The sequence below is a fragment of the Indicator indicator genome, chromosome 26 (genome assembly GCF_027791375.1).
Source record: "Indicator indicator isolate 239-I01 chromosome 26, UM_Iind_1.1, whole genome shotgun sequence".
Classification (NCBI taxonomy): domain Eukaryota; kingdom Metazoa; phylum Chordata; class Aves; order Piciformes; family Indicatoridae; genus Indicator; species Indicator indicator.
Genome location: NC_072035.1, coordinates 9,089,574 through 9,303,395, shown reverse-complemented (window position 1 = coordinate 9,303,395; position 213,822 = coordinate 9,089,574). Strand labels below are relative to the sequence as shown.

General features: G+C 41.8%; 7 protein-coding genes across 10 annotated transcripts; 3 read left to right on the top strand and 4 right to left on the bottom strand.

The window, feature by feature from the left end:
• Nucleotides 1–1,035: 1,035 nt before the first annotated feature.
• Nucleotides 1,036–13,566, top strand: ZCCHC8 (zinc finger CCHC-type containing 8). 2 transcript variants are annotated; one of them, XM_054392517.1, is made up of 13 exons: nucleotides 1,036–1,078; nucleotides 1,561–1,635; nucleotides 2,148–2,253; nucleotides 2,955–3,032; nucleotides 3,347–3,450; nucleotides 5,184–5,249; nucleotides 7,082–7,142; nucleotides 7,597–7,739; nucleotides 8,504–8,646; nucleotides 9,361–9,476; nucleotides 10,571–10,654; nucleotides 11,495–11,609; nucleotides 12,385–13,566. In XM_054392517.1, exons 2-13 carry the CDS (start codon nucleotides 1,616–1,618, stop codon nucleotides 13,191–13,193), a joined length of 1,845 nt encoding a protein of 614 aa, XP_054248492.1. In that variant the 5' UTR covers nucleotides 1,036–1,078; nucleotides 1,561–1,615; the 3' UTR covers nucleotides 13,194–13,566. The 2 variants fall into 2 exon arrangements, with proteins under 2 accessions (XP_054248492.1, XP_054248491.1); XM_054392516.1 differs by having other exon boundaries at nucleotides 7,079–7,142.
• Nucleotides 13,567–20,668: 7,102 nt separating this feature from the next.
• On the top strand, nucleotides 20,669–103,740 carry LOC128975743 (vacuolar protein sorting-associated protein 33A). Of its 3 annotated transcripts, XM_054392766.1 has the most exons (27): nucleotides 20,669–20,690; nucleotides 33,533–33,728; nucleotides 34,197–34,768; nucleotides 47,804–47,928; nucleotides 48,881–49,097; nucleotides 52,180–52,377; nucleotides 52,751–52,854; nucleotides 54,951–55,011; nucleotides 56,137–56,169; nucleotides 60,218–60,322; nucleotides 61,845–62,789; nucleotides 64,143–64,259; nucleotides 65,086–65,143; nucleotides 65,387–65,470; nucleotides 66,486–66,642; nucleotides 67,289–67,454; nucleotides 67,546–67,761; nucleotides 72,261–72,398; nucleotides 74,032–74,138; nucleotides 77,174–77,294; nucleotides 82,361–82,413; nucleotides 87,500–87,617; nucleotides 87,878–88,031; nucleotides 88,794–88,843; nucleotides 89,669–89,674; nucleotides 90,146–90,270; nucleotides 91,707–92,657. In XM_054392766.1, the coding sequence occupies exons 2-27, from the start codon at nucleotides 33,635–33,637 to the stop codon at nucleotides 91,927–91,929; spliced, it is 4,347 nt and encodes a 1,448-aa protein (XP_054248741.1). In that variant the 5' UTR covers nucleotides 20,669–20,690; nucleotides 33,533–33,634; the 3' UTR covers nucleotides 91,930–92,657. The 3 variants fall into 3 exon arrangements, with proteins under 3 accessions (XP_054248741.1, XP_054248742.1, XP_054248743.1); XM_054392767.1 differs by lacking the exons at nucleotides 20,669–20,690; nucleotides 33,533–33,728; nucleotides 34,197–34,768; ... (22 more) ...; nucleotides 90,146–90,270; nucleotides 91,707–92,657 and adding exons at nucleotides 93,652–93,753; nucleotides 93,858–93,923; nucleotides 94,544–94,671; ... (8 more) ...; nucleotides 101,661–101,829; nucleotides 102,316–103,740; XM_054392768.1 differs by lacking the exons at nucleotides 20,669–20,690; nucleotides 33,533–33,728; nucleotides 34,197–34,768; ... (22 more) ...; nucleotides 90,146–90,270; nucleotides 91,707–92,657 and adding exons at nucleotides 93,652–93,753; nucleotides 93,858–93,923; nucleotides 94,544–94,671; ... (6 more) ...; nucleotides 101,661–101,829; nucleotides 102,316–103,740.
• Nucleotides 103,741–109,360: 5,620 nt separating this feature from the next.
• Nucleotides 109,361–113,385, top strand: DIABLO (diablo IAP-binding mitochondrial protein). The gene is made up of 6 exons (XM_054392772.1): nucleotides 109,361–109,407; nucleotides 110,139–110,259; nucleotides 110,596–110,727; nucleotides 111,396–111,506; nucleotides 111,654–111,750; nucleotides 112,714–113,385. The coding sequence occupies exons 1-6, from the start codon at nucleotides 109,361–109,363 to the stop codon at nucleotides 112,923–112,925; spliced, it is 720 nt and encodes a 239-aa protein (XP_054248747.1). The 3' UTR covers nucleotides 112,926–113,385.
• Nucleotides 113,386–116,733: 3,348 nt separating this feature from the next.
• On the bottom strand, nucleotides 116,734–117,843 carry B3GNT4 (UDP-GlcNAc:betaGal beta-1,3-N-acetylglucosaminyltransferase 4). The gene has a single exon (XM_054392770.1). It carries the CDS (start codon nucleotides 117,841–117,843, stop codon nucleotides 116,734–116,736), a length of 1,110 nt encoding a protein of 369 aa, XP_054248745.1.
• A 949-nt stretch (nucleotides 117,844–118,792) lies between these two features.
• LRRC43 (leucine rich repeat containing 43) lies at nucleotides 118,793–126,151 on the bottom strand. Its single transcript, XM_054392917.1, has 12 exons — nucleotides 126,056–126,151; nucleotides 125,719–125,973; nucleotides 125,330–125,440; nucleotides 125,066–125,205; nucleotides 124,199–124,437; nucleotides 123,266–123,444; nucleotides 122,758–122,881; nucleotides 122,436–122,575; nucleotides 122,186–122,275; nucleotides 121,705–121,902; nucleotides 121,120–121,201; nucleotides 118,793–118,941 (listed from the first exon to the last, which is right to left on the bottom strand). Exons 1-12 carry the CDS (start codon nucleotides 126,149–126,151, stop codon nucleotides 118,793–118,795), a joined length of 1,803 nt encoding a protein of 600 aa, XP_054248892.1.
• A 13,201-nt stretch (nucleotides 126,152–139,352) lies between these two features.
• Nucleotides 139,353–188,677, bottom strand: MLXIP (MLX interacting protein). Its single transcript, XM_054392769.1, has 17 exons — nucleotides 188,307–188,677; nucleotides 159,664–159,770; nucleotides 159,209–159,294; nucleotides 157,829–157,918; nucleotides 157,517–157,558; nucleotides 156,818–156,989; nucleotides 155,802–155,891; nucleotides 154,925–155,016; nucleotides 154,138–154,786; nucleotides 149,978–150,099; nucleotides 149,091–149,277; nucleotides 148,151–148,275; nucleotides 146,154–146,252; nucleotides 143,500–143,627; nucleotides 142,371–142,494; nucleotides 140,215–140,344; nucleotides 139,353–139,516 (listed from the first exon to the last, which is right to left on the bottom strand). The coding sequence occupies exons 1-17, from the start codon at nucleotides 188,675–188,677 to the stop codon at nucleotides 139,395–139,397; spliced, it is 2,736 nt and encodes a 911-aa protein (XP_054248744.1). The 3' UTR covers nucleotides 139,353–139,394.
• A 6,968-nt stretch (nucleotides 188,678–195,645) lies between these two features.
• BCL7A (BAF chromatin remodeling complex subunit BCL7A) lies at nucleotides 195,646–211,729 on the bottom strand. Its single transcript, XM_054392774.1, has 6 exons — nucleotides 211,638–211,729; nucleotides 203,755–203,836; nucleotides 200,314–200,410; nucleotides 199,738–199,905; nucleotides 196,684–196,805; nucleotides 195,646–195,741 (listed from the first exon to the last, which is right to left on the bottom strand). The coding sequence occupies exons 1-6, from the start codon at nucleotides 211,727–211,729 to the stop codon at nucleotides 195,670–195,672; spliced, it is 633 nt and encodes a 210-aa protein (XP_054248749.1). The 3' UTR covers nucleotides 195,646–195,669.
• Nucleotides 211,730–213,822: the final 2,093 nt, after the last annotated feature.

Here is a 213,822-nt window from a genome sequence, read left to right as displayed (position 1 = left end):
GCGGCCGAGGTGGATTTCGGGGACAGCGAGCTCTTTGAGCAGCTCGATGGAGAGGACGGGCCGCCGCCAACGCCTCGCCTCAAATTAGAGGAGGAAGAGAGACCCGAGAAAGACCTAGAGGAGCTTCACGAACGGCTGCGGGACCGCGAGGAGACGGTGCGGCGGCTCCGGGCGGAGAATATCCTGACGGGAGAGGCAGGGCCTGCTGCGGGGCGGGCGCGGTAGGGCGGAGGAAAGCGGGACGCACTGCTCTTGCCGCCGGTTCCCTTCCGGGCCAGCCGTGGTCCCTGCTCTGCTGGGGTTGGCCGTCTCTGGTTGGAGGGTCTCCGGCTCTTCCCGTTTCCCGGGGAGGTGAGTGAGGCCGGGCCCATTTGTTTTCGTAGAGGGAGGCCCGATCGGTCTCCGGTAGGCAACCAGAGCCCTGAAAAGCGATGATAGCGGAGCTTGGCGGGAACTGGGCAGTTTCCCCTCGGCAGCTTCTCGCTGCGGTGGCTGTTTTTCCTTTGCCGTTGCATCACTCATCACAGAGGAAGTTTTCTCTGGAAGAACGTAGCCAGAAATAATTACAAACTGTTACGTTATGGCTGGTTCCATAAAGGGATTTCCAGTTTGATGCCGCAGCAAAACGGAATCTGAAAATTATTTTTATAGTTTATTTACAAGTGTGTGTATTTTACTGATGAGTTTTATTGTTATGGTTAAAGATATTTTTAAAATAAAGTACTATAAATCCGAAAATTCAGCTGTAATTGAATTGTCAGTTTCAAACATTGCACAATTCGGATTGTCATAGCTGGTCCTCTATTTCAGCTGGGTCATGGGTGGTTGGTTTGGCTTTTTTGCATTTTTCTTTTTTGGGTGTGTCTTCAGCAACAGTGGATTTGTAAATAATCAGGTGAAAAGGAAGGTCTGAAACTCCATTAATTATCCTGTGGAATTTGTTAGGTGTTTTCTTGTTTGTTATGGCCCTTTAATTAATTAAGATGTAGGTCTGTGCCTTCTGAAGAAAGGAATTTTCCTTAATGATAAATTAACATCAGGAACTTAAAAGGAAGCTGAATATTCTGACCCGTCCTAGGTAAGTTAAAGCTGACTTACTCTCTGTGACCTATATGTGTTTGAAATAGAATTTATCTGAGGTGCCAAGAACTTAGTTTGTATAGCTGTAACTTCATGTGTATCTGTCTGTTTATGACACTGACTTGGCCTTCAAGAAACAGGTTTTTGTAAGGTTCAGCAGTGAGAACAAGTACATTAATATGGTTGAATAAGTAAGATCTTATAAATAAAGTTCTGTAGCAGCTTACTACAGTTAGAAGAAAATTCCTGTAGTGTGGTGGTGTTTGGTTTTCTTTTCACCTCATATCAGGCAACCTGCTTTGCTTGGAAGTGGATGATTTCTGCTTAACTGAATAGGAACTTACTAAAATGACAGAAGTTGTGTTGGCCAAACCTTCCTCTATGTGAACTATGGGGTCTTTCCTGTGATAAACCATACAGGGAATACTTAAAGTAAAGCTAATACAGTAACCATTGTTTGTCTCTGTTCTGCTCTTTTAGTGGAATTTCAGTGGACAACCCCAAACTTGATGGACCTCTGTTACAGATTTTATTTATGAATAATGTAATTTCTAAGTAAGTAGTTTCAAAAGATGAGCAATCCTGACAGGAAATGGGACTTCTTGTTTGTTTGGGTATGTTAGTGTTTGCCCAAAGGGTGGATACCTGTTTTATTCAGTAGCATGGACTTGTTAGATTGAAGAGGAAGGATAACAAGCATCATGACAGGAGGTCTGTTGCTTTAATTAGTAATATCATGAAACCAATTGTGAATTCCAGTAACTTGGAGTGAATTTGAACAGGTGTTTGAGTTTTTTGAGTGTGGCGGTTAAACATGATGAATTAAATTTTCCCTGCCTCTGAGTTGATTTTTTTTTTTTTTTGCCACACTAGTACAATTGTGCTTTCTAATAATAGATTGTGTTCATGTTGGTGGAGGTTTGGAGGACAGGAGAGAATTTGACCACCCCTTTTTTAAGCTCTTTAGTAAATGGTAAAATGTGGGGTTTTTGGTTGTTTTTTAAAGACATCTGGCATATGTTTCAATCTTGCTCATGTCTTCATCTCTGTGAACTTCTCTGTTACAGGGAGTACCATCAAGAAATTGAAGATTTTGTTTTTAATTTAGTTCAGAAATATCAAGAGCAGAAGAGAAGTGAACATGAAAAAACACACTTCAATGTTAAGCCACAGGTACTTTAAAACTCCAGCTGTTACTAGGTGCTTCTTCTCTTGCATCTTTGTCGTGAGAGTATTAAAATGCTACATTGCCATCTAGATAGCTGAATTCTAGATGATTTTTCCTGTTTAATTCCAAATCCAAGGAGCTATCAATCAGATGTCATATAACTATTTATTCTAAAAATCCAGGACAAGGACGAAGAAAATATCCTTCCCGTCTATGAAAATGCTGCTTTAAAATTATTCCTAGCAAAACTTGTGTAAAAGCAAAGCAATAAATTGGATAGGCAAGAAAAGACCAAATGGTACAAACCTAATGTATCCATATCCTCTTCTATTAGTATTTGAATATTTATAAGACCTCAGCTGAACAACAGAATCTGGAAATGCCAACTTCATTTGCATACTTACTGTTCTTACTTTGAATATCAGGGTGAAATGGCACATTCCTTGCCATCCTAGCATTTGAGATGAGAATAAAGATGTTCTTATGCAGCATATTTGTCATCAGAGAAAATACTAGAAATGAGCTGTGTCATAGTTTGGACTGTGGAAAGTGTTATGACTAATGCAGACATCTCTGTCCTACTGTCTTAATGTTCCATGAAAGACTAGAGGCTGTATCCCATGTTCTGTGCCTTTTACCTCAGTAATTTAGGAGCTCTTTGCTGTTGTTCTAAACTAATTATTTGCTTTTTGAATTTCCATCTCAGCCTTCCAGTGTTCTTTTGGAAGAGGACTATAAAACAGCAAGCTTGAATTCTGCTAAAAAAATAAAAGAAGCTTTTAGTGTAAGTTTTTGGCTATGTACTCTTCAATGGTAGATCTGACTCTTCTACATATTCAGTATACACTGCCATTAAAATAAGATCTTGTTAAATTTAATTTATCAGTGTAATAGTAGTTAAGTTCAGCATGGTTTTGGCTACATCAGTGGAAAAACTATGTATTTGAACAGGTGTGGGCATGTGCTGTTTGTAAATTCATACAGAGTGGGGGAAAAAAAGCCTGAAAGTATTTCGAGCAGTGTAAAATTATAGCAATGCTACCAATCTGACCTAAATACTGACACTTTTCTGACAATTTTCTGACTTTTTTTCTACAGGTTGTAGGAAGTGTTCTGTATTTTACCAATTTTTGTCTCGATAAACTGGGACAGCCTATATTAAATGAGAATCCACAGCTGACAGAAGGATGGGAAATACCTAAGTATCCTGTTTACTAACACAAGGAGATTTTTCTGTTTGTCAAATCCAAAGAATGCCTGTTGGTAAATGGAACTCAAATCCTGTTCAGTAGATTGTACATGTCTGTCAAAACTGTATCACTTGTTATAGAGGAAGAGTTTTAATGAGTCACTAGTGGCTTTTTGTACTTAAAGCATACATGTATTTTGATTTAATTGGCTTGTTGATTTTTTTTAGAAGGCTTATTCCTGAGAACGGTGCATGCCTTTTCCCCATAAATACACCTTGTGACTTTTAGGAATTTCCTGGGCCAATATGTAATCAGGTTTGGGGTGACAGCTCATTCTAGATACGATTAAGTGTTCTCCTTCTATAAAAATGTACTGCTTAGGATAGGGAAAGGGCTTGGCAGACTCAAATATGCCGTAAAGCGCTTTTTTTTTTTTCCCAAATGTGGGAGCCAGAGGAAAGATATTTTTGTTAAAATATAATGATGCAATGCTCTTAACTTGCATCCATTTTGAGGTTGATTATTTTTAAGCCAGTATTTGAGATGTGGGATTGGTGTTGGAAAAAGTGGTGGGTTTTTTAATATTGTAGTGTTCTATGGCAAAAAAAAGAAAGTGGACAAGAAATGTCACTATCCCATCTCCCACAAGTTTTCCAGTATCGCTTATGTCCCAGGGCAAGAATCAGTTGCACAATAGCTCATTTCTGCAGCATCTACTTGTCAGGCTTGCAATAAAGATCATTTCCTAATGTTCCAAAAATTGCTTGTATCTGAACAAAATTCGCAAATCTATAGGCCAGGTAACTTGGGTTTCTTGTGACCACCTTTGAGTTTGTGCACTGTGCTGTGCTGTAATTCAACATTTGAAAAGCTGTCTCTGGAGTGTACTAAGTCTGTCCTATTCTCCAAATGATTTTTGTATTATCTCCCAACCTCTAGATGAAGGAAATAGGTGCCTAGTAGGGGAATTTCTCCTAAATGCCTAGTTAAGTGTGGGAAAGCTTTCATGTCTGCCAGCTTAGCTTTGATATTGCTCTTTAAATGTACATCTTTCTTCAGAGCTCCCATAGCTGGCATTAAACCTAAAATACCACTTAATTTCGAGTGAAATAGTGTATCAGGTACCATGATTCTAAATGAATGAAGTACTGCCCTCAGTGAACACATCAGTTTGACTAGTGCCTGGCTCGTCTCAAAACCAACAGTTCGATTCTGAAAACTGCAGTGCTTTTGAACTCTGCTGAACCTCACTCTTCCGATGCTGGTTCCCTTGCAGCCCTCTTGTCTTGTCATAGATTTTGAGACAGATGGGCAGAGCAGCTGACACATGGCGGTCCAAAAGCAAACACAAGTAGGATATATGACCTGTCTCCACCTACTTGAAGTGAGTTATATTTTTGAAACTCTACCCAAATCTGTTCTTATTGAGATTGCTGTGAAGTGTATCAAGATTATTAGCTTGAAACTTCTGTCTATAAACAAGGGTTGTAGCTTTAGCAAGTGCTGGTAAAGAACAAAATTTATTATTGAAGAGAGGTGGGAAAAACATAATCCTGTTTTAGCAAATAGATTATAGTAGATCTAGTTTTATAGTTTATCTATGGACTTCATATCAAGGACATATCTGTAACTTAATCGGGAAGAGTCAATGGTTTAGTCAAAGCACTATTAAATTTTTCACTGGTGTTTCAAACAAGATTGAAATTTTGCTTCATCCAGTAGCAGTTCCTTATTGAAATCTAAAGATATCAGCAAGTTTTCAGCCAGATTCTCTCCCTAGATGGACAAGAAATACAAGTAAAACCAAAAAGGTTTGTATTATTCTTAAATATACAGTTTTGAGCTGAAAAGTTCAGATGTACACTGATTTATTTATTTTTTAAATATTTTTTTTTACCACACTATACTAAATCCTTGAATGTAATTAAGTAAAATTAAGTAAATCCACGATGAGCTCTGCAGACATTTGATCTCTTGTTGAGTGCCTTTAGGCAACTCTTGTTGAGGGCCTAAAATCAAAGTGTAAAATCTGTCTGAAATTTATGCTCATTTCTCCTGTTTGCCTTTCTAGGGATTGGTTTGTCATCCTTGCACTGATGTACTATCATCATTCTTACTGTTTTGTAGAACAACTCCTGTCTGACTTTTTATATTACAGCCTGAACTTAGAGTTGATTATGTAACTTTAATGGGTGGGAAGAACTAAAGAGAATTGAGTTTCCACATGGCAGCTTGTGTGGTCTTCATCTAAAGTCACCTGTTGCTGATGCAGTGAAGACCAGGCAAGCTTTTAGTGGGCATTTCAGAGATGAAAAGGGCATGCTGAGTTAAATCAGTAATACTGTCTGAATGGAAAACAGATTGAAGGATTGTGTTCATGATACAGGATGTGATCAAATACTTGAGTCACTGTGCAAGGTTTCTGTTTGAATGCTATGCAAAGATGAAGCAGAAGATGCAGTTGATCTTACTAGAAGTATCAAGAGATTGGAGTGTGTGTGTGCGCCTGTGGGTGTGCTCATTCTAGTGTCACCCTTTGGTCTCCACTTCTAATTCCCATCCAAGTTCAGTAAAAATGAATGCTCAGAAAATAAATCTTACTCCTAAGTCTTGTAAGTGATTAGAATTTGTCCTATTACAATATCAAAAGTGTTTGCTGCCGTTGTATGAATTGACAAGGAAAATTAAACTTGAAGCCTGCTGCGGTTCCGTTGCCGGTCTTCAGTACACAGTTTCACAACATGCATAATTTACTTAAACTGTGGACTGGGACTTCCAAAGCAGTAGTCATGCTCTCCTACTTGTTCCTACTGATTCTGTATTGTAAGAAGGATCAGGCCTCTGATGATACAAGGGTAGAAAGAGAAATAGAGGCATTAATGAACTGCAGGCCATATTAAGTTGTGGAGTTCCTTATCTGTACTCTAGAGCTAAAAGCATTGCTTTAACATCTTAGTTTCCTCTGGACATAGCATAAGCTTTAGTGTATAGGATTTGTTTTCATTTACTTGCACTATGTATGCAAATGTTCACTTATTTAATCACTTATTAAGTAGAAATCTTTCAGTGAATACTCTGCAGTATGGTAGAATAGTTTTTCCACCTTTAGGACAGTATAAACTATTGAACTCTCAGGTTGCCTAGAAGGGATTTTCAGTCTCCATTCTGCATAAAGCCCTGAGCAACATGATCTGATCTCATAACTGACCCAGCTTTGATTGATATCCAACCTGAGTTACTTTATGACTATACTCCTCCCTCTTAAAGAAACAGATCTCTGTTACAGAGGATCTAAAAACTCCATTTGTCTGAAAGTGCTACTTTTCGACTGCAATTTTAGTTCTCTTTTTTGTGCTTTCCTCACTACATGCTGTCGTGTATTTCCTCCTCCCATCTCTCCCAGTGTTGTGCCTGTTTTTTCTTGTGTTCTCAGGAGTGTGAAATAAATGATATTGCTATTCTGTTTTGACATTAAGCTAGCCAATTTAAGAGAAGCACAAGACAGCACAAATCAGCAAACAATGCTGTGCTCTTTTATTTCGAAGTCTGAAGCTAAAAATCTGACAAGATTTAAAATGACTAGGTGCATTTACTCTTGCAAAATGATTTTCAGGTTTAATTTCTTGTGTATTTTTTTAAGCAGGCCGAAACCCCATTGTTTTAATTGTGGTTCTGAAGACCATCAAATGAAAGACTGTCCAAAGGTAAAGTCTACATCCATATTCAGAAGACTACTGCTTTCCAAAGAATGTACCACATGTAATTGCACCATCTTAAAAAAAAAAAAAAGCATTGGGGTTGGGATATATAAGATGTACACGTGGTCATTCATCTCAGTTGATGAGATTATGCTGTTCATATGTATAAATTCTAACATGCTAAACTAGAACATAAATTAATTTTGCAGCTAATTATGTCTAATTTATGGAGGACTGTTTCTTGTTTTGAACAGTCTTTCCTCATGTTTTAGAGATCTGCTAGATACAATGCAAATACTCTTGTTTTTTGCTGTGTAGTTTTTATTAAAGCTCTGGTTCTAGCCATGTGATAAATGATTAAACATGTTGAGGGCAGGGATTACTGATTTTATGTTGCATGAGGGAGTGTGTAAATTGTAAATTGTCCAATTGTAAACTTTCCAATTGTATTCTCTTTAAGCCACGAAATGCAGCTCGTATAAGTGAGAAGAGAAAGGAGTTTATGGAAGCTTGTGGTGAAGCAAGCAATCAGAATTTTCAGCAGCGTTACCATGCAGAAGAAGTAGAAGAGAGGTTTGGAAAGTTTAAACCAGGAGTAATTAGGTATCTCTTTTCCTTCTATTAGTTGTTGCGCTGCTTTTTTGGAATACTTTTTCCACCTTTGGAGTGCCGGATGTTAATTTTATAGAGTTCTGTTAAGTCCACATGCTACTTTTAACTGTTTGTGTATTATGTTTGAATTTGTTTGCTAAAGAAAACTTGTTTATTAAACTGCACAATTATTTTTCAAATGAAAACCCATTGCTAGCTTCCCAGTCCTTCCATGTCCCATGGCACCTTCTCTAATGCAGGGAGTTAAATGTTACTCTGACTGCTCAAAATGCAAATATATTGCATTAATAAACTAAAAATGCATGCAAAATTCTGAAAATTTTGAGTTCTGGGTGCCCCTTCTTCTCTTTTTTTCTGTATTCAAAACATTTTAAAAGGCAATAATAAAATGGCTGTGCAGTCTCCAGAGAAATCACTGGTCAATTTAGTGTTTGTTAAGTTCCACCCTTCCTGTTGTGGTAGCTACAGTTAAGGCCAGAAGTAATGAGATGAGTAAGCTGCTCTTCGAGTAGAATTAATTCTCATAAAATGTTTAAGCATATGAGAAATAAAAGTGTTAAAAGTTATTTTTAACATCAGAGCTGGTTTTGACCTAAAATTGTTATATCTGGGATTGACAGGCAACATAGTTTGAGCCAAAACTAAGTTGAGCTAAACTTGACGGTTTAAAATTCAAGAACAGGTCTATAACTTCCTTTTGTCAAAACTCAGGTATGGATTTTACTTTATTTTGTTTGTTTGTTTTCTCAACTTAGTGGGGAGCTTCAAGATGCACTTGGTGTTACAGATAAGAGTCTTCCTCCGTTTATATATCGCATGCGTCAGCTGGGTTATCCTCCAGGCTGGCTCAAGGAGGCTGAAATGGAGCACTCAGGACTTGCGCTTTATGATGGAAAAGGTAAGGAATATGCTGTGAAAATGCAGTTTTTAGTTTGCAGGCTGTTTACTGGCTGCGCTCTGCTCAGGAGAGAAGGCACCTTATTAGGTAAACCTTTATCTTCCTCATGGAAGAGTGAGAAAGTTGTAAATTAAGTTTTCTTTATTAAAGTAGAACTTAATCTAGCTATGATGTGACATTGAAACAAGTTCTGTAGTGATTGGATTACACAGATGAAGACTTTCTGTCAGTGTGATTTCACTCTAATCAATCCTTGCTAATAGAACATGGGATTTCTGTGAAACTGCAAGATTTAAAAATAGCCTATTGTTATATTTCATTTTCCTTTTAAAAAAAGAACCTTAATACTTTCCAAAACTCAATAACTTACTTTTATTATATATGAGCGTGAAGACAACTAGTAAGCAAAGAATGTTTCTTAAAACAACTTACCAAAGCTTACTTTGCCAGCTTTTCACTGATGGCAGGCATTTATGCTGCATCTCCGAGTAGTCCTGATTTCAGATTCTGAGGCTAATAATTGTACATGAAGAGCAGTAGGATTATGAATTACTTGGATTTCTGGGAAAGCTTTGTGCATGTATCTGATAGGCAGTACCAGTGACCAAATCTTTCTGGATTACAAAACCTTCTCTCAATACCCTGTTCTTAAATCCTGTGGATTTTTCAGTAATATTCTTAATTTGCATTGATAATAATTATATTTCACTGTAGATGATGATGGAACAGAAGACGAAGGATCTTGCCAACCAAAACGCACCACCTATGATGTCTCTAAGTTGATAAACTACCCAGGCTTTAATACATCCACTCCAAGTGGGATCCCAGATGTAAGTGGCTGTCCTCTGCTTTCCAAACAACATGCTGAGTAACAGTAATTGCTTTTAGCCAAATTTAATGTTTTGTGTTCTGCATCTGGCAATTTTCTTTAAACAGCCTCTTACTTTTATAAGCACCTCATTTGGGACTGAGGACTGTTGAGGTAATTGAAATGACATCCATCTATTTGATACCTGTTAGGACTCATGTGGCTAGGATCTGACAGTGCTTTTGTGGTGGTTATTTCCATTGTGAAACCAAGGGGAGCCTAGAAGGCTAATTCAGGGGTTTTTAAACACAAAACGTCACATGAATGCCTCTTCCTTCCATGCATCTATGTTTTCTGAACATCTTGGAATTCGAAGATTACTGGGAGTGTTATAATTTCAACCATAGAAAACTACATCAGACTATTGCATAACATCTGGGAAGCTTTGCAATAGCTAAAACAACAAATTGTATCAGGAGAGCTATGTAGTGGATGCCTTTTTAACTATAGAGCACACAAGGAGTCTCCTCTTACAGTCGCTGCTGCTGAACTTTGGCTTTCAGAAGAATTTAACCTGTTTTTAGTGCACTTCATCACTGATGTTAATGTCTGTGAATTAGAAAGAAGTGTTAGTGCAATCTCTCTTACACGTTATGTTTGCCCGTTTAGTGGCCTCCAAATGTATGGTTTCTTTGGGTATTCTTAACCAAAGATCTGTCCTCCAGAAAAAACACTTGTTTTTACAAAAAACCCTAAGTTTTTCAAACTAGGGCTTTTACTGTCTGAACAGTTATTTCAAGGGAAAGGTTGTAGTTGTGTTACAAATGTAGAGTAGTTGCTGTGAAAAGGTTAACGTTTCGTAAAGGTGACTTTTAAACCCCCATTCTTCCTACTACCCCAGTCACAGTGCATTGCATCAGTTGGCCTGTGTTCACAGGTGAGAGTACTTTGGCTGGCCAGAAGTTACTACTGAAGATCTATTTTCTGTGATACATGAGGCTTTTGACGAGAACTTAAATTCATTTTGGCTTATTAATCTCTCAGTTTAAGTTTTACTGTCGTGTTCTTAGCCAGTGATATGCAACATTATTTCTTTCTTTTTTTTTCTTGCTGTAGGAATGGCAGATGTTTGGTTCCATCCCCATGCAGCCCTCTCAACAGAAGGATGTTTTTGCTCACTACCTTTCTAATTTTCATGCGGTAAATACCCCATTGTTATTTGCAAAAAAAACCCCAAAAACAATTAGTTGTCTTGTAGCTAGTGTAGCCACTGGTGAGCTCTTATTTATATCCTCTGTTTTGCACATGTCTGTTGATGCTAGTAGGCATGAAGTGTCCATGCTTGGCTTACCTGTTCTGTCAAAAAGAGCTTCATGTTTAGAACCCATTCCATTTTTTCAGTTAGCATAAGCAGATCCCACTTGTGCAGTATTTTATTAACAGTTGTGAAAAAATGTTGCTATAAACTTTTGCAGCCTAAAAGCTGTCTTGGCTCCAGACTTCCTTATAAGTTAAAAACTTAATTGCCATAGTCATGATTTACAGGAATCTTACTACATTGGCTTGAGAAAACACATGGTAGTCCTGTTCTCTTTCATTCTCAAGTTGTCTTCAGTGTGTCTCTAGCCCTGTGTTACCTACTGCAGAATACTTCCAGGTAAGGATGGAGGATGTGTGCTCTGCTCTCAGTCCCAAAGTTTAGTGCTCTATGGAATTAAACACTAAACTCCAAGCCTCTCTGGAAGGGATGTGCTGTACTTGAGTTGTGATATTTCCATAAGATCCTGGTGGCCAGATGGAAACTTGCTTGTAATCCCATGTCATGAAAATAGCCCTTTCTTTGGCCACTTACACCTGAGCAAGATTAATGCAGCTGAAAGAACTGTAAATCTCTCAAACTTGAATGCCTAGTTTACACACAGGGTTGCCAAATGATTGTGTAGTTATTAAATTGCTTCAAATATGTTCTTACAGCTGGAGATGTTACGGTGTACAATTTAATACTAATTTCTTCTCTTTTCCTGGATAATTTCTCTTCAGCCAAGTCCAAAATCTAGCAGTAAAAGGGCTGCATCTCAGTCAAAGTCTCCTCATTCAAAACGTCTGAAAGATGACAATTTGGAGGTACCAGCAGCTGACATGGACCTAGACTCTGGTATAGTTATTCTCCAATATTTTTTCCTTTTTTTAAATTTCTGTTTCCAAAATAACTTGTTCTGGGTGTAAATGTTAGTGCTCCTAAAAAGAAACCAGTGTAATAATGTTTGTTACGGTCATAATTAATGTAACTGCCATCAAATGCCACCAGAGTCCTACTGTAATTTCATTTGGGCCTCTACCAGCAACAATCTCTGTTGCTGTGATTGCCCTGTCTTCCAGGCAGGAGGTTCCAAGTGTGTTCAGAGCAATTGAAATACTAGGTTACAAATTCCAATATCCTATACTTCAGGTATATCCTTAAGAAACTTCTGTTATGAAAACCTCCTAATTCTTAAATATTTAGGTGAAATAATGTAGAAAGCTACAAGCTGATGACTTCTTCAAAATTACTCAAACTCCCAGAAGAATTTGCAGTGTTGTTTAAATGTTAGAATGGATAGAGATGGAGAAAATTCTGGCTTTCCTTTTGGATTTCCTATGAGGAAATCCTTCAGTGTGTCTCAGTGTGGAGTAAGTTTGCACTCAAATACTTTCAAGAGTATTTTCTCTCTCTCTCTCTTTTTTTCCCTCTTGACTGACTAGCAGAATTAAAATCCTCCGAAACACAGTTTCTGTGGATAATAAAACTTCCCAAAAGTTTGTTGTACCTCAGCTGAAAACCTAGGGTGTGAAGACTTAAAAAGAGTGGTAGTAAATCAATTCATTGGCACTTGGAATCTTGCCCTAGTCATATTTTAGATTGTAAGAGATGTCTTTCAATCTCTTTCTAGATCTGGAAGCATCACAAAGATCTCAAACTCCCAACAGTTTTCAGTTCCAACCTCCACTGCCACCTGGACATCCATCAACTCCTCCTCCTTTACCACGAGGAACACCTCCACAAAATCTTACACAATCTCAACCTTCAACGCCCACCCGTACCCCTCTTTCTAGGACTATTCCGCCACACAATGCTTCCAGTGATACTTCACAGGCAAAAATAGTGGACTCAGTCATGGATGAGGATACCCTGACCTTGGAAGAGCTGGAGGAACAGCAGCGATTAATCTGGGCAGCACTAGAGCAGGCAGAAAGCACAAATAGTGACTCTGATATTCCTGTTGATACACCTTTAACTGGAAACTCTGTGACATCATCACCATCTAGGAATGAAGTAGATCTTGTTGCAGAAGTAAGATCATCTGATAAGGTGATTACAGTGGAAACTAGGTTATCTGACATCTGTGAACAGGTACCAGAAAATGAACCTTCTATAGCTAGTCCTAATCCAGGAGATGGTTTATTTAATGTAGAGGAAAATCCTGATAATGCAGATTCCGAAGGTTTACTGAATAACACCGTGCCTGCTCCCAGCTGTAAGATTAACAATGAAGAAAATACAAGTGGTAGTAAAGTGGTCACAAGCATTGAATCATCTGCAAAAAACTCCAGTCTTGTTCCTGACATGAGCAAGTTTGCTGCAGGCATAACACCATTTGAATTTGAAAATATGGCAGAATCAACAGGTGTTTACCTACGAATAAGAAGCGTGTTAAAAAATTCCCCAAGAAACCAGCAAAAGAAAAAGACTTCCTCTTAATGGGTCTTCCTTTGGTTCACTGTGTCCAAATTCCTGCTTCCTTTTCTTTCCTCCTCCGATTTTACAAACTCAGTTTTACAAAAACTTCTTCATCCTTTTGTGGAAAGGAGAAAATATTGATAAATACAGATCTGCCCCATTCTTCCTTGGAATTCCAGTCAGCACAGAGCTTCCCTATTGACCAGGACCACCAATGCTGCCAGAAAACAGAAGAAATGTCCTAAATGTCATCCTTCCACTAAGGAATAATAGGACTGTTGATTTGTTAAGAGCGATTTACTTGCCAGTCCATGAAACTAGAGAGGAGTTTATGGTTTGCCGTTCATGACTTTTGGCTAAGATTTCTATTGTCTTGAATTTTAGGTAGATTGGTGGGAGGTTTTTGTTTGTTTGTTTTTTTAAATATATATATATATACGTCCTTTGTACAATAATCAATACTTTATACATTTTGCTAATTATCCTGTAGATAAGTTTAATATATTCAAATGGTTTTTTAACAAAATCTAACATTAAGATTTCCCACATCAAAATCTTGGCAGTTGGATGGAAATAATCAGGGATTACCAGCATTAGCTTCACCATTTCAAGTATTTTTGTAAATTATTTATGTGGGTCAGTTTTAATTTCCACTGTATCTTTTGTAATGTCATCCCTCCTGTAAACTTGCTGTACATACATGGTCATTGTTGTGTACAGACGTTTAATAAATGAGCTTTTGTATAAAGATTTTTTTTTTAATTGGAATCCTAAACCATCAAACTGATTTTTGAAAATTGACTGCTGCAATTCAAATGATTATATGAGGATGAACAAAGCTAAATATTTTAGGAAGGGTCAGTTCATGGTTTTATAGTCAAACTCTTAAAGTTATTTTAGCTACTTCAACAGAAGCTTGCCATACCATTCACTTGTCATAATCTGAAGAATTTCCCAATTCTGAGAGTTTAAAAGTGTTTCAATTCTGCTGATTAATTGTTCCAATACTATTCTTCCCCCTTTTTTTGAGTCATTGTAGGAACCTGCAGGTGAAATGACTGTACATGATGTGCATTGCCAACAGGGGGAGTATTGGATTGATTTAACAATATTTACTGGAGCTGCTAAAGCATTTGCCTGTAAGTGCAGGAGATGAGTAATAAACCAAAGTATTTTCAAGAATCTAAGAAAAGACTTGTGAAGGGGGTGTGTTCAAAGGTGGTTTTGATAAGATAACTTCAAAGACTGAACTTAATCTTTAAAATTCTCAGCCTTGCAGTTACCAGATATTTTCCAAAGATCCTTGTAATATATTAGTAGATTTGAATGCTTGAGAGAACCCCAGGCTGTTTCTAAGTAAAGCTTTTGTATTTATTTCTTTCTTTTCTCTAAATTTTACAGGAAAGGAAAACTGAAGTGTCTTTAGATATGAACTGCTTGTCTTCTGAGAGGCTGAAAAACCCTTTTGCAGCATATACCAGTTTATCCGTTTGCATTTGGAGAGCAAAGGTCAAGGTAAATCTTCATTCTTTGTGCTGAAGTGAAAGAGCTGGGTTTGCTTTGTTTTTTTTCTTCATATTTTAAAAGATAAATGGTATTAATTCATGTAACAGGAATGGATAATGAAATATTATGATACTATAGAATTAGAATCATGGGATCTTAGAATCCTTTTGATTGGAAAAGGCCTTTAACATTGTCAAGTCCAGCCATTATGTAACTCTGCCAAGTCTGGTGCTAAACCATGTGTGTCAGCACCTTGTCTATGTATCACACTTCTGTACGCTTTCTTGTTCCTTCTCCCATGGAGTTAAAAGTTAGCAATGAGAGTTTACACAAGCCATCATGTTCTCTGTGCTGTATCAGTCACACGTGGGTGATGATGTTATGCAGGGCATGAGGTAATGATTTCCAAGTGTACACACCTTCTGGGTGTGTTGAGGTGCTCATGTTTTAAACATACAATTCTCTCTCCACACCTTAGATGTTTTGCCTTTTTTTTTTTAATAGCTCTTATGAAATGCTGTGTCTTTGTTAGGACATGCAAGCCTACACTTGACAGGAGTACTTGTACTTCTGCCTTGCTTACAGAAACCACAAGATGAAAATCATCTTCATATGCTTAGTACCCTTCAGTGCTCTGTATCCTCACAATAAATTCATAATAAATCGCCCTTCTACCTAACTGGTAAGAGTATATAAATCTTAATAGTTGTACAAATCCTCAGACTCACCATTAAAAAACTGTTAACTTCCCAACAAGTGGATGTATTAAAATAAGGGTAAAGTTACGTCAGCAACACAGCTCGTAATATAATAGTATATTCTAGTTTAAATACTCTAAGTCCTTTGTTTTATTAGGCTTTAAATTCTTGGTTGTTGAGGGCTTTTTCTCGCTTTGGCCACTTTAATATTTGCCACACACAAATCACTTGGAGTATGGATAAAGCTCTGAGAAGACTAAGCAGAACAGGTAAGTAAAACTCCTTCTGTATTTACCTCTGCTATAGAATGTACAGTTAACTAGGGATGGGAAGTTATTCCTGCTGTTTGTCATGGTTAGGAATGATTTCATTTGGATATCTTAGCTTTTTACCTATACTTCACGGTGCCTATCAAGCGTTCTGTATTGATGCACTGAAGATTCTAGTAATTACTGATTTTTTTTTTTAATATTTTTTTTTTTAATCTGTGAGATGTAACTCTTCAAATGGTTTTTGTATATGGAAATTGCAATCAGATCATACTGCAAGGTCTGAGAAAAAGATGATTCGCAAAGTATTTCTGGTACTTCTAAGTCACATTCCCATGGTGATGGGTGTGGCATAATAACCTAGATTAGAGTTTACTAGAATGAGTAATAAAATTTGTAATGAGGTTGGTATAGTATGAGCAGCCATCACTGACTTTTTCCCACAGATTCTTGTTGGCATAGCACTTGTGTTTGTTTACAGCACTTGGAACAGAAAAGTATTTTAAAATACTTATGCACATCTGAAAACGTTGAATCTGTGCAAAATATTCAGGGTATCAGTCAGGTGGCTAGTAGTCTCTTGAAAAGATTTGAATTTCTAACTTAAATTTGTATAACCTAATTCACAGTGCTTAAAATGTCAGGAAAGTAGAGCAGATTCTAGAAGATAGCTGAAAGAGGTTAGCTCTAAAAAAATTATTTTTATTGGAAACTCTTAAGGCAGGATAACTGGGAAAAAGAACAGCAACAACTAAGAGGAGGAAAAAGCTCAACTATAATTAAAATGTTTCCAGTGCATTGGTAGTTGCCATAGAACTCTGCAGCACCTTCATTTTGTCATGGCTCTATTGCCTCTGGTAAGTAAATGCCAATGAAGGTTGATGATGTTCCTAAGAATTTGTTATACAGTCATACTTACATTTTGGGGGGTGGGAGGGGATGAGTCAGAGGTTGGAACTGGTCTTGGATTCTTGGAGAAGCTTATAAACAGGATGGATTTAATAACATGGTAACTCATCTGTGACAATTGGACGCTTCCTAAACTTCGGTTCAACTACAAGTGGCAACGATTCGACATAAGATTTTTTTTTTTTATGGTGTGTATTTAGCTGTCATACAGTGACTGAATAAAAATGCATTTACTCTTTCTTTAGAAGTCAGCACTCTCAATAGGAACAAAAAAAGATGCTTTGCTTCTCTGTAGGTGAGATTTCAGCTTTTGTTGGTGTTTACATACATGATAAAAGATTTGCATAGTTTTATCTGGCTCAGTAGACTGATTTCTCTAGTTGGCTCATGATGCTCATAATCAAGGTGAACATTGTTGTTAAGTACTTTGTTTAAACAAGTGTGCAGAAAGGATTCTTTAAATACTGTTTGTTTAAATACTCTTCTCTGTTGTTGTACCCATGTTGAGTAGGATGAAAGTTTGTCTTGTGAAGCACACCACCAAAGAACATGGACTTGCAGAACCTCATTGTATTGCTGCTGGCTACTACAGCTGACCTAGGGAAGGAAAACAGTAAGTACATTAAGAAAGGAAAGACTTCTTGCAGTCTTTCAGCTGTGAAAGTAGCTAGTAAGTCTGCAATATTTTTGGAAGGGAACTTTTTCATACGTGATAATTAAGACTTAAAAAGGCTGGTTTTCATCTAGAGACGCAAATTTAAGCCAAAATTAAGAGTAAGCATCAGGCTTCAGGACACTAAATCTCTTCAGGATCAATATAGCTGTAAACACATGAGCAAAATGTACCACTGGGGTTAAATGAGAAGGAGCAATCCTGTTGTGCTGTTGAAAAAACAGAAACAACTACAGAAAATCAGTGTGCAAGTTGCTGTGCTGGGGTTTTTGAATCGGTATTTCCGTGATTAAAAAGGAAAAAGGCAATTAGTCACTTTTTCTGAAGCAAGTGTGACCATCAGTTCTGTGTAGGAATTGCCAGATGTATATCTTGAGATCATTCAGAACAAAAAAATCCTCTACTCAAAATCTTTGTCTTGTATATTCAATGGGATGTATCCAAATGGATCTCTTAAGCTATCCTTAAATGCAATTCTTAAAGAACAACACTTAACAATTCTGAAAGCTTCAGTAATTTTGAACCCTTCACAAATCTGAAAAAGAGCAGAAGCCTTTAAAACTGGTGTTTCCACTTTACTGAAGAGAGCAATTTTAATTCTAAAGCAGGCCTTATAGTTGTGGCCAGCATGCCAGTAGTTATGTTGGCATTCTAAATTTCCCTGGAATCATCCAGCAATTCTTGTTGTCATAGTTAGGAAAATATATTTTGAGTCTATATTATGTTGACTGATCTGGTGATGTAGTTCAGGAGAGCCACTAAGGTTGCAATCAAAGATACTCTACCTTTCAGTAATACTTAGTTATTTACAGTAGTGTGATTTCTAGTACCAACATCTTTTTGTAATGATTGCCACAAATTGAGTGTGAACGTACCAGATGTTACCACAGCCTGAATATATCTGCATCTGAGTGTAGGCTGGCACATAGAAACTAAGCCAACCATTTCTGATTGGGATGAACTTAAGTTACAGTTGCTCTAAAGCTACTTTTTCATGGTTGAATGATGGATGACTAACTCCCTTGTTTCCTACAGGATTACTTTGATCTTGAAGCAATGATCCTGGCCACTAGAAAATTACTTGAAAAACCAATGGCACATTCACTTTATAGGTAGAAGCTTTTGATCTGTGTAACGTTGCTCTCAATTCTTGCTTGACTAACAGGATATTTTTAGCTCATCCTTGCAAGAGAGTAAAGAAAGCTACTTATGTATTTGATCTGTAGCTCATCTGTTATTTCACCACTGTTATTTACCACTTCTGCTTTTACAGGACTTCTTGAGGCTGTGCTTCGTACTAAATACATCAAATATTGTTCAGGAAAACTTTCTGTTATGCATTGAACTGCATACACATGCAGTGTACCTACCTACATGGTAATGAATAAACTGAGACAAAATCATATTAATTTAATCCCATCAGACCAGTACAGAAAGCTCAAATCTACACTAGCAGAAAGAAGCACAAAGATTACAGTACATTAGAGGTTGGAAGGAATCTCCAGAGATCATTGGGTCCAACCCCCCTGCCAAAGCAGGATCACCTAAAGTAGTCCACACAGGAATGTATCCAGGTGGATTTTGAATGTGTTCAGAGAAGGAGACTCCATGACCTCTCTGGGCATCCTGTTCCAGTGCTCCATCGCTCTTACTGTAAAGAAGTTTCTCCTCATGTTGAGGTGAAATCTGTATTCAAGCTTGTACCTGTTGTTTCTTGTCTTACTATTGCATACCACCAAAATGAGCTTGTTCCCCTCTACTTGATACCCACCCCTCAGATATCTATACACGTTGATGAGATCCCCTCTCAGTCTTCTCTTGTCAAGACTAAACAGCCCCAGGTCTCTTAATCTCTCTTCAGAGGCAAGCAGCCTCAAGTTCCCTAATCCTCCTCCTGGCTCTGTTGGATTCTCTCCAGCAGGTTCCTGTCTGTTGTACAGGAGGAGCCCAAAACTGGACACAGTATTCCAGGTGTGGTCTCACCAGGGCAGAGTAGAGGGGCTCTCTTGGTCACAAGGTCCACAACTGTAGTTCTCAAGTCAGCAGGTATTTTGGGCAAGTGTTCTCTGAAGTTAGTCTGACTCTAATTTTTTGTGTTAGCTATAGAAATAATTCCTAAGGGCTGCAGGGTCAATTTTTTATTGTAGTAAGCAATCATTTGCTGGCTCTGCACCTCTAAATGCATTCTGATATTTTAATCCTGAAGTCCTTATACAGCAAAACTTCTATCAAGTTTTTATCAAAACTTTTATCAAGTTTTGCAGGGAGAAAGAAAGGTGGCTCTACACCCATTTGGTATCTGTTTCAATATCTAAGGGCCCGGGGTGAGAGATTCTGTTTAACACTTAGGAAGTAAAATGCAAACAAGCAGTGCTAAATGCTGATCTAGTTGAAATCTATTATTTGAAGGACTGCATCGCACCATTTTGTGCTTTACTGTGCTGGAGTAATGCCAAAGAACGAAGCCAAAATGAAACACAAATTGCAATCAGGCTCCAGCAATGGACCTGCGTTCTCATCACCCTTTTGTTCAAATGGCATCATGCAGAAACTAAATGATCTATGAGACTGCAAACTGAGGTTTGCTTTGTGCTGAATTCAATGGTTGTGGGCCAGTTCTAGCTGCTGTTATCTAAGAGGTGAAGAAGCAGAGCTGTTTGATTCAGCCTTGGAAACTGGTATTAAATGGTTGATGATGGTGTTTGAGCTGCTGCTACAGCTGTTTCAACTTTATCAAAGGGTAAGGCCAAGTTCCAATGTGTTGCTTCACAAACAATGAAAAATTAAATATTCAGTACTTTAGAGAATTAGAAGGAATGATAAATTCCTGGGCATCAGGACAAAAGGAAAATGGAGTAAAGAAGCAGACAGTAAAGTTATTCATCCATTAAGAGCGATGTGCTTCATAGCTCCTGTCTCATATCCCCTCCCACTCACACCCGCTCGCTGCCGCAACGACGTTCCCCGACGGGTCAGCGCTGTCGGTGCTCGGGCCCCCTCCCCGAGTGAAGCCCTCGCTCCACCGGCTTACCCGCCGGCTGCCGGGACGGGCGGCTCCCTGGGGGCCTGCCCTTCCTGTGGCGGCCACCCGGGAAGCAAGCAGGGTGAGAGCGCGGAGAGCCTCTTCTTCGTCCTCTGCCCGGCTGCGGCAGGCACCCCCAGGGGCGAACAAAGCGGGGGGCAGACAAAGGAAGAAGGAGGCGAACGGAGAACGCGGGGGAGCGGGAGCGAGGATGGGGCGCGTAGGGAGGCGCGGCTGCTGCTGCTGCTGCAGTAGTCTCCGCCTTGCTGAGCCGCGAGCCCGGCTGGGCGCAGACGTTGCCTGCCCGCTCCGCCCCCTGCGAGCCGGGTGGTGCCGCCGCCGCTGCAGAAGGGGAGGAGGCGGCGGCAGCAGGAGCTGTGCCGGGCGCTGACGGCGACCGGAGAAGGTAGCGGCGGCAGCGTGGAGCTGAGGGTGGCAGCGGTGAGGCCGCCGTTGGGGCCCGCGCGGGGAGGGCGGTGGCGGCGGCGCTGCCGGGACGGCGATGGCGCCGTCTGAGGGCGGGTGGGAGCCGCCGGCCACCTCCCGCTTTGGGGCCTCCGCTTCCCGTCCGGGCGCCTGAACGGGTGCTGCGCTGTACCCGCGCTCGGGCCCGGGGTGGAGGCGGGGCGGCCAGTGGTGGTGAGCGGACTGTGAGGTGTTGGAAGAGCTTGCGCTGAGGGAGCGCGCGCAGTGAGGGACCGAGGTGTCCTGAGCGGGGTGCGAGACGGTGGGCAGCGCCGGAGGGGCGATGCTGGGCTGGGTGGCGCGAGGCCCCGGGAGCCGGCGTCTACCGCCCTGAGGCGGTTAACCTCCACCACACGTGCCTGCGCTTCCTCGCCGGCCTGCCAGGGCCGCGGTGACAGCAGCCGGTTTGGCTGGTTCCCGAACCCTGTGCTCGGGCTTGCTGGGCTTATCCCGCTCTTGGATGCCTTCCCCGCTTCACTCGCCGCCGCCGTGCCCTGATTTGGACGGGGCTGGCTGCCCGGTTTGCTCCTTGGGTACTTGCACTCTATAAATTTGGAGGCTGGTGAGAAGAAGGGGGTCGGCCGCGGCAAGGTGTGGGGTAGAAGAGCCTGCGTGGGTTGGGGCCCTCCTCGGTGCCGTCTCACACCGCACAGAATGCCCGTGTGGGTGTCTTCGTGATTCGTTAGGAGCAGGTAGGGACCTGAGGGTCTCCAGTGCAGTTTCTACTCGAGTTTTACCCTCAGAAGATGTAGCATGTACTTAGTTCTGGGTGGCTTGAGTGGATGATTCTGACGGGAAGGAGGCTTACCGTGAAGTCGTGGTAAACGCTGACCTGCAATTCTCAGCATCCTGCACTTACATGCTGATATTTTACTAATTTAATGATTTGTCTTATGATTTATTTTGGCTCGTTCTGGTTTTATATTTGTTTGTGTTGTTTTCAAAGTTCCTGATTTGCAGGTGAGCTGCTCTTGATCCCACAGGTATCAAGATTTCCAGGTGGCTCAGCCGGAGTTCACTGCTATAGCTATAGCCAGCATTAGACCTGTAGGATCCCAGGCATAGGCTGTACTGTGGGCCCCTCCTGTTCCGCTAGCTCACTGCTACTTAAGGCCATTCAGTGTTCTCTTTTCAGTGCCTCAGCTATGATGGGACAGGAGTTAATTGTTGCTGTTACTTACATGTTAATGTGGTGCCTGCTGCATTGAAATCAGGAAGTTAGTTTTCCCTTTCATTATAACGTGTTTGTGTTTTAAATAGTTAAAAAAAAAAAAAAAAGTCAACACCACAAAAAAAATCGCTTCCAAAATACAGCGTGGGGAAGAAAACTTATTCTGTGACTGTATATGTTCAAGATTGAAAATGTGACTGTGAAATGAAGACTTTCCTCCCCATCACTCACTCAGTGTGGTGAATGGGTAGGGTTTTATAGGAGTTCACAGGTTGCTTTGAGATCTTTGAGCAGAAAGATTTTAAAATGTGATAGCTATATTAATATGTAGGAAGAAAGAGTTTCAAAAGCTTGCTGCTTTGCAAAGAATTTTATTTAAAGAACAGAAGTATGCATGTAATTCTGAAACTAGCTGTGTCAGAGAGTGATTTTTCTGGTGTCTGTCTCTATGCACCTGCCGCAATGTGTAACAAGATAGCAAATTAGATCCCCCAGCCCCAACAGCCATGTGTCTCAGTCTAAGGAATGTGTAACTGTTCAGGTACAAACCTTCCTAATTTACATACTGAGTGTGGGATGAAAAATGTGCAGAGATTTTTAGTTCCTAGTTTAAAATGACAACGTTTTAGGGTTCTCTTCCTGTCCAGTTCTTATATGTGCTAGAAGATTTTCTGTCTGTGCTGAAGTGCACTCAAGGTTTGTGTGTACTGAAGGGAGAGGGATGTGTTGAGTGAAGCAGAAAATCGTGGAAAAGTGACCTTAAATGTCTATATCTAGGGGTCAAAAGGGAGATTTTATTTAGGGCAGAAAAAAAAGGTAGTTATATAATTTGTATGATTACTTTTAAGGAGAAGATCTCAACTTTCTAATGAGCAGAAAACATCTGTCCCCTGTCTTTATCACTGAGATGTACTGTAGGAAATAAACAACCTCTTTCTTCATGTGATTATGCTGTAGGAAGAGTTCTGTATGCTGATTGCTGTGACTTTCTGGAGCTCCTGTAGATTTCTTATCTTCACCATCTTCTGATTGTGCTTATCCAGGGCAGCATTTACTTACTTAGTTTGGGCAGATTGGATAATTCTTTTAGTATTCCTCCTTTTAGCCCTGTAAAAGTTTTTCTTAGAAGTGACTGAGAATATTTCCAACCAGGTTTTCCTTCACAAGAAACAGAACGATCTGTCTAGCCAATATGATTTCAGAAGTGCTTTTCTTCTCCTCTCTAAAACATTTGGGTCAAATGTTAGCTCTCTATGTTGAAAGCAAGTTTTCTAATGTTTGAACATGATGACCATGAATGAATGCACCTCTTGTTTAATCTTTTGGCATTCCCTGGGGACTACTGGCTCTGCTGGCTTGTATAAAAAGTAGCGCACTGGAATCCTTATTGGACTGGCATGTTCAGAAATGCCTCAGATGGATGGTGTTTTGTTATTTAATGAAAGGCAATTATATACTGCATTAGCTGTAATCTCAGCTGCCCTCAACTAGCTGCCAATTTCTTCTGGAGCAACCATTTCATTCTTCTTGACCAGCAGAACTGAAGCCAACTCTGTCAGCAGCGTGGTCTCTGATTATTTCAGACATCTACTGATGTGTCTCTGCTTGTCCAGGTGTTTGTCCTCTACCTGCATTTATTTTTGCAGGGTGATGTTGCACTTGCATAACTTAGAGTGGTACAAGTGATCCTTGAAATACCCACAAATATAGTGTCTAGCTCCTGACCTCTGAAAGAATTTAGAGGATGTATCTCTGAAAGAATTCTGTCTGGAAAGAATTTAAAGGATATATTTATGAACAGACTGTACAAATTTCTATCTTAGCACTTACCTAGCAGTTCTCTACCTGGAATATCACATCAGTGGTTTGTACAAACTCAGACAGAAGACTCTTGGATGAATAGTACTGTGTAGTCTTTTACTTTCATAACATGTGTCTTCACTCTATTATTTCAAGAAGAAACACTGTTAAAAGCTGCTCAATTTTCTGGATCTTTATAATCTTACTGTCTGTAAGACAGTGGCATCCACTCAATCACAGCAATATTTATCTAAGTTCTGTATTTGTATTTCTACATCATTATATGCCAGCCATATAGCAGTCATGGTGGTAATTTAAAAGGCTAAGAACATGGAAAGCTAAAAAGGGATTGTTGACTTGATACTTTCAAAGAGTGTGAAATAGTTACAGCTTCACCCAAGTCTATCAAAATTAAATTTTTACTATAAAAAGCAGCATCTTTGTTTCAGTTGTAGTTGTATTAGGGAGAAGCCTCTTGTCTTTGTCTATATGCTTTTGGTTTGGAGGTTGACAAGAGATGTTTTCCTTCTTTAACTTTATAAATGAAAGGTTAGATCCCTGGTAACTGAAACTTGATGCTCTACTCTTCGAAAATCATCTCTTATTGTGGACTGAATGCACCTAGTGAGATGGTCAAAGTGCATTACCATCACCAGAAGTTAGTGTAGACAGTCAAGCAAATTACTCTTCTTGCACCTGAAATGGAGGGCTTTTGGGAAAGGCATGTTCCCTGGAAAAATGCAGGAAAAGTAAGAAGTATTGATAGCAGGCTTAGCAGAAGAGGTGTAAATGATATACTTCCTTGAGTGAAAACTCTCTACTTCTGAATCCTTGACTCATTCTGTAGAGAGTGATGTGTGCTTAGGAGGATCATGTGCTTTCCGATCTTTTAATAGACTAGAGCAGTGACATTTTTATAATGCATGTGTACAGTGGCAACTTGAAGTGTTAGCTTGCATCATATTTCCTGTGATTTGGGGTATTTTTAAGCTTTTAAACAGTTATCAGTTCTTCCTTATTAATTAAAGATGGGAAACTTGTTAAAAAATTGAACAACCAGTGTTTAGAAATAGCAACATAGATTGAAGGAAAAAAATACTCATTAGCCCCAAATTATTTTTTACTGTTAGAGACATCCTCTCTTATTTGTATTTCAGTAGTCTTAATTCTTTCTGTTTCAATGGTATTTTTTTTTTTTAGTAAGAGTCTCCAGGCATTTTGGAATCTGAATAAGCATGGTGAGTTACAGAAAGATAGGATGAGGTGACTTAAAACGTCCTTGATGCAGAATTAAAATCCTTTTGCAGAGTAGAAGCTTTAATGAATTCTCTTTCTCATCTAATTGCTGTAATATCTGACTGATGGTTTGATGTTCTGAGCCTCTCAGCATCTTTGATCTGATTGATCTTATTCCTAGTAGTTTCTTAGTTTGAGGACTTTACCCTGCCTTTTCCCTTCCCAAGCACAGGCAGAGAGAATCCTCTTCATCCAGATTGCAGTGAAGATCCTGCACTTTCTGAGGTAGAAAAACAGCCATGTGTCTTCACTTCCCAACTTAGAAGTGTCACTGTAATTTTCAGTGGATTTGTGTCTCATGATGGCTGTCTTCCTAACTATATTGTATTCATGTTTCATATTATCTCCAAACATACCGATAACCTGTTGCTGCCAAGTGTATTCATGGCAATACTTTGTGGTTTCCATTTTGCTTCTGAAGTTAGTTGGCCTGATCTAAAGATGTTGGGAGAAACTCGCAACTATTTGAACACAAGTCTTCCTCCTACCAGATGCCCTACTTTTGTGACTCTTACAAGAATATAATATTTGTTTTTAGAAATCTGCTGCCTTTTATTTATTTTGAAGAACCCAGCAGCTTCAGAATCAAAGGAGAAACACAGATTTGTATGCAGGCCTGGCTGCCACAAAAGCCTTGATGTTGAAAGATAGTCTGTAGGTCTTTGGTCCTGGATAAGCTGTGGATCTGTGAACTGACACAGAAAACAATTAATCTCCATGACAGAGAAATACAATGTTTACTGTCATTAAGTAACATTAAGGAACAAATCTAAAGTTGCTGGTTGAGCTCTGGATTAGCCATGCCTTTAACAAGGGACAGCATCACAGGATGTTTGCGTTGATTCCCAAACCACAAATTTTGTTCTTCCCCAGCCCCTCTGAAGTGTACAAGAAAATATGAATGTCTTCTGAGCTCTTAAGGAAAAAGATTCACTCTTAGAAGTTACAGAAACCTAGTAGCTATTTATGGGGATGTCCTTATACTGTGGTGTGATGGTGCTTGATAGTGGGATGAGTGATGACAAGGCATAGTGTTTGTGTTGCAGTGCTGGGACTGTTTTGGATATCCTCTGGGTGTCTTTGCTTCACCAAACATACTAGTTACTTTGGAGCAGGTAATGGTTATCTAAACAAATGCCCTCTAAAAGAGAGTTGAAAGATAGTTCAGGATCTTTGCTAGTGATCCTATAGATATGACACAGTTTTGAGTAATTCGTCAGCTTCTCTTTGTTTCAAATTCTGTGCATCAAATCAGTGACATTGTCAAAAGAGCTGTGTCATACCAGTGGGCACATTTCCCAACTTATTCCAGGCGTTTGGGTTTGTATTTTTACGATAGCTAAAGTAGGCTGTATTTTGAGTTAGGCTGAAGTCATTCTAAAACTTGTATTTGCTGGAGTAATCCTGGTAGCGATTTTGAAGGCACTTCAGAAGATCAAAGGATTGCTTTCATTTTATTAGTTCAATAATTATGCCTAGAGAAAATAAACAGAAATACACTTCTCCAAGGATCTGTCATTTATAAAATTTGTATTTATGTGAAGAACAAAGTACAAGAAACTTGAGGCTTTGTGGTTCACACAGGGTGAGCATTTGCCTTTGTGAAGGGCTCTAGAATTCAAATGTTGATTTTATTGGATTGGGCTGGAATGAGCTGAAGTGGAGTATCCTAAGAAGAATGATCCTATATAACCTATAGGAGATGTTGTTGCTTATTTTCTTATAAAATTTGTATAACATGTACCAGGATCTGCAAACATCAGGTCTGAGGTCTGGATTCCTTTACCTGGGCAGCTGATTTTTAAATGCAGAATGTTTTCTACTCTTAAAATTGACGTACAAAACACTGGTTTGATGCGTACATCCCAGCCCTTATATTTTGATGCTGCCAGTAAGCAGAAGATCTAGTTAGCCAAAGAAATACAATGTGATAGCACTTAGCATGATAAACATTGAATTAAATGATGCATGTTATTTTGATGTCTTTTCTTATGGCAGTGATGTACCTGAGAAGATCACCATATTACTTGATTAATTGACATAAAAATCCATGGTTTCTGGGAGACAAAATAAAGCTGAAGTTTAAATGCTCCCTTTCTTCTAATTGCTATGTGTCAAATGAGTAATCAAATGGAGTCTCCTAGATGCCAGCCTTTACTGAAATCTTTAAATCTTTAATTCTGTCTATTTTCTGTTTCATACATAAATTCTTTCTTAAATTCTATTCATTGCAACTCAACTGATACCTGAAGATGCCTCTGTAATCCCACAATGTAATCACTGAACAGCACAGCTACTTTCTTGAGCAACATTTAGATAATCAATTTGGCTTAGCAAGTGACTGCTGCAGAGGCTGCTACATCAGTACCATAATAATTTGCTGTTTGTGACCTGCTTTGTTATCAAATGCCTACAGTGCTTTTTCTGGCTTGTTTCAGTCTGAACTTGTTACTCACTCAATAAATGCTTTGGAGCTGACAAAATGTGCTGGATTTGCACTAAGTCATGAGCATTGGGTTCAGAGAGAAGTTCAGTAATTGGCTTCAGTAGCTAAATGTAGAGAGACCTTGATGTGAATTCATAGCTCCAAAGCAGTTGTATTTAAGTAGTAAATGTCTAGAAATATGAAGTCTGGTGCATGATTACAAGAGAAGTTGTGAAAAATTAATGCCTGAAGGCTTCCCAATCCATCTTTTTTGTTTAACTGCTTGTTACAGAACTGACTTTGAAGTTTAGTGTGACATTTACAATAGATACTGTGTTGTGGAATTATTTCATTCTAAATGCAGTCCAACACTTGCAAAATGGTGAGGCTTGGTTGCTCAGTATGAAGTAGCTCAAATAGATCCAGAACGTGGCAGAGGACACGTCATGATCAGGACAACTTGTTCCAGGGTGCAGCTCATTTCTCACACTCTGGTTGTGCTGACATTGCAGTATTCCAAAACAGGAGAAATTGGGATGCATAATATGTGGCAGTGGAGAACTGTACTTATATTCCTCCTCAGAAACAAAATAAGATAGTGGCAATAGAAAATGCTGTTTAGGGAGAATGTGTGAGGCTATTTTCTTTCTGCAGTTTATCCCTCTGCTGTGCCTGCCTCATGTGGAATTGTTTCATTAGGAATGTTAATGGGTATGTCTCAGTCTAGTCAGTTTGTGGACCTGCTGTGGGTGAAATAATCTTATTCCTATCTGAGCCTTGCAGAAGTTGGTCTTTGTGCTTTGTCACATTCTTGCACAGGGAGAAACATTCTTAAAGAGGTAGCAAGAAGCAAATGACATTGCAAATGTGAAGGCATTCATTCTGTTCAAAGCCAAAATGTGGTTGTACTTTTAAATTGTGTATGAATTTCAAAAGCCTCTAAGTTCAACCAAAAGCATTATTTTAAGTGGTTTTGGAATTATGTGTACTCACCTTTTACAAGACTCTAATACCAGCCCAGGAGACTGCAAATGCAGCTTTTAGAATTGTAATAGGAATTAGATCCGATTCATACAGAAGATGCTTAGACATTTAAAAGGTTAAACTGTTTAAAGAGACACTTTAAACTGTGAAGAGTCTTGGAGTAACTCATGGATCAGAAGAGAAAACTTTCCAGGTTCAAAATTCCAAGTTACTTTCTCTAAACCATTGTCAGGATATTTGAGGAATGACTCATGGCTTCTGAAAGCTTGGCAGTAGCGGTATAAAAATCAAGGGTATGAAACAGATATTTAAGAAATGCTGTTCAGGCTGCTACTTCAAATAGAGGACTTCATGTGGTGAGCTTGTTTTTCTCTCAGGAAAGTGAAGTTACTGGATTGTGGTGAGGTTTGAAATACATTTTCCATATCATGCTTCTACAGCAGGGATTTTCTGACTCGTTTTGTACATAGAACCGTTTTGGTCAGAAAAGACCTTTAAAATCGCTGAGACCAACCATTATCCAACTCTATCAAGTCTGATGCTAAACCATGTCCCTCAGCACCACATGTTAAATTTTCTTCATGACATGGTCAGAATTTATTATCTAAGTGCTTACTATTTAACTGGCACAGGGATTTCATAGGATCTTCCATGGTTATAGAGCCCTGTGAGATTTTCAGCAATTACCTATTCTATACAACCCTTTTACAATATTTACTCTGTATTTGTGAGTCTTTATGTGGCTTTTGCAAAGCACTGGTAGGCTCAGCTGAATTAACAAATTTAAGTGGTCTGTTGTTTTGAGCTTAGAAATGTGTTGGTATTGAAAGGCACTTTCCAACATTGATTAGTCTTTTAGTGGTGTTAACTAGGTTTAATATTCAGTCTTTTAAATTTGAAATGTATTGAGGAACTCGTGGATGGCCTATAGTGGATGATCAATCATCAAAATAATTGTTTTGCTTTACTTGTGATTTATTTACTTGTGATGTGTAATAGTGTTCCATCCTCAAAGTACACTGCTTGGAGTTGGACTGCGTGTGTCTGCATGCAGAAGACAGAGATTATGCAGTCTGTTTTGAGTCAATTCAAACATTACACTGCTGAGTTCTAGAATGTCCTCTTTGTTTCCATACCAAATGGACAGACAACTTGCTTTTCTCCATGGAAACACTGCCTCTGTTCCTTGTAGTCCTGAGTAGTGATGTTAGCGAATGGTTCTTTCTTAAATTGTCAAGTCATTGTTTCAAGTGTTTTATCAGATGAAACATTTTACTTTTAATTATGGTACTACCTGTCCTGATGAAGGAGGGGTGGTAGGGTGGTGGGAGTTTGTTTGTCAGATTTCAGCTAAGCTTAAAGGACTGTTGGTAGTTATTTTTGTCAGGACTTCACAGTTCTTAAGTGGAGGGAGCTGAGGCTTTAACTTTCCCTCCTGTTTTCTTATTTAATTGTTTTAGGTCTTGTTGAAAATACAGCCTTGAAAGAAGTGGTGGACAGCTGGTTTTACTATAGGAATTCCTTTGACAGCTGGAAAATGTTCTGCTTTTTTAATTCAGGGTTATGTGGTTAAAATTTATTTATTGTTATATCAACTTCTCAACAGAATTCATGTATATTATCAGATTAGAAGGATTTGTTTTCATATACTAGCAGTTCTCAACTTGTTGCTTATGGATTGTTTCAATCCATGTAGTGATTTGTGGTCTGCAAAAGGTAAATAAGAATAAAGATATTAATCAGCCAAAAGAGCCAATACAAGGATTTGTGTCTGCATTAGAAAAATTTTAGCAGTCAACACATATACACACACAAAATGCAGTTCATTCAAGATTGCAACACGTTTTCATACTGTATGAAATAATACATTTTCCAGTAATGGCCCAACTATAAAGCTCTAAAGCTTGTGTTAAAATGTCTTTTTTTTTTTTTTCTTTTTTTTCCCACCCCCTACTTATTTATTATATTGGTAGAACTTGTAGCTTTCTGAACACTTCAGAATATATATAGACATACACACAGAATACTTCTGGCATATATTACCAGATTAGTTTCTGGGCATTTCTTCAGATTCCTGATATTTTTAGAAACTTTAATGTTATTGCCTATTGGTTATAAAGATTCTTTTTCAGAAGGCGACACTGATTGAAGGAAGGAAAGAGAACAAATCGAGACAAGTAGCTAGCTGCTCTTTTATGAGAGCTAAAATGAGGTAATTGACATCTGGAGCCTGTTAGAAAATGCTGGAGTGTGTAATGCTTGAAATCACTTGATGCAAATTTATGTGTTTTCAGTGTTTATGGATTCTATTAGGAAATGCAGCTATGCAGGTCCTCTTGCTTTGTAAGACTGAAAGTTGCATTTTAACAATTGCAATAAGGCAGTGATTTACCAAACTGTGTTACCTACATTTAGCAGGTTTTTTGAATTAAGCTACAATATCAGTAAGTCTGAAAGGAGGGTACAGGGATTGTGTTACTTCTGGCCTAGTTGAAGGCCTGTATGTTGAGAAAAGCAAATGACACAGCAAATATATAACCCATGACTGTGGTGAGCAAGATTAAAATATGAGTGAGTACCCTGAGCCAAGAAATGCAATATTAGAACATTCTAACTTTGTTGAGCAGAGGTTTGGTAAACATCTATTAATAAATAATTACTTGAAACTGGCTAAATGTAATTTTGAGGGGGTAATTCAGTGTTTGTTTTCTTTTAAGACACCTACCTTTACGCATTACAGATAGTTTTTACTTTTGTGGTGTTGCAATGCTCGTGGCAGGGTTGTAGGGGGGGAAACAAAAAAAAGGGAGTATATGGAAAAGAATGGAGAAGATTAAGACAGCTTGTAGCTTCCTGGGTTTAGGAAGCAATATTTCTTAAGGAAGTCTTGACCCAAATAAGGTGGTTGAATTTCCTTTAATTAGTTGTTTGGTACTGACTCTGAACTAAAAGTAACTGACCTTGATACCTCCTGCGTTTTTGTGCTTGTACCAAATGCTTCTTGATCTTGCACGTTTTTCCCATTCCATGGATTTTAATGGGTTGAGGAAGGTAACAGAGGCATGTGTGGAGATCCTGGCATTGGAGGGGAGGGAAGAGGGCCTGTACTGTGAGGAAGAATGGGTAGGTAGTATATGTATAAGAGAAGGTCTGTGGTGTGAAAAAGAGCGATTTTAGAAGATTTCTAAAACAAAATATGCAGAAATATGAAGCATTCAGATTTATCAGGGAGGGCAGGAGAGGAAGAAATCCTCACAGTGTTCCTGCTGTTTCCGACATGACATCTTCTGTGATCCTCTAGTTGTTCTGCTGTGCAGCTGTGTGCCTCCCAGTTCTTTCACAGCTTAGCTCTACTTCATGCCTATCCTTCTGCTTTGATTTTAGAAGGCTAACCCTGTTTCATGTTCATGAACATGAAAGCTCCCACTTAAAAATTAAGGGTAAATGTCTTGCAAAAACAACAGAGAAATTTTTCTCTGCAGCAGTCATAACTCCACAGATGCCTGGGTGACGTACTTCTGGAAATGCTAGAAAAAATGTTCAGAAATCCTCACAGCACACTTCATAGTTTTCCTGGCACGTAACTGAAATTGTAGACAAACACCATACAGCCAAGGTGGTCATTAATGCTTGTTAAGCTATAACATTTTTGCAGACTTCTTAGAAAATGCCTTGAATTTGGCATGGCTGATCTGTAAATAGCTACAAAGCATTTCACTTTGGTGTTTAGGTTCACAGAACAGTGTGCCTGATACTTCTTTTTTTGCATTTTCACAGTGAATTGATTTTTAGGAACACTAATGTGCTGGCTGTTAATAATGCATGAGGGGTAGAACTTACAGTGGTAGGTGAAGGACACAGCTGGCTTGTGTCTTCAGCCTGCCTTCCTGTGGTGTAGCAGTCTCCTTCACTAGAGTTTGTTTTGCTTTTAAACACACTGATCCCAGTATGCCTACCTGGGCACTGCTAATAATGTTTTCGAAGTCTGCAACTAGTCAGCTTTCTGCCTGTGTGTGGGTACTGATTGGTGTCAAAATGCTGAGCAAATGGCAGGACTGAGACCTGCTTTACAATTTTTGTTTGTCATGTCCTGAGCAAACAGTTGAGCAAACGGAATATTGCTACATGTCTACATTTCCTTTTCTTGTTTTTAAGGTGTTTAGATGCATACTGGCTTTTGTTTTTTTTTAAGAGGCCATAGCTATTCTGTTGGTACTTTTGTATATATAAAGCATTGCAAGTATCCAGGCTGTGTTCATGCAGAACAGTTTGTGAGAACAGTTTGTGCTTTTTGAAGGTGGTAGGGAGACCAGTCACCTCATGGTATGGCTTTGAATTCACATTGCAGACCAAAAAGGTGCAGATTTTTTTCATTCTATATGAAAGAGCCTTTCTAAAGCTTTTGTAATCAGAAGGAAGATACCTTCTGTGGCAGAACCCTCATGACATAGTTCCCTGAAAAGCTTACAGCTGTCTTCCAAGTCAGAGCAGCACTCTATCCTAGCAACCTAGGCAACAGTGCCAGAGAAGTGTAGCTGGGACACTGTCGTGGGGTCTGTGAGCCAGCATATCTTGTGATCTGAGAGATCACATACAGCTGAGTGAGCTGATGTTTGCTGTTTAGTTGTTATCATCTAACACTCCTGATGAATTTTACTTTTTCAGTTCCGATCTCTCTTTAAAGCTTTATTCTTTTTAATCTGAAGTGCCTCTTGGTTTTTCCTGCAGTTGGTTTTCTCTAGTCTCAAGTTGTTTTTGCTGGGATATTGCAACACTTGAAAGATGTGACTGAAAACTGTAGGGAGTGCAGAGAGATTGTATCTGTGTAATGTTAGTAATGCTGTTAAGGGCTTTGTTTTTCTTTCGTTCTTAAAATAGTCTTTTAGTTTAAACCTCAAGAAGAATACAGCAGCATTCTGTGAAGTGAATTATTTTGATGTTGTAGGTTCAGACGTCGTATCTTTTAATAGGAAATGGCCTTCAAAAGATGGGGAGCTGGAAATACTATCCTGGGAAATGCTTCTGGTTGTTATTGTAAAGTGCCTTTTATTGTGTATTTCATAGATTGTGTATATATAGACATTTCTTTCACAGGAGATAAAATACTGATTTTTGTTTCATGTTTAATATTTTTGTATACAGGTTTATTCCAGAGTTGGAAAAACTAGAACAATATATTTTATCCATGTTTGGAAAAAGATAGTTGCTGCCAACAAAGAGGATTAACGCTGGTATTCCAAAAAGATGAGTATGTTAAAACCAAGTGGACTTAAGGCTCCTTCAAAGACCATCAAGCATGGGGGTACACTGCTGAAAGCACCTGCATCTGTGGCAGCTGGTAAGGAGTATTCCAATATCTTAACTTTTCCCTTATTCATTCTAACAAAAACTACCTTGAAAGCTGTGAGTATAAACTATGTTTACTGTTGACACCAGGGTATTTTTGTTTGTATTTGGCTTAAATAAATGATGTGTAAATAAATGATTGCTTGTGTTCAAGCAATTTTCTTGAAGAAACCTTGTACTTGACAAAAATATTAGGTAGTTTTTGAGGTAAGACTTGTAATCTTTACATGGTTTTCCTCAAAACCTTTGTTAAATACATTTAATGCCTCTGTCCTTTGATTTTCAGTCACTGTATTCCAGAGATGACAGTGTTTTCAAAAGTAATAAAAGGTAGAATTGTGCGCTTCCTTTTAGAAATCATGCTTTTCCAGATGTTTTTTACACTGAAACTAAGGAATGATGCTCTCTGGAATATTAGTGTATTTGATTCCTGTTTCTTTCTCATTGTGCTTGGTTCCAGCTCCTGCAGAAAAAGCACCTTCCAGTGAAAAGACTTCAAGCACAACTACCACAGATGTGCATGAAGAATTTGTGGACGATTTCAGAGTTGGCGAGCGTGTTTGGGTCAATGGAAACAAGCCTGGCTTTATTCAGTTCCTTGGTGAAACCCAATTTGCTCCAGGACAGTGGGCAGGGATTGTTCTAGATGAACCAATTGGTAAGAACGATGGCTCTGTGGCTGGAGTTCGCTATTTCCAGTGTGAACCCTTGAGGGGAATATTTACAAGACCATCAAAATTGACAAGAAAAGTGCTGACAGAAGATGAAGCCAATGGTACACAGGCAGCTCATGCTTCTAGAGCTACATCACCAACTTCCACTTCAGCTGCTAGTGTGGTGTCTTCATCTGCTGCTGCACTTCCACCTTCAGGAATTCCCCAAAAAACTTCTGCACTTGCTGCTAAGGAACTTTCAACTCCCTCCCAGATTAGTAATCTTTCAAAAACTGCAAGTGAATCTATATCAAATCTCTCTGAAGCTGGATCACTAAAGAAAGGAGAAAGGGAGCTCAAAATTGGAGATCGAGTTCTGGTAAGGTTCTCCTGCAGCCTCTCAGTCTGATTTTGATAAATTGCTTAATACTTGCTAATCCAAACTTTTTTGCTGTTTCCTTGGTCAAAGTAATGTAACTGTATGCTCTTAACTTTATTTTCATTGGTGTCTTCTGTCTTCTGGGTGCCTTCTGCTCTTCTCGTGCAGTTTTGCATGCTGTAGGAAGATTTTTACATTATCAAGGTAAAATGGTTCGTTTGGCATTTTTTAATCCATTACATTTTGCCAATGTTTAAAAAATACCTCCTTCAGTCTTCAATTACTTGTTTGTAGCTTCTCTTTCCATAACTCAAGAACTAGCCTCATGCTAAATAAAAAAGGAGCTTATGAGATTTCCATGCAGCTCTTTTGTTCTCTTCAGGGCTGTGTCTTTAGAAAGCCAACAGTTCAATAATTGATTGTTCCCCTGAGTAGTGACAGGCAGCAACAGAAGCAGTCACATAATGCCACTGAGCACCCAGGAATTACGTGTTCTGTTGGTGATGTGCCACATTACTTGGCTGCCCTTCCTAAGTTCAAGCTCGTAAATGTTTCTGCTGATGTATCATTTCACTCTTTTAAAAAGGGAATTAAGTTTTGTAAGTTTAAACATTGGGATTTTTAAGTAATGTTGTGTATCTTTTATATTTGGATCAACATAATACAGTATGGGTCATTTTTGATAATTTATTTGACATGCACCTACTAAAACAGTGGGAAACTTTGCCTTGAAACACTACCCTGTTCTCTTGAAAAGGCAGAAAGCTGGTGGTACATTGTTCATGTTGCATTCTTTATTTAAAGGCAATGTATGTCAACTTCAGATATAACCAAAATAATGTTTGTCCACCAGATTGCTGTAACACGTCTGATTTTAGCTTTGAATTGTTTGTCTTGTATCATTAAGGTGGAGAATCGTCTTGCTCTTCTTTTGATATAGAGTCCTTTTATTTAAAGTATAATTATTTTAATTTCTTTTAGATAAAGACAAGGACAGGAATGAATGCCCTGGCAGTTCTGGGATTATCATAAGAACTTAATGTAGATTAAAAAAAAAAAAAATTATTATTTGTCCTGCACTGCCCTACCAGATAATGATTCTGCAGTCAAGTGAGGAACTTGACTTCTTTGTAAAGAGTGCTTAAAACATAGGGCCACATTGAATAAAGTAGTGACGTGAGGGCAGAATCTGGCTGACACATAGAGTTGGGCTGAGATGTGGTTTCCTGGAGTGGCAATGGAAATAAAGATTTACCATTTGTCCTTCACTGTTTCTGTCAGAGACTTGAGCCTTGTCCTCTTCCAATCAGCATTGAGTTTTTAACCACTTGCTTGCCTTTTTCTCAAGGATCTTTGTGAGATCTTCTGTCCTCTTTGTGGGAAAATTTTGTGATGCCTATGAAGACACCACTCTTTCCTATATATTGGTAGTGCAAATAACAGAAGCAGCATATCCTGCCACAGCTTGATAGTAGTAGGGTCCCAAATTCTGTTTGTGTAGGAGAGATTAAATTTAGTATTTCATCCTCCCTTCTGCCTCTATAGGGAAATAGGGAGGATTCCAGTTGAATCATCAAACTGTAGTTTGAGGCTTTGGGGCAGTTTCTAGCACAGCATGTCAGTGATGCATATGTGTCATTTATATGCCAGTAGAAAACTGTACACAGAGGATTAGGAAAGTTAAATGGACAGGATTCTTGTCTGCTGTTTTTTAACCCTTTAGAGTACTATGATAATTTTTTGTACTAGATCCAAAACACTGGTGAGGACATGTCTGGTAATAATTCAGATGTAAATATCTTAAATTTCCAAGTTAGTGCAAATAATAGTAAGCTTGGCTGAGTTGTCCTTTCATCTGTTACTGCTTTTTTTCTTCTCTGTTGCTGAATTCTTGCCCAGCACTGAACTGTGGATTGGAACTGTTACCGATTGCTGGAAACTGTCCTTGGAGCCTACTGCTAGCACTGGTTGTTGCAAAAGATCTGCCTCTCACTCAGGGTAGCTTGCCTAGCCATTCCATCTCCATCGGGGACAAAGATGCCCCTGGCTTGCTCCATGGCATTTGTTCTTTATTTATGCTGAAAGCAATAATTTCTCAGTAATATGTTATGGAGGACAGTGAGAGGCTTGATGGAATTTTTATGTCCTACCTCAGCACTGAATTTCCCCTCTCAGTGAAAATGTAGTGTCATAGGCCTGAAATACATTCCAGCTCCAGTGACTGAATGCTGCCCACATTCATCAGTTCTTGCAGCTTGGATGGACTGCTATTAAATAATCTGTGAAGGTTCTTAGGAACAGCAGAGCCATGATGATTATGAATATATGGGGAAAAGAGTTGCTGAGAATCACATCTTAAAACAGTGAGCCTCCAGCAGCACAGACCTGCAGGTCTGCAGAACAATGAACTTGTGATAGACAAAAGCTCATTTGGGAGGTTTATTAAAATACTGAACTGGAAAAGTATGTCCCTAAGGGCAGTTTCATAGTTGGGTAAGACATAGCTCGTCAGCTAAGATTACTTTCCAGAATGGACTTCAGATGTGGCTCAGCTTTGTTGATCTTGGTGTGTGATCTTAGGGTGTGGAGTGTTACACTGCAGAGTTCCAGACTGTTACAGTTTCTTCCTCTAACTTAGATTTTTAAATGTACTTAATAGGAGCTACCTTGAATTGATCTGTTCAATTATATTATTTTTTTTGTTCTTGCCACCTGGCTGATTTTGGGTGGGACCTTCAACAAAAAAAGGCAAAATCAGGCAGTTTGTTTTCTGTTCAGTCTGGGTTATCAAGAAGCGAGAGACCGTTCTGACAACTTCTTAAATGCCAGAGAAATGTGTTTACCAATTCACATTTTAGCTCACCTTCTTTTATATTTGTGTAATAGAAAAAATTGACACTGGTTTGTTGAGCTTAAAATGTTGGATTCAAAGCATTTCAGGCTTGACAAATTGACGTTTCCTGATAGTTAAGCTTTGCTGAAGCATTTTTCTGTTCCTGATGAGATGGTGGTGGTACTCCTCTATGTGAAAAGAAGCTATAAACTTTTCACAGTTGCTTGTGCGTTTTGTCACAGGAAATTACTGCATCAGGTGTTCATAGCCAGTGGTGTTGAGGTGAGGTAGTTTGACTAAAGGCTGATAAAGAAATCTTGAAGAGATGTTTAAAGTTGAAGTGCATGGTTTATTACTGTTTTCTGTGGATAGAAAAAAGTATTTTAAGCTTACTTTTGTATTCCTTTGATCTCTAGTTGTTTTACCACTCCTTCGTGCACTTAGAGTTACTTAATGCTACATGGTCCTATATGTAGAATCCCTTCCCCACAAATTCTGTGGGAGAACTGATGCCTTAAATACAGATTTAATAAGAAATGAAGCTCCCAATGTATCTATCTCTTATTTATTTGGATACTACAGGTGCCCTACAGTATCTTTCCTTAATTCAAATGAAATTAGATAGGATAGTGGTTAAATACAAACCAAGCATTTGCAACACTCGTTCAGATGCTTGTCAGAGAAAAATTCCTCTGGAAAAAAGGTGCTTGCCTCTATATTCTCAAGTACAGACTTGTTTCAAGTAGCTCATGTGAGGTTGTGCTGAGCAGTGCAGTAGATGTGGAGATGAAAGATGAGTTTGTGCTGAACAATGCAATAGCTGGGGAGATTAAAAGGTGCAAAAGCAAGCAGACTTGCTTTTTCAGAGGGCAGAAAGCATTTTTCCAAAAGATGCATACATATATATGTATAAAATTATAAATATATAGATATATTTAGGGATAAATGGAAATCTTTATTAACCTACAAGCAGACAGTGATATGTTATCTGAGTTGTCTTGTGTATGCCTGCACAAAAACACTGAGATTTGCTGCAACTCAACCACAGCTGCCTTTTTTTCCCTCTCAACTTGAAGAAGATGCATTCCAGGCTGTTAAATCCAGTTGCAAGCATCAGCAAAATAGTTCATAATAGACATCAATGTCCACAAGGGAAATAAAAGAATCATAGAGGAATTCACATTGTCCTGTTTTCCTAGAAGTTCTCTTTCTTGAGATTCTGGAGGAGTGAAAACAAATCAAGCGAAGTGAAGTGAATACACAAGCTGAAGTATTATACCCCAAAATGGATGTTCCTGTGCAAAAGGAAAGATCCTTCAGATTTTTTCAGTTTACTCCTTCTCAAATATTTTTAGGTTAAAGCAACACACAAAGCCCTCTGTCTCACTCAAATCCCACTATATCTGAGCCATATTCAGCATGAAGCTAAGCAGTAATTTTCCTTTCACAAACAAATGTTTGGAAATACTTCATGTTAGTATTTAGATGTGTTGAAAATACAGGGAGATAGAGTCCATATTTAAAAGAATTGTGGTTTCCAAACTCAATTCCTTATTCAGCTTTTCATTTGTTGCATTGATGTATAACTTTTCTAGGGGAAAAAATAATATAGCTATACCCAAGTAAAAGTGATCAATGCAAAGAATACTTCACATAGCTCTGTACTAACCATAATGTCCATTCTTAACATCTAAAGTATGTTCTGGAATCTGGATATGATTTAGCTGTTAGAGAAAGAATGTGATCTCATATTTGAGGATTTCTGTGAAGCAGAAAATGTTAATGTGGAAATCCATGCTTCCTTCATTGCTCTCGTCCAGCCTTTCCTGGGTTAATGAATGAGTTCAAGATCTTTTACAGAAGCATAGTCAATTTGCCTGATGAAACTTAGGCTACAGTTCCAGGTTTTGAACCTCATATGAATAAGAATTCCTATGCAAAAAGTGATCCGTTCTTGTGCCAGTGGAAGTCACTAGGTACTAAACTAGATGGGGAAATAAACCCAAAAGATAATTGAGAAAACAAATTACTTTCAGGCTAAGCCAGTTTCTGTTTCCTATGAGTCGTTTCTGAGTTGCAGCCAAAGAACCTGTTTTGCCCTGCTATTGCAAACATTCATGATTTCTTTGCACTGGGCTCTTAAGCTGATTTAAAAAACAAACAAACCAACCACCCCCTTGCCCACAACTAAACCCAGCCCGCTTCGTGTGACAGCCATTGCACCTACCAAAAAAGTTGAAGCAGCTTTGGGAATATCTTAGGGTTTTTCCTGAAGGGACCAGATGCTATGTTTTAAATAAATAAATAATAAATAGAAATCTTATCAACCTAAGGGGCCTTAGCCTTCTCAAGGGATTAAAGTGCCTTCATTCATTTAACCAGTTACAGCTCCATCATGTCTGCCAAATCTGATGCTTCTGGAGCTGAGCTGTAAAGCTGTAACTTGGGCCTCTGTCCATATGTTCACAAAAGGTTGCAAAATAGATTTACAGGCACATGCTGCTGTGGCCTTTTTGCAAAGTTACTCTCTATGCATGAGTAACATCTAATGGCTGCTTCTGGTCTGTTTTACACTGCTCCCCATTATTTCTAGCTTCATTGTTTTTATTAAGTTCTTTAGTGATGTAATAGGCAAAGATTGATAGGAGATCATTGTCAGATTTGTTTCCACCCATACAACCTACCTTCAAGTAAACATGATGTTAAGTCTGTCACTGATTAAATTCCAGGGCTCTTAAAGGCAATGAAAAGGGAGAGAAAATTCACATGTAGAAACAAATTTCTCCTTTTAGAAATAATCTTGCATTGTCCATGTGGTATTTTTAAGTTTCTATTTCCAGTTTCTATAACGTGTTGAATAGAAAATGCACTTCTGGGTGTAGTCTATTTAAAAGTCTGTAATAGCATTTAAATGTTAGAAAAACAAATATTCATTGGCATTGTTACAGTTAAAGCAAGGCAGAAATAACTTGCCACAATGCACAGAAAGATAGAAAAGGAAGAAGAATTTGGTGCTCTGCTAGGGCTGTCCCCTCCTGAGCCTCCTTCATTGTAGCTGCAAATGTACCACAGTGTTTAACTGCTCAGTCATGCTTCTGATTTATCCTTAAGCTGAGTTGACTGTGAGGTGTTTTGATGGCTTTGTCATGCTAAGTCAAGGATGGAAGTAGTTGTTATATTTATGTATGTATATTTAGACACAGTGTTTTGGATACTGTGAAGTATGGCGTAGATTATTTTGCAGAGTGGTTGTTGCAGCATGAAATAGATGCATGAGGAAGTAGCTGAAGAACAGAACACCAAAGGCTTTGTCTGTAATTCATTATCTGGTTGATTTCTCTGTGCAACCACAGCTTTCTTTTACTTTCAAGCATTTTCCAGGACATACTATGACCTATCTGCTCACAGATAACATGTTAAATTTATCTTACTATAGGAAGGAGTGAGTCTTGTCTAACTGTGAGTCATTTTGTTTTGGCAGCTTCTTATTTAATTTAAAATTGCACGAGTTACTGGGCTGTAACAGCAGCAATAAGTAACTTCTCCACATGCATTGTTAATAGTTTGTTCGTGCAAGACTTTTAGATTTGTGTTTGTGAGGACTCTCTGTCTCCTTTCTCCTCCTCCTGCCTCCCCAAGGGGAGTGATATCCAGGAACATGTTGTCCTTGCTTGTTTCAACACAGGATGGGCCAAAGAACAATTTATTTATTTACTTATTTTAGTACTGCCTTTTTTTGTAGTGGCTGTTCCCATGTGGCTTTCGTAGTAAGAAATTGCTTAGCTTGTGTTGCTTCCTGACTGACTGAGTTGGTTGAATGACTAAAAAGCTCAGTATTACATAATTTTTAATTATTAAGCAGTTTTCTTCTGGAAGTGAAGGGCTGTGTGATAGCACTGTGCCTACGTGAGTGTCTGATTGCACATTAGCTCTTTTGCCCACTTTGGTCTTGCTGTTGATCTTGCTAAATTGGGTAGAAATGTAGAGGTTTCAGAGAGAAGGTTTTGCAACTTTAATGGAAACAGCCCAATAGAAGGCAGAGAATGTAACCACTGATTTTGGAAAAGCTGCAGCTTGCCTTCACAGATTTTTGCAGGTGAAAGAATCCACATGCTCATGGTCTTGTCTAAATACTGTTCCCATCAACAGAAATGGCTGTAGACACTCTTGCATTTTTTGACAGCAAAGTCACTTGACCATAATATCCAGCGCCACAGGAGAACTGACATCATTAGTCCAGGTGCTCATAGAATTGCTGGTTTGCAAAATCTGAATTAGAGAGGCAGGTTTAAAGTTTAGTAAGTACTCTAGCACTCTTCTAGTCATGCCTTCATCAAGTGTTGGATGTTATGCAGGTACTTCTGAAAGGAAATAGGATAATCTGGAAAAGATGAAGCTAGGCTGTCTAGTATCAGGATAAAAAAGACAGGCAGAAACTGGCAGAGGAGCAAGATGTTGACAAACTAAAGCATGGCAGTTTTGTCAAACACATTTTACTTCCTTCTTTGAAACTATAGATGATTTAATCAAGAAAATTCAAACATGGGTGTGACCATTGGATATGGTCATTAGTGTGGTTTTCCTTTGAGCTAATCTCTTGTTAATACTATTCAACTCTTTGATCCATGCTCTGGAAGTAATTGTAAATCATTTCTGATAAAGTCTCTGGACTGTCAGAGGGGTAGATAACAGTATGATGGAGCAGTCCAGAGGATCTCAGCAGGCCAAGCTGTTGGTTGCGTTTTGCATTCAGTGGCAGAGTTTAGAAGCCCAAGAATGAGAGCATAACATGCATAACAACCACAGACACCTTTCTGCTGGAGAGAGTGGCGACTGGAGAAGATCCAGAGCTAAAGGTAGCAAAGAGGAGTTTGTGGGTTGATGTGGCTGAAGTACCAATGACACACATGGTGCTCTAAGCAGTGCTGCCCATGCTTTTGGTCAGGACTCAAATACTCTTGTAGTTATGTCCTTAGTTATTTGAAAAGCCTATTGGAAATGATGGTTAGAGTTCAGAACACAGCTGCAAAATGACTGAAGCAAGAAAATTATCTTGCAATAAAAATTTGAAGAACTCAATCTGTTAAATTTACAAAGGGTAAAATTTGCTTAAAACATGTGCTCCTGCCTGGTGAATGCCAATTGGTGAAGAGCTGTATAATCTTCCACATAAAACCATAATGAGAGTCAGTGGCTAGAAGCCACAGTCAAATTTGTCTTATTTTAAATTTAAATATATTTCTAACAATGGAGTGATTAACTATGAAAATAGGCTGTCAGTGGGAGCATGTTTTCTGATGGATCGCATCTCTTCCTTAAAAACATCAACACATACAGCTTAGCTCAGTACAGTTACAGGGTTAATTACAGATGTAACTGGCTGAAATGTAAAGACCTGTTTGAGGAGAGCCAGAGGAGATGATCTGATGGTTCCCTCTGGCCTTGAATGGGTGAATAAATCAGTTAGATACAATTGCATTTGCCAGCTGGAAGAGTGTTCTCTGTTTTTGGTGGGTTTTACAGGCAAAAGGAAGAAGAGTGATTGGTAGATCTCGTTTTTTTCTGGATGTTTTTTGCATTTTCAAGTGTTGCATCTTGTGGGTGCTGTGGTTTGAATGGTTCTGAAAATGCTTGAGTCTGTGTGACAGACATAGAAATACCCAAGCAATGTTTTTCAGGAGTAACCATAAATTAAACGTTCAGGCAGAAGCAGGGACAGAACGATTATTACTCACCTTTTAACTCTGCTCAGCCAGTCTCAGTAAGTGATACTCTTGTGCTGACAAAGGTTCAGAGAGTGTCTATCCTCTTTTCAGAGAGATCTGGGTTTTTCACTGAATGCTGTTTAAATAGTCTCTTTTTAAAGACCATCTCTTGTGGTTTTGTTTTCCTGGATTACACTGGTTTGTTTGTTTCTTGCTTCTGCTTATCATTGGAAACGTGAACCTTTACAAAGGTTCTCACAGTTTTGATGTCCTCATCCTGATGTGCTCTCATCATGAAGCTTTTAACTGCTTCAGGTTTACAAACCCATTTTGCTACTTCACTTTACATTGCAGCACATTAACGTAAGCTTAGTTATAATTTGATACATGGAATTTAATCACTTTTCCCATGTGTCTGACATAACACTAGTGAAATCCAAGCAGATTTCTTCACCCCACAATGACTGTAGCCTAACCTAGATTCTCCAGCATATTATTGCTTTATATTTTATAACTTGTCTGTATTGAGTCTGGTAACTGACGTTAAAAAGGTCTGGTAGTTCTTTGCTCTGCTCTATTATTTAGTGACCTGCCTTAGCATGAATGAAGGTCATGGAAAACTGTGATAGTGATGCCCCATTTTTCCATATAACTTCTAGAAAGTTTTAAGTTAACTTTTTTCCTGTTTCTTTTAGAAACTGAGATTTGGGGTTTGAGTCCCTCATGCATTACTTGGAAGTAGATCTGCTGGCACATGGAATGATTTCTTTGCTTTGGGGTTGTTTATATAAATTTTTTGCTATAATTCTTAGAGTATAATTTTTTTTAAAACTTACTAAAATGTTAATTTAAAAAATAAATGCTGAAGTACCAGTCCATTTTCATATTGGTATATACAATTTACTATAATACTGACTTAATCTTTTTTTCTCCTCTGTGTGTAAGTCTGTATATAGACAGCAGCTTCTATGCAGTGAAAAGCCTTTCCCACTCTATATAGTATGCAGCACCTCATGTTGCACAACCAAGGGAATAAGTGATTATTTTCTTAAATGCTCTCAAGGTAGGTGTGTTGTCACACACAGGGTACTTAATTGCAGCTGGAAATAAATATGTTGTTTGAGGCAGTGTCCATGAATGACTTCAAGGCTCCAGTAGATTTAGGCTTTAGAAAGCAATTCTGATCCTGTCTGTGAAACTCAAGACTTTTGCATAGAACTGAACAAATCTGTGTATGTTGACCTCCATCAATGCTACAAGCGCTTCACTACCACAGCCTACTCTGATTCCTGCTGTTGGTGAGGATACACATTTCAATATTTGCAGAAAGCAGAAATGTAGTAGCTGGAAATTCAAAAAAGCTTGATTAGGATTGGAAAGGGAAAAACCACAAAAATTGTTTGCATTCTTCCTTGCATCTTGTTTTAAAATAACCCTGGTACCATGGTTACAAGATTAGTCACAGTGATGTTCCTCATGGGGATCTCACGTTGTGCATCCCCATATGTTCTTGGGATATTAATTCCATCCTTTTGCTGACTCCCACCTGCCTTGGGTTGCAGTCCCAGGCATGTCCACTGCCATTGCTGTAGCAGGTCCAATGGGCACTGGCCGTTGCCAAAGCTTTGCTGCTGAATTGTGTCTCCCAGTTTGAGTTTGTGATTTGTATGCGGTAAATTACATAGTATATTTTACCTAAATATGAAAGATGAGAAGGCCAATATATGACTCAAAAAGGAATGACTGTTCTGCACCCAAGTTAAATTTGTGTTTTCTAGATTCAACATTACTTTTCTAAAGGTTTATTCAGTTTGAGGTGGAGGGAACAGATTGCAACAGTTTTTCCTGTCTCTAGGAGTCTTTGCATGTAGTTACCTTTTTTCACTACTGTGCTTCAGATAGCTCTTCTCTGACTTAACCTTCTGATGGAAGGGTTGTGTGTGTGTGGTTTGATAATTATTTATGAACAAAAGAAACAAAAACCCGACCACCACGCAAAAAACCCAAACCAACAGAAAACACCACCAGAAAACAACCCACCACCACGCCACAAAACTGCAATAAAATTCCTTGGCCTGGCTAAACAGTTCTGTGAAAGGAGCTGAGGAATCCTTCTATGCAAACCTGACTATTGTCTTTGAAGGGATGCTCCTTATCCAGCCCATTGTTCTGGCTTTCCTGTCTAATTTCTTTAATGGATGTTTTACAGCCTCTTTTGATTTAACTCTGTATATTCAGGCAAACAACAGTACAAAATTGAGCAGGGAAACTGCACACACAACTAAGCAGTCTTTTCACCTAAAGATGTCTTCAAAATTTATCTTTAAAAGAAAAAAAAACAACAAAACCAACTCCCCTCCAAACTGGATAGAAAATGAGTAAGGAGAAGAACTTGGAGGAGCCAGCAGGGACTGATAGCACAGTCACATGCATGTTTTCCTCTCAAGCTGCTCTGTTACATTTTATTTTTCCATTTGTACTTTGGTTAACAGTATTTATCCTCTTGAAAAAGCAGGTTATGTCAGAGGGTGAACAACGTGTGCCAATTTAAGGGATTGTTCTTCCCCCAAAGTACTTTTAACAAGTGGTGTCTATTTCCTCTTCACCACAGTGCCACAGAGGTCTGAATTCCACGTGGCTGTTTGGGCTGGTTGTGATGCTTTTTTTCCAAGACAGTACTCTTGCTTGTCTTCTGAGAGGGGAAGTTTGTCTGCTCTCTGCCAAGAACACCAAATACCAAACGTTCTACTAGTTACTATATTAGGCCAAGTCATGGTAACTGTAAACTTTGTGTTTTTATTCCATGAAGAGTAATCATTTGCTACAGTGCCCTTTAAAGCAAGATATGGAGGTTGATTTGCAGATTAAATCTTGTTTCAAGGCTGCCTCTAATGAGAGAGAAAAGGACTGCCACCTTAAATATGGATGAAAGGTCTCTGTTAGCTTTCTCCTTTTAGTAATATCAAAAAGAGTTAATTATTCTTCCCTGCTTTTCTAAGGTTTGTGTGGATTAGGGTTTTTCTTAGTCATCAGCTTAAGCCCCGCATTGCTGTCAGATCTGTCGGCTCTGGGAAGTTGATGAGCCAGAAGCTAGAGCACAAACGTGTGTGGCATCTACTGTGCTCTAACTCAGTACTTTGTGGAGGCTTGGTGCTTTCATGCAAGATAATGTCCTCTTCTCCTAGATTCCCCACAGTGAACCTCTTGTGTGGATACTTCCCAAAGATATTAGTATAAATTATCTACTGAGCTGTGAGCATGCACCTAAATTTACATCACAAGAAACAGCTTTTTCTCCAGTTATCTTGGGAAGTTCCCCTCAAGAAATAGAACATCAATGTAAAAGTTAAGTTAAATCCTCACTTAGTACATAAAAAGGAAAATTGCAGTATTTGTGTTAGGCAGTTACAGCCAAGCTCTCTGCCAAGGCTACAAAATATTCCTCATTCTGGAATGTGTGCTGGAAAAAGGTGCAAAAAAATCCCAATGGCACAGAATGTGTCTGTGTTGAATTTGGTGAATCTCCTGAAGAGGTTTTCAGTAACATTTCATTATTTTCATAATGTTGATGAAGGCTGAACAGATTTTCACTCAAATCACACGCAACATGTCATGCTGACCTGCGAGAGTCCTGCAGTTCTGGCTTGTGGCCCTTCCTGACAAGTGTCAGCCACACTGAGCATATTTGGCTTCTTCACTTAATTTAATTTTTCCCTCCCCTGCTGTATCTTGCAAACCTTGCAAGTATTGGAATGGCTGTAAATACTAGGAATTCGAGAACAACTAGTCTGCCATTTAGGAGTGAGTTTTGGGTTGGTTTGAAAGGCTGAAGAGAATGATTCTCCCCTCCCCAAGAATTCCAATAGCTGTTTCAATCTACAGTTTCACAGAGTGCTGTACATCTCGATTTACATCAGCTTTTTTAAGTGCAAGAGGGATGTACTATGCAGTTTATTTGGAGTATTCCATAGAGAAAACATGAAAGGCTTTTTTCTCATTTAATTTCTTTTCCTTTTACTCACAGCATTACCATGAGAAATAAGCAGTTCTTGGATATCTTTGTTTGCTGATAGAAATTTGTGTAACACCCTAGTACAAATCTATTGCAATTGGTGCACTGTTTGTACTAAGTCTTGTTAAATGTATTTTTGATCTTCTAGCCATATCAAGTCACCCAATACAATTGTGGCCTTCAGTCATGACAAACTTCCTGAATAACAAATTGGACAGAACTAAATGTGAGAGAAGTGATTCTAGTTTTGGTTGGTTGGGTTGGGTTGGGTTTTTTGTGTGTGTGTATAAACAATTTGCCTGTGAAGATCTGTTCAGCATATTGAAACAAACTCGTAGGTAAAAGACTGTGCAGCTTGAAACTAGAACTGGTCCCATTGCTAATGTGCTTTGTGAACATGATTTTATAGTGAAAGGTTTTTATGCTCTACTTGTCATTTTCATTTGGAAATGTATTAAATGCAGTTGTGTGTCTTACTGCTTCAGGTTGGTGGAACAAAAGCTGGAGTTGTGCGTTTCTTGGGAGAAACTGACTTTGCTAAAGGAGAATGGTGTGGAGTAGAACTGGATGAACCACTAGGAAAGAATGATGGAGCTGTGGCTGGAACAAGGTTGGTTTATCATTAAAGATTTTGCATCTCTATATGGTTTTGTTCTTTTAATATCTCACATGAAACTTCATATCAAGGGAAGCAGTTAGACTGTAAACCTGACTGCTGGGATGGGCAGGGGGAGGATCATTAGACACTGATTTGAATTTTATGATGCCTACACATCCTGATTTTGAATGTCTGCTTGGTTTCTCAGCTTGAAATGAATGCTCAGTTCAGAAAATATCTCTGGATATCTAGTAGCAGAAATTAAGGGAAATCTTCCTGCATCACAGAACAGGAAGCTCCTAAAACAGTAGTTGCCTCATTGTAAAGATATGGAGCAGTATAGTTGTTTTCTCCAATAAGTCACACTTAGAAATTATCAATTCACATCACAATTTACCATTCTTTCTCATTTAGTGTAAGGAACAGTCCTTTAACTCACAAAAAAGAGGTTTTACAAAGATTGTGCCACCTTAACATAAAATTTTAAGTGTCTTCTGCCTATATATAAGCACAGATACGTGTTCTGTACCATCAACATGCATACATGTATAGGTAAGTGTGTACTAAAATATAACCCAGCTAGATTTTATTAAAATCTCATTTTTCTTCTCTGCTATCACATTTGTTGTTGGCAGCTCAGAGGAATGTATTGAAGAGGAAAGCTGTGCATGTTAGCCTTTGGATCTGAATGGAATATTTAGGGAACAGAGCTGTAGCTCAAGAGTTTGAATTTCTGAAGTCTGATGTAATCCTGCTGTTTCAGCCTCTCAAAGTCTCCTATCCAAATCTAGTGTTTAAAAAAACACAAATGCAGTATAATACAGGCTAGATTGGCACCAGCTGTTACCCTCTCCTTTAATACTTTCAGGCTGTTGATTTAGAATTCTTTGTGAAGCAGGACCATGTAGCTGTGAAGGCAAAAGTTGATTTAGCACCCTCATCTGTCTGCTTTGCTCTTTTAAAGGTATTTTCAGTGTCAGCCCAAATATGGTTTGTTTGCCCCGGTGCACAAGGTCACGAAGATTGGATTCCCCTCAACCACCCCAGCAAAGGCAAAGACAACTGTGCGCAAAGTGATTGCAACTCCCACAGCCCTCAAACGGAGCCCGAGTGCATCTTCCCTGAGCTCTCTCAGTTCTGTGGCATCCTCAGTAAGCAGCAAGCCAAGCCGTACAGGACTAGTAAGCTTCTTTTTCTATTGCATGCTTTACCTTCCCAAACAGGAGTCCATGTGGCACTTGCCTGTGGTCTACTTGCGTAAATTGAGAATAGAATAGATCTTGAGCAGAGCACGATACACGTTTAATTGTGCTCTCTTTTTCACCCAAAGCATGCATGAAAGAAGGAAATCTTAGCTAGCCCTGAAGAGTAGCTGAATCTATGAGTATTTAAGCTTACACATTTAATATAGGCTAACTGAGTTATTGCAATAAGAAAGGGGCTTGTGACACCAACAAACTGAGAAGGCATCAACGTTCTCTGCCTGGAATCTTCATTTTGTTCATTTTTCTGGCACTACCTCTGTCATACAGGATTTGTGTTTGAGGATCTGCTATGTTCTAAAGCTTCCATAGATCAGACTGGTTTTATTAAGCAGGAAGCTTCAAATTGTCTAAAATGTAAAATGGTTTCTTTTACTGTTAGAGATGAGTCAGCTGATAAATGAAGATGTAGAAATTGTCAAGTCTTTGCTGACAAGAAGCCTCTTTCTTTTCTTTTAGATTTGGTTTTAATCCTATGAATTCATAAAGGCTAAATGTTGCAAAGTACAGTGGCTCAGGTGAATTCTAACACAGCACTAATTCCACCTAATACACTTACTTTGGATTCTTTTAAAGTTGCTCTGTTACATAAATGTCCTAATCTTGGGTTGCAATAGCAAACCTGAAATCTTCTGGGAAAGCTGAATTTTAGTCTCTCATTCCAGGCAATTAAAAGCACAACAATAATTGTTTTTTTCCACAGTCACCCTAGATTTTTCCTTTTTTTTTTTTAAGCAAAGTACATAAATATATCTCATTAGAAAGAAATCACTCCCAGTGATCTGGAGCTGGTTAGCTGGCACACTGTTCCACTGACCAGCAGGTGCAGAACAAGAGGTGACTTACTGTAGCCCTTCAAACTGAAGCAGATTACAAGTGAACAGAGGTCAACAGTTGGTCAGGGCAACAGGGTTAATACCTTGTCACAAAAAGCGTAGGGGATTTTTATTTGGCACAGTGGCGCTTTACTCCTTAATCCCTTCTGGAAGTTGCACTTCTAGCTCCAGAGTGCCCTCTAGTCTGAAATCGGTACACTAACAGGCTCAGTTTCTGCTTCAGGTTCAGGGCAGACTTCATGGGCTAATGATGAAGCACTTTATGGACCTCTGCGTTTTATTCTGAATGCTCTGATGCTCTATGCAGCAAGAGAATACGTTGTAAATGTCTACAATATATGTGCTCTTCCCCAGGCTTCTCTATATTTTGGGCCATAAAATACAAAGCTTCTGTAATCCCTTGTTTCTGGAATTAAAATTCCAGCTTTCTTCCAAACCCTTTCTCTCATCCAACCATCCAAGTTAAAAGGACCGTCAAAATATTTCTGACAGTTTTTCCTTTAAATTTAAGCTGCTGAATAAACAGGATTTCCTGAAATCAGTTTTGCCACAGCAGACTTTTCTTGCTTCAATTTCTAGGAAAATGCTAACTTATCTGAAATTGCTGGGCTCCTACATAGTCTTCTCGCTTAGTCGGGGTAATTGATGTTTTATTTTTCCTTTGTAAGAAAAGCAACTGTCAAAGTAGGTGATGTAATGATTTAAGGGGGCTGTCTGATGCAATTTGTATTTATTGCCAAGTCTGAAGGAAGTTGGTGCTTCTCTGAAGTTTTTAAGGCTTATTTTGGAATTGGGAATTAAGACAAGTTTAATTCAAAGAGCTGGATTTGTTAAAAGCAATGCATTCTGGAATGAGATACCTTCTAGAAACCGAGAAGATCTGAAACAGCTAAGGATCAAATTGAAAGATGGTTTATTCTGCTTTGCACCTTTGCAGTCACTTGGTACAGCATTTGCAGTGGATTGTAGATGGATCATTCAAGGCTGGGAGTAGGCAAGTTGGAGAGGCTGTGTAGTAGTAACAGAAGGGGAAGTGGGTTTTTGTGATGACAGGAGAATATGTCCATGTTGTGCTTTCTGTTGGGGATGTTGCCCAATATCAGCCTTCCAAGTTGTAAGCGACAACTATTCTTCAACATTTTAATCTCTGAAAAGATCAGGGAAGAAACATGTTCCTGTTCTTGGGCAATACTGGTAGACAGCTAAAGGTTAACAGAAGAGCAAGCCATAGTGTTGTGTTTTGTTTTAAATGAGGCTTTAACTGAGATTCTTAGACAAGTTTCTGAGCTGTCAAGCTTCAAGTCAGTTCTTATAAAATGGATTTTTTTGGTTCAATTTTGCAACTCTTGCTCGCTTTTACTGTGTAATTTCAGTTTGTTTACATTCCCTTTTAGCTCAGAAACTGCTGAGGAAGTAGAAGGCAGGGCCACGTTGAATTTTCACTGACCTTGGTTCCATTCAGTGGAACACAGATCATGCAAGGTCAAGGAAAATCATAAGAATTGGTTTAGCTGTAGTTCTCCAGACTGATTAATTTTTACTGATACTCTGTAAGCTTAATCTTTCAGGTTGCTTTTTTTCCAGAAATAATTTTATTCCAAGTGGCATAAACATGTTTTAGTCAGATACCAATTGTTCTTCACAAGGTTTTAGCTCTTTACATCAAGGTAAATGCTTTTTATCTTGGATGCTCTATTGCCATAGTAAAGGTGCCAAATTCTAGTGGAAGTTCCAAAAGCTTTGGGAAGAGCATTCGAAAATGCTGATGACCCAAGATGATGACTTGGTAACTAAGAAGTGCAATATTTTTAACATTCTAAAAGGCTGCCTTTTTTTTTTAATGCAAAAAAACCTGCTTAGAAACATAATGAGCTGCCTTTGTGTGAGTCTGCTAAGCACACCTTCCACTGAGACTTTTTTTATTTTCACTGCAACCCTTCTGTCTCCTACACACTACCTGCTGATTGCTACAAAGCAGTTCTGCTACATGTCTATAGCCCTTGTTAAATTCTAGAATAAAGGTGAAGTAATTTAAATGTGAAAGGAGAAGATACTGTAGGTCACAGAAAGTGTTTGCTTTTACTAACCCAATGTTTGTAGAGCCTGGAGATGTCCCTTGTTTTCACTTAGTACAGAATGGTTATTAATGTATTGACTTTGTGAAGTTGACAGAAACATCCTCCCGGTATGCAAGAAAAATTTCTGGTACCACAGCCCTACAGGAGGCACTGAAGGAGAAGCAGCAACACATTGAGCAGCTCCTGGCAGAAAGGGACCTGGAGAGGGCAGAAGTTGCAAAAGCAACCAGTCACGTAGGGGAGATAGAGCAGGAATTAGCACTTGTTCGCGATGGACATGATCGGGTAAGAGTGATGCTGTTGCTCTTAAAATAGAGGCTTTGAGACAATTGGCTTAGTTTCCAAAATTGGGGTTTCATATTGAAAAGTATCTGGGGATAAGAGGTGGTGTTAAAAAACTAAAGTATTCCACATCTTTTGACGTCTTTCTCATGGGATCTTTGATTTGATGAGACAGCAAATCTGTTTCATTTAACTCAGTTTGGTTGAACTTCTCCACACATCTCAAGTGGCGGTTTTATTATCATCTGCATATTTGAATATGATAACATTCCTGTGCCTTGGCTCATCACTGTACCAAATGGTGATTACTGAGGTATAGATTCATAACTTGGAAAAAAAGCTGAAATTTTTTTTTCTTGCTCTTCTTGCTAATTAGCATGTACTGGAGATGGAAGCAAAAATGGACCAGCTACGAGCTATGGTGGAGGCTGCTGATAGGGAGAAAGTGGAGCTTCTCAATCAGCTTGAGGAAGAGAAAAGGTAAATGAAAGCTGTCTGGTTTAGTACAGCTTGGTTAAAAATCAGCTTTGCATTGGAAGCAAACACTGCAGGGACTTTGACATATGAAATAAATGTCAAATAATGCAGATACAGATAATTTTTGTACAAAGTTATATTGCAGTTTGTTAAAATTAATTCTAAAGAAGACAATTCCTTACATTTGGGAAGAGAAAGCCGAAGGAAGTGGACCTTTGAGAAGATGTAATTACTGTTTTTAGCTGAATTTCATACAACTCATTCCTTTCTATTATTAATTTCTGTTAAGAAGGATTTTATTCCTCCTCATGAAGTTAATAGCTCTTACCTGATCTTCCTGAAACAGTTTCCACCTTGTATCTGTTTCCACCTGAAAATGAACATTTTTATGATCTCGTCTCCTGGCAGTGCTGGATTAGGAATTTACAGTTTAATTCTCTTGTAAATGATTTATTACTGCTAGTCATGCTTCTAGGTTAGGTCTGATTCACAGCAAAGTCACCAAAGCCATTCATTTTAATGCCTTTTCTAGTTGCCTTTTATAAACACTTGAAGAAAGGAACTGAGATTATCAAATAGGTGAAGTGAGATTAGAAGAGGAAATAATCTGATAAATTGTTGGGACAGGGTTAGTAAAGGAAATATTGTGATAGGATTCAGAATGCTTTTGAAAAGTCAGTCTGTTTAGAAACCTATTGTGAGTCTGCCTTGTAGGCTGCACCCCTGAAATCAATCAGATGTAAGCCTCTCTTGAAAGGCCTGCCTAAAAAAGGAATCGGAGATTAGAAAATGCAACAGTAAACCCTGGGAATTCCTCTCCAATTTTCACGCTGCCTTTTTGTGGGACCCACTCTTAACAGTAGAGTTAGGTCAGGAATTATTTGTATATTCTTTACAAAATTATGTAGTGGGGTTTAAAATAAATAATAAATAAATAAATACGTAAAAGTAGCTTTGCAGCTCCTCTGGTAGCCAGGCTGTGGACCTACTTTCGCTGAGTGCCAGGTCAGTGGGGGGCTGTTTTACCGCAATCCTCCATGGCCTTGAGCTCACCTTCAGTGTGTTGCTAGGCAGCCTGGCAGTGCTGCTACCCGATCTCTGGAGTGACATCCTGCAGCCTGGCTAATACTCCTCCTTCCTTCTAACCACTCCAGGCTTATTTATTTTAAAAGTTTTCTCTAATATGTATTCGAGTCAGTCTTAGCACTGACTTGAAGTCAAATAATTTTTAATCCTGTTTCACAAATCACACTGATGAGATCCACTTCCAGTAATAAGTTCTTAACCATCCCTTTTTATTTTAGACATCCATCACTTGTAACTCCCTTTGATGCTATCATTTCTACATCTGTCAGTCAAGCTGCAGACACCAGCCACCTGTGTAATTCAAAGGAAAGAAGACAGGCTTGTCTCTTTCTTTGCAACAACTTAGTGTTGAAAAGACCAAAGGAAGGAGGACATGTGGCCCCTTGATCATTTAGCATACCAGAGTCAGAGGAGGGAAGAAAACTTCTTGCAAATTTTAAGTCAGATATTAGCTTTTCACTTCTATCTTCTCATTCTTAGAATGAGCTCCTGTATGGGGAAGGCAAATCAATGCTCTTGTTTCCTCTCCCACTCTGCATCTTGCAGTACATCTTGACAGCTCACGTGTTTGTCTATGGTAGACTTTTGATGCAAGTTGATCATTGCACTTCTAGAAGGTCCACAGGTATCTTGACTGTGTCCTCACTTCCTGACTGTTTCTTAGGTGAATGCTAGAATGTACAGAATGTGAGATCAATGTTCATTTAGATCACCTCTTTTGAGTGCATGCAGAAATTACGATTTAAAGGGTTTCTCTTTAACTCATCAGGAAATGCAGCAAAAGGCTTTCTTTATAGAGCTGCAAGAAGACTGATGCTTTTGTCAGTGGTTGTGTTAAAGACAGCAGCTTTCTATCTCTCCAGTGCTTCCTGGGAGGGATTTCTCCTTAATGCTTTTCGTAGTTTCTTGGTACAATCAGAATGATGTCCCTGTAGTGCTGATTTCCAATGAGAAGTGAGCTTGAAAGCATTTTCTTTCCAAGTTATGTGAATTTTAATGAATTGTCCCCACAGGAAAGTTGAAGACCTTCAGTTCCGTGTGGAAGAAGAATCCATTACCAAAGGAGACCTAGAGGTAAAATATCTCCAGCTTCATAAACAAGATGTATAGTAGGACACAGAAATGCAATAACTTCAGATTAAGTGTACCGCTCTCTACAAGAGAAAGGAAGAAAGGATTAGTAGATGCAATACTGGTCCACGTGTATGGAAAACATATGGAAATGATTCCCAGTTCCTCAGTCCTTGAGTGAACTTTCTTGGAACTACAGGACGGCACCCTTAGTTCAGTCACCCTCTGAGCAGGGGTTGTACTGTGAAATGGCTGTAGTTGTTTAGAGCGATTTCAATTAATTCATAAAACCCTCTACTTTTTGGTACTTTCTTGTATATGGTATCTTACTAATGTTTCTTAAATTGTTTAAAAGTAACCACCAACAGAACAATTTTGAAATTGCAAGTTAATATTTATGTCTTCAAAAATTAAATGTTGAAAACTTGTTCTGTTTGTCTTCCTTAGGGAAGACTGATTAGCAAAAATGTTTTATCCTGAGAGTTATTGTACACAAAATCTAACCAGCAATTAATGTGTGCAATTTTTATCCTTCTGCTGTTTGTGTAACTATAATGTTGGGCTGAACCATAGTGTGTACACTACACAATCAGAGTAAGAAGCATTTAATGAAGGATTACTCTTCACTCTCAGATATTTAAATCTTGCCAAATTTTGTATCAAATTTCACATTATAAAGCGAGATACTTTTAAAATTGTTCTACTCTATTGTTGCCTAGTAAGAAAAAAAAAATTAGGTCTTCTTGCATAGCGTAAAGTACAAACTCAATTAACTTGTGTTCCTGTGAACCATGTATGATCAAAGTGCTAGCCTTATGAAAGTTATTCATTTCATATAACATTTCTTTTGTTTTAGTCTTCCATTCATTTTAAGATACCTATCGAGGCTCTTCACAGGATGCTTCTTTTATTGTTTAGTCCATGGAAAATTTCAGGTTTTAATTTTTTTTAATAGTCGATAGCCATGGCAAACCGTCTTAAAGGCTTTGGTTTGTCAAGCTGCAGAACTTCAAGAGTTTAAAGTGAATTCAAGACAATGAAATGTATCCTGTTGTTTGTGTTGGAATGATAGTGTCAAGTCTGCAGGTGAAATATTTTTGTTTGTTTGTTTTTTAATTTTACTGATAGCGAAAGAGGCAGATTTCGGAAGACCCAGAAAATGTAAGAGGGCACTTAAATGTGCAGAGACATCCCATGTTAACAGATTGTGTGCAGAAAATGCTTATACTTATTCACTAACTGCATAATCTGTTATTGAAACATTGACTCTAGTATTTGTGTGCATGTTGCTTTCAAAGCAATTACAACATTTATCCAAAGGAATGTGTGCAATGACTAAACGTTGTAATCACCATTAACTGGAGAGAGGGCGAATGTGTCGCTGGAATTCTTTAGGGTTAAAAACTATGCAACTAATTGAAGAGTACAGGAGCTTGTAGAAAATAACTGCAGGATGTAGGATTTTGGTTGCTTTTTTCACGAAATTCTGCATGCTTTCCTAGGAGCTCCTTCTGCTCTTCAACAGATGCAGTGTCCAATTAGCCGATTAATTTTTCTGAGGAAAAAAAAATCGGTGTAGTCCCCACCTTCCCCTGTTTGTTTCTGTTTGGTGGACATGAAATGCTAAGGGGAGAGGTGATTAAAAATACCTGAAGAATTAGTGTGCAAAGCTGTCTGGATTTACTGTAGCTTCATGTAGCTTCTCATTGAATGATGTAGGAAAATACATGGTACTGGATGACAGATACAGCCTTACAAGATGTTTGAGCAGCCCTTTTGCTTCTGTAGCTCAGAAGAGTGGCATTTAAAAGCCCTTTCTTTAATTGGACTCAGGAAAATTTATTCCAGGGTGCTGCCTCTGCTCTGTCCCCAGCCAAGATAGGAAGTTCTCAAGACTAAAACTGGTTTCCTGCTGTGCGTTCTTAGGTGTTCCTTTTGCGAAGCTACTTCAGCGATCTGGGTCTCCTCTATTCTTCCAATCAGGCTCACGGTGTGTTAGAAGTAAATCTGCATGTGCCCTTCCTTTCTCTTGTTTTGTGCACTCCTTGTTTAATCCTATCTTTACTCCTGATTTCCCTATTCTAATTTTTCCATGTAAAAATCGACATCTTCCCTCTCTAAAGGAGAGAAGTGGGTGACCACTTATTTTCTAGGCTAATGCTTCATAACCTCAGTCATGGTCTGTGATTGTCATCCCAGCACGAAGGGGCCAAAGGTCATCTTGCCCCTACCCTAGAACTGATTATCAGCAGTTATGGGTTCAGCACAATTTCACAGCTTGATCTTTAGATGGAAAATTTAACAGTCAGGTTTGTTTTGAAGTGAAAGCGTAGCTGGAATACATAAGTGCTGGACACAGCTGATGACTGGTCTCTGAAGTTTGAGTGGAGTTCTTTAAAACTCAAGGCAGAGTAAGGCTTATCTCAGTTTGCTACTCATTCTTAATCTAACTGTGAAGCTTTGGAGAAGGTGGAGATGCTTCCTTTGTTGTCGTTCATTTGTGGATTTCTTTCTGTTTTTCTTTTCCATCCAAGCTAAGGCTCATTATCAAAGGATTTTTCTTCTTTTGGTAATATTCTGCACTGTGCTCTGGGTTTCCTCAAAGAGGAACATAATCATTTAGATATTTTTCTCTAAATGATCAGGAGAGAAATCAGAGTGATTCAAACTTTTGTCGTGATTTTTACCTCAGGGAAACTGGAGCCTGGCCCTTGGAAATCAGACTTGTTTAAAGGACAATGTTCCATGCCCTAAAAAGGGAAAAAGGTGTCCAGCAAAGATCTCTGGATCTGGGTTTTGTTGGGTTTGGGTTTTGTTTATCTTTTATTTTAATTTTGGTAAGATTTTAACTTCTTTCCTTTTGTAATATATAAGAGATGGGATTAAAAACCCCTCCAATAATCAATAATGTGATCTTTGAAGTAGTAAAGCAATGTCTATAAAATTAATGATCAAAGTGTTTGGGGTTTTATGTAGCATAGTCCTGCAGGGACAATTCTGCAACTGTCAAATGTGGTTTTTTTTTATTTCATTAGTTCTTTGGTGAATTGGAGCAAGGAAGATATAAATATTCAAATATTTTAAATTGGTTACTTGTCAGATTTACTGCTTTGTGGCCTGTCTCAGAGAGGGGACTGAATTCTAGACACTTACAAAATACTGTTATTTCCCTTAGAATATTTAGTTCTATTTTCAAAGGCCATGGGAGGCAGCAACAGTAATTTGTGTGCTCATGGAGCTTTTGTTCCCCATAAACACTGAAGATCTTCCACTGATAGAGAACAAATCTGCTATGGAATTTCAAAAAATAGACAAGTTGTGAGAAGCAACCTCTAGTGTTTGTGGATTTTTGTATCTTGCACCTAGTAACTGCATAGAAAAAAGTCCACTGTTTAAAGCTGGAAGTGTTTAAAAAAATAACCCACCAGATGTCTGCCTGCTTTTGGGAAAGAAGATAACTTGATGCTGTCAGAAGGAGTACCGTGTTTGGAGAACAAGCCTGAAGCAAAACAAGAGCCTCATCCCCATCCCACTTGCTCTGTAGAGACTGCATATGATCTTTAACCACCGTGGCTGATCTGGAGGCAGTTCTAATCAGCTTGTCACTCTATAAATAACACAGTTCTGTAGGGATCTTTCAGTATCATATTACAAAGATCCAGAGAAGCAGCAGTGTCCTGCCAGCTGTGCAGACAGTGCTGCACTGTGGCTTTGGCAGCAGTGAGGCTGTGGAATTACACATCTTCCTGTCTTGTTCAATCCAGTGTTCAGTGGGCAGCTGTTCAGCCTGCAGGACTCTCTTCGGTTAGTAGTTCAGAGTTTTTGGGGTTTGCTTGTGTGACTTTTTTTCTGCAGTAAATTAACTGCAGCAGATAAGCTGTGTGGAGAACTTCCATCAAGACTGGTGGATGCAACTTCTTCAGTTAATAAACACCTCTTCAACTTCAGTCTTCTTCTGAACATTCTTCGTACTCTCAATGTGCACAAGCCCTGAACTGTGAAGCAACAACAGACTTTCGTAATCATTTAAATTGTTTAGACAGTGACCTGTCAAGACTGACACAACACTTGAATCTTGGCACTTCAGAAATGAGCATGGCATCTAGTTCTTTGTTTCTCTTCTTCTCCAGCACTTCCCCGCTTTTCCCCACTTCAGAGGTGCAGGACAGATTTGGACTTTACCTGCACCTCTCAAACTTCAGGCTCTCTTGTAGGCCTCTGGAAGTATCTGGGCATCAAGCCAGAATATCCTGTACTCTGTGTTCTTGCTGAAAGTTCTACATTTTTGCAAGCAAAGGCAGGGAGGTACCTGCTCACTTAATTTCCTCCATTTTCTGCTTCTCTTTAGGAACCTATTACTTATAAAGATCTTAAGGGTTTTTTTCCTCTTACTTCCACATCTTGTCCAGTGTGTTTAGACTTCAGTTAGTATAGAGCAATCCAGAGTGATGCACTTTTTTTTCACCTGTTTCTGGACAATCTTGACACTTGCTTCCTTCCTCATGGAGGAGGAGGGAAAACTAGGAAGGTTCTCTAGTTAGAGAAAAACATCCTTTTTATTTCTATTCAAATAATTCATACAATAATGACAAATGAACCTTAATGTTCCCATGTCTTGGACAGAAGGATTTTTATGGCTGAAACTTGTGATATAGCTACTGGTGGAGTGGGAGGGAAGGAAAAGAAAAAAGAAAAAAAAAAAAAGGTAGTTTAAAAGTTTTGATTTGTCACATGAGTTTTAGTGGTGAATCATTGTCCCCTGGTTAGTGAGGTCATTTCTAAGATAAGCCAAATACATTAAAGAAAAAAAGTTAGCGGGATGCCAAGGGAAGGGATTTACCGTCCTATTAGAAGAAACAGTGCTATATAAACACATATATTTTTTTACATAACTATTCTAATTTGTGCTGAAAACTTCATGTACTGATAAATAACTTCTACTCAGCTGCATGAAACTTTTCATATTTCGTGATTTTTTTTTTTTTTGCTTTTTTACATTTTTAATGTTTTTTCACACGTCAGTCCATTTACACCTTCAGTCCATCTTTCTCATCCATAGCATTTCCCTGTTCATTTTATCCACTGCATCTTCTCTGCTCATCATTGATAGAAGATTCTGGCAGCACGGCCTGCATGTGGCTCCCTCCTCTTGTGCTGGCATGTGATGGTGGCACCGTTGTGTTCTCTTCCTTTCCCTTTTTACTAACAGACGCAGACCAAACTGGAGCATGCCCGCATTAAGGAGCTTGAACAGAGCCTGCTCTTTGAAAAGACCAAAGCTGACAAACTCCAGAGGGAGTTAGAAGACACTAGGGTAATGGTTTTCACTATTTAAATAACAAGAGTGATTTGTGTTGTGGAGGATTTCTGATGACACAGTCTACTGTGGGTATATATATATCTTCTTTTTAAGACATGCTAAACAGGTCCTTGCTTCTGCCATGATCAGTACCTGCACTAGCTAGAGCTGGAACACTTGAAAAGCTAGCATTAACTTTGAGCTTCAGTGTTGTGTGTGTGTGCCTGTATGTGTACTCATTCTTCAGAAGAATTCAGGTAAGAAGTCTTGAAACTGCAAAATTAATACTTGGATCCAAGTCAGCAGTAGCAGTTATGAAGGAATGTTCAGTAATTTGGTTTTAGAAGTGGCAAAGTTTATTAAGTCTTAAAAAGAAGTAATAATGACTGCCATTAGAGTGTGCCAGTACTTTTAACACAAAGCTGGGGATTGGTTTTTGAGCTGTTAAATAGTTGTACTAATTCCTTTCCTAAGTCATGGTTTGCAGTAGCTTGTTAGTTTTAGTTTTTACACCCATGACATAATCTTTTCATGGCTATCCCAGTAGCATTAATAATGATCTTGCCTGTCAAAATATTACTAGACATACTTTGTCCCAAGTCACATGTTCAGCACTTGTCAGTTCTTAGATAGGTTGGATAGATATTTTTATGCTCACACATGGCTTTTCTTGATGTTGAGGCAGGGATGAATCTATAAAACCAAGAATGCACTCTGTAATAAGTACTTTTAAAGAACAATTGCAGGTAAGTAGTGTCTTGTTCAGCATATTGGTATAATAAGGAGGTTGAAACAGTAACTTCCCAGTTAGAAATAATTGTGGTAGCTTTGTGTGCTGCTCCATACCATGAGCTGCTTCTACTGTTAGTGAAAAGTTCAGATAACATGAGGATGCTTTTTCAGAGCAAACAATGGGGTAGCTATAGAGGGAACTGCAAAGGATTTGTAAGCTGAAAACACGTTAGTATTTTCCCTGACAGTCTCATAGCTGGCATGAGATGAATTTGGAAGCAATTATTTCAACAAATACAGACTTCAGGGCTCTCCTTTGTTTTTCATTCTACTTTAAAATGGTTTTGAAAAACATTTTGTTACAAAATGGCCTTATGCATAGAATTGTTTGGGTAGCAAGTAGTTATTTCTAGATAACTTTGGAAAAATTAATTTAAATAAATTCCACCTTCAGAAAGAATATAATAGGCATGTAATACAAGGACATAGATGTTTTTCCTTTTTTAAAAGCAATCGTTTGTACATAAATGAAACAACAGTTGGCCTTGCTTCCAGCCTCCCATGTAAAAGCAGCATTTGCTTTTACTCTACGGTTTCTTTAGAATTTCCATAAAAGTAGCAGCTGACAATGAAACTCAAAGGTATTCTCATCCAAAATGTTGGTAACAATATACTAATAAAGTTAGTTTGCAACACTCAATGGTTTCTTTTCAGTGAGGCCTGAGTATTTTTAACATTTGAGTATTTGTATTAACGCATCTTTTGTAATTCTTTCTTCTTCTCTTAAAATGCTGTGAAATCACAGGTGGCCACAGTATCAGAAAAATCTCGCATCATGGAACTTGAAAGAGATCTAGCCTTGCGGGGGAAGGAAGTAGCTGAGCTTCGAGGGAGGTTAGAGTCTAGTAAACACATTGATGATGTGGACACTTCTCTTTCCTTGTTACAAGAAATAAGTTCTTTGCAAGAAAAAATGGCAGCAGTTAGCAAAGAACATCAGAATGAGATAAATTCACTGAAAGAGAAGTTTGGAATTAGTGAAGAAGCGTTGCAGAAAGAGATCAAATCGCTTTCAGCTTCAAATGAGAGAATGGCAAAAGAAAATGAATCCTTGAAAACTAAGCTTGATCATGCCAACAAGGAGAATTCAGATGTTATAGAGCTGTGGAAGTTAAAGCTGGAATCTGCAATTGCCTCCCATCAGCAAGCAATGGAAGAATTAAAAGTTTCTTTCAGCAAAGGTGTAGGGGCTGAGACAGCAGAATTTGCAGAGTTAAAGACTCAGATAGAGAAGATTAAATTAGACTATGAAAATGAAATGTCAAATTTAAAACTGAAGCAGGAAAATGAAAAATCTCATCATTTAAAAGAGATTGAGTCACTGAAAGCAAAACTGTTGGCAGTCACAGAGGAGAAAGATCAAAACCTGGAAATCCTGAAGACCAAACTGGAAAGTGTGGAAGATCAGCATCTAGTAGAAATGGAAGACACTTTAAACAAATTACAGGAAGCTGAAATAAAGGTAAAGGAGCTAGAGGTACTGCAAGCCAAGTACAATGAACAAACCAAAGTTATTGATAGTCTTACACCACAGATCAAAGCTGCTGAAGAAAAGCTTTTGGACCTTGCTGCACTTCAGAAAGCCAATTCTGAAGGTAAATTGGAAATCCAGAAACTTAGTGAGCAGCTTGAGGCAGCTGAGAAACAAATTCAAAATTTAGAGACTGAAAAGGTTGATGGAATTAGCCAGGTTTGTATCAACATCCATCCTTTTATTTTTACTTTCTTTTTATTTTACATTTGTACTGTCCTCATCTAATGTAGCAAATGCATCACAGGAAAAGAAATTATATTGAACGTGTATTGGGGACCTTCAGAGGAGGTTTAGAGAAAGTGTTACATGGGTCGTGTCTCTCAAACAGGTTTATAGTTCTTGGTCTAAGCAAAATAAGCACCACTAAGCAAAAGTGCATTTTATTTCTTCAAGTTTCATCATGCCCCTGCTGAAATCTTTATGTTGTGGAAAAGCTAGTTTGGATTATCTGGGAGAAGAATCCATGTATCTTAAGATACAAATTTTTCCCATTTGGGCAACAGAAGTTTTCAGATAAAAAGTAACTTAGGGCTCAGTGGAAAAATGTTTTGTTTGTACCCTCACTGCGCTCATCAAGCAAGATGATAGAAGAAGTTGTTAAAAGAAAGCAAAAAGGATCTGATTGGGACTTTTCTTTAAGAGAAGGGCATGCAGTGGTGGTGTCAGGTTCCACATCATTCTTGAAGCTCAGACTGCAGTGCGATCAATCTTACTTGATTTTGGGTCAAATGTCTCTTTAAAGTTGATAGCATGGCATTCAGTACTTGAAAGATGTTCTACCACTGCAGCGAGAAATGAAAGTGCTAAGGTTATCATTTCATTTTAGGAGTTCCTCCACATCCCCAGTCTCTGCATGACCTGACAAGCTAGAGTTCAAATTTTAAGAGTAGTGGGAAAATAACTGGAGATAGCTTTCCTAAACCCTTCTCAGATGGTTCCAAGATACTAGATCCTGACAGACCTTTAACTCTGTTTTGGAGGCCACACTAGGTTTCTGCAGTAGGGTGTGGTACAGAGCGTTTTCAAAAACTCACATCCCCCTGTGTGTGTTGGTCTGAATTGCCAGTGAAAGGATAAATGCTAAATTAACCAGTTATAAAAACTACAACTATAAAGAATCCAAATTCTAATTCAGCTGATACTGTAGCTTTGGAAATTTTGAACGTTCTCAAAAATATCTGCCATTAAATAATGGTTTTACCATTAAATAACATTTTCACCAAGTCCAAGAGAAATAAATCTTAATGATTTCAAATATATTCCAAGATGCAATTAGCACTGTGATGTGTGTAGTCATCAGTGGAAATCAGCTTCATTCACTTAACACATCATCTTTTTTTTCCTTTAGTTGTTGGTTGGGGTTTTTTTTGTGTGTATGCTTGTTTAATTTTTCATCTTACAGTGATTTTAATATTGTAGTTATTTCTTTCAGATTCAACTTTTATTTTTTTCCTAGTTTTTCATTCATGTTTGTAATTTTATTTCACTCCATTCCATCATCCTTGTTAGGCTAGTAATCTGGCCAAAGAACTGCAGGGCAAAGAGCAAAAGCTTCTTGACCTTGAGAAAAACTTGAGTGCAGTAAATCAAGTTAAAGATTCTTTGGAAAAGGAACTTCAAGTTTTGGTGAGTAATACCCACAAATTTTGACTTTATCCTTTGGATTTTGGTTTTCCTGGTGAGAATGTAATTGAAATTGGTGGATGTGCTCTGAGCAAAGTCTTTCAAAGCTGTTTTACTCATGAAAGGAGGACAAAGGTTTGTGCCTGATAGGATCTGTCTTGGAATGAAAAGAGCATTTTATCAGGTACTTTGTTGCAGTAGAACTCCTATTTATGGATAAAATATTCAGATAAAATATTAAAGCAAATCAAAAGCAGTATGTAGTTTGAATTTAAACTATTGATTAAGAAGCACATGGCCCTTTTATTGTAACTGTTGTATGGGTTAATGCTTTTGGGGTTTACTATCATAAAATCTTTCCGTGGGCATAGTAAATAGTTGATGTTGGTGGAATAGTCTCATTTCCTGTCTTCCTCACTGTCCTCACTTTTCTTCACTGTCTAGTATCTCTTCCTCCTGGTAGAGATGGTTTGAGGCTGACCACAGGGTTGCTGATGTCCCCTGTACAGCCTCTGAGCACCATGTGCAACTCCTTGCACTGAGACCCAGAAATCACATCTGCTACATTGGACTCTGTGGCTGCAATTCGGTTGCTACAGAGAAATTATTTTGACTATTTAGGGACTTGCTTGCAAGCAAAGCAAGGGAAAAATCTTGCTTTATGTTGCTGAATACATCTATGCAAAACTGTAATTGAAAAACTTAAATTCTGTTTGTGATAGGAGTGAAACTGTTCTATTTTGTACTTGAAAAATACCTAACACAAATGCAGGAGTTGATTTATACTGCCATTGCCAAACCTTATCTCGGGTTTTTATCCATTTTTCAGAAAGAAAAGTTTACTAGTGCAGCTGACGAAGCAGAAAATGTTCAGCAATCTATGCAAGGTATGTCTGCTCCTAAATTAATCAAAGAACTAAAAAGCTGCAGAAAACAGATGCTGTAAAATAAAGGAAGTTTTACGTATGCTTTCAAATTTATACCTGGTGGTATAGCAGTTTCAGCAGCTATGGAAAGGACAGGATTATTCCAACCTCTCTAATTGAGTAATACACTTACCTTGCAAGTAGGTGAAAATCTCTGCATCTGAGTAGTTCCTAACTTTTGTTTTCAAAATTTTACTTGCATAGAAACAGTAAAAAAACTAAACGAAAAAGAAGAGCAGTTTGCACTTATGTCCTCAGAACTGGAACAGCTGAAGTCTAGTTTGACTGGTAAGGAAGAAATAAACTGGAATACTTTGACAAATCTCTCAGCTTTGTGCTTTCCTTTGCCTCCTGCTCAGCTCCCTGCATTGTAGCACCTAATGCTTTCAAAGATATATTTGCCTTCAAAAGAAAGCCTTTGTTCTAGGTAAAAAGTGGCTTTTATGGCACTCCGTATAGTGACCCAGCAAGGTGACCATGATGTTAAGGAAATAGTGCAATAAGGCAGATTTCCTGGATGATTGTATTCCAAATCAATGGTTAAATTCTTTTTTTACATTGTAACAAATGTTGTAGTGGTCAGATACCAGACAAAAACGCCTGGTGACCAGACTGAAGCGTTACAAGCATAAGATCATTAATTCACAAAAGTCTTGTCCCTAAATAGTGTTTTCTCTTTAAGGACATTAAAAAAACCTGCACATTATTCTGGTTGTCTCCTTCTGCCTGTCTCACAGCAGGGAGTCTTCCTGTTTCTTTCTAGTTGTACATCTCTGCTTGAAACCAGTGTAGCAAGAAATTAACAATGATTCTGTACCCTGTAAACAAGCCTTTCAAGGCATTTTTGGGACTGTAGAAGTCATCCCAAGGGCTGCTCTTGCCTGCCTTGGACCCAGTCATTTTTACAGTGTAGCTTTGTTGCTCACATTGTTTGCTCTACTAACCACCTGGTGAGTTGTCTCGCCTGCAAGATGCGTGTACCTCTCCTACTATATTGCTCGATTGCCCTCTGGTATAGGCAGAACTTGGATCAGCTTCTAATGGCCTGAAGTTAAGTGACTTGCTTGTGAAAGAAAGATTTCTTGACTAGTTGCTTTTTTACTGTTTCTCAAAGAGTTCTTAACCTTCTGCTACAGTTAACAGCTCAAAAGTCAGACAATCACAGTTTCTAATTTTAAAGGGGTAATTATCTAGCTCTCTAGCATCAGTATTGCTCCGCTTACAGTTCTTTTCTCTCTTCTAGCTAGTCTGTGCATACCCTTTCTCTGAAATGTACTAGATTGCTAACCTTTGTTTTGTTTAGTGATGGAGAAGAAATTGAAGGAGCGAGAAGAGAGAGAGCAGCAACTGATAGAAGCTAAAGCCAAACTTGAAAATGATATTGCAGAGATCATGAAGTCTTCAGGAGACAGCTCTGCTCAGCTTACAAAAATGAATGATGAGCTGCGATTAAAAGAGAGGTATTCCATCAGTGTCAGAATGTTGTCATGTTCATTCTTTACTCACAACTTCTCAGTTTGTCTTTTTTGTAAATATCTGATCAAGGTGTTCCCAGGTGTCACATTGATTTGACAAGTGAACTTATTCTATCAAACTAAATTAATACAAAATCTCCTCGGAGTGATATGAAGAGCATCTATCATTTAGCATTCTAAAGTTCTTATGTAACATGCTTCTCACTGTCCAGAGTAAACCACCTTGTAATCAGCTACACTGCTCTGTGGTTGTTCTTCATAATTCTTTGACTACCTGGAAAACCTGGTTTATTCTGATACATGAAAGGCCTGGGTTGCATTTTTGTCTAGCAAGAGAAAACGCGTCTTGCTTCAAATAAAAAATTGCATCTATAATAGTTATACTTTACCTTTATAACACCCGAGGCTGGGGCCAAAGTAGCTGCTGGCTGTGTTGCTCTGCACATGAGCAAGTGCTCGGTCTCACTTGTGTATATTTAATCTAGCAGAACTTTCTCTATATGTTAAATAATTAAATAACTTTTCAAATGCTTGGACAGAATGCGAACTTCAGCATAATTTAGGGTCTTTTATCTCCGTGCTTCTTGTGCTGTCAGCAAAAAGTAATGTTCTTTTTTTTGGTCTTTTTTAGGCAGTTGGAGCAAATACAACTTGAGCTTACAAAAGCAAATGAAAAGGCTGTTCAGCTACAGAAAAATGTGGAGCAGACAACACAGAAAGCTGAGCAGAGTCAGCAAGAAACTCTCAAGATTCATCAAGCAGAACTAAAAACTATGCAGGATCAACTGTCAGACATGGTAAAAGGAACTTTAAAAAGCACTAGCTAAATTTGTGCAGAATATGCCGCTGCTTCTCTAACTGTGTTCCAATTGCTTTGTCTTCTGTCAGAAAAAGCAAATTGAGACTACCCAAAATGAGTATAAGGATCTCCAGGCAAAGTATGAAAAAGAAACTTCTGAAATGATCACTAAACATGATGCGGATATCAAAGGGTTTAAGCAGAACTTGCTGGATGCAGAAGAGGCACTGAAAATCGCACAGAAGAAGAACAGTGAGTTAGAAACACAGGCTGAGGAGCTGAAAAAGCAAGCAGAAGAGGCCAGAGTATGTATACTTTGTTACTCTGCAAGTAATTTAAAGTTTAAGTCTTTCTATTTCAGTGAATCACTGTTTTTTTGCTTGGCTTCACCATTTCACAGAAAGATTTTTTTTTTTTTTTCCATTGTTCCCTTTTTGAGCTTTCCCATGTAGATTGCTGTTAGTTAGGGAGGAGAATCATACACAACTAACTGATTGTCTTCTCTAGATTACACAGGAATCCCTGAAATATGTTTCTTCAAAGTTAAAATTTTACGTTCACAGATATCTGGCTCAGCACAATCAGTTGGAGCTTTTTAATTGCTTTTGTTTTAAAACGTGTTGTGAACTATTTCATTTGAAGGTGTTACATGCCTGAATTTCCGTTCTGTAGTATGAGCCCATATTATGTGGAGCTATTTAGTATATAGCTCAATTTTAGTGATTTTTATTTTTCTTTTCTGTTCCTTTGAGATTACTGCTTGCATTCATCCCTCCTTAGTTATTTGCTATAATGTTTGGTTTGTGCTTCAGCAATACATTTAGTGTATAAATTGGCACACACCTCAACTTTAAATACACCCCTGGTGTGGTGTTTTGAATTAAATGGGTCACAACAATATATTTTGGACAGACTCATTTGGAGAGTTGCTATGAGAAGGTGAATTTGAGAATTGGAATTCAAGATCTAATGTAACTCCTGCATTTTAATTTACTTGGATTCTCAATAAATCATTCTGTGGCTCTTCTTTCTGAGTAATTTACATTCAGCAAATTTATTGAGAGGAGCTTGAAAAACAAGATGAAGTCTTGTACAGAGGCACCCTCAAACCAGTATTTTGTTGTTATTGGTATTTATTTAGCCACTGAAAAGCTTTCTTGTGTATGGTGTCTGTTTGATAATGAAATACCAGGGGTGCCTGTCAGTAGTCGAGTTCAGACAGGGACTGTGTGTCGATTCATATACATTTTTAAAACTTTAAAATGCAATAGCTCTGTTTGCCCTTCAACCACATTTCTCATTTGTCTGCTTGACTTCATTTTTTGTTTTCCCTTCTCCTTGACTTTATTTCTTTAGTCCTTAAGCTCTGTATTAGCATCAGCCAGAAAAGAAATTGAACTAATGTCAGACCAGATGAGGGGTTTGATATCAGAGAAAGAGACTTTGGCACAGGAGGGGAATACTTTAAAATTAGAGAGAGGTTCCTTGTTGTCAAAACTTCTAGAACTGGAATCAAAGATTTTGTTGATGCAACAAGAACACGAACAACTTCAGACAATAAATGAAGAACTTAATTCAGAAAATAGAAAAATCCTAAAGCAGAAGGAAGAAGCTGAGGCCCAAAGCCAGCAGGAAAGCACAGAAAAGGTAGCACTAATTTCTGAGAAAAGCAAATTGTTCTCTGAGCTAGAAGCAGCACAAGTAGACTTCCTGAAGTTAACTCAAGAAAATGATTCTCTCCGGTCTTCAGAGTCAACCTTGCTCCAACAGCTGAAAGAACTTCAGGCCAGCAAAGATGCCATGGATGCGGTGTGCCAGAAACATATGAAGGAATTGGAAGAACTGGAGAATTATCAGAAGAAACTTTTGGAAGAGAAAGATGCAGTTGTTAAAGACAAAGATGATGTTATTCAGAAGCTGGAAAGTTCTTGTGAGGCCCTGGCCAGAGAAGTGTCTACTCTGACCGCAGAGAGAGATTCAGCCCTAGGGAAACACTCAGATATTTACAATGAACATATAGCCCTGAAAAATGAAGTGAACACTCTGTTGCAGACAAGTCAGAGTCTACAGTCTGAGAAGGAGATTCTCCTTAAGAACACAGAAGAGCTGCGTGGGAGTTTAGACAATACAGTTAGTGAAAACCAAGCATTAAAAATGAGAACAGAAGAGATACAAACAGAACTGGAGACCGAGCGTAAAGAACTTGAAAAAGCAATGAAAGACAAAATGGAGTTGAAGGATTCCCTCACTAGTCTCTCTCATCATCTTGAAGAAGTTAAAGCCTCAAGAGACAGATCCAGTTCTGAATGTGTTCAGTTACTTCAAGAGAAAGAGGCACTCTCTTCATCAGAACAAAGGCTTTTGGCTGAAAGGGAGGAACTTTTAAATGAAAATAAGGCAATAACTGAAAAGCTTGCTAAGGCCACAGCAGATGCTGTACTTGCTGAGAGAGTATTCACTGAGAAAATAAATGAACTGAGCTTAGAAAAGGAATCCTGTTCTCAGAAATTGTTGCAATTTGAAAAGCACAATGAAACCCTTCTCCAAGAGAAGAAGGAATTGGAGAACAAATACTTAAAGCTTCTTGATGAAAACAAGTCTACTGCAAATGAAATTTCTGATATGAAGAGAGAACATGAACTGGACATCTCAGCCAAGAGAGCTCTGGCCCAAGAGAATACAATGCTTCAAGATTCTATTGAAGCCCTCAACTCGGAGCTTAGTAAGAAGACTCTAGAAAATCAAGAGCTAATGGCCTGTAAATGTGACCTTTCAGCTCTTCTGAAAGAGGCCCAGGATAGCAAGACAAAGTTAGAAAATGAACTGGCTGCTGCATCACATGCTGAGCAGGTCCTGTCATCTTCACTGAAAACCTGTTCCTCTGAGAGGGAAACTCTAGCCAGAGAGAAGATGGAATTGCAAGATAAGTGTCAGAAATTAAATGAAGAGGTTGAGATTATGAAAGAAAACATAACCATGGAAAAGGAAGCTAGAAAACTGGACAAGAAATCATTTTTCTTGGAACGTATGGAACTTCAAAGTAACATCAGCTCATTGGAAAAGGACATAGAAGAGCTGAGACAGAAAAATAAACAATTTCTGACTGAGAAAGAAAAATCTGAAGCTAAATTTGTGGAATTAGTTAAAGAAAAAGAAACCCTCCATGCAGAGACGGAGCAGCTTGCTTCCAGTATGGAACAACTGAAGAGTGACTTTGCTTCCATGGCTAAATCAAATGCAGAGCTCCAGGACTTGCACAGCTCTGTCTCTGAGAGGCTAGAGGTGACAGAGAAGGAGAGAACAAAGTTACTTGAGGAAAATGACAGCCTGCTTGCTGAACAGAAGAGTCTGGTCATCATTAAGGAAGAAGCCTTAAAAGAGAAGGAGAAGCTCTCCAAGGATTATAATAAACTGCATGAAGAAGTAGCACTTTTAGAACAAAGTAATAGTGACCTCTCAGGCAGATTGCTGGTCTCTCAGGGCAAAAATCAGATGCTGCAGGAGGAGATGAACAATCTGGTTTTGAAACTAAAAGAAATTGAGACTCTCCAGGCCCAAAGGGTAGCACAGGAAAATGAGGTATTGAAACCTATAGGTAAAGAATCCAGTTCAGTTATACTAATCCTGAGCACTAACCGATGGTTTCCTCTCTGCACTTCTCTGTGCAGTCAGCACTTCAGCTCAGTGTAAGCAGGCTGGAGTTACAGCCTCTCTCCACCTGTGACTTCTAAATCTAAAAGCCAATATTGCCACTGAATGTTGCAAACAACTTCAACTGTGAATAAAAGGAATTTTGTTTCTTGAATCTGATAGGAGAAATTGAGCAGATCCTTTTTGCTGAAGTACTCTGCAGCTTAAAAGCTAGAGCAGTAATAGATGAGGCATTAGATTAGATCTTGGTGCAGTTTTATGTTAAATTACAGCAAACTACAAATGTGAGTTACTCAAAAAACCTGGAAAACAACCCACTGCTCCTGTAAATGTGATTGGATAAAAAGCAGTGAAAGAAAATAATTTAAATTTACATTACAGGACTTTCAGTCTGTTAAAGACATTAACGATTCTGGTGTTCTTTTTATTCACAGAAGTGTTTTATATTCACCACCAACAAATTCTGTAAAGTATTTTGAATTTCATTGTGGCTTGAAGGCCATGAAATCACTCTGAATATGAATTGGAATCAAGATATCCTGTAGGACTGTCTTGTGCCTACCTAGGAATTTTAATGTGCTTGTGAAGTATTGCCTTTCATGAGAGCAAAATGAACAACATTGAAATAATATAATAATTGGCTTTATATCCTATGTAATTTGTAGTTATTTTTCAAAATCTTAACATTTTATAATTCCACATTTTCTGAAAATAGAGCAACCTGTTGGAAGTGAATATCTGTTGAACTACTACTATCTAAAGCGGTTAGAAGTCTAAGAGCAACCATAGTGGTGGCAATCAGAAATCCAGGAATTAAATTAAAAATGAGCTTTCCTGGTGGTGACACAAGCATGGGGTCATGATCTGTTTCTGCATGGAACTGGATCTTCTCATGTCATTTTAGTTTTATACTTTATGCAGCTTCTAAATGGCAAATAATTCCCAATTGAATCACAGAATGAGAGGGGTTGGAAGGGACCTGAGGGGAAGTGATCTTAGTCCAAGCCCAAATCCATATTTAATTGGAAAGCAGCTGGCAAACCATGGAGCTGTGCATAAAGTATTGTGGTTTCATCTTCTGCTTTCAGAGATCCTTTTGGTAATACTGTTTGTCTGTTTGTTTGTTTTTTCCCCCACTCTCCTTTGTATACAGGCTGCCAAAATGGCAGAAGATGTTTTCCAAGCTGTGGAGAAGGTGACCAAAGAGAAGGATGCCATTCACAAAGAAAAGATTGAAACTTTGGCCTCCTTGGAGAACTCTAGACAGGCAAACCAGAAGCTGCAGAATGAAGTAATCACATTTAAATGCTTTTATATGAAAAGTTTTTCCTAGTGTGTAAGGAACAACTCTTGACTTACAGAGAATTAAGTTGGGCAAGAGGGGATTCTGTCATTTTCCCACCACAATGCTGTCTTGACTGGCTTGTGATGAGTGCACATCAATGGAAAATCTGACTGCTTTATATAGCCATATCATCCGTGGGTTTTTGTGGTTTGTGTGGGGTTTCAAATACTGTACAGCATATAAAGTTGTGTTCTTTAAATTTTAGTGCAGCCACAAAAAAAAATTGACAAAGTTCTGGATGCTGCAGCAGGTTTTGCAGATTACAGAACTGATAAACATGGGTTTCACTTGAGGCTTGTGAGTATGGGGTGCAACTTTGCACTTCAGTGAAGTGCTGCAGAGCTCTGAGGAGCAGTGCTCCTAATACACAGAAGTTACTGCTCAAGTTCTCACCTGGCATTCACTCCTTGCTCTGTACATCCTCTTTGGGATCCTGACATATGTAATGTTACAGTTTCTTCTTTTGTCCACTTTTCTGTTAATGAAATTGTGATCTGACAAGGTACAAACTCTGAGCTGTGCACCATACAGATATGTGAGCACAGTGGTCCCAAAGGACTTCACAGGCCAAGGTGTACAGCGTTCCTTTAGGGACCCCTGTTCAGTCTACATCCTCCCAACAGTTTGTGATGCTTCAGAAGGGAAGAATGTCCTCACTAATCTCTTCCATGGTCTTTTTAGCCAAGGTATCTAGTCTAACATTGAGCTGGTGCCTTTCCTGCAGATCTTGAGCATCCTTCCATGGCTCTTTCACCTTCTGCAGCTCTTGCAATACTGGGTAGTGAACAGCTGGGCTAACCCAAAGGGCACAGGCTGTGCTGCAGCAGGAGTGATTGCCAACAAGCGCTGATAACTCGAGAATTAAAAGCGGTGACGCTAACAATGGCAGGAGGTCACTTTCTGGATTAGGAAAAAAATAATCCACAGGGTCCTGTAAAGCCACCAGAATGAACAGTTGAAGATTATCTGTTATGTAATATAATGTGTTGCTGAACACCAACAAATAAGATCCACAAGCCTGTGGTGTTCGCGTGGTAGATGCAAGCTCTAGGAAAGAGATACACAGCAGTTTGTCCCATGCCACGAGATCTCTGGAAGGAATTAATTTCTTAGGGTTGCAAGCACAACACCCAGCCTACTGTTTCTCAGAATTTAAGGTATGGAAAAGCAGAACATTTTAGCAGTTATCTTAGAGATATAAAGGTAAAGGAACAGCTGACTGTATTTTTTAACCCAGTGTAGATTTAAACTAAAACATGCTTTGATTCTTAGAGCCTTTAAAGTGGAGGCGCTTTGGAGCTTTACCTTTTCTGTCTGGGGATACACCAATTACTGTAAACTGCTCTTCAATGGACTTTGAATTCTCTGTTCTGAATTCTGGTGAAATGCAGAAAGGCTCATAAGATTTTGTTAGACAAATGCTTTTCACTACAAACAGACTGAACTAATTTAAGGACTGAGGATGAAAAAAGTGGAGCAGCTCAACTCAGGCCAGCCCCCATTTTCCTACATATCTTTTTCTAACACCTAAGACTGTATCATTTAATTAGTCTAATGAAGTTATTTTTTTCTCTTTAAGTTGGACATGCTTAAACAAAACAACCTGAAAAATGAAGAGGAACTTAATAAATCAAAAGAGCTTCTAAATCTGGAGAACAAGAAAGTGGAAGAGCTTACAAAAGAATTGTAAGTATTTCAGTTAAACTATTTCTTTGTAGTTACATTTACCTTTTGGACAGTTGCCTTTCAGTACCTCCCCAATATCCACACTTATAAAGCAGGTATTAGGACAGAATTAAATATGAGTTTGACATATATAAAACTTGAAATCACAATGTTGCTTGTGAATTGCCAAAGGGTATTGAAGCAAATCCTTCATTCCAAGCATTGTTTGAAATAATTTGTTGGGGGAAATAGAGAGTTCTGCCACCTGAGGGCACTAGATTATGTTAAAAGCTTTATTATATAAAGAAATTCTGTTTGGTTTTAATGACAGGTACACTTGAAGGGTTAAGTAGTTTTTAAGTAGCTTTCTTTATATAAAATCTAGTTCTGCTTTTATTTTTCACTGATGGCTTTATCCAGTTTATTCCCGTTGCCCCACTATGCGCATACTTTCTAATTTGTACAATACAAATGCCATATATAGTATGTAAACCTAGAGTTAATTGCTTCTCACTTGAGATGCTTCATATCATAAATTACCTCTCATAATGATGTGTAACTGTGCACAAATGAGCTGCAAAGCATCAGATATAAAGTAGTTTGTCGTGGAGAATCTCACTGTATCAAAGCTTTGTTGCGCCACTGTGAATAAAATCCCAGTTACTGCTACCCTGCAGTAGCTGCTCTTCCTCAGTTGTCAGAGCCAAAATGCATTTAGTCTGTTCGCACCTGCACTCTAAGAAGAATTTCTTTGAATGATGGAGTAAGAGCTGGACTGAGAGCTAAGAGCAGCTTTGACTAATTATTATTATTGTGAGTCCGGTAAGTCATTTTGTGACAGTTCTTAACCACCGCTCTGGGGTGAAGACAAGGGCACAAAGGAAATCCAGTACACAGAATTAATGCTGAGTTTCTGTATGACTGACAGGTTTTGCTGCTTGCTTTTAAAACCCCTGCCTGCTTATATAGACAGCAGCCTCCTCTGAGAAAGGCAGGCTTTAGTTCCATGAGCAGTTACTGCCTGCCTCAGTGCTCATGGGAAATGCCAAAGCAAAATAATTATTTCCAAACTAGTTGCTATAATGGTAGAACAGCAAGGGGCTAGCAGGCTCTGCTGTTGTGGGAAGACAAAATAGATTAGACTGTAATTTGTCAAGCAGAAATTATTTATAGAAGATCCTTCCTTGAAAATCTTCAGCGCTGGAAGACGTTCTCATGAATCCTGATCACCTTCTGAGGGTTTTTAATTTTTTTTTTTCTTAGTGTTAATCTTAATGGTAGAGTATTGATGAATGTGGTCTCTAACCATCAGTGGTCGGAGACGTGGTGGATAAGTGGAAGCTTGTCCAGCTGCTGTTTTGTGTGGTGCCTTATTTTCATCAGAGTAAGGAATTAGCTTGATAATGAGCATTTCTTGATGAGCAGTGCTGGGGATAGTGAGAAGCCCTTTGAGAGGCTGGTTGCTGAGGGCAGTGCCCTGGCCTTTGCAAAGGGGAGCAAGAGGGAAATGCTGCCCAGGAGCCATGACTGTAGGTGGAGATGTGCCACTGCCTCTAGAGCAATGAGTGCCTTTTGGAGGCAGGAGGGTGTTACAGGAACACTGGAGTCCCTTGTGAAAGAGCCTTCATGTTAAACTAGGATGAAGGCAGGCAGCAATACCAGCTGCATGTTATGTACTTATTTACTCCTGGTTACTGTCGAGTGCACTTCCAGCTATCAGTATTTAAGTTCCTTGGCATTAAACACTAAGGAGCATTTCACACAAGTTGATCCCAGCATTTAGTGTTTAATGCTTATTTACCAAGCCCTGAATCTGGACTTCAATGCAGAAAGCGAAGAGAACAGGTTGGTGCTGCAGCTCAGCAAACAATCACTGTTAAAAATAGGAATGTTCCTGTCTCAGCAAGCAGCTTCATACCAAGAGAATTTGAAGCTGTGTTCAGTGGTGTGAGCTGGCTGGTTTAACCCACTCTAGATTGAATTGGAAACTGGTCAAAGTGAGGCCAGACATGGAGAAAGGGTTGGAAAATCTTGGGCATATTAGGTGCTGAATTCGAAAAGCGACCCACACTTCTCTTTGAATGTGCCCAATGATAGTAGACCAGAGAGTCCTTGTATTTCAAAGTGCTTGACTAAATTTCTGACTTTGGGTTCTTCTACCTCCCACAGTCATAAAAGTATTTTTAATATTCTAGTCAGGGTTTAACTGTGTAATACTGGCACACAGGAGTGCTGAGGCTCCTCTTTATGAAAACAAAACACAGTGATAAAAATTATTGGTTTGTGAAATGAAGGGGTTTTTTATTACTTCAGAGACATTGTCAAATCTAAGAACTTGTGTCAGTCACTCGTGTTACAGGCAGGGATGCCAAGTATTCTGTTCCAAAATGTGTTGAAAATAAATTAACTTGAAGGCAACCACATATTCCAGTAGCAACCTTGGCTAATGGAACATGCAAATCCATCTTTTTTTTCTTCAGCCTTTGTTTTGTCTTGTTTTCAGTTTTGTATCTGTTAAAATAATGGAATAGATTAGATACATTCCTGGTTTGCCTCCTGTGCTCTTGCACATTCTGGTATGTTTGGGCGTCAGACCTTGTAGGAAGTATCTGAGTATGTAAATAAGTGGAACTGTGAGTTTTCCCCCCCACCACCTCTTTTTATCTTTCCTTTTTTTCTTTTTTTTTTGCCCTTGTTTTTAACTGACTCTCATGTTTTACCTTTGGCTGCAAAGTTCACTTCTTAGCAAGTCCAGGCTATAAACCTCACTAACACTCTTGTCAAACCCTACCCTGTTTTTCTAAGCACAAGGGTCTGTAAATCATTGGAGACACACAGAACTCCCAGCCTGAAAGGAAAAGGAGTTTTGTGCCACTGTGGCTCTTCAGGGTTAACCCTGCCCCTGAGCCTCTGTGGTATAGATGTCACCTTTATTATAGAACCCATCAGACACGTGACCTAGATGTATTTTTCCAAGCTGTGAAGCTGAAGCTCTCCCACAGTTTTTTCTTGCCTCTCTCGTTCCTATGGTAACGATGCACTCTCTGTCCTCGCAGCGAAGCGCTGAAGCTGGCAGCAGCTCAGAAGTCCCAGCAGCTCGCAGCCTTGCAAGAGGAGAACGTGAAACTTGCCGAGGAGCTGGGCAGGAGCAGGGACGAAGTCACAAGTCACCAGAAGGTAGAGTGGCCGCACCGTTTCGGAGCCGTGGTGAAGATGCTGCGTGTGCTGTTTCCGCTGCTGCCGGGCTGACGTTGTGCTGCATGTTTGTGCTTGAGAGATGAGTTGTGCTGAGAGTGTTTTACAATAAATTTGGAAGCCACCTGCACTGGGAGGTTAGAGCTGCAGGATAGCAGAGGGTTACATAACCTATGAGGGATATTAGGAGACTTGGGAAAGAGCATAAATTAAATATACTGGAGCCTAATGTATTAACAGACACTTGCTATTTCTGTTGGCAGTCATTTTGTTATACAACTGTGGAAATCTCCATCTACTCAGTACTGAGGGACTCAGGCTGTTTAATTCTCCTTATTCCTGCTCTACCTTCGCACTTAAAAAAACCCAACAGCATTTAGGATGCTTTCAAAATACTATTTAAGATTACTTGAACTGTTTCTAAAACCTGCTCTGCACATGTGTGCTTTGCTTAAACTTCATACTATGAATGTACAGGAGCAGTGCTGCAGACAGGTAGTGGCTGCTGGAGGACCAGAATCGATGTCAGATGTTACTCTGGTGGTAGTTTATAGGAGATAAAGGGACTCGAGTTTGTATTTTTATTTTTTACTGTTTCAGTGTGTTGTTGGAATCTTAAAGCATGGGCTTACTTGCACAGCTTGCAACACTGGTACTTTCCAAAAGAGAAATCAGATTTTCAGCCATGAAATGTGGTGGGGTTTAGTTCTTGTAGAGCTTGTCTAGTAACAGTCACACCTTGAAGGCATCTTCGGAAGATCCAGACCAAAAGCAAAAACATAGAAGACAGAGATTTATAAATTGCCTTTCTGAGATGGCACTTGTACAGAAGAGAGGTGTCCCAGAGACATTGGAACAGATCTCTCCCATCCTGCAACAAAGCCTAATAGTTTAAAGCCAAGAAGTTGACTTTTTCCCAAGGGTCCTGTTTGGAAATACTGAGGATGGATGACTAGGGATCTGGCCAGTTTTTGAACCCTTTTGGGTCCTGACAGGAGTAATGCACGAGCTGCTTCATCCTGAGGAGCCTTTAGAGATGATTAACAAGAGTCCCAGACGTGTGGGCTCAACCACTGACTCATGCTGCATCTGAGTAGTGGTGTGGTAAGAGAAGGCTGTCATCCTGAGCAGCCAGTGGGAGCTCTGCTCACCACTCCCACATACTTTCTTAAATTATTTCAGCATCTTTGAGGCAACCTGGCATTTCCAGCAAGAGTTGTAACTTCAGTAGGATTCAGCAATGTTGGTCAAATCTTTCTGCCTGTGTCTACCTGCGCCCAAGGGGAGGGGTCTGTTGGCCCCCAAAGCATAGGCTAGTAGTGGTCACTGTAACCTCAGTCTGTGGACTCTGTTGTTTCCAGATGAGCTTGTGATGGAGTCCTGCTGCTGTCTGTGCCCTGCCTACTGTGCATCCTTCAGCAGGGATCCTTCTCTCCTTGCCAGGACAGACAGCTGTGACCTGTGGTTAGTCATCCTGCCGACTGGAATATTCTTGGTTCACTTGCACTGTGGCCTTTCTAAAGGCCCATGAGTAGATAGCTCCAAGATCAAAGATCTGGAAGATTTGCTAGAGGCTGGAGAATTAGTCTATTTGCCTTCTTCAGCCATTGGTGCTGCATTATGTCCTCTTCTGGAGGGAGGTGTAACCTGAATCTTGGAAACGTGGGGATGCCATCTGTTCATTTCCTAAACATAGTATGTGGGCCATGGTGTCTTCAGGTCTAGTGAACTGCATGGCCTCCTAAAAGGCTGGAAGAGGCATTTGGTATTCCAGGGAGCTCTGTAGTGGCAAAAGGAACAAAGGCAAAATTATGTCATTTAAAAGACAGGTTTCCTGCTGAGTGTCACGTAATTGAGTGCAGCTCTTCTCCACTCAGTATTGTGCAGTTCTTGTTGGTGGAACTTGAGATCCACCTGCCCAGAACTGTGGTATTTCATGGTTGTGCCTAAAAAGCATTCCCTGTCTCATCTGCAGCCTGTAAAGTACTGAGCATCCTTTTCAGGCTCATAGAAACCTGCTCTTACCCCAAAGAGCAGGACTCTTGTTACATTCACTTTAGATCTTACCCAACCTAGACTTACAGTCCCCTCTTCCACCTTAGACTCTTCTTGGTTCACTTCATGAACCAGCAGGAATACCAGCTGGCCTTTAGGATTCTCACACAGACAGCTCCGTCTTGGGCCAGCATAGGCTCAGGGATCCCCACCACCACCACCTCTGCTCTGCTGTTCCTCAGGTGAATGTACACCATGTCCAGACACCAAGCTGCAGCATGCTTTGGGCTTCCTTGTGTGTGGGTAGTGAAAGTTTTGAAGAATTGTTCCATTCAGTTTTTGAGAACAAGTGTCTGTGGTGGCAGTGAAGAGGTTCAATACAGCAGGATCACTCTTGGAGCTGTGTTTTATGCAGTGGATGCTGAAAGGTTTGGACAGTAGGGAGGGAAGCACAGAATGCAGCAGTGCTTCAGCCTATGTGAGTTCATCCAACTGCAGTAAGAAAGGTAGCAAAGATGTTGTAAGGATTCTGAGCAGTCACTATGGTAACTCTCTAAATTCTGGTGTTTCTCAACTGGGTTAGGGAATTTGTGGACGCCTGTGACACACTTTGCAAAATTAATGAATACTCGTTCATGAATGATTTATCCTGACAGCTAAAGGTTAAAGTGTCTTGTACTAAAGATGCTGAGGGGTGCTTTTCTATATTGATCCATAAGTAATTAGCTGTTTGTAATTAGTTAAAGATCCCCAGTCAAATAAATACTGAGCTTGGGGAACTTTTCTAGTTTCAAATTATTTGTTGTGGAGTTTTAGGAGCCTTAGCCTCCAGCTTCATTGGAAAAAGTGTGGAAACACTCACTCAGCTGATCCATCTTTTATTAAAGGTATGTGAGAAGTCTGCCTTGAGGGTAATCAGAGAGTGAGCAGATTCCTGGGGCAATGCTGATGAGAGAAGGGGTGTCCTTTGTCCTCTTCTACAAGGAAGCTGATCAAGGTTTGATCCATGGCTGATGCAGCTGCAACAAGTGTTTAGAAGCTGCACAACTGCCCTAACATCATCTTCTCTACTCTTTCTCCCTTTTAAATCTGCTTCTGTCTTGGTCTGTACAAGTGTCACTCATATCTCCACAGGGAACTGAAAGAGAAAAGAAATGCAGGGTTTACACTCACAGTGTTGGAGCACTCCACAAATGTTGAAGGGTTTTCCAAGTTAAGCAGGCACCACAACCTTTTCCTAAAAGAAACTGATAAAAGGGGGGGGGGGGGCGGCACGGGGGAGCATCATGCCTCTCTGGGGGGGCCAAAGGATGAATAACAGCAGTATGAGGATTTTCTAATTGCAAGTGGCAGTCAGGAGCATAAGCAGCAGAAGTTAAGCTAGCCTGGGGTGAAACAAAGCAGTTTGATTGTGAAATGTAGCCAGGTTAGTGCTGCACAGTGTGACCACAGAGAAACTCTGGTGCTAGTAGAGGAAGAGCAGTCCAAAAAAAAACAGCTGGAGAAGAAATTGCAATGTGAGTCTGAAGTGGAGAAGGGCTATATAAAATAGCAGCTCAATAGCATGCAGATCATTGGGGTTTGCAAGCAAAACATTTCTCAGAATTTTAATATTCTTTTTCCTTCCTTTCTTTTTTTGTCATCAGTCTGTGGAGATGTCAGGAGTTCAGAGGGGCTGCCTCTGTGTAAGAAGCAGACAAAAATTCTCAGAAGCAGGGGTATATACTTTTTGCTGCTGCTGAACTTGCTGGGTTTGACTTGCCTGCAGGAAAAATTTGGCTGTACCCCATAGTGCTGTGGCTGCTCTGCAGTCTTACAGTGGTCACTTCCCTTGAGAGGGACAATTTGATTTTCTTTAAGACTTGTTAATGTAAGTCTCTCTACACTCTTCTAGTATCTGGTTTTCACATCAATAAAGTCTGATTAGGCCCCAGCAGAATGTTACCAATTAATCTTGAACTGGGAAGGTTTAATACACTGTAGTACATGTAAGGAGAAGGTAAGCTGTCAGAGAATATGGAGGAGACCATTTATCTCTCCAGACTTGGAGGCTGGCAGACAAGCTTCCTTCTCATTGCAACTTGCTTAATGTTTTCTCTGCCTATCTGTGCCAAACTTGAATGTCTGCGAAGTGATGAAAGTAGGTAGTAAGAGACCATTTGCTGCTGCTCACTAAGGCTCTGAGGTTTCCATCGTAAATGTATGCCTGCTAAACTTGGGAATGAACCCTGAAAGCTTGTGAAATCCAGAGGCTGCCTTCAAGCGACGGCACAGGTAGTTGCTACCTAAGCAGCTCTGCAGGGCAGTAATTGCTACATTTGGCCATTGAGTAAGAAGAAAGGAGGAGGTGGTGAACACTGGTTAATTGGCCTGAAAAATACTGAATTCCTTAACCTCATCAGAACTTCAGTTACCCCAGTGTTTCTCTGCTGGGCCTTTACAGTTTTGTTGTTAGGCAAATTGTGGTTGGTTGCTTTGTGTTTCCTGAACCTACCTGTGCCTGTCTGTTTCGACCCCAAGAACCTGCAGCAACAATGTTTTCAGCTGAAGGCCTTACTAGCGCTAAGGCCCTGCTGAGTTACAGGTTCAGGATATGGTAACAGATACCAAACCAACAGCTTTACAGGATCAATAATTTATCTCGAAATAATGGGACAGTAACAAATACAGAACAGCACTGCCATTATCCAGGTTAAAACAGCAGCAAATCCAGTAATTCGTCAATAAATTTAACACCTAGGTGCCCAAAGTGTTCTCTGATTCTCTTGCTTGTGTATGGGACCTGGAAATACAAATCTCACATCCCTCTTGTGTGCATAGGAGGGGAAAATACCTATGTAAAGTAGTAGTAGCCCCTCACTAGCTAATAGTCTAGGTCACTGAACGCTTTATGTCTGGTTGTGTGTGTTGTTCTAGTCACAAATTGATGTCTCTGAGGATTTTTAGGCTCGGTGACCTCTCCCACATTTGTTTCACGATGGTAATGATTCTCTGATATTAAGGAAACAATCCTTAGTGTACTAACTGTAGTCTTTTTTGTCCTTGTGTTTTAGCTGGAAGAGGAAAGATCAGTACTCAATAACCAATTATTAGAGATGAAAAAGAGGTAAGTTGTTTGTTCTGATGTGTGTTTAGCTATAAAGTCCTACAGAACACTTCAAGTCAACACTAAGAAAAGGGTTTTTTTTTAATGTTGTATCACAGTTAAAAGTGTTGAGACTGTTACACACATTGGATTATAGATGGTGTCTTCCACAGTTTCCTCATTAACAGTGAGCAGGAAATGTAACTGTGTTAATATGAGCAGTGGTATTTACCATTTCCTCCTGGTTGTGCAACTGGTGTGCTGTAGCAGTTCTTTTTGTTTTCAGTAATCAGTTTAGTGTTTGGTTTTAGTCTGTTCTGGAATGTTGAACTGTCCCTCAGTCTGATAAAAAAGCATCATGCAGGTCTGACCCATCAAGGTCTTGAAGAATAGTGGAAAACCACAGTGTTGCTGAGGATTGCTATTATAAAACTAAAAGCAGCACTCAGTGGATGATTGTCACCATCTGGGGCTCTCGAGCTGCTTTGTGGCAGTGGTTATTGCAGTTCATTCAGCACTGTTCTGAAGTAACCAGGAGATTTGTCCTGGGTGACTGGGGCATCCATCTGTAAACTGTGCCCTTCAGTAAATGGTCCTGAGTACAAAATTTACTGTCCTGCAATATGCGTATGGAAGGCTGATTGGCTAAGTGCCATGATGTCTTCAGGAAAATGTAGGCTTTTCAGAAGTAGTTACATAAATCCTTGGAAAACAACACAGCTCTCCATGACACCAAGTGTATTTCAGGACAGACAACCAACCCCTGTTAAGGTCCTGAATTTATAATGGTCAGAACAAAGAACAGTGAGTGGTATCTGTGCACATCCTTAGCTCCTCAGGATTAGGCACTGGTCCCTTTTTCATTCCCTATGAATCTGTTATCTGGGAGGTGGGTCATGCTTTGCTGTATCTCTCACTCTTCCAAAGGACAACAGGTACATGGGGCATGGCACAAAATAAAGCTTCCTCAGAGAAATGTAGTAGGAGTTTGGTCAGGTTTTGTACAGAGAGGCAAGTGAAGAGCTGAACCTCCAGCTTTAACCAGCCTTACAAACTGGATCACTCAAGAATAGCATAAATGTAAGTTACCTGAGATGAGGCGAAGGAGAATCTATGGAGGGAAATCTTTATCTGGTACGAAGGCTGTTTGACATCCATCAGTATGGTTCCACCAACTGAGGGTCCCCTCCAGCAGGAGAGATGTGGGGGAAGGGAGGGAAAAGGAGGCTATCAGTGCTGCTGACAGTTTACAGCTGTTGGTAGCCTGTTATTTAACGTGTTTTAAAATGTGGATTTTAAATAGTGGAACTCCTGAAAGTTACTTGAGTAAAAGGAAGGAAGGAGTGGAGACCAGAGAGTCATTCAGTGTGTCTCCAGTTGTTCTATTTCATAACATACATTTTAAAAGACAAATTCTTCAGTAAATTATAAAAAGATGTGTGCCTCTGATTTTCCTTCTGGTTTTACTCTATGAGCTGCCTGAAATAATCTAGATAATTACATTAGGTGAAATTTAACGTTACTTGACCTTCAGTCAGTTACATTGAGATGCCCAAGGTTGTGACTGGCTTAATGACATTCCTCAACAGTGTTGAATAAACTCCAGTAGAAAGGATAAAATAAGTGACAGAAACAGTCACTGAAGGACAGCAGGCCATGAGGAGTCAAAATCTGCCTGCAGATGATATTAGTTGCTAACAAAATAAGTTAGGCTGAATGAAGAGCCAATTGAGGTTGGTGGTGAGATGAACAACAATTTCTTCCTTTTGTCTCAAGAATCTGAGATCATGAAAAAAAAACGTTTTGGTTCAATTAGGACAAACCCCTAGCAGTAGTTTTCTCGCCTTCCTTCCACCCACATGAATTCTCTTCCTTTAGTTTAGCAACTCCCTCTATGAAATGGTCCAACTAGGAGTGTCAGGAGCTGGATGGTTATGAATCTAAGGGGGTTCTGTGTTACCTCAGCTCACGAGGTCCACTGTGGGTTGTTAACTGTCTTACTGTCTTTGAGCGTGCGCTATTTCTCGATACTCATCTCATTCCTCTCTCTTCCCTTTCCTACCCTTGCTTCCTTTGCTATATCTGTGTGTCTTTAATGGTAAGACTCAAGAAAGTCTATCCACGTTACAATAAATAATTTTTTTTTTAAGTAAAGTTGTTGTACATATTTTGGCTGCCTTTGTCCCTTGGTGTCTTGCTTTTGTTTTGTAAAACACTCAGCTCTATAGATACAGATAAAGAAAAAAAAAAAGTCTATATTTTTTACCAAAACAAAAAAGCCTCTTGGTGCACATGTAGTTCTTCCTTACAGTATTTTGCATTTCTACTCCATGTTTCTAACGTGGTTCTTGTTATCTTGCATTTTTAAAGCTTGCCCAGTAACACTTTAAGGTATTTGCTTCATTCTTAGAATTTCTTATTTTTGTAGTAAGGGAAGAATCTGGGTGATTTATTTTACTTTTTTGTGTGTCAAAACAAAACAAAAGCCTCTCTCTCTCACGGCTTCCACACACTACTCAAAACATGGGTTAACTTGCTCAGGAAGGTGACTTTAACATGGCATGTGAAATGACAACATCCCTTCTGTTGTTGGTCTTCTTTAGTCTCTGCTGTCACACGGATATTTTGGCCTTGAGCTGGCAGGGGAAAAGTTAAAGTTCACCAAATAATTTTCCCTATTTTTTTTTTTCCTGAAAAAGTGGTTCTCACAAATTTTTCTTGCAAGTTATCACTAGGTAGTTACTCCACATTCCACACATGCTCCTTTACATTTACTGAAGCTGGGGCAGACTCGGCTGATGCTGGAAGTTAAATGTGATCCACACTTACGTATCCGTAAGTAGTGACATGTCCCTACTGTATTTGTAGGCTTTCCAGTTCCAACAATTTCAAGGGCCTCTGGCTGGAGCTGTAAAGCACAGTTCCTGGAGAGACTGTCCTGGAAAAAAACAGCCCAATGCTACAATTCAGAGACCTTTCTCCCTCCTCTTGTTTTCTCCCCTCTTTCCTTCTCTTGTTCCTCTCCCCTTGTGTTACAGTATTCTACACTCCTATCTTGAATTTGCAAATAGTATCTCTATGCTCAGAAAGTGTTTGCCTTTTTCAGCCATCTAAGTGCTATGGTGGCTGAAACCAAGCCCAACAAATGGCAAGCTAACCATGTTTGTACAAAACACACATTTGGTCTTGATCTCTGAGGTGCAGATCTGACCAGAAAATGGAAACATTGGCTAAGTAACAAGCTCTTGAACATGAGATGAGTCACTGGGGTTTCCATTTGCTCTCCTACAGCAAAGCAAAGCCCAGGTGAAGTCTCAGGTAGAGCAGAGCTTGTAAGCAGCAACTTAAATGTACTTTCTTACTTCCCCAGCCTTAAGTAAATGCTGGATTTGCCACTGTGGACTGGAGAGGGGAGCTGTGGAAATGTGGTGGCATGTTTCTTTCCCACACCACCACCCAGAGCTGTTGATCCAATTCCACAAAGTGTTTAAAAGCATGGGTTAGGCTGGAGCACATGTGTAACCCTGCTGAGGAACAGGCTGCTGCCATGCTTTTAGTGCTTTGCTGAACTGGGATTGGTGAGGACATCTATTAAAGTTGGGTCTATTAAAAGATAAACTGAAAAATTTGAGTTTTATTAGCAGGGTGTAACTTGTACTTCAGGGCAAGATCGTGCAGTCTGCAATTTGTTGTGTTTCTGGTTATATTAATTCTCTCATTGTAAAACTATACCAAAGCCAAAACCACCCTTTTGATTCTTAGTTGGTAGCTGCATCAGCTTTTCTAAACCCCAGATTCTCCACTTGCTGTCTCCATCCCCAAGCATAATCTTAACAATGAAAGAATTGCATTAATTGTGCTCTCATTGTTGAGTTTCCTATTTACCTTGAGTGGGTGAGATTTACTGTGTCATTGGCTGGGTATCATGGCTCTCACTAACTGTAGACTCTGTGGATGTGAAAGCTTTTCCATCTGAAACTAACAAATCCCACAAGGATGTGTTCTGCCCTCAATCCCACACCCAGTTCTTAGGGAATGTAGTATAGTTTACTTCAGTGAAATCCTTATGTCACTTGGTATCTTTGAAGTATTGACTACTCCATGGGTTTTGGGTAGTGGGTTCACAATGAAGCCTAGTTTGTCTTCAGCACCCTCAACTAGTAAGAACCGAAGCAGCTCACTGTGGCATTGAGACCATGATCATCTAAACCAAAATGTTTGGAATTGCATGGAACTGGGAAAGCTGCCAGGCAGCTGCTGGGGTGCTGAAAAGTCAGCTTCTTCCCTAGAAAAGGAAACCCAGATTGTGGGGTAACAAGCTTTTGTAACAATATCCTCACATCAGAGGACAGTGACTCATCTGTGTACTGTATGACATAGCAGGAGCACTCATAGCATGTCATAGCTGTGATGCCTTAACATCAGTGTCAGGACAGGAATTAGGATCAAGCAGTTCTCTCTCTTGTTAGATCAGCTAAAAAGGTTGGGAGAAGTGGACATAAGCACACAGAAGGGGTTTGTACCTGCCCTGGAGGATTGCTTTTTAACTCTTCTTCCATAAATCTCACACAAATCCCACAAGGGTTTGTGCTGAAGCAGTAATTGATAACGGCCCAGAAACTCCAAGTACGTGTTTCAGGAAATAATGATGCCACTGAAATTAGTGAGGACCAGCTGATATTTCCAGCATCATCAGTGCTTTGCATGACAACTTGTACAATGAGCTTTGCATGTGTGTTTTGTTGCTCGTTAGTAATTTTCAAGAAGTAACAAAACTCTGGAGTTAGCTTTTGTGGAACATTGTGCAATGTGACTGTTTATCCTGTATCTCCCCAGTCTATTAACTTGCTCCTTTAAATTCAAATGGATACGATGCTAAGCAGATTCTGGCATATTCTACCTAGGTAACATTTTTTGCTTTGTTTCCACAGTTGTAACATCTGAAATGTTTTCTTCAGATATAAAATCCTTGTCAAGTACAGAATCGATTTTTTTTTTTTTCCAAGAACCACTTCTTACAGTAGGCTCATACTTGAAATAGACTTCTTTAGGTGACTCTAAACCCATTCTTTAGGTGACTTTTGGTATTTGGTATTTTTTTTTTTAGAGAATCAACATTAAAAAAAGAAATTGATGACGAAAGAGCATCTTTACAAAAATCCATCAATGTTACTAGTGCCTTGATCACACAAAAAGATGAGGAACTGGAAAAGCTCAGAAATGAGGTAAATGCAGCACAGTGGGATGATTCTTCATTTGGGATTAAGTTATGGCTAGAAGCACATGGCTTTGTGTGCTTCCTGCTGAAGAGTTGGTTAATTCCTTTATTTTAGCGTATTTAAACCTTAGAACTAAATCTTTAGATGTTTGTGCCTACTCAGGTGACTTCTAGCTGGTGCCCTTTTAGCCCTTGCCACTAAAGGTGTTGCCTTGGTGATCTGGTTTCATTCTGGGAGGCCTAAGCACTCTCCAATAATTCTTACAGATCACAGTGCTCCGTGGAGAAAACGCCTCTGCAAAAACCTTGCAGTCAGTGGTTAAGTCATTGGAGTCTGATAAATTGAAACTTGAGGAAAAGGTGAAGAACTTGGAGCAAAAACTCAAGGAAAACAACGAACAGCCTTTAAGTAGCTCCTCAGGTAAAAGAGAGGAGGGAGGGAGCCTCTCTGCTGGCTCTGCCTTCAGATTTAACCTTGTCAAATTTTGCAGCTGTTAACCAGGTGTTTAGAAGGAGGTTTAAGAAACTGGACCTCCTGAGAAATGTGACTTCCCTGTTGTAGGACACACATTAGACATAAATAAAGGAAATCTGTCCAGCTGCAAAATGTGCCAGCTGCTGCCATTGCCAGTTAACCGCACTGACACCAGGGTGCAGACAGTTTCACATGAAGTGAAATCTGCATAAGCCTTTTATAGAACTTCATCCTGTCTGTGGTGTGGCTTCTGCACAAAAGCCTCCCTCAGACTGGTTGGTTTTGTTTTTCCTTGCTGTAGCTGCAAAGTAACATGCAGGCATCATAACAAACCCACCACCCGAGCACAGGAGTGGGAATCCCACGCTTCAGATTTTCTTGCTTTCCCTATGCTGAGCTTCTTAAACTTCCTACCTCCGCAGCCTCAGCTCTCAAGAGAGAAGTGTCCTTTGCCCATCTGCCAATATTGGCCATCACCCATACACCTTTTGTGGTTTAATTAATTTCTGTAATATAGTGGTCAAAAACATGTCCTAAAGGAGTCACCCTGACTAAAGCTTGCATAGAGTGAGCTTCCAGAAAGCAGCAACAATAAGACATTCTGGAGACCAGAGACGACTCCTGCAGTCTCTGACTGTGCTATTTTGTGTTTCATAATTCAGACTACTGGATACTTACACCTTGTTTGTTTTTTTTTTTTCTTTAAAGGTGACATTACTGCTAATCTGCTTCAAGATGACATTGCAAAAGAGAAACAGGTATTTGATCTGAAACATCAACACACAAAACCAACATGGTGTCTGTGGGAAGAGGGAAATACTTTTCCAAAGACAGTTCCTAATTGGATTTTGTACATCAGAATTACAATGGGTAGATTTGTCTTGTAAACTTCTGCTTCTGAAGAAAAATATTAATGGCAGGAAATAATAAGAACCAAGTGATGAGTGATCTTGGAAAAGTCATTCAGGTTCACTCAGGAGCAGAAGAAAACAAGGAGGAAGGCAAAGGTGGCAAGGTTTGACCTCATAGCCTGTTGGTGAGGTACAGCCCAGCAGAACACACTCAAACTGCTCCTTGGTGTTCTTTCTGGAAGGTTCTTTGGATGTAAGTAAGGAATATGGTGTGACCCACCTGAATTTGTGGTGCTTGCCACTGCGGAGAAGTGGGCTTCCTGAGCTCCAATGCTACTACTGAGCTTCTGCAGTTGGAAATGTTGATCTTTGGTGCTTCTTAACTGCAGAACTTTACTCAACAATAGTGGGGCAAGTTGCTCAGTCAGCATGTGCTTGGTAGTAGGGACAACATGTATCAGAGAGTATGGTTATAATAATGGGCATGTGAAGCTCTGCCATGTGACTGGTGGTCTGTGACATGCTTGGGAAACATCGTTAGAATAGAAACACCTTCTGCTCACTGTAAAACTCTTCGTTAAATCACTGATGTTAGTCACTGGTAAAAAAATGTCCTTTCTAGTCTGTACAGAGATAGAAGTACGGTATTTAATGCATACTAATCACCAACCTTCTCCTGTTTCTCTGCCTCCTTGAATTCACCTGCGGCTGACAACCCTTCCTTCCAATCAGCATGAGGTTTGTCCTGCTTCTTGCCTTCCTTTGTTTTATCCACTGTGTTAATTAGCCAGGCATTATTTGATGACATTCAGCACTGGTGCTGCAGTGTAGCTCTGAGAGTATCCACCAGCACTGCAGGCTCAGAGCAGCAGCCACACTGCACCCAATGTGATTTGTGTTCAAAATGTTGCATTAGAAAAAGAACTCCATGTATTGAATGGTGGGCTGAAACCTACCAATGTCTCAGATGTGTTGGCTGGGCAGAACTACCAGTTCCCTGGCCAGAAGTCATACCAAGGGTCTTGGAGGCCCTTTGGGAAGCTCATTTCCATGTTTTCTATGTCCCTGCTTGCTCTCCGTAACAGATATCCAGTAGTAAGGGTTCATGCAGATCTGCACGTGTCAGCTGGAGGGTTATTCCTTTGTTGCTCGCCTTATCTGAAGTGCAGTCATCACCCTGCTGACTGTCCTTGTTCTTGATGATCACAGATTGACTTCCTCAATTCCGTGATAGTGGATCTGCAAAGGAGAAATGAAGAACTGAACTTGAAAATACAACGAATGTGTGAAGCAGCCCTCAACGGCAATGAAGAGGAGATAAATAACTACGACAGGTACAAATCCTACAGGAAACCTTGGCTTGTGTTTGGGCACCTGTTGGCAGCAGTCACTTATCACTGCACAATGCACCAGCCTATGTTCAGCCAATGGGAAGGACAAATGTAGCTTTCTCTTGTATTTAGTGATTCAGGCCAGCCCTCTTCTTAGGTCCATTACTGCGGTGTATCTGCTGATGCAAAATGATCCTCTGTAGTTACAGATCACACACACTGATGCATCATAACATATAAGGTGTTAGACTTGGTTGAGTTTGGCCCTTTCCAAGTTAAGTAGAAGAATCTTTGCTCTCAAGAGGCCAGTAGCTGCACTGGGATGGGGAGATCCAGTCCAGAGGAGCAGAACAAAAACCTGCTTGATATATTGTGACTTTGGATCTCTTCTTTCCAGGGAAAAGAGAAAGGAGTTCAGGTGTGTTCCTTTTAAAATAATGTCTGTATTTGTGCAGAGTGGCTGGAGAGCAGCCAGACAGAAAGGGACCTGGGGGTACTGATTGACAGCAGCTGAACATGAGCCAGCAGTGTGCCCAGGTGGCCAAGAGAGCCAATGGCATCCTGGCCTGCATCAGGAATAGTGTGGCCAGCAGGAGCAGGGAGGTCATTGTACCCCTGTACACAGCACTGGTCAGGCCACACCTTGAGTACTGTGTCCAGTTCTGGGCCCCTCAGTTTAGGAAAGATGTTGAATTGCTGGAGCATGTCCAGAGAAGGGCAATGAGGCTGGTGAGAGGCCTTGAGCACAAGCCCTATGAGGAGAGGCTGAGGGAGCTGGGACTGTTTAGCCTGGAGAAGAGGAGGCTCAAGGGTGACCTCATTGCTGTCTACAACTACCTGAAGGGAGGTTGTAGCCAGGAGGGGGTTGGTCTCTTCTCCCAGGCAACCAGCACCAGAACAAGAGGACACAGTCTCAAGCTGTGCCAGGGGAGGTTTAGGCTGGAGGTGAGGAGAAAGTTCTTCACAGAGAGAGTGGCTGGCCATTGGAATGTGCTGCCCAGGGAGGTAGTGGAGTCACCATCCCTGGAGGTGTTCAGGAGGGGATTGGACGTGGCACTTGGTGCCATGGTTTAGATAGTCATGAGGTTTAGGGTGACAGGTTGGACTCGATGATCTTTGAGGTCTCTTCCAACCTTCTTGATTCTATGATTCTATTCTATGATTCTAAATATTTACCTAGAGCAGTTTGGTAAATACTATAATACAAGGGATTATAGGGATATTGCCAGGTAGTCGAGATGTCAGAAGATCTTCAGAAGGGGGTTTGGGATTTGGGAGGTTTGGGGTGGTTTTTTGTTGTTGTTCGTGATCATCATGATGTTTCCCCAGCCTTGATGATTACAAAGAGGGGTTCTTGGGCAGGGCAGGGCAGAGCAGCAGCCTGGCACCTTTCTGAAGGAGAAGTTCCCTGCTTGACTTGTGCTGGTGCTATCTTGCAGTGAGGAGGAAAGCCTGTCAAAGAAGAAACCGCGTCTCTTCTGCGATATCTGCGGCTGCTTTGATCTTCACGACACCGAAGATTGTCCAACCCAGGCACAGATGCTGGAGGAGACACCCCACTCAGCCTACCATGGCAGCAGGAGAGAAGAACGTCCCTACTGCGATACCTGTGAGATGTTCGGGCACTGGACAGCCGACTGCAACGACGACGAGACCTTCTAACGCGCCGCACAGCACCAGCGTGGACTGTCTGTGTCCTCAGCGGACAATTTACACCACCAGCATTTGTCTGTGCTGAATGTCAGGAAAAAGGACAGCGTTCCTAGACCCACTCGCTCCCCTTCCCCTTGCCCATCCACTCCAGAATGAGTAAATTGATACTTATTTTGCTCCTCCAGTAATAAATACCTGATCTCCCTAATAAACTTCAACAAAATATAAATAAATGATTTAACAAATGACTTTATGCTGTTTCTTCCCAGGTTCTGGGTTTGTCCCCACTCCTAACAAGAAATGCCTCCATGCTGTTGAATCTGTTGATGGGAAAAGATGTATAGGAACGAAGCACTATAGTTCTATTAAAGCTTATTTAAGTACCTTAAAAATTATGCTGTTAATTTTCATATTTGCACTAAACCATTTTAAGGCTGAATTTGTACATTTAGATTTTTAAGCTTTTTTTGACACTGGACTGGTTTGAGAATTGTTTCATCTTTATTTTTTTTTTTTCCTTGACTCCTTTGGTTGTGATTTGGCTTGGTGAAAGTGAGCTTTGGGTGTCGGTTTGAGGACAATATGAGATGTGAAATCGTGAAGCAGGTAAGAAATGGTGCTGCTGTGGTGGTTTTAGCAACCACTATGCTTTGCACACCTAGAACAGCTTCGGGGACAGTCCTGGGGTTTTTTTTTTTCATTCTTTCAGCTTCTCTATAGTGTGTGTATGGTGTGTGTGTGTGTACATATGCATATATATATTAAAGTTATATTTTGGAAAAAAAAAAGTGTGTTTTTATTCAGATCTTTCTCTTCTCTTTCCAGCATGAGGGTTGGGCTGGCCCCTAGATGAATAATTTGCTCTCTGTTAGCCCTTCTTCTTTCCCAGAGGAACAAGGGAAAGAGACTCATGGACTGGAAAAGAAAACTCAGCTTTAACAAAACACTAACAAAAAAAATGCAATATTAATATGAAAACAAATCTCTACAATTGTGTGCAAAACAAATTTTGAACTCCCTTGAGAGTCGGGGCTGGCTTCAGCCTGGGATTCGTGTCTTGGATTCAGGAACTGGGTTCAACAGTTCCAGAGCTCACAGAGGGGGAGAAAGGGCAGAAGATCCCTTGGCTTTTATATGCACGACCTTTTTATTTTCTTTATGTCCCTTTTGCCTGCACCACCCCAGGGTGGCATACAAGGTTTCTCAGTGGCCTTGGTCTGCACGGGAGAAAGTCTAAGCAGGAGCCTTTCTGAAGGCCCACCCTTGCAGTAACTAAATATCAGTGTTTATCACTGCTGGAAGCACCCACAGTCTGTGAAAACAAGCTCTGAACTTCAGAGTGTGCCGACATGGAGCAGATATTTTGCTTCGCAGTCAAATCCCTGAATGGAGAATTATTTCGTGTTCAGAATGCAACAGACTGCCAGGGAACAAACATCCCTTGTACTATGTGACTAAATAGAAAGAAAAGCTTGGGGGATGCCTTTACTGATGCAACAGGCTTTCGGTAATGGCCGGGGAACGTTGCTGGCGTCACCAGACGAGCGGAAGCCGAAGAGCTTGATGCACAAGCGCGGGGGCTTGGCTACCACCAGGACAGGGTGCGGCAAAAGGTGAGGTGGCGCCCGCTAGGGGGCGCTGCAGTGCCAGGCAGATGCACGAGTCCCGCCTCTTCTATCACGTGACCGGCGGCAGGTGACCGGCGGCGTCACGTGAGCGGCGCGGGAGGCGATGGCGGCGCACCTGAGCTCGGGACGCGTGAACCTGACGGCTCTGCGCGAGGCGGGGCGCAGGGAGCTGCGCGAGTTCCTGGACAAGTGCGCGGGCTCCAAGGTGCGCGGGGGGCACGGACACGGGACGGGGCACCGACGCGGGACGGGGCACCGCCGGGCCAGGCTGAGTCGAGCCGGGCCTGACGCCGCTCTCCCTTCCCGCAGGCCATCGTGTGGGACGAGTACCTGACCGGGCCGTTCGGGCTGATCGCGCAGTACTCTCTCCTCAAGGTAAGGGCCGCGACAGGGTCGCGAGGAGTGGCAGTGGGTCCCTCCGCCGCCGGGCTTTGTCATAGAACCATAGAATTGTTTAGAGTAGAAAAGACCTTTAAGATCATCGAGTCCAACTGTTAATCAAACACTACCAAGTCTGCTGCTAAACCATGTCCCTCAGCACCACATCTCCACAACTTTGAAACCCCTCCAGGGATGGGAGCTCCGCCACTGCCCTGGGCAGCCTGATTCAGGCTTGACAATCCAAGGGTTCCTCACGTCCAACCTAAACTGCCCTTGGCACTACTTGTGGTGATATCCTCTTTGCCTATTGATTGTTACTTGGGAGAAGAGCCAGACCCCTACCTGGCTCCAGCTTCCATTCAGGGAGGTGTGGAGAGCAATGCGGTCTTCCTTCAGCCTCCTTTTCTCCAGGCTGAACAACCTCAGTTCCCTCAGCTGTTCTTATCAGAACAGTACAGCCAAAATTCTGGGTCTCTTTCATGCAAATCAAAGATCTAAACCATGGACAGGTGTCTGTAGAAAGATTACTTTAGAAGACAGATTTCAAGATAAGCATAATACTCACTTGTCACTGGAGTTCCCCACAGCTTGTTAATAATTTTACTCCTGTGTAGGAACATGAGGTGGAAAAGATGTTCACACTCAAGCCAGGGCGCCTGCCCCAGGCTGATGTCAAGAACATCATCTTCTTCGTTAGGCCCAAGCTGGAGCTGATGGACATCATCACAGACAATGTGCTTAGGTACAGTGGATGCTGCCGCTTGTGGTTCTCTTCTGGGCAGCTGGCTGGGGCTCCTGATGAAGGAGGGGACAGATTTGGCCTGGAACTGTGGTTCATCACATCTAGGCTCAAAATGGGGAATGCAGCTGCCCCTGGGGCTTGAGTTGGGGTGCAAGACACCCTGGGAAGGGGATTTGTCTGGCAGTGCAGAGGGTGTGTTCCTTCTGATTAGCTGGAATGAGTTGTGCTTTGATTCTGAGCACTACAGGAAAACTGAGTCACCTTGCCGTGCTTTCAGGCCTGTGGCTGCAGAGGCATGTGGCTGGGTGAAAAATACTCTGCAACACAAAGCTAGGGATGGCAGTTGGCAGTAACAACTGAGCATGGCATTCTCTTGTCTTCTGAATGCAGTGCCCCTGCTCACAGTCTGTGCTGGTTACCAGCTGAGTTACCCTTTGCTGTGCTCCTGCCTGTGATTCTTGCAGGGAAGACAGGGGCCGCTCTCCCCAGAGGGACTTCCACATCCTCTTTGTGCCACGCCGCAGCCTGCTCTGTGAGCAGTGGCTGAAGGAGCAGGGCGTGCTGGGATCCTTCATCCACCGAGAGCAGTACAGCCTGGACCTGATACCCTTTGATGGAGATCTGCTTTCCATGGAGTCTGAGAGCACGTTCAAGGTGAGCGCTTTTCTCCTCTTTGAGGAAGAACGCTGTGTGGTTTTGTGTTGCCTGTGGGTTTGTGGCAGTTTAGGCTGGGTGCCCCCCTGCCACTGCTACATGAGATACACCTCTGGTGTCCCAGGTGCCCACCCAATAGGGGTGGACACAGGAAATGGCATATTGCTACCCATAAATCCTGCGGCCCTATCAATCCATCTGCAGAGTCATATTCTTCCTCTTTCTTCCCTCTCTGCCCCCGTCAGAGATGCTCTCTCTTATTGGGTAACGGTGGGGGAGTATCCAAGGCCTCTTAGGCCTGTCTAGGCCTAATGCCAGTAGGAGAATGGAGGAGGGGGCAGTCTCAGACCTGGCCAGCCTGAGACTTACCTAGCAGCAGGAGGGGGAAGAAAGAGCCCTGAGGGTTTGGGTAGACTCTCAGGTGGGAGAAGGGAAGGATTGGGAAGCCTCTGGGTACTATGTAAGGGACCCTGTATGCTTTAGGATGTTCTTTGCCACTCTGCTGTGTAGTTTTTCTGTAGTTTCACCCATCACTTTTCCATTTAACCTCTCCATTACTCTCCGATCCGTTTGTGTGTGTCATTCTTTTGTCCCTTTCGGGGCAAGAGATGTTCTGGCTGGCCTCAAACCAGCACAGGGTTTTTGCTACAAAGCTCTCAGAGCAGTTTGTTGGTGACCCAGGCAGCACAGGGAGGCCTTGCAAAGCAGATGTGGCTTAATTCTGAGTGCTGAACAGAGCCTGTATGTTTTCTAACTAAAAACTGAAGAAACAATCACTACCATCTGGCTGCATCCTAGTTCCTCCAGCTTTGACTGCTGGTGTTATTTTCACAAATCAGACATCCATGAGGCTTAAAATCCTTCATCACTGCAAAGAGTTTGCAGAGTTTGTGTCAATAACAGCCTGTATGTCAGTTAATACTGTGCACTGTCACACACCAGCTGTGTTCCCTATGCTCTCAGAATGCTGTGTCTGGGGACTGAAAGGTGTGAGAATTTCTTTGGCCCATCTCAGCCTTATTAAACATAGCCCAGGGGACACATCAGGGCTTGCAGCTGCTTGTTGGCAATTGTGATGAGGTGGTGTGTGCTCAGATTGGGCTGATTAGAGATAAACCCTTTGCAGTCACTTTCTGGCTCTCTTACTCCTCACCATCAGACTAGGAATAGTGTGTGGGGTTCAGTGACTGGTGTGATCAAATTGCTTGAAGTAGTAACACAGATGAGGTCTGCATTTGCCAACAGCTGTAGTTTTTCCCCATCCTGTGTCTTCTCTGAACTGTTCACATGGATCCGACTCTGCTGTGGAAGCAGCTGTGTTGGATTGATCCCTTCCATCAGGAATCCTTCTTGTTTAGGAATGTTACCTGGAGAGTGACCAGACAAGTCTATACCATGCAGCAAAGGGGCTGATGACACTGCAGGCTCTCTATGGAACCATCCCGCAGATCTTTGGGAAGGGCGAGTGTGCTCGGGTAAGGCAAACAATGCTGCTGGAAAAATGCCTCTTGTGCTTTGGAAGTACCTTAAGAAGCATTTGGTTAAATACACCTCTGGGTTTGTTTTTTTTTTAAATCAGCCACACAGCTACATTCCTTGCCATACTGGAATTTCAGGATCCTGGCCTTCAGATCTTTATCCCTGGCCAAAAGAATGATCTTCACTGTTCCTTAAGTCTGATTTCATACCTGATGTCATACACATTTTGCTCATAGATGCACTGCCTTTGTGCTTTCAGCAGTTCCTGCTCTGGAGAGCTAGCAGCTACTCAGCTGGTATCAGAAGGGCAGGATAAAGTAGGAAATGTGTAACCTACTGTTCCTGCCTTGGCTTTTTCCTCTTCCTGTAATTCACACCACTTTTTGTTCTCTCTGATCAACCTATAGTTTAATTGGTGCCTTTCGTAATAAGCATGTGGCTTTGGCCACTGTCACTGTCTTGCTGAGCTGCAGAGGACTTTTTTTATGGATCTTATCCTGCCCTCATCTTTCAGCCAGTCTGTACCTCCTGCCAGTCTGTACCTTCTGCCCGTCTCTTCCTTTACCCACAGCTGTACCCCATAATTGCATGAGCTTGTAGGGCCTAGAAACCAAATCCATCTCTTGTGGCCTGTACCTTAACCAGACCAACATGATCTACTTTCAGCATGTGGCCAATATGATGATCAGGATGAAGCGTGAGTTCCCTGGAAGCCAGAACTCGATATTTCCTGTCTTTGATACTCTCTTGCTGCTGGACCGCAATGTGGACCTGCTGACACCATTAGCCACACAGCTGACCTATGAGGGGCTGATAGACGAAATCTATGGCATCCAGAACAGTGAGTAGGGGCAGCATGGGGCAGGTCTCCGGTTGCTGGAGCAGGTTACATTCTGTCAGGTGGGTTCCTGCCTCACTAAAATGGCTGCCGTGTGGGAGCAGCTCACCTGCTTGGTTCATTCCCAAGGTAGATAGTCCATCAAGATCAGCTCTCTCTTTCCCTAGTATTGGGAGTGGAGTACAGCACATGGTTGTTAAATGGGTATATTATGGATGATGGCTGGGTGCAGACACAGTGACACAGAACACATGGTGTGGGAGTAAAAGAGTCTGTCTTCTGCTGAGGGGATGGGAACGGTTTGTGAAAGGCTGTTCAGAGCTCTCCTGCTCTTCTGGAGGGAGGAAGAAAAATTCCAGCGAGGCATTTATGAGTTTTAATCCCTCCTGCTGCATTGGGGACTGGCTGGAAGGCTGCCTTAAATCCTCTCTGGCAGAAGGGTAGCTCATACTTGGGTTCTGATCATATATGTTTGTACAGGTCTCTGGGTCCCTTAATTAAGGGAGACTCTCCTTAATTAACAGATATGCACTGAGTTGTCTGGGTGTTTGTATCAGCTTTGGAGCTCAGAACTGGTTTGGGCTCAGAGGACACTTCCACAGCCTACTTGCCTTAACTTCTACTGGTGAAGTTCCAGTCCTTACAAGGGTTATTCTTCTGCCTTTGGTAGCTTATGTGAAACTCCCTCCTGAAAAGTTTGCACCAAAGAAGCAGGGTGAGGGTGGGAAAGATCTCCCCACAGAACCCAAGAAGCTCCAGTTGAACTCTGCTGAAGAGCTGTATGCTGAAATCCGAGACAAGAACTTCAACGCTGTGGGGTCAGTGCTGAGCAAGAAAGCCAAGATCATCTCAGCAGCCTTTGAGGTAAGCCTGTATCCGACTGTGCAAACATTTGGGCATCCTTTTTGTCAGATAAGTCACAGTCTATATTCAGCAGGGTTGTGACTGCAGCTTGAGCTGATGCCATGGAGTAATCCCCTAGAAGAAAACAGATACTTTCCAGAAGTCCCTCAGGTCCATTCCCCTCCCTGGGATAAGACCAACTCCAGTCTGTTGAGTAGGTCAAATCTATTCTTAAGAATCCTGTAGTAACATGGATCCTTTCTTCACTCCACACCTCTGTTCTGGGACTTTTCCTGTCCTCACTGTTAAAAGCTTGTCTCAGAACTAGCCTAAACCACACCTCTGCTGTGTGAGCCTTTACATGTCATAGTAGAAATTGCTTTCTTCAGCCTGCAGACCAGTCAGATGCTGCTTCCCTCTGCAAGAGAGCAAAAGTTAATTTCAGCGTACTGCTCAATTCCACTTTGCTGCAGTTGTTACCTGTTAACCAAAAGGCCCTTTCCGCTCTGTATTCACTGAGGATGCAGACAAAAGGCTTTTATAATAAAACTCCACAATGTTATGGCTGGCATTAAGCAACAGGGATGGGAGACAGACTTACAGGAGGTTTGAACTGTAAAACCTAGACAAAGTTTGAGAGTGCTGGGGGTATGTTTATGGCTTTGTTTGAAAATGTCCTGTTGATGATTCATAAAGAAACTGAGATCCCATATCTCTGCTTTCAGGCTTTAGGGTGATTCTTGAGAGAACTTGATACCCTATTTGATAGTATTTCCTTGGCTTTTGATTTGTGTCCTCACTCCTGCTACATTTAAGAGGGGGTTAGCAGTACCTTAACTGAAACACTGTGTGCTCAGCCTTCTCTCTTAGTAAATGTCTGTCACTGCAGTATTAGTGCTGAAGGTGCTAAAGAGGGACTATTCATAGTAGTTGTTAAAAAAAATACATAATCAAGACATTGTCAGAGGTAATGGGTGATAATGAAACAGCAGCATATTGGCAGCAGAGGACTTCTTAAATTGCAGGCTTCTTCATTATCACTCTCCTGCCTGCACTTGCCCATTTAAACCCTTCACATATGAGTCAAATTAATATTTTTGTTTCAAGTTGCATCAAGAGGCAAGTAGCCCAAATGAAATACAGACCTCTGGACTGCTCTGAGAGCTGAAGTCTTCATTGTGCTTTCTCAGATCCTTTTTCAAAACCTGGGACATTGTTAACAGCCAGGTACAGTGAATGGCAGCCTGGTTCTGTAGCACTTGTCACTGCTGTTTTGATGAGACGTGTCCCCATCTCCAGCTGCAGTTCCCTGAGCTCTGTGTTTACTAGCAGCTAGCAAAGTAATTGTCTTTGCATGAAGAAGGTAATTTTGCTGGTAGGGAAACTGGAGCAGACAGTGAGGGCTGAAGTCAAAGGTGTAGAAAAGTAATTGGTAGCACTGATATAAAGGGGAAAAAAACAGTATAATGATCCTGTTGTATTACATCCTGCCTCTTCTAGTGGTCAGAATGCTGTTACAGGTAATGCTATGGCTGTAGTGTAAGCATTTAAAGTCTTTTGTTTTTTTGAAAGACTGCAGATCTCTAGTGGTATTTGCTGTTGCAATGAGTACAGTAAAAAACTGTACTAGTTGGTATTCTTGATCTGAACCTAAATCTAACCTAAATGATGGATTTCTTTAGGAAAGACACCATGCAAAGACAGTTGGAGAGATCAAGCAGTTTGTCTCACAGCTGCCACACATGCAGGCTGCAAGGAGTTCTCTAGCAAACCACACCTCCATTGCAGAACTCATCAAAGACATCACCAGTGAGTATTCCTTCAGTAGTCTCTGACTATAGCAAGATGCAAGACAACTTGATGGACATCATTCAGCTTGGCAAAAATTGGCTTGGCTCTATTCAGTGCATCTCTGCTGAAATGTTCATGTAGGAAAGAAGCTGTCAGCAGCTGTATTGATTTTCATTTTTTCCCCAAAGCATCTGAAGATTTCTTCGATAATTTAACAGTGGAACAAGAGTTCATGTCTGGAATAGACACAGACAAGGTAAGTAAATAATGACAAGTAAATAGTGATTCTTAAGACTTTAAAAAAAAAAAAACAAACACAATGTATTTCTCTCTTTTGGTTTGTTTTTTTTTTTTCCCCATTTGATTCTTTTGAGAGGAAGTGTCTGATCTAGATGATGTCTGTCTCCCTCCAGTGTCAAGGTGGTGAGCTCTGATGTGTGTCTCTAGCTACTGTTGTGGAACTGATGTGCTTTAGAAAAGATTCGGGGTGGAACCAATGCTGGTTACTGATGGCCTTGAGCTGCTGTCAGAGCTATTTTGGAGATACTAGGCAAAACATGATATTTCTTCCTAGGTCTTCCAGGTACTTCAACAGGTCTTTAAATAACAGCTTATGGGTTTTTTTTCCAATAGGTTAACAATTACATTGAAGACTGCATAGCTCAAAAACATCCATTAATCAAGATCTTGCGTCTTGTTTGCCTGCAATCCATCTGCAACAGTGGATTGAAGCAGAAGGTTCTGGACTACTACAAAAGAGAGATTCTGCAGGTGGGGGCTCTAACTTTGGGATTGATCCATTTGATAAAAGCCACTTCAGAGCCTCAGCTCTACAACTCCTGCATTTCAGACAGGCACAGCTTAGACATAGCAGGTGTTGATGTCCAGTGCACAGGGAAAGTGCTGAGGCTGCTGTCTGAGCTGATTGCAGTGATTCAAGAGGTGTTTACATGTGTTTTACAACATGTAGACACAGGGGTTTCTATCATTGCACTTTTTGACATCATGATTTAAACAAAAAGCATTTTTTTTTTTAACCACTCTAGTCATAGACTGATGACATGGTATTAAAGGTGAATTCTTCACATTACAGACCTATGGCTATGAACATATATTAACATTAAACAACTTGGAGAAGGCAGGACTCCTGAAACCTCAGACAAGTGGCAGGAATAACTACCCAACCATAAGGAAGACCTTGCGCTTATGGATGGATGATGTGAATGAACAGGTAAATGTGCACTTCAGCAGTGAGTGTTAGATCTGATCTTACAGGATTATGTGCAGCAGGAAACCTCCCATGCTTTTGTTACAATTTCTCTGATACTGTTTTGCAGCCTGCAATGGCACTCACCTGCTGCTCCCCCTCTGCTCTCTCTTGCAGAACCCCAATGACATCTCATATGTGTACAGCGGCTACGCTCCACTCAGTGTACGCCTTGCACAGCTACTGGCTCGGCCAGGGTGGAGGAGCATAGAGGAGGTTCTAAAGATGCTGCCAGGTCCACATTTTGAGGAGAGGCAGCAGTTACCTACTGGCCTTCAGAAAAAGCGTACGTTTTGCTTTATTTCCCCTTTTTTTTAAAGGGAAGTGCATCTCTGTTAGGCTGGCAGAGTCCAGGCATCTCTCTGATCTGCCTGTCCTCCTGATCTCCCTTGCCCATTTTTGACAGCTTTCTGGCCTCTTTAAAACATCCAGTCACATACTCAGCCTGCTATTAATGTGTGTACTGAAAGTGCTATAGAGCTGTGCATTGGTTTAACTTCTCATCAGAGTGCTAAAATAAACCTACTGTGATTTTAATAAGGAACATTACAATGAAAGTCAACATCACTCACCTGGGCAGGCAAAGCACCTTCTGTAAAGAAACCCCAGCTGGGAGCAGACCCTGCACTCATGGCCCTGAGTCCAGTGGTTCCACCCAGTAGGTTTCCCCTCTAACTCAGCTGCTCCCTTTGTTTTAGTTTTAGGTCATTTTGAGTTTGGCTGAGAATTGATGGATGGGCCTAAGACAACCTATCCATTTTTCTGAACACAGGTCAGCATGGTGAGAACCGAGTCACGCTGGTGTTCTTCCTGGGAGGAGTAACATATGCTGAAATTGCTGCGCTGAGGTTTCTGTCCCAAATGGAAGATGGAGGCACAGAGTATGTCATTGCCACTACAAAACTGATCAATGGGACCAGTTGGATCAAATCCTTGATGGAAAAACTGGAGCCTGCGCCTTTCTAGAGTCTGTGGGGAGAGGAAGTAAAAGCAAGAGGCCCTGTGTGACACAGGCATGTCAGCTTCTGGCCTTCTGGCATGGCTGCTTGAACATCAGAGAAACACAGTGGTGAAAGAAGCTCTCCTGGGCCCAGCTCATGCTGCAGTTATTCCTCTCTGCACTTGTGTTCCTGCTGCTCGTGGTATTGCCAAGTAGCCAAGTGGCACTGAAAGCCTCTAACAAACTGGGAGAAAGAGAGAGCCCTGTTCATGGTCTGAAGTGGTAAACAAGTGCTGGGGGAGTGGGGATCTGCCCTGGTCCTTCTGTTCGGCGAAGCGCTTCTGGTTTTTCTTTCAGTTTAGTTTTGGTGGGAGATTTAATTGCTTCCTTTTACCCTCCTAAGGTGTGAGAAGGCAGGATGTTTTCTGTTCCCAATTTCACAGCACTATTGGCAACAACTAAACCTTGAACTATCTGCATGCATGTCAACAGCACTGACTGCAAGTAACCCAACTGCACCCAAATGATGAGGAAGATGCTCCAGCCTTTGTTTTTTCATCGCCCTCAGAAGGGATCAGTGTGAGGTGGCTTGTTTGTCCTGGGTATCTGATGCTGGAAGGCAACTCCCGAGTATGAATGACATCAGTAGGGCAAGAGCTTACATGTAAAGGTACACAGCCACTCCCCACATGGGACTCGGGCCAAAAATAGCTACAGCAGTGGCCTAGTAAACAGCAGGGTTTAAAACAGGCACTTTTTTCCCCTGAAGCTGTTGTAGAGCTCAAAATTATGAAGTGGAATTTTCCATGTGCTTGGTGGCTGGGCTCTTGATGTTGCTGAGCTGGTGTGTGCAGGTGGCAGCTTCTGGGTCCAGAAGACTCATGGCTGGAGGCTGGGAAGGCAGAGCAGGGCTTGTTGTCTGTGCCTGTGCAGCTGAGCACAGCCTGAGCCTCTGCTGCTTTGCCTCACTGTCACTGTACTTGTGCTTCAACAGCAACCACTGGGGGACTGTTTGACCCTTAAAAACAACTTAAAAAAATAAAAACACTCTACACCTTAAATCACTTTTAGCAAACATTTCTGCTCTTGGGTATCCTGCATAACACAAAATGCCCGTCCTTTTTCTAGCTGTTAGTTCTGACTCTAGGTTTCAGTCTGTCCTGCTCTGTAAGACTTGAGTGCTGCCCACTCATCCCCTTTGCAGAGCTCCACTCTCTGGCTAGCTCCAGTTGGCTTATTAGAATAAAATAAAAATATATTTCGTCTCTTTTTAAAAGGGTTTGCGTGCTCGCTTGCTCTCTCTCTTTCTCTCCCTGGAATACAAAAATAAACATAATAACCTCCTGTACTGTAGTAGCTGCGTCCTTCTGCTGCTCAGGATAACTGAATTACTTCAGCTGAAACTATTTTTCTGACATCTGGATGTTATTTCTTTAAGCTTATGCACTATTCACATCCTCTTGTGCTACTTAAATATTTCTGATGTAATATGTTATTTGCTTTCTTGGCTTTTATAGAACAATATTTGAGATTTTTTTACAGAAAAAAAAAAACATGCTATGACTTTGACAATGGTGCAAGGAGTATGTGTGGGGTGCCTTGGGTGGCCTTGCTCTGCACTGTTCCCATAGTTCCACTGTAAAGTAGGCAATTTCACAGTATTTAAAAAGAAATTTCTAATTTTTGATCCAAAGCTACTTGATACTATTGTGCAGAGAAAGACAAGACACAGTATGATTCAACACCATCTTTTAGCATGTCCTTGACTTGGCCTTAAGGGTTTTTGTACTATCAGAATTTTCAGATACGTTTTGGTTTTAATTTCTTTGTGATTAGTTCTAAGATTGAATGTAGCCCTGATCAGGCTGGTTTGTGAACTAAGCTCATGATGTGTAAAAGATACACGGCAAGTGACTAAAGGAAACCATAAAGAGCACCATGTTAGCAGCTTGCTTAATTCGTCACCTGGACCAGCAGATGTCTGTGTTTGTACCACTAGAGGCACAGCTTATTTCCAAAATACACTATAAACACCTGCCAGACTCTTCATATCCCAACAACACTGCTGTGTATTTTTTTGCAGACTGTAGTCTGCCCTGCCACTCAGCTCCAGCCAGGTGGAGACTCAAGCTAGACAAAAAAAAAATCTCTTCCTGAAACTGTTCAAAAACAACAGCAAAAATTAAAACACAGCCATCTTGACGCTGATTGATTCTCTAGAGGAGCAATTACTACTTAACAGGCTTCCTGAGCAGCTTGATTATGTTCTGCTGCTGTCTTAAGGCCCTGCTGACCATGCGGGTAATAATTTGATAACAAGAGAGCCTAATTAAATTAAGGGGCCATTTTCTACATCATAATCTCTTTGTAGGTAAGAGATTTGATTTGCAGTACATACTCTTCTCTCTGCTGCCTGCATTTACAAGCTGGTTTACAAGGAAAAAAAAAAAACAAAACCAAAAAAAAAAAAAAACCACCACCAACACTACCCAACCTCCACCCCAAAGACCAAAGATTTTCACTTTAAATATAACATCATCAGAAATCACTTGCTAAAAACGAACACACCGCTTGTCTCCCTCCTCCCCACCACACTGCAAAAGAGTGGCAGCCCTTGCTTTCTAAAAGGTAGGGATGACTTCTGGAGCAGTGAGATAGTGACAGCACAGGGGTTAGGCTGCCCTCAGCACTCGCTTTTTTTTGATAAAAGAGCACAGTTCAGCCTCCAGAATTCCACCCTGTAATGTGCTGCTGAGCTGGGATGATGCCCTGCTGTACATGAGCATCCTCCTCCCTGAGCGGCCCACAGCAGCTCATGGTGACTGCAGCAGGAGGCACTAGAGTCTTCCAGAAAACTGCAGCATAAAAAAGTGCAAGTATGTTTTTCCCACTTTGGGAAAAAGCCCTCACGTTTAAGCAAAAGCAAGTTTTGAGCTGGTAACATTAAGCCATGGCACTTGAACCCACACAGTACTGTTGACAGAAGCACTCTGGGCAGCTGGTTGGCTGCGCTGTAGTGCTGCGCTGCATGGCACTATGTCATATCATAACTGGTGCTGACCACACCTAGTGCATTATCCTCATGTGGGCTGCAAACACCACCTCATCACTCCTGCCTCCCAACCCAGCAGAGCAGAAGGGAATCAAACTACAGCAGAAACTGCTTAGAAGCCAGAAATTCAAGCGGCAGCTACAGAGCAAAACTAGAGAGGAACAGGAACTTGATGAAGTTGAGCCTATCAGCTACCTGGGTAAGCGGTTTATTTCTTTACCAACATCTTTATAGAGAAGCAGAAATCACATAAAGCCTACAAACAGGAAACTTCAGAGCTTTGAACAACTGGGAAAACACAGCTGGTTTTCAAGTGCAATAGGTCCTGTAATGCATACTTGCACATAAAAGCTTAGAATGAAATGACTGAGTTCTTTAATGAAACCAAAAAGTGAACTCTTTATCATAAAAGCTCTTAAAAAATATTCCAAGTGCCAGGACAGGAACTCAGTTTACTTTTTCTCTGGCTGTAGACTGATCAGGAGAGAACTAATCCTTTTAGGTTAGCTTTATTCTAAGTCTGGTTTTAAATTCCTTTTATGTTCTTCACCAAGAGTGCGGCACACAGGCATAATTATGATCAGAATTGTAAAACCATGTAAATTGGAGGGATGAGAGATTTTTTTGTTACAGGGGGCTTCACAGTTTGAAGTCTAGATCTTTATATTAACGTAACAATTGAGCATTCACTTCTAAAACAAAGTGTAAGTATGACTTTAAGAGGCAGCTATAAAATTAATTCTAAAGCATCTCATCCCATGTCTTCCACTTAAAGGTTACTTTTAAAACAAGATGTAAATATTTGTCTGTGCAAATTTGTATTTAAGCCCCAGTTTTCATCATTCTTAAACAAAAGGCTCAGTTTGTGCCAGTATCTCCATTAGATGCAATTATATCATTAAATATTAACAGCGGCTTCCTTGAAGGAATTGACCACTTTGATCAGAACACTGCTGATAATGCACCACCAGTGACCGCTCCAAATGTGGAGCTTCCTGGATGCACAGCCACTGACACACGGGGAAAGATGCTAGGGGCCAGCTGGACTCTGTAACGGCCTCAGAAATGTCCGCTGCCTGTGTGTTTGTATTTTAATTTGCTTAATTACCAGTCTTCATTTGGAGACTTTGATCAGATCCTGAACTTCTTTTCAACACTGTGCAGCTCAGCAACCCTGTACAGGACTCTGAATGAACAAGTCCAGCCTGACACCAACATCCTTAGAAGGATGAGTGGCCATTAACTCTCTTGAACACAACCTCTTCTCCCCACAGCAAAGCTACCTTGGTCAGTGCTGCACTTTCCTTGCTCAGAAAAACTCATCCCAGACCGTAGAGGACAGAGCAGCAAACAGCCCCAGAGACCTTACCTGCCACAGTCCGGGGAGAAGAACCATGACAGACTCCTTTGTCATCCACTTCCTCAAGGTGTTGAAAGAGCTGCTGGCCTTTGTGCTGTTCAGTTACACGGTGCTGGTTGGAGCATTGCTGCTCGCTGGCTGGACGACATACTTCCTGGTGCTTAAATGAGAGCTGCTCTTCTCCACCTGCAAACACAGGCTGGCCAGAGGCATCAGGGTCCAGGGTGCAGCTCATCTGCTCAGCACACAGGATGGCAGTCCCTTCCTCCTGCCCCAAATCTGCAAGCACTTTGTTCTGTTGCTGCTTAATCGCAATCTTATTTTCTTATGTAAAAAGAATAAAGATTTTTAAAAGTATCTACATGCATGCACTCTACTATCTTTGTCGCTTTTGTAGATTCTTTGCATCTCTTGCAGATTCTTTGTGTCTCCTTAAACATTTCCCCCTCTTCCTAGAAACATTTAAAAGCCTCCTAGCAGTTTTCTCCTGAGATTCTCATCCCACGCCTGCCTGGAGAGCACAGCAATTTCCCAAGCACAGCAGAGGGGCAGGAGGGATGCAACACAATTCAAACATGACCAGCATCTCAAATAAACAAGTCCTGCCTTGTCTAACTCTGCTTCATTAAAGGTGTGAAGGCGAAATATGGAATTACTTGGGTTTGGGTTTGTTTTTTTAAGTCCTGGGAAAATACATTTCAAATCAGCACAGGGTTTCCATCTTCCTACAGTTTTATGAGGTACACTTCTTGGGGTGGGGGCACCAATGCCATGTTATATACAGACCCATTATTTGGCACTCCCAGGTTCACAACCACTTTTCAACAAATGCCTAAAACATGGAGTTAGGTGCAAGGTGTGCCTGCAATATAGCACTGCCTTGCTAAAACTAAACCGTGATGAGTAAACAGAGTTTGACAAAACAATAGATTGGCATTATTGGTATACATTTAAAAAAAAAATAATAATTGATCAAGACCTGTTCTGGTTTGGGGCCAGACAGAACGTCTCTTGCCCCAAAAGGGACAACAGAATGACACACACAAACGTATTGGAGAGTGATGGAGAGTTTAAATGGAAAAGCAATTGGTGAAGCTACAAAAACACTACAAAGCATAGTGGCAAAGAGCATCCTAAAGCATACAGAGCCCCTTACACAATTCCCAGAGGCTTCCAATCCTTCCCTCCTCCCACCTGAGGGTCTACCCAAACCCTCAGGGCTCTTCCTTCCCCCCTCCCACTGCTAGGCAAGTCTCAGGCCGGCCAGGTCTGAGACTGCCCCCCCCTCCATTCTCCTCCTGGCATTAGGCCTAGACAGGCCTAAGGGGCCTGAGATACTCCCCCAGCATTACCCAATAAGAGAGAGCATCTCCCACGGGGGCAGTGAGGGAAGAAAGAGAAAGAATATGACTCTGCAGATGGATTGATAGGGTGCAGGATTTATGGGTAGAAATACGCCGTTTCCTGTGTCCACCCCTAATTGGTGGGCACCTGGGACACCAGAGGTGTATCTCATGTAGCAGTGGCAGGGGGGCACCCAGCCTAAACTGCCAGAAAGACCTTTAATGTAGAATTCTGCAGAAGCCTTTTCTCTAGCTAAAAGCTAAGCAACATCACATACTCTCGAAAAGCAAAGATTAATTAAAACATGCGGGATGGGAGCAGAACCTGTGTCAGTTTATTAGTGCAGTCTTAGCTCACACCGCAGCTGCTGTACTGACGCACAGCTGAGAGTATTTCTCTGCTGAGCTGGGCTGGGCTGGCCTGAAGGTGTTTCTGAGCAGGGGTACACAGATGAACCGAGCCTGAGCTGAGAGCCTCTAATGCCGTTTCTGCTTCAGAGACTACCGAGTCCTGAGACAAGTCTTATGAGGAGCAGCTGAGGGAACTGCGTTGCTCAGCTTGGAGAAAAGGAGGCTGAGGAGAGACCTTCTGGCTCTACAAATCTCTGAAAGGACGTTGCAGCAAGGTGGGAATTGGTCTCTTTCCCCACAAAACAAGAAGCAACCTCAAGCTGTGCCAGAGGAGGTTTGGATTGGACATAAGGAAAAACGTCATGCCCACGTTGCCAATGCCTAAACCAGGCTGCCAAGGCAGTGGTGGAGTCGCCATCCCCAGAGGATTTTCAAAGCCCTGCAGATGTGATTCTGAGAGACACTGGTTTAGCGGCGACCTGGCAGTGCGGGGTTAACAGTTGGACTCGATGATCTGTAGGCTTTTCCCAAACGAAATTATTCTTTGATTCTAAGTGCCATTACCTGTAAGGTGGAGCAGGTGCCCTACAATGTAAAGCGCCAAGACGGTTCTCGCTGCCTGCCTGAGCCTCCCCCAGCCGCCCTTACAGCGCCCGCGCGCCGTTGCCACCCTCAGCCAGCGGCCGCCCGCTCGCGTGCCCGCCCTCCCCGCACGCACTGGCCGGCCCCGCCCACCCGTAAACACTGACGTCACTTCCTGCGTGCCGCAAGATGGCTGCTGGCAGCCGCTGGCTCAGGAGCTGCTGTTCTCTTCTCAGGTAGCGCGGCGGCTCCGCCGCTCCGGGTCCCGAGGGCGGGGCGGGGGCTTTTCCGTGGAGCCACACCCGGCTGCGGTAACGCTCAGGCGGCTGTTAACCGGGCTGCGCGGGGCCGATTCTCTGCCGCTCACTACCCCTAGTGACTCCATGCGCGCTTCGTTTGCCTGGTGTAATAAAGCGGGCGGCGGCCCGACATCAGAAACAGCGGTAACGCAGGGCTGAGACAGCGCAAGAAGGAGCAGCTGTGGTACCTATATAGTGCTTGCCACTGACAGACTGTAGTTTAAGAGCATAAAAGAAGGAAAACTGACCAGTTATTTTTACATAAAACAGTGCTGCTGCTTTTCTGCTCGACCTCGCGGACTCTCACATGACACTGGATGTAAATAAAATTGGCTACAGGAGGCTCTAAACATCCCTGGATGGCACCAAACTATTATATTACTCACCTGCATGTGCCACTTACCACATTCAAGCATGCTTTTAAATCAATATTGAATATTAGCAGTGTGTTGGTACCAGATAAGGACTCCTAATACACTGCTGTGCTTGTCTTCATGCACTTACTGTAACAGAATTTAAAACAAACTTATTTGCTATTATACAGCTGAATTACAGAAGCATAGTAGTCTGGGTCACCTAGAACAGCTTCTGGGTGTTCTTTTCAAGGCATATTTCCCACAACATATTGGTTATTTTTTACCTCTGTTTTTTGTCTCTTGCATTTCCAGACAAAGCTTCCCTGTTGTGGCCAGTTTTAGGAGACGCTGCCTCTCAGGCATGAATGTAGGATGGCACCAAATGGTGGGCGTGGGGCTGGGAGTGGCTCTGTGTGCAGTCCCAGTCGTGGAGGTAAGGTGTCAGGCATAGGATTCATGCAGCACTTCCTTGTTAGAAACAGTTTCATATTCAATCCCACTTGCTTAGCATTTTGCAAATTAGTACTTACCCTCAGAATTGTTTCCTTGGGGACTGCAGGTGTTCAAGGCATGTAGTTGTTTAGGAAGAGAAATGAGGAAGACAATGTCTGCCACCTTCAGTAACACCTTGCAAAAACATCTGCTTTAACTGTGAGAATTTGGCTGCTGAACCCTGTAACTAACAGGGTGCTTTTTCTTACTATTATTTGTTACAAATAACATCCATATGAAGGTCAGTTAAAAGTGATGCAAATATCTTGTCTTTCAGAAGCAGAACTCAGCTTCTCTCAGTAATGATGCCTTGATTAAAAGAGCAGTTTCCCTGGTAACAGACAGTACTTCTACACTCCTCTCTCAAACAACATATGCGTTGATTGAAGCATTGACAGAGTATACAAAGGTAAAATGAGAGATTACACACTTTGTTGGTAAATCAATCCTGGAAATAATAAATTATGTGGCACATTGGACTTTATGTTTGGACTTTGGCTTTTTAAATGAACTTTAATAAAGGAGATGTGGGGTTTAAAGATGTCAGATTCTGAGGAGACAGTGGGGCCCACTGTTCTACAACACTAAATACAGAAGTTTTCAGCCTTGTTAGATTGTTGGTTTGACCTTGAACTTAAGCTGCAGTGACCCATCTCTCAGAACTGGGGTAAATAAACTTTTAACAGTTGTTGGATGCCTGCATACCAAATAATCAGAACACACTACCCTTTATTCTTAGGTGTTTTATTTACCTACTGTGCCCATTTCTAAGGCCATGAACAGAAGAATTGAGAGCCATATTGTAGTCTGAAACAAGAGACATTGTTTTCTAAATAAGTGCAAATCTGAGTACAAAGTGTTTGCGTTCCAGATTACTTCCTTACCAGTCCATAACCAGATGCTGTCCACAGCACTACTGTAGGCAAGAGCAAATGCTGTCAGTGTCTCCAAACCCACAGTGAGCTTGAAAGCAAGGCACCTGTGAAACCATGCAGCACTTTTGCTAATTATCACCAGTGAACAGTGAGACAACATCACCAGTGTATCACCTAATGGTATGAAATTGCTTCTTTGCAGGCGGTTTATACACTGGTGTCTCTCTACAAGCAATACACAAATCTTCTTGGGAAGATGAATTCAGATGAGGTGGATGCAGTCTGGCAGGTGGTCATTGGAGCCAGAGTTGATGTGAGCAATTGTCCCTTTATCAGCAGGCTGCCTTTTCAGACTCCTTTGAAAGTTCTCTTGCTTGCTCACTTTTCCACAAAGACACTGAATGCTCACAAAGAGCATTCAGATGCTCTTCTATTAAGTAATATTTTGTTTTACTCCTAGATGACAGCAAAGCAGCAGGAGTACTTAAGGCTGGAGTCTAGCTGGATGACAGCAGTACGTCTTTCAGAGATGGCAGCAGAAGCTGCATATCAATCAGGTAGGCACAAGCAGAAACATTGACAGTTTCTTTCCCCTAGCATTTAATATGCTGGAATGCAGCTTAGAGGGACAGAGAATGTAAGTCCATGCTAATTTACAACTAGTGCCTGGTTTTTAGAGATGCTGAGAACTTAAGTTCTTTTACTTGCTACAGGTTTAGTAGAAGTGTTGTGAGAACTAGGCCTGGAAACTTCACATGTGGCTTAGATCAAGACTAACCATGCCAGGAAGTGTCTGAGAGAAGTATTCAGACATTTTTAAATGGAGTGTTCAAATGTGGTTTGAGGAGCTGCAGAAATTGAGCTACCTAAGGGGTCCATCAGGTCTGTCTTTCTGGATTTACTTGTGTTAAAGAGTCAGAATGCTTGCCTTTCCCTCAGGAAAGGTACTAATTTTTCTTGCTGTATACACAGGTTCACAAAACATCTTGAGAGTTCCTAGCTCTTAGATTTGAGTTACGGGATGAATCATGGTAAATTGACAAAGTTTTTGGAGTGGAGAAGGGGAGGAAAGCAATGAACATACATGGACATGCTGACTCTACAAGTGTCTGAAAAAAGAATCTGTAGGTGCTGGGGATGAGGAGAAGGGATTCAGAGTTCAGCAGTCCTACAATCATTCCTGCTGCTGGTAGGTGCCAGCACAAGGACTCAAAGTTCCTGGCACATGATGATTGGGCTGGGCTTAGTTCTCAAACACGCTATCACAAGCTGATTGCTCTCATCAGACACTGGCTGTAACCCTCTTGGGTGGGAAGAATTCAAGGCAGGAAAAGAATCTCCAAGTAGTTACATTGTTGTTTAAAGTAAACGAACAGTAAATGATGCACTTGGCATTAGTATAGCCCAAGAGCCATCAAAACACTTAGCAAAGCAGATAATAATTATAGACAGGCACTTCCTTAATTGAAGGTTTGCTGAGTGCTCCTCTAACCCAGTGCATTTAAATTGTTACTCTTCAGGTGCAGACCAAGCCTCGGTGACAGCCCGCAGCCACATTCAGCTAGTCAAGTCCCAGGTGCAAGAAGTGCGACAGCTGTCCCAGAAAGCAGAGACCACATTAGCTGAAGCTCAAACAGAAGAGCTCCTCAAAACTCAAGGAGAAGAATCATTGCCACAGGGTATTTTAGGGAGCACAGAGGCAGGTGAGGACCCTTACCTTCGGGAGGACTGAAAAGAACCCAGGTGTCATCAAAAATGTGTGAGAGTCACAGACTGAAAGATCCCATAGTTTCATTGTGGAGATAGACTTATTTCAGCAGTTTCCCACACTATGATTCCATTTTTTCCCCAAAAAGGATTGCTTTACAAGTCAATGCCAAGTATCTAAAGGGCCTTGATCTTGTTTGTAACTTATCATGTTTGTAATACCTATGGATTCAATTATTTAAATATTGAACCATGCAAATGTGAAAGCTGCTATCAAGGATAGCTTGTTACTTGTCTCCCTGCTGGGAGGGACCTTCCCCTCATTAGGTATGTTTGTGAGAGCTCCCTAACTTAAGAGACTAATTAGGTATTGGCCAAAGAAGCATAGTTAAAAGTAATTCTTTTAAATGTGTGAAGTAAACTATATCTGTATAGGAGATAGCTTTATTAAACTCTTGTGGGTGTGCCCATTTGGATATGGGATTCAGTGCTGTCTTGTATTGAACTCTAAAGTTTACAGCAGGACTGAGTCTTGAGAGCTGCATCACACAACACTTAATTACAATCAATCAGGGGAAACATTTGCTGTAGTGATGAAAATTTTCTGTCAAGTTACCTGGGCTGTTAATGAAGTTTTGCAGTTCAGGATAGCAACCTGTTTCACTTAAGAATCACCAACACATCTGCCTTTCCCAGGAAGGAAAGGGAGATTTGATATTCAAGACACTGTGGTTATAAACAAATTTGTTGTAGCAGCTGCTGTGTGCTTCTTTACAAAGCAGTGCACAAAAGCAAGTTTAAAACATTTGAATGCTTTCCAGCACAGGTTTCAGGAAAATCATCTCAGTTCTCTCTTTTTGCAAGCTGAATGTTTCACTACAGGCTTCAAAACCACCACTGTCTTTCACTGTGTTCATTTTCTATGTTAATGTGAAATTTGCAGTATTAACTGTATAGAAAATGTAAATCTAAGCTGAGATTTATTTTTAGAACAGCATCCATTAGAACTTCACCACTGCTGATTTGAGTCAGATAATCTCAAATTCATCAGGTTTTGAAAGAAAACACACACTAATTACTGGGGTTTCACCACAAAGTAGCATCTGATGCCCTTCATGTGTGTTAGTGATGCTCTTAAGCATGAGTGTGTGTCAAGCACAAGTGAGTTTTGCTTGACAAGGAATGTTGTCAGCTGCAGCATAAGCCCTTCTACCTGTGCCTCATTTTGCTGCCTTTTGAACAGATGCAATCTTAGCTACACAGCACTGTATGCTTATAGATTAAATAGTAAAGGAATTAACAGGCTACCTTTCCTTGCTCTTGCTCCTCACTGGGTGCTGCTGTATCCAAGGAGGATGACACACTCTGGAAATCAAGCCCACAGGAAGGTGCCAGTGTCTGCTGTGCCAGCAGTCAGGAGGTCCCAAACACAGCCTTGGGCTGGAGCATTAGGGAAAAAGCCACTTATATTATGAGAGGATTGTTTGCAGAAGTGGCACAACCACACCCTTAAGAGCCAACTTCAGCTCAGCCTCTAACCACAACTGCTCCAATTTGTTTAATGCTGCACTGTAAGGTTCTGCCAAGCCACTGACCCAAATGCCTGTTCAGGTTGTGTTCCTTTCAGGATACCACAGTAACTCTATTCAGATGTTTGCGTGGCAGAGATCTGGCTTAAGACAGATGATGACTGTTACAGGAGGCTGCAAAGCAACTCATTCTTCCCCTTTCAGAGCCCACTACCAGCCCCCTTGTTGTCCTACTTCTTGTTTCACTGTACATCCTGCTTACTGTGTTCACATGCATCCAGCTCTCAGACGTGACAGGAACCAACTAGTCAGTTCACTCAAGTCCAAATGGGAGTGAGGCACATTCATGGTTCCATATAGCCTCCAAAATGAGGTGAGAAGTGAGCACTGTCTGTTGGGAGTTTGCCCATACACCTAAAGCCCACAGCAGACACGACATCATTCTCTACATTGTGTTACTGAGTTTGGGTCATAAAAACACTGCCATAGCAGTTCACATGGTACCATGGAACCAGAGTCCTTGCTCTGGAACAAGCAGTATTACCCCAAGAACAGTGCCCAGAAACTAGCTTCTGCTGTTGATACTCTGCCACATCTATAAAGCCAACTCACTTGAAACTACATGCAGATACTTCTCAGGTACTGCTGATACGGTTCTTTATGTCCTGTTGGGGCTGCAGTACAGAAGACATACAGCTTGTACAAGACCATGCTGAGGCTGGACGCACTCAGGCTCACCCAAGAGCAGTTTTTTAGACAAACACCTACTCGTATCTAGCACAGAAACAACTCAGGAGAGTGGAAACTCCCACCACAAGAGTCTGGATCACACCGCAGGATTCAGATAAAGTTACACCAGGTGCTTTAGAAAGCCAAAGCATCAAGGAACATGATCTAACAAGGACCAGCAGGACTGACAGGAGTCCCTCAGCCTGATAACAGCACTGCCCACCCCACTGGAAGGCCGGGCAGCCAGCCTGCACTGAGCTGTCACACGTCTGGTCATAGGATGTCCTCGGCCTCTCTGGAGTACAATCAAGGACCTCCTGAAAGAAGCACTTCTGAAAGCTCCAGCTCACATCTGATGGGCAGTGAACACTGGGCAGCTGGCACGAGAGCCAGCAATGACAACAGCACAACACAAATCACTGATTAATCACACGCTTCCTCTCTACCACTACCTTTTTCCTAACACTTGCAGGCTGCTTCCTGCTCACACACAGCACAGCAGCTTCTGGTCTAGCAGGAAGGTACTCTAAAATTGATAAGCTTCATAAAAGTATCACCAAATTTTATATTTGATCTTTGCTCAAATGAGTGACTGCAGCACATTGATGGATCAATTGCTTCTTTATCAATGTATCTTGGCTGGACAGAGAACAGCAGCTGCTCACAGCAAAGGAAGTGGTGAGTTTCCTCCTCTTTAGTATCAACACCTCCTTAATGCAAATTCCCAGCACCAGGTCTCAGCCTTTTCTGGCTTTTAGTGCTCCTAGCTTTCAGGAGACCCAAGAATACTCCCATGAAAACACACTTCAAAACTATTTTATTTATACCCAACATTACAACTACAGCAACAACACCTCAAACACCTCCCACGCAACATGAAAAGTTACAGCCACTGTAACTACCTCCATGATTATTCAAGACCTATTGTTCCTCTCAAAACCCATCAGAAAGTGTGCAAAAGTTTCCAGTGCAAAACTATAATAAACTGTAAAATCCAGAGGGCTTGAGTCAGAGCCCAGTCCCTTGGATCATTAAGGCAACATATTCTTGAGGCTTTTTTCCCCACTCCACTCCTTTTCTCCTGCTGTCCGGTAGGACCTGTGGGATTGCTGGCCTAGGACAGCGGAGGTGTGGTGCAGTAGACCCAGCAGCACACACTAGCCTTTCTTCCATCCCTTCAAATAATTTCAAGACACTGAACAGTTGTCATCAACTTTCCTAGACTGAATTTGGCCAGTAGTTATACACCAGCAACTGTTGCAGAGCCTCCACAGTAGGTAGCCCCTCACTCATGTCCTTGTGGTAGCTGTGACTTCCTCTGGCTCCCAGCCTGGCTGGGAGGAACTGACTTGAGTCCCCTGTGCCATGTCTCACAGAGCTACCAGCCCATCCCTACCTGGTGACAATTCAACTGCTTCAGTAACCCATTGACAAAAAAAGACTTGCTGCAAAACAAACCCCTACAGCTCACGTACAGCCTGTTAGTAGAGGATACATTCCTACCACAACCTGATTTTTAGTTTAAACTCCCTGTATCTGTCACCAGTCACCATCCTGCTATGCTCATCAGTAGGTTCATTTCCAACCCCCTCTATAGTTGTATGTTACTGACACCGCACACCTGAGGCTGTCATCCTTGACTAGCGTCCACATGATCCACATCTCAGTTGGGTTTAGCTTGTGCACAACCATCAGCTCTTTGTACAAGCATGGATCAAAAGGATTGAAAGGTCTCTGGATCCCAAAAGTCTTAAAGCCAGCATGGTTCTTTGGAGTCACTGCCATTTTTGCCAGACACATTCCCACAAAGACATCATCTATTGGGAAGAGCTCTGTGTCCTCTGCAGTGCCCTGGAGACGACGCACTGTCTCTCTGGACATCACATAGCCCCCTCCACCTGCATAGAGGGGATAGAAGGAGGCTCTGTACATGGACTCTGGAATAAAGTATTTAACCTTGGTGTTCCTGATGGGCCGGGCATTGGTGATCACATCCCCAACAAAGAGATTCTGGTCAGGGTCCAGTTCTTGGAGGAACTCGATGATGTTGTAAGTGTTGACAAAGACATCATCATCGCCCTTCAGCACAAACCTGGTGTGCAGGCAGTCCTCCATGAACCAGCGCAGGAAATGCAGCTCCTTGAGGGTCAAATTGAAGAAGTTGTCAACGAAATCCCACTGCAAGATGTCATGAAACTCCTGGCTCTCGTAAGTCAGCAGCTGGTGCAGGGGCTGTGCCTGGATTTTGGCCTCTGAGAGCCCCAGAAGGAAGACCAGCCGGATGCGCCTGCCACCAATGGAGACCTCCTTCCCCCATGTGTTCCTGATTGCCACCCGCCGGTCTATGTTGATGGGAGAAGACTTGATGGCCAGCAGGAGGAATGTCTCTTTGCCACACCTGGAAGGCTTCAGCAGGACTGAGAAGTTGCGGCAGTGCTTGTAGGTTAAGAAGACACGGTGAACTTCCGGAAGGGCATGAGAAGAGTTAGCAAGGGTCAGGTCCGGCAAACACTTGCTGGGTTCAGCACTGTCCGGAGCCAAAGACTTCGGTTTGTGATTCACATCATCTACTTTCTGGTCTGCTGAGGATGCTGCCAGCTTTGCCTCCTTCCTCATGAAGAACACGCAGGCCAGCAGCATGATGGAAACGGCGGAAAGCGCCAGGTTTTTCCCTCGGGGATGCATGGCAGCCTCCGGCGCTCAGCCCGGGCCCTGCACGGCCAGAGGAGCACAGCCCGGTTAGGAACGGGCACGCAGACGCCGATCTTTCATTCCGCTCGCAGCACTCCCACGCCCGCAAGCACGGAACAGACGGCCCAGCCCGGGCAGCCACGGCTCTCGGAGTTTCCCCTCCCGGTTGTTGCTTGGCTCTCATCAAGCGCAGGTGCTACCGGCGGGGACGGGAACGCTGTGTCCGGTACTCGCCCCGCGGGAGGGCTCAGGATCCCGCGGGGAGCCGTACCGAAGCCCCCCAAACCCGGGGAGAGCCCGCCCGGCCCGGGGCTTGGAGCCCGGCGCTCCGCGGTGCCACCTGGTACAATCCCCAGCTCCCGTCTGCAGAGCTGCTGAGACTCAGCTGGAGCTGCCGCCGGTCCCGCACGGCGCCGCCGAGGAACCTGGCCCCGTTCCGCCCCGCCCGCGGGAGGAGGGGCTTGCACCGAACAGGGCGCACCCGGGGCGGCATGCCCTAGGCAGTGCACGCCGGCACCGGACACTGCACACCGGGCACTGTGCCCTGCACAGAGCACACCCGACCCTGCATATCGTACCCTGTGCATCGCGTACTGCGCCCCCCAAACTTCACCCTGCACCCGCAGCACTGCAACCCCAAACTTGCACCCTGCACACCCATGGGACACCTCAACCAGCACCCTGCATATTGCACATCCCACCTACACATCACACATTACACATCCTACCTGCACACCACATATTCTTACCCTCAACCTGCACCTCCCACCCTGCACACCACACACTAGCCCCTGCACACTGCAGCTCCTGCAGAAGCTCAGCAGCAGCTCCAGACAACCGGGATCCCAGGGGCATCTCACAGCTCTAGCAGTTCATCTAAACCAGGACTCAGGCACCTTCACTGTGGGGTTTATTTTCCACTAACTCTTCCACTATGGATATATTACTGAGGCTCCTCCACGCTCTCTTGGCTCTGAGAACCAACTGCCATGGGCCATCGAAGAAGCTGCATCTGGAACTGAACTGTCAGTGGCACTGGCTGGAGACTTTGACCCTCCTCCGGTTCAGCAGAGTCTTTGGTTTTTCTTTTTCCTGTGGAAAGAAGCAAATCTGTCACTGTCTTGCCAGAATGAATCACTCTAAAAGCAGCAGTGGGCAGGGGGAATGCCCATTGCATTAGCACTGACTTCCAGGCCTTGAGGGAAAGTCTGTTTGAATATGATTTCGAGTAAGAAGCCCAAAAAGCATCCTTGAGCAGGCAATTATCTGGGTGCAACTTTGCTTTTTATTGTTAAACTCCTCTATAATTCTGAGGAAAAAAGAAAGATGCAGAAATAAATCGTTTCAGGGATCCAGGGAAATCAAATGAGCTACGTGACACTACTTCCGAAGACATCCTTCAATGTCTGGGCAAATTGTTGGCTTGAGACAAAGCTTGCTGAGTGTCTGGAAGGGATCCCAGGTTCCCTGAGAGGACTTATTATTTGTGTGCATTTCCTGACTGAGGGATGCAAATCAGTGTCAGCCCCCGGCTGTGAGAGTGACAGTCCCTATACAGCCTCACTGGACCACAGCAGCAGCAAGGGCCAGGAGCCATCCCCACACCTTGAAGCGTGGCCACTGCTGCAGCTCCACAGCAGTACCTGGTACACAAGAGATGAGCAAGGGCCAAACAACCCTGGAGCAGTTTGGTGACTTATGGAGCAATCAGGGCTTGCAGGCACTGCCTGAGCAGCCCCCACCTGCCCCCGTGGCTGCGTCTGCCACCCCAGCTGCCATCGACTTGTGAGTCATGAGTCATGCCCACAGGACACTGTTGACATGGGGTGTAGCAAGCTGTGGGGGGCAGCTGATTTTTAGGCACAATCTTTCTGAAATCAGCTCTCAGTACCCAGCCTATTGCAGCTTCTGTGCACCTCAGCCAGCCTCTACTTGCAGGGACGTTAAGAGAATACCAAGTTAAGTATCACTCTGGGTTTCCTGCAGCAGCAGAAGCTTTCTGTGCACACACCACCATCTCCAGCCACACAACCCTCTGCAGAAAGGGTTCCTTCTGGCTTAGGCTGAAGGAAGACCTCCTGCATGCATACTGACCACAGGCACAGGCGTGAAAAGGAAGCTAAGACGCACCACTGCTAAACCACTGAGCAGCTCCCCACTTCAGTAGCAGTTTGAACATGTACTGCAAATGCTTATCTGCATATGGGGAGCAATCATTCAAGGAGCTTTTTGTTTTTTCAGGTAGCTGGGAAGGCCACCAGGCTTCCTCAATCATCAACAGCCTAGGGCTGCAGGGCTCTGAGATCCTCACTATGGTGATGTGGCACAGAAAATCATCCTGACACTCTTTGGGAGGGGATTAATTGCTCTCTTAAATCAGCAGCTAAATCTGAAGTGAGAGTGGGAACTCAAAGGTCCTTTGGTAGCTCCAAGTGGTGCTGTAGAGGCCTGGCCCATTCCGTATTCTCCTTGACCCAAGAGCAGCTTTTCAGCATGGCTCTACCACCCTCTTCCCTCCCCCCACTTCCTTCTGCTCTTGCATTACCCCTCTAATGTGCTGGCACTGCTATTTTTGTAGTCAAAACAAAGTTGCTGGAAAAATAACCTGCAAGAAGCAGGATGAGGTTTCTCTCCAGCAGCTTAAGTAACGCTGCTGGCTGAGCAGCTGGTGAGCTCTGCACTGGGGACTCAGAGACATCCACCAACGTTTGGGATGATCTCTTCATGGGTGACAGCAGACCAGGGTCTGTTCTCAGACCTGCCATGGGCTGGCTGGGACACTCGGGACTCTTTGTGCATCTCATCTCTAAACCAGAAAAAACAGTAATTCCCTCTGCAAAGTACCTTGAGATGTGAGTTGGAAATGGATGAGGACATTATTGTGCATCCCAGACAGTGCTCCCTGCAGCCAGCCATGCCACTAGTTACAATTAGCTGCCAACACAGTGGGCAGCACATCTCACACCCAAAAAACTGTTTTGCCCTTCTTCCCTGGAACACAGAGCTGGTAGGTGTGTGTCACTCCCAGGAGAGCCAGCAGCCCACCCTCAGTGCTTGTTCAGATACCAATCCAACAAGGTGTCAGGCATGTGTCAAACCCTCCAGCCCCTCAGTCAATGGATGCATTCAGTGCTCTGTGCTCAGGATGTGAGTAAGAACCCTGCTGGGATGGGCAGAGCTGAGGACCTGTGGCTGCCTCCAGGCCAGGCACTGCTGCTGTTTGCTCTCATACACATCACCCTCTGCCCAGCCAGCTCCAGTCTCCCTCACCTTCAGCAGACGCCGTGGTTTTCCGGCTGGTCTGACTTTCTGCTTTTGGTTTTTTGCTCTTGCCTTTGCCTTTTTTCCCATCCTGCAGAGAGAGATGTTTCCATAGTTAGATTGTGCTGAAATTCACTGCCCACACCCAACCCTGTGGCAGCCATTGCTGTCTCGGTTCTGTCACTAGGATTTAAAGGTCAGAGGGAAGTGGGGTGGGGAAGCAGGAGTGAAGCAGAAGGGCTGCTTAGAGAAGAGAATCCAGGAAATAAAAAGTGTCTGTACAGCTGGTGTGTGCCATGCTGAGAGAGAGAGCATCAGAGGAAGCATGAATGGTTGCTTTCATATTCTCAAATGGAAAAACAACTCACCTATTACCTAGGCCCATAGAAAGCAGCAGATAATATCAACTTATTGCTAATAACATGAAATAACACCTGCAACGATGGATGGTGCTTAGGTAGGGCTAGTGCAGCCCTGTTTTATGAAGAGGAGAACTGAGGGATGGATGGGAGGAATGGAAAGGGCAGAGCAGGCTGGGATATGCTGAACCAGGCAGCCTTGCCTCACCACCCTGGCCCAGGACATGTTCCTTACCTTCTCCTCCAGACTTGGTGGCTGCACTGACTGCTCAGTGATCAGGATCCCAAAGTCACACACAGTTGCCACCAAGTCCTCATTGGTCAGCAGGGCCTCCAGGGTCACCCTCCCAGTGCCCAGGGTCTTCTGAATGGGAGGGTCGCTGCGGAGTTCACATGGCTTCTTCTTTTTCTGCTTGTCCCTGGGCACAGGACCCTGCAGGGCACCAGCACAGGGACAGGCTTCAGCAGAGGGTTGGGGAGCTTGCATCAGACAGCAAGCAACCCTGACCCAGCCCTTTGCCCACCACTGCAGCCAGACCAAGATGTGTGTAAAATCACCGCTGCCTTCCTCCCATAGCAAGAGGAACTTTGGTGACAGGTCTGGAAGGGAGATTCTGTGACAGAGCTAACTGCTCCAGGAGAAGGGCCCTCGTTCCCCCAGCATCACTTTTGTAACTCAGATGTTATTCAGACATAGTTCTCTCCCAGCACTCTACCTTGGCATTGTCCTTCTGCAGCCCCCGTCCTGCCTTCCCCTTTGTGACTGTGCTTTCTTCTGGATCAGCATTGACAGGCCATGAGAGCACCTGCATGGAGAGAGGAGCTGATGTTGCAGAGGCTGGGACATCCAAGGACCCTGGTCTGGGGTCACGGTCATCCCAGGCTGCTTCCCAGAGTGAACACAATACCACTGCTGGGCCTCCCAGCGGCTCTTTCCTCTTTCATTCAGCTCTGCCACACTCTCACCTTCTCCTCCACAACTGAGACAATCGTTCCAGTCTCCAGGTAGGACTTCAGCCCCACTAAGTCTTTGACGGTGTGCTCCTTCCTGTAGCTGCAGTCAATGGTGTCTGCCCAGGGCTTTCCAGGGGTGACAAACACCTTAGCTGGACAGAAACACAACAAAGCCATGAGGAGAGACCTCCCTTTTCTGAAGACAGAAGGACCCCTAGTGACAATTCTTTATCCATCAGTCTCAGTAACAGCAGGTGCTGTGAGGGATGTCCTGATGCCACCAAGTCAGGAAGATCCCTGAGCAGTGGGGCAGGGATTTATAATTCCTCATTACCAGAGGGGACCTTGGGCTCCTCTTTGGCTGCAGTCTCCTGCTGGCTCATTGTTTCTCTGGTGTCCTGAGCAGAGCTGTCCATATCCAGAGCGACCACCACAGAATGCTGATGGATTTTTATTTCCTGGAATAGAGAGGGATCTCTTGGCAAGGCTTGTCTGGTTGTGTTTGCATCAGGATCAGGGGGAATAGCTGCCTCTGAAATCCCATTCCCCAGCCCATCCTCATTATGGGAACAGGGGACACCAGTTCCAAGGAAAGGGGTCTGTTCAGTCAGTGGGAGGGGAGCTGTCAATGCACTCCCACATGTAGATCAACTCCCCAGGAGGTACAGGGAATGTAGCCAGCAGTGACTTGTCCTGCCAGATGTGACCATGTGTGAATCCTGTAGCCAGTACTGCTGCTGCCCACACCAGGTCTCACTTTACAGTCTGGAGGTGAAGTCCACCTTACTATAACCTGAAACCTGACATTGCCTGACATTGCAAGATGTCAATTAAGCACAAACCTCAGTGCTGCTGCTGTGCCCAGTCTCCTCTCCCTCCAAAAACTCATAGGTCACACAGTAGCTGTAGGTGATCACCGGAGCCTCAGAGTCAACCTCCAGCTGTTGGTGAGTGCTCGGATCAGGAACTCCCTTGATTTCCCCAATGCTCACAACCAACCGTGCTTCACTTCTGATCAGCTCTAAAAGGAAGAAACCCTTCCTTTTAGGGTGAGGCTGCAGCATACTCCTTCCAGAGTGAAGGTGGCACAAAGCAAGCACAAGCCTCCAGGAAGCCATGTCCCACCTGGCGTCCCTCCCTGCCACCCTGTGCTATCGCCATAACAAGCCACTGCCACATGGGGTCACTCCAAAGCCATGCAAGCATCTGGCTTAGCTGCTTTGCCTCCCTGGTTAACATTTTAGACTTCAAAGAGCACATCTGGTGCATAAACTCATTCAGTAGGGGCTTCCCATCCCCGCGTGCCCCCAGCCCCCTGCTCTAGTCCCAGTCAAGGATGTGCCATGCTGCAGAAGTGGCACTGCTTCAAGCTGACAGTGCAGCACTCATGTGAGCATCTTCCCCAGTGGGTATGTTCCTCTTTTCGGTAGCTTGAGAAGGAAACACATGGTCTGAAAACAGTGTTGAGGAAGCAGAAACTGAGGCAGACCATGACACCGAGGTAATGCCAGCACTGGGGTTTCTTGCAATCTCTAGACCTGATTAAGGCAAAAATGACTTTATTTGCAATTACACTGCTGCAGGGTCCTCTGCCTGACTCCCTGTTTGAGCTAATGGGGTAAAAAGGCACAGATAAGGATGCCCATTTGAGGTAAGACAAGAAGGAATTAAATCCTGGATCCACAGTTTGCCCTAAGGGCTCCTAGCTCAACCACCATAAAACCACCTCCTGAATCATGGGGTCAGCATGGATACAGTCAAATGCAAAGGCTTACCTGTCTGCCTTGCCAAACCTTGGAACTGATGCCTCTCATCAGGCCCTATGTGGATGTCATCGAGGATGGAGAGCTTCGGCAGGCTGTCCACAAGGAAGCCTCTGTAAGTGGGAATGAGAGCCAGTGGGTTCCCTTGGAGCACCAGGATACGCAGCTTCTGCAGACTGGACAGCTGGAAGACCAGCTCCAGCAGATTCGTGAAGCTGTTAAAGCTCAGGTCAAGGGAGACAAGATTTGGCCTAAGAAGAGAACCCAGAGAAGGTTACACAAACAATACCCATCTGAGGATAGTGTTACTGCCCTGGCTAAAAAACAAAACAAAACAAACAAACAAAAACCCCAAACAAACAAACAACAAAAAAAATCTGTTTCTCTGGCATAAACTGGGTCAAACTGGGCAATCTAGTGGTACAACCTAAAGAGGCCAATTCCAAATTCCTGAGCCACATGGTCCCTTGCCAGTCTGCCCCACAACTCAAAACCATGCTCCTTTACCATCCATTAACTATCCCACTGCATCACTTGATGATGTGGTTTAAGCTTTAGATCCTTCCAGCAGGGGCTTTGGGAAGGGTATGGAGAAAGGAACCTGCCCAGGGACATGGGAACTGCAGTGGGTAGGTTGTCAAGGCAGTTCCTCAGTTGATTTCCTCATTCTACACCTTGGTCACAGAACAAGACAACCTCTGAATGTGAGACAAAACAGCACAGACAGAATGGTCGACATGGGTGCTGGACACAGAGCAAAGAAACTGCTCTGATGAAGGACTGTAATTTCTTGACATGGACTACCTTGACAGCTTGAGGTCATCTGTTCACATCTGCCCACCTCCCTTTGAGGAGCCCATGTTCAGCCTGTGGCTTTACCAGAGGTCTGCAGTGAGGTACTTGTCCTGTGAAGGGCCACACAGCTTGTTGTATCCCAGCCCTAAGTGCTGAAGCTCTGGAGGAGGCCGAGTGCACAGGTCCTGCAGATCACCCACAGCATTGCAGCAGAGCTCCAGGACCTGCCCAGGACAGAGGGAACAACAAACACTGCTCCTGGCAGTCCTTGGAGCTGCTCGGCTCACAGTGCAGTCCCAGACACAACCTCCTTCCACATCCTGCCATCGCAAGGCATCGCTCACTCACCTTCAGTGTCCGAGGCAGGTTGGCTGAGGATATCCTGCTGATCTGGTTGGCACTGAGGATGAGCTGCTCCAGCTTCTGTAACTGCAACAGACCCTCATCAATTTCCTCCACCTGTAAAGAGATTTGGCCAATATGCCCCTGAGCCAATTCGTGGCTGAAGTGACACAGACATGTAGTGGTGACCCATGTGACATACATGTAACACGGATTAGTGCAGCAAGCTGGGTGGGAATGTCAGTAGCTCTATAGCAGCTGCAGTAGTAACATCTGGGAAGACCCTAGGATGGGGAAAGTGTCCTTTTCCCAGGATGATTTTCCTTCACAACAGGAAGACACAGCTTCCTGGCCTGGAGATGAGTAGCTTTATGAGCATCAGCAGCTGCACTTACTCTCTTGCCAACGATCCGCAGGGTTCTGAAGACCTGGAAGATGTTGGAGCCACGGACGAGCTCAGGTGCCATCACAGCTGTTTCCCGCAGGTACTGGTCCTGGGGGTTGCATTCTGGTGGCAGAGCCCATGGGCTGTGCGGGTCACGCAGCAGCTCCATCAGCACCTCAGGGCTCTCCTCATCCAGCATCACAGCCTCCTCCTGCCCTGGCTGGCTTCTGCAGGCACTGGTACGTGCATCAGAGCGGAACTTGTTCTGCAGAGAGGGAGAGTCAGTGACAGTCCTGCAGACCACAGACTCTCACCACGTCCCATGCTGTGTCCCCCTGGCTCCATACCCAGCTGCCAAGGCCACATGGGAAGTCCTGCAGAGCCAGGTGCTGCAGGTGCTCCCAAAAAGCAGCTGAGACTCTGCAGTAGCTGGGTGCTGCCATCCAGCCTCAGCCAAGCAGGGAATTCCCTGGCTCAGTGAACAGGTCTCTGTTGCTAGGAGATGGCAGGGACGCAGATACTATGGGGACTGGGGATCAAGTCCTGCAAGCAGGGCTGCAGAGCAAGTCTGGAATGGCACTGAGCTCCCCAGGCTGGGAATCAATCTCTGGTTTTCTGGATCAGCTCCTGGGTTGTAGGGGCTGCCCTCCACCAGGGAAAGAGCAGGTGACCTCATGCAGCATGTGTAGGGTGCAGTGTCAGCCTTGTTCCCTGGCCAAGGACCTGTGGCATGGTATTTGCCATGTGACTTATCTACATCCTGAGCTCAATCAGGTTTTGGGGAAGCAGCAGTCAGTCTCAGCAAAGCTGTTAAATGTGCTGCTGCCACAGCAGTGCAAGGCCATTGGAAAACAAAGTTCACAGCTAAAAACAGTGTCTCTTACACTTGGAGAAAGTAGATGAGCCCCAGGAACAAAAGCTACATCTCTGTCTCAGGTCAGATTCAGGTCTCTGCACCCTGAGGTTTATTTGCTTCTTCCAGCAATAGGTGTTGAGGCAATGGCTGCAAATTCCATTCTAAGGAACTCATAGAGCAGCCAATGTCACTAAAATTTCATCACTTGAACTGCAGATGCTCTGTGGCATTTGGTGGGTATGTGGTGGAAAGCTGAACTTCCACTCAGATTGGGTTTTACAGGACAGATGCTGATGTGCTCCTTTATCAGCTCAGCAGCTTATCACAGCTGTGTGCAGATAGGAAAGGATGTGTAGAACACGTAAATGCTGACAGATAGTAACATACCATGGAGTGGAATAACCAGGCAAATGCTAGCCTCAGCTCGGTAGAAAATGGTGTCAGAGGTTCTTCTTTGAAAGTGCTTTGTGGAAAAGCTGAGCTGTAAGAATGCCACTTCTCTTATTTGTATCATAAATAATTGGGCCTCTTTGCCATCAGTGCTGCACAAAGATGTTCCCTGCTCTTAGAGGAAACCAGCTCTTAGAGCTGTGATTCCTTGTCTCTCCTCCCTGGTCATTCCCCTCTGGGGCAGCTGGAAGGACACTGGCAGTAGCCCATGCCCAATGATTTCCTGTATATGCAAGCTCAGGCACCTTTCAAACATCTTGGAACACAGTTGTGGGGCATCACCCAGCTACATGCCTCTTCTTTTTGGTGCCTCCAGCCAAGCATCCCTCCAAGGTCACCCCTTTACCTGAATGAGCCATTAGTACCTACTAAGGTCTTTGTAGGGATGTTTCAGAAGAACACCCTGCACAAAGAAATGTACCTCTCATTATTATTTAGGGGTAAAAAGGATAAAAAAAAAAGTTAAAATAAAAACAAAGTATCTGGCAGAACTGTCTTTTCCTGTTTCTTCTCCAGCAGTCTGCTGTACTATCTGCTGCCCCACACCCCAGGCCATGATAACTCATTCTCTTTCTTTGCATTAATTAGCAATTGGGAACGGGATATGAAGAAATACCTCCCTCTGCTTGGCTGTCCAGGGCTTCCTCATAGCAGGTGGCAGAACATATTCAGTTTATGAATCTCCATTTTGTGGCTTCAAGTAAAAAACTGAGGCCTGAAGTTACAGCCTGGTGGGACCTCAGTGCAACACAGAATTATAGAATCACTTAGATTGGAGAAGGCCTTTAAGATCATCAAGTCCAACTGTTAACCCAGCACTGCTAGGTCACCACTAACCCATGTCTCTCAGCACCACATCTACACGTTTTTTGGATTCCACCACTGCCCTGCACAGCCTGCTCCAGAGCTTGACAACACTTTGGGGGGATGAAATTTTTTCCAACATGGCCCAGGGGAAACACCTATTCCCATTTCAAGCCTTGAGCATCAGTTCAGAGCGGAGAACAATCCTCGTTGATTGTTCCCAGGTGGTTCAGAGGAATTCATGCACACATCAAGCCTTTTATTTTCAGGCAGATTATTTCACATAGAAAACAGAACTGACTGTTTTCATTGTTCCTTGAAAGCTTTCTGGTGACTTGACATGTTCATCTTTGAACCTATGACTACCTTTCAGGTGTATCTTTTACCACAGAGGTGGGAAGTCAACGTGTGTCCCTGTCACTTTGTAGTTTCATAAGGGTATGTTCTGAGGGGTTTCTTCTGCTCTCCTTTCTGTCCTAAATTGTCAGTAGTTCTGCAGGTCCTCTGATGACAGCCTCATTCTTGTAAATCCTAGGAATCATCTTTCTCTTTTGGCATGCATGAGACTTTCTGCATTTAGTTACTGGAAATAGAAGGCTTAGGAGAGTTAGAGAGAAGGGTGACAGAGATAGCAAGGTGGGATCCAGGAAATCCTCTGCATGAGGGAGGGTCACACCTCAGGACAGGGTCTTACAGACATCCAGCAAAAGGATTTACATGTTGACCGGGAGGTCTGACCTGCCTTGCACACAAGCCCCTCATAACTTGTTCACTTGCCAGCATTAGCCCACTCTTACACAGACCCTGCAGGAGATGGCTGGGTTTTGGGCACCAATGATGCAAGCTCTGTGCTCCCACCATGCTTTGAAAAAACAAACCCAAAACCAACAACAACAAAAAAAAAACCCAACAAAAACCCAAACATCCAAACCAGCCAACAGAGTTTATGTTCTAAATCCTACGCTTTTGAGAGCCCAAGTATTTCAATGGGATGGCTGAACCAAGCATCCTGAACAAGTAGTTAAACAGATGATGCAGGACACTATCTGTGTCAGCCTGAAACTGTCTTGAGATCATAATCGGTGAAGGCGCATTGGAACCAACTTTTGATGCAATCTTTTTTTGAAAGAAAAAACCCCAAATTATCACCTGCAAAAAAAAACCAAAAAAAACCCAAAACACCAAACCATGGGGGAGCCACTGACGTAAAACTCCGTGGCACTTAAATGTAGCCTGGCTGTCCACACCTACAGCACTGCAGGCAACGAGCAGCTTCAGCACCAACATCCAGCCAGCCAGCTGCTCTTCAAGCCCACCATGAAGCACCAAGCAGGTGGGTGTGACTTAACCTTGTTGCAGATTGCAGGGTTGCACTGGTTCATTGTATTCTTTTCTTCTTTTTTTTCCCTTTCTCCATTTCAATGCAGAGATCAACAGGCTTGCACTCTTCCTCTTCTGTACACTGGTTCCATTGGGCTCCTTGGCACCAACAGAAGAAAGCAAAACTACTTCACAACAGATGCAGAAGCATTTTGTTACAGGACTAGAGCCATTAGCATCAATGATAAAAATGGAAGCAACTATTTTGTTTAAAAACTATGTAAGTATACGATTTCACATTTGCTGTGTTTGTGGGGAAATCTCTTGGATTATTATAGATATTACATATATTATATATTATATATATTTTATATATTTTTTTAATATATATATTAATATAGATATTATATATATTATAGAAAGATCATCAGAAAAGCACTATTTGTGATGGAACCTAAAATATTCTCTTTTCTGTATTCCGTACAAGGAGGAAAGCATTCTCATTGCATTATGTTAGGGGTCAATGTCTGGGACAGCTGGGGAGAGCTTGGGCAACTTTGTCTCGGATAACTCCTAGCTGTGATCTTCCAGCCTAAATGCATTGTTCCTTCTTGGTCTCCTGAGTCATGCTGGGCTTGAAGCAGGCATCTTTTTGGAGATGCCAGATGTCTGGAAACACAGAAATAATTGCCTTGCTCTTTAATCTGATCCTAGTACTAGAGCAGTCAGGAGCACTTCTGCCAAAAATCCTGCTCAGCATCTCTTCCTTGGAGATGGCAAAATAGACACTGAATCAGTGCCTCAGACAAATTCCAATTCCTGGGAACATGTTCCCAAGAATATGCTTATATAAATCAATATAAACTTTTCCCCTGCTATCATTCCTGACATCAAAACAATCTCTGCTGAAACAGCTGAAAATATGCTCAGGTCAAAGCAAACCTCTTGCATGAGTAAATTTTGCCCATATGACGAATTTAAAAAAGACTTAGAAAAGCTGCTAAGAAATCCAACAGGGTATTAAAATAGAAAGTGCTGCACAATCATAGCCCCAGAGTGTGCAGTACCCACTCAATACAGGGAGTGTAGGTGTTAATGCAGCTATTGAATATTAACCAAAAGCCTCCAGTACACACAAACTGAAAGGTAGGTGTGCCTGTGCCTAGATGAAACATGAAAAAACATGAAAGCACTATGAGGAAAGATGCAAACCAAACGATAAACAACTTCTCTCCATTTCCTCCCCTACAGAACACGTGCAGCCCTGTAACCTCCAAAACACTGAAATGGCTGACTGCTGACTGCCAAGTCAAAGACATGGTGAAGAAAATACCTGAGTGTCCAGCTTTTGATGCAGACTGCTGCACTTTCCACGTTTTTCACAACATTTTGGAAACCCTGAAAAGCGACATAGAATTAATCTGTGGTGAGGATTTAACCCCCTCTGTCACTGCAAATATCAATCAGCTGAATGTGGCGCTGAGCGAAGGAGCTGCGTTTTACACCTGCAAGGACACAGACCTTCTGCAGGTCAATCATGGCCAGGGGATGAAAATGGCTCAGAAGAAGATGTACATATGGCAGGTTTTACAGAAGTATGAACGATTTATGCAAAATACAACAAAAATCTACTCTTCAGCAGAAATGTAATAGGCCAGGATGGAAAAATAACTTGAAGATAGTAAAGCCTTGGCTAAATGTGACCTTCCATCACATTGATGATGCCAGGGACAACACTGATAATGTCTTTGATGTTCTATATATTCTAACTATATAATCTTCCTTAAATTAATATTTGAAGGATGAATGCCTTAAATTATTGATTGTATTTATTATGAAACTATTTATACTCATTTATTTGCAACAGCACATAAAGATGAACTACTGTAAGCCAAGGTGACTTAATCAATCAGCCATGGCATAAACAAGCAAAGAGAAAAGCACAATTTCAGTAATTTTAATATTTTTAGCTTGCAATTAATTTTCAAAAGAAAAGCTGATTGGCAGTAGACTGATACTGTACTCTCTCTGCTAGTGAATTGTACTGATGAATTTCTGGAATACATCTATTTTTTTAGATTTATTTAAGCAATGATATAGTTTATATATATTTACCCAGATTTTTAACTTATCTGTTTTAATGCTGCAAAGGATGAAGGATGCTGCTTAGTAGGTGAGAGGTTTTGCTCATTTTCTGTGGTCATATTTGGATAGAACCTGGAACTAAATTAAAATGAGATTAAATATAAGTAATATGGCTGAATTCTCTTTTTTCTCTAATTCTTTTTCATGGTACTTTTTGCACTGAAAGCTTAGTGTTTCATTAAACAGCAAATTAAAATATTTGTTTCTGGTCCTCATGCCAAAGATATTAGAAACAGCACATATCCTCCTTTCCTGCCTATTTTTATTCACAGACATGAAGCAGTTCTGTTTCTTAAGTTCCCAAATGATTTCTCATTGGGATGCATCAGTGAGGCAATTTTTCTAATCAGCCCCCACTTCTGAAGACTGAGTTATTGTGGCTTCTACATCACAGCTCTGGAGTTTGGTTTGGGTTTACAAGTTTTCATGGTTCAGGGCCAGCACCAGCCTTGCTGGAAATGTGCTTGATTAGCTCAGACACAGCCACACCTCATAATTATCACTCCTGGAACTTTCAGGGCCTATGAGGACAGAGCAGTTGAGATGGAGGAATCACAGATGGGCTTTTTTAAGTGTCAAAAGGGCAGGCAGTGGCAGGACTTAAGGATGTGATGAGTCTAATCTTTTGTGGGTTTGTTTCCATCTAGCGATGGAAAGGCATTGGGGTTTGTGACACATACAGCTTGTTCCAAGTCAGGAACACGTTAAACATCAATCTGGGTGACAACAGGGACTCTTCCATGTTTGCACACAGGAAACTTCCCCAGCACCCAATTACTCATGGCCCTGTCACCTCCTGGTGATGAGCATGTTCAGGATGAGAGAGGCCTCAGAGACAAGAACAGGCATAGAGGAGCTCCTCAGTGTAAATACAAGTTAAAATTTAAAATAAATTTTAAAAATCAGTGAACATTGCTTTCCATTCTTTTACATATAAGTCAAGCCCTGAGTCATTTACCCATCAAGGTGCCAATTTCCTTACTACAGTGATTTTATTTGGCATAATTTCCATAGAGCAAATATAGGTCCACTTTTAGCACTGTTCAAGGATTAGCAGAATCAGCCACAAGAATAAGCCATTTGAATAACTGCCTTTTGGCACATCAGCAATAGCAAAATCACCACAAAATCAGTAAAACAAAACCAGTGCTCTCCAGCCACAGCTTCCTCACAGAGAGGTTTGATAGCATCACTGCTGTAGCAGTGTCATTTGTGCACTTGGTCAGGAGTGAAGTCAGACTGAAGTATTGGTTTATCGCTGCTCATGAAACAGCAGTGAAGAATCACCGCCTTCTACTAAAATGCTTTATGTGAGATTAACCTAGAGATAATAAAAAAATTAAATACAGAGTAAGAAAACTGCTATACCTCCTCCTGGAACCACAGGCCTGACTCATCAGTTCTCATAAACTCTATCAAGTCAAAGCCAGCAGTCATAAGGATGAGATTAACCAGCATCACTTCCTGTGCAATGATTTTAAAATAAAATCCCTGTTTTCACTCCTCTATTACCTTTCACTTCCACTAGAGCCTCAGTCACCCAATGCTGTGTCCACTAGGCAAGAAAATCCAATATACCAATGAGGTGAGAGCTGAAGCACAGAGAGGCGAAGTGTCTGGCTGGGGAAAAACAAAAATCAGTCATTACAGGCAAAGCTGAAATGCTATTTGTTTCATTTTGTAAATGGACTTAAGAAGCTCAGTGCCTAACATGGACATATCAATTCCATGAGGATACTGTTATCTAATCTCAGTGCTGCTCTGTGGAGTCCGTTGGCTGGGCAGTTTGTCAGACACGATCCCCAAATCCAAGCCTGCAAGAAAACAAGATCATCAGGGCTCCAGGCATTGGTGCAGCCCCTACAGGCTTCAGAGTTTTACCTTTCTTGGAGAAATACCAGGGCTACCTTTGAATTACTAGCCCGTCAAAAGCAGGTGCAGAAAGAAATGTTTGACTGTTCTGCTTAATACAATTAACAGCAGTAAGGGTCTGATCACTTGAGGAACAATATCAGGATACCAATGCATTCGGAAAGTTACGTTATGCAAAACGTGGAAGAGCAGGCTCACTGGGTGTTCAGGGTGAAGAAACGTGTACGCTCTGCAGATACCTGGACTTCTGACGTTGGTTATTTTGTCCATTCCCAGTCTCTAAGCTGCTTCAGTGAACAGAGGCAGAGCTGACCAGAGAGGTTAGTTTTCAATTTTTGCTAATCTGGCTAACAAATCTCGTGACACAGGGAACAATCTAGCACAGAGCAAATACAGCCTGGTGGCCAATGCACTAAGCAACAGAAATCACTTATTAAGCTCCAAGTAAGCTCAGAGCTGACTCTTTCAAACAAGAAGGGCCCAAGGGCAACAAGTTTCTTAAAAGGAATCCAAGGTTCAGAAGCTCAGCAGAGTATGTAAGCCAAAGACACAGATTCCAAAAGGGCAACTTCAGCACTGCTAAGAGGGAAATGAGCTCTTGTCACCTGTCAGAGTTGTAAAAAGGATGGCAAGTGTTGGTCCTGCTCCAGGAACAATTTCACTTTCCCCACATTCCCAGTTTAGAAAATAAAGGCATTACAACCAGTTTCTTCCAAAAAATAACCTTTATTGTTTTGGTTGTAAATATAAAAAAAACGCATTGCACAATTTAACAGACCTACTGAAAAGTGCTACATATCAACAGCACAACAGAAGTTGTGTCATGCAACAGAACAGGAAACCTAGGCAAAGCAAGAGCACAACCTGAAGTCCTCATACCTCCAATTTTTTGCCTTTTTTCTAACAAGTATGAACTCCATTCACTTAAAACACATTTAAATACAAGGTTAGAAGAAGAAAGAGAGAAATTTATTCATTGTATTGTTACTTAAAAGGCTTGCTCCTCACACTGGTGTCTTTTGATTCCAAACCTTATGCTGGAAAAGTTCAGAGATAAAACCAGTTCAGACAATGGCAATCTGTTATATACCTAAGAAGTGTTTCTTTGTAACTGAATCAACTTTGACAGAGCAAGTTACAGTTCAGTACTACCACTTCTGCTCTGCACAGTCAATGAGCAAGAAATCCAAGCAAGAATGAAACAAAAGAAAATTTGAGACCTTAAATAGTGTTGTGGGAACAACACTGGGACCCTATAAGAAAAAAAAAAAAATCAAAACAAACACCTCCTCTGAAACTCAAGTGTATAAATTGAGGAGCAGTAATAGAAAGACTCCTGTTATCTCACCTAATCAAAAAAACCCTCCTAGAAGTCCCCAGCAGTTGTCCATAGTCCTCAAAGATGGATCTGACTGAGTCCATAAAGCACCTAACCCAGCTATCATCAGCCTTTTGATTCTGGGTGTTTTTCCATGCAATAAAGGTGGAAAACAACCAAAAAAGAAAGGAAAAGGTCAAAATAGTAGCAACCCATTTTATTTTCAGCAATATCTTCTAGTTGGCAACATCAAGGGAAGAGTGAAAGAGCTTTCAATGATTTGTCCTCCAAAAGCTTTATCTTGCTGAACATCTTTGTACAGAGCTTCCCTCTCCTGCTCCCAAAGTGCTCCTCAGAGTTTTGTGCTTTAAAAGCAAACAAAACAACATTTACCTGCCCCGTCCCCTCTACTAGACACACACTCCCAAGGGACTACAAAGGGATGATATTTTTTGCTGGAGTTTGACAGCCCTTTGTCTTTTCAAGCCATTCCAGATGTAGAGGATTAAGCACCTGCCTGTTTGCTGGGTTTCTGCCGAGCTTCCGGTATGACAGCTTGCACATGTGTGCGTATGTGCCTGTGTACACAGGAGCGGAGGATGGTGAAGTCAGCAAGAAGGATGCAGTTTTTTCCACACATACACCATTTTCGACAATCTCGGTTTCAAAGGGACACCGTAACACCACGTAGAGAAAATTCTCTTAAAACCCAGGGAAGCCCCACTCTGTCAGTTCGTTGATTTAGGGGAAGAACATGTGACTTAAGGTAAATCAAACACATACGGGATGCCAGGATCTAAGGCACAGATGGAAACATTCTAGTGAGCCTCCCCTCAAGGAAGCCTTCCACAGGGGTCTAGAAAAGTATGGAAGAACGTGTCAATCAATCAGGTCAAATAGTATTAATCAAGAATCCTTTGGTTTTGTGCAGAGATCAGACTGTCAAAATGAGGCATGGACTTGTCTCTGTTCCTACTGCTCATTAATTCCTTCAATTCTAGTTTGGTCCTGGACTCCCACCACTTGCTCCTTGGGTTGACAGGGAGCATCATACAAGCCTAATAACTACAGCAGAAAATGCACAAATTCTCCAGAACTGGAGTATGGGGAGGGGGCCATCTATAGTATACTGATCAACAGAATTCAAAGTCAGAAGGAACCACTCAGTCTGACTTTGTGCATATCACAGGCCCTTCCTTTATTGAGTGAAATACATCGGATTTGATGAAGGATTACTTGTACTCAGTTACGTGGGGATTCTTTCAAAGTTTAGCACCAATTCACTGAAGACAGACGTGCATCATCTGTAGTTCTATACAGATTACAGGCACTGTGTGCTTTGCTTGCATGAATATACTTCGGTGACACTGAGGAAATCAGATCACTTAAAGCAGGGTAGAAAGTGCTACCAAAACTCTTTTTAAAGCAATATGATGTTTAGACTCCTCAACAAGTAAGACAGACAGATTAAGGAGTTCAAATATGTGGAAAACTAGGCAGGAATTAATACATACATGGTCACTCTCTCTTCATACCACTCCTTAATAGTTTTACTCTGCAGATGTGAGACATAAAACAGCTATTATCTCCTGTGTTTCCAAATGAATTGAAATCACAACCCTCACAAGGCTGACTGATAAAAGAAAAGAATTCTGATTTGCAATCAGACATATACACTGAATTACTGACTCAAAGAGCAGCCACATCATTTCTGCTAATTGCACTACGTGGAAAGTATCTTTTCACTTTTCCTTCCCTCCCTCCTACGCTATTGCCTAAATAAGCAATCTTTAAATTTTTTTGTCTTTTCTATATTAACATTTGCAGTCTTTTAATAGTACCATGAGCTTCTTTCTCCACCACAAGTTATTAAAATAAGCACTCTCCCTCCAATTGTAACCAGCTCACAGTGCAATGAGCATGACAGGTTTTCCATCCACATCCAAAAAAAAAAAGCTAATGGACAACAATTTTCAGCAGTTCAGTCACATTACCCCTTCTTAGCCATTTAAATTCCCTTTCAGCTTCCAACCCATTCAGTGAGATCCAAGCTGTTGGAATTTAAGCTCATCAGACTTCCCTAAGCTTTGAAGTATGCCTGTAGTGTACTTTGTTTGTTAAGACAAAACAGTCTTAATGTCATTGATACTGGCAATGGTAAAAATCAAGCCCAAGTCATTGCCTGACAAGCAGGAGACCACATTGCAGGGGAGGCATTTCAGAATTTGTTCATCTGAAAAGTACTGCAAAAACACAAGTTGGGCTGTTCCTGGACAATCTGCCTACTCTCTAGATTTCTCTCTAGAAAACTGAATACCTGGTTTTTAGCATGCCCATACATGTGCAGGTATGGTGAGAGGACCCAGTAAGACAGAACTTGAGGGACACTCCCCAGCTAATCAGTGTTAAATGACTTTACTGGAATCATGTTCACAATCAATGATAAAAATGGGAGGATTTACAGCACAGGTTTAAAAAAGAATTTATGTTTCTTCAACACTTGTTATCCAGATGCATCCCAAAAATATTGCTTAACTTATCAGAACATCATGCCTGAAAGACATAGATATGGATTGCCCCAGAGAAACTACTCACTACTTACTATGACAACTTTTTATACACTACTTCCATGAACTATTCCTTAGCTGAAGCCTGGATTTTTGTTGGTTCTGTCACACAGATACAGATTTTCACACGTGCCATGAACTTCAAATGATAGGTCAGATCAACTGTAAAAAAAAAAAAAGAAAAAAGAGTATCTCTTCATTTGCCTGCACATGCACACAGAAAGGTGTGAGGGTACTTATCTCATGTGATTTTGTCTTCTCTTTAGGGCTATGAGGATGGTTAAGGGACTGCAACATCTGTCTTATGAGGAAACGCTGAGACACCTGGGGCTGCTTAGTCTGCAGAAGAGAAGACTGAAAGGGGATCTTATTAATGATTTTGAGTATCTGAAGGGTGAGTGTCAAGAAGAAGGGTCCAGTTTCTTTTCAGTGGTGCCCTGTGATAGGACAAGGGGCAATGGATACAAAGTGGAACCTAGGAAGTTCCACCTGAACATGAGGAAAAACGACTTTAGTGTGAGGGTGCTGAAGCCCTGGAACGTGCTTGCCCAGAGAGGTTGTGGAGTCTCCTTCCCTAGAGACTTTTAAGACCCATCTGAACCTGTTCCTGTGTGACCTGCCCTAGGGGGGTTGGACTCAGTCTCTGGAGGTCCCTCCCAGCACCTACCCATTCTATGATTCCTTTCCTTCACAACATTCCCCTCCAGCTCCCTAAACTCATGGTACCTCTGCTCAGAACAGGGTCCTGGGGTTATCTCTTCGTGCTTTCTTCTTGTTACAGCCCTGCTCACACACAAGCAAACTCTGCAGAGTGCCATTAGCCACAGCATCCCAGGACAAGGAAGAAAAACTCTCCCCATGCTTAGCCCTGCTCCCCAAGCCTATTGTTTCTTTTTAAACTTTGGCCCACCAAGTGGAGAAGACTTGGGACAACGCTGAGAAAAACTTCATCCCCTGAAGGAGAACCTACTGACCCCATTTCAGCGTGTGCAATGCCCAAATATTTTAGCTGCTCCTCTTTTTAGCACTGTGACAGCCTGATGATCAATCTCAGGAAGCCTGCTTTTGAACCTAGAAAACAGCTCAGGGAAAACAATACCCACAGTTTACATAGCTCTTGAGAATCAGAACCAGCTAAAGAGCGGAATTAAAAGGGTCACAGGATCATTCCAGACAATGAACAATCAAGCTGGAATGAATATCCCGGTGCTGCCTCAGGGTGGACAGGTTATTACTGTTGTAATGAGACTAAGTTTGTCTGCAGCAGAGCACAGTACTTGCTGAGACTGTCACAGAAAAATGTTCTGTAGTATTTTGGGTTGAAACACATTTTTGTATGTTTGACTGAGCTCGAAGACCTTCAGGTTTTTCAGACAGAAGGCAAAAAGAACCAGCAAAAAAGATGAAGTAAAGAACTGACTACAAGTCCATGTGGTTTGATATAGTTTCTAAGAGAACAAAAAAGCCATTTTCTTAACATTACAAACTCATTTCTTGTCTCTGCAGCACTACTACATTTATATATGGGTGTATTTTATATGCACACATTTTATGAGGAAGGCAGCTGAGCTCTGGAGAGTGCAAGAAAACAGTTCACAGAATCTCTGCAATCTAAAACTGCTTTCTGGCACTGACTGCACAGCCTGCTGCTTGCCTGCAATGGCTGTACCAGGAAAAATAATAATCAGCTCCTTTACTTGCTAGAAAATACAGCATTTCTTGAAACTGATCATATTGCAATGATACACTCCCTAAAATAAAAAAAACACAAAACAGAGCCTGAGATTTTAATTCTAGTATTTTTGCCATGAGGTGACATCATTGACGGATTTTTCCTCTCCTTTGGTTTTTTTATGATCCTGCTTAACAGTTTTCACAATTCAAGTAAAACAAATGGAACTGAATACCAGAAACCAAAATAAAAAGCATGTTTTGTTTCACTAAATCCAAAGTATATTTCTCCTTGAAATACATTCCTTGATGTACAAGATTTACACTTCAGAGAACTTAGTACTTGAAGCTGTTTTGTAGAAATACGTTTGTTGCATATAGACACATGCTGCATTGATGGAGATATATTGCTGCCTGCAGGACTCAAACCTGCTAAAATTTACCTGAGCTTGGTGTTTTCTCACTTAATGGAGTACAGCACAGCACTGAAGAGGAATCAAAACATTATGACAACGTTGCATCACACTTCCGTGTGTTCTGAAGGCAGAGCCAGATGCTCTGAACAACATCTCGGGTGATGGAGAGAACTCTTTCTAAAGTGCACCAACTGAAAGGAGACTCGCCAGGCTGCTAGGCTGGCAGGTTCTCCACCCCTTGTACAAGCAACTCATTGTCTTTGGTTGTTAGGTTTCACCAGCTGATTTGTTCATTTTGATGACTGCCTCAGCAGCTTGCTCTGGCAGGCACGATGGATCTGACAGAATTGAGGTGGTTGTACTTAGATGACGAAGGGTATTCAGCACCACTAGGAAAAAAAAAAAAGCCAGAAAAGGATCAAGAAAATTCATTAGTCTGAGAGCAAATAGATTCATGCAGGACACAGTGCAGGTACTCTAAGGCTGTTGCACATGGCAGAATTACAGAAACGCTTCTGCAAAACATGCACACCTCCACACACAGAGACAGCAAGAAACAAGAAATGTGCAAGAACTGTTCCCAGGGAACTAGGAACGGGGATCCAGGACTTTAGAAAACCCACTTATTTCTTCTACAAAAGAGACTTGCCAATTCTAACTGTAAGTTTAAATACTTGCTGGATTGCAAGGGGTAAGGCTGAAGCAGTCCTGCCCAAACACAAGGTCATTCTAAAGCTGAATACAACTCTCAGAAGTCTTCCTTCATAACCAGATAAATCACACTGACAAACTTACTCCAGCTAGAGCGGAGTATCTGAAATTTACGTGCAGCTTGAAACTTTAAATTCTAGCATCTAGATCAGCAATTTGTTGGTTGCCTTCTTTCTGTTCGGTTTTAAGTATGCAGTCAAGTATCTTCAGTCACAAGAGGTTCTTATTTTTCCACTGAGCTAATAAAAAGGAACTGTAGGTCTTATTCAGCATCATGTGCTTTCTTTGTCATCCATTGACTTTCAAGAATTGGTGGTATTATGTATGATCAAACTTCATAGAATCTGGAGTAACCTCTGGATAGAACTTCACTTACTTGGCCTCAGAACAGGAAGAGGGCAGTGCTGATCCAACCAGGCCATTGCAGTTTGATTCAGATCCTTAAAGCTTGTGGTAGAAACCATCCCATTGAAGGACTCAAACAATGGCTTAATAATAATGCTGAACTGCAAATCAAATGTTAAGGGAGACAACAAAGGAGGAATTCAAAACACTCTATAGGAAAGGCTACTACAGCTCAGTCTGCAGAGAAAACAATGGATTTTTAAATGAGCTTCAACTACTACAGAGATTGCAACATCACAATTTTTTTTTTTAATCTGTAACACTAAGACAAAGCAAAAATTGAACATCAGTTCCTAGTGAAGCTCATTATTTTTTGCAGAATTCCCGCACAACTCATCTGATCTCTTACAAACCAACTGCATGCCATGGCACTGCTGCAAGCATACAGTAATTTGTTCAATTTCTTCATTGCCACCTTGTTCATACAACACTGATCCTTTCACAGCAGAAGTAACTAGAAGCTATAGTGTAACCACATCACTTCACATAGCACACCACCATGCATTCAAGGTGGGTTACCTGGAAATTGTGAGCCCAGCACAGGCCAACAGTGCAAGTATTTGGGCAATTTTTCAGGCAGATTTTTCAGCAAACATTCAAGCTCTCTGCTACTGCAGCTAAAAAAAAAGACCACCAAGTATGTCAATGCTCTTACAGATAATCAAGGCCCAAACTTGCTTATCTGCATCTATGTGGACCAGAAGAGCAGCAAGCTGATTGTCAGGCTTTTCTTTTAGCTCTCTACCATCACAGCTTGGAAGGATGGGCTTGGAGTTGGCACCAAGCTTCCTGGCAGAAAAGGAGCAGACAGGATTCTTAGCCAGTAGTATATTAAAGTGAACAGAGCACCACCACAAGCCTCAGTTGGCAGCAGCTCTCAGGCTTTCAGATGATCTTTCCTGGAATGGTGACCATATTTGAGCTCAAAACAGCCATATAATTCATCAAGTAGAATCCAGCATACAGATACATTTACTTCAGAAGCCGACTGGATGCTAAAAATTCACCTGAAGGCTCAGAATCTGTGGTTTTACCATGTTACTCCGAGAAGGGATTTTCTCACTATAGTCAGCACCATGTGAGAACATGACCCAAAGCAATCGCAGTGTTGTTATGCACCCCCACATCTTTCTCACTGCAGTTGACAATCAAGATAAGTCTAACAATTGCATAGAATACTTGAGGGAGTTTGCATGCCCTTACAGACTTCTACAGAGTAACTGGAAGAACAACATGGATATCCTCCTCTCAATATTCTAATATTCAAGAGTACTCTATTTTGGGACTATCTCCAGCAGCCCAAGATCATATTACTCATTTCCCTCCCCTCCTATATGCAACAGAAACTGTGGGTTTTTTCGTATTTGCAATGAAACTGCCCTTCTCTGCCTTACAGTCATTTCATGAAGAGATTTTTTGTTATTATCACTCACCCCTGGACCTTGTCAGCTTTTATTGCAAGACATTCTGAAATATGTCACTATGTGTTAAGGATTCAATCCAGCTCTTGGAACAACTGCTCTATAAAGCAAAGCACAAATGCAGTTAACTCTGTTTCATTCAGTTTGTGTCTTTCTCCCTCCTGTATTAATCTTTTGCTTACAAGCAGAGCTGCTAGCACTTGAGAGGCAAAGAGAAGCTAAGTTGATTCTCTGCTGTAACAAAAGACAAACAGAAAACTAAAAAAAAAAAAAAAAGGAAAGAGAAACATGCAAGTTTTAAAAACTGCCTTTGCAACAGCTTCAGTGATTGTTTGTAATACTTTAAAAAAAATTAAAATATTTGCTATTCTCTGTTCAGTTTTTTTCAAAAGACCACAAGAGCTGCAGTTAGTTACACAAGCAGTCTATTAAATACTTCCTTCAGTGTAACAGCCCACCAAGAAAACCTTGCTTTAGTATTGCATTTTACTTCCAAGTTACCACTCATACTTTACGGTGAAGAAGTTCTGCCTCACAACAGCCTGTAAGGCAAGGATTCATATCCACATACAGATGTGAATGAAAACTGAGGACATCTAGTATTTAAATAACTTGGCTTAAAGTCACAGCACCAGAATCCAGAGTTGTTGGCTCTAAATATCTTAGTACTGAACTTCAGGTTCAGCAGGTTGATATGAAAGGATACAATCCAGAACTTCCAGTTCTGCAGGGTCCTGCTTCTCACATACTCATCAAACATCCTCCTCATGTGGTCAAATCTCTGTCGCGTTACAGAAATCCCAGTAGCAGGGAGCTGCTGTTGACAAGAACTGAAAAGATGTTCCGAGATCAGATTCCTCACCAGAAAGGACACACTTCTCTTCCAGACTAAATTACAGCAAGAGAAAAAAGTATGCATCCTCTATATTCCCAATACATAATCACTCCAGAATGCCATCGTTACAGCCAGGATCACATATACTGTTTTCTCATCAATTTTGTCTGCATTCACACAGCAAAGCTACTTCTCAAGCTGCTACACACTCCTTACAGGCAACAGTGTAAAGTGTAAAATAGAACAGAGGAGAGTTTTTTTTTTTACAAAAATGTACATTAGGAGTCAAGGAACAAAAATTACAGTTACTCCTGAGCAATGGTACATAAGAAAATGTTACAGAGATTCTTAAGAACCAGATCATTTAAAATAAAAGCAAACATGTGTCAACATACCTTTAAACAAGAGCAAAAGGATTTTGATTTGCTGGCAAGTTTAACATAATGCCTAAGCCTAACACTTCTGTAGATGGAAGAAATCCCACTGGGGTTCTCAATGTGCTTTGCAATAGTGCATAACTATTGTAAACCCACAGAGGAAACTGAGGCACCAGGAAGGTGAAGTGACTTAGTTATATTCAGCCAGTGGCAAGCTCCATGATTCCTAGTTCTGTCTCTTATGCACTCAGCCATATTATCCTGTCAAAACTGACTGCATTTGGAAAGAAAACTGCAGCAAAGCCATCATGCAGAGTAAGTATTCAATCACCCAGTGAGCACGGCTTTTAAAAAAACCATCATCACTGGCTTCTCAGAATTATGCTACTTGACTTGATGCATTTTTTCTGATGCTGCCACTGTTGTGTGTTCATGCTCAGAGTTTGCTGAGAACCCTCAGGGTTTGCTGCCAATACCCAGCCCACAGCAACTATCCATTTTTGTTTGGAAGCTGGTATCAGTTCTACTGTTCCAACACCCATTTGAGGTAGACATTCCCTGTTGTTAGCCAAAGCAACATTCAAGCTGCTCTGCTTCATTACAGAAAGCTCCCCAAATCTCACATGATGGCAGCGTTTAGCTCCTCGATTTCTTCCCGAAGGCGCCTGGTTTCCTCTTGCATCTGTGTTCTTTCCTGCTGTAGCTTAGCGATATATTCTACTGTTTTCTGCAGCGTGATTGCATGGCTGATCTAGACCAAACACAAACATAGAGCTCACTTTCTGGAACAAAGCTAGACAGATGAAGAATTTGCCCCGAACCTGCTGTAACACCCAGAAAAGCACCTCAGAACCTTGGCTGAAGATTCTCTCTGCCTTTCTGTGAAGGAAACACTTGAGGCAACACTAAACTGGGGTCAGAGTGGCTGGAGAGCAGCCAGACAGAAAGGGACCTGGGGGTACTGGTTGACAGGCTCCTGAACATGAGCCAGCAGTGTGCCCAGGTGGCCAAGAGAGCCAATGGCATCCTGGCCTGCATCAGGAATAGTGTGGCCAGCAGGAGCAGGGAGGTCATTGTACCCCTGTACACAGCACTGGTTAGGCCACACCTTGAGTACTGTGTCCAGTTCTGGGCCCCTCAGTTTAGGAAAGATGTTGAATTGCTGGAACATGTCCAGAGAAGGGCAATGAGGCTGGGGAGAGGCCTTGAGCACAAGCCCTATGAGGAGAGGCTGAGGGAGCTGGGACTGTTTAGCCTGGAGAAGAGGAGGCTCAGGGGAGACCTCATTGCTGTCTACAACTACCTGAAGGGAGGTTGTAGCCAGGAGGGGGTTGGTCTCTTCTCCCAGGCAACCAGCACCAGAACAAGAGGACACAGTCTGAAGCTGCACCAGGGGAGGTTTAGGCTGGAGGTGAGAAGAAAGTTCTTCACAGAGAGAGTGGTTGGCCATTGGAATGGGCTGCCCAGGGAGGTGGTGGAGTCACCATCCCTGGAGGTGTTCAGGAGGGGATTGGACATGGCACTTGGTGCCATGGTTTAGATAGTCATGAGGTTTAGGGTGACAGGTTGGACTCGATGATCTTTGAGGTCTCTTCCAGCCTTCTTGATTCTATGATTCTAACTCTTCATTTCTCTGACTCCTGTTTGCACACTAGGACAGAGAAATGTCATTGCAGTGATTGCTTTCTTCCACAAATTACATTTTTACAACTTTATTGAAAGACGGATTTTAATAATGTAAAACATTTCACTACCTATCCTCTTCAAAATATTTCCGATTTTTACTTAGGTACTGAAGGATGTGCTACATCTGCTGATAGATTTATAGTGCTGTTAGAAGCCTTGTTTGAAGTTGACAATATAGATTAGTTTGGGAAACCTGGAGTTATTAAACAGAAGGTAACAGTTTAGCTGTCATCAAAGGAGGCAGAAACAATGTCACGTATCTTTTTAAAAATACCCTTCAGCTTTGAGAAATTACTTAAAAAAATCTGTAAACAAGAAATAAAATAATCAGACATTTTATTCAAGATGAGTTTTCACAACTGATTAACATTCAAACAGGCTATTCAAATCAGGAAGCAAAGTTCTGACAAGTTATGACCTAAACATATAAAACCATAACATTTATGTAAACAAATCAACATGCTGCACAATAGACCTTCCTATTTTCCATGTGTCAGCACTGGTATTTAAAGGACATTTAGCATTTTATTGTGCAGGTAAGTCTATATTTCAGTTATTCTGATCTCAGTTTAGTCAGCTAAGTTAACTACTGCAGCCAGAATATACCCTTAATTTGGACAAAACAATAATAACAAGTCACTTGGTAATTTTTCCCTGTAAACCTATGCACACAAGTGACAGGAAAAAAGAAAAAAGCAAATAACCAACCCTGAGAATATTTGCAAATCTCTGGACACAGGGACAAATCCTTAAGGGCAGCTGGGTAATACTAGATGTAAAGAGACCCAGAAGGATTTTCCAAATCATCTGAAGTGGCCAGGCTTCTGACTCCTCCTGGTAGGTAAAGCTCTTGTCAGTGTAGGAAGTTTCACTGGATTTTTTCGTTCTCCTCTGGCTCATTGACATGCTTCAACAATATTTGCAGGCACACAAGGCTGCTCTGCCACACTCTGACCTGTGGTTAGCACAGCATGAAGCCTAAGCTAACAAGCTGTGCTCATAAGTGGGCAACATTAGCTTAGATCAAAGTAAATTAAACAGGCATGGCACTGTTATCAACAGCATCTACCTGGGCTTCTGGCTAGTTCACGGTTCAGGAAGAACAAGCTTACAGTACTGGCTGGAACATGGTTTTTTCAAGTCAAGCTATGGGGACCAGACTTCATCCAGAATGGGTATAAAAAGCCACTATTCCAGAAGAAAGGTGACATTAACATTAAATGCACAGTCATCTTTTGCTGCAAACATGACAAAAATATTCATTATTGGGGTCTCAAGCACAAGGATTGCCAAGGTCAGTTTTTCTTCTTTCCCTGTTGTCTTTAAAGCTGCAGCATCTCACCCAACAAGACATGTTCGGCATTTGACGCTGCATCAGAAGAATGACATCTAAAAGAAAGTGCTTTCACACACTCTTTTACCTGTAAGCAATGGATTTATTACCCTTCCTGAGTCCTTGAGTTCAAATACCTTCACTGCCTGACTGGCATTCTCCATCAACAGTGGAGAGATTAAATTTATTAACAAGACTTTTCAGAATGGCTCTTTCTTATATACCACATTAAGCTGTCAGTGCTGCCAAGTTACTTACCGACTTGGAGTTGGTTGTAACCAAGCTGTTCAGAGTACTGAAACCAATCTTGATATTGAACCTTCGTTTTTGTTCTGAAATGTGCCTCATTCTTCGGTTCTGCACAAAGAAAATTAGCTCAGTCTAGGCTGTACTCTCCTGCTATGACTGTTCCAGCTATTCAAATTCAGTGTCATTTTGTGGAATTCAGAGTCTTCTCAAAGTCACGTGACTATAAACTTGCAAACGATTATTTAATTAATTAAAGAAGTGGCCAGCGTATTAAATCCAATTCCAAACCTTGCAGGATTTCTTTCTAAAGTAAAATTTTCTGTTTGAGACTGTTACACAATTTCTCTTTCTGAAGTCAAATTCCATTTGTTGAGGCATGTAAGTAGTCAGGGTCTTGTTCAAGCTTTTAAGCTTAAAACAATCCATATAATTCATTCCTAATATATCCATAATGTCTACTGATGTAACAGGCAGACTGATAAAAAGGAAAATGAAAAAAAGAATCCACAACTCTGGCCTACCCTGAGGCTTTGTTTGAAATTCACATTCTCATTTCTAGTATTACAAACTTACAAGCTGTTTCCACCAAAATTCTTGGAAGAAAATAAGGAGGCTGCACATTAAGAATGCCTTCTGGGCAAAGCTAGGCTTTCTGGCAGTAGCTCAGCATCAACCCATTTTATAATGGGAAGAAATCAATGCAGTAAAGCAGTGAAAACGCTGCCCAAAAATACAGCAAATGCAGGCTCAAGAGCAGAACTGAGATTCCCATGCTTTGCCAAACTGAAAACCTAATGTTACCCAGCCATATAGAACTGTTTAGTCCAACCAGCAATGCAGAGGAGAAAAAGAACACACATTAGAGACTTGCAAACATCACTGTTTTTCTAGTCTTACAAAAGAGTTACTAATAGCACACATCCAAAGCAAACAGGTGAGTTCAAACGGCTACAAAGCCTATCTCGTTGCAGTGTCCTTACTTTTAAGAACACTCCTCCATCTAGTGGCCACTTTCCCACCATCAGCCAGTCCTAGCTTCTCGTTCCTTTGCTCTCTAGCAGCAAGAACAGGCTCCAACTACTACAGTTTTGAGCATTTATACTGAAAACTTTCATGAGTAACTTGCAGCATGCTCAGAAAAGGGCAGTTCTGCTTCTCTTCTGCAGCAGAACTAGAATCAAGTGCAATCACAGGCTGCAAGTGTTTAAACTTACCTTTCTCCCCTGGGAGTAATCGAACTAACATCAACTCATAGGGTACATAAAGACAGAGAAGCCAAAAAAAGCGTTGGCACTTGCAAAATGGTTCAGTAAGACTCACAACAGAATGAATGAGAGGGTTACAGCTGATTGCCCTGCACTGGAGGGTTTTGGTGGCTAAGGTTTTCATACCATCACAGAAAGTGTTCTGACAAGGTCAGCTTGGGTACGAGGACCAGCTGGCTGGCAGGTGCCATTTCTGGACTGCTTAGTTCTTACCCCAATAATTCTCAAAGTGTTTTACAGGTGTAACTTGTAGAGGCTGTGGAGCTGCTTCTCTGTGGAGCAGCATAGCATCACTGGAGACATGTAAGTAACTTAGCAGGTCAAGAACTCCCCCCTTCAGCGATGCCCAGAGCCCTGCAGACTGAAGAGTCCCAACAGAACAATGGCAAAAGCCATGGTTTAGAAAACTAAGCCTGAAACTTTAGACCAAGTAAACTGAGACCTGCCATAACACTCCTGTGAGTCTCAGCAGGAACTGCTGTCATGACCATAAGGACCTGCAGAAGTAAAGTTAAGCCTGGTCCCTTCGGTGATACATCCCTATGGAGCAGAGTAGGATGATTCAAGTCTGACATTTTATCTTGAACAGAGCAGCATTGATGCTGTGCAAGCTAAACATAAGGCACAAATACTCCACCATTCCTGAAGCTCAGCTTAACTCTCTGGTCCATTCTCAGACATCGAGTCAGAAAAGTAGCTAGAAAAGCAAAAAAAAAGCACCTCAAAAGAAAGGACACGCACCTTCAATGCAGCCATATTAGGGTCAGTGTTAAGTTTTCCTGAGCAGCTGTTCTGGGGAGACTGTGGACTGGGGCTCTGCTCAGAGGTGCAGGGGGAAGCTTGGCCTGAATTCTGACAGTCTCGACCTTCATGAAGAAAAAACAACAAGTCACATCAACAAACGACTCTGTAGCAAACCTAACTGCTGAGAAGCTTCTCTTCAGAACTGAGCTGAAATACAGTTAGCAAACAAACTGTACTCATCAATGCAGCAACAACATGCTAGAAATTGTCAAGATTGCTGGGGGAGCTTTAGTATTTCATGGCACAAAGCTAGTACATCCCAAATAACAGCATGTAATACTCCTTTCACACACACTTCAGCAAAGACACACTGAAGGCATAGGCTGCCAATCCCATCATCCTGCTAGACTCCTTCATTTGAAGATCTAAAGGCCTGGGACATGATGGTGGCACTTACAAGACATTTGCCAGCAAAACCAACAGCATGGCCCTAAAAGCAGCCCAGGTACCACCATATCAACACACATGCAAAAGGAGTCTTTGTACTTACCTACTGTTAAAAAGAACAGAGATCTGAGATCCTCCAAATCAACATTATAATTACAATACTGAACAACAGCCCAGCCCAGCACTCTCTGCACAAATACTTTCCAAACAGGTTGAATGTCTTGGTGACTATCACAGTAGAAATGACATCCTTGTGGAAAGGAGCCACTTACAGGAAGTACAAAATGGCAGTTTGTGGGAATGCTACAGTAGTTCAAGATAAAAATGGCAAACAACTTGGATGCAGCCAAAGCTGTAGGGTAGAAGGCTCTAAAAAGCTTTTCCTTCAAGAATTATCCACGGATCCTCAAGGCCCATTTACACCCTGCTTAACCAATGGAAACACACTTAACCTGTGCAGGAGAGAATGCTTACAAGCTTTCTAACTTACTAGGTGTAGGTGAGGGAACTTGTGAACTGCTACGGGGGGAAGAGATTTTCTCTCCTTTCACCAACACATCCTGGACTACACTAGGAGAGAAGAGATGTGAGACTGTGGACTGGGTTTGTTGACTACTTGGTGCTCGCTGTGCTGGACCAACCAGAATGTTACTATGGAACTCCGTCACCCCGGGAGCCTGGGAACAGCACAGAAATAGCACAGAGAAAAACAGGGAAGGAAAAAAAGAGAGCAGGAAGAGGGGGGTGGGGGCAGAGGGAGAAAAGGGATGAGAGAAAGGAGACATGGGGAGAGAAAGACAAAAAGAGAGAGAGAGAGATTTGTTACCTTGCCTTTCACTAAAAGGAGCAAATACATGATTAACAATCTGATGACATGAAACAAGGGCTAATATATAAGGAACTGGCAGGCACTGAAGTCAGGCCTCTGGCAGGAGACCAGGATCCTTTCATAACTTAAGGCAGTATTACAACACATCAACCACATAATATACTAAAAACTATTTCTATCTTCCTACATACAGCATACTGGGAAACCCACTTTTATAGTCAAGGCATGCTTTTCAGTATGTAAATGGCAAGACGACACCCTGGGCTCCTGCAGGATTACAAACAATCCCCGTTCACAGTGCTGTGTGTACATGCCTCTTTGTAATCTTACTGTCATGTGAGACAAGAGTCCATGAAAACTAAATAGTGCTTCCAGTCCCATAAAATAGCTCAATCTAACACAAGCAAACATGATATTGAAGGCACAAATGCATATGCTAGGTAACAGGGGATACTTAGTTGGCTAGCTGCCCTCCTAAGCATATTATGGCTCTAACTACTTGCAAATAACAGGCCTAAAAAACAAATTGTTTTTTTTCTTCTCCTTACTCTGACAATTCCAGCTGGTGCAATTGCAACATTAGACTGAGACGTGGCTGGCGTCAAAATCCCCTCTCTTTTTAAAGGTGCTGGAGTTACAATCACAGCTCTGGACTGTCCCTGAAAGGCAGCTGAAGAACACAAGTTAGAATAGTTAATGAAACAGAAAAAAAAAAAAAAAAGAAAAAAAAAAAGCTTGTCATAATTTGTCATTGCACAGGGGAATGGATTAATAGGCACCAATTTGCTACTATGTCATTGCAACACAGAGTGCCACCAGTTTTCAATCTCAGTCCCATGAATCCAGTACAAGGGACCCCAACACATCAGTCATTTTTGAGGCTTTGAGCATCACTGTCACTGTTTCAAGGTGAATTTATAGAGGTACCCAGTAAATCAGAGAGGAGAAGTATCTTCATTCTATCAGTTTCACAGGAGTGTGCTTCTCTCACATCCACACTTTTTGGATTGTTCTCCTGACCCAGAAAGGGTCAATGACAGAAATCAACTGAAGATTCTTGCACTCTCTGATTTTAAGGATGCGTTACATGACACACAAGCACAAGACAAACAAACACTGGGAAACAGTACCAAAATTCCAGAAAGCAGGATAAAGAACTAGGAGCTCTGTAGTATCAGACAGCTAGAGATAATTGTGAACAGCAGCAACTGTTTCTACAGAGAAAGTCACAAAATTTCTCAAAGAAAGTCTGGACAGGAAGCTTGTCCCCATGACAGGAGTTAGAATCCTTGCTCAAGATCATTGCCTTGACCACTACAGTATTCCAGTCTAACATCAGTTATGGTCCTATATAACCAATGCAGATGCACAGCTATTGACATGGCATTAAGGCTAACACTGCTCTTGCCCAGACTTTAGGAAGAATGTGACTGACTATGCTCAGGGTTACCTAACTGCGGGGTATAAGAATCAGACAGAGATACAGCTTCTGTTTGCTTTTTGAGAAATCAAAACCAAACTTACTCTGTTTCATTCTAGCCTGCTGAAGCCTGCGCTGGCTTCAGCTCTCCTTTACACTGCTAAGGTAATTTGCACTGTCCAGGTTTCCAGTGCAGACTCAGGAAGTCACTTTCACATCACTTCACTGCTAGGACCAAGGTCCTTCACAGAGCCTCGTGCCAATGAACTGGCAGGCACTCCAACTGACTCGCTGACACACACTCACACACAAGTTTGGATAGTGTTATCCCCGCAGTTCAGACCCTTGGTTTCCCACCACAGTCTTCAGTGCCAGAGTCCAGTTAAACAAAAAGCAATGGGAGTGGTACAGCAGCAGGAGAAGCTCAAGCTGGATGTCTCCAAAGAGGGACCCCAAACATACAAATCTTTGGGCAATTGCACCGTTACAATCTATGCACACCTGCCCCTCACACACCTTCTGGTCCAATGGTGATTTCTTGTCTGGGATCTTCTAACACTTTATAGGATTCCTTCTATGTCTCCAGGTAGGCCATTAACTGTTCTTATCTTGTCCAGCTGCAGTTTCTGCTGACAGTTGTAGCTTCCTTATCCTCTGGTTCATGCTGGCTCTGGAGGGCCTGTTTTTGCTTAACTAGCTAAAAGTTCATCATATCTAGGCAAAAGTTCACAGCTTGTGGTCTAAGGCTTCACAAAATCCAGCTACTCATGCTAAGTAAGTAAAGCCAAACGAACAGCATACCCAATCACACATCATCATGCTGTAACCTCTACATCCTAATGCTAAATGATAGACTCCAAGTGATTCATCCTGTTTAAAACTTATTTAAACTAGCCAACTAGTATATTTCTTAACAGTACTAATAAAGCCATGATGTATGAAAATTGTCACAATAGCTCTGTTGCTGCCAACCTAACCCTCTGCAGTTTAACATCAGGATAGTGAAGGACACACAGAAAGCAGAACAAGAAGATACACAGCATACCTAATGTCCTCTTCCCTACTGAGACTAACAACTGTGTTTTGAATCAACTGAAGTTTCTGTGCAGCCTCTATTAGAAAGCCTGTGGGTTGCCCCAAGCTTGTGCCAGCCTTTTTGTGGGTCTATCTGGCAGAGAGCACTGTCACTCTGACACAGGGGGTTTATTCTCTGAGCTTTCCACAAATCTGGAACCACAACCCTTCCACTGTTCACTAACGTTCAGCTGGGCTTAGGACATCTCTGTTGAGCTGAAGAGCCTGCTCTTAACACTGCATTAACAAACATGTCACTTGTGACTTCCATACTTGGGTAACTCTAACAATCAGCACACACTTGGATGCCTTTTTAGATTTCTCATGTTTCTATCCTACATAGGCATCTTCTGCAGACTTGCCCCTCAAAATCAGAACATTTCTGAAGTGATGATAGCAGATTTCTTTCCCATGTGAAGTCTTCCACCTGAGGAGACAATCTGTGCAGATTTGAGTCCCTGTATCACAGGGCAGTAAATGTTACACATCACTTTCTAATGCTAATGATAAGACAATTTGTTTCATAGTCATGAGATGATTTGTTTGTCCTGAACACAAATAACAGGCATAAATATCTTAGTTATGAATACTCATGTTTGTTCTATTGCAAAAAATAAAGCTCCAGTCTTTTCATAAAACCTTGAATTTGCCCTCTGAGCTTGGTGTTTGGAACACTGTGATCCCTGAACATGTGCTGCTGTCAGGAATGAAAAGCAGCAACAACTTTAGATGAGAAGCAAAGCCATTTGTTGTGATGGTCCAGAAGTAACTGATCAAGTACTGGGAAAGTGATGTACGGGTGAGGAACAACCCAAAAAGCATTAAGAAAGCTAGAAGCAGAGGCCTTCTGAAAATTAGAGTTGCCTACAATGCATGATGAATGCATGTCTCAGCTGCTGAAAGTACATGGACTCTTGCTTTGTAATATACTATAGACAGAAAGCTGCCATTAACACCCTAGTGTTATTAAGAATGAGCCAACTTGTTCCCAGTGACATGCCAGAATTAGCTCTGTGAGTCTGTTCTACCCTTAAGCAGCAATTTTTTTTTTTTTTTTTTTTTTTGGTGGGTAACCACAGTGCCCATACCTCACAGACACACCTCCTCCTTCCTAAAGCCTTTTTAACAATACTCCTCCAGGCAGGCTTTCTCTTGGATTACTGTGGCACATTTCAGGTGGCTGAAGTCACTTGGCCCCCAGCCAGCACAAGTCTAAAACCAGTGTGCAATAACCCCAGGAAAAAGTCTTGCTTTAGCCTTGAGCTTTCCCACAAGAATCACTACATGCAAAACTCTCTGCTCATATTTGTTATTTTCAGCCTTGTGCAGTGCCAGAGGCTCCAAAATGACACACCCAATGTGGAGGTCCCAGCTTGTCAGTTAGGTTCCCAACTGAAAACCACATGCCCCTGAAAGCAGCTGAAAAGTCTATAGATTGCTTGAAACAAAGATTTCCATCTCCTCCTGTCCACTTTCACAGTTCTCCCCCAGTGAAAGGGCTGATTCTCATCACCCAGGTCCTGGTAGAGAGCACCAATGGTACATGAGAGGCACCCTGCTGTGCCTCCACCTGGACCAGCACTTTGGTCTGCATCAACAGCTGCTCCTAGCCAATGCTGTACCTAGTCTTAAAGCATTTCAGGGACACCTAAGGTAATCATCAGAATACACCTGAAGTATTACCAAAGGATGTACACAGGTAGGTACCCTTGTGTTACAGAGTGTGATGATGCACAAGCAGGAACAGTGACACTTCTCCAGGGCAACTGGGTGAGCCAATGACAAGGACAGGTCTGCCACTCCCCACCCTATGCTATCTCCCTACCGTCTCCTACTCTACTGTGACTGCACTGAAGGGCAGAGTAAATCAGAACAGCATTTAGCACCAAAACCAAGGGTTCCCTGGGGCAGGAGCACAGAGCTCTACTCATGCTATGTGCTGAATCACCTGCACAGATCAGCATCCATTTTACAAGGAGATACCATTTCTCACAGGTCAGCTTTTGACACTCATACCCAAACTGCTTCCAGTCCTCACAGCATTCCACAGCATCCCACTGAACAGCGAAGCCACACACCAGCAGATTCAGGGCTTCCTTGGATACCCTCAGAAAGCTGTATTTTTACTTATTATGCAAACCAAGGTGGTCTATCCCTCCTGCTAGTCCCACTCAGAAAAGAAAAACATCACCACCACCCCCCAGTGCTTCTCACCTGGGGTGATGAAGGCATTCTTTAACAATAAGGACACTGTTTCAGGCTTCGGAGCAGGCACTATTTTTTGTGACTGTTTGGGCCTTGTCCCAGCACTGGCCAGAGGAACAGCTTTGGGGAGTGCAAAAGTCAGTTGGGACTGCAGCTGGGGCCGGGGCTGCCCCTGCAGGACAGTAGTCTGGAAAGCCAGGTTACAAGGCACTCCTGCACCTGGCTGCTGTGTTGCCAGGACAAGATTCTGGCTCTGGCTGAAGGTGGTGGCAGGGGCATTGTGGGTCAACGTAGCCGAAGCTGTGTGGGTGATAACTGTGGATTCACAGAGACCAAACTTCTGGGTTTCTGGGGCAGCAAATGCAGCTGGTGGAGAGCTTATGCTGGAATTCAGAGGCACTGCAGGCAACGGGGACTGGTGCTGTTGCGTTGTAGGTTGAAGCAGTGGCAGGGGCGTCTGAAACACTGGCAGAAAAGTTTGTGGCCCGCTGAGAGATGAGTCGGGATGGATGAAGGATCCCTCGCTTCTAATGCTGGAACACTGGTCAGTGCCAACATCAGGAATGGCAGGAGCAGATACTGAGGAAGTAATCTGTCCATCACCGATGTTCCCTGCTGGAAGTGTGTTGGGCAACGAACCTGATGTCAGGACAGGAGACTGACAGAAAAGAAAGGTATTACAGATGCAGATGTGACCCCTGAACTCCTTCTGTGAAGGACATGGCTCATCTTTGAATCTTTGTAACACATATACATCTGAGATGGGGTTATTTTAAACACTAATAACCTCTCTTACCTGGGAAGAATGGCTGGTGCTGTCTGTTGTAGCTGAGCTGGCAGCAGACACAGAAGGGAAATAATTACTGGAACGACTGGGCATGAATAAATCTGAAATATGAAAAGCCGCTATTAATTTTCTATTTTTCCATACTCAAGGTACACCATTGCTAGATAACAAAAATCCACTGGAATATCAATGTTATTTAGCAAATAATGAAACTGCTGCTGACAGCAATGAATTCTCTTCCAGGGGAAATGAGTTCTTCAGAGCAGACTTTTTCCACTTTCACACAAGCTGTGGATAATACAGAAATCAGTCTGCTGTAGGTGAAAGCTGATCTCAGTGCAGTCCCACAAAATTCAGTTATCTGACACAGACTGCATGCAGGCCCAGAAGACAGAGGTGACTTTTGACTTTCATGAAGACCCATAACCATCAAAGTTGTCAGCAGTAGTTTAATGTCACATGCAGTTCTTGAGAGTACCAGAAAACGTTGCAAGGCAAACAAAGTAAAAAATCACTTCATCACTAAAAAGTGTTCAATTATTTTCTGTCTTTAATTACTGAACCATTTAAGGTCTAAATGCTATTCTTTTGAAAGGCAAATTAACAACCAGGTTCAAAGACTGGAATAAACAATCCTAAAATGATTCTCAGGCTCAGGTAAGTAAAGGGCTGAGGTCACAGTAACAAGGCAGTCTACCCATGTAGGTATCTAGTTGAAATAATGAACAATGAAAATATCTATTAAGTGTTCTTCACCTTTTACTCAAATCTCCTGCCTTCTAAAGAGAATAGAGATCTGCAACATTTAGTCTTCTGTTAAAAACAAGTTCATAAAGTACTGCCGTTTTAAAGAAATTAATGGACTGTGTATATATATAATTCTTACCTTGAAAAGGCTCAAAAGTATCCATAAAATCAAAATTTGGCTGGAGAGGAATAAGCCCTGGTTGAATCATGTCAGCATTTCCTAAGTGTGCTGTAAAATTCAGGAGACATTAGATTAGCTTCACATCACTTGCACAGTAACAACAGCAGGAATTCAGCATTGGCTAGAACACCAACACGCACTCCACAGCCAGGCTTGGCCAGGGTGTTCACAGAAAAAAACTGCTGCTGAAATGAACTGAGCATCTGCACTTTTTCATAACTACAGTACAGTTCTGAAATCAAATCCATTGGGGAATGAAGGCTTCAACAAGTAAAATTAAAGAGGTGAAACCTGAAGGTTCTAACAACTGGGGATTGCCCAGCTTGGATGCCTCCTAATCCCAAACTTCCTATCCTGCCACTGCTGCACAATAAAACTTACTAGAAGGCACAACCTGAACCACTACAGTTCATAGCAGAGGATTTTCAAATAAACAATCACCCATTTCATTTTGCCTCAAGTACAGTTCATATAAACCACAGTTGCTCTGGAACTGCTCAGACAGCTTAGACATCTGTGCAGCAAGGATGATGCAGAGTGGACATCTCCTGTCCCTTTACACAGAGCCTTCAGCTAGATATAGCTCTTGGGGCTGCTTTCACAGGAGACCTGATTTGCACTTCTTCTAAGTGACATATCCAAAGAAAAATAAATAGGCATTCCCTTAAAAATACACACAGACATGTATGTTTTGAGATAAATAATAATGCCTTTGCCCCCAATAAATGTAAATACTGCTCATTACAGACTTATTCAGAGCAACATTGTCCCCTAAGAAGCTACGTTAGAAATTAAATTTGGATGAATAATTGGAATTCTGTGACTTTCCAAGCATAACACAGCTACATTCTCTGACCTATTTTTAGCTGTGTCAGCAAATCAAGATAAATATCTAAGGCAAGACCAGAAGAGCAACAAACCAGACTTCTCCTATAGAGGTTCCCACTGCAACATAGCTAGCAGCCAACAAATACCTATGTCCCTGGAATTCGGCCAAGAAACCAGCTGATGTGAAGACAGTGTGGAGAACAGTGTGTCGGTGAACTCGGACATGAGCATGTCTGCATCCAAGAGGCTGCCTTCCTCCATAGGGACAGGGGTTTCTCTGCCATACCTTCTTTTTTGCCAGAGAAACACATCATCATCCTGCCAAAGTAAAGGAAGAAAAGTCAGGCTGCCTAGACAATGCTAAAGCATCTGGTGCAGACAGATAAAAACTGTTTTCGTTTTTCATATGTAGCACAGTAAACAGCAGCACCATTGCTCCTTTAAACATCCTGGCACTTTTTTGCCAATATTGTGGGCAGCAGGAAGATCTGCAACATGTAGCATACCCATCTTCCCAGATCTAGTTACACCAGCAAGGCAGCAATGCCAGTTACAACTCAGTAATAAGGTAAATAATGCTCCAGCCCTCAAAGACATTGATCATTCTGGACACCTTTACTGATCCTTATTTCTTATGCCACAGCACTTTGCACTAAACCTCTCCCCTATCCAATTTAAGATACAAATCTTACATTGCTCTCTGAGGTGTCTAACCTTAATTAAGGCTTAAGTAAGATGCCTGTCTTAAGATTTTAATCAACACAAGCTACTGCATGTTACAGCTTTGTTACTGACTGCAATTTCTACAAGCATCAACACTGCCACTTATCAGTGGTGATACCTACCCTGACCAAACTTGAAAGATCTTCATCTTTGTGTTTCTGTAACTGCAAAAGGAGAACAAAACAGATGTTTAAGTCAGAATAGGTCTTATGTGTACCAGTAGAGCACCTGATTTTGCAAAACATTGAAGATCTAATCATGTACAATTAGTTCCTGCCCAATAATTTTTAGTGGGACTAATCAGATGAGTATGTCTGTATTAGCTTATCATTTGTTTTCTTCTGTATGCTAGCAAAAGTGACATCAAAACTCAAAAAGCAACCACACACTGATGAATTTCAAGTAAGATACTTCCACTACGTAAACCAACACACCCTTTTCTTGAAGTATGTTCTCCACTTGTGGTATTCCCTGATGACTATTTCAATCCTTCGCTTCCAGTACTTCCCCTCTGTTGCAATGGCCTGAGAACACAAACACATACCACAAATTACAGCGGATCACACAATGGCTGAATGTTCAATGTGTTTCCAAGCAAATATTCATGCATAAAAAAAAGTATGCAAAAGCAAGCATGCTAAATCTGTTTGAGCTCATGTATCAGCAGTCCACACTATTCTGGAGCTATCACAGAGCAAATCTGACAATACTAACTTTCCTTTTCCCACAATAAACAAACAAGTGACATGTGCCTGCACTGTCAGCATTTCCCACATCACTTCAACCAGAACCACTAAGTAAGAAATGGCAAAAAAAACCCCAACCCAAAATGCAACTTTAAAATGAATTCACTAAAATGTAATGCACAAAGCATTCCTTGCTCTGCTGAAAACAGGCAAAGAGAATTTCACAAGGTTACATGAACATGGACACATACACAAAAGCTGTTAGGAATGACAAAAAGCAATAGAAATCTGATGCTCAGGGAGAAATGTGACCTTGCAGGCCACATACCAACAGCAACAGAAGGATCAGAACAATGTGGGTCTTTAATGTATTACAGACAGCAGCATCTAAACTGGGGACAGTAGACTAATGAGAGCCTTAACACAACTTTCTTGTGTTCCAGGGTCATCTTCCAACAAAAGCATCAACACTGCTCTTTCAAAAACCTGAGACAGTTCCATAAACACATTTGGAACTCCTCTAAGTTATAAATTATCCTAGAGCTACACAGTAGAGAGAGAGTCACATATTGCCACATCAAGGCCCTCACTAGTTTTCTGCAAGGAGCCAGAGGGCTGACACTAGTTTTCATTTATGTTTAGTAGAGCACAAAAATGAAGTAAACAAGGCCAAATTCACTCTTTTTGTGAAGTTATCTTGACAGAGAAAAAGCAATTGCTTGTTGTCTTGAAACCACAACTCATCAATTAAATAAAGTACAGAAAAATCTCACAGGGTCACTTCGATTCAGTCCCAAAAGCAGCTGTCACTCTCATTTTTCACTGATTTCAATCTCCAGCCAGAAGAGAGTAAACATCTTACTTACTCAAACTGTACTTCTGTGATTCATTTCACTGAACCAGAACACAGACACAAGTTACAGAGATAATAAATGTCCTTGCTGTTGCACCCTGATCACCTCAATGTGACAAAACTACAAAAACGGTTTCAAACTGCTTTGTATTAAAGGTTCCTTCTAAATACAGGAAATAGAGCAAAGAACTGCTACACTGCTCTCAGGTCCAGTAGACTAGAAAATCTTGTTATAATTCTGGAGCTTATTAGTCTGGTCCTCAGGTTCTACACACCTCTGGCCGACGATGTTCATCAACATCAACAGAGCCATCCAGTGGGGTCACAAAGTGGCACACAGGATTCTTGCGCTTCTCCAGGTCTGAAACAAGAATGAAAATGCAAGTGCTCAGGATGTGCAGACTCTGCAGAGAGCTCTATCACTACAATGGCCAGATGTGACAAAAGACCAAAAAAAAAAAAAAAAAAAAAGTATTATCTAGCCAGGGCCTCTTCCAGATCACCAACAGGAAACAGATCTCAGGCTGTGATGACTGCTCAGCTTCTGTGTGGACATCTCCAAAAACACACTGATATGATGGCACTGCCAGGGCAGTCTCTGAGAAATCTGGGCCTGCAGCAGGTTTTTGAGCTCTCCATTAGAAGCAACTTTAATTCTTTTACTTCTCACATATATGCGTCTCACAGAAAACATTTTATAGCAAGTAACCAAACCAAGGCTGAGACTTACACTGCATGTACCATGCCCTCCAGATGGCGTTATTGAGACGGATTTTATCTCTCCACTGAAGTTTCAAGCCTTTGAAGTTTTTCCATTTTGGTGAAACCAGCTTTCCACTGAAACAAAACAGACAACAAATCATTCTGCTTTCAGTTTTTCTCTTCCCACTCCTTTCAAGAAAAAGCAACCCCCTAAAACTGCCAAACTATCAAGAAAAGGACAACAAGCCATGCTCAGTCAGTGACAACTTTTGCCAACCACTGTCACAGCTTACTGATCTAGGTGTCAAGAGATGAGTCCAGCTTTCAAGACCCCTTCATGTTCTCATTTGCTGGCTAAAACTGTCACAACTGGCCTCAGAAGGACTGAAATACATTTCACCCAGTCTTTTCTCCTCACCAGTATCCCACCTTCTCAAATGCCAACTTATAAACTTCCATCATGGAGAACAAGATTGCTCAGAATCATGCCCAAAATCCTGGCCTAGAGGTTTTTGTACCTTTGGCCACATACAGTTATGGCTTAGATTTTGCAGGAGAGCTGGATGAAGTCAACACAAGTTCACTTCTACTGTTCCACTTGATTTTCTAGGCTGGCAACACTGGAATGGAAGAATGAAATTCTACCAATGCTGGTCAAGAAAAATCATTGTCCACCAATTCTACAATGTTGATAAACACAGCTGGAAACAAAGGGTCACCAGCAGGCTAGAAACAGTAATTTTTCTCCAAGGAAAGGGAAAGCTGGAAATAGAAAAGGCTTATGTATGAACAACCCTGGGAGGTAGGAAGGAGATGGAAAGAAAACGGAAGCAACAACAGGGACTCCAACAAGCACTGGCCAAACACAAAATACCCAGCCCTTGAAACACACCTTTATGAATCATTAATCCATGTTACTGACAGAGCAGAGGAAGTAGGAAATACTCATACTGTAGCAAATTTCAAGCCACAGATTAAAATACCAGGTACTGCGCTCCCATTTTTTGAGCCATACACGTTCCTAGATTAGGGCTCATTATGCCATTTGTGCATCCTGGCCCAATGGAAGCAGCAACACAAACCACAATCAATACAACACCACCTGCAAAGGTAACAGGTTCATCTTGAAACACTACGAACATTAGGTCAAGGTCTTCTGTAGCGAAGAGTACACAACCCAGTGATAAAAGCAATGTCACTTCCAAATGCTTTGCCCTCTCATGAGGGAAGATCACCAAGTGCCTGCTCAGTCAGGAGTGACTTCTCATGAACTGCAGCGGCACTAAAGAGGCGTGTTAGAACTGGCCTGTGATAGGGCACTATCTGCTAACACATATGCAGTACAATGAGCTCAAAGAACTGAATTATTCATCCTTTAAAACCCTGGGTTATACTTAAGCTCTAAAACCCCTGTAAGAATAGGAAGGTACATCCTACAGAAGTGTCCCTTGGCTTGCCAAAGACTATTCAGAGGCAGGTCTTAAACTGGAGAGCTATTTGGTCTGGGAAACTTCTTAATAGCAACTCTTTTTAAAGAAAACTTGTAATGAAACTTATAAAACGATAAGCAAGTAAAACGTCTTCACAGTTTACACAAAAGAAGCCAGGGCTGCCAATAGTAGGGTATGAAACTACCACTTTCTTCCAAGTACTTGGCTCCTTACTTTTCTACTCCTTTGCTAGCACGACAGCTGCAGGTGCCACTCAGGTATTCCCACAACTGTGACAGAAAAGCAAATGCTAGTCCTCAGCCAAGTGACAGGTAAAGAAAAGCCAGTCTTGCCCTTTCAATTTTACTACTGCATACAAGTGCCAGTTGCAACAACAGTTAAATCACCATCAGATAAGCTGTTGTCACACAGTAAAAAGGGTTTTTTTTATCCCTATCCTCTTCAAAAATAAACTGTTACGCTTTTGTATGCACAGGGAAGCAGGTGTAGTGACCAGGTATTAACTGCACTAGCGGGGCAATTAACAGCAGCAAGTGAGCAGGTAAGTGACAAGCTTGTGAGCCCCATGTTCAGTCCATGCCCAGCTGTCCCTTCAGGGGGTGTGCTGAGCCCTGCAGGCTATGCTGTGAGGCTCTGCTGCAGCCTTTGAGACTCTAGTGCTTGAGAAGAAATCAAGAACAAAAAAAATTGATACACAAAATAGAACATTGGGTCCCTCTAAGGCAAGTGGACTTGCTGGAGCAAGCAGCTTCACTGACTGGAAATAATAGTAAACTATGTAAACTATTAGCAAGGAATAAGAAAATCAATTACTAATGTACTTGTGCTATCCTCTGTAGCTGGCTCTGACTGTCACTACAACCATAATTTAGATGCTTTCTGAAGTCTGGGAAAGCACTTCTGGGGTGTTTTGGTTGTTTTCTGGGGTTTGTTTGGGGTTTTTGTTTCTTTTGTTCTTCGCTTTTGGTTGGATTTTTTTTGTACTAGTGCATCCCTATGACAGTCTTTGATACACATCTCCCCAAACCCCCTTTCTAAGTTGAAGACTCTCAGTTATAGAAAGATCTCCAAATACAGTATTTCATCTCACTTATGTAGCTGATGTGTGTCAGGGCAGGCAGTGGATCTCCATCCGTTTAGTATTTTCCCCTTCTCTGCATACTATCCCATCACCTTCATAGTGCTTACTGCACAGCCAGCACTACCTTAGAACCTTGTCTCTTCATTCCTTCTGAACCCAGATTCAAGCACATCTTTTCCTATTTCTCACATGCACATTAACAGTTTGGAGACAGGAGATTAACATTTTGATGCATCACCAACACTGACAAAACGCCCACATGCCTTTGCCTAAGAAATCTGTCAACTTAATGTTCATCTCTCCATAGCTCTGTGGGACTGGACAGTTTGCCAAAGCAACATAACTCTAATAATCTTCACTCAGAAAAACAAGAACAAATGCTTCTCTACAAAAAATAAAATAAAATTAACTGCAATTAATTCTTGTACACTCATTGCATCTTCAAAGAGCCAATTAAGACTGGAATTAAAACACAAATAGTTTAAAACATTTTCTACTACACTCTTGCAAAATGCTAAACAAAAAGTAGTATATCAAAAGAAGGAAGTGATTAAGAATCTATTCTTAAAATATAATTATTTTTTTTAGTTCCCAGGGGAGCAAAGCACAAGTCCAGCTTGAGGTCATAAGTAAGACTACTTTAGCTGCAGTGGAGAGGAATCAGCATGAAGCTGACGACGATTATTTAGACACTATTCCAAAGTCAGTGGAAAGTCAATTACTTTGAATAACACTGTGACACAGAGCAGCTGCTAAATGAAACCCATCTTCAGATTCTAAAGCAGAAAAACAACCACACACACAAAAAAAAAAAAAAAAATCAAATGGAGCAGCCCAGTGTCTGCTGCTTCTGCCAGATCTGTGTCTCCTCAGACCATGCCAACTCCTACAAAGAAATGCAGAGCAACGTGTCACCAGCCAGGGGATCACAAGGTACCTGTGAGCATAAACACCAGTTCACACACGGTCCTTGCTCCTTCTGTAATGGCTGCTCCAGCTCTGCTGAGTGCTGCTCCAAAGAAAGGAAGAGGAGTATCCCAATAGAAGCTCTGACCAAATAGTGCATGGTACAGGCTGAGACAACGGCAGCTGGACCAGCCTGTGGCATGACCCAGAGGATGCTGGTGCTGCAAGGAGAGTATCAGAGGGAACTAGGCCCTTGGCTGCATTCTGCAAGGGCTGTTGCTGCCAGAAGCACACCCTGTGGTATCCCAGACATGCTGGCTCATGGAAGCAATTCTGGAGGAATATGTGACTTTCGTATCTTCATTACAATCAAACACAGACCAAATCCGTTTGGCTGAAAACCATCTGGTAGATAATGTGTGATACATTCCACAGCACAATTCAGTCTCCCATGTAGAAATCTCCACCTCCTGAGCCCAAATGTCCTCAAGTGATTTGAGAACAGCCAACCAACTAAAAAAGCATCAGCTGAGCAGCCAACAGAGCTGGAAATCCCCTGGGACACAGGCCCCTGACATGTATTGGAAGAGTGCAGTGTTTTCCAAACCAAAGCTGCAGACAGTCGAGGCTGCCACTTCCATATGCAGCAGCTTTGACCTATGAGCCCTGGACATGCTAGGAGAGGCTGGAGGCCACTCCCAAGTTTTTCACATACTTTTTCCCAACTCAGGATCTACCTCAGGCAGCTCAGATCCCAGCAGGCAGACAGATAACACAGCACTGATCTGTCAGATCAACAAAACTCTCTCCGTTTGTGAAATTCCAGTGAAAGCAGCTGTGTTTTAAGAACAATTACAAGATTAGCAGCATAACACAGGAAACACGTCTACCGTGAGAGCATAACCTGGTTCTCTTAAACATGTTTCAGTTTTACATTTTTCCCTCCATGAACTGAAATGCAATTAGGGAGATGGTATGCATTCTAACACAGTACTGAACACATTCTACCCTGGCAATGTTCATTCTTATGCAAAGTTCTGCCTCTGAGAATCTCATTGTTTTATTCTACGTTAATAAAGCCCAAAATAAAGCATTTCAGGCGCACACTCACAAACAGTACCCGTGGAAGTTTCTTCTATTCGTGCCTCTGCAGATTTTTTTTTTTAAGGCTATGTTAAAGGGCTGCCTTCCAATGGTCATTAGCAGTGAACAGCATGTGAAGTGTGTAGTTAACAAATATTTACCTAGAAGAGCAGTTAATGAATACTCTAACAGGATATTCTAATGATGCTTTTGACTCAGCAAGGCTAAGGCAAATGGGTGTCTTTCTTAACAGGTACTGGGCACATGAGAAGTCATTCACAGTTGTTAGGATGACTTCAAACCTAAACCAGTAGCTCTTTACACCACTGAAAAAGACCAGTAATCAATCAACAAATTCAGTGGGAAAAACTCCTGCATCAGTGGAGCACGATCAAGCTCTGATATAAGATGAGTCACAGCAGAAGAATCCGCTGTTCTCCTCCCTCAAATCAGAAGATTTTAAGATGGACTTCGGTCAGCACATGACACACAACCACCCTCCGGATTTGGACACAAAGGGAGATCTATTTGTGCGCAAACCCAGATGAAGTTTGGGGTTTTTTCACTCATAACTAGCATTAAGGAACACAAGCATTTTAACAAACACAGACTTCTACAAAGAGCACTGAAGGGGCAGAGAAGAAGAATTTTAAATATTAAGATAAATTCCCCCCAAAACAGCTTACACAACCTCCTAATAGGTGGTTTGAGTACATGTTGATTAAATGGAAACTATATAGGATAGCACAGTAGAACTTACACTTTATACAGCTCAATTCCTTTATTAAGCTATTTGTGATTCAGCTTGTAGTTCCCCATCTTTTATCTACCTCAGAAAAGGTCAAAATCATACCTCACCACTATGTTTCAATTCCTCTCCTAATAGAAGACAACAGTGAAGACTCTGATGCAGAAAAATCTGAAAAATCCCCTTCCCTCAGTCAGAGAAAAATAAATTAATTTCATTCTCCAGGCCATGACACGTGAATGTTGCTGGGCAAGGAATTTCACCTGGCAAACTATTTTGTGATTTCAGTGAGCTAAATGCTGCACAAAATGAGAGGTCTTTAAAACACCCTGCGAGGGAAGAGCTGCATGATCTCTGGCTTAAACACATGGAAACTGAGAGATTGAATCATATGCCCTGGCTACGAAGTGTTTGACTGACAGCACTAGAAGTGGGACACAGATATTTCTGACACCGCCGTACTCTGCATGTAAACCCCTCATTTCCACCCTCTCATCTTTCACTGGTTTTGATATGTAGGGACAAGAAAAATCTCTGGCTGAATTGGCTCTCTAGGTCAGGAGAAGCTGTTTTTTTCTTTTGCACCTGGATAGCACCTGGCCTAGATCTATCGTACGTGGAATTTAAACATAAACCTCCAAGCACTGTAGCTCAGATGCCATAGGGCTGACCCTGCTGTCCAAATATATATAGTCAGCAAAGATACCTTGAAAAGCAGCTACTGCAGACCTGTAAGGAATCACTTCTCATACAGACCACAGGGGTCTTGTGTACTACAGCTCTAAGCAAATAATGTTTTCAAATCCAAATTTTGTTAATTCAGTTTACAGGAACAAGCTACAGAAATGTACTGCATTTTCCTGTTTATTTAACAGATTCCTGCTGCCCTTGTGCTAAAATAACTCTTTTTTGCCTTGTTAACTCCTTCCTCAAACCCCACTTCCTCTGTGTTTTTTTCACCCTCCCATTCCTTAAGGGGGAAAAAAATCCCATGATGTATATGGGTGTGCAGTGTTTGGAGGCAGACTAAATTTTTTCCTTTTATTGCAGAGGATGGTGAGCAGCAATAATGTAAGCAATTGAAGGAAAGAAAACCCTGTTGACATTACAGTAGCTAAATAGATTAACTTTTCAGCAACACAGAAAAGGACTTCTTGGCTTCTCCTCAACTTTTTTTTTTTAAGGCGTGGTTTTAGTTTGTTTTTTAATCTCCAATCTGTTTTGCTGGGGAGTTGGGCCTGTCAGCTCAGCTCTCCAAGAGCCAAAACTAACAGTATTTCCCCAAACAAAGGTTCATTCAGAGAATCAGATTATATGCATTGTGAGTTGGAGCAAAGAAGCAGGCGACTGAAACAAAAACAGTTCTACAGGGAGTGAATGTGTGTAGGACTTGTGAGGCAGCCAGTTTAGCATCTTGCTATTCACACCTACAAAGTTAATCCCAGCTGCAGCCCTGGGAAACTCATCTCAGCCATAGCTCATTTTAAAGGCAAGCATTATGCAGCTGGTTCTCTTGGTGACCTTTGTCATCCTCCTTACCTGAAATCCTCCTGCAGGAGCAGACACAGGCTTGTGGAGGATGTTATATTGCCCATGCTCCACAAACAACAGCAGGGAGCTCTGTGCTGAAGTTACATAGAATGGTGTGTGTTGGAAGGGACTTTCAGAGATCAAGTCTAAACCCCCTGCCAAAGCAGGATCACCTAAGGCAGGTCACACAGGATCATGTCCAGATGTGTCTTGAAATTCTCTAGAGAAGGAGACTGCACAATCTCTCTGGGCAGCCTGCTCCAGGGCTCCAGCACCCTTACAAATAAAGAAGTTTTTCCTCAAGTTGAGATGGAACTTTGCAGGTTCCAGTTTGCATCCACTGCCCTTTGTCCTATCACAGGACACAATTGAAAAGATAGTAGCAATTTCCTCTTGATATCCATCTTTTAGATATTCAGCATTAATAAGATCTTCTCTCAGTCTTCCTCTTTTCCAAACAGCCCCAGGTCTCTCAGCCATTCCTCATCAGACAGGTGTTCCAGTCCCTTCAACATCCTCATAGCCTCCATTGGACACTCTCTAGTATACCCCTGTCCCTCTTGAACTGGGCAGCCCAGAATTGGACATAATAATCCAGACATGGTCTCACCAGGGCTGAGTAGAGTGGAAAAAGATCCTCCTTTGACCTGCTGGCCACACTCTTCTTAATGCACCCATCAAACATTTTAAAACAAACCTTCCCTACCATCTGATTCATCTCCTTTAAAAAAATAACACTTCCATCTTGAACACAGAGATACTAGAGCAAACAACACTTTTTCCTCTATCATGAGCATTATACACTAACAAGTGTTAGAAAAATAAAAAAAACACAAGTTATCTGTTGGCAAATTGGATTTGTAGCACCTGCCAAGGATCATGTTTTCTAGGCTGATTTCACCCAGGAAGGCTGAGGCACAAACCTCCTGAAAAGGAACACAGTAGTAAACGATCCACCAGACACCAGAAGCAAATATTCTTGCCCCAGCAAATACCCTATAAACCTTCATTTATTTACTTTACACATTGAACATTATTTTGAGCAAAGTTTTGAAGTTTAACTTGATTTATGTACATGACAGTTCGCAGTGCCTGGGCTCCTGCTCTGATAAATTCCATGGCCATGCTACCAACTCAGGAATGGACCCAGTAAGTGCTGGGGCACTCTGAGCAGCAGCAGACCTCTGCTTTGCCAAGGTAACATAGCGCAGCTTCCTCTGAGAAAAGCAAAAGCTGAAAACCTCATGTTTTGAGAGTATTATCACATCTACACTGACAGCTTTTAAAGCCACCATTACTTAAATTAAGGGAAGGAGTTTCACACAGTGGTTTTAGCCAACATGGCCAAGAGCTGCTCTATGAAGAAGACTTGCAGACAGCTGGGAAGGACCACTGGAGAAATCTTTTCAACTGAAGCAGGTTTCATGCAAATTATGAAAGGATGAAGAGTGTGCTGAAACAGCTCAGGGCAAAGGGAACATGAAAGACAGTACAAATATCATGGAGACTTGGAGCCTAGAGTGTGCTTTCAACAGTGCCTGAAGGCTCAGAATATTGAGATAGCTTCTAAGTTCCAGTCAGAAACCAAAGGATGTCTCTAGAAATATTCATGCTTTTAAGAAGTTCATCCAACACTGGCTCACTTTACTACAGAGCTGAAGCAGAGAGAAAAACAGAAAGAGCTTCATGAGACACTAATATTTCAGTCAAAAGGCCTCCCCATCACCATCTCTCTCTGCTAACTCCAGAGCAAAACCTCTCCTTGATCCCTGATGCACTTAAGTTTGCTCATCTCCAAGTCACGTACTTTGTAACTTTATGAGCATTAAAACTTTATACAATGTCACATACTTTAAGTGTCTTTCAAGAACTAAGACCTTCTTCAAAGAACTACCAGAGATAATCATGAAAAACGCACTGATATAGAAACTAAGACAATGCTTGAGGTTAAGAGGCAAGGACTATTCCTTTTATTCATATGAAATACCAGGATGAAAAGAAACTGCCCATGGCCATAAAGTATGTCAGTGGCAAAGAGAGGACAGAATACCAGCTGATCATCTCCCAGACACACTCCTCTCCATGCTACAAATGCTGCTAAGTAAATTTTAGCAAGGATTAGATTTACATATTTCAATGTACACATTCCTCAGCTCTTGGCAAGCTTCCCAGAATGACAGAATAATTTATGAAATATTTTAATATGCTCAGTATGAAAATGCTATAAAGGTAACAGTGTACAAACTAAGGTGACCTGCACCTGCATAATCATTTTGACACCTCTGTTTCTTCACTTGTGCTTGGTCAATGAGAAAGACAGAAGAAAGCAAGTTTTTCTCTCACTAGGATGGAGAATTCAAGACAACAAAGAATCTATTTTGTGGCAATTTTTTTTCCTTCTGTTTACAAATAAACATTAAAATATTCATATTTTCTAAACATATCTGCTGATGGGTTATCAGTGTGGGTAAAAGCGCCGGGTCTCCTCAAACCTTCCTTTGGAAGGAGGAATCATCGTAAACACCATCAGTAGTTACAAATCTCACCATTAAGAGTTACAAAACTTTTGCAGTAACACAGGCTTACGTAAAAACAAAACCAAACAAACCCCATACAACAAGCAAAACCAAACAAAAACCCCCAAACACCTCGGCAGGAAGTTGTTCTGATTTTTTCTTTAAATAAACACTGCAACACAAATTTTCTATTCTGGTATAAAATGTTAAAGACACAGAATCTGTCATTTATTTTCCTGGCAGATGAGATGCAGATGTGGAAAGCATATAAAGTGGAGATTATCACCATTTCTGAGCATACAGTTAAAGAAAAATGTTCCTTGGAGGTAAGAACCAGTGGTTTAAGCACAGGCTTGAACCTACTCTGTGTAAATGCAGCCCATACTCTACACAGGGGAGTTCAAATCTCAGTTGGAAGTAAACACCAAAGCATGTTTAATATTGAATTAAATTTTACATAAAAGGAAAACTATGGTACTAATTGTGTACACTTCCAAAAGCAGGAAGCACCTGAATTTATAGGTAGGTGTCTTTGTACAACTCTTATTAAGGGAAAGCCTTTATTCTAGGATCATAAGCAATCAGTCCACATCCTAAACCTCCAGATACAGAAGAGCTGATACACCTAGCACTTTCATTGGTGGCCTATCAAGCTGTTTGTTTTTCAGTGCTCACACCTTGATTCATAGGTTATTACTTAATTTTAAACTCCTCACAAGCATTTTTACAGTGCTTCCACACCCTCATTTTGCAGGTGGGAAACTGAGGCACAGACCCTTTTAATTTTTCATTATCCACTTCTCTGATCTGGGCAACATCAGATGATGTGTCTGCATTTGCTTGCAAAATTGCATTCCTGTTCCCTTTCTTGATCTCTCATCATGTCAGACAGGCCTCCAGCCCATGTTCTGACCACTTTTTACAGTCAGTGCTTTGACTAGCTGCTACCTCCAGTTTCCTAGAAAACTCTAATCTCATTAAGGTTAAAAACAGTTTTGTAGGACAGAGCACTCCACGTAAACAGGGGTCACCTCCTCCCCAAATTTCAAGGCCCTGCTCTGATCCTTCGGGTGATATTATCTTTGAAAAGTAAGTGGAACTTCTCTGGCTATCTTTGTAATACAGGCAGTACATTTTGTTTCAGCTAAACCACTTTGAACAACTTCTCATCCAAAAAACATAGGCTTAGATAGGGGAAAGTTCAGATCAAACAGTTAAAAAAAACAAGGGTACAGTTACACATTAGGGATTAGTGGCCAACTTTAAAAATGAGAGATGCTGCCAGTGTTTTGCCTACAGCAAGTGCTGGGTAGGAAGGTGGGAAGTTAATTCTGTTAATGCTTGCTGCAGTGCAGCTCAATGCCTCATGCTGTACAGGACATGCCCTTGTAACCAAACATGACAGATGGACTCAGTCCCCCTTTACCAAACCCACAGTACTTTAGTACATGCTCCACAAGAGGTAGAGGCCTAACCCATAGCTGGACCAACAACTTCTCTGAATAACCCATAAAAGAGCAGAGCACAACAAGCACCAATGGGTATGACCTTGCAACAGTGATCATGCAACTAACACATGAATAGCAGATGTTTTTTCCAGGGCTTATTTATGGAGGAACAAAGAAAGCTGTGGGTACAAGGAGTCTCATGCATCCCTCTCCCTTTGTAGGCAATCTGACTAGGAGCCAACCACTTCACCCCACAAATATGACAGTCTAAGTGAGCCTTTTCTGAGCTGTGCCTGCAGCGTGGCTGCAAGGCAGCGATCTCCCCTTGAGCCGGGATGCCTCTCCAGGCTGCTCCTCACAACAAAATCTTTTACGAGCAACAGATCACTGGGTGAGCCCAGTCTGAGCTCTCCCTGGACAGCAACTGGACTGCACACCTGAGAGTTCTCTTCTTGAGCAGGGACACCTCTCACTGATAAGAAATATTAGTTGTCTAGCTTAAACAAGTAAGTTTTGAACAGAATTAATCACTTAAGAGTTAAAATGTGGTGTGACTTGGTATGCTCTTTGTTTAGCTTTACGTAGCATGTGTAGCTGGGTTTGCTGAAGCCTTAGGCTGCAAGCTGTAAGCTCTCACCTAGAACATGTACCTTCTGAAGCAAAAGAGGGCCTCCAGAGCCAGCACAAACCAGAAGACAGGGAGGCCCCAACCATCAACAGCAGCTGCAACTTGTCAAGATAATAGCCTGTATGGAAACAGTGGAAGAATCCAAGTCAGGAGATCTCAGACCAGAATCACCATTGGACCAAAGGGCACATGGAAGGTGCATGGGGGTCAGGTGAGTGGTCTGTAAGGGCAGAATTGCCCAGGAATCCCTTTGTTCAGTGTCCTTTTCCAGAGACGCCCAGCTCAATCTGCTGCTGCACCACCACTCTACTAAATTAATTATGAAATTCTATACCTGAGACTCTGCTTCAGGAAACCTGAGGTTCAAACTTCAGAGCTAACTAACCCCAGACGTTTGGTCAGAAGGTGCTTCTGAGACTACGAGATCCTTCCTTCCCCAAGGTGGACAGACCCCTTATTCACAACATATCCTTGGTAAGTAAGTGACCGCACGCTGAGTGAATGTCTGATGAAATCCATGTGGTTAGTTCCATTAGCCATAAACTGATGGCCAAGTCTGGGATTAAGTCTCCATCGAGCTGCACCTAGACCCTTCCTTAGAGACTGAGATTGAACCTAGGCACTCCTAAACTCCATTAAGAGTTTGGAAAGCAAAATGTCTATTCTGAACCTTGTTCCCCAATGGAAGGGTATCCCTTCCCTTTTTGAATCTCTTGTCTCTGTATAAATCATTCTAAATCAATCCTAACTTGATTTTCCTTTGTATTTCTTCCATGTAGCAAGTAATAAAAGTGAAGCATGCCATCAAACTCTGCTACATCACAGTTTTACAAATTCATACTAAAATCAGTTTTGCTAATATCTTTGATGATGATTCTAAGTGAGCTAAACCACACAACCACATCACAAAACGATGGGGTTACCTCTGTATTTAAAGCAGTAAGTATGAAACCTGCTCACAGAAGGCCAGACAGCTGTTCTCCACCTGCAAGCTGCAGGCCAAGTGTTGAAGTCAAGCTACTAGAGATGCAAAACTTCAATCCCCTCTCCAGTTCCCTTTCTCTCTGGTGCAAGGATTGCAAGATTCAGGTATCTCAGTCCACGTTGTGCCCTGGGCGAGAACAACAAGGAAATGAGTATCCATCATTCACATAGTTGTCAAAACTGTTTTTAACACAACCAGCTTGAGAACTTTCATCTGGGGAACACATGCTCTATTCTGTCTGAAAAGAGAAGAGGACAAACATCAGGTTTAACATACCTTGTGACTCTAATACTCACAGGCACACCAGTAACTCACACTGTGACCAGAAGCAGTAAGGGCTGTTTCCTTGCTGCATCATCTTTACTAATAGCTTTCTTTTCAGCTCCCTCCCCACACTATGCTTCCCTTTTAGAAAACAGCCACCACATTCAATGCACCCCTTCTCTCCATCACCTCCTCCTCTTCATCTCACCACCCTGTTACTGTTCAAACAAGGTTTAGATGATTTTGGTGAGGCAAAGAAAATATGTATTCAACAATGCTGCAAATTGCATAACAAGGTATCAGGATCAGTTCTACTGTGACCTCTTACAAAATCTCTGCTAAAAGGTGGGGAAGCTTTCCTGCTGTTATCAGCAGTTATGATGATCATCATCATCACCTTGTAATGACAAACACATCAGCAGATTCATATCACATCAATAAGTTTGTTTTTCCTTGAAGTGTTTCCTGCACTCTTTCATTCATGGTGGAAAGTGTCATTTTGAGAGCAGCTCTCATGTAAAGGGAAGTGATCCTATGTGCTTGTTTCACAGTCTATAGGATTTCCCACTGCTTCTTAAAACTTGGTTTCTGCCACTGGCTTTTGCTCAGTCTTCTCAAAATCAGAATATTCATGACAAAAAGCTGGTTTCCATCAGAGGACCAGGAACTGATACGGCTGTCCTGTGCACCTTCCTTCTCTTTTAAAAGGATGGCTGTTGGCAAGGACCCTCTTGTACAGAGCTATGAACATGTCAGGTTCCTTTTGAATGCTAAGGTCTTAGCCTAGATTAATAAATTGATCAAGATATGATGACCTGGGACCTTGGTTTAAGCACTTAAACTAGGGTTCAAAGACTTCACACACTGAGCTCCTGAGCAGCCCAAACAAACCGTATCAGCATGGCAGATCAACACGTCTCTGAGCAGAGCACATACCGACAGGAACCCAGAGCTGTTTACCATGCTCTGCGGTCAGAGAAACCCGAAACCCGCGCTTCTGCCACAAGGGATAGTCTAACATTCTCTGCACAACATTACAAGCCTATAAATATACTGCAAGACTTCAAGGATCTTATTCTGAAAGTAACTTAAGTGGTTTAAAAAGAAGAGAGGCTCTTCCAGCTCTTCCCTCCTGAAACAAAGCTTTCATACTAGCTGTCTGGAACCAGCTCCCTGCAGCATGAACAACACCAGACTTATTACCAAATGCAGATATTAAAGACTCAGGCCTGCATCAGCACATACAGTATATTTAAAGTTTACATAAAAGCTGAACCTGAAACTACACAAAAGACAGAAGCAGACTAAAGGCATCCCTGGATTACTACTAAGGCTACTGAACAATCAAAAAAATCTGATGGAAACCAGATAATAAAGGGACAAAACATAAAACAGACTGGAAAGAAAAAAAGGAGTTTAAAATAAAAGCACCTCTGTAAGGCCATGCACACCTCACCAGAAAAGTCTCTGCTTAGAGCTTTGTTGGATCTACATGCAAACAAATCCTTTGGCAATGCCTTCACCTAAACCAGCCCTTCAACAAGTGGTGAACACTACTTAAGACCTGTGAAGTGGCAGCTCCTCCTGCCACTGCCACAGGAGCTGCCACATCTCAAAGCACAGCAGTGAAACTTCCAGGGATTCACCAGTCAAAGACCACAGCTTCCTAGGAAGTTTGAATATCCAGAGAACAAGTAGTGGAAAAGAGACCTTCACCTCTGGGTCACCAGTTCAAACAGGAGCTGTGGAAACTTGCCTACAGCACTGCAGGCAAGGCTGTCCAAGTGACCCTTCGTTAATTAACTGGGACACAGCAAGGAGCGTGCTTATGCTTGTGACATACAATCCTCATTGGGATTTTCCCAGATGGCTCTTGTTGCCCATCTTGGACAGGTCAAGGGAGATGCCTGATTCCACACAAAGATGGAGAGAAGATCAGCCCTGTCCTTAGGAAAAGTGGTTCCAATCATGCTGAAGAACATGGTTATGGTTATCATGCCCAGCACAGACCACTGACAAATGCTTCACTGCAGTTAATGTCATAAAGCAGTATTTAATCTCACTACATGGAGTGAGTGTCAGAGAGAGACCTCAGCTTTACTGCAATATAACCTTATGAAGTCACTCCTTTGCTCACAGGAATCACCATGCTTGAACAGCCACCAGCAAAACAGTTCAGAAATTCTCACACCATTCACCCAAGACACAGCTGGTCTGACTTACTCCCCTACTTACCAAGAACATATTTTCAAACAGAGAGGGATGTTTACATCTCAAAGCAAGTGGTGACCTCCCCAGAAAAGCATGTGACAGCGTCAGTGTTTCCTGAATCTAGCTACAAACAAAACAAAACAAGAAACCCCATCACTAAACGACCCTCTCCTTTCAACCATGTTTTTCCCACATTCCAAAATCACAATAAACCAGCCTTGACCTTCACTTTGTAGAGTCCCTCAGATTGCTCAGAATAAAGGTAAATAACATTTCTTACACATTTATTACTACAGAGAGAAGCAATCTCCTTAAACTTCCTAGGATCTGTCCCTCATTTAAAACACTTTGTAGATCCACACAGCCTATAATTACCACATGCAGAGGTCAGACCCTAAGCCTACTAATGTGCTAATAAAAACTGCTAATAAAATTTTTAGGCTCCTTAAGCTTTGCTAAGATTTTTACTAGAGATCTGAGTGCGGAACTTGTATGATTGGATACTGAAAACAGATGGGATCCATGCTGGGCTCCTAAACAACGGCCTTCATAGACCAAAACTTTACTAGAAACAGAATTAATTGTTTTTTATTGCAGATTTCTGTGCATCTACTGACAGTCTCTTAAGTTGAGCTGTGCTCTTCAATGACATTTGCTCATTTGATAAAGTAAATGAGCAAAAGCTAATCATATTGTTCCTCTGAAGGGTTAAGTATTTCATGCAGCAACAGACAGACCAGAATATAGGAATGCCTCTTGCTCCCATGCAGTTTGATTATAGATTACCCCTCTGTCATAGGAGGAATGACTCAGATCAGAGAGTCATTGAAGTCACAAACATACTGGCTCTCTGCTTTCACAATCCAGAAGAATATCCAGTACCTTCAGGCAGCCAGCTAGGGAAGGCAGCAATGAAAGCTGCCAGGCAGCTACACAAACTAAGCTTATCTGCAGCTTCCAGACACCAAATGTGTTTGACATACACTATCCTGTGCTGTCCTGAAGAAAACATACTTCTGTACCAAGCAAAAGCTGTAAAATCAGAGCACTCCAAAGCTTCTATTTTTATAAGGCTAAAGACATAACTCTTCTTTAGAAGAAAAATGGTTAGCAAACAGTCCAAGTGCTGCCTGGCATTTTTTCACAGCTGATACTAAACCACTGTCTAGCTCACACTAGCACTTGACACCAGACTTCACCTGCTTTAGTAAGAGCTGTAGGAGCAAGCATACAGGGTGGGCCAAATGTCCAGCTTTCCTAGTACTGTCTCCAGCAGCAGAAAGAGTGAGAATAAATGAGTATGTTTGCGTAACATTCACCCCAGCCCCCAGTCAGCCCCTCTCAACTGTAAAGAAAAATATTAACTATTATATTAACATAGTCCCCACAACTGCATTGGAAAAACTACATTGTTTCCCCTTTTGCTGTGTTTATAGACACTTTTTCCACCCATCCCCATATCTGAGAGAGCTGAATATCTGTATGGATTTGGCAGGTCTCTTGAAGAGCAAGGGGTAAGGACATTTTTATTAGAGAACAGCCACTGTGGTGGCTACTGCAGCAACTCAAATGTTGAACTTTTGGATGGGGTGCTCCAGGCTCTCAGCTATTTCACAATCTCTGTTTTCTATTTTCAACAGGTTTTATGTGTCAAATATGATTGCAAATTACCTGAAATAAGTGCAGTTCCCTCCTTGAGGATACTTGTATTTTTAATCAAGTCATTTCTCCCATCCCAATGTTACGTTCATTTGAAGTAAGCCAACAACAGGCAAATAACTTCTCTGTCTCTGAAACAGATCTAAGCATTTCACAACCATATCCAAATCCTTTGACTTAGTTTTTCCTTTCTCCAAGTTCCATATCCTCAAACCCAGAAAAGGCATTTTTGTGTGCTCTCAGGTCACTAACGTTTCCCCAACTACAAACCCTCCTCTCAATTTTCTTTCTCAAAAGCTGTGTTATAAAGAGCGAAAGCAAGTGGATCATCCCCTTTCACTGCTTCCTGCTTTCCCACATCTGGCACACCAGAGACATATTTTCTACTCAAGTTCCCTCAACCCCCATCCTGTCAGGGACAGATGTTTAACAAGCAAACAGAAAGTTGGCCTAAGCTGAGCTATCTGGGCAGATACTACTACATAGGAGTTTGAATGTAAACAGGACAATGTTGATACCTTCTTTGGACGCTGCACAGAATCAGCTAACATGAGAAGCATGACATGTCACATCCTGACCTTTATGTGCTACTAACAGATAAGCAAATTTCAGAGCCTATTCCTGAATCCACAATGCAGCTTAGCAGAACCAGGACCTCGTTGTGTTGCCTTTCACTCAAATACCAAGAGTTCTGATGCAGGCAGTTGTCACTGTAAATATTATTAGCTGAAGCTGACTTCCCCTGGATAAGCTTACAGGGCTACAGCTTCTACACAGACATTCAGAAATTCATCAGAATGAGCAGAGACCAACCATCCTAGAAAAATAATACATTAGATCATTCTTTGTTTTGGGAGATGTGGCAGCAGATTATATCCATATCCATTGATTGGCAGATCAGGAATGCAACAAGATCCTCCACTGGCCTCTTCCCATCTGGCACTTCTCTAACAGCTGACAGGCCCTCAGCCCAGGCATTTCCTTTTGAACTTTTGTGTTGATTTTCGGGTTTAAGTTTTTTTTGTTTGGTTGACCGTTTTTTTTCATGAATGCCTCCCCTTTTTTTACCTTGTTGATCACTTCGACCTGTGACGCTCTACAAAGTAAGTTTTCAGTAGCTAGCAGAGATTTCATCAAGTGTAATAACCACAGCACCAAAAGCAAGAGTCTGCAGAAGAGGAAAATGAAGAGCAGTCATGAACTTGAAAGAAGAATCACAAAGAACAGAGAAGCTCTTCCACAATTCATGCTCCATTTGGTCCCTCTCCCTTCGGGAATGGGATCAATAGAGAAGACACTGAATAGTTTTAACAGCAGCCTATAATCTGGATGCAAAATGCAGCAAGAAGAATTTAGCAGAACAGCCTATGATGGCTCACATGCATGTTCAGACCAATGTACAGTTGCTAGATAGTAGCCAAATGCAGTAGGCTGAAGTTATTTTTAGGTCTGTTGTGAAATGCCAACGTCACTTCATTCCAGCAGCTCCAAAGATACACCACCACAATGCAGGCCTGGACTCTGTATCCTCACTCCTGGTTTGATGGTTTGCCTAACCCTTGCCCTACACTAGAACTTCACTACCAGAGTGATGAAGCCCTGACACAAATGGGATGATGAAAAGAGTGTTTCGGATGTCATCTGGGCACCTTTCTTTGCCCCTTCCACTGCAAGAGAAGTCCTTGCATTCCCTGCTGCCTTGCTAGAGGTTTCTGCCTTTCTGGCCAAGGTCACTTCAGTTTAGGTGTCCTTGAACTGCTGCAGGCACAGCACCAGTTACTATGGGACCTTGAGGGAAGGGAGCATAAATTAAGCAGCAGAGGGAAAGGGAGACCAGGATTTTGAGTAAACATCTCACACTAGAGAGTTCTGAAAACAACGAACTTGACAGATTCCAGCAGCAAAGGCATCCTTCATGCCTCTGCAGTGTTTGCTTGGATCTTGTTATGCAGACATGTCACTTAAAAACAACCCTGCTGATGTATGAGGACTAACAGGCTTCACTGTTGGAAGGATTGTCAAAAAGGTCTCATCCTGTTTAAGAATGCTTCTGAGGATCTGCTCTAAGCAGCAGTACAAGACGCAACACAAACTTCAGGACAGAACAGTTCTGTGCACCTCGTGCTCAGAGCCTGTCAGGACGCAGCCCCAGGACCTAGTTCCAGGAACTACCACAGCTATTCCAATGGCAGAGAGGCTCTGGCGTTCACCGTTACCTCTGAAGCATCCACTTAAGCAGGACTCTTTCAGAAGACCATCGGGGTGGGTACAGCAAAGAAGGGAAGGCAGAGAACCACCTGTATCCCACACAGAGGAGTCAGATCAGGGCAGACTTGCAAGCTGCCATCTTCCCCCCCAGATTTACAAGATCCAAGTATAAAACACACCGCTGCTGTCTCACTTCCAAACCAGCAACTGCAAGAAGGGTAAACCTATTACACAAGAGCAATGCTACCTGTATCTTCTCCTTAACCCCTCAATAACCTTTAAGGCTCAGCTCTTCAATTCTGATTCATAGTCACAAGACAACCCTAGTACAAGTAAACCCCATCTAACACCAGCAAAGACAAGACCACCCTTTCATCTCCCTGCTGAGATGGAAGGAGTCTTTTCATGCTCATGCAGATCAAAGCTGTAGTAGGCATCAGATCACTGTAGCTAAGGACAGCTTAAAGGGGGTATATCTCTTCAGCTTTGCTCCTTTGCTCCTTCAGTCGAAAGCAGCCTCAGCTCTTCTATTTCTGCTCTGAGCTGTCCCCACTAAATTCTGTCCTTTGTTTCCCAAATCACTGAGAAAAACATTGTTAATCTGCAATTGAAGAGAAGCAAAAGCAACACTGTATGCAATCTACCCATAAAGATATGCCCTGCTTTCTCAGGGGTGGTATAAATGAGCAATAAAAACACTTCTCATACTATTATTTAAAAAGAAAAAAAGTATTTCTCTCTGTATGTGGCAAGACATTCCCACATTAAAAAAAAAAAAATCAAGTAAGAAAAGGCATTAAATATAGCCAAGAAGACTGCATCCACTGCTTCCCTGCTTCACACCATCCAGTAAACGAGAAGTAGAGAGATGAGAATATCTCTAACTGTGCATTAATTTTGTAGATATGTTGTGCTGGGAACACAGCACCAAGGATTAAAAAGCTAACAAGTCATTAAAATTTACTAAGTCATTAAAATCTTTCTGTGCTTTTCAGAAAAAGTGTTCAATTCATTAAGCAACCTTCTCAGCTAGTTAAATAACCGAACCCTTTTCCTAGCTGCAGAGTAGGTCACAAAGTGTATCATGTCAAAAGGGTTATCTGTAGGTCAGCAGTCGTCTGGCAAAAACATACTTAGGTATCGCTAATTGAAGAGAACCAGATTGTTTCACTAATACCCTACTACTGTATGATAATCCAAGAAGTGGCCTGCAGGCCCTTCCCATCTGGCCTGTCACATTCTGTTTTACAGTCTCAAAGGAGATAAAGCAGATCTGAGAACCACTCCTAACACCTTGGGCTTTCTATCTCTAACACATCTTCCAGGCAGCCATGGTCCAGATAACTGACCAAGGGAATGAATCATTTCTCTGGGCCATGGGCCTAGATAGCTTCCTATAGTCTTCTCCAACCCCATTTCCTATTACCCATCTGACCACACAGCTGGACAGTTCAACTTTAAAAATACTAATGCTTCAAAAATTGTTGCTGACCTTACCCTTAAGTATCTCCCTGCGTTTAAACATCTTAAGGCACAAATTGAAATCTACTTAACAGAGAGGGAACGGCAACTGCCCTGCAGTAAACCATTCACACCAGAACAGAATGGCCAAGGAGTTGGTCAGGGTCTCCTTCAACACCCCCCTCCTCAGAGGCAATAAGCCTGCAACAGACCTGTAAGAGATCATCACCTGTATGAGAATAACATCAAGATAAACAGCATCCCCACAGGAGTTCCAGTGGACAAACATCTGCTCAGTTCAACGCCACACTTAACACAGTGAGGGAGGGAGAGTCCAGCCACTGCAGGATATCAAGCCAAGGCAGGAGCCCTTGTCATTCGTGCTTCCAGAGTAAGACCAGTTTCCCAAAAGGAACAGCACGTTCACCCTCAAATGAATCTCTCTTGCAGAAAGGAGTCATGTCCCACATGGCAATTAACTGTTTGACAGCTCAAGGAAGCTGACACCATTCAGATATCCAAGCCCAACAAAAACAACTCTCCACAGGTGTAAACTCCAAATTCCTCTATGAATAAAACAGCTCCTGTTGTTCTACAGCCAGGGGGGGGGTTCTGATTGTCCAGAAGACCACAACACACTTGAGAAACCAGACCTGATGCTCCAGATATACTCAAGCTTCCTTGACAACTGCATGAGAAGAATGATGCCTCTCAGAACCACAGTTACCAGCCACTGCAGGAAGCAGGTGTTCTTCACTGGCAGCTCTGTGACTGTCAAAGGCAGTCAGCAGAACACTGCCTTCCAGAAGCATTATAATTACCACTAAATTACCAGCCTGGTTTTATTACCCTGTAATTTGCATCCATAGGCTTCCTCATCAGTTACAACCACTAGCAGCTTTTCTAACACTGGTGTCATTAAGCTGAACACCTTCCTTATCTTCTCCCAAACCTTTCCACTGTTTACCTCCTTTCCTTTATTATTTCAGTTTGTAGCTAAAGTGTCATCTTTGATACAGCTTCCTTTTAGACTCCTAGGTTAGCTCCCTTCTAAACCTCCTTGAAAAAGACTGGCACACACATCTGGGTCTCTGAAGTGCTGAAACTGTTTTGCTCATTTTTAGAAGGGGGAAAGGGAGGAAAAAGTAGTTAACTGGTTTATCTAAAATCAACAAGCCCGGAAACTAAGGGCTAGCAAAAAGCTTTTTGCTTGTGTCACAAAGTAAACAAGCTGTGGCAAACCCACACAAGAACGTTTCCGATAGCATGTTCTGCTTCACTTTACAAAGGGGTGTCCATGTTAATTATATTGTGAATGGCACCAAAGCAGCATGATTTATGTTCAAAACAATCAAAAATGACCTTCCAACTCCTCTGTGAGTAAACACACAAAAAATTGTTTTGAAAAGACCATGTTTGGAATTTCTATTCTAGTAGTAAAACTATTAGGAATAACTTCTGGAAAACCTGGCTTTTCCTAACCCCATTTTTCAAGCCTTCCTGCTTCAGAAACTGTGACAATGGTGTAACTCTAGCTTGCACTAAAAACAATCAGATTCAAGTTTTTCCATCACTGTCTGAAACACAAAGAACCAACTCTATTTTCTTTGGAGGCAACTGAAACAAGTACTTTTCCTAATCATCTTCAGAACTGCTTTATAGACATGTTAAAGGTTTCCTTCCCAGAGTGAAAGGAAAATTGTATGAAAGCTGTAAAATATTTCTACAGCCATCAAAGAGTTCAGAAAGCTTGTCTTTTTCCTTAGAAGTTTTGTATTTAAAGAGACTCCTTGTGCCAGTGATGTGAAAATACCAAAGGACAGACAAGGAAAGCTGTAAATGCAATTAATTTCTGCATACGAAGGAAAGGAAGTAGCAAGCATATAGCCTTAAAGGCTGTTAATTAAAAATTAAAATACCAGATTAAACCCAAACTGGTCTAAATTTCTAAACTGATAAGGTTTGCTGTTGTGTTGTTTAAAAAAGAAAAATCTCTCTAACAGCAAAAGGATACAAGGCAGCATTAGAAGAGCCAAACCAGGAACCCCATCTCTCCTGCCCCTATTTTACTGCACAATCATCCACAACTTCGTATCTGGGTCTACCTAGCTCACTCTTTCCCTTTATCAGGAATGCCCTCAGAAGGTGCTTCCTATCTAACTCTCCTATCACAGATCAAAGCACGGTAAAGAAATGCTGGACTTCTGTGACTCCAGCCACACCTTCAACCATCTGCCCTCACTTGCAGGATCATCTTCCCTTTCCTATCTGTTTCTTGTGCCCTGAACAGCACTATACCTGCATCCTCTTTTCTCCCTAACTCATCATTATCCACTGACCTTTGTCCTTTTTATCATATCTCCTCCAAGTACAACTCCAGTCTCTTTTGTTCTTCGCAATGTCCCTATCACACTCAGAGACTCCCCTTTCCTTGCTGCCCTTCCACCCAACCCTGCTGATCATATTCTCACCTATGTTCAGTGAGTTTATAGCCCAGGCTCAAACCCAGTCACCTAAAAAGTCATTTGTTGGACGTGAACTTCACAGTATCTTTTGCCTCCCCTACTTCCATCCCTGTGGCCTCCTCTATTAACCTCATCCACCCCACCATGTGGCTTTATCTTGGCCTTTCTAATCCATTCAATGCTTTCCTTAAAGATCCTCTTCATTTTACTCCAAATCTCAGTGAGCTTCTCGCCTCACTCCTTTCCCACTCAAGTCTTCCTTCTCTGCAACAGATCTCCAAGTACTTTTATTAGGGGAAAAAATCCACTCTCACATAAACAACTTAGAGTTCACTCTCTAGTTCAATCTTGTCAAATTTATTTAAAATGCCTGACATCTCAGAAACGCCCACCCATCAGTTCAACATGACTACAAAGCTCCCTTTATTCCTCCCCACCACTTTCCAGCTTGCTGCATCACTAGATACCCCTTTGTTTGATTAAGGCTAATCATAGCTTAAGGACACACAGATAAGCAGCTGCTCAAGTGACTGTATATCAACTCTGCCCTTCCAAAGAATGGAATTTTTTTTTCCCTGCACAGGAGAGTAACAAACAAGAATGATTCAGTGACCTACTAAAGGAGCAACTGGAAAAACATGAGTAAAGCTAAGACCTGAATTTCGAGTTTCTTGGCTTTGATTCCTCTTGCCACTCAGCAGAAAGAAATTAAAACAGGTAAGGAGAAGACAACTGGAAATCAAAGTGTTAATTTCTGCTGCCATCAGCCTTGGCTTCATTCAAAGGACATCATAATCATGCAACATAAATCTTCACTGATTCCAACTCTCACAGTTCAGCCGAGCTTTTTTAAGATTACACAAAAGTTGAGAACTGGCACTCTGGGGACAAACAAGCTCCCTCTTCCCTATTTCAGCAACCCATCAAAATTAGAATTATGAAATCCGTGTTAGGCTTAAGACAGAAAATAACATCTGTTTAGTGTGTGAAAACACAAGACAGCTACCACAAAACATGCAGATTAAATGGCAAATCAAAAGATCGTAACAACATGGGGTTTTTCAAATGAAAAATGTGATTACTGTGCACCTCTGTAATAACACCTGCACAGTCAGGTCCACAAAAGTCATTAACAGCTTGTGACCTGCAGAGCCACCAAAATAGCCAGAAGCAGAACAAGAATTTTGTCCCTGTATCTAAAGCTCTGTCTAGAGAATTTGTCTTTTCTTCCTATAAGTCATGTGTAGCCTTGAAGATACCTTCATTTCAACCAAGGCCTTTTCACACTGCTACTACTGTTTACTTTGGCAAAAGAAATGCACCTTTGAAATAAGGTAATCTTTCTACAAACCTTTCTGAAGTTCAAGGTTGTCAAGATGGAATTTAGAAGTGCATCTTACATAGAGCTTAAAAGCTTGTGACTATATCAAGCATTTGACATAAGCAAGGTAAGAGGCTCAGTAACTACGGCCTGATTCATACCGCACTGAATGTAGCATCCTTGCTTTGAAACGACCCCTAAACGTGAGCATTTAACACTGCAACTCCGCTCAAGTTTGGTTCAATTCACAGGGTGAACATAGGTGTTTTTGTAAGAGTCATTTCTACAAGAAGCACGCAAAATACCTAACTAAATTTTGGAAGGTTTTCATCTCAACCCTACTATCATCATTGCTAAGAACTCCCCAAAAACACATGCTGCATTAACCAAGAACATGTGCCCAAAGTGCTTTGGAAACAAGCCGATCCGTCATGTCAGTCCACTGATGACAGGAATATTTTTGGCTTACATCTGCATGATGTGAAGGGGTCATATTGCTAAAGGGGAGAGAGGAGATCTGGCAAGCTTTTCAAAAGGTAGCCTTCCTCACAGTTCACAGACCCCACTCTCCTGTTGTGTCCAACTTTAACAAGTAGGATCCAGAAGGGTTTCGACAAGTATCTGATGCCAGTGTTAACACTCTTAGATCTGAAGTACAACACCTGGCATGTTTCTTAATCTCTCATTAGAAGGTGAGAGACCTCTGAGGCTTACTAATAAATGAGCCCACAAAGTCATCTTCATCTGTGCTATCATGCCCTACTGCTAAGCCAGATGGACATCAACTGACATAAAAACATGCACACAGAAGTTTAAAAAGAACACTGCCCACATCGAGCACAAGTAGTAGCTTTAAAAATTCCTAAAACAAAGCTTGTACTTTGTTTACATGACTTAGATGACCACACACAACTGACTTGGCAGAATCTCCACCGCAGAGAAGGGAACCTTCATGAAGAAAATTTGTAACTAACATGGTCCCAGCGCCTCAACAGCCCCATATTTCTTCACAGAGCATGGATAAGACACATTCAATGAGCAATAACTGAAGTCTGCACTGTCACTTAACCATTACACACCTAGAGAAAATCACTAAAAGATCTACTTGAATCTACTTATGCAAGGAGTAATACACTGTATTTTTCTACTCTGCAACAATGCCATTTGTCATTCCACCACTATGATTTACCTCTCTGCTTCCTCAGCATCAAAACTCCAGAGATAAGCTTGCATAATGCCACTGATTCCTACCACATATTGTTCAGAGCTCCACAAACAAAGTTCGTAATATGTAGATCTTCCTTTCCAAGTGCATATTTCATGTTTTGGACCTTAAACAAACTATACATCATTGTTCCCAAAGCAGAGCTTTCCACAGGAAATTCTAACATCTCCATATTCCAGCCTGTTAGGGCAATAAATGGTTTACAGTGCTCTTTCATAAAGCATAATTTTCACTTCACTTAAGCCTTCAGCCTGCATTCTACAAGGAGCTGATTATTGTTATTTCACTGCAGACAAGAGCTCTCCAAAATCAAAACATTAATCTTATACCTGTCTAGAAAAAAAACTTCATGGCATGCTGTGGCCAAAACGCTTCAGACTGCAGTTGAGTTTGGGGAAGTTACTTTTGGGTAATGTAATTATTAGGATACTTGCAAAGTTATTAAGGGGTTTTACTAAATTAAATATCAAGATCGTGTACCGTTTGACTTAAATTCTGCCTAACAACCATTGTAGGCCATATAACCATTGGCACAGTTTCTCATTAAAATTAAGAGTGTCAAAGAGCATTTTCACTTCAAAGTGCACATTTTTTTTTTTTTTACATCTTTTTGCCTTCAGAGTTGTCCTGCCAGCCACAGGTCCATTATAGCCACACACACACATCAAGATCTGCAAGATCACATCGTTTTAAAGGGCTGAGATGAATGGGCTAAAAGAACCAGGGTTCTTTTACCTTCAACAGTGTGCTATAGTTCCCACCATCAATCTTGCATGATAAATGAGTGACATTTAGACAAAGTTCAGCCCACGTGATACCTGTTGTAAACCTTCATGTTTATAAGTAACTTATTGATTTAGAAGATTGTTTTAGACTCCTAATTGTAGAGGGGAGTATGCTATGGCCTTATTTCCCCCTGTGAAATGGCTCATGTAAAAATAAGGATTTTCATTCTGCACAATTGGATACGTGACTGGAACAGCTATGACAAAAATTAAAATCAGGTTAGCTTGTACTGCTCAAAGGCATGAGGGAATGGCTGCCCTCTCACTCAGAAATAGCCTTTTTAGCATAAAAAGTCTGACAGTTAAGAGCACAAAGCCATATTAAAAAAACAATTTACAATGAAATGAGCCCAGGCTACACTGTGCATCCCAGCATGAACATGATTCAGCATAAACTGGGCCACTTTCAAACACACAGCAGCCCAGGTAATAACCTAGGTAATCTGGAAAAACTCTGCTTTCTAGCTCAGTGGTAAAGGTAACGGATACCACACAGTTTAGTGCTACTTTTAAAACTTTAAAGACTGAAATACTAGTAATAGGTGTCAAGTGTAAATAAATATTACACACAGAGCTCTGTTACAGCGACTTCCTTGTTTTTATATTTAACATAGCTGCATTGCCCCAGTTCTAGAAACATGAGGAGTTAGCTAAGGCCTCTCATTGCTGCTTCCCCTGGTGTCGCAAAACCCACACTTCTTCACCTTTTTGTTTTGGGTGCTGGTTTCCATGCTTCCCTAGTTATTTTCTACAGCAAATTTCTGTCCAGCAAAGGCAGCATGAAAAACAAACACAAAATCTGCGTGTTTTGCCAGCGCTAGATCAGAGGGACAACAATGGGAAAGATACAGCTGAAGCAACAGCAATGAAAACATCCCTGTAAGCCAACCAAGTTCAAATCAAACTTGAAGCACAGCACAAAAGGCAGCTGAGCTGCTCTTCACCAGTGTAGTCTGTTCCCTGAACTGGATATGGACAGAGACTATTTCTAGAGGTTCAACCTACATGCTTAATCAATCATTTGGTAAGCAGCAAGGACTCCTCATTTCACACCTGCATTCACCACCCTGAATCAGACTTTTCAAAATTATTTTTAATCCTTTTTAGACCCAAGTTTACAACTGGCAGATTTAAAAAACTTCGCACAAAGCCATTGAGTATGGAGGCTGAATCCAGGTAGGATGTTTCATGGCTGCAACTCAGCAAACCTTAGGGTATCCACATGGAAAAGTATTAAGATCACACTTTTCTTTGGTGGTCTCTAAGAAGGTATTTTCTGCACCTTACTTCATAATACCACAACAAGTAGGGTAACATTATTTCTGCTGAAATAGGTTCGGTTCTGCATCTACATCAGAGTCTGGTTTTGCAAATTAGCATCGCGGAATTATTACTTTGCTCTAGATGTGATCCGGTTTCAAAACCCCCTGGGTGCACTAGTGCAAGCACAACATAAAATAACTCTTGCCAGTAACTAATAACTTGCTTGGTAAAAATTATCAAAATGAGATTGTTTACATTACACTTTCTTGCTAACTGTACAGAACAGATAGTTCTGTTGTTTCCTCTTCATTGAGCAATACCTAACTAGAGGAATTTGGGGTAGGCAAAGTTAATTTTCTTTTAGCAAGCTAACATGGTTCCTATAAATGGACAATAAGTATTCCTGTTGATATGCTCAGAGGTGTTTTCCACCATCCCTTTTAATGAACTTCCAAAACATACTCAGCAGAGAATATCAGACTGTACCCAATTTCTGCTGTATCTCATGGAACAAAAGACTCGAGCAGGCATAAATCTTTTCAAAACACTTCTATTCCATAGCTCTGCCTCCATTTTGGATGGCAGACAAAGGGGGTAAGTGTGAGTATGACGCCTTATTGAACAGATGAAAAGCAAAACTGAAGTCTGAGCAAAAGGTGCAGCTAAACCCAGGAAGTGCTACCACCAGCTGCAATCAGAGGAACAAAGGAAACAGTGACAGATCCCACTTTCGTGAACTGGGTACAAAAATAAAACGTAGAAAACATAAAAATAGAAGAGTGGGCCGGTTTTTACACAGGCTGGGGCACAAGGGTTTGCTTTGCCCTTTAAGGATTTCTCCAGGGACTCTTCAGCACTAGATGTTTCCACCAACTCCAAGCCTACCCGGGGGGATGCTGAGCATTTTCCAGTGCCACGAAGAGTCTGCAGAGGCGGCTGCACTCCCACGCGGGGGATGAGCTCCCACTTGGCCTCGCACACCCAACCCAGCCTCCTCCCCTCCCAACCGGCCTGAAGAAGAAGCATTGACAATCTCTCCGCACACCAAAACCATTCGCGGCGAGGGCAGGGGCAATGCTCTGACGCCGTGGTCTCGGGCCTAAGGAAAGTGCCCGCAAGGATCCCAAAGTTCACTCAAAACAAAAGCGACACGAACACCCACGCGTGGAGTGGGGGAAGGCTGATGTGTGTATCACCGCCCAAAGGCGACGCTCGGCTGCCCTCGCACCCTCGGGGGTGACCCGGCCGACCGCCTCAGGCCTCGCTTCCCCCACCCCGCCCCTCACCGCGCCCTCGGGTCCCTGTCCACCCCGCCGACGCCCAGCCGGGGCTTTCCCCACAGCCGTGACTCACGCCGGGAGCTGCTTGGCCCTTCTGGACCACCCCCTGTCCGCCGTGCCCCGCGCCCTCGGCCCAAGGGCGGCGTCCGGTACCTGTAGGCCAGGGACATGCACTCGAATAGCTTCGTGAGGGAGGCGTCGATGCTGAGGCGGCCCCCGGCGCCGCCACCGCCCCGGGCCGCCCCGAACTGGTAGGTCTGGCAGGTCTGCTCATTCACCGTGTCGAAGTCGTAGCCCTTCTTGGGTGGGTGCTCGCTGTGCGGCGACGAGACCATGAAGTGGCCCGAGTGGATGATCTGGGGGCCCGGTGGCTGCCCCCGCCGCGGCCCGCACCGCCGCCCTCCGCCCGGCGAGGTGCCGCCGTCGTCCGTGTCCGACGAGTCTTCATCGGGCTCCGTGCGGGGGTACAGCGGCCCCGCCGATCCGAGGAGCCGCGCCGGCCGCATGAACACGTCGGCGGCCATGGCCCCGCTGCCGCCAGCAGCCGGCCGAGCCCGCCGCCCGCTCTACGCCGCCGCCGCCACCGCCCCGCTCCGCCCCAGGCCAGCCCCTGCCGCGCCGCCCCGCCCTACTTAAAGGCGCCGGAGCGCTCCCACCGCCCCTCCCCTGCGGCCTGCGCGCTTCCCGCTCCCGCCTCCCCCGCCTCCTTCCGCGGGAGCGAGCGCGGCCGCCAGCCCCTGGCCGGCTGGTGCAAGGCTTAAGGGATCGAACATGTTGCTTCAACATCCACAGGACAATCTTGTAGTGCATGAGGTGGTGCATGGGGAAGCCTCAATGAAAAACCACCTCCAGCGTTAAAACTGAGAAGCGACCTGGGGAGGCTGCGGTGAATCAAGAACCATCACAAGGCACTAACTGCACTTCTTTGGAAATACAGTTCCTCAGAAAAACACCCCTCAACTTAAGGAATTCATGTGATCATGAAAAAATGTAGAGTACAGCCCAGAACTGGCTGAAGAATGTTGAGGATAGTGATTGCGCTAGAAGTATTTCATGGATTTAAACTGTCTTTAATACAGTGAATTGCTCATTGTTTGCCAGAAGCAGGGCAGCTACAGAGATAGCTGGAGACCTGACATGGCTTGAGGGATCAGCCTGCAATCAGAGGAAAGCTCAGGACATGGAGCTTCTCCTGCCAGCCTGATGGCTACACCTAACCCACGTATCTGCTTGGTGGAATGTGTAAGCACCAATTGTTCCATGGGAAGTAAAGATCAGATTTCATCCTTTCAAAAGCATAGAGGAAGCAAGATCCTGTAGGTCAACAGGAAAACACAGCAATAGGGCCAAGTAGATGGTGTTCACCTAGGGAGAGAGCAGCAGCTTACAGCACAAAACCCCAACCACATGCATATGGATGTATATACAAAGTCCAGAAAAAGATCTCTAGCTAGCCCTGTAGAGCAAACTTCCATCACCAGGAGAACAATTATATTTTAGGTACCTTACTCCAAAGTACTTACACTAAATTGCTTATATTCTCTCAGTTGTAGAACCTCACACTCAAAAACCAGGCTCAAAAACAGAGTTATCCTCAGAAGGGGAGATAAAAAAATAATAAATTGCCACATCTCTGCTACTTTTTCTGTTTTATAAAACCAGAAATAACATCAAGGGAAACTCAAGAGACAGAGATAAGAAGTCTTGGGCTTGGAAGGAAAAGCATTCCTGCAATACCACAATTATGCCTTTACAGTGATCTAATATTCTCCAACAGAGAGCAGGAAATCAAGACAGATCATGGTGTTTAGGAGAGGAGAGGTAGGTCGAATACTTCCCCACACATGAAAGGAGCAGTAAGGCACAGTCACATCATGTGAGGGCTCTGTTAGAAATCTTTAAAAATCAAGACTGACATTCAGCTTTTGGTCAGCATCACAGACAACTAAAATTCTCAAGGCCACAGTCATGTTTAGCTTAAAAGCTGCTATCTTATATTAATGTTTTGTTTAAGACACCCAACCAACGCTATCTCCCAGCAAGGTATTTTCACTGGGAGTACTTTTAAGTACAAAAAATCAGAACATTTCAAAATATTCAGTTTTACAATACCTATTTTAAGTCTTGCACATAGTTTGCAAAAAACTAAACTTGAACAAGAAAATCACAACCACCCATCAATAAGAGCACTGCACCCAGCACTTCCATGACAACAGCCTATACATTTACCTCACTAAATCATAAGCAAGCCATACTTTCTTCTTTTCCTGTCTGAAAAGAGGAGTAACTTGTTAAAATAAAGCTGCTAGGTAGGAAGACAATCTTCTAAGAAGATTCAGCAGCACACCAAACCAACATTTAAAGCAGAGGTTATGGTTTAAGCTTTAAGCTATGATTAACACCTGATGCTGCTTGGGGTTTTCTCCTCTAGTCACCCTCAGTGCAAATACCACAGATGCAAGGAAAGAGGCATCCCTGAAAATAAACTCAGTTATTTCAGACACAGACCTCTTGGTTTGCCTTTTTTACAGTCAGCATTTAGGTGATCAGCAACAGGTCAACACTCCTGGCTATCCTCTTCTCCTCCACAGTAAGGAATTCTGGGAGGCACAGGGAAATACTGAGGGGCCACAGCCACATCTGTTGATTATGCTTTTCCTGTTTCTTTTCAGCAATCTGCAGTGCAACGTGAAATGCAGGCCACCATCTTCTGATGATGTTCCTTCAACAGCACAGGAGACGCCCGTTCATCAACTTACAATTTGACTGCAATGCACGCTGAACTGAGACATTCAAGCTGTTTAAAAATATTCCCACAGTGTTCTCCACAACACTTAGTGGTAAGATATTATCCTCCTAAATCTACAGACAGGAAGATAAGCATTCCCATTTTGATGAGGCATAAGAACTCTTACTCACAGCCTCAGACTTGTGGGGCTGGCTGCAGGCTGGGAGTCCAGCCATCCCATGACCACTCTGCAGGCTCCTCCACCCATCCTGCTCCCAGGCAAACCACAGGGCCAGCCTCTAGCTCCATGCCCAGCTGCTAAGACTGCACTCTTACTCCTCCTTCACCCTTTACTAGCAAGAGTCGTACCTGTTCAGAGACCTTTCCTTCTGGGCCTCCCCTGAATCACACATCATTTCCACCACTGTTCTTTTTTTCTCTCTCCAGTTCTACCCTATATATATAATTCCTTTATAGATCTGCTGATTTAATTCATTAATCCAGAGAAAAAAACTAATTAAAATGGGTATTTTTTCCCAGGTTAGCAAACGTATGTGGTTGATGAGCATGTTCCAAGCAAGGAAGATAACAAAACCATGCTGGGAGCATGCAGGCTGCCCGTGGCTCACCCTTCTGGTAGTGCTGAGCCAGCAGAGGAGTCCAGCTGTCTATGAAACTGCAGGCTGCTTTGGACAGAGCACAAAGAAAACTAAATATAACCTGGACACTTTATATCCATCTTGAATGTAAAGAATCTTTCCAAAATTCTCAAGAAGCTTCACCCTTGATAGCATCAGACTTGAGTATGTTTCCAAACTGAAGTGTTTCCAACCTATACCCTCCTCCCTCCAATTTAAGTTACCACAACACATTAGCCAAGTACCAGCCCAACAAGTAAGCACCTCAAATTACCCAGTTATTCCACAGGTTGTTCTAATTACATTGGCCAAATCTATTTATGTGGTGCTGTTACAACAACAAACTCCCCCTGCTCCACTCCATGTCCTGCTGATATCAAGGTGATAATCAGGCCCACTCAAAGGTGAATCCCTTCACGTTACCAAATGAGGCTACACCATAAAATGCACATTTATAAATACCATTTATAAAAACAGAAATTTATTGTAGATTAAAACAAAACGAAGAGAGATTTGGGTTCTTGATAAAAAAATTCTTGACACAGCATTCATGTTGTGATTTTTTTTTAATTTTATTTTGAAATGAAACCATTGTACATTGTACAAACCATAACTACCGATGGAATAAATAAGTGAAAAAATTATACTGCTGTACAACACACACACAAACAAATCATAAGATGGAAAACGATTAGGTATTGAAGAAAACAAAATTCTTTACATCTTCTAACAGGCCCTTAGATATAAAGAACATTCCAAAACATGACAATGTTCATGTATGAAGATAGCCACCCAAAACCAATATTTTATACTGCCTTGTTGATTTATTTATTTTTGTTGTTTTGTAAGTGCCAGCACTTTTTGGAATGTTTAACAACTACTTTCCCAAGCATAAAAATTCCAAGGAATATTTCTGCTATAAAATGTTTGGCTGAGTAAATCGCTTATTCGGAAGGCCTTCCCACATGTTCCACAAACTCAGCTAATTTACTTGCTTTTAGTTTCCTTTTTTTTTTTCCTCCTTTTTTCTTTTTTTTTTTAATTTTATTTTTGTCTTTATTTGTAACTGAAGCTCCAACATTCAGCATTGTAGCAAGGAAGCACTTCTTGATATTTGCACTATTTCTAAAACGTCAGCTGTATGAGAACTTTCAGTCATCTTGAAGAAAAATTACATCTCTCCTTCTGCTCCACGTCTCAATGCTTTCCATAAACCCTTTTTACAGTGAGTTCATAAAACAAGTTTCTGGTAGAGATAGGTCCAAGCCAAAAAAAAAAGCTGGATTTAGATGTGGTTTCAAACCTCAGGTCGATTTGAATTCGATGTTCTGGTTTGGTCCCATCTGTACTTTCTGGCATTAAAATGTGTTTAATCACATCTGTTGGCCCATAAATGTTATCAGGCACTTCAAAAAAAGACTAATAACAGTCTTATACACTATTTTGGATTTCTTCATACCAGATAATGTCAAAGTCTCTTCCCTTAGAGACTGACAATAACAGGTCTAAGGAACCCAAATCTATCTGCTTGTTCAGTTGTCTGTTGTCACTAGAATCTCTGGTTAAAAAAAGTTCTGGATGTATTCTGTGTAAAGCTGTAACCAAAGCACTTCTACTTCGAAATAAAGCCTCTAGGAAGATGGGTATGATGCCTTGTCTTGTAAGCCCCAGAACAACGAACGGTTCTGAGCAGAAGCCACAGGAGAGAAAAGGAAGTTTATAATTAAATCTGTTGATGTCAATAATGCCAATAAATGCTTCTATCTAATGAAAAAATTTGAGGTATTTTTAGTGCTATTTATATATTTTTTTAAATTTCTTCCTAAAGTTTCTAAATGAAAAGTCTATTTACTCCCTTGGAAACATCTACAAAATTAAAACTAAAAACTTGCTGTGATGCACCTGAAGAGAGGGCTTAGTAAACACGACTACTTGTCAAAGGTGGCATCAGATTTGCTTTTGTTTTAGTATTAAAACCAACAAAAAGTTAGTAAATAAAAAATATTTTTCAGTTTGAATCTTTCTAGATTTGCCCGTTTAATATATCAATAGAACTTCTCACAAAATATCACTTAAATCTGAGGGTAATATACATACAAATCAATCATCATTGACCAGTTATCCACATTTTAGGCATACACACAATTCAAGAGAGAATTCTACTGTTTCATTGCATATATTGTGCAAATAGAGTGTTTTGGCTCCTCATTTCCTTATTTTCAGAACATTAATGGACTTCATGATCAGACCAGAAATCCCAAAAACTTATTAGGGAGAACACTGTTTTCATCAATGATTTGCAATCAAATTTTATTTAGTTAAAATCCAAAAATTTCAACATAAAGGAAAAGTTCCGAAACCGAGTGTCATAGGTTATTTGGAGTTTAATCCTACAAACTTCTTATGGAAGGTCAGTATCTGCTCCCCATACCCTCCCTCAGCTCCCTCCCCTATTCCCCCTTGGTTTTCAGCATAAAGTGGTAATTGCAGACGCAATGCAGTAGTCTAAGTGCAAAGCCATTTTCACTATTGGAGAGTTCAGAAATAAATAAGCTTAATGAAGAGCTAATTAGGAAAATGTATCAACTGGAAGCAATTTCTTTTTTTTTTTTCCTCTTTTTTCTTTTTCATTTAAAAAAGTATTTACAATTCTTAGCTTACAAACTACACAGAACCATTTCCATAGCTGTGAGATCATATTGTAAATTACAAGTTCCATCTCCCACACAAAGTGAAGGCAGACTAAGATCCAGTGGATGTGCATACACATACATGTGTGGTTAAGTGTGCACGCACATGCAAGCATGTGTAAACTGCAGTGAGGAAAAAGCTGTTCCCACCAACACCAGGTATTTAGAACTGGGAGCTCACCCTGGAAATCCAAAGCCCACTGGAAGATCAGGCCCTTGTGACCTGATGCAGATGGTTCTGCACTTCTATGTGACAGTGACATCAATGGGAAGAGAGCTGCACATACTTCATGCCTTTCCATCAAGTTTAGCATACACACACCTCAACGTAATTGAAAAAGAAGGAACATTTCTAACAGTGATGTGGAGACTATGGAACAACAAGGCTTATTTACAAGACTTGCTGCAAGAAAAAAGAAACCCCAAATACAGTATTAACCTGGAACAAAGAAGTAAACATCTCATAAAGAAACAGTACAATGAAATCCAGTTCAGTGAAAACATGATATCAAAAAAGACCAATTGAAAATAAATTCACTGTGCATCAATCCCTTTGATCCTATTTATGTACATACTGGAACTTTCCTGTAAAGCAAGTTGTACCCAGTACAGAGATCTGGACCTAATACCTAAGTATTTTAACTGCTGTGTTATAGTATATATTCAGATCTGGACTATAAATGGTAAACAGATCATGTTAACTTCTGATGAAGTTAAGTATTTAGAAGACCAAATTTACAGTTGCGAATGCCATGCATTCAATAAAAGATCTCCACTATAGCTGCTAAAATAAAATATCAAGCTCCTTTTTCTCCTCGGACTCCAAGAGTGAAAATGGCTTCCTGATCTGTATTTGTTAAAAATTTAAGCACCAGGGATTTAAAAGTTAGAAACAAACCAAAAACCCCAAACAAAACAAAAAGAAAAGAAAAAGAAAAGAAAAAGCCTTACTACATGGCATTATACAAACATAGGCCACTTTGCAAAGGAGACAGTTGCAAAACAACTTGTAAAAGTTAGCACTGTTTTCAGAACACAAGGCACAAAACAAAAGCAGACATCACGCCAGAACAATGAACTTCACATGAAAGCTAATACCTGACCTGTACCATCCTTAAATATCTTACAATGTTAAATAGAGAAATGAAAAAAAAAAAAAAAATACAGCAGCAACATAATTGTAATTTTGACTTTAGAAACAGTGCGTAGACCCCTCCTGAGTTGTTTACTCCAACCATTTCAGAGACAGTAACTTAAAAGTTCTCAATGTTTGTTTCACAGGAAAAAGTTTTCAGTGTCTGAGAAGTTAAACCTTTGTTAGGCTTTCTTGGATTTTTGCTTGGTAACTTGAAAAGTTAGGAGTTCTGTCCTCATCCAAGAGAAGATGCTTAAGTAAGGTTGTTCTATAATTAAGCCCACTGATGTACCTTACATAAAAATTGACCAGAAAAATCTATAGTCTAAATCTCTTCAACATTTTGTTGGGAAGCCTCTACTTTCATCTTTTTAGAAGGTGGCACTCCTTCAGAGTCCTTAATGAGGGGGAAAAGAAAAACAACCACGTTATCATTGCACTGAATTTCAGGCACCATAAGCATCAAACAAAAAGCATGAACAGATTCTTTGGTGTGTCACATGTAAAATCCAAAGCATCCCAAAGATGTGAGAATGACATGACCATTCCTAAAAACCATTCCTCATCTTACCTCCATATCTTTACATTGCTGTCATCTACAAAGGACAAAATTCTAGTTCCACTCTAAAAAACACAGTGAAAATACCAAGCAACAGCCTTGATGAATGGCTATACCTGGGCTTCTCTCAGATCCACACTCCAGCCCTACCCACACCAAGTGCACAGGATTTTGGTTTGGCTACAAGAGAAATGTCTATGGGACAGATCAGGAAGGGTTTGGAAAGCGCAAGGTGAGCACAGAAACAAGCCACCCACAGGGCAAACCCATGGACTGAGCAGTGCTCTACCTGAGGATCTCAGTGTGAGGGGGACAACTGAAAGGACCAAGTCTTTCTCCCACCCACACAGAATTTTTCACTAAACAAGTAAGTAAACATCCAAATGTCTTGTGCATTACACCTACAAAGCCTAACTTTCCCAACCACTATATGTGTTAATAGAAGACATTTTACTCCTGTGTAGCTCTCAAAGGGGCTTGTCCAGTAGGCTAGGACCAAGCATTTATTAATCTGAAAATGTAATATTCCCTTAGAAAACTAGTTTAGGAAACAGATTAAAATCAGACCAACCTAGTCTTACTGCTAAATTATGTGAAATACCAGAAGCCAATCAAATTAACCACAAAACCAGATACATGGACATCTAACACTCAACAGCTGCTTTACTGTCATCACCTTTGGCAATCAGTCTAAACATAACTGGCCTCCTTACATTTGCTTTTTGGTAAAAAGACTCTTTTTCAAATTCCAAGTAATTGGGCTTTTGTGTTTTAAGTTACCTGAGAGTTTTTAGATGCCTCTGTAATTAGATCATTTTCTCCAGAAGACTGGATTTCTGCTTTCTCTGAACTATTCATGGAATTTTCCATAGAAGACTGTGAATTCTGTTCATCAGAGGTATCTGAAACATCAAGAAATAATTTTAAACAAATGGAAAGGATTCAGCAGGAGCTTTTAAGACGCTTGCTCATAAGCAACATCCCAAACACACCTATTTCACCCCTCTGTAACCATTAATGATAACATACAGAACAACTGAATATAATGAATTAAGTTCAAACACAATCACTGGAGCAGCCCTTCGCCTTCCGCTGCCAGCAGGATACAATTCCTGGAGTCAGTCCCTAGAGGGAGCTGCGCTCACACACACCCTCTAACACAGAACCACGTCAACGCTGTTAACAAACAAGTTTCAACATCAACTTTGCAAAGGGGCTAACCACAAGGAACTTTGCTTCAAAACCGGAAAGAAAAGGGCTGAACTGTGGTAACTAATGGATCTAAAACTGGTTAGCTAAGGAGAGAGAATAAAGTTATGTGAATTGAAATATTTAAATTACTAAATTAAATATATTGTTATTAATTATATTTTAAACCCACTGTTTTGCTTAATACTACTTTTAAGATAAAATTTAGAAATTCAGCTAGCATTAAGGTTGTAGAATCTTTAAAACTGATGCATACTTGTGCATAAGTCTTCCAGCTTGTTATAACTCTTACCTGCTTCCAACTTCTGTGGGTTTTTTTTTGGAGGAGGGGGATTGGTTGGGAGTTTTTTGGTTGATTGTGTTTTTTAAACCCTTCCTCTCTCTCTCTCTCTCTCACAGATAGACTTACAGAGGAATCAGGGTTAAAGCACCCATTCAACTCCAAGAGAGAATAAGGGCACTTAAAATATCTTTATATGTTTTAAAGATTCCTGAAAGTTCAACACAGTATGTCCAGAAGCAAAGACTCGACAAAACAAACAAACACCACCAGCCAAAACCAAGCCACTTTGATGGTGAAAGGTTGGTTTTATTTCCTTTACTACCCACATCAAGAACAGTGTAAGCACTGGAACCCATTCTCTCCTTTACCTCATTTAAAAATAATTTTAGAATCAAGTTTATAAAGTGGTCTCTCCACAAATTCCTAAGAAATGTTAAATTTATTCTAGATGAAGAGAATTACACGATCAAAGACTTTTTTTGACAACTTTGGTTAATGAAGATGACATAACCAGCGAGCAATGAACATAAAAAGCACCACAAGCATTTCTGAAAGTTTCTCTGACTTAATTCAAGCTAGAGTCACACCTACAATGAGCAGTCGCAAAGATCATATTCAGCAAACTCAGGCAGAATCATCTCCCTTCCCATGTCTCACCAGAAAAGCATTTTCATACTGATAAAGAAACAAATCCCAAGGATCAGAAGGAATTTCAGTTCCTGTTGTGTATGTCTGAGCACACACTGCACTTGAGCTCTTTGAAGCACACGTCTTCCCATGACAAAAAACACATCTAGAGTAACTCCCACGGTGGACAGCTCATAGCTGCTGTGTTCTCTGACAGCTGTCAACCAACAGCTACCACTGAGGCTGCTGCTGACCTTGAGGCACAGAGATCTGTTGTATCTTAAACTGTCAAGCCCCAAGCTATTCCAGTGCCGGTAATGACTTGTTTACACACCAAAATGTTTTGGATGCACCTGTTTTCTTTCAGAAGTCCACATTAGGCATTTCTGACCACCCAAACTGCCCCTCAGCTTTAAGGAATCTTCTTGATTTCAGTGCAGTAACATGACACAGATGTACAAGGTCATTAATACTATTCAGTTGAATAGCATTACCATCACAATTACAGGGGGTTGACCATAACACTGTGGTAAAGAATTATTTAACGAACTTTTAAACTTGGCATATAAGCAACTGGAAAAAACAAAATTCATACCATGTATTTTTTTGCCATTACATCTCCTTTTCATTTTACTGCAGCTAGTTCTGGAAATAATCCAGAGAACTTGGTATGATTTTCCCTGAACCTAAATTTAGTCAGGGGAGCATGTAAGATAATGTAACAACTTCCCACAAGCAGGTTCTGACAATGAGACCCAGGAGTAAATCCTTAACATTTACCATGACCAAATATCCTAGTTGAGATTTCCTTTGAAGGATATGGAGTTCTGATTTATTTCAATCTCAAGGCAATTCGGATGTCAAATTTTAACCCCAATTAACAATGACAACATTTAACATACTTTACCAGTCTGGTATCACCAAGATAAAAGCTCTAAATTTAAACTGGCTAGTGGATCTATTGAGCTGAGGACTTAGTCAGGAGGGCATAATTTAATTGCTTTGCTATGAGAAGAATTCTGCAATCAAATCATTAGAATACTGTTAGGGTCATCTTTTATCTGTTATAATAGGATGAAGAAAGTTATGTTCTCAAGAATGTAAGTATAGACCATGTTTCAGTGACCCGAAACTCCATTTAAAGAGTGAGGTTCAGAACATTCTTATGTATTTTTCATCCATGCACAACTGCAACACAATACCGTCAACACTTTCAGGAAATAAGGGCAGAATTCAGATCTAACTTTTGAATAAACAGCTAGCAGGGTTGAGAAAAAAACAACTTACACTTAAATTTACATAGTTAAAAAACCCAAAACATCACAACTCCAAAGTACCTCACCTCAATTTTACTTTCACACTAGATAACGAACATTCATAGATCTACAAAAGTACCTTTTCAAGATTTGTGTGATTACATGGCAGCAGCCATTTCAAAGATGATTTTAAATTATTTCTTAAGACTGAGATTATGACAAATATAAACCAAGTATTTTGTTTCCTCTCTGAAAAGATCCTGAAGGTCAAGCTGACCTTTCCAGTTGTATGGAAGGATCATTGGTAGGCCAGAGAGATTGGGGCCCATTTCCACATAAATGCTGAGAATCATTTTTCCAAATTGTTACTATTCAGTTCTTAAAACAGATAAGCAAATAAATGACACACTAAAGGATAACACTTTTTGTTTGGTTTTGAAGATGTTCTTTCCAGCTTACCTTCTGAACCAGGCTGCTCCTTTGCTTCTGTCTGAGTATCATCGGACTTTACTTCAGTGCCGTCCACTTGTGTTGCCAAGTTCTGTTCTGGTGCTGGACTGGAATTACTACTGTTTTCTTGTTTTATTGGAGAAGCATCAGCTATTGAACTCTGGTTGCTATTGTCATCTGGTAACAAATGAGTTAAAAAATAAGAAAGTCTAATTTGACAAGTAAAAAGCACACCTTAATTCTTCCATATCTTCCCTGTCTTATTCTCTGATAGCACATGATATACTCCAGCTTGCTGGGGATCAAGTCCAGGCATTTGGATCAACACATCTAATTTCTATTTTTATTTGCATATTTAGCTTCACTAATAATTTTTTTGATCCACACACAGCCTGAATAAAAATGGCATTTAAACAACCGTTAGGATATCCACAGAAGCCCAAGGCATCAAACGAGTATCTGAATCTGTTTTCACTTTGACTCAATCACACTGTCCATACATCTTGCCAATGGAGAATTCCAACACTAGAGCGTATGTTCTTAGTAGTGTCATAGGGTAATTGGGGCTGACCTTCTCCCACTCACCATGCATGTCCATCATCCCTGGAGAGGAGCTGTTCTCTGGAGTGGTCACTTCAGAGCCACATTTTTCATCTTTGCCTTTTTTCTTGTTCTTATTTTTCTGAAAAACAAAAGGCACAAATCAATGAGACTATCACCATGAAGAGAAATCCATATTGCAATATAAACCCCTTCCCACTCATTACTTCTGTAAGCATCTCTCAAACTCAAAAAAATAAAGCCATTGTAGTAGTAACTGGTGTTAGCCCCAAAAAACTGCAGTGTTGTTTTTCTAATTGTATTCTTCATGTTACAAACACTAGGATATGTAGGGTTTAATCAAAACATTCTAAAGACAGCTAGCATTTTAACACATCTTTCATCTTCAAACAACTGTATATTTTTTGTCAAAAGTACGTAAGTTCTCAACATTTCATTCTGCAACCAGGGAAACTGAGGCACAAGTATTAAATGGTTTGCTGAAAGAGAGTAGTTAGGAGCTCCTCTCCTTACTAAGTCTGAACAGCTACAAAAGCAAGGGCAAAAGAATCTCTGTTGCTGGGAAAAGGGAAGAATGTCACTGATCAGAGGCAGGGCTGAGATTCATGAAACTTATTTCTGAGCTCGTTAACTCTGTTCACTGTATGGTTTATGCACAACACACCACTACAAAACTCAACCTGTTCTCCCTTTCACATCAGAAAGCTTGTAGAATACATGTAGCAATATGCATGCACGCACAACAGGAATGGTAACAGATCTAGAATTTTAACACTAATGAGACAGGTTTTTCCCTCCTTCTCAACCACCAACACAACAGAGACCTCCTTCTCTCAATTAATGCTGTTTCTTCACTAAAACTAAAAGATGGATTAAGAAAAAGAATCAGACTGGCCTGAAAAAAAACACAGGCAAGACAGTCTTACATGAACAATAGATCACAACATGCTCATGACCAAACAACAGTATGGACTGAAACCCTTAAAACAAAGGCAGAGTCAGTGGCATCTGTCACGTGGAAAAGCTGCATCTGCTAAGGGATGCAGCATTTTCAATTAAGAGGTGACGTAATGAGTCTCACAGGAGAAAGAGCCAGCTGCACTGCTTTTGGAGGATCCCATGTGCCTCCTGAGAACACAATTAAAAGCCTGACTAGGCTCTAGGAAGAATGTTCAACAACCCATCCATTTGGGTAAGACAGTGTCCACCAACAAGGAAAGGAACTAAAAACACCATCAAATATTGTCTACAACTGCAGAAGAGATTCAACAAGTGATATCTGGAAGTCTTTTTCCCTCTATGTTAAATAGATTAGTAGGTTTATTTTTAAATTCTATTTTTACTTCAGAGAAGCCAGATTTTATTCTGTAATATGTGAAGCAGAGGTGAAAGCACATGGACTTCTTTACCTTTGCAAAATCAAAGTTCAGAAGGGACATCTGTCTCTCAGCTTTGGCTGCATTTTCTTTAAAGGTAAAAAGAGCACTTGTGACACAGGAGAAATACTGAAAAATGACTGTGAGCCATTTAAGCTGAAAAGATTTTTTTAAAAAAGGTTTAGCCATCAAAGTGAGGAGGTTCTACAAAAGCCTTCTGAAAATGGGGAGGAAAGAGCCTCACTAATTCTAGTTCAAAGAAATGTCAAAGAGTCTTAGGAACAATATGTGAGGGAGAAGTAACATAATCTGTGTTCACTGAAATTAAAAAAAACAACTTCCATGTGAAACACGAAGCAGTAAAAAAGATCCCATTCTGTTCTAGTAAAATCCAAGTACACTGTCTGCTCCTTCACAGGTGGATGAACTGGGTATAAAAGGGCATTCATAATACAATTAAGTAGCCAAGATACCCCTACCTGACAGTTACTTTAAAACACATGCATTTGGTCTAATTGTGATTTCTTCCAGAGCAAAAATACAAAAAGCTTATGACATCAAGCCTGCAATAGCTGCAGCTGCACAACTAGTAATGAGGAGAATGTGACAGGTCGGACACTAATGTTAACTGGTCTTGTTCAAGTGTCCCAATTTCAGCAAATGTGAACCCTACACCTGAAGATGATGGTTTAAAATACACAATTAAACTCTACATATAGAGAATGTTATATAAACCCTTTCTTCTTAATAAGGCACATTGACTTCAGCTACCAGTCACCTTGAAAATTCATCCAGAAACTGAATCAAAATTCTCTTTCACAGTTCCACAGTACCCATCACACAGGCACACCTTAGTTGTGTGAAAACAATCTTTGAAGCTGCTAGCCTAAATATCCTACATATCTCCCTCTCACAGTTTTTTTTCTATAATAAAATCAAGACCAAACATTTGACAGCTAGGAAAAAAAAAAAGTTTCTTAAAGAAACCAAGGAAGGTTTCCCCACTCACACAAGTTTACTCCACAGCGATGCTGTTAAAGCACTGGAAGAATGAAAGAGGCTTACCACAAACTCTTACAGTCACAGAAATCTGTGGTACAGCAAGAAACAAACTCAGTTAAAACAGTGCTAATCAACAATAGGTCTGGAATTTGGATTTTGAATAAAACAAGATCATGACACTGATTTGTCTGAAAAAACATCATTTTACACATTTATTAATACAGCATTTTTCTTCCACATAGGTCTCATGGCATCAAGCCACATTTCAAACAGAGTAAAAGCACACGACAGCCCAAGGAAGGAGCACCTAACTTAGGCTATTTATTTTACCCTTTATTTGCTGTGGTACCATGGATTATTTTTCTCTATGTGACAGTATTTCAATTTATAAAATTAGAGCAATGTTCTTTTTGATGAACAATTTGTAAGCCCTATCAACGTGGATCTTTATACTTATTTTTACGCCCCATGATTCCATCATGGCACATGAACACTGCACACTAAAAACATAACCACAATGCATATACAAAATATTTATCAAGAGAAAACATGGATTAATTACATTAAAAGCATATCTGTTGCATTGCTTGGGTCGGACATCATCTTAATACAAGTCATCTCAGTGCCACAGATTTTCCTGCCCTCGCTTCAGTGTTTTGTACCTATTTTTGAGCGAAACAGCAGTGATACACAGATAGAATTCATTCTCCACACAGTTCCAAACCGGCTACTTTCCTTTAAAGCATCAGGAAGAAAGAAGGGAAAAGTAATCGATATCTCAACTTTCCTTCTCTGCCTCCCAATTATTATGATAAAGAAAGATTTCAAAAATCAGTTTCAAGACGAATGTTTAACAGTTATCTGAGAATTGATCCAGGCTGATTTGGTGAAGGCTGGAACCCAGTGAACCATCACCATCACCTTCTGTAGAGATCATTTTCCCTAGAGCTCTTCAATCCAAACATTTCCAAGACCCACACCAGTCTTAGCTTAAAGGCTCAAAGAATAGCAAGCATATTTCTTTTGACTTTCCCTAAACATGAGTGTCTGCATCTTGAAAAAAGCAAGACATCTGCAAGATACTTACATCATCCACTTTAGGCTCTGTTACTGGTACCCATTTGTAAATCCTTAGGGATGTGTCGCCAACTGTCACCCACTTCTTCTCCCTATAAAATTACAATGCAGGAGAAGTTACAGTTAAACTTCAGACTCAAATAAGAAGTGATCTACTATTGTAAGTTGTCAAGGATTTAAATAGCCTATTAAGGAGGATGATCTCTATTACATCGTCTTTAGTCCTGCACTGTGGAAATTGTTCTTTGCATATCAAAAACTTGTTGGAGCACTGCTAACCTTCACATTTCTCAGGGCTGTTACTTGACTAAGGTAACTGCAGTAGCAGTAATAACATCTGGATTAAAGATACAGTTAAGAAGAACAGCTATTAAACACTGCAAATTTAATACCTAGAATTTTCACTTAAGTTTCTAGACAGCAGAAGAGGTTTTAGACAGAACAGTGTGTTTTGATTGTCATGAAGCTGTTTAATGGTGTTAGAAATCTGAATGCACTTGGACCATCTGAGGTTTGGTTTTGGGTAGAAATTTGCTGCTGGCAATTTAACATTCACTCAACGCTCCTGTCAGACAGCTCTGAAATTCCAGCCTTACAACCAACAGCCTTATTGGTAGCAGTATGTGCTGTGATGCAGAATTCAGACTCCTTAGTTCTCTTGGAAAGAGAAGGCTGAGGCTATCGGAGAGGGGAAAAGCATAACCAGCAGCACTCTGTGCAGACCCCTGCCAGCCAGCCATGAAGTGGTGACACTGATAAATTGTGAAAGAAATCTGGCTGGAGGGTGTTGCTGCATTAGAGGTCTTGCAGCCACAGAGGAGGAAAATGGAAAGGATGCTAAACACTTAGTTAAAGGATGAATTCCTTGAGCCCTTTACATCAGAATATTAAAAGAAGGTCCGCAATGCCAGAGAAATTTCATCACATTTCTGTGATCAGTTTTCGGGTCACAGATTACCACTGCAGGTTGGTAAGATAGCTCTGCAAATGGATCAATTAAAAGTTAACAACAAAGAGCAATTCCATTAAATATTCAGGAACATCTGAAATTAATTTGGCATGAGATCGCAAATGTTTTTCTTTAAAAAAAAAAACACCAACACATTTAAATAATAGATTTTGGGATCCAGTTATAGATTTTTTAAAAGATGTTCTTTGCAGGATGGAAGAAGCTGGATGTGACTCCAAATACACATATCTATGTGATAGCTCCATTTTCAGAAAGGGCTTTCAGAATCAAAAGCAGCCACACTGTACAAATGCCACAAACATACTCCTGACTATTTGTTTTAGCTACTAAAGCCAATATGATTTCTTTTTCCTTGTTTGAGGAAACACTTTCCTGTTTAAAGAAAATAGAAATAAGCTATATATGGCAATTTGATAAGTTTTGGATCTGTCCACAAGGATATATTAATTAAAGTACAAGAACTATTTCAGATTTATTTCTTCCCCACTGCTCTTCCTGGAGCACAGTTTTTCCTCAGTGTGTTTAGAGACATCCATCTGGGTAGGCTAGATGGCTAAATTATGTCAAAACCCAATTTTATGCTAATTTGGAGCTCTGCTGCTAGATGTGATAAAAATGACAGTGGAGATGAGGGCATGTCAGTAATGAGAGCATAGTTAATTGTGAAGAGATGGTCATGATATAATTTTGCTCTTTTTTAAGGTACAAGACAAACTAAATTTACTTCTACTTGGGAAAACCTTTGCAATTATGGAAATCAAACCAGCTAGGGTTTCAGTTTGGGTGTGGGGAGAGGTGAATAAATGCTTTTTTTTAAAAGATTAAAAAAAAAAAAAATCAAGATTTTTAGTCTTTTCCTACAGCAAAATATTACTTAGAGATGCTGCACTGGAAAACCAAAAGTTCAAGATACCTGTTAGCATCTCAAAGCAGCCTCACACAGCATCTTCACTGGACAGACTGTAGAACACAGGAGGAAACCTATATTAGTAACTTTTTCCTTCTAGTATTAAAGTTAACCCTGAAATTTTAATTCTTTTGATCTTCTTATGTACCACTTTATGTTTTGATAAACCTCAGCTGTAGGGATTTTTTTTTAATGAATTCAATACACAGCAATTCAGACAACAATGGGAATAAGGATATTTTATGATGGAAGTACACCAACATCCCAGTCCTGCAAACACTTGTGGCTAAAAAGAAAACCCAACATCACACAGCTATTACTCAACTATTTTACATGTGTAAGCATTTACAGTATTGAAGGTTTAAGACCATGAAAGCATTAATCAGAAAAGAATATACTCCCCCTAAAACTTCATGAAATCATTGGCAGCAAACAAATTTGTTTACAAAGAAACGTTAATGACTTTCAGACATTTAAGATCAACAAGATAAAATAACTCAATGATTTAAGATGTTTATTGCAAATAAAGCTTCAAATATTATCTGTAATACTTACTGCCTTTCCATTTCAAACCAAAACCCAAACCAAACAGAAAAAAAACCCTAAACTCCCCAAATCAATTCTACTCTGAATGCTTTTTGTCTTCTGTGTAGACACCATCCCAATCAGCTGATCAGGGACTTCCCTTTTCATTGTTAGAACAGACAGTTTACTGATGCTGCCCACAAAGTTTGCTAAATGCTGCACAAACTACAAAATATCCTCACTGACAAAATGCCAGAGTAGGAACATGGGATTAATGAACTTTGTGCCCACTCTGTTGTGAAGCCTAAAGTAGTTTCTCCACCTGTTACCCTGTCTGTAAAATGTATCTGGTTTTGAGCAGGGCCCTCATCCTGAGACCCATTCCCATAACTTCATTCCACCTTTCTGAAGTGATCAATAGGCAATATTTTTTATTGCTATACTCTATAGATTGATCCTATATTCACTGGTGGATTGGAGAAGGTGTTTGATTAAACACCATCAACCTGAGTTTTTATCAGGCTGAAAGTGTGGCATTTATCAACTTTACTTGCCCATGTCTAGCTGACAAACTCCACAGCTTTACAAAAAAAAAAAAAATCCATTTTTTATCTGTTTTCAAACCTCTCGTGTTCCTCCATGAGTAACAACACTGGAAAACGGCAAAACTTATATATACAATGTGTTTTTTTTTTTTTAAATCTTCCACACTGGAATGTATCTTAAATATTTCAGTACTAGTAAATTCAGAAACTAATCAGTACAACAGAAACAAACCCTCGCCTTTATCTGAAATAGCGTTAAAGCATTTTGAAATTCTGAACCACATCTACAACAGCATTTAAAGGACAGCCAAGGATATGTAGGGTAAGCATTAGTATCAACATTTCTTTAGTGCTTATGCCTGAGGCATACTAATATCCTAGCACTTACATAATTATATACTCAATTCTCCATTCTACATAGCCCAAGTCTCCTAAATATATTTATAATTTGTCTATTAACACTAAAGCTCCAGAGATGAGTATCCAATTCAATGTATAAAAGTAATACACTGATGAGCAAACATAACTGTGTATTACACATACATAAAGCATCAAGGCAGCTTCTGCAGCAGCAGTGAGTTCTAGAGACATGAGATGGCACAGGAAAAGAAAAGCCTTTACTGCTAATATCTCATCATTCAAGAAAAGGCTTTGGCACTTGCTTGGCCTTTTACCACAACTGTCATTTAGCACAGTGATCTGTATTTATGCAACGATTTGCTCCCACATACCCCATCTTCTGCTGATGATCACGAAGTGACGTCATAATGCTGAATTTATCACATCACACTCACTTGCATTGCAACAGAGTTTGGTGAAAATCACAGAATTATGACCTCCCTGTGGGATCAAGCAAAGGAGAAAGGGGAATGGGAAAGAAAATTCCATTATTATACACAAAAAGTGCTGTTGGATGCACAGAGTTTTCTGAAACACAGGCCTGCTTTTCAGAGCATGCCTATTGCTGCGTAGATGGTTTGGCTGGTGACTAATGTAAAGCAGCCCCAATTATACATGGTGTGTGTGTCTTGACCCAAGCTGCAAATACACTGAAATACCGTGTGGCATAAATGGACAAAGGCTAATGGTAAAGGGCACCTTCTCTCTGAGTTAGTCTAAATATGGTACTGTAGGAGAGTCCCCTTTAACTTACAGAGGAGACACGTTTTTAAGCAAGTTCTGCTGGGTTCCACGTTGCAACAAGCACCTTTTCCCACAGTAGAGAAACATGGCTTATGCATGACAAAACTCTACCTTTAGCATACATCCAACTTCCAGTGAAGTCAGAGTGCGTATCCTGGCTCAGAAAGAAATATCATGAGTCAGAAAACACGAATCTTAATTCAAGCATGATAACAGCATGTCTGGGCTGTTACAGTAGTTCAGTGCAGTTCCTGCACTTGCACTGGGCATTTTTACTTTAATTGCCACTACTTGAATCACAGTCTTGGCAGGAGACCGAACACAGCCAGCATAGCCAGACTAAACTAGGGTGGCAATCCAGTAGCAGCAAACAGTCTTTTTCCAAAGACATCATGTTAAGAAGTTCTGTTGTAGCTATTTTTCAGAGTGAAAGTCTGTTTTAGGAAGGAAGCATGAGCAGCAAAAACCTGCAGAAGCTCAGTCTCAGAGCATTGCATACCACAGAGAAATATTTTAGCAAGTCTGAAAGGAGACAGTGAAAAAACCTACAGCAGTGTTGTCTAGAAATTCTCCTCTATGGATAGCAACCATTGGCATCAGGTAACACTGCTCACAGGTAACACTGCTCATGACGACTTTGCTCTTTAACTTTTACACCACACACTTTAAGCTACACCCTAAGTCATGTCTAGCTCTACAGACATTTCCCTGCCTAACAAATACCTAGCACTTTCTGTAAAGTGCTGTAATTATCCCTATAGATTAGGGCTTTGGTGGGTCAGCAAAAGGTCACAGGACTTCCAAAAAAATACTGCCACACAAAGGGATTTCCCCCTTCCTGATGCATTCAGTAAATCAGGGTACCTAATCCCATCAGCTACACCATACCTGCCCCTATCCTTAAACTTTTGTACAGTTGTTCAAAACCTCAGCCATGCTACACAGACATGCAAATTATTTCACTGCCTCCCAAGACATCATACCACCTCCTGCCCATTACTTGTGTTTTGGTAGATGTCTGCATTTTCTTTCATTTAATAAATCAGACTTTCATAGAACAAGAGTCTTTCTGCTATTTTTCTAACACTAGTTGAGGGCGCAATAGTTTTTGCCTCTCTGTTCTCAAAAGACCCACTTAGAATCTACAAATACCCATCAATCTTTAAAGACAAAAATCAATCCTGCACCTTTCACAACTCAATTTAGATAACTTTATCCCAGAAGGTTTTTTTTTAATAGACTGAAAAAAACCTGAAAGTATTGTTAAAAAAAAAAAAAGTAGAACTACCCTCTTAGCCACAGAAATCTAACATTTCTGCCACACAAAGGCAACACAACCATGTACTCTGATAGACACGTGCTTTGTTTGATAATATAGATGCTCATTCACTAGAATAGTTTAAACAAAGGAGATACGGTTGCATTAATCTCAAGATAAAAACGTAACAACTTCGTTGTTTACTACTAAGTTCCAGAAACACCAGCAGCGCCGGGCGCTCTGCTAGCACACATGCAGATAGGGTACCTGCATCAAAGGGCTCGCTGTCTGAGAAAGAATGCTAATTTTCCAAGGAACAAAGTCTCCCCTGATGGAAACTGCTTTCCAACAGGCACATTCACAGACATGGCAGCGCTAGCATCCAGCAGTGCTACACAGCAAAGCAGCTGCACACCTTGGGCAGCACGCACCGGAGCCACTGTCCACTCAGAAGAGTTTACAGCTCACTCTGACTCTCTACTCATTTTCGGCACGCAGCACTCTGAGTGCACGAATCTCAGAAAACTCCGTTCTATGGGTGTAAGGTATTTCAATCTTCAGTGGCTGCATTTCCGCAGAAGAGCTGTGGATGGCAACAAATTGCTCCTATTATGCAAATGAAACTGCACATTTGGAAGTCGCCTATGTGGCTCTTGCGAAGATGCAGGAACTGATCGCATGTAAACTTCAATTTAACAAGCCAAGTCTGCTCAAACCATTTAAACCACAAGACGAAGAATCTCTCTTGCTCCTTTCCCACTGTACTCAACTGCAGTTGGGGGGGAATCATGAGATTCACCAAATTAAGATTCCTTTGAAAATAAGGAAAATGGTTTATGTCAATGCTTGTGAGATGCACACACATAGAGCCATAATACTTCTGAAAATAATTAGAAGAAACATTGTGTGAGTTCTCTACAGGAACCCTTTAAAACAAGTTGCCTCTTATGAGGGTTAAACCATACAAAAATCTATTTATACTGTAAGATTTCTGTTTTATAGAGGAAGCCATAGCAACTGACACGATGGCAGAGAGCCCCTGCCAAGAAAAAATAAATAAATTAGGCATTCTGTTGAATGGCCAAGCTTCTGCCTCTACTCCTCTCTGAAATCCACAAACTATGATTCAAAGGAACTACACTCTGCTCATGAATGAAATACCTACAGACAAAACAGTCCCACACATCCAACAATGCTCCTGTTTGAACATAAGTCTTGTCACATCGCTCTGCATTGTTCTGACCCTTCAAAGCTGGCCCATCAGTCAGCAAACAGCACTTAAAAACACCACCCGAGTAGAAGAGAGTTCCTGAAACCAACCGAACCACAGTGCTGGAGCTGCTCCGGCTCCCTACACAATGGCTGGATTCTTTGAAATCCCCATCTCGTGCCCTGCGTTATTGGACACACGTCCTGATTCTTTGTCCGGCTGAAGCCAACGGGCCCATTCATCTGCTCAAGGCCATTTAAAAGGCAACAATCCATTTCACCCCAATAACGAACACGTTTAGTTATTTCACTCCTCTTTCACTGAAAGCATTCGCTGTGGACTGCAATAAAAGCATCCCCTTATTTTACCTGATTCAGAACAGCAGTTTAAAGAAAGTATTTTAAAATACACACACAAAGACGACTGAACAGTCGGTCAACTTGCTGAAGGCACTGGAAAGTGTCAGTCACATCGGCACCGTTCTTTATCACATCCCAAAACTCTGAACTGACCACACGAAACATCGTGGTGACTGTTCCACTGTATTGTTCAAACACCTCACACCGACTTTCCTAACAGAAAGCAGGGGGGGAAGACAAAAGTGGGGAATATGCCAAACACGTTTAAGGCCTAACAAAAGGGAATTATTTCACAAGGAGAACAACCATTAATTATATAATTTAAAACAAAAATCAGCAGCAATTAGACGCTTTTCCTGCTCTTTGAGGGATTTGGAACTGTCGGAGCATTGGTGGGAGACGATCGCGCCCGGGTTCGCTGCGCTTACGTGCAAACTTCCAAGGTGAAATAAATAAATAAATGTGTAATAAGAAGAAATAAACTCTCGGGCGCTTCACAGGGGTGTTTTAAACGTAGTTTTATCTTAAAGATTACTTCTTTAGGAATTATTTCCACACAGACACTGCGGCTCAGTTCTCCCAGGCCCTCTCCCCGGGGCCCTTTGTAGGGGAAGGCGACGGGAGGAGCCGGGCCCGATCCGCCGCCCGCTCGCCCCGTCGCTGCCCGGCCCGGGCTAGCCGGGGCTCCGCGGTGCGTTGCGGCGGGCTAGGGGTGGCGGGGGCCGACGGGGGTCGGCAGAGAGGGGTCTCGGCCGCACAATGGAGCCGCCTCTCGCCCTCACACGCCGCCGCCGCCTTCATGTGACTCGTAGGAGCGAAATGGCTTCTGGGTGCCGCCGGCTCCCCGCCCCCCCGCGCCCGCCCGGCGAGCTCGGGCCCCGTGAGGGGACAGCGAAGGGGGGAAGTGGGGGCACGGCGGGGGATGAGAAGGGTGCGGGGGCGGGCGCGGGGTCCCGGCGCGGCGCGGCCCGCTCACCATTTGCGCACTTTCTCGATGGCCGCCATCACCCGTTTGATATCATCCTTCGCCCGGCTCCGGGTCTCGGCCCGCACCGACCGGCCCGACATGTTGCTGGGGGGGGAGGGGGGTGGCGGGCTCAGCGGGGAATACGGCGCTTCTCGGTGGCGTTCGTCTGTCCGTCCGTCCCTCCGTCCTCCCGCCCGCACAATGCTCCCTCTGCTCGGCGCCGCTCGGCTCGGCTGGGCTCGGCGCGGCTCGGCTCCGCCCGCCCGCCAGGGCCCGCGCACTGCGCACGCGCCCCGCGCCGCCGACGGCAGCCCGCGCGCGCGGGAACGGGGCGGGGAGGCAGAAGGAGGGGCTGAGCGCGGGTCAGCGGGCGCTGTGACGGGAGAACGGGCGGGACGGGCACCGAGAGGGGACAGTGGGCGGGACAGGCACTGAGAGGGGACAACCGGTGCGGTGAGAGGATGGCGAACACCAAGGGGCCAACGGGCGCCATGGCCGGCTCGCACGACTCGGTCCTTTTTTGGGCGTAAAGCTGGGGGGGAGGAAGAAGGGCGAGTGGAGGGGAAGGGAACCGGGAGGGCGCAGGCGCCTGACCTCTCAGCCCCCGGCGCTGAGAGGTCGCGGTACCTCTTCACCCGCCCTGGAACCGCGGTGCAAACCGGCGGAGCCTCCGTGCATGGGAGGGTTCGTCCCCGCAGCTCCCCCTTGCCTCTCCCCGGCAGTGCCAGGGCAGTACGAGCCCGCGGCTCCTTGCCGTTGTGTGTCGCGGAACATCTCCGGCGGACTCCGCCAGCGACAGCCGTCCCACCCGCCCACAGCTCGGTGCGAGGGCGGCGGGACAGCCGGCGTGACAGCCCTGTCCAGCTGTGACACTGCCGCAGATCTTGAACGCGGGGCTTGGTAATGCTTCCTGTTCGGCAAAACAGCTGCCTCGTGAAACAGGATGCTTAATAAAGAAGTGCTGAGCAGATTCGTTTGTTGGTTTGGTGCTTTTTGATAGTTGGGGTCTTTGGTAGTTGTTAACGTTTCTCAGCTGCCTAAAGTAATTTCAGAAGTTTTCATAGAAGTAGCAGAGGATCAGCTTGGACGCAAGATTCATGGAAGTACATGAACATCTTCAGTTAATATGCAAAGAGTTACAAGCAAAATGATGCTATGCAGAAATTCCTCGTCGCATGCCCCATGTACTCTGGTCATGGTGCTGCTGGTCTCCTTCATTAACTTGCATCTGGTGCACACCTTGCTGTTTGTACTAATTGTACAATCACAGGTACTTTCCGAATGCATAACGGCGTTCTGTTGCAAAAACACTGCCACTGAAAGGAATGCTTCTTAAGGGCCCGCATTACTATTCAAATTGATGCTGAGGATGATGTAAAGAAGGAAGCAGTGTTCAACAGCACTTCACTGATCTTTCTACAGCAACTTTTATCAGTCTCATTATGCTGTTTATACAAACACAGATGCTGTCCTGTTGGTTTTACACTGCTAATTTGAACTACTAATTTCAGAAAGAAAGGAGCTAAGTTTCAAAGGTAAAAACATAAACCTGCTTTCCATGTAGAACGTAGCAATTCAATTCTTTACAGCAGTCTGTTGACTGATAATTACAGATCTAGTCTTGCTTATCTAAGGCCTGTCCAGTTTTGGACACAGTGGTATAAGAAAGTCAGGTGCTGGAGTGGGTACAGAGAAGGGCAATGAAGCTGGTAAGGGTTTTGGAGAGCATGCCCTATGAGGGGAGGCTGAGGGAGCTGGGGTTGTTTAGCCTGAAGAAGAAGAGGCTGAGAGAGGACCTTATTGCTCTCTACAGCTACCTGAAAGGAGGTTGTAGTAAGACCAGTGTTAGCCTCTTCTCTCAAGTAACAAATGACAGGACAAGAGCCTTCAAGCTGCACCAGGGGAAGGTTAGGTTGGATATTGGTAAGAATTTCTTTACTGATAGAGTGATTGGGCGTTGGAAGAGGCTGCCCAGGGAAGTAGTAGAGTCACCATCCCTGGAGGTGTTCAAAAACATGAGTAGCTGTGACACTTCAGGACATGGTCTGGTGGTCATAGAGGTGTTAGATAGGAGGTTGGACTTGATGATCTTAGAGGTCTTTTCCAACCTTAATGGTCTATGATTCTGTAAGAATTTTGTACACTACATTTATTAACGTATTTTATGAATACTATACTTTTACATTGCTCTCTT

Coding starts and splice junctions, on each gene's coding strand:
- ZCCHC8 (XM_054392516.1), top strand. CDS start 1,616: ATGAATAATGTAATTTCTAA. Junction 3,451..5,183: donor GAAGGATGGGAAATACCTAA/GTATCCTGTTTA, acceptor TGAAATCTAAAG/ATATCAGCAAGTTTTCAGCC. Junction 11,610..12,384: donor TGACATGGACCTAGACTCTG/GTATAGTTATTC, acceptor ATCTCTTTCTAG/ATCTGGAAGCATCACAAAGA.
- MLXIP (XM_054392769.1), bottom strand. CDS start 188,677: ATGGCCGCCGACGTGTTCATGCGGCCGGCGCGGCTCCTCGGATCGGCG. Junction 157,559..157,828: donor GAACATACTTCAAGAAAAGG/GTGTGTTGGTTT, acceptor CTCCTTTTGCAG/TTACAGAAACACAAAGATGA. Junction 149,278..149,977: donor CACCAGCTGGAATTGTCAGA/GTAAGGAGAAGA, acceptor TGCTGTTCCCAG/GCTCCCGGGGTGACGGAGTT.
- LOC128975743 (XM_054392766.1), top strand. CDS start 33,635: ATGAGTATGTTAAAACCAAGTGGACTTAAGGCTCCTTCAAAGACCATC. Junction 67,762..72,260: donor AGCAAGCAGAAGAGGCCAGA/GTATGTATACTT, acceptor CTTTGTATACAG/GCTGCCAAAATGGCAGAAGA. Junction 72,399..74,031: donor ACCAGAAGCTGCAGAATGAA/GTAATCACATTT, acceptor TTTCTCTTTAAG/TTGGACATGCTTAAACAAAA.
- B3GNT4 (XM_054392770.1), bottom strand. CDS start 117,843: ATGCATCCCCGAGGGAAAAACCTGGCGCTTTCCGCCGTTTCCATCATG.
- DIABLO (XM_054392772.1), top strand. CDS start 109,361: ATGGCTGCTGGCAGCCGCTGGCTCAGGAGCTGCTGTTCTCTTCTCAG. Junction 110,260..110,595: donor GTGCAGTCCCAGTCGTGGAG/GTAAGGTGTCAG, acceptor CTTGTCTTTCAG/AAGCAGAACTCAGCTTCTCT. Junction 111,751..112,713: donor AGAAGCTGCATATCAATCAG/GTAGGCACAAGC, acceptor GTTACTCTTCAG/GTGCAGACCAAGCCTCGGTG.
- BCL7A (XM_054392774.1), bottom strand. CDS start 211,729: ATGTCGGGCCGGTCGGTGCGGGCCGAGACCCGGAGCCGGGCGAAGGAT. Junction 203,837..211,637: donor ATCGAGAAAGTGCGCAAATG/GTGAGCGGGCCG, acceptor GTAATTTTATAG/GGAGAAGAAGTGGGTGACAG. Junction 196,806..199,737: donor GGAGCAGCCTGGTTCAGAAG/GTAAGCTGGAAA, acceptor TTGATGTTTCAG/ATACCTCTGATGAACAGAAT.
- LRRC43 (XM_054392917.1), bottom strand. CDS start 126,151: ATGGCAGCACCCAGCTACTGCAGAGTCTCAGCTGCTTTTTGGGAGCAC. Junction 122,276..122,435: donor TCTCAGTTGTGGAGGAGAAG/GTGAGAGTGTGG, acceptor CTCTCCATGCAG/GTGCTCTCATGGCCTGTCAA. Junction 118,942..121,119: donor AACCACGGCGTCTGCTGAAG/GTGAGGGAGACT, acceptor TTCTTTCCACAG/GAAAAAGAAAAACCAAAGAC.